Source organism: Crocodylus siamensis, chromosome 4 (assembly GCF_052110815.1).
Source record: "Crocodylus siamensis isolate JL-2025a chromosome 4, ASM5211081v1, whole genome shotgun sequence".
Lineage (NCBI taxonomy): Eukaryota > Metazoa > Chordata > Crocodylia > Crocodylidae > Crocodylus > Crocodylus siamensis.
In genome coordinates this window covers 230876972-231120764 of record NC_143398.1, presented here as the reverse complement: position 1 = coordinate 231120764, position 243793 = coordinate 230876972, and the positions used below count along the sequence as shown (strand labels likewise).

The 243793-nt window shown below is 44.4% G+C and overlaps 1 protein-coding gene across 1 annotated transcript; it reads right to left on the bottom strand.

The window, feature by feature from the left end:
* Positions 1 to 241: 241 nt before the first annotated feature.
* On the bottom strand, positions 242 to 217957 carry TMEM163 (transmembrane protein 163). The gene is made up of 8 exons (XM_090045877.1): positions 217760 to 217957; positions 213955 to 214074; positions 115379 to 115422; positions 113787 to 113878; positions 67269 to 67365; positions 39025 to 39136; positions 4629 to 4770; positions 242 to 2731 (listed from the first exon to the last, which is right to left on the bottom strand). Exons 1-8 carry the CDS (start codon positions 217920 to 217922, stop codon positions 2671 to 2673), a joined length of 831 nt encoding a protein of 276 aa, XP_089902003.1. The 5' UTR covers positions 217923 to 217957; the 3' UTR covers positions 242 to 2670.
* Between the last annotated feature and the right edge of the window lie 25836 nt (positions 217958 to 243793).

Below are 243793 nucleotides of genomic sequence, written 5' to 3'. Positions count from 1 at the left end.
GAAAAGCCAAAGCTCAGTGGTTTCTATATTGCACTAATCACATCAGAAGTTGGGAAATATTTTGATTTTCCTCTTACTCCTGACCCAAAATATCTGGTGTTGGCCCCCTGTTGAGTCTGTCTGGTTCAGTATCCTATCTAACTCAATGCCATTCCCATTCTCCTTCAACCAAGACATGAGACTGATGAGGGCTGGAGTGTTAAGCCACTTGGGTGTCAGCAGCGATCTGCTAGAAATGAATAGTTCTCCAGTGCCGGTAGCTCAGTGATTCCATGGACTGAAGAATATTTGTGCTTAAGACATTTAAATCACCAGCCCTTAACCTCTGTTCTATCAATCCCCACCAGGAACCACAAGTTACTGAAGACAGACGATGATTGGAAAATTCTTAACTCTAAACAAGAGCTTGGTAAACGCTGATTTACTTCATGCTTTGGAGAACTTTCTGGAGGACTGCAGTTCACAATATGTATTTGCTGTTTTTAACAAAAAATCCAACTTCTGCCAAATGCACAATGCATTCCATTACACTGCTCTTTTGGGGGAATGTCACTTTTTTCACAATTTTTCACTTTCTAGTCCTAAACTGCATGGGTGTAAGCATACATGCCAAACCACAGGAGATGAATGAACCGTTACAGATGCATCCAAATCAAATGTCAAAACGAGGAAAGAGGCAGAAATGGCTGAAGTTCACTTGCTTCTTCCACTGATCCCTTCCAAATTTTCTATACTCTAGGACCTACAGAAACATGGCCAGGGGCTATCAGCACTTTCATATATCTGTCCCCTATTACATTCCTTTATATATCCATCACTGAGCCACCCGTTTTGCAAGGGGAAGAGCCACTAGATGAAGACTGCTCCAAGTTGGATAAAACCAGAGAGTGGAAAAGCTAAGAAGTCCCATAGCGTATTCCCTGTGCCCTTTTTCCAGGATCTCCCACTGGTGGGCAAGCCCTCCCACTTTTTTCCCTGGAAGAAATGGAAGCCCCTTCTACACATTACATTTATGCTGCAATTAATATGCCATAAAATGGCAAACCAGAACATTTTTATGGCTATAAAGAATGTACATATAATGTAAAAACATTTTTATGGTAGCCTTGTATGGTACCTTAAATTGAACATGTGGCAGGGGCCAACAATTAGTTGATTTTTTTTTTTTGGCTCTGACCAGCCTGGAACTAGCCCTGGGTGCAATCCAAGCCAGCGCAGACAATCAGCTGCCCCGGACCTGTGGGCAACCAGCTTTCAACTTGCTAGTGCAAGGGTTGCCTGGGATCATGAAAAGTAGAAAGGGCAGAATTGAGATCTGATCCCCAGTCCCAAAATCACACCTTCTTGCCATGCGCGTATGACATAGAAGATAACACTTCAGCCAGAATTAAACAGCTTTCTCTTTATCACTGTCTTTCCTGACGGTACATCAGCTCTCATGCATGCGGTTCCAGAACCCACGCACGTTCCCTGCGCTTGACGTGGTACGATCGCTTATACAGGTCAGAACAAGACAGCTGCTTTTTTTAATCCACTTGGAAACCAATAGGAGGTCACAATTTTGACTCGCTTTTCCATGCACCTTGAAATGTACAAAGTATAAAGTAAGTGGCAGTAGCCAGAGAATCAAGTTTAATGGGCTGTTATACAGGAAGACTTTGTTTTAGATTTGGTTCTAGTTTTTAATTACAGGTACTGTATAAAATAGATAATGATTTTATTGATTATACATCATGATTCTTGTGTATTATAGCAGGATACTAAGAAATACATAAGAACGTATGGTGGAAGGTGAACAATGTTTTACAGAATAATCTAAATCTAACAGATATATCTCACCACCAATTTGAAGTCATCACTGCTGTACCATCATCAGACTACAGAGCAACCACATAGTCACACACACTGGTACATCGGTGTATAATACAGTAAAAGCTTGAGGACTACATTTCTCAAACAGGTTTTCCTCTTTAGGTTTCTTTTTGGCTTTTGTTTGTACAGTAATACCACAGGCTTGTTTGGACCATGCAAGGCATTATGCTGTGTGTTACTTCTTAAAAATAGAATTTGCCCTTGAAAAGGCATGAGGTTAAGATTTTATATTAAACTTTCTGATAACAAAAACGTGTAGGGTTTGTGTTGTTTCTTTCCAGTGAAATCCGTCCTCTTAAAGCAAGAGGGGTTGAGAAAAAAAAAATCTTATTACTTCAGTGCTTTAAGCTACACACTTTTTAGTGTCCGTAATCTACATAATGCAACCTTTAGTGGTTAGCTGAAGAGGTTAGCGATGGCTGTAATTCAAAGTTACAGCACACGTCTGGGCTAACATTTTTAAAAAAAAAATTGGCACCTCTTATTTACACACATCGGTAGGAACAATTTCACTCTGGAACGCGGACTACGGCAGCTGGTTTAGAACTGCAAACTGTACGTTGTGTACTGTCACAGGATTCAATAGCATACTTGAAAGGAAAATGCTGCTGTTTTGTTGAGTTCTAAGCAGTGTGCACATTTGCCTGTTATACAGAGAGATTTCCCATTAAAACAAACATTAAAAGAAAATATACAACGGGAAACAAACTGCATATTCAGTAAAAGACCACTGGCTCCACTTGCCAAAACATATGATACTACAGTTTACAGTCTTTACAGCGGAGAGGGGATTCATCTTCATTCAAACATTTCGTAGTGGCGTGTTTGCCTTACGCGAGGGACCATATCAATAAGCAGCCTGCAAAGGAAAGCACAAGTAACTTTAATAGAGTCGCAGGGGGAGAGCACAGGGGGTTTCATCAGATCTCATCTTTTCAGTGCTGATCTGAAGGCCCCCACCTAGAGACGATACCAAGCTATGGGGAGGCATAAGGATCAGGGAGGGGATCCAGTGTTTACTTCCCTCTGCCCCCTGTCAAGACTGCTTTGAAAAAAACCCTTTACCATAAAGGAGAGAAAATGGCAAGGGCAGCACTTCTCAGTACAATCAGTTTAGTCACCAGAATTAAAAAAATGTGGCTGGTGGGCCACGTCTCAGCAAAGATCCTTTTTGCCAAGATCTACTGCCCAGCAATCTGGAGTCCATTCAAATGGCTCATAGGTCTCCACCTCCATTCCTTTTTTGCCTAGGAAGTAAGCGATGGGGAAAAGCCAAACTCAAAAACTTTAAAATAAGTTTGTAAAGAGGTTTGCAGTTCTTTCCAGCTGGGCAATGAAATTGATGTCAAGCTTTCATTTAATTTCAACAGGGTTGGAAAGAAATTCAGCTCTGATCTTTGGGTATACGCACTGATATATTCTGGGGAGTTAATAGGGAGGCCAATATTAAGTTTGTTATTTAAATACAGTTCTAGTCTTAGTTACGGAACAACTATGAGTGATACCTTCCTATAATTTCACACCAAGATGGGCTGAGAAATGTCATCAAAATATTTGGGAGGAAATTCTGCCCAGGAACTGTGGCAGTGTTTGAAGTATCTCAGATCCAGAGGATCACACATACAAAAGGGATTTTACCTAAAATAAGATTTAAAAAAAAAAAAAAAAAAAAACCTTTTAAAATATTTTCCTTTTTTTTTTTCTTGACTTCCCTCTAATGCGTACAATATGGCCTAGCTCTTCTTTAAGCTCCCACCCACCCAACTCTGTCTTAGTGTTGACAGCTACTGTCTGAAGTTCAAAGATTTATTTCAGAGGAGTTATATAAACCTCTGACAAGGCTTATTATTCTTGAACAAAACATTGTCAAAGCTGGTATGTTGGGTACAGCAAATACCTACCAGCAGACAATGTTAAAAGCAAAATGTAATTAAATTACAGGAAAGGTCTCTATTCCATTTCTCTGTTCTATTTCCACTGCAAAATTAGGTTTGACATTGTTTTGTTCTTCAAATTCTAACAATTCATCTATTAAAGAAAAAAATTTGGGAATATTTTGTAGATGAATAAATGAACAAATATTCCAGAGAGACGAGGTGTTCATGGCACTGGTACAGAGACTCTCCTTTACCCCCTGGTTGTCTTTTTTGTAGCTAGAGCCTTTGGATCAGATTCTGCTCTACCATTGGACACGTAAATGCCACTTTTTCCTCCTGCTCGAGTCCTTTAAAATCCATTACTTGATCTACTTTTGTAACACACAGTCATCCTTAGCCTCGTAAAAAGAGCAGCAAAGAGGAAAATGAGTAACAAGTTTTCAGGAACTCCAGCAGAGTGGAATAGGATATCCCGTGGGTGTCCAAGTCCACTTGGGTGCCTAACAGGTAAAATAAGATCTTGCCCTTTGTTCCGCCTGCCACCGAACCTAACAGAGATATCATCACTTCTTGTCCCTGAAGCTAGCCACCCTCCAGCTCGCATCCACTTGTGCATGAGCTGCTTACCAGAAAATTAACAACTTCTTTCACGCATCATTGACTCCAGTAATTTTACAAGACCTGTCATAATATGATGAGAGCTGCCAAGCAACAAGGTCCAAGGGAATTGGTGAGCTACCAACAGCGTGCATCGGCACACACACTCCACATGAAGAACGCTTGTGTTCATTAACATCCAAACAGCTAACACGTACAATCATGTATTGCATAAAGATGGTTGCCGACAGAGCAGAAGGAAACATAAGAAGCTTAACTCACTTGATTCCATAGGTGAGTATTGTAAGTCCAATTAGGACTCCTATACTGCCATCCAGGTACCAAACAGAAGCATTGTGTTTAAAAACTTCTGCACTGAGAAGGATAGAAAATCCCATTACTCCACCTACAAGAGAGTTGAAACCTACAAGAGAGGAAATAAAACAAATCAATAAAGGAACCGACCTTCTTGGCATCAGCTTTCACCACGGCAGCTAAGAGGAGACTGCCTGAGAAGAGCTAGGCCGGCGCAGGTGCGGCTAGAGGGCGAAGACACGGTAAGGTACCAGACAGTAGAGCCCGGTGAAAGTTGTGCCACACTGAGGCAGTTTGTCATTGCCAAAGTTACAGGTTACTAAGAGGCTTCATTTGGAAAAAGCAAATTATGAATGTTCACTATCTCCCCCATATTTCCCAGTGGCCATCATTGTTTTTCATATCCAGAGTGAATAACTCGCTTCCCCCCACCCCCACCCCAATATACTAGGGGTCAGCATTTTTTCTCCTTTTCAGTCTTCTGGTCAGTGAGTCTTTCCTTAAGTTCAGTGGTCAGTGTCATTCTATGTTCACAATGTTGCACATCCACAAAATGAAACCAAAGGTGATCCATATCATTGATGTTCTTGCTTCGTTCCTACCTGGTTGAATGGAGTATCAGACTTAACTGTTTTGTGTCAAACTGGTTATGCAAAGGCTGCCCAGCCCCCTTCCTGGTTTAAGATAAACCAGACTCCCCTAGCATCCTGGCATGCTCTCTGGGCTCAGTGGGGCTCTGCTCCACAGCAGGGCTGCCCCTCATGGACTGCAGGCAGCTCACCCCCCCCACACACACACATACTACTCCCTGCTAAGCAGGTATTCCCCTCTCCCTTGCGGAGAGGTGTCTATGTATTAGCTAACAGACCACATGGTGGCTACAGTCCCTGCTGAATCAACAGGTAGCTGGTAATGTCCCTCTGTTGTTTTCTTAATGGGGTGATAAACACTGTTATCAATTCCCCCCTGGGCTAATCAGAGTGTCATGCTGGGGCCTGGCCACACCCCACCCTCAGCTCAGCCCTATGCAAGGGAAGGGAGGGCTGCTCTAGCACCCTCCAGCTTCTAGCCTGAGCCACTTCGGGCATGTGCTGGCATTTCTGGGATGTCTTTGCAGTTACAAAGTGATGCCTAGCCAGGTTAGACTAACCTGCAAAGATTGAATCAATTCAAGCTCAGGCTTTTTGAATGTCTGTCTCTAACCTTAATAACAAGACTGCTTAAACTGCTTCCCATTTGGTCCCCAAATATATCATAAGGTCTTCATGGCTGTCACTCACAGGCTTAATAAAATTCTTTTTAAATTAAATTAAACTTTTATGTCCTCTTTTAACCTGTAAGATTGCCCTTTTGGGTGGCTTTTGTTTCCTGGAGCCTTTATGTGCACGGCATCTATTCTCACAACTGCTGCCAGGCACAGATAACATTGTATAGATGCAGAACTGAGCTTCTAAGGGCTAGAGCCAATAAGGGACATGGTCAGAACACCCCCAGCTGTGTTTTAAATCAATCAGCTCTGCTCAGTTCTTTGAAAAAAGAGCCTACACTCAGGAGAAGAGTCCAGGCTGCAGGTCAGGATGTTCAATGCTGCTTGCATAGTGCAAGTCCTAGTAACTAAATCTACTGGTCCATCAGCCATGATCACGGAGACTGCCAGTGGTGCCATCTTGTATACTCTATTGTTCTCAACAAGAAACCTTCACATAGCTCAGCACTTAGAGATACTCAAAGAACTTCACAATCATTGATTGACTGAAGCCTCCCCCTGCTCCTGTGACAATCATTGACTGACTGCTCCTGTGACAGGTAAGTGGAGTTAAAACACCCGTTTCATACATGGATAAACTGAAGCACAAAAATATAAGCATGGATGGAACCTCCTGGATCACTAAGTCCCCTGTTATTACAGGCAGACGTATTACCTGGTTTGCATGAATAGATCAAGTCAGAGGTATAATTTGCCCCAAGTTACACAGAAGTTTAGGACAGAACTGAGTAGCTGCCTCCTGCTCCAAGCCCTAAACTAGCTCATCTGCTTTATTAGGGGCTTTGCAGGGAGGAATTTTGCATTCTCACAGTGAAGAACTGCAAGCTATGGCCTTTTCCAGACTGGATCTAGCTGTCCTTTTGAAATGATTATCCTGTCCCTCTCCCACCAAATGTACTTGTTCCCTAACAGCCATTTTTTGGTCGTTTGTCCAATCTAGCTTTAAATGCCCCAAAAAAGGGGCTTTCACCTTTTCCATGTGGGAGATTATTCTACAGGCTAACACATCTCAGAGTCTGGAAGTTGTTCTGACATTTTCATCACATACTTTTAAATTTTACTCTCTCATTCTTCCAGCTGATGTTTCATTTTGCCCATCAAGTAGGACATGCTGTTATGTTCTCTTTGGGTCTGGCTGGAAGACAAAATTCCTTCTTGTGAAAAAGTTTGAAGTTTTTTGCAATGGGAAAAGGCAGGGACAAGCATCTTAGTAGCTATAGCAAGTATCGGAGGTTCATCTCAGGTGACTGCCTTAATCAATGAGCTACTGGTTATTTTGGGGTGGGTTTTTCTTTCCTCTCTGGATCAGAAATTCTGTCTTTGACCACAGAAATTTTCTGTCAAATCTAATGTTTCCATTAACTGTTTTGGTGTCAACAAATAGCATTTTCTATCTCAAACCATCATTCTGTTGAAAAATGCCCTACTGGTTTTATCGTTTTTAATGTCCTATTAGTTTGATTGCATGCACTTCACACTTTTAAGCTTTTAAACTCTTTTATCTCAGTCCCTTCTCCTACATACTTTGTGTTGTTGTTCTCTGAGCTCTCTTGTATTTATCAGTATCCTTCTGGTAACATGCAGAGAAGAAAGAGAAACAGAATAATTGCTGAACTCTTGTGTTCCTGACATTTGAGTTGTGAATATCATGGCCTTTGGGCTAACTGTTGCTTGTTTACATTTACACTGATTTCTGCAAAGCTGCTTCCGAGGCAGGAACAGACTTCATTCATTTCCTGGTTCTAAATATTTGAGCATTTAAATACTATAGGAATACATTTGCATTGACCTTCTCCCTCCAATTACTCATGCTCCTAAGACTTAGACATTTTCTAAAATCCCACTCCCCATGCTTTTGAGGATATGCTTAAAAATGGTATCTAGGTTACAAATGCTCGTAAGTGGAACAAGCAGCAACAATCTGGGAATGACTGAGCCATTATTGAGTGTTTTCTCAAACTGTTGCACTCTGTGAGCTTAATATGACTTAAATTATGCGCCAAGAACTTTTAAGGTCAACCTGCCCTTGATTACCTGTAAGATGTCTAGTGGAAACTGTGCAAATATGATGGGAGAATTGGGCCATTAGATTCAAACTAAAATTAAAATAATGGTCTATACTAGATAATATTCTGAAATATGCAAATATATTTAGTAGGGCTGAAGTATTGTTGTCGCCAGGACAGGAAATATTCTCTCCCAGAAACACGTGAGAAGTAGCTCTGAATCCCAGCTGTACCCTCCAACGTATCTACTACTCCCCCCAGCGTGGTGTCATCCGCAAACTTGCTGAGGCTGCACTCCATCTCATCTTACAGACCACTAATGAAGATATTAAACAAAACTGGTTTAATTGGACTGACCACTTGATACTGGCTGCCAGCTAGACAGCGAGCCATTGATCACTACCCATTAAGCCCAACAATCTAGCCAGCTTTCTATCCATCTTACAGTCCATTCATCCAACCCATATTTCCTCAGCTTGATACCGTGGAAGACGGTATCAAAAGCCTTGTTAAAGTCAAGATATATCATGTCCACTGCTTTCCCTGCATCCACAGAGCCAGGTATCTTAACACAGAAAGCAATCAGGTTGGCCAGGCATGACTTGTCCTTGGTGAATACAAGCTTTGGTACCTGGCATGATAAGGCTCTCCCTCCCTCCTCTGGCTTCTGCTTCCTGCATCTACTCCTGGGTGGAGTGAGATGGAGCTAGGTGGTAGAAGAGTGTTGCACATGCAGTGGAGGAAATCCAGGCTGCCCATGCTGCAAGAGGAAAGCCATGCACACATGCACATGAGTCTGTACGGTACTGTATGCACTGTACACACTGTGCATGCATAGCAGTAAAAGGTCAAGCTTTCCAGGCTGTGCACATGGCAGAGGAGAGATGAGCGATACACATGGTTGGGGGGTGGAGGGGAGCCACGCCGCCCACATGGTAGGAGGGAGATGAACTGGTGTTCAATATAGACAAATGCAGGGCACTGCACCTTGGGAGAAGGAATCCATAGCATACACACCGCCTGGGGAGCTCCCCTCTTGAAAGCACAGGGGCAGAACAGGATCCAGGAGTCATTATTGACTCCAAGATGAACGTGAGCCGCTAATGCCAGATCGCAGCCAGCAAGGCCAGCCATATCGTGTCATACATCCAAAGATGCATCTCAAGCCGGTCCAGAGAGGTGATGCTTCCCCTCTATGAGACTTTGGTCAGGCCGCAGTTGAAGTGCTGCATCCAGTACTGAGCACCGTACTTCAAGAGGGATGTGGCCAGCCTGGAGATAGTTCAGAGGAGGGCCACCTGCTTGGTGAGAGGGCAGCAGGACAGGCCCTATGAGGGGAGACTGAGGGACCTGAATCTGTTCAGCCTCGGCAAGAGGAGGCTGAGGGGGGACCTGGTGGTAGCCTACAAACTCATCAGGGGAGATCATCAGCAAATAGGCAGAGCCCTTTTCTCCCCATCACCACCTGGGGTGACGAGGAACAATAGTAATAAGCTGATGGAGAACAGGTTTAGGTTAGAGATCTGGAGGAACATTTTACAGTTAGGGTGGCCAGAATCTGGAACCAGCTTCCCAGGGAAATGGTCCTGGACCCTACCTTGGGCAAATTCAAGAGGAGGTTGGATAATCATAGACTCCAGACAGGTGAACCCAGCATTCATTCCTGCCTGTGGCAGGGGGTCAGGCTAGATGATCTGTTCAGGTCCCTCCTGGCCCTAGCTACTATGAAACTATGACTATGACACTGCCCGCACAGTACGGGGAATGCTGGGGTCTGTGCCCCCTCCCCTGCCCCCCACCTGATCTAGCCTAATGCCCTGTACAGATACAGGACTCATCGTCCTTAAGCCACCTGACAGAGACACCATCTGCCTCCTCTTGAAAATCTTTCACCTAGGTAATTTTTTTCATTGTCCAGTTAGGGCATCTTTCCTGAGATTAAATCTAAATTTGTTTTGCTGCAGTTTACAGCCATTCCTTCATGTCCAACCTTCTGTGGCAAGGGCAAACAATTATTTAACCCACTCTTTACAGCAGCCTGCTGTCCCGTCTCCCCTTACATCCCTCTCCTCCAGGCTAAACATACCTAGTTCTTTCAAATGCCTTCATTTGACTTCTATCCAACACTTTTATCATCTCTGACATTTGACTTAGTATCTTCTCCAGCTGCTTCTCTACATCCTCCTTAAGATGTGGTGCCCAGAACTTGGCACAATACTGCTGCTGAGGTCTAACCAGCACTGAGCATAATGACACTATCACCTCCTATGTTTTGCATACGGTTCTTCTGTTGGTGCAGCACATTACATTTGCTTCATTTTTTTCCAGAAGCAGCAGCATATTGCCAACTCACACTGAGTTTGTGATACACCGTGACCCCACAAAATCCTTCTCAGCAGAGTTACTGTCTAGTCAGTTAGTTCCAATTCTGTGTTTAAGCATTTGGCTTTTATTTCTTATGTTTTTGTCTCTGTTGGATTTCATTTTGTCATCTATAGCCCACTTCTGTAATTTATTAAGTTTCTTTTTTTAAAGTCTAATCCCTGCCCGCAACGTATTACAACCCTCAGGGTTTTCTGTCATTGGCAAACTTGATCAGTAAGCTCTGAATTCTTGCATCCAAATGATCGATGAAAATGTGAAATGGTATGAAAGCCAGAACAAACCCCTCTGGAATTTCTCCCATTTACTTATGAAAATGTCACATGGAGCTTTATCAAAGGCTCGACTGAAGTCTGTCATGTCCACTGCATTTTCTTCCTCAACCAAACCAACAAAGGTAGAGTAAACCCCCCTCTCCTCACATTCATTCCTGATAAACTTCTGCTGAAAAATTTTCTTGCTCCAAAATGATAAACAGAGTTAGACAGGAATCTAATTTCCATTTCATAAAAAGTTTGTGATTTCAATCTTTTTCTATTGCAAAATTTAAAATCCTAGGGAAAAAAACTCTGACAGGGTTATTTGGGGGCTATTGAAATAAAATCGATCAATAAAGTGAAACACTTTTGTTCCAATTTGACCTTTTTTTAAACTTTTTTAAATGCATAAAAACAATTAATTTCATTCTGAAAAATCATATAGAAGTGTGAAATCAAAATCCTCTGACAAGATGCTGAAATAGAAAATTTCAATATTAGCAAACCACTTTTTATTTCTATTTAAATGATTTTTTGTTGGAACGGACTTGTTTGTAAATGGTTTTATTTTGATGAAAATAGTATCAGTCACTGTAAAAACCATTTCAATACAAAGATTTCTGACCAGCTTTCGTTCTCAGTGTACAGCAACTTCCTATGTCAAAGGGAGCTGCACTCCTTCGAAGAAAGACGGTGCATATTTCAGCCAATCAAGTGTCATTCTGTATGACATGCAATTTATCTTGGAAAGATGAACTTACTGTCTACGATTGTCATGTTTCATGGTTCAAGCTTTGTCAGATAACAGAAATGTATGAACAAAGAAGTCATTTCTCAGGATAAGAGAGAAAGATCAATTCATGGCCACAATCAAGGGAGCCTGAAAAGAAGTGAAACCACAAAATAGAGAAAAACAATCTTTTCAAGAGGCTGATGATAAAATGTGTGAGCACTGATGTTTCTGCTGACTCCACAGCTGCTCTAGCTTAATTCTGAAGACCACATGAACCTCTGTGAAATGTATTTAGTATTTAGTGATGAGATTCTTTGAGGTTTTCACCAGTTTTAGAAACATCTACTAATCAGTTCCAGGCCAACTGGATCATGGAGATTGTATTAAAGCTTTCACTTCAGTTATATCACAAGTGCACAGTCTTCTCCTACTAATGTCTCAGGTGTGTGACAAGTCAGATCTTGGTCAAATAGGCTGTTACACCTGTTGAGCAATAGACTTGTTTTCATTAAAACAGTTCAATGCAAAAGTTCCCCTTGTGCATTAATTCTCTCCAGGCTCCTTACAAATGTACTCACCAAGGTAAGGTGACAAACGGGGGAATTTGACTGGACATTTGTAGAAGGGGTTTGGTATGGTATTTGTCTGGCAAGTAATCAGCCTGGAGAGCCATGACTAGCTGTCTTCCCAGGACCCATCCCGTTCAACACTTTTATCAGATATCTTGATGCAGAAACCAAATGTGTGCTTATGCAATCTGTGAATGACACAAAGCTTGGAGGTACTGTCAATATGGTAGGGACTGGATACAGGAAAAATCAGATTTCCTTCTAAAGTGAAGCATTAAAAGGGGTATGAAGTTTAGTAAAATTATGGGCAAAGTTGTGCACTTTAATCAGAATTGTTATAAAACAAGGGTTCAGAAGATCAAGCCAACAGAGGAAGAAAGGGACCTGAGAATACTGGTTAACTATAGGATGATCATGAACCACCACTGTGCTAGAGCTGTGAAAAAGTATGCAGCAATTCTACGTGTATCAGGACAGATATGTTTGATAGGCACCAGAAGCAATAATAACGCTGTACAAGGCAGCTAAGACAGCATGTAAAATACCATATTTCCTTTTACAAAACATGCACCTTTTTTCAGAATTCAGCTGCTAGAAATTGGGGTACACATTATAATCAAGGAAATACAGTAACAGCAATTTTTGCCACTTAAGTCTTGGCATGGGAAAAGCAAAAGTAAAGCTGCCAGTGATGCATGCTGGACTTCCTAGCTTCTGACTGTGGATACGTCCTTTCCTCCCCAACAGAGGCTCACAAGGAAAGATCTTTTTTTCTTCATTTTGCCTTTCAAAAGCAAGGTTTGTATTTTATTTGGGAGCGTATTGTATGTGAGAAAATACGGTATTTTGTAAACATCTGGTAACCCATGTTCAAGAAAAGATTAATTTACACTGGACACATTCTTCATTCCCTTAACCACCCAATAGATTTTATGGGCTGAGATTCAGCAAACTTGTCCTAAATGTTTAGCTTAGCAAAATGCAGGCTAAGGGAAGATATTACGTCTTATAAGTATGTTATTGGAACAAATATTAGGAAGGGAAAAAGGACCATTTAAACAGAGGTGGGCAATTATTTTGGGCGGAGGGCCGCTTACTGAGTTTTGGCAAGCCATCGAGGGCCACATGACAAGCAGCCAGGGGCAGATAAATATTAATTTTCTAAATTTTTAGGGGCCCTGTGGGCCAGACAGAATGGCCTGGTGGGCCTGCATTTTGCCCACCCTTGGTTTAAAAGGCAGAGAATGTTACTGGTACACGTTCAAAAGGATTAAAATAGTTTAATAACAGATTTAAACTGGACATTTTAAAAAGGTTTCTAGCTATTAACAGAAAGATTTGAGAATGTTCTTCCAACGTGCTGTAAGGGTAAAAAAGCTAAACTGCTCCAAGATGGATTGTGACAAGCTGATGGGAGGCATGTTCCTGGATCAGTAATCTGTACACGTGATATGTGAATTCAAGTATTTACAATCTCCAGTGTTGAATACAGTAGAAAGAATATTTACTATGTCTCACTCTTCCACCTTACCTCCCCTGTCTCTTTGTAGAGGTGTCTGGCTATCTTATACTTCAAGCTATCGGGTGCCATTAAGGGTCAGAAAGACATTTCCCTCCCCTGAATGCTTACAAGTTCCTGGAGGGAACAGGAGCTTTTCATAAATTCATAGACACGAGGGTCGAAGGGACCTCAACAGATCATCGAGTCCAATCCCCTGCCTAGGCAGGAAAGAGTGCTGGGGTCAGATGACCCCAGCCAGATGCCTCTCCAGCTGTTCTAGCTTTCTCTAAAACATTAGATATTGGCCACAGCTAAGGTGGAAGCTTTCACTGAGGTGTGCTGGAAGTCCTGCTGGTGCTTGGAAATCTTTCGGGTACATGGCGGGCAGGTCCTAATTTTACACACAAGGTCAAACCAGTAATTTTTCCCCCATCTTGGGGCAATAGGGACTGTGAGAGCTTTTGCCTTCTTAGTGTGAGGCATGATCTTGGGATCATCTGAGCACATATTAACCTAATAACTTATCCTCCATTTCAGAGCACCCTCATCTCTCCTGTTTTACTCATACCATGTTGTAAAGTAGAGAGAGGTAGTTCGAACTTTTAGTTTGAAGCCAGGTAGAAGGCAGGGCACCATGGTACTTTATAGACTGATTCAAGAAGCTTTCCTGGGTGACAGCCTACTAGCATCTGACAAAGATGGCTGCAACCCCCAAAAGTTTGTTTCTAGGAAGCAGTTAGTCTCTAAGATGCCACCCTGCCCTTCCTTCTGCACAGGGTACAGTTTGCTTGGTTTCGTTTTCGTCAGCTCTTTTGTGGGCGTGTTGTAGGTGATTCCTGCAATGCGCACGTTTTAGGACTCTTTGGACAAATCTTACTGAAGTGGATTCTTCCAAGGGTGATGGCTGTCTCGTGAAGTGTGCAGTTGTATCTCACTACTGTTTCTTGGGATTTCTGTTTCAGCTGTGGGAGTGTCTCACTAATTCACTAGTGCAACTGCTTTGCTCCTACAATTATTGGAGAAACATCTTTTCATCATTATAAACCAAAACAAGAAACAAACTTGTCCTGCCACATCAGCAAAGTGTGGGCTCCACTCCCCTTAGAAGCCCACATATAATTTCATCTTAGAGAAAACTTGCACTCCACCCTTACTTCCAACACTGGACCAAATCCCATCAAAAGAGGTACTATATACTCCCAGAACCACAAAAATAGGATGGGAAGCACCTCAAGAGGACATCTAGTCCATCCCCTGGTCCCAAAAATGAAGAACATATAACCAATTTATATGAAAGACTAGCCTCACCTGCTCTTAAAAAAACATTCAGCCATAGAGAGTCCAGTCTTCCTAGGTAATCTATTCCAACGCTGAGCTAACACTACAGTTAGAAAGGCTCCCTGGTTGCAGTTTATAAAACTTCCTTCTTTGCAAAAATTTTTTCCGTAGCTGAAGTTTTTGGATCATCCATACCGTTGCAATAACAGAAGGAGGCTGCCGTCCCTCACTCTGCCTGCATAGAGGGCTCCAGGAAGCTGCTGGTGCAGGCAATGTCGGTAATGGTGTTCGAGGCATTCAGAAATTCCTAATTTTGTAGGGCAGCAGAGGACCTTGCTGCTTTGGACAAGGAACTGACTGCCATTTTTTGCCACTGAAATAATTTTCTTTTTTGTCCTCTCAGCATGGGCTTTGGCAGAAAAAAAAATGGGGTGCAAGTTCCACATCCCCTTCTTCCCCCCAGTAACAATGAACTGCCCTGCCCCTCTAGAGCTACAATTCTCAGAAATCCTGTACTCTGACACACATTGCCAGGCCACACTCCTGCACACGGCCTTGTGCTGAAGCCAGGACGAGGGGATGGGTGAGAGAAGACTGCCCCGAGTGCACCGTCTGATGTTACGCCTGTGAAAGCACATGGTCAGCCCTGTTCCCCCTGGCACCTGTTGGTATCACAAGGTGTTTAGACAAATGCTTTGGGGGGGGGGGCTTTAATCACTCTAATTAAAGTGCCTAAGGCATCACATGTATGTGTCCCTGTGCTGAAAAATGGCGGCAGCGGCACTTTAACTAAATTCATTGAATAAGCTTTAATTAAAACACCCCCACCACCGTTTTTCAGCATGGGGACACTAATATATGTGAGATGCTGGAAACTGCTGGAGTGTGGTAATGACTCAATTAATTGCTGTAATTACAGCGCATTGGAGCAGCCTCGATGCATGTGTATAGGCACCCAAAGTGTAGAATGGCGCTTAGTTTTCTCTTCTGTAAACCAAACCCCGTTCTTCCAATCTTGTTCTCATGTGTCGTATATCTAGACTTCTATTTATTTTTATTGCTCTCTTTTGTTGGGCCCAAGACTGAACACAATACTCTAGCTAAAGCCTTACCAGTACTGAATAAAGTAGAAAGATCACTTCATATGTCTTACATCTAGGAGGGTCTTTCTTCACAGAATTTGACACTATGGACCCTGGTTCAGTTTGGGATCCATCATAACTTCCAGATTATTCTCTGAAAAATTGCTCTCTAGCTGGTCATTCCCTGATTTGTATTTGCACTTTTGATTACTCCTACATAAGTGTACTACTTTGCACTTGCTTGATTAAACTTTATCCTATTTATTTCAGATAAATTCTGTACTTGATCAATATCATTTGATTCTGTTATTAAAATGCTTACAACCTATCGCCATTTGAGATACAACTATTAGGTGCATGTATTCAGAGAAGTCCTCTCTATCATCTACAGTCTGGACATAGCCTCTACAGGCTGTTCATGACCTTGTCTCACACTTGACAGAAACAGATAACATGTCCCCCAGAGAAGTACTTTAGCAAATATTATGAAAAGCTCTGACATGAAGCTTGTTCTCAGAAACAAAATACAACATTGCTCATCATGCCTTTCTAACTATAATCTGGTCTCAAAGTCTCCTGTCTCGAGCAAGATTATTGACACGGTCAGAGCACCATCCCAGCAAAAAGCATCTTAGCCATCTTCAAAAATTCTCAGTCTAGTTTCAAGTCAGTGTTCGTCATACTCATTAGCAGAGGAAAATCAAAAGTGGACAACGAGGTGTGAACCAGAAGAAGAGTCCAGCTCCATCCTCTTTGGAATCATCCTTCAGGTAGTCGAAGACTGTCACTAGATCCCTCCTCACTCTTCTCTTCTCCACACCAAATAAAGCCAGTTCCCTCAGTCTCTCCTCACAAGTCATGTCCCCCAGCCCCCTCACCATTTTCATTGCCCTCTGGTGGATTGTCTCCAATTTGTCCATATCCTTTCTGTAGAGGGGGGCCCAAAACTGGACACAGTACTCCAGATGCGGCCTCATCAGTGCTGAATAGAAGTGAACAATCACTTCCCTCGATCTGCTTGCAACACTCCTACTAAAGTGGTCCAGTATGTCATTAGCCTTCTTCAAAAGGGCTCACAGTTGGCTCAAGGTGCAACTGATGTTGCAGTTAACAAAGGATGTGAAAGGTTTTTACAAGTATGTTAGAAACAGAAGAAAGATCAGGGAAAAGCTTAATGTCCACTGTAACCCCCAGGTCCTTTTCCAGCAGCAGAACTGCTGCTTAACCAGTCAATACCCAGTGTGTACTGGTATACGGGATTGTTCTGTCCTAAGTGCAGGACTTGGCACTTGTCCTTATTGAACCTCATGAGATTTCTTTTGGTCCAGTCCTCCAATTTGTCTAGGTCTCTCTGAATCTGAGTCCTACCCTCCAGTGTATCTTTTACCCCCTCCAGCTTTGTGTCATTTGCAAACTTGCTGAAGGTGCACTCCATGCTATCTTCCAGGATGTTGATGACGATATTGAACAAAACTGGCCCCAAGACCAACCCCCGCAGCATGCCACTTGACACCAGCTGCTAATTACACTTCAAACCATTGGTTACTACCCTTTGAGCCCAATAACCCAGCCAGTTTTCTATACACCTTACAGTCCATTCATCCAATCTGTACTTTCTCAGCCTGCTTGCAAGAATGTTGTGGATGGAAGTCTGTATCAAAAGCCTTGCTAAACTCAAGGTATATCATACCCACTGCTCTCCCCCATCCACAACGCCAGTCATCTCATCACAGAAGGCAATCAGGATGGTCAGGCATAACTTGCCCTGGGTAAAGCCATGCTGACTGTTCCAATCACCTTCTCCGAGTCCTTAGAAATGGATTCCTTGAAGACCTGTTCCATGACTTTTCCATGTAGTTTCCCAGATCCTCCATCTTCCCTTTTTTTAAAGATGGGCACTATATTTGCCCTTTTCCAACTGTCCAGGACCTCTCCTGATTACCATGAGTTTCCAAAGATAACAGCCGACAGTTCTGCAATCACATCGGCCTACTCCCTTAGCACCTTCTGATGCATCATATCCAGCGCCATGGACTTGTACATCTCCAGCTTGTCTAAATAGTCCCTAACCTGTTATTTCACTACTGTCTGCTGCTCACCTCCTCCCCAGACTGTGTTGCCAGGTGGAGTAGTCTGGGAGCTAACCTTGTTTGTGAAGACTGAGGTAAAAAAAGGCATTGAGTACTTCAGCCTTTTCCACACCATCTGTCATTTGAGTGCCTCCAACAATTAGTAAGGAACCCACACTTTCCCTGATCATTTTCTTGTTGCTGACATACTTGTAGAAACCCTTCGTGCCCCTTGCTAGCTGCAACTCCAGTCGTGCTTTAGTCTTCCTGATTTCATCCCTGCAAGCCTGAGCAATACTCTCGTACTCCTCCCTAATTGTTTGTCCAAGTTTCCACTTCTTGTAAGTCTCCTTTTTGCATGTTCACTCACTGAAGAGTTCCTTGCTAAGCCACGCTGGTCTTCTGCCACACTTGCTAGTCTTCCTGCACATCAGCAAGGCTTGTTTCTGCACCCTCAATAAGGTTTCTTTAAAGTACAACCAGGTCTCCTGGACTCCTTTCCCCCTCAGACTGGCCTCCCAAGGGATCCTGTGCATCAGATCCCTGAGTGAGTTAAAGTCTGGTTTTCTGAAGTCCAGGGTCCATGGAACATCCTATTTAAGTGTCTGCCTGGATGGTGGACTGTCCATGAAGGGTCTATATTTTGTGTCAAAATGTAGAAAAAAACAATGATTGCTGATGAAAAACAATATATAGTCAGCATTAGATTAATGCTTCACAGAAGTTCACTAATAAGTGTTGGGACATTACGGAAAAGGGAATAAACCTCTGACATTTTGTCCACAATAACCACAAGATGTCACCCTTATCCCACAAAAAGCCTGTTGACAGTGTATTCATTTGCTGGTTGCATGTAATATTTACTTATTAAAAAATGAAAATCTACCTTACAACCCCCCCACTGTTTTCTTTCTGTATTTTGCTTGGTAATTTTCCTCTAAAAGGAAAATAATGATTTTTAAGTCTGTTGATGTATTCCATAATTTTTAGTTGCTGGGTAGATTTAAATAAAAAATTGGAATGTATTTTCTAAAACTGGGTAAAGTAAGTGTTTTTCCCCACCTTGAGGAGTATACAAACCAAAGAGAACATATCAGGTGTTTTGTCCGTATGTCTTTTGTTATTTCCCTGTATGGTAATATGACATTTTATCCTGTCACTCATCAACAGTAAAACTTCCTGTGACAGTCACACATTGAACAGTAACCTTCCTCATATAAACCAGACTGAAGACCTAAATTATAATACCATATTTACTCAAATATAAGACCTCCCCAATAATTAAATTCTATATATGGAAAATATATAATTTTTTAAATAATTTTCCAGGTATAGAATCTATTGGAATTTTGCCTTGAATTTGTTCTCTTCCATTGCTACAGCAGGAACAATAAATCTGGGGGGTCAAGTAGTCCCTTGCTCTCAGCCTCCTCCCACAACTTCTACCCCCTCCCTGCAGCCTCTTCCCCCCATCTGATCATCAGATCCCGTCTCCCTGAGCACAGGAAAGCAGCAGCAAATTGGAAATCACTACAGCTAAAATAAACATAGCTGTTGCAAGTTACATATAGTACCCATAGACTTAGTTCATCCAAAATTGATGCAACTTACCTTTTTTTTTTAAAACTACTGCAGATTTTAACACAAGTACTCCATAAACACACTTTTAAGCAGCGCTTTTGTACCTACTTATAAAAAGTACAAACTTTCTTTCGTTTTTAAATAATTCCAAATTTCAACTGAGTAGAGCTCAATCGTTCATGATATTAGTCCAAGGCCAAAAGGCACATGATTTACCATATATTTCATTGAGTTGGGCCCAGAAGAGTCAACAGCATTTCAAGCCATGGGCACTCCACAGCTCAGCACTGCTCAGTACACACGTGTACTCCAGATAGCCCCCCACAGACGATCCATGTGTTAATTAGCCTGAGTCCTAGGAACCTCCAAAATTTATATGCAAATAAGATGCAGGGCTCCACCTCATGATGGCCAGGGCCACACTAATCATATGCAACAGGCTGAGAAAGCCACAGAGGGACTCTGGGTAAACTATTTGAGGCCCAGTTTGGTGATGTTTGCCAGACATTTAAGGCTGGTGAAGAAACAGAAAACTCTCCCCTTCCTCACTTACCATGAATTTCACCAACAATTTTCCTGCTACCCAGGCCTTTAATTTGAGTGCTATATTGCACTCAGGCCACTCTCCAGACCTTCACATCCAGGCTGGATCTAAATCTTATTGACTCTTCCAGTACATCACCTATAAAACTTGATCAGTCATACTCATACAGCTAAAACTTTTGCCAGGCCCTCACAATTCTTCATCCTAGCTAGTGCTATACCCTGGTCCCTTGCCTCGACAAATACAAGCTGGGTACACCTATATTCATTCAAAACACTGCTGCAAGGACTGTTTTTCCAGCTCCTCCTTTTTATCACACTATTCTCTCTGTATCTCTCAAATGGTTCCCATTCATCTACTCCAAGCACCAAAATCTTTCAAAGCATGGACCATTCTGGTTTGCCTTCAACCCACTGGTGAGATATCAGCTCTCGTTTCTGCTCTTTTCAGAGTAGCCATCCTTCTTTGTGCTTTCTCGTAAGGAAACATCCACAACCATTCCTGGACTCTCCATTGCTGACCTCCAAGTAGACTCCAAGATGAACATGAGTCGTTAGTGTGACGAAATCATCAGCAAAGCTAACTGCACTTTATCATGCATCAGTAGATGCATGACAAATAGATCCAAGGAGGTGCTACTTCCCCTCTATGTGGCACTGGTCAGACCACAGTTAGAGTACCGAGTCCAGTTTTGGGTGCCGTACTTCAAGAAGGATGTTGATAGACTTGAGAGGATCTAGAGAAGGGCCACTCGTATGGTTAAGGGCTTACAGGACAAGCCCTATGAGGAGAGACTGAGGGACCTGGACCCCTCAGCTTCCGCAAGAAAAGGCTGAGGGGGGATCTTGTGGCTGCCTACACATTCATTATGGGGAGCCAGCAAGGGATCAGAGACACTCTGTTCACCAGGGCGCCTCTTGGGCTAACAGACAGCAATGCTCAAAAACTGACAGAGAGCAGATTTAGGCTATGTATCAGGAAAAACTTCTTCACGGTAAGGGTGGCCAGAATTTGGAATGGGCTTCCAAGGGAGGAGGTGCTCTCCCCTGCCTTGAGGGTCTTTAAGAGAAGGCTGGACGGGCATCTGCCTGGGGTCATCTTACCCCAGCACTCTTTCCTGCCTAGGCAGAGGGTCAAACTCGATGTTCTGTTGAGGTCCCTTCCAACCCTCGCATCTATGAATCTATGACCTGAGTGTGCCTGTTCTTAGACAGCAACTTTTAAAAACAGATTTGAACGAGAAACTGCAAAACAAGAAATCATCCATAAACTGGATTGTGTTAAGTGTGGTTTAAACAGGGACCATGGATTCTTATCTCATTACTTCCGTTAGCTTTGGTATCTCCTTTTTCTCTATGAGTTTAATGATTGTTAGCTCATCTCTCCCAGTACTGTCCCCCTTCTCCCCCTGCCCCACTCCCTCCCCCCCCACCTTGTGTTTTGTATTCTTATTTTTCTCCTTCTTATACTCAGCTTTCTGCACATCCTTTCACAGCATCTGATGAAGTGACCTTCAAGCTCAAAAAAGCTTGTATTATTGGCATAAAATCAAAAGGATATAAATGGTTTATTAACAGATTTAGACTAGAAATTTTGAAAAAAGTTTTCTAGTAGGGGTGTGTGAAGCAGGCAGTATTCAATTAACTGATTTGGATCAGTCTTGATTCAATTTGGCTGAATCTGAAGCTTGAATCTGATTCAGAGAATCAGCAATTCAGCCATAGACGCAGCTTTATATGTTTTTTCTATGTACCTCAAGGTACCAGGTGTGGCTCATGAATGCTGAGATGGGGGGGTAGATGGAGCATCGCATGGACACGCGGTAGTTCTTCCCCATCCATGCCCCCCCAGCTCAGTGATCAGCCATGGGAGGACCCCAGGTGCCCCCCTGAGACCCAGGAGGATACAGTCACCGAGCCGGGGCGGGGAAGGAGGGGAGTCCCCCACGTGCTCCGTGGCAGATCTGGAAGTGAACCAGAAGTACTTATGGTGCACTTCTGGGTCCGCCACCAAGCGTGCAGGGGACCCTCTCCCCGCCCCCCCCCCCCCCCCCCCCCACTCCCATGAGATGCTCCATCTGCACCACCATCTCAGCATTTATGAGCTGCACCTGGTATCTCAAGGTACACAGACAAAACATATAAAGCTGTGTCTATGGCTGAATCATCGAATATCTCCGAATTGAATCAGAAGCTTTGGATTCTATTCAGAAAGATTAATGGGTCTCCAGATTCGATTCAGATTCGGAGATTCAGCTGACAAATTGGGCCAAATCTCCTCTGAATTGAATCAGTGACCAAAGCTTCACACAGCCCTAGTTTCTAGCTATTAAAAGAAAGGTTTTAGAATGGTCTTCCAAACAAAGTGTAGCGTAGGAGTAAAGGAGCTGAACTGCTTCAAGATGGAGCATGACAAGCTTATGGAAGGGATAAGATGACACTCCAGAAATGTTCTTGGATAAGTAATCTGTACATGTGATTATATTACACATAGCACTAGCTTTTGTTACATGAAGCTTGCTTTATCAGATGTTATAAAAGGACGCGCAGAAAGCGGAGTATAAGGAGGAGAGAGAAATTAGAATACAAAAGACAAGGGAGGATATTAAATAGAGCACAAATTTATATATCTACTTTGGTTAGTCTATAAGGTGCAAATCTACCCTAACATCCACAATGCCACTTGCTTCTACAGCGAAAATTTTTCCTTTTTTAAATGGCTCCTTAAAATCAACCTCGCTGTGATAAACACAAAAAAATAATGTGCCATTGCTGAGCAGGTGATGCAATAAGAGAGCAACCACACTGACCAAGATGGCCTCACTCACTGTTTCCCTACACCCCCACAACCCCATTTTCTCATCTCCACCCACTGCCCCTTCTTTTATATGTGCAAAATAAGCTCTTTGGAGCTGTGTCTGTACAGTTCCTAGCACCGTGAGGTCATAATCTATGACGGAGGCTGCCACAATTCAAATAAATAATAATTGCTATATAGTATTGCATAGCCCCAGCTGGCAGGGGGCTCCGGGGGTGAGCCTACCAGCCTGGGACTGCTTCAGCCTGGCTCAGTGTGCTGCAGAGGTGCTGGCTGGAGAACAAGGGTGCTCCACTGCAGGCCCTGCTGGCAGGCAGCCCCTGCACTGAAGCACCCTTATGCCCAAGCCAGCTGGGTCAGCACCTACATGTGCGCTTCTGTGCGTGAAAAAACTCTGCAGCAGGTTAGTACTTGTATTTACATGTATTACCCTGATGCACAGTTAATTAGTATTCCTGTGACCTAAAAGGGCTGCATGTGTAGACACCAGCTGTTTACTGAAGAGCTAATTAAACTACTCCACAGTAAACATCTCATGTAGACATGCCTGGTGACTCCACACTTGGATCCTCCGTTTAACTGCAAATAAGAGTCAAAGGTCAACACGTCTTTCCTATTCATATTGTGGTGGTGCCCAGGGACTCTAGTCAGCATCAGGACCCCCATGTGCCACTCACTGTATAACTGTATAGCTAGAAATGGGCCTGCCCCAATAAACTTACAGGCCACGAGTTTTTCTACATAGGAAAGTTTGATCAGCTATAGTGGTGCAATTATGCAAGTACAGTTAAGCTAAAAGAGTCTGCATAACTCCTAGTAGGCAGGGTCTAATTCCAAGGCCTCATTTTAGATATTTATTTGTTTATTTTTGCTTTAGTTCATGCCTCACCCCGAGTGACAAATGACATATCAGGACTCCTAACAGATTAAGACTGTCCACATGTGGCAGTCACACTAGCATAACTCTATCCATCTGAATACACCCTTTAGCTTATAATGATAAACTTTTTTTCCTGTAGACAAGCCATAATTTGAAAAAGGATACATCAGAAGAGCATGACACACAAAAGCAGGGCAACGGGGAAGGAGAAAGCTTGACAGACAAGATAACCTCTTTCTGTTACTCATTAGCTGTTGCACAATGTGATGGGTCCAAACAATTTGTTATTACTAAATAAAATCCTCTGTCCCTGCTTGACACTCAAGCAAACTTTTGTTCCATGATTCTTACAGGCATCAGTACAGACGAGGAGCTAGATGGTGAATATGGGAGGGGGGAGAGACACTATAGATTAATTCAGAAAGAATATTTCACAGCAAAAAAAGCAATGTGAAACAACACTGAGGCTAGGTACAGACATTCAAAATACCTGAGGTGGAGCTGATCTAAGCTACATGGTGGTCTATAAGCAGCATAGTTCGATCAGCAGCGAACAGAACACACATTTGCCCTTTGGTGGAGGGAAGCAAATCTTAGACCAAGCCCCACCATTTTTTTTAAACAGTCTATATGTGCTGAACTTCTGTTCTGTGATGGGAATTGACTGGTTTCCGATCACTTATAGTGGCAAACGTGCCACGTCTATATCCTGAGGGATATCAGTCAACAGGGCCTGGCACAGAATTCAGCTGAAGCTGCAGGTGTGCAGCCCCGACCGTCATCTGACCCGGGCAGTCTAAGCTCTTCAGGGCAGAAAGTATATCTGTTTTTATTCTACAACGGGCCATGCACCCCCAAACTGTACTACAGGTTAAATAGTAACAGTCTGTTTTGGCAGGGTGAACACATTTAGTTTTTAAAGATCTATAGTTTATCAAATCCCGTTGTTTCAGTAAAAGTACTCTAAGCAATTACCTATAATGAGGGAGAGTTTGCTGTTTTGAAAATAAACTTGTGCTTCAGGAAGAAAATGTTAGGTTACTTCTGCTCAAAAAAAATTACTTTTTGTTGCCTTACCTGTCATACCAGAAGGAAATTAGTAGGACGTAGAAAGATTTAAGTGACAAACCAAGAAAGTGCTAAACCTGTGGCTCAGCTGCTGCTTAACTTCCTGATTACGTATTAAAAGAAAAAAAAATCCATCTCATCAATAACAAGGTTTAACCCCACTTGGCAATACCAGCCTCTTACCTCTTCTAAAAGAGGGAAAATAAAGAAAACAGACTGAGGTAATTATACAGTTCAGTCTCTAATTCTTCTAATGAAAGGATGAGTAGGCTCCAGATCAGAAGCAATACAATTAGCACAAGGATGTAATTAGGGGGAAAGGAGAGATTTCTGTGCCATTTTTGCCAAACAGAGGACCAATTCAGAAATACAGCTAATAGGAATTTTTCAACCGGTCTGTGTGTGTGTGTGTGTGTGTGTGTGTGTGTGTGTGTGTGTGTGTGTGTTTTAATTGGAATATAATGAATTGCCAAAACCAAAACTTTTTGTGTGAAAGAGCTGGCTTTCATGACTTGGTTTCATAGTCTCATAGTTTCTAGGGTCGGAAGGGACCTGAGCAGATCATCTAGCCCGACCCCCTGCCATGGCAGGAAAGAGTACTGGGGTCAGACGACCCCGGCTAGGTGATTGTCAAGCCTTGTCTTAAAGACCCCCAGGGTAGGAGCCTGCACCACTTCTCTTGGAAGTCAGTTCCAGATCCTAGATGCCCTGACAGTGAAGTAGTGCCTCCTGATGTCTAATCTGAAATTACCCTCTGCCAGCTTTTGATTGTTATTTCTTGTCACTCCTGGCAGTGCTCGGGGGAACAGGGACTCCCCCAATGCCTGCTGGTCTCCTCTGTCTAGTTTGTAACAGGCCACAAGATCCCCCTCAGCCTTCTCTTTTGGAGGCTGAACAGGTTCAGGTCCCATAGCCTCTCCTCATAGGGCCTGCCCTGCTGTCCCCTGATCATACGAGTGGCCTCCTCTGTACCCTCTCTATGCTGTCCACATCCCTCTTGAAGTGCGGCGCCCAGAACTGGACGCAGTACTCCAGCTGTGGCCTGACCAGTGCTGCACAGAGGGGGAGGATCACCTCCTTGGACCTGCTCGAGATGCATCTGTGGATGCACAACAAGGTGCGGTTGGCCTTCCTGACTGCCTCCCCACACTGCCAGCCCATGTTCATCTTGGCATCAATGATGACTCCAAGATCCTTTTCTGCCTCTGCACTGATGAGAAGGGAGTTCCCCAGCCTGTAGGTATGGTGCTGGTTCTTCCTCCCCAGGTGCAGCACCTTGCACTTGGTCAGTGTTGAATCCCATCCTATTCTCGTCCGCCCACCCCTGTAACCTGTCTAGGTCTGTTTGTAGCCTATTCCTTCCTTCTGGTGTGCCCACATCCCCCCACATCTTAGTGTCATCAGCAAATTTGAACAGGGTGCTTTTTACCCCCTTGTCCAAGTCACTGATGAAGATGTTGAACAGTGCGGGCCTGAGGACCAAGCCCTGGGGGACCCCACTGCCTACATCCCTCCAGGTCAAAAATGACCCATCCAGCACCACTCTCTAGGTGCGGCCCTCCAGCCAATTGGCCACCCATTTGACTGTCTGGGTGTCGACACCACAGGCCCCTGGTTCTTAATGAGAACGGGGTGAGAGACAGTGTCGAAGGCCTTCCAAAAGTCCAGGAAGACTACATCCACTGCTACCCCTGCTTCTAAGGATTTGGTGACCCGGTCGTAGAAGGCCACCAGGTTGGTCTGACAGGACCTGCCCCTAACGAACCCATGTTGGTTGCCCCAAGCATAACCTCCCCTGCTGGCCCCTCATGGACATGTGCCAGAAAAATTCTCTCGAAAAGCTTACCCAGGATTGAGGTAAGACTAACTGGCCTATAGTTCCCCGGGTCCTCCTTCCTCCCTTTTTGAAGATAGGAACCACATTGGCCCTCTTCCAGTCCTCTGGCACCACACCAGAGCACCACGAGTGATCGTACAGCCGTGCCAGGGGTCCCGCAATGACCTCAGCTAATTCCCTCAGCACTCGGGGATGGAGATCGTCAGGACCAGCCAGTCCCTTCAGAAGTTCCCTGACTAGATCCTCACTAACCCTTGGCCTAGGTGCACCTCCCCTGGGGCCTGAGTGGGGCCCAGTGGGGGCGGGGGCTGATCCAGTCCCTGCTCAGGAAAATGGAGGCAAAGAAGTCATTAAATAGGTTATCTTTGTCATCTGGTGTGACGACCAAATTTCCTAGCGTGTCTTGCAGGGGCCCCACATTACCCGGTACCTTCTTTTTGCCCCCTATGTATTTAAAAAAGGACTTCTTGTTGTCCTTGATCCAGGAAGCCAGTCCCAGTTCCATCTCCTCCTTGGCCTCCCTGACCGCCCCCCCCGCATCCCCGAGCAACTGCAGTATAGTCCTCCCTGGTGATGGCCCCTCCCTTCCATTGGGTGTGTGCACCTCCCTTTTAGCTAAAAGACATTCCCAGATGCTTTTGGTGAGCCATGGGGGCTTTTGCACCCTCCTGCTCCCCTTGATCCATGTTGGGATTACCTCCCTTTGGGCCTGGAGGATTGTCTCCTTAAGGAGCAACCACTCTTCTTGGACACCTGGTTCCCCTCCCCTCCCGGACCTCAGTGCTTCCCTGACTATTCTCTTTAGCTCATTGAAGTCTGCCCTCCTGAAATCTAGGGCTGCTGCCTTGATGTAGGCCTTTGCCACCTTGCACTGGATGGTGAATTCCAGCAGGCGATGATCGCTGTCACCCAAGTAGTCGCGCACCTTAGCCCTCTCACCAGGTTAATACCCATGGCCGGCACCAAGTCCAACAAGGCATCTCCCCTGGTGGGGCTGTGGACCTCCTGAGTTAGATGGAGGTCCTGCACTTTGGCTAGGAACCTACGTGAGCAGTCAGACCTGGCGGACTGCTCTTCCCAGCAGATGTCTTGAAAGTTCAGGTCCTTTGACCTAACTACCTCCATGAGCTGACTTAAGAATTCCTGGTCTAGCTCTTCCCCTTGGTTGTGTGGTCTGTAGTAGACCACCACCGTTAAGTCTCTTCCCCTCAACTGTCTTGTATTCTAATCCAGAGCACTTCTGTGTGCACCTCCTCTGACTCTGTTCTACCTGGTGAGGATGTGTATTCCTCCTTAACATAGAGCGCCATGCCCCCACCTTTCCTCCCTGTCCTATCCCTTCTGTACAGCCTATAACCCTTGATATTCACTGCCCAGTCATGCGTTGGGTCCCACCACGTTTCAGTGATCCCCGCTATGTCTGGGTTTGTGTCAGCTAGCAGGACGGTGAGTTCCTCTTGCTTGTTTCCCATACTATGAGCATTTGTGTAGAGGCATTTGAGGCCTCCTGTGGATGTGTGCACTGGCCCCCTAATCACAGCATTGCCCTGATTATGGGCAATGCTTCCCTGTTTATATTTTTTTTTAAATTAAAAATGTTTTACATTTCATAAAGTGCTACACTTTTTCACTTAGAAATATTACAACGTATTAAAGAATGTAAAAGAAAAGTAAAAGTGACAAATTCAAATGACACGTCAAAATGAATTCTCGGGTCAGCTCATAGAGGCAGTTAAGTCAAGGGACATGGTCATCACGGGTGACCTAAACTACCTAGACTTCTGCTCGGAGGAGCAGTCAGCCAGGTCTGACCGCTCACATAGGTTCCTAGCCGAGTTACAGGACCTCCACCTAATCCAGGAGGTGCACAGTCCCACCAGGGGAAATGCCTTGTTGGATCTGGTCCTGGCCACAGGCAACAACCTGGTGAGGGGACTGCGGCTGCTCGATCATCTGGGCGACAGTGATCATTGCCTACTGGAATTCACCATCCAGCACAGGGTGTTGAAGGCCTGCAGCAAGGCAGCAGCCCTGGACTTCAGGAGGGCAGATTTCAATGAGGTAAGGAGACTAGTCGGGGAGGCGCTAGGCCCCCGGAGGGGAGGGGAGTTGGGAGCCCAAGAACAGTGGTCATTCCTTAAGGAGACAATCCTCCAAGCCCAAAGCGTGATAATCCCCACGCAACTCAAAAGAGGCAAGAGAGCTCAGGAAGCCCCCATAGTTCACCAAAAGCATCCACGAATGCCTCAAAGCCAAAAAGGAGGCGCACACCCAAAGGAAGGGAGGGGCCATCACCAAAGAGGATTATGCCTCCTTGACTTCAGATTGTAGGGCGGCTGTTAGGAAGCCAAAGGCAGAGATGGAACTGGGACTAGTGACCCAGATCAAAGATAAAAAGAAGTCCTTTTTTAAATACATAGGGGGTAAAAAGAAGGTACCAAATAATGTGGGGCCTCTGCAGGACATGCTTGGTAATCTGGTGGTCACACCAGATGACAAAACTAACCTCTTTAACAGATTCTTTGCTTCCATTTTTCTGAGGAGGGACAGGGACATCCCCCCCCACTGGGATACCAGATGGACTCAGGGGAGGCGCAACCAGACCCAGGGTCAGTGAGGACCTAGTCAGAGAACTTCTGAAGGGACTAGATGTGTTCAAATCAGCAGGTCCTGATGGTCTCCACCTCAGAGTGCTTAGGGAACTGGCAGAGGTCATTGCAGGACCCCAGCACAGCTTTATAAGCACTCGTGGTGTTCTAGCAAGGTGCCTGATGAATGGAAAAGGGCCAATGTGGTCCCCATTTTCAAAAAAGGGAGGAAAGAGGACACAGGAAACTCTAGGCCCGTTAGTCTTACCTCAGTCCTGGGGAAGCTCTTTGAGAAAACTATACAGGTGCACATCTGCGAGGGGCCAGCAGGGTAGTTTATGCTTGGGGCAACCAACATGGCTTCATTAGAGGCAGATCCTGTCAGACCAACCTGGTGGTCTTCTATGACCAGGTCACAAAATCCTTGGATGCAGGTGTCACTATGGCTGTAGTCTTCCTGGACTTTAGGAAGGCCTTTGACACTGTCTCACCCCATCCTCATTAAAAAATTAGGTGTCTGTGGTGTCAACACCTACATAGTCAGATGGGTCGCAAATTGGCTGGAGGGCTGCACCCAGAGAGTGGTGGTGGACGGGTCATTTTCGACCTGGAGGGATATGGGCAGTGGGGCTCAGTCCTCAGGCTCACACTGTTCAATATCTTCATCAGCAATTTGGTCGAGGGGATGAAAAGCACCTTGTTCAAGTTTGCAGATAACACTAAGATGCGGGGAGAAGTGAGCACACTAGAAGACAGGGACAGGCTACAACTAGATCTTGACAGGTTACAGAGGTGGGCGGATGAAAATAGGATGGGCTTCAATATGGACAAGTGCAAGGTGTTGCACCTAGGGAGGAAGAACCAGCAGCATACCTACAGCCTGGGGAATGCCCTTCTCATCAGCACAGAGGCAGAAAAGGATCTTGGAGTCACTATTGACTCCAAGATGAACATGGGCCACCAATGTGGGGATGCAGTCAGGAAGGCCAACCACACCTTGTCATGCATCCACAGATGCATGACGAGCAGGTCCAAGGAGGTGATCCTCCCCCTCTATGCAACATTGGTCAGGTCTCAGCTGGAGTACTGTGTCCAGTTCTGGGCGCTGCACTTCAGAAGGGATGTGGACAACATTGAGAGGGTCCAGAGGAAGGCCACCTGTATGATCAGGGGGCAGCAGGGCAGGCCCTACGAGGAGAGGCTATGGGACCTAAACCTGTTCAGCCTCCACAAAAGAAGGCTGAGAGAGGATCTGGTGGCTGCCTATAAACTTGCCAAGGGGAACCAGCAGGCAATGGGAGAGTCCCTGTTCCCCCGAGCACTACCAGGAATAACAAGGAATAATGGCCATAAGTTGATTGAGAGTAGATTCAGGCAAGACATCAGGAAGCGCTACTTCACAGTCAGAGCAGCTAGGAGCTAGAACCAACTTCCAAGGGAAGTAGTGCTTGCCCCTAACCTGGGAGTCTTCAAAAGGAGGCTAGACAGCCACCTAGCTGGGGTCGTTTGACCCCAGCATCCTTTCCTGCCCATGGCAGGGGGTCCGACTAGATGATCTGCTTAGGTCCCTTCCGACCCTACCAACTATGAAATTGTGAGCCAAGAGACCTGATAAAGAATGTTTTGCATTCAAAAGTTAGTCTAACTTGATTCTAACCATGCAGCTGGATCCATAAAACTTATCACCCCAAATAAATCCTTGCCTCTCGTATAATTCCTGGACCACCACACCTACATCATTATAACGCTACCAAAATGATCAAAGGACATTTTTGCAATTTAATAGCTCCGAAGTTTTTCTTTTGGGTTTTCAATTTGAGAAAGTTACTAGTATTTTGACTTTTCATCTCGATTCAGGATGGGAAAGTTTTTGAAATCTAAAATTTCATTCAGAAAGAGCAGCATTTCTCACACAGCTCTCTACTGAGAACAGTAGGTGCAGGGACCTGAATTGGAAGGAGAAAGAGAATATCCATAGGTCTCAAGAGATACGTTCACATCATTATAGCTTCATTTGACTATGTGACTTGATCCAAAGCCTTTCTACAACTTCCACGGGCTCTGGAAATTCAGGAATTGGCCCTACAGCCCCTTATAGTTAAACTCAGTTCTAAATATAGGTAAGGTAGGTAACTCGGTGCAAAAACTGTCTGCATCCAGTCTGCACTGGTACTCCAATCATTGCTAGCACTATTGAGCCCACACTAGTCCTAAGCTACCTCAGTGTCCTTTACTTCAAACTACTGACTGCCAAAAGGACTAGATTTACCCTGGTGCAAGTGAGATGAGGTTCAAATTTACTGTACTTTAAAAATCAAAAAATCCTAAGAGCCAGGTCCTGGCTTAATTTAAAAGGCAAATGTGGGGGCAAGTTCAGAGTCGCACTGTAAATCCCCAAGCTCTCCACCATCCACCTCCTGTCTCATGCATCCCCCTAGGAGTTGTATGCATGCAAGGCAAACAGAATTTGGCCCCTCATGGATAAACTCTTTTCCACGCTAAGACAGCCACGGGAATTTGGTTTGTGTACTAGCAGTAAGCACTTGGCGTCAGAGGCCATACGCTGTAAAACACACCACTGTCAAGGCTGCACTTCATGCTTCTCTGTAGTAAATGAAGCATGCAAGGGTCACCAAATCCATCAAGCACACAAAGGCTTTGACATAAATTTACTTCTGTTTACCCATTACAGAAGAAACTGCATCTGGATTACGTACACATCTCCTCTTGTTTCAATTGTCTCCTGTGTGGATAAGTGTTTGCTTAAAATTAAGAAAAAACAGAGGCAGTTTGCTCAAGTATAAAACCAATTGTGTTTTGAAAGCTGTTCTACTATGTTTAGGGCATAGGTCACATCATTTAGCTGCACTAATTGGGACTGACCCCTGTACAATTATGAAAATATGGATTAACTAATAACTGCATGAGGTAATGGTTATACCTGCATGCTCCTGCAGTGACACAAATGTGGCAAAACCACTGCAATTTAACTCCCATTTCATTTGGGATCAAATTTACAGCAATTTAGCTCTTTTGCATCACTACAGGAACATGCAGAGCTAACAGCTACAGCATAACAGATGATGCCACTACTACCTCCCCCTTTTTGAAATGGTTGAAAGTTACCCATGTCCATAGCCAAAGACTGTATTGTAGGGTACTTTGTTATCCTACAGGGTAACTGAGAAATATATTTTGTCAGGTTCTTACAAGGAGCAAGAGATTTCCTGGTTAAAAAGGAGAAAAATTTTTACAGAAAAAGAGGAGAAAAGAAATGCACTGCACAAGCCATATGCAGCAATATGCAGCTGACCGGACATGCAGTTGTTCAGCAGCAATGTTAATAGCATCATACTGCAGCCTGATAGTCAGATTTGAAAGATTTATTCAGAGAGAAAAAACAGAACAGAACGTGGAAGTCTGTTAAACTGACCTTGGCCAGAGCCACATTTATGACACAGTTGCACTAATCAGGTATAGACATGATGCTTTGATCGGTATAAAAGATTGGTAACAGCTCTATACCTGTAACAGAAGTTCAGCACACAAAACTGGTTTAAAAATGGTGGAACCCACTCTAAGATTTGCTCCCCCCACCCCCGCCAAAGGAGGAATGTATGTTCTGTTCATTATAAATCCAAACTATGCTGCTTATAGACAACGGCATAATTTAGACAAATACCACCTCGAGCTTTTTAAATATACCTAGCCATTATGTGTCCAGCTTGGAAACTGACTTTTAGTACTGGCTAACAAGGTCTCTGCCTCCATATTTTCATTGGCAAGATGATGGTAACAACCAAGGATCCAGGTTTTCTGTTTCCTAGGGAAAAAAAGCAGATTTCCCCTTTCAAAGGAGAAAAGTGCAGATTTTCCCCTTTGAAGCAGGAAAACATGGGTTTCCCCTTTTGAAAACAGCTCTCTGCAGGCAGGCAGAGTCCCAGCCTGCAAGAGCTACTTGAAAAAGTGTGGGAAACCCTAAGACTTGTCTGGAGGAGGCAGGGCTGGGGCCTGAGAATCTAAGTCAGCCAGGGCTGGCACTGACTCACTTTCCCCCGCTGTGGCCTTTGTGGTAAGTAGGGTTTTTGTGGGCTAGGCCTAGGGACAAGGGTCTCAGGCAGGGCTGGGGGCCTGTGGGTCAGGTAAGGGTCATGCTGCCAGGAGGGATGGGGCCTGTGGGGAGAGCCAGCACAGTGGTGGGGGCAGGGCAAGGGTGTGTGGGTGGCAATCACCCTGTCCCATGTAGCAACTGACCGTGTGGCAGGACCCACAGCCACACAAGCAGCTGCTGCACTGCAGCCTGGCCCTCCCCTGCACTAGCTCTGGTACAGTGGTCGCAGCCAGGGGGTGGGAGGGGAGGCTCCTGATCCCAGGAACCACTAGGGGGTGGGGGTGATGAGCCAGGGGGAGAGGAGTGTAGGTGGCAGTGGGGTCCATGTGTGTGTATCTGATAGGCTGGGGGTGGCAGCAAGGGCATGGGAGTGTGTAAGAGAGAGAAGTGGCGGGGGGGGTGGCATTCCAGGTAGAAGCGGCTGCCAGAGCTGGGCCTGGAGTCCCCCTGCTCCCCTAAAGCAGCCTGTCCAGGGGGAGGATGGCCTGGAAGGGAAGGGGTTTGCCTGGCCAGAGACAGATCCAGTCCACTCCCTGAGCCTCAGGTAAAGGGTTTCCCAGGAAGGGCATGGGGACTGCTGGGGCCTGGCCACAGGTACAGGGAGCAGAACAGCAGGGGCTGGCACTGCTCAGAGCCACAAGGCAGCAGGTGGAACAGCTGCATCTGGACCCGTGGCCTGGTGCAGAGGGGGAGCTACTGCTGGGAGGGAGCAAGTAGGGGGCAGACAGGGGCTGCAGGTCAGGAGTGAGAGGCACGGGCAGGGTTGGGGGGCCGTGGATTGGGAGTGAGGGGCAATGGCATTGGCAAGAGCAGGGCACCAGCATATCAGAGCTGCTCAGCACCACAAAGCAGCTGTGAGGACAGTCTCAGCTGGGCCTGCATCCTGGTAAATGAAGGGGGTAAGGGAGGCTCTGATATTCTATGATAAAAAAAAGCAAACACCAAAATATATAGGCGTTTACAATTCATTTTATTATACAGGTTTCTCTTGCTTTATGCTGTACATGCATTCCTGGAAAATAGCGCATAACTTGAATTCACATAAAGAGAACCCACTTTACAATGTAACAAATAGGGATACGTTCTAAGACCTCAACTGTACTGACCCCTAGACCCATTTCTACCACTTTTACAAGACAATTTTGGTACTCACCAACAGTAGACAGTGCACACAAGCACAGGGTGGTGGTGAATGTTATGATAATGGGGAAGGCAAGTCCAGAAATGTGTCGCAAACAACGAGCAAGGAGCACAGATCCACACAGGAGACTACATTTTGGTTTGCGTCACTCCCACAATGCACCACACAAAGCAGCCGGCTGCGGGCTTCCACCATACCGATCGCATAAGATTGAATTTACCTTGCAGATAACGAATTTTTGGTATAAAAAGGGTTACTGCATAAGACCGAATTCACACATACAGAACCTGCATAAAGCGAGGGAAACCTGTAATGGTTGAAGCACTGGTAAGCTTCCAAATTGCTTTAAAATTATAACTATATCAATAAAACGTGTTCAACTGATACCTCTATGCGTAGTGATGTTTCATTCTAATCACAGAAAAACGTGGATTTTGGGGTTTCTAATCAGAAAATTTCCATTTTTTTCCGAGAATTAGCAATTTTTAAACAGAGAAAACCAGGGCCCCTGGAAACAACAGACCTGCTTACTTCACAGAGACATTCCTGAAACTTATTTCACACTGGTTGTAAAAGGCTCAGCAATCCTCTAATGAAAGGTACAGTCTACAAGAGCAGACACAACGCAGGCAGGGCCTCATCAAAAGGATCAAAGCATATACTGCATTTACTCAATGAAGCTTTTTCCTTATTTAACATGGGGGGGAAAGCCCCCCAACTTGGAATCAAAAACATGTGGTGGAGAAGGGGGGAGGCAGTTTCTGTGGCTCTGGCCCCAACCCTGGGTTGCCCTCCTCCTCTCCTGCCAAGCTGCCTGCCCACCACCATGCCTGCCCTACCGCCTACCTCCCCACGGCCTGCCCCCCATCATTGTTTTCCAAGCTGCAGTGGTGGCAACAAATTTAAGATGACCCTCCCCCAATAATGAGAGTCTATACAAGAAATACTTTATCACTAATTATAAATCTATAACGATAAAATTATAATAACTTACTTACTGGGGGGTTGTCTTGGATTCAGGTAAACACAATAATGGTCATTGTATTCACCAGAGGTGCAGCCCCCTTTAAAGTTTTCTGTAGGAAAGGCACAGTAGGCAGGTGCTGCTACAAGCAGCATGTGGAGAACAGCAGCATAACTGGGGGGCAGTGGCTAGAGCCCTAGTCACTGCCTTTGGGGGGTATAAAAAGAGGTATCGCCACAGCAGTGGCTGACTCAGAAGCTGCTACCAGCATCCCAGCGGCCAGGGCTGCCCAGTATATTGCAGCTTCCCCAGGCACAGAGCTGCCATGCTATGCCTCTGGTAAAGAAGGGCGTGACTGAAGGAGGTTGGGGAGGATAGAAAAATGAATAATCAGATTGGAAACAGATTAACTCAGCAAAAGGGTTAATTACAGTGGGAGTGGGGAGGTTTGAGAGCTGGAGAGACAACGTGGAATGGAATTAGATAGAAGGCGGGGAATGCTGGAAATTCACAGCATTATGGTCTCCAGGAACAGCGCTCCAGGACTTGAAGGGCAGAGAACAGCGTGAAAAATAACTAACTAAAAATTAAAACAATCTGCAAAAAGCAGGGACCCAACATGTCCCTGCTCTTCTGCTTGTGTGATATATCCCTTGCCCTTTTCTTTCTTTTGATTTCATCTGTTTTTAGAACGTAAGCTCTTTGGGGAAGGGCATCCATCCTGTATATCTGTAGGCTGGACAAGAGGGGTAGACTAATGACCTTCCTTCTAGTCCTGCTCTGCTATGCTTCTAACGCAGTTGTCCAAAGCTAACTGTGTCAGTCACTAGAATGATCAAGTGGGGAGTAAAACAACGTTTCCTAAGATAAAAGCCCCTAGGCTATGTACAAACATTTGGGGAGGTTCGATTGAGTTTAAAATGACCACTTGATCTAAGGTAAGCCATTGGAGAGCCTAATGGTGAGAGATAGGGGATCGAGGGGGGGTGGGCAAGCAGGCTCCAGGGGAGTTTGGGGGGAAGGAGTGTCCATGGCGGGGGAAAGGAGGGACAAGCAGAGTCTGTCTGGGATTGGGGAGGCAGGCAGCATCTGCAGGAGGGATGGGGGGTTAGTGCGGTCTGTAGAGGGACTGGGCTGGGGGGCAGATGCAGTTCATGGGGGGAATAGGGGGTTAAGTGGGGTCTGCAGGGGGAGATCAGGTAGATTGAGGGGTTTCAGGGGGTCTGAGAGGGTTTGGTGGAGTCAAGGAGGCTCACAGGGTCCATGGAGTATTAGGGGTATGGCTACTCTCTCCCCCACCCCCTGGGACCAGGAGCTATTTTTAGCCCCCCACCACTCCACCCCCAGATGAACAACTCGCCCAGCAAACCCACCTCCATCCCTCCTGCCTCTCCCCTCCCAGGACTTGCTTGGGGAGTGAGGCAGGGCTGGCTCATCCATGGGGGGGGGGGGGGGGGGGTGTCCATCCAGGAGTGGGATGAGGGGCTGGGGGAAGCTTAAAATAGCTCAGTGCTGAGGGTAGGTAGGAAAAGTGCAGCCCCAGGGTATGGGCCAGCAGTTGCGCTTCTCAGATCCAGGCTGCACTGGGGTTCAAGAAAGTTAGATCTGTCTAAAAATGGCCAACCCAATGATAGTTAGACTACCCCAGAGGTAGGGTTAACGTAGATTGGGTTGGCCAGGTTTAGACCCGTCTAAGCTTCCTGGAACGTCCGTTTAGTTTGCACTCGGATCAACCTAACTAGGGAAAGAAGTGTAAGGTCCTCACGTGGGCGAACTAAGTTAGATCAGGTGAGCAATTTTAATGCAATTTAACCTCCCCCTAACCTTCCTGAACTTCTGTATGCAAGCCTAGAGGACAAAAATAATACCAATCTATAATTTGTTAAAATTATAAGGTGAATACTTGTACCCTGTATTTCACCTGGCTTCACCAAACAAGGATACTCCACAGGGAAACAGATCTTTGGACAAGCTACCCACAAAACCTTACTGCAAATACAAAAAGGAAACCCCACCGACCCTACGGCCCTGGTTGTCACATACCATCCCACACTGGACACTGTAAGAAAGATAATCAAACAATTACAGCTTATCCTGAGAAAGATCACACCTTGAAGGAAAAATTCCCAACCTCTGCTGCTAGCTTTCAGACAGCTGGCAATACCTACAGAAACAACTCCCTTGGTCAAACAGAAAATGAAACCAGACTATGCCAAAACAAGTTCAAAACCTGCCAACACACTTCCACCAACACCACAATGAACGCTCATCCAACAAAACCATGAGCAATCACGGCTCCTACAACTGCCTGTCACAAGCGATGAGCTTTATTACGCTAAATTAAACACATAATTAGGCTAAAGAAATTTCTCTAATTTGTAATTAGCTTGGATCACTTCCTTACTGAACTGATGAGGAGCACCTGAAGCCTGAAAGCCTTGTCTCGTCTATGCAAATTATACAACTTGGTTCAATAAAAAATATTACCTCATCTGACAAATCTTGTTCTCTCATAATTTATAAAGCATTTAACACACTGTGGTGTCTATATAAACACACAGAGAAAATCCTGTAGTGATTTGTAGGTCCCCATGAAATCCTCACTATAATTGTGGATTCACCGGTTTGCGGAGTAAATCTCCGTGGCCTTTCTGAAGATTTAAAAGCTTTGGCTTTGTTAGCTAAGAGTATTTGACTATACTTACATCGGTGAAAGCAGCAACAGCAATGACTCACCCAAAGATCCAAGAGGGCAGCAGGAATGAGTCCCGCTGGCTCATTATCAATTAAAAATGTACTATATTTCTTCTTGGAAGTTCATAGTAGATAAAATTCACCATGAAAATAGGGCCACAGAAGGCCCCCAACTAACATAAACTAGCTATAGTCATTTCACTGTGTGAGATGTATATTGGAGTTTCAAGTTGTTGCAGATCAGAGAATGACACCAGCTCCACACAGGCCGGCTTGGCAGAAGGATTCGGTAACAAGCCCTGCCTCGCAGGATGAGGACACGTATGATTCCCAACAAAGATCGGGGGGGAGATTCATCCTTTCCCATGCTCCAAATTTTCAAAATGAAATCCTATATATTCTACAAGTGGAAGCAGATTCTTCTCTTAAGTGTGGAAAATCCTTCAGGTGTATTTGGACCACACTTAAATAGAGATATGTTATTATATCCCTTCTCCACAATCTGATGCTTTTGCCAAATTTGTAATGACCTGTTTACTTCCATCTACACTACATCATACATTCATCTCTCACTTGCTGCATGCTCTTGGCCTGAGTTTTTCTCTATTACCGCTTTCTAGGTTCTCCCCTCCTATTAAGTATATGTTCTGTTTGGTCTTCCCCAAATGGACTAAGTCTATGTTTCTATGTGGATCCCACTGTGTGATTTCTCTCTGTGATCCCATTTGCCCTAATGTCACCTCCACTGTTTCTCTGTAGTGGATGTTCATGTCATCTCAAAGAATATTATCCATGAACACTATTTGCATGCTTTGCACAAACTGAACGGTATCAGAGGCAGGTATTTGGTCTGGTCCCTCACTAAACATCTCCCCTCCTCTCAATATTTTACTATCCACCAGTTTGCTTTCTTCATGGTTCTCTAGTCCATTTTTGTTCTACATGATATTCACTGAGACACTGTTTAAAGGGGTTTTCACAATTTCCTACTCACCATCCGTTATGAGTGCTCTGCTTGTGAGGACCCTTCCCAACATAAATTTGATCACTGCCAAGATAGTGCAAAGGATTCCACTTAAAACAGAGACACTGTACAGAAAGTCATCCTGAAAAAGAAGATAGCAGATATTAGCTTCTCTTTTGCACCTGTCATATACGTTCAATGACAAATGTTACTCTGAAATAGTATTAGATCTACTGAATTATCCAAAATAAGAAAAATGAACGAAACTTCTTTAATTGAGATTTTTACCCCACCAGAAGCTCTCTGCTGTGTCTATTTTTTTCACCAGTCATGACTAAGATGGGCTCAAGCAATAACTTTTGGGCCCCGACCCAGATGACTCAGGATGTGGGTAGCCTGGCTGGCTGAAGGGTGCGTTCTTGCCTAACTACTGCCCGCTGTGGGGTGGGGTATAAATGGGGAGGGGAAGATAAAGGACTGAGTTAAAGCCATCCAGCCATACTTTCCTTTGTTGATTTTCACCCAGGTAACAATATCAGCTGTAAGTGTGCAACTCATTAAAAACAAGAAGGACAAAAAAAACCTTAAATTCTGGTTGCCATGAAATTAATATAAGGTGTGTGACTGACTTGTGCAAGACCGGGATGTGGCCTTCAGAAAACAATCTGCCATTGACTTATTTTGATACTGGGGGTGGGTGTCTCTAAAGGTATGTCAGGGGTGTACAGTGCAGTGCAGCACTGGGATACCAGAGCTAGCTCATCTGATCTGGGATTAACTGTCCTGGGTTTTGATCAGAGCAGAAGCGGCATAGCTGCATTTACACACATAATCCTTCCAAGCAGTCTTGCTGCTGTTCTGCCAGCAGGTGGCCAACGAGAACATGCCAGGTCCCTGGAAGGATTTGCACTAAAGTTAAATGAGCTGCTATTATCTTACAGACACACAGCGCAAGACCCCAGTGTAACAGGAAAATGTGTCAGCGCGTTTTATCTGGCGTACTGCACAAGTTCCAGGACAAAAGGCTTTCTCCTAGGAGAAACATCTCATAGATGTACAACATCGCCTCAGGGACTGGAGGCAATCTAACCACCCTAGCACAGACTCCCACCACTGGTGGACTGACCCTGCTGAGCAGTTTTGTATAACCTCGTACTCATTGATACGAATACCATATTGTTCCGATTACAAGTGTCCCCTTTTCCATCTTCTAGGAGGACTGTAAAAACTGCACTCAAATTATATGAGAGGTTGAACCCATAATCAAACCTCGTACTGCCTTGACTTTTATATTACGGTATTTCTGTGTGTTCATTAAAAATGCAAAGTTAGAATGTTTCCACAGCAGTTTTTTATTTTAGTATTTTTATTCCATTTAGCCATTTCCATCCTTTTCTTGGTTATTTGATTCTTGCGTGCAAGTTCGTAAAGGCAATAGCAACTACTGATGTATATTCAGAGGGAATATTCATTTTTGCGACACTGACTTTGAAAATGGGAGGGTGGGATCAACTTATAAGGCAGCGTCAACTTACAACCAGAAGAGTATGGATATGAGAAACATCTTGCACAACAGGCATAACTTCCATATCTGCAAATCCTAGCGGTACATGCCAGTGGGATCCCATGACTATAGTTAAAATATTGACACAAATCCCTATCATAACAACTGAATTTTGGATTGCCTTAATCAATCTCACCCAGAAATCACAATTATAAGTGGATGCCTAAGGAATGGGGAAAAGGGTTTCAGAAAAAGGTTGTGCAGACAGTGGGAACAAAATTAAAGAGAAAATGTCATTAAATACATCACCAAGCTCTGATGCAAAATCATATATTTTTTCTTTGAAGTTCTACTTATCATATTCCCTTTCATTCGCAGATTCAGATTTTTTGGCCATGTACATCGCATGTTGGTGAGATAAAGGGCACCAATGGAAAGAAAGTAAAGCAGAAGGAGATAAAAGCAAAGGGCTAAAGCAGGTAGAAGGGAGGTGGAAAAAAAGGAGAGCATCCCAGAGCATTGTGTATTTAGGGTGCTGGAGTTTCTCTGAGTGTCGAAGGAAGAGGAGTAAGGCAGAATAAAGATAACTTAGCAGAAGGCACAAGGAGAGAAATGTTCAGAGGGTCACAGAGACTTCAGCAGGGTTTGAAAAGTTGGGGAAAACTTTAAAATAAGTACTTTAATCTGGGATCACTTGTCCGAGCTTCCTATGCCCCTTCCCAAATACATCCTTGCCCTCCTCAAAGCTTGAACTTTACTCATGTTCCTACAGGTACGGCAGATTTATTTACTTATTTATTCATTCATTTCATTTATATGCCACCCTTCCCAACAAAGGCTGGGAGCAGCTTCTAATCAGACAGCAGAACAATTTACAAGCAGGAGAGTGACAAGAGGACCAAACAACTTAAAAGAGAACTACAACATCAAGATGAAAGACCCCCTAAATAACATCTCATCCTAGTTTTGCTTGACAAATACTTGCCTAAATAGGATGGTTAGACAGGTTGTGGGGCTTCACGTAGTACAAAAATGCTTCCAATGTGGAAAATCGGATGGTAAAGTGATTTGAATCTGAAAAATACTCAAAACCCACTGAAGGATCTGACATTCTAGCTGTATAAACCTAAGCGTGAGGACACCACATCCAGAACAATGGGCAGCTTATTTTGAGGGTTTTTTAACATAAGATGATTAACAGATTCATCTTTTTGCATTTGAAATAGTAATCTTGCAATTATTGTCTTGGTAACTTAACTGTGTTTTCCCTTCAGGATCTCAACTCACTGGTCCTTAATTGACAGAAAATGTCCTCCCATCAGTCCTTGTCACTGATATGCAATGTATATCAGGAAGGAGAGGTGAGATTGAAATTGGTCTGACCAAATGACATCGAGTGCCACTGTAAATTGGCTACTGGCATGTTACCCACTGTGCTGTCATCTAGCTTTTCTCAGGTTAAATTACTCTGATTGCAAAAGTCAGAGCAAATGTTGTCTCTCCTATATCATATGCAGAGATGAATCCAGGAACTGCAGCAACACCTGCCCTGGAATATTGTGAGCATAGGTTTAAACTGAGTTATTTGATGATACAAAGTCCATCAAAGAATTTTTCGAAGTTCAGCTATATAGGAACGGTTCGCAACAGATGACAAAACTGAAACAACTGAGGAATAGAAGGCTGCTGCTTTCCAGGGTCTAAATCTCAAACCTTAGGAGCCCTGGACCCAAATACAGTAGTACCATATTTTCTTGCACATGACCCGTACCTTTTTTCCCCAAAACCACCTGGGAAAAATTGAGATAAGCCTTATATCCAAGAAAAACAGATCCCTGCACCTCCAGAAACCTGACAGCAAGGGAGTGGTGGCAGCATTAACTGCTGCAACTGGGAGCCATTCTCCTGTTGCCAGATTTCTAGACCTGCTGGGAGCCTTGCAGGATTGATAACACGGTCCCATGTGCCAAATCAGGATGGCATGTGGGATCAGTCAGCAGTTGGACCTGAGAAATCTGCAGCTAGGAAATCTGCCCGAGGACAAAGAAGCTGCTGGAAGAGACCCCCAGCCCCATCTCTAACACTGCAGGGCGCAGCTGGCATTTGTCAGTGGAAGAAGCTGCAGCACTTCCTGCCCACCCAGAGGGGCCTGCCGAGAGCTGCAGCACCCACCAGCACATCCCACCAACAAGCCCAGGGCAGCTCAGCTTGCAGGGCTGGGGCTGCATGAATTAACACTCCCCCTCCCTGCCTCTGCACCCCAGGCCTGGAGGTCTGACCCAACACATAGGATGCACCTTAGCCTGGGTTGCCTCCCCCAGAGCCCCTGCCCCTACTGCTGCCCAAGGAAGCCAAGGTTTCCAGAGTTAGGTCAGGGTGGTTTTTGGGTCAGGTCTGGTCCAAGACCCACCTGGCTCCCAGCAAACCACTCCCAAAGCTGTAACTGCTCTGGGTTAAAAGAGGTTTTCAGTATCCCACCACAGCATGAAACAGCAAGAAACTTAAGCAGGAGAGAATTCAAATGACAGTGGCCACAGACCATTCAGCTGCAATCAGGCCTAGCTCTCTACCTGCTGCTGCTTACTAAGATTTTTTTTCTTCTTTAGGCTGCCCTTCAAAAAAGAAATGCGTATCATATACAGAGGCTGCTATATATGAGAAAAGACTATTAGACTCTTCTTATGACTTTCTTTTTCCCTGCAAGTGTGGTAGATTTGCCTTAACTGTTGGAAATAGATTTCAGTTGCTTTGCAGACTCCATGGTCACCAGCTGCGACTCTTTCAAAGATGCTAACCCCTTTATAGCTTGATTGTGAAAAGCATTGAGTCACCTTGGTACCAGACTGTGCTCACATTTTGCCACTTGCTATATTGTTAGCATGTCATCATTTTCTCTGTGCTATGGAGAAGAGCAAACTTTAATGCACTTTAAGAGCAATTATCAGGGAGAGAATCTTATCCACGTTGGGTGCAGCCTCATGTTCATCAATACGCCTTAGTTACTGCGCATTTAGTTCAGTACTTGCTTAATGAACTACTAACTAAATGCACAGTAACTAGAGTTACTGCAGAGTAGTGCCAGTGTATGGTTATTCTGTGATACTTACTGTGCATTAGCCTCATAACACCACGCAGTGGGCTATAGCATGGTTTTTAATTGCCACGCCACTGTGCAGTGTTATTAGGTTTATGTGCAGTAAGTGTCTTGTGTAGACGTGCTCAGTGTCATTCAATCTCTCCTTACAGCTAAACCTTTAACCTTCTCACAGCTACTGACTCTGGCAGCCATTACAACATCCTTATGCCAGTACCCAGTGTGGAAATCAGCTTCTTTGCTTAAAACATGCTGCCCAATTTTGGAGGCCCAATTTTTGCGAAAGGGGCCTATGTGGTATATAAGTGAATATGGTATTATGCCAGTGCACAGATAATGATACATTATGCCAACAGTTTATGTGCTTATACCATCTATGGTTTATCCTTCCAATCACAGAATTGTTTGATAAAGACAGTACTAGTTTGAATTCAGGAAGATCTCCCCTAATCTACCTATTAAACCTAGCTACGGTTTCTTAATAAGACTCCCATGGGACAGAAAGGAATTGTGGAATTAGGATTCAACAAAAGCAGAACTGATAAAAAAAAAAAAAAAATCACAGGTGACAGAGTTTGGGAATTTTTTTTTTTTTTTTTTTAATCTCAAGAGACATTCAGGTCCAACTATGCCTTCAGGATCTTGAAAATTATACAACCTATTCCTTCTTGCACAGCATCTCTTTTGCTCTTCCTGTCTCACCCATTTTGAGAGAAGATATGATTCTATTATACATTTGTTTTGCCTTGGCATAAGTTTTGTACAGAATTCAATTACGTTTTTGTATGTTTTATTTAATCTATGGTGCTTCAAATATATTATATAATTTATTAGGAACATGCTGTAACATATTCTGTATGGTCAAAATTTGTGTGGCCATTTTATTGGAATCTACGAGCAACATTTTATATATGCAAAGCAGATCTCTAGCTAAGCATCTGCTATAATCTCACAGCAGGAATAATTGAATATACAATTTCTAGCGTTTTTACAACAAAAATTTCTGCATTCCCTGCATTTGTTATTGAACTACAGATCACAACTGAATCCTGTAATTTTATTAAGGTAGGGCGATAGAAATTCTGATGACAGACTGGGTGACATGATAAGTTCTCCCAGCTCTAATTTTTAGGACAGATGTACAAGGAGAAGTACCAAGTGCTTTACAAAGGGAAAAACAAAAAAGAGTTTCTAACCCAAACACCTTTCAGTCTAAAATAACAAGGCACCAGGGATCTAATTTTCAAGTGACCATAATTCAAATTTCTATACTTAAATGAGAAGAACTGTAGTTAGGCAGTTTAAAATAATATCCACAGAGTGGTGCTAGATACTATGGCAACTGAGGCCAAGACAGCCAGATAGATCAGTTTTAAAAAGTGGAGGTTTTCAATTCTAAATTTACTTTTCTTAACTCTTAAAGTATGCCCTGGTTCTCTAGTTAGATAGCGAGGCTGCTCTCTGCTCAGTGCCAACAGAAGGATTTGAAACGTGGAAGGGATGACACAGGGGCTCTTTTCCTGGATAAGAATGGGAGAGAGCCTGGCAGGATGGATGGCAACGAGGGGCCAGCCCTGGAGGCATTAGGTAAGAAGTTAACATGAGGGGTGTCAACCCTATGTGCTTGCTGGATGTTTAAAAGCGAAGCTGGGGGCACACTGGGATGATTATTAGAAAACGGCAAGATGGTTGTGATATGGGTTGGGATGTAGTACAGCTTAGGCGCTGGGGCAGGTCCAGGACTTCTTTTGAGGGGATTGAGAAAGCAGTTGGAGTGACTGCTGTGCGAATGCAGCTTGCAGGTTAGCTGCTTAGGACAGGGGTTGTCACCTGGGGGGTACGCATACCCCTGGGCGTACTTGGCACCACAGAGAAGTGGAGGCACTTGGGAAGTGTCGCTGCACTGCTGCCGCTTTGCATTTGGTTGCTGGGGGCCCCCCTCTCCCCCACCCTGCTCAGCAACTGGTTGCCAGGGCAGCTCCCCTCACACTTGGAAGGGGGGACCCATCAGAAGGGGTACGCTCCTTAAAAAAGGCGGAAAACCCCCGGCTTAGGAGTAAAACATGACATCGGCGGTAGCACTGCAGAAAGCTAAGAGTTAAACATGTTGCACCGTGGCTGTGAAATAATTTTCTCATTAAATGAACACATCCTTCTGAGAAATGACTGAAGGAGACAGCACAATGGAGATCTAAATTAATAAAATAAGCCTGACCATCTGGCGCCACTTCCCTCAGGATCGGCCTTCAGCCCCACCCTCGCTGTACCTCTTGCTTTAGCATCTGACAATCATGAGGGGGTGAGGCACATCTCCCCAGTCTCACTGGATACAATCATTCTGTGCTTTTAATTAAGCAATAGCAGCCAATCGTAACAGATGACTGCACTTCAAATACCGAACATGCCCGTATGACAGACACTTCTCCTTTGGGGTAAACAGAAGCTCTTTGTCTATTTTCCTCTCTTGTTCCTCCATTGCTGCTCCAGTGTGCACGGCGGGGTGTGTGCATCTAGTTAATGCCCGTATCTAATATATAGCATATAGTTTCATATATTAAATATCAGTGAATTCTAAATTGGCTGACGCTCTGGGCTGTCACCTACCGCGACATATGAGTCGGTGACAGGCCAGTCACACCGAGCGCACGGTGACTCCCGTTCTACGCAGTGCTATGCTGATGCGCGCTTGGAGCGATCAAGTAGCTGCCTTCTTTCAGGATGTGGATAGGCCACGGCTTCGTGGCTGGCTGATACTGGAGGATATTTATATGACTGCATGTTTTTAATTATTCATTTCTAAATTGCACTTGAGGGGTGGGGGAGAGTTACGTTATGTGGATGATAATACATGCTCCCCCGATGCTTCCCCTCCAGATAAAATCACAAATTGGAGCTGAACATTTCTGCCCCTGGCATTTTAATTTTTGCTTTTTAACATTGATATTTAGCATGTTTCACAAAGGAAAAAAAAGAAAAAAAAAAATCACTCCTAGGACGGAGGAGCACTCCAAGGTATTGTTCCTAAAGTACAAACAAAATGAAAGACCCAGCTGCCTCTACACTTAAACCAAGTGCTTTGTCACTACAAATACCAACAAAAATGGGAGTCTTTCAAGAGGTGATGGGTTTTTTATGTCTGAGCTGACTTTGGTTAAGCCCCAACAAGTTGTCTGTGTAAAGCAGTGACTATGTGTTAAGCGGCTGCCATAACATCAGTGACTTTGGATTTTGGGGAGGAGGCAGGGAATATTGCAGCATCTTTATCCCACTGCCACAACAGTTAGGGCTGCCACCACTCCCTTGCCACAAAATCAGTGAAGCCTGAGGAGCCACCCATGCCCAGTGACACTGACCCCCACCCAATATCATCAGGCCAATGCATGGTGCTAGTGCTTGGTAGAACCTGGTGATGGAGGATCAGGCCCTATGCACCAGATCAGGCCCTGGGCCTGGCCTCCGACTCGGTGTGCTGGGTCAGTCCGTGGGCCCCATCCAGCACACAGGGCTGGTAGCAAGCTGGAGAGCAAGATCAGGTCCCTAGCTGCTGCTTCTCAGTTACTTGCTGCTAGTACAAAGTAATAACGGTTTTTCTTCACGGTGCCTTTCAAAAACAACGTGCGTGTTATACTCGGAGGCATGCTACATGGAAGAAAATTTGGTAATTCAGCAGCAGGGACCAGCCTTTTGGAGGAGACATTTCACTTCTCCGGATGAGCACCATCTGGAAAAAACACCAGTATAATCTGAAGCTGCATTGATCAATTCAAGTTGTTATTTGTTTCTAATCTTGACCGTCTTTGCTTCTCTCCAGTTCCACATCCCACTCTCATACCCTGGTCCCATATCCCATTATTTCTACTAGTTGCCTGCAAATGCACCTCTGGCTCTTGTCTCTCCCTTTGTTCTCAGTCCTTCAACCTCATCACTTCCTCTGGGGACAGGAAGATGCTTTCAGGTTTTTCTCATTCCACCTTTTGTTCTCACATGTGGAGCAAACAAACCAGTCAATATTTGGATGATATGTACATGGCGGAGAGGAGGTCCTTATCTGTGGATGACATGCAGGCTCCTTCCTAACCCTCCAAAAAAAGCCTGTCTAGACCTAAATGTTGCTTCTCCCTTCACCAGTCCTTCCTAGTGCCTGCTGCTGCCAAGAAATTAGCACCTTCTGCTCATTCTCAAGCCCCCCTAGCACTTGGGTGTATCAGGAGTTCAGGAGCTCTAGAGCCAGAGCTTTTTTCTCAGACCCCCTCCACTCCGTATAGGTAAGAGTAACACTAGGTCTTCTTTCCTCATTTCCATGGTTCTTGCCTTGCCTTTCTAATGGAGGATTAGGAGGGGAGAAGTGATAGGCCAGGCAGATAACACATCAGCTCTGCACAGCTGGAGAAAGCATCTCCAGAGCCACAGGGAGCCTGCTGGCAGAAGCAGTGAATTGAGCTGAATTTGTGCCATTAGTCGGTTGCCCATCTTCTCCGTTTTCACCCCAGTCCCTTCTCATCCCTTACCTTGTTTTTCTGCTCCTCTCTTATCTGCACATACTGAAAAATGCTGTCAAACTAACAGCCACCTAATGGGCTGGGAAGAAAGATTTTAAAACCCCCCACTTATATTTCAAATGCTTTTGGGTATAAATATTGCATATAAATAGTAATCACTTTTCAATGCAAACACCCCCCTCCAACTCTCCATCAAATTCTTTCCCAAATAATAAATGGTTTCTGCAAGGTCTTTTTTCATGTAAACAGTCTAGAGGGAGCTGCTGAGAAGCCAGAGGGTCTGTCTCACAAGCTAACTTCAAAGCGGACAGGCATTTTAATTGCTTGTACTGTCAGAAAACAACCCGACAGCCAAGTGTCTGATTTGAGATGAGCATCCTTTTCACATGCAGATATAATGAACTATTATTAGTACCAATATAATCTTGAAAATGTCTAGATCTGCGTGTGTTTTGACAAAGCCTGGTGATGACAGGGCAATTGCATAGAATTAGAATATTTCCTGAAAATAAAATAATCATAATCTCCTGAGTGGTGTTTGCATGGGATTCTGCATCCCAACAAAGAGCATCATTTCTGTCTGAATACTGGGTCCATAAAAACAGTCTGCTTAGATTTCCTAAAAAAATACAGTCTTATATGGGAACACAAGGATAGTAGTAAGTCCCCACTCTACACTCCTGAAATAACTGCCCTCATTCTAGACCTGCTAATTCCAAATGGATACGAGATGCAATGAATTCGTGTTTGCCTTATGTAAAGAATTGTGTCTTTACATGAAACATTTAAGTGACTGCCGTATCTCCAGTTGGAAAGAGACTGAGACCATCCATGAATTTCATACAAGTCATTATACCGTGCCTACATCATGCCGGCTGCATGTCTCAGATGGTCATTCCTGAGCACATCCTCATCTGCAGGCATGCACGTCAAACCAAGAAGTTCACCAGTGAGGCCACTTTGGCCTTAATCTTACTCTCCAAGATTGAGAGCTCAAGAGCAGGCCCAAAGGGATGCCCTGAGGCATTGTCATTCATATATTTCAGTATTTGGCCCATGTTTGAAGGTGGGGCATGGGCAGAAGTGGTTTGACTAGGATGCAATGCCAGAAGAATTAGCTGGAGATGACAAGTGGTGGGGGAAAATATTATTTGTGGGGGCTGAGCTGTTGCAGGGCTAGCACATGCTGGTGCTGTGTGCGGCAGCTGAGTGGCACCGGGCGCTGCGGGACAGCAGCTCTGTGGTGCTACTGCTGTCACCAGTCACCACAAAAGCTGGGGGAGGGGGACTAAGCCCCATTAGCCCTGGCTTTCCACAGCCTATGCTGGAGAGGGGACCAGTGAGTGCTAAGAAATGCCCATGTTGTTTGCCACCAGATGCTATTGTCTTTATCATAGGTAGGGAATCAATTCAAAAACTAATGGTAACCAACTCAACAGAATACCTATAATGAAGGATTTGGCATGTGTCCAATAAATGATGGGATAATCTGATCCTCCTTTGTGCCAAGATTGATTTGGAGATACAAAAAAAAAAAAGGAGAAATCTTGTCAGGACTCAAATTAATTGTGAACTGAAATGATTTTGTTCTAACCTGAGGACTTGGACACTGAAGTGTGATCCAAGTCATTATTCATTTGGTCAGCCAAATTAAATGTTTCTGTAAGATATAAATGGAAAGGATGCATTATAAACCCCCTTTACTATGATATGTTGACATCGGTGGATGAGAAGTCCTGAAAAAAAATCAACGAAAAGCTTTCGTTCAGTTTGGTTACTACAAGGTTATTCTTCCAATTCTCAATTACAGTTGTATAAATATTTTTTTGCTCACTCTAACTCTGAAAAATATCACGAAAACTGAAAATATTGGACCCAAAATGAAACGTTTTAAATTCTGAATTTTTAGAAATTATTTTAATACAACTGAAGGGAAAGTGCAATGCCATTTTAATTGAAAACTTAAACATTTAACTTTGAAAATGCGGAAATAAAATGTTTCTGATTTTTTTAAGCAAGCAGAGATACACAAAACTGAAACTTTTTGAAAATGTTTAATTATTGCCAAATCGGCACTTCCCCTTAATATAAATCAGTCAACCCAGTTCTACTCGCAGCAAAAAAACGTGCAGACGCCAGCTTCATCAAAATCCTACAGTATCATTTGAACCTGTCGGTAACAGGGGGGTCAGTCCCTTTAAAAGGAACAGTCAGCCCTGTTGGGAGAGCTCAGCTGCATGCAAGGCACTGGAAAGGCTCCAAGTGTCCTGCTAAGAGCTTTAAAAAGCTCCCAAAAGCGTAAGCAAAGAAGGAGAAAGCAAGCTATGAGTTGAACACCTTGCTATAAGGAGGGGTCAGACTGCTGTGCTAGGTCTGCAGCCAAAGGGCTCCCCTCCTAAGTGCTCAGGGCAAGGAAAAAGGGCTGGGTTTTGTTTGCTTCCTTGATTTATTTGGGAGGACTGGCTGAGGGAGCCAGCAGGGAGCTGCTGAGCGCCCTCGTGCAGAAGCCTCAGAAAGCAAAACCCACTTGCAGAAGCTTGCAAGCTAGGCAACCCACTTACACTCTTCTATTCCTTTCATCCTCGAGTAAACTCAAGCGTGTTTTTTTTCCTCTCCACTCCTCTATATTTCTAATAAGCCTACAATTCTTTACTACAGGAAAATAATTTAAACGCATAGGCATTTAATCTACTAGCGGTGCACCTATAAATTGGTTGGCTATCAGATTGGCACTGATAAAAGGAGACATGACATTATCAGCTATCAGGGCTTGTGGACAGAAGTGATCTCTTTTATTAGAACAACAAGATTGGTCTAATCTTTAATTATTTCATTGCAATAAACTTGTTGGTCTAATAAAAGAGATCGCCTCTGTCCACGAGCCCTGACTGTTTTTTCCTCCAGACCAATATCGCTACAACCTGGATACCCAACACATGGAAAATATCAAATTTTAGCCTTTTTCTGAAATTAAACTTCCATATTTTCCCAAGCAGGAAACAACTTTGATCACCTGAAACCTGAGGTCCTGCTCCTGCCTTTGTCTAAGGTACTTTGCATCATCACAGCCTCACAGGAGAGCTGAGACTCCACACCAGCTAAGAACTGCTGCCCAGAGGGTTTTTCCATCTATTGACTCTGTGAAATCCTATGAAATATGAACTTTCATTTTTCTCCAGGAAAACTGTTACAACCTTTTCTCAGATGCCTGATGAAGGATGTTTGTGCCAAAAGCTTGCAATTAAAGAATTTTTTTGCAAAAATCTTGTTGGTCTAATAAAAGAGATCACTCTGTCCATGAGCCCTGATTGCTTTTTCCTCTAGACTAATACAGCTACAACCTGGATACCTGACATCTGCTTTTTTGAGCATTGTAGCTGATAATTATGGCTGTATGCCCAGAGCACCCTGACAAGCATAATTCGGTCCCTTGCACCCTGCCACTGGCCCAAGCCCAAGGCAGACTACAGGCTTCACAGAGCAGCGGAAGGGGCAGGGGGTGCACAAGCAGGGTAAAGTACTGCGTGAGGGATATTCGGGGCTGTGGGCACTTTTACAAAAGCAGCTTCTCCCCTGCAGTCATGGGAACTTGGCTGTGCAGGGCTTGCCAGTGTTGAGGCAGAGACATGCTCTGTGGCTCCAAACATGCCAGAGCCGCTGTCTGCACAAGGGTCCACCCCGCCTGCCTGGAACAGCAGCATGGGCTGCACAGGGAGCAGGGCCGCAGGTAGGAGCCATGGGCAAGGGGCGATGTGTAGGGATAAGATGGTCACCACCTTCCCCACTGAGAGCTACAGCAGGCAGGACGTGTATGTGTGTGTATGCGTGCCTGCACGTGTGTGTGCATGTGCTTGTGTGCATGCACGTGTGTTAGAAATGCAAAACAAACAAAAAAAGGTTTATGTCAGTAGTTTAAAATGCCTTACACTGTTACTAAATATCAGTTATCGGATTGGCATCAGCTGATATAGTTAGTTAATCATCGGCTATCGATATCAGCCAAGAAAATCTTTATTGGTGCACCCCTCTAACCCACCTATTGTCTCCTTATATGGGCATTACTTGGCCCCAAGTACTTATATAGATCCTAAATTTTAGCAACATTATCATTGCAATAATCTCCCCACTTGGAGAAATATTATCATCTTGATTACAGATGGGCAAAACCCTAAGGGTTCACCAGTCACTAAACTTGAGATCAACTCTTCAAGAGTTGTTGGGCTTTTAAGTTTTTGTATTAGCTATCCCAACAGATAATATACTCTGTAACTCTTGTATATTTTGCACAACAGCAATACAGTGTGTTTATCTTATGTGTCACTTGTTGCAAAATGCATTTCAATTGATCCTTCTACCAAGCCTATTGGGAAGGATCAGTATATTCTGGATTTTTGTGATGGAGAAATGCTAGAATAGAATGCTAGAAATTGTACTCACTTATGCAACTGCTGGATTCAGCCCACAAAGGCTAAATAACTTGCCTAAGGACACCCAGCAAATTATTTGAAGCTAAAAAAAACATTATCTATATACTGAATATAACATTCATGTATAAGGAATTATACAGTACCGATTGTATATTGAATCAATACAATATAATGATCTATAGTATTATTTACAATGTAGATTATGCTTTATTCTATAGTGATCAAATATAAATTGTATACTCAACTGCAGCCTTATAATTATTGTCATCTATTATATTATGTAACACATCAAATCTTAATACGTACTGTGCTTTGGTCCTAAACCTTTATCTGCTACATTACACTACCTCCTGCCTCTTTTTTGGATTTTAACCAGTGGTATAGATAACAGTTAATGAATCCTACAAATTAATATTTTATTAAACTATGGGGGAAAAGAGAAACTATTCTGAAGTGATTTGTTAATTATAGTTTTCCTTCTTTGTGCTAAAGCAAATGACAGAAATATAAAAGCATGCTTGCTTACTCCTGCAAAAAGGTGTCCTTTGCCATACTAATGAGGACAAATTCCAAACTGCATTGACAATACATGTGTTATACTATTATCTGGGGAAATGCAAATACTGACTGAATAGTAAATCGGTATTGATTTACAACCCCAGGTAAAATTAAAACAGTCAATCTCTTTGTGGTTCTTAGCCTTCCTAACAATGAGGAACTGTGCATGTGTGTTGCAGTAGTATTCTGAATAACAGTACACCATCCAATTTAGTTGTAAATTATTGTACTGATATTTTCGTTATTTCGTATTATTTAATTATTAAAATGGAGGAAAGCGGAGGATAAAAGATAAGAAATTTCTATCAGACAGGTGCTAGTGGTAAACACTGATACATTCAGACAGAAAACAAAGCTTTAAATATAACATACTTCAAATAAATTATACAAAATTAATATAAATACAATGACAATGAGCATTTATAGACATGCTCTGGGAGGGGAGGGGGAACGTTAATTAGAGCAGCTCTAAAAGCTGCTTTGATTAAAGCACATGGGAGCATCACATGTATCAGTGTCTCATGTATCAGCATCCCCACGGAAAATGCTTGAAAAATGACGGCAGGGGCACGTTAACTAAAGGTCCTTGATTGAGCTTTAATTAAAGTGCCCCCACTGCCATTTTTCAGTGCAGGCATACTGATACGCATGTTGCTGAAGCCTGGTGGAGAGTGGTAATGACCACGCTCCAGCAGACTCAATTAATCAAGTCTGCTCTGACGTGTTGTAATTACAGCGCATGAGAGCAGCCTCCCTGCACATGTATAGGTGCCCAATATGAAGATGTTCCATGAATACTTCTCCAAACTTGTCAATGAGCACGCCTTCTGAGTTTACTTCTATTCTTTGGAAATAATGATCAAATAACACAGTAACTAACTGTACTAAAGCTTTATGGTGTAACCTGATTTCATTAAGATGATACCGGAGGACAGCCACACCTCTGCAGACAGATCTAAAAGCTAAACAGCAAATAATGTCTATAAAGTCAAGAGAGAGAGAGAGAGAACATTTTGAATATGAAATATAAAAGTTTAAATTAGGGTATGCTGAAAGTGTGCATTCATGCATGCGTGTGTGTGTGTGTGTGTGTGTGTGTGTGTTGTATTTATATGCTTTGAAGGTAATATCAATGGCACATTGCACACACACACGCACACATTTATACCAGTATTATAGTTAACAACTACTCATCTTATATACATGGAGGTGCTATCTCTTGATAAACCACAAGGCCAAAAAATTAATTACTTGAATAGGATGTATTACTACCTTGCTGGAACACCCACAGCAAAATACAGACTTTAGCATCCTAGAAAAGATGCATATGAGCTAATCATTAGAGCTATGCTAGAACTGAATAAAGTGTAGCACTTCATGTTGGGTTAACTTCAAAAACCAGAACAGGAGTAAAAAATAACCCATCACTGAACAGTTTAATAATAAATAAAACCTTGAGAGTGAGAAGGGAGTCCAGGCTTGGATAAAGAAAGGGTGTGTATGTATATATTCATGCATGCACAAATTGCAAATACATACACACAAAGCAATCTCTACCACTCCAAAAATAATGCGTCTCTGCAAAACATTTTCTACAGACATATTCTAGTATTAAGTCCAAACAAGAAATATGCAGTGGGTTCAAATTCAAGTTGAAAAGAATGTGAAAGCACAGCCTGACCTTCATTGACTGCCTGTGCCCCACAGTCAGGGAGCAGGGCCCAGGTTACACTTCCTGGTGCTCAGAAGATTCATCTCCCCAAGGCATTTAACTCTAAGTCTCCTTACAGTAATACATGGGACAGTTTTTTTATGATATCAGCTGCCACTCACAGTTGTACAAGTATTGTATTTTCACTATAGTTTTGTATTGCATTGTATTTTCACAATAGTTCCATTGACTGAAGGAAAGTTCAACTCTAGGTTCTAGCCATTATGCATCCCACAACAAATAGGAAAACATTCATTACTCACTAGATATACCCTGTATCACAGGCACTGAAACTAGCATTATAGTAAAAGTGATTATTTTTTAAATATTTGGGATGAATACAATTTCTAAAAAATTTTAAACAAACCTCTCTTCCTCACAACAGTAATAATAAGGACACAGTTGATCCATAGCCCAAATCTGCTGCATCATGTTTGATCCAAGCATTTTAATTGCCAGCCACCAAAATCACATACATATATACATACACTTGTACAACATGAAACAGCCCATGTTTTAGACAATTCACCTAACCAGTCATTCAAATCTAACCTTACAGCCATTTCCTAGGAAAGCAGCACAGAGACGCAGGCACAGTAGGCAAGAGGACTAAAGAAGGACATGTATTTTCATTGGGTTTTTGGTTGTGGCCATCTTGGTCTAAGGACATAGGCCAGCAAGGTTCTTTGAGTAGATGTGATCTCTTTTATTAGACAAACTGAGTAAACTGAGATCAGATCTACTCAAAGAACCTTGCCGGCCTACGTCTTTTCATTAACATTTGAAATGTATTACAAAACTCCCTTACCTACACTGAAAGCATTCCACTGACACCACTTCACAAGATGAATAGTAGTAGTAGTAGTAGTAGTAGTATTGGAGCTCTCAAAATGGGGTAGGAGCCCCGTAAAACAAGTTTGAAAGCGTGGCCAGATCATCCTCTGGGGTAATCTGGTCTACAATCTGCCATCGTAGCCTACTTTGGAACCTACTCCAAAGAACACCCGAAACAAATGCAACACAAAAGAATAGAGAAGGGGCAAAACAGACAAGAAAGAGAAAGGAGCAAAATGAAAGTATCACTTCCAAGATCATGTGGATGTATAGGCAGCATGCCCACCATGGCCATGACATGAAAAATAATTGATAATGGCTAAATGAAAAATGTGTCTAGACCACTGTTTTTTAAAGTCACCATAACGATTGCATTGTTACCTTGAACTACGCTCTTCTGTTTCTTTTCTCCATCTATTTTTTTTCCATCACCCATTCACAAGGTAAGCTCTTTTAGCTAGGAAACTGCACAGCTGGACCCCCTAAGAGGTCCTATATGTCTTTCTTAAAGGTACTAATGCAATACAGAAAGTAAACAGTCATCTTGAATTAATAGTTTATTTTTCCTCACCTGATTTTTATCACACTTCTCTCAGTATATGCTCAGGTACATTACTTGTGTACTTCAGGAGGTAACTGCCTGAAGTAAGGGCTCATAGATTATGTTCCATGCTTAAAGACAACATGGAAGAAAGGATGAAAATGCTTTTGAAAAAGCGAAATAAAATAGGCTGTATCAAAGCTGGCATCACTGTTAGGGTGCTGAAGATCAGAGGAAGTGTGAAATGAAGCTAGGCAGCAGCTTGCAGGGGCTGATGTGCAAAACAATGGGAAAAGAACAGGGGGTACATCTATACATCTATAGGGCACAATGAAGATACAAAGATGCTGAAGCTGCACTGTGCTGTCTCAACATAGTGACAAAGTGTCAGAGATTAAATGGGTCCCAGGTAGAGAAGACTGCAATAGTTGAGACAGGAGATGACAGGTCAAGACCAAAAAGAAGGACATCTGCAAACAGTACACTTCACTGGCATTATCTTTACAACAGATCAGATCACCTGTTGTAGCAAGTGACCACGCAACCCTTGCCCTGTTCGAGGTCTAGGGTACTCTCCCCTTCTCACTCACCTGCCGTGACTTGATGTATTTATTTGATAGAAAGGGAGGCCGCCTAGAGAAAGCCCCAGTTCTTCTACCTGCCAGCACGTGTCTCTGTTCTTCCCCACTCAGGCTTAGTGGACCACCAGTATCTGGGGGAACGTTTGTTCACCAGAGTGCCCAAGGGATGATGAGGTCAAACGGTCATAAACTACTAAAAGACCATTTCAGGCTGGACATAAGGAAGAATTTCTTTACTGTCCGAGTCCCCAAGGTCTGGAACAGCCTGCCATCGGAGGTGGTTCAAGCACCTACATTGAACACCTTCAAGAAAAAATTGGATGCTTATCTTGCTGGGATCCTATGACCCCAACTGACTTCCTGCCTTTGGGCGGGGGGCTGGACTCGATGATCTTCTGAGGTCCCTTCCAGCCCTAATGTCTATGAATCCTGACCCACTGTGCCACCCCAGGGCACCTGTAGCCTTAAGGGACATTACATGGCTCCACTGCCCTTACACCATGCCCTCGTTGGGACCTCAGCCTTCTCAGCCTCTGCCCCTTTCCTCGGGCTAAAAGCCTCCAGCCTTGGCCCATGGATTCAGGTCCAGCTATCTCGGCTTCTGCCCTGTCGGCTGTTAGTATCTCTGGGCCTCTGACCCCTGTATGCTTTGTGCTGGGCCCCTGGCCCCAAGCTCACACTTCTCTGGGAACTGGGTCCTGATTCTGCCCTTATGGGGGTGGGATCCCCAGCCCAATCTCTGCCCTTCCTGGGCTTCAGTCACTTCCTTCAGGCTTCAATCTTCTGCTAAGCATACCCTGTTCTTTGAGCCCCTAGCTCCTGGAAGAGATCAAGACACTCCCATGCCTCCAGCACTACTGGGACCTCCACCAACCCCTAACAGTCCCAAACCTAAACCACCAGTAGTAAGCTATAACCAAAAATATAAGCACTCTGGCTATAACTAAGCCTCTGGCCTCTTGGCTATATACCAAAAGTCCTACCCAGCCATGGGCCCTGGCTTCTCTCTCTCCCAAGCCCTACCCCGACTCCACAGGGCTGGCCACAGGTGCCCCTAATTAAGTTTGTTAACAGGTCTCCCTGGCAGCCTACCTGTAGCAATGCTTTGTCCCCCTGACTTCCCACTGCTCACATGGGGATTGTCCTGCCGTCCTACTGCAGAGCTAACAGCTGCAGAAAGCACTCATAGTCCCTACTTCCCTGGGACCATTCTCCCAGTCTCACCTCACCTGGGGCTCCCCCTGGACTCTTTCTCCCTTAAAGTAACAAAGGGGCTCAGGTTCTCTGTTACACGCGCACACAGAGAATCAACAACTGTTTTCTCTAAAGTTTCATTATCCAGTAATCATTACCCACTGAGCCAGAGAGATCCTTAAGGCTCAGCAACCCTCTTCATAAGTGATCTTTGGCACTGCCAAAATGAGAAATTTCAGTAAGTTGCGATTCATTTTTCAAGATGCACAGGTATCAAATGTTTCCACCGCAGCTTGTTTATGAGTTGTACCAGCTTGAAACCTCACTGAATATTCTAGTTATTTTCCACCTTTGGTCCTAAATCTGAAAACAACTACACTACTAAACTATAGTCATCGTCGCAAACGCCTGCTTGCCTGGTATTAGAAAAAGATTTAAAATTACAAGTTCGCATAATATTTGGAAAGACAAAGTTGAAAAAATGAAGTAAACTTACAGAGCAAGATGACATTTTCTAAACAGAAAAGAAAATGTATAAATTGGGTGGTTAAGCCATGGAGTGGGTATATTTCCTGTGTATATTTAGTTAAGTAACCTCCCCCTCAAAGTTGTACATAATTGCAAAGACTACCTCTTATACTGCTCATCGCAACAGACAGTAATTGTTTTCTTCTTTTAATTCCAGCCAATTATGAGTGTTAAAATGATTTCTAATGGAAGAAGCATACTTATAAAATTCCTAGCTGCTAACCTAGAGGCATGTCCTGGAAATGGGATTACCCAGCTAAGTGATTTTTCCTGTCAACTGATCTACGTAACTTTGTATTTTAAAAAATGCATTAGCTAAGCATCATATTATATGCCCCAGGGAAACTGCAATATTGCAGGATACATATTTCCTCTAATTACATTTTATAATTTTCCCATTGAAGATATTGTTACGGTGCTTAATATAGAGTTCAGAAAATCTCTTTTTGCTGCCTACTTTCCACATAGTCATGGTGCAAACAGAAAAGTTGATCCCCCCCATCATGACAGGTAAATTCTGCTTATTGCGCACTGATGACAGTGGGGTCATTGCCCGATGGAAAATCAAAATGACATATTAATTAAGGCTATAGGTTGCATCCTTAGGACTGTACTAGACTTGTTGCCATTTCTACGAGTGCATGGCTCATCCATTGGGGTAAAAGAGAAAATTCTGTACAGACAAAATTAACAGAAAATTGATAGGGAAGTTTAGCAAATCCAATCAGGAGTAAGTCCACTAGTTTCACTGGATTTATGCTAGTGAACAGTATTGGGGAATCTAACCCAATTTCTCTGAAAATTCCTGTGGATTAAGAGCTAAATCCATACAAATCCTTTAAATTATGGATTTTCTCCTTCCACCTTTAGTGGAAGTTGTGGGCACTCACTCATGAGATGGGACACTGAAACAGAAATTCATTCGCATACAAATGTCGTTTTGCTCAGATTCATTTAATTTTGGCTGGAATTACTAAGGCTCTGTAACAGGAATCCATTATGTGACCTGATCAGAATTTCAAGATAACATCTCCTTTTACCACATTTCCATGAGATCCAGATGCAACCTTAAAACAAAACCTTGCTGCATACAGGTTTTAAAAGGCACTTACACAACCCTTGATATCCTTTCTATTTTCATTTTACCTAAAATACCCCTTCTGAAATTTATTTCAAGAACAATGGACTCTTTAGATGTAAGACATTACACATTCATTCTGAGAAAATGGCTTATGTAACTTATCCATTCAAAACTAACTTGTGAATGAAATGACCTATATATTATATGGAGCTGGAAATATTATAAAAGTTAGCATAATTATTCCAGTATAATTCAGACTACCCTTTGAGGCTTTTATCCAAGACAATTTACAATTAACATAGTGGAACTTAATTACTTGATATCTCTCTTACATGAGACTTGCTCCTATCTTGAATTACTTGCCCTGAAAATATGCAAATGAAAGTTGACCTCAAAGAAATTATATCTGCCCCAGCACCACACTTTGTAATACTGACAAAGTCAAGGTAATCTAACACATAAATCAAAGGTGTAAAAAGAAGCTTCGTAGTTCTGGCAAACATTCGGTCTCTCATTTTGTTCCACACAAACAGTCATGTAAATCTTGCCAAAGGAAGAGTAGGTTTATATATTCTAAGCACTTTCTCTCTTAAAGACAGATTGTCAATGCTAATCTTGCATTCAGCCTTTGCACATGAATAGGAACATTTTCCAGTGGTACTGTCAGATCTTAGCCACATGATTTCCTTTAAAATCAGAGTCATGCATCTAAAATTTCACACAATGTTTTGAAAAGTTAGAAAACTGTAATCCTAGTGGCCTGAGAGAAGCTGTGCTTTACGTGCATGCTCTCTTCTTTCTTACCCCGCTGGAGTAATTCTACCAATGTCATAAAATTAAACAAAAATATTTCAATGCTAATGATATTGTTTGGGGAGCTGCAGTGCCATACTGAGAATGTGCTTGCTCTTTGGAAAGCCCATGCAATTGGTAGGAGGAACTATTTGCAAAACTGACAGACAGAAATGCAACTCCCTGGTCTAACTTGTGCTGCTTTACAGAAATCACCGTGAGTTAGACCAACTCAGATATTAGCTATTACGGATGTGCGAGGCGGGTAGTACTCAATTCAGATTCGGACTGATTCAGGGGTCAGGGATTCAATTTGCTGATTTGGATCACTGCTCCAATTTGATTTGGCCAAATCTGATGATTTAATTCTGATTTGAAGAATCAGCTATTTGGCCCTAGACAAAGCTTTATATGTTTTTTCTACATACCTCGAGGTACCAGGCGTGGCTCGTGAATGCTGAGATGGTGGGGCGGATGAAGCATCCCACAGGAGCACACAGAAGTTCCCTGCATGCTTGGAGGCGGACCCAGAAGTGGACTGGAAGCATTTCTGATCCAGCCAATGAGTGCAAAGAGGACACCCCCCCCCCAGCTTGCCGATCAGCTGTGGGGAGACCATGGATGCACCCCCCAGACCCAGGAGGCACCGGTCACCAAGTCAGGGGGCATAGGGATGCCTTGAGCACTCCACGGTGGACCCAGAAGGACTTCTAGTCCATTTCCATGTCCACCACTGAGCACACAGAGGACTCCTCCCCGCCATGCTCCTGTGGGATGCTCCATCCACCCCACCATCTCAGCATTCCTGGTACCACGAGGTATATAGAAAAAACATATAAAGCTGTATCTATTGCTGAATCATCAAATCTATCTGAATTGAATCAGAGGCTTCCAATTCCATTCAGAGAGAGTAATGGGTCTCCTGATTAAATTCGAATTCTGAGATTCAGCCACTGAATCAGGCTGAATCTCCTCTGAACTGAATCAGCAACCAAAGCTTTGCACAGCCCTATTAGCTATTGGGTTGGGAGGGTGGAGGATCAGCTCCAATCTGGAGCCCATCCAGGGATTGAGGCTATGTCTCTGCAGCCTCTCTCCCCTAGCTCCACCCCGCCACCCCTCATGGCTCTGATGCTATCTCAGGATCGGTGGGGAGAAGGCAGGGGAGGGAGGTCTGTTCTGTAGGTTTCCCAGATGGACTAGAATGGAGGGTAGGTGGACTGGAGCCCCCCACTGAATCCCATCCACCCCCCCACACACAAACTCCAGTGTGGCTGGGGAACCCCCACAATGGACCTCCCTCCCCTGCTTTCTTCCCCCCCGTTCTGAAAACATTGCCAAGAGTGTGCTGAGCTGCGTCAGCCAAGCCCTGCTCCCAGCACACGCATACACAAATTAATGAAGCTGCTCAGTTTTGAAGCACCTTCATCTGAACCCTCATACAGTGAAGGTTCAGATTGCCATAGCGTCAGGCCCTTTTGAAGTGGTTTGCAGCTGTGCACTTGTGTTTGGTCATGACTATAGACTACTTTCCAGGGCCAGTTCAGGCAAAAATTGTCACATCTGTTTGTGCCTATACAGCACTGCTAGTAACAGCAGCAAACAGAAAGAAACAGCCACAATTAGATCACTTGAACCAGTCATTGATAACATTGGGCATTGCCATTGTGGACTTTTAATCCTGTAGCCCACTGGAGCTTGTTTGCAGCAGGAACCTTTTTATACTCTTCATTCGCTTGTCTCCACACTTTCAGTTTTTATTCATGCATTGCCTATAGGTTCCTCACCTGTTTCCTAACATCCCTAAAACAGAGGCCCATCTGGGAGACAGGACCCTGACTGGAAGGGAGTGTTTTAAAGTAGGGGAGAGTATAATGTGTCAATGATGCCAATTCAGTTTTTGGCCCCTCTAGTGATATTCTGAAGTGGTTTTTATATTGTAGCCACTTGCCCAACAAACTATACTGAGACTTCCAAATCCATCTGACACAGTATTGTTTACCTGCAACTCTACCAATAGATATATAGATATAGATCTATCTTATTTAGTTAGTCCATAAAGGTGCAAATCTAACCTGACTTCTGACAGCATCAGAAAGCCATCTGCTCAGATACTGCTGTGCCTCATATCACAACCTCCCTGCAGGTCTTGCAGCTAATACACATTTAGAAGCACCAAGTGTATGTCAACACAGCTACATTAGGATGGTCCTCCACCCAGATCATCATAACTTGCTTCTCAGTCGAGCTAATGAGACCTAGTAGTATCATGCTCCTTCAGCTAAACTAGAATGCTTTCTGTACCCAAATCAGCTTGTTTAGAGCTAGCTCCGGTACCTACACACAGCAGTGCCTTGTGGCATGTGCCTGTATTTCATTATTCTTCCCAAATAAAGGAATTGTAATATTTAAATCCACAGTGATCTTTTCTACTCTGGATGGTTATGTAGCTCTCAATAAAGGACTGGATGCAGGCTTTATTTTTTGTATAACAACCTAAAATCTTCTACAGTGTAAAACCCCAAGTAGATTCACAGAATCACAGGAAATTAGAGTTGGAAGGGACCTCAGGAGGTCATCTAGTCCAACCCCCTGCTCAAGGCAGGACCATCCCCAACTAGATCATCCCAGCCAAAGCTTTGTGTAGTCTGGTTTTGAAACCATCCAAGGATAGAGCTTCCACCACCACTCTGGGTAACCTGTTCCAGTGTCTTACTACCTTCCTAGTAGGAAAATTCTTACTAATATCTAACCTGAACTTCCCTTGCTGCAACTCGGGACAGTTGTTCCTTGTTCCATCACCTGCCACCACTAAAAACAGTCCAGCTCCATCCTCTTTCAAACCCCCCTTCAGGTAGTTGAAGGCTGCTATTAAATCCTACCTCGGTCTTCTCTTCTCTAGACTAACTAAGCCCAGTTGCCTCAGTCTTTCCTCAGAAGTCATGTGCCCCAACCCCTGAACCATTTTTGTCACCCTCTCCAATTTGTCCACATCCTTTCTGTAGTGGGGGGCCCAGAACTGAACAGAGTACTGCAGATGTGGCCCCACCAGTGCTTAATAGAGGGGAATAATCATTTCCCTTGACCTACTGACAACACTTCTACCACTGCAGCCCAGTATGCCGTTAGCCTTCTTGGCAACAAGGGCACACTGCTGGCTCATATTCAGCTTATTGTCCACTATAACCCCCAGGTGCTTTTTTGCATCAGCCCCCAGCCTGTACCGGTGCATGAGACTGCTCTGCCCTAAGTGCAGGACTTTGCACTTGTCCTTGTTGTTCCTCATAAGATTTCTTTTAGCCTAATCCTCCAATTTACCTAGGTCACTCTGAATCCTAGCCCTACCCTCCAGTATATCTACTCCTCCCCCCAGCTTGGTGTCATCTTCAAACTTGATGAGGGTGCAATCCATCCCATCTTCCAGGTCGTTGATTAAAACAGCGAACAAAACCAACCCCTAGGGCACTCCACTTGATACTGGCTGCCAACTAAACATCGAGCCATTGATTACTAGCCTCTGAGCCCGATGCTCCAGCCAGTTTTCTATCCACCTTACAGTTCATTCATCCAGACGATACTTCCTTAGCTAGCCTGCAAGAAAGCTGTGGGAGACCATATAAAAAGCCTTGCTAAAATCAAGGTATATCACAACCACTGGTCTCCCTGCATCCACAGAGCCAGTCACCTTGTCATAGAAGGCAATCAGATTGATCAGGTGTGACTTGCTCCTGGTGAATCTATGCCAACTCTTCCTAATCACCTTTTTCTCCTCCAAGTGCTCTATGATTTTTCCAAGAACTGAAGTGAAGCTGACCAGTCTGTCGTTCCCTGGATCCTCCTTCTTCCCTTTCTTAAAGGGCTTTATTTGCCCTTTTCCAATCATCTGAGACCTGTCCTGATCACCATGAGTTTTCAAAGATGATAGCCAATGGCTCTCCAATCACATTAGTCAAATCCCTCAGCACTCTTGGGAGGCATCCAATCTGGCCCCATGGACTTGTACATGTCCAGCTTTTCTAAGTAGTCCCTAACCTATTCTTTCACAAGTGTGGGCTGCTCACCTCCTCCCCAAACTGTGCTGCCTGGTGCAGTAGTCTGGGGGATGAACTTGCCTGTGAAGACTGTGGCAAAAAAGGCATTGCATACTTCAGATTCTTCTGCATCCTCTGTCACAAGGTTGCCTCCCCCATTCAATATGGGACCCACACTTTCCATGATCCTCCTCTTGATACCAACTTGTTTGTAGAAACCCTTCATCCGTTGCTAGCTGCAACTCCAAATTGAACTTTGGCCTTCCTGTCTTCATCCTTGCATGCCCAAGCAATGCTCTTATATTCTTCCCTAGTCATTAGTTCAAGTTTCCACTTCTTATAAGCTCCCTTTTTGTGATTTAGTTTACTGAAGAGTTCCCTGCTAAACCAAGCTGGTCTTCTGGCATATGTGCTAGTCTTCCTGCGCATCGGGATGGTTTGTTCCTGCACTCTCAATAAGGCTTCTTTGTAGTACAGCCAACTCTCCTAGACTCCTCTCCCCCTCAGATTGGCTTTCCAGGGAATCCTGCCCATCAGTTCCCTGAGTGAGTCAAAGTCTGTTTTTCTGAAGTCCAGGGTCCTTACTCTGCTGCTCTCCTTCCTTCCTTTCCACAGGATCCTGAACGCCATCATCTTGCGGTCACTGCTGCCCAAGTTGCCATCCACTACTATGTTCCCCATCAATTCTTCCCTGGAGGTGAAGATTTCAGCTTGCTGCCAGAAGTCACAAGCCTCCAGTTTCCAATCTCTTCCAATTTCTTCCTTCTCCAGCATCAAACTGATGAATGCCTCATGGCAAAGGATGCTTCAGAGCCTCGCCAACTCCTGTAGTTCTCTTGCCTGTTTCCTGAGAAATACCACCAGGAGGCACCACTTACACCACAGGCACTCCCCGACCTGGCCATCTCTGGAAGGAACCTAACAAGCCATAGTCCCCACAGCACCAAACCTGGACCTGGGTGGAAGCATCGATGGTGAGCAGTCCTGCTTGGACAGAAGCCTCACAGATGCAAGCAGAGGCAGTGGCAGTGGCTTTGGGATTGCAGCGTCCGCCGGCCATGTCCCTGGGTCTCTTAATCTGCCTCTTCTCCCTAATTGCTCTTGTTCCAAGCAGCCCTTCCCTAGTGAACTCACCTGGAACTGGCCTGTTTGTCTCACTGGCCCCAAAAAATTCCTTTTTCTTTTCCTGCTTCTATATGCCAAGCTGAAAGCTTGGCCCTCTCAAAATGGGGGGAAGGCCCACAAACTGGACTCAAAACTGGCTTGTAAACTGCTTACCCTGTTTGCAGCCCCTGTTCACTGGCTCCCTGGTTGCCTGGGGATTCTTCTTTTATACCCTGCTGGGCCTGGACTGGCTCTGCCCCAGCCACACATTGCACTGAAGATGTCATTAACTAGTGAATCACTTCTTAAGTTGTGACCTGGCCAAATAGTCAATCAATTAATGGAGTGATAGAAGGAGTAAGCCACAAAGTCATTCCACAGAAAATGTGGAATAAGTTTTTGGCTAGTTCCTATTATGCAATTAATTGAATGTGTGCCAAGGGCACCCTGGTGGCTGATGCACCCCCATGGCTGGGGGCCCTGTCAGCTGAGGGTTCTCCCAGTCACAGAAGCTTGCTACTTGCCGGTGCAGGGGGCGCCCAGGATCATGATTCTGGTCTCCCCCTGCACTGGCAATGAGGTATGAAGGGATCTAATGCATTATCCCATCCTACAATCATACCTCTTACCATGTACGTGTGCCATGGCAGGAGGTGCAATTGTGTAGTTCACACATCAGATTCTATCATGCCTTCACCTGAGTGTCTGGAAGGGCCCTAAGAGAATGAACAATTTGAAATTCCATTTTGCCTTTTTCAGCCCTGCCTCCACCCCCTGCCTGAAATCACATGATCAGGGTCCTGCCCTAGTAATGTGTGGGGCCAAATCAACGAAGCACTACTTTGGCATGGCGAACTGTGTCCACAGGGTTCAATGCCAAAGATATGGTCTTTGATGTTTTATATGTTTAGCTTTCTGAGCACCCAAACTTGACATACATGTGTACATCAGCCAGCAGGTATGTTCAAGATTAAATATTTAGATCAGTGAAAAACAAGAGGGATCTTCTGCCTTTTCCACTGAATAGTCAGCTTGGATGGGTCAAGGATTGACTACTGCTGGAAGCAAGAGGTCAAAAAGGAAGCAAGAAGGGCAAAGTAGAGGTGAGAAACTGGTTGATAGGGAGGGCAGGACTGCTCTGATAGACAAGATAGGGGTTGAGTTCTTAGCTACCCAAAGACCAGAGAACAAGATAAAAGATTTTCCAAAGCCTCTGCATAGCTTGAAGACCTGGCCTTTTCTCCCAGGAGAGGTTAAAACATATTCCCCACTCTACTTTTTCTCCTGTCACCCATGTATATCTCTGGAAGCACAGGCAAGAGCTAGAATACATACACACGCACACTAACCCAAAGTACTTTTTAACACATTAAAAATGAAACGCATAAGTAAACAGAGCTTTCATCCATGGAAACTTTCTGCTCATTACAAAATGTAACCAAAGTAGACAAATCTTGCTTCCATTACCTTCATCAAGCCTTGTTCTCATCAGCTCCTGTAACCCCCAATAGGAATTTTAAGTGAGTAAGACAAATGTGATTAGGCCTGTAATGGTAATGGTAGTCATGTTTGTACATCAAGTAGACCCCACAGACTGCACCCTTGAAACCAGGAAAATGCAAGACCTTGCTTTAAGGTCTTGGACCTCCAATGAGTGCATACAGGCAGTCTAGATACCTGCTGATGCTCCACAGAATTCAGTGGGGCTCTTTCAAAGTGCAAAGATATGCCCTCCTAAATCTCAGTGCAGGACCAGGGACTGGGAGAGCATCACAAAGAACACAAATGATCTTACCACTTCTGGGAGCAACTTATTCGCAAGGTCATGGATGGCTTTGCCCACTATACATAGAGATGACAGAAGAAATATCACACCCAAGATGACACAGGCTCTGAAAAGAAAAAAATGTTGAGAGCTTAATTTGAAACTTTCAGTCCTACTGACTAATAACAGTATAAATGCCTTCAATGAAAAATTATACCAAAGATTAAAAAAGGGTTTACATTAAAGCATGGGACTAGAAGATCATACTAATCCTTTTCCATTTCTTAAACTCTTTATAGGAAGTGAAAAGTGAATGGCAACAGTTATGTATGTAATGTGCCTTATGCGATCCCAAATGATGAATAAGGAAGCATTCTAGAAGCTTTCTTTCTGCTCAGTTTTTGCGTTAGAAATCACCAAACTAAATTTTCCTGGGAAGATTTTTTGGATAACCTGGATAGTAATTATCACAGGAACCTGAAGCCTTGATTGCAGTTCACCCTTCTCCAAACTGACAAAAGACAAAAGATTACAAATGAGAAGTTAGAAGAATTACAGCTCAGGTTTCAATATCACACTACAGGAAGTCGAGGGAGCTTAATGCCTGAAGGACCCAGATGTGGCTCAGAGTCCCATTGTACAGATCACAGTATAAAATTAATGCAAAAAGACCATCCGTTCCCTGAGATGCTTACAGTCTGGGTTTATGAAAAGATGCAACATGTGAACACAGAAAACAAATGGAGCAATGCTTAAGAAGTTCAGGTAACAGTGAAGCAACATGTTTTGCAAAGGACTGGCAACTCAGGAATTCCCAGCATTTCCACCCACAAAATGATCCCTATTACTCTTACCTGGGGGGGACAGGTTAATAGAATACAGTTAACTGAATAGGTGAGGGGAAGCTGCTGTGTGTGGGTAGTGAGCCCTGGGCACTCAGTAAAGGGGGGCACCAGGCATATGATGCGGAGTTGAAGCAGGGCAAGAGGAGGTGTCAGAAGTCACTGCCAAGAGTCCTGCAGTCACTACCAAATTCATTGTCATCTTCACTTGCCACACAAAACTGTGGTGGTTGTAGGGCCTCATCATGCAGTCCTACCTCCACTCTGCTCTGTGATCCTCCATGCAGCTGAACGCTCAAGCTCCCCTATCATGTTGGTACCCTAGGGTACAAACTATCAAGTAGGCCAGGGCTGGACTGGGCTGGAATCAGAGTGGCATTTAGGGAAGGTATAGCGCTTAACTTCTGATTAGGGACCTACAAAATTAGGAGGAACTTCATTAGGAGGAACTTCTTCACAGTTAGAGTGGCCAAGGTCTGGAATGGGCTCCCAAGGAAGGTGGTGCTCTCCCCTAACCTGGGGGTCTTCAAGAGGAGGTTGGATGGGCATCTGGCTGGGGTCATCTGAACCCAGCACTCTTTCCTGTCTAGGCAGGGGGTCAGACTCGATGATCTATTGAGGTCCCTTCCGACCCTAACATCTATGAATTTATGACTCTATGACTATGAAATTCATGGTGGAAGTAAAGCGTGTGGTGGTTCCTTTAACCTGACATGATCCCCCACATGCACCTCCCCCTCCCATCACTGCTGATTAGTGGAGGACGCCATCACTCCCTCCTGATCAGCAGGGAAGCTAAACCCACAGTTTTAAACATGGCATGATTTTTGCCTCCCCGCCAGTCAGCAGCAAACAGAAAGGCTGTCCAGGGCCCCTTAGCCAGTCTGTGGTGGGAGACAAAAGCAGCGCCATATTTAAAACCACAGTTTTCTCCTCCCCGCTGATCAGGAGCAAGCTGCAAGCGGGGACCCTCCACCAATCAGCAGGGGAAATGGGGGAACATGCAAGATTAAAGGTCCCTACTTCTGATATTCCTGAAAGAAAGGTTGGCCACACTGGTACCAGAACACATGGCGCAGAACGCTGATTCCTTTCAGTAGCGGGCCCCCAATGCAAGCCAGTCCCTTTCGGTATCTATACATTGGTCTAATTCTCCTGGAAAATGCTACCTTTTTAATACTATTCTGTATGAAAGGAGCAAAGCAAATTATAACAGTAAACTGTTTTCAATGCTATATATTTTTAGAAATCAGTTTTTTACAAGTATATTTTCCTTTAAAATTTGTCAAAGAAAGTAATGTTCTGGTATTCTGTTCCTGGCACCTATCTGTCAGCTCAAGCTGAGGTTGCTATTATTAGCACAACCCTGTGCTACTATTTTTAATAATTTAGACATTGGGCCATCTGGTTGTTTGGCAAACCTGGTAACATTCCCATCACACTCTGTGTAGGGGCTGCAGCGAAATTAGCACTGCTCTAAAGTCAGGAATTCAGGTACAGTGCAGATCCAGCATTCAAGTACTTCACTCATTGATGGAAGCAGGTCAGATTCTGAAACACAAGGCTGCATCCACTCTGCATCACACCACTGGCTCCTAAGGGCATGCTTCATGTTGCTTCTGCAGTGCCACTGAGACACCTAATAGCTCTTGCCCATGGCAGATCCAAGGGGTTGAAATGGCAATCACACCTTTCAGCTGTGCAGCGCATGCCCAGTGAACTCTTTGGCTCACTGGCCTGTTCAGGGAAGCTGCTGCTGGCATTCCACATGTGTTGTGAGCCCTGAGCTCACCAGCTGGTCCGTCAGGAAGGCAAGCAGCAGCCGCATGCACCCCCTGGGCTCTGGACCTGCATGAGAGCAGGGGATCTAGCCAGAGCCTGCATCAACCAGCTGGAGAGCTCCGAGCTCACAACACATGTGAAACTGGCAGTAGCTGCCGTGAAAGACCAGTGAATGCAGAGTTCACTGGCATCCAGGACTGAGACAAGAGAGGTACAGCCACACAGCTCATGGCTCCTGCCCTGTATAAGGCAAATGCAGCAATGAGGCAGTGACACTCCCCGCAACTGCTCAAGATCTCCACCTCCAGAGCACTTCTTATATTCTGTTTTCTGCACGTCTTTGGACCACATCTGATGAAGTGAGCTTCAGCCCATGAAGGCTTGTGCTATATATTTTTGTTAGATTATATTATATATATTATATTATACACACACACACACACAAACACACTTTGGTTAGTCTATAAGGTGCAAATCTACTCTTCCTTTTACCTGACTTCAGACAAACCTGGGTAACTATATTTCGCCAAAGTGCTTGACAACAGTGGCATAGGGTGCTCTCAAGGCAGCCTTGCTGCCTCTTCTCTGGCTTGGTGAGGCTGTACTTCCCAGGAGCACTGCAGAAGTTGTATAGCTCTAAGTAAATGGTCCATGGAAGATGTCTGCAGAAGTACAGAGAAAATGTTGTTGAGACAGGGAGGCCTTGAGTACCAGAAATGTGGATACAAGTCTGCTGCATCAGTCTTGTGGAAATGGTTGAATCTTTGTTGGCCTTTGCAGCCTGGCTGCTTAGAAGCCACTTTCAGTCTGCTCTCCCTCAGTTCATGGTGAAGAAAGTGCACAGATCAGGGCAGTAGAAGTCAGTACTTTGTATATCATCCCTCAGGCTCCTAGCATGATACTAGGAGCTCATGGTACTCTGAGCTCTCCAGCTGGTCAATGCATGGTAGAAGGTACTTTGTACATCATCCCTCTGGCTCCTAGCATGGTGAGAGTACCAGAGATCTGCACCTCTGTGAGCTGCTCTAATTTAAGTGCCTGCAGAGTCCATGTGTATTCAGCATCCCACGCTTCAGAATGATGGCAGGGGCATTTTAAACTAAAGCTCATTCAATGAGCATTAGTTAATGCACCCCCACCACAATTCTGAAAGGCGGGGGGGACACTGAATACATGTGATGCGGCGGCTGCTGGAGCATGCTAATTAGACTCAATTAATTGAGTCTGCTCTGACCAGAGCAGAGCTCTATCATGTGTATAGGTGCCCTAGGTGATCATCACATTCACTGATTTGACATTGACAAGTCTCCTCTACAGGGAAAGCAATGCAGAAGTAATGATAAAAGGAAGACAGATCGTTTCCAAAGGGAAGTGAGGACTTGCAAAGAAGAAAGGAGGTTTCTCAGACACTTCATTGTGAAGTTATAGAAAAAAAAAACGTGTCCCAATAGTAGATTAACTTTTACAGATTTATAAAATATATATATATAAGATATATATTACAGTTAAGTCAAGTGCAAGAGGTTCTATCAAGCTTACAGGTTTTCTATTTTCAGTATCACCTTTACATAATATTTGTAAATACATACTTTCTTTTATGCCATATTTACTCAAATCCAAGCCACAGCAGGGTAGGGGACAAACTTAAGACAACCCTCCAATAATTAGATTCCATACATGGGAAATGATAACAAATTCATATTTTCCATGTATAGAATCTAGAGGTGCACCAGTAAACCAGTGGCATATTGGATTGGCACCAATAAAAGGAAAATTAACATTATCGGCCATTGGCTTTTTTTGGACGATGTAGCTGATGTCACTGATAAATGCTGCGTGCATGTACGCAGCCACAGCATGCACACAGCTAGGAATGCAGCTCAGCAGCATGGAGAGCACCATCTGGCTGGTAAGTCTGTGGGGGAGGGAGAGGGAAAGGGGCCTGGGGGCACAGATCAAGGCCCTCATGGTGAGGGAGGCAGAGGCTGGGGTTGGGGCTTGGGCACTACCTGCCCAGCCCAGCCAGGGCAGTGAATACAACCCCGGGGCCAGGAGCCAGATGGAGCCACAGACAGCCCATGCAGGGGATGTGGGGGCAGGGGAGAGGGAGCAGCTCCTCGCCACTGCGTGCATCTCCAAGGGAGGAATGGAGGGGCATATACCCCCTGGATCTGCACATGGGATGAGGGCAAGCTGCCTGCTGTGGGCGAGAGGCTGTGCCAGCTTTGTCCCAGTGTGGGGGCTGGGAGGGGCTGGGCAGGCTCAGCTACACAGAGCAGGCAGAGGAGCTGGGAGGGGTGGCTACAGGGAATTTGGGGGTGCCTATACTCCCCCGGGCCTCTCCTTAGCACCGCCCTTGCTCAAGACACTGTGCTTTGCTGCCCTTCCCTCAGGAGCCCTGTGCTGGCTGCACAAGGGCAAGGCAGCATAACAGTACCCTGTAGTCACCCCTCCCAGTGCCACTGCCACCATCTGCCCCACACAGCTGAGAAAAGGCCGGGAAAAGGCCAGCACAGCCCCTGAACCTGAGACTGCAGTGGGCAGCCTGCCCTTACCCCACACACAAACCCAGGGGGGCGCATACCCCCCTTACTTCCCCCCAGGGTGTGTGCAGTGATGGGGAGCTACCCACCTCCCACCTGTCCCCCAGACAAGCTGCCTGTAGCTCCATCCCTCTCCCAGCCCCAGGGTTGCATTCACCACCCTGGCTGGGCTGGGCAGCACCTGCCCCTACCCCACTCCCTCCTTCCCCCCCTCCCTGTGGGGTCCTCAATCTGCACCCCATGCCCCTTCCTTCCCCCACGCCAGACTTACCAACTGGACGCTGCTCTCCACGCTGCTGGGCTGCATTCATGTGAATCAGCTATCGGATTGGTATCAGCTGATATGGCTGGTTAATAATTGGCTATCAGTACCAGCCAAAAAAAGCTTTATTAAGCTTAATATCATTATTTTATCAGCTTAATAGAATCTGATTGTTGAGGGGTAATCTTAAAGTCAAAATAGTCTCAGATTTTGGTAAATACAGTAGCACTTAGCACTATAATGGGGCTTTCTAGATTAGATTATCCCATGAAAAAGATATACAAGTAGCCCAATTTATTGATGAAGCAACAGAAGCATGGAGATCAATTCCAGTTATATCTTGCTTGAAGATGCAACTAGCTTAACTGACTGAAAACACATCTGGCCCACAGAGACTGAAGGTCACACACACACTAGGTTGATGGAAAGCAAAACCAGCATATTTTCATCTCATGCAGGACCATACGGACATTTTATCTACAGCAAAAATAGAGGGAGAAATGGCATTGTCATTTTTGAACTGGTTAAACCCCAACCAATGTATGAATGCATGTGCTAGGTCCATTTTCCCCCACTCATGAAGGACACTATACAATTAGACTTTCCTATTCTAAAAGACATTGCTCAGACCCTAGGTAATTCACTCTCAGGGAAGGGGAGATAATGTGCGTACTGCAATCATCCCTTTATAGTTCTGCAGAAGAAATGTTTAACCCATATTTGTTGCTTCCACTTTGTTGGCAAAGGTTCCTGTGGATCCACTGAAATGGTACATGGCTCAGTCACGCTAACCATATCCCTTTCCTGGACAGGAACCAGTTCTAACATCTGAAACACTCTTCCCTCCTCCCCATGCATCCAGCCAACGCAGCCACCCCTGGATCACACACTTAGTTACACCAGGAGAAAAAACCAAAACTCAAGCCATCTTCAGCTGCTTGCTTTACCTCAATGAAAGACCTGTCACTGCTCATAACTGGTCCATGGCTTGGGAGTTTTAACCAAATTTCTTTGAACATTTCTATAGATCCAGGTTGTGTGGAACCTAGTTCTCTGTTAGAAAGGATTCTCCTATTTCTACGTAAACTAAAATAAATAAAAAGTGAAGGAATACAAAGGAGTTATAGTTGCTCAAAATGGGTAGGAGCCATTAACGGTCTAATAATAAAAGTATTAATAACAAAGAGAAATGCAGTCCACTGGCTCAAGTCAGCATTCAATCATCATATCTAGCAAAGTTAGTATTTCTTTTAAATGCTAGCTGTGGGAATCTGCAGCCATGTAAAATTCATAAGTAGCTATATAAGTAAGGCACAGCCCTTTAATTACTTGAGTACATGTCTCTCCCTCCTGAGCACACTAATTTACCTGCAAGATAGCTAGAACAAAGTACTGGGTGCTGCCCTCTTTCAACCTCTAATATGACAGAAAAAAAACCCTGTCTAGACTAGAAATCATACTATATTCTATTTAAAGAAAAATGTCCAAAATAAGAGATGTTCAAAAATGAACACACACTTTATCATAGAATCATAGAAGCAGACCAGCATTGCATAGAGGGGGAGGATCACCTCCCTGGCTCTACTTGAGATGCACCTGTGGATGCATGACAAGGTGCGGTTAGCCCTACCAACCGTGACCTTGCATTGCCGGCCCATGTTCATCTTGGAGTCAATAATGACTCCAAGATCCCTTTCTGCCTCCGTGCTCTCAAGAAGGGAGTTTCCCATCTTATAAGTGTGCTGCTGGTTACTACTGCCTAAGTGCAGCACCCTGCACTTGTCAGTATTGAAACGCATCCTGTTTATGTAAGCCCACTCCTGTAACCTATCCAGATCTTGCTGCAATCTTTCCCTCCCTACTAGTGTGCTCACCTCACCCCAAATTTTGGTATCATCAGTGAATTTAAACAGGTTGCACTTCACCCTGTCGTCCAAATCGCTGATGAAGAAATTGAACAGCGCAGGCCTAAGGACCGAGCCCTGGGGGACTCTGCTGCCCACTTCTCCCCAGGTCGAATATGACCCGTCCACCACCGCCCTCTGAGTACGACCCTTGAGCCAATCTGCAATCCATCTGACTGTGTAGGCATCAATGCCACAGTCGCCTAGTTTTTTAATGAGGATGGGGTGGGAGACGGTGTCAAAGGCCTTGCTGAAGTCCAGAAAGACTGTCCACGACGACACCTGCATCCATTGCCTTTGTGACCTGATCATAAAAGGCAATCAGGTTGGTCTGACATGATCTGCCCCTAATTAAACCATGCTGGTTGCGTTTGAGCATCATCCCTGAAGCTGGCCCATCACAGATGTGCTCCTTGAGGATCTTTTCAAAGAGTTTCCCAAGGATAGAGGTAAGACTGATGGGCCTATAGTTGCCCAGGTCCTCTCTCTTCCCTTTTTTGAAGATGGGGACCACGTTAGCTATCTTCCAGTCATCCGGCACCTGGCCGGAGCACGAGCACTCGTAAAGCCATGCCAAGGGCCCTGCAATAACCCCAGCTAGCTCCCTCAACATCCTGGGGTGGACCCGCTGACTTGAACACGTCCAGCCCCTCCAGATGCTCTCTAACCCTGTCCTCCCCAACCTGAGGTCTGGAGGCGCTCCCCTCAAGTCCATCTGGCATCACAGCGGGGAAGTCCCGGTCCCTGCACAAGAAAACGGAGGTGAAGAATTGGTTAAAGAGGTCTGCTTTCTCCTCTGGCGCAACCACCAGATTGCCCAGAGGATCTTGCAGGGGCCCCACATTACCCAGTGCCTTCTTCATCCTCCCTATATATTTGAAAAAGGACTTTTTATTATCCTTGATCTTGGACGCTAGTCCTAGCTCTATGTCCGCCTTAGCTTTCCTGACAGCCCCCCTACAGGCCTGAGCAGAGGAGTTATACTCCTCTTTGGAGATAGCACCCCCCTGCCACTGGGTGTACACTGCCTTTTTGGTAAGCAGGGCATTCCTGGATGCCCTTGGTAAGCCAGGGGGGCTTTCGGGCACTCTTGCCCCCCTTGCTTCTTGTTGGGATGGACTCCCCTTGGGCCCTGAGTATCATTTCCTTAAGGAACGACCACTCATCCTGGACACTGAGTTCCCCTCCCCTTAACTATAGCTTTTAATAATACTACTGTAATTTTATACTTTTCTTTGTTTCATATCTATTTTCAAATTACTAAAAAGTAAGAACTTTAATAAAACCATCTTAATCTCCATCTGCTAACAATCACTCAACTATTTTGCAACTCAGTAGTCTAAGTATGGGTAGGCAATGGGGGCAAATAAACCTGGGCACCAACTTGGGCAGAAGGGGGAAGAGAGGGGCAAAAAAAAAAAAAAGTGGCTGCTGGCCCTTGTTCACCGACCAGAGCAGCACTTGAAAGTCACACTTCTGCTTTGCTCCAGGCACCCAGCCAAATCCCTACACTGCTGTTACAACTAAATAAAATGTTTCCAGCTGCAAGTAAAGACTATTGGTGGTAAGATGCTAAGCAAACCTAGTTTTATTACTCACGCTTTTTTAAACAAGATGTACCAACTCACAAATTTTTAACAAGTTTTGGGAAGTTATTAACATGAAAATGTATAAAAGAGGTTCACAGCAGTTGAGGATTCTCATTGTAAATCTTCCCTATGGTCACTGCATTTGGCCTGTGGCAAACAGTATCACAATATATTTATACAGTATAAAATATTTATACAAAAGGATAGTATTGTCCAATGGATCCCATAGGCAGTACATTTTACAAGTTACTGCACATATTCCCAGATAAAACAACTCTGACACACAAAGATACACCTCCAGGGTCTCTGGGAATGCATCTAGCTAAGAGGGGAAAGTTGGAGTTTCCCTGCTTACCCAGACATGCCCCAGGGACCTCAGAGGGACACATTTGTGTAACCAAGGAAACCCCAACTTCCCCTGCTTACCGAGATGCATCCCTAGAGATCCTGGGGATGCATGTCTAAGCAAGGAAAGCCTGGCAGGTGCTCCTAAGTCCCAAAGGGCTCAATCCTGCCTAGGAATTACCCAAGGTGCAAGGGACTGGGCCCCTCAAGCCCCTAGAGAACACTGTCCATTGCCTTATAACATCCACAGGTAGGACAATGGGCAGTGTGTTTCACCCAGTGAAGCAGATGAGCTATGCCAGGACACACTGTGGCATAGCTCATCCACTTCATTTGGTGATGTCTGTTGCTAGCCTTAAATCTCTTAAAAGTCGCAGAAGACATTGTTTTACCATTCTTCACAATATTTTAACCTATCAGACAACTAACATTAAATCAATGATTTGGCAACAGGAAGTGAACTGAGTGTAACACTTACTACAGAATGGTCTGATACTTCAATATATCATGCATCGATACATTTAAACATACCCTCTGTCTTGTCAGTACGTTACAATGTATCCAAGGAACTATCATGGTCATTTGAATCACTAAAATTAATTTTACATTAAATATCTCCTTTTAAAATTAAAGTTTAGTGACACATATTTTACTTGTTTCTTCAAAGCAGTAATTATTGGTAATTCCCAAATGGAAAACTGAAGTCATTCATGTATAAAACAGAGCTATTATTGTAAACGTATCCATTAATGTGTATTTTTCACTTGTATGTGTGAAATGTGCAACTACACCTACAAATGAGCACAGATGTTTACAATTTCTAATTTAGGGGCTGACCTGAACACTTCCTTGAGAAAACTCCTGTTGACGATTATGAGATAGGTCCTTTCATGACTGCTGCATGCAGAGACGTGTGTCATTACATTTTAGGAAACCAAGAAAAATCCTACTTAGCTGCACAAGAGACTAGAAGTTTCAAGTTCCCAAATTAAAACCAAAACCAATCTGTTTTTCTAATATGCTGCATTGCCCTTAGGCATTGCACTTGTCTCCAGATAAAACAGTGAAGCTAATCACCATATGAAGGGGTTAGAATACCAGTACACAATCTTAAGAATGTAATTTCACCTTAATTTCTGATTTTTTTAGGTTTTATTTCCCATTCTGACAGTATTTAAAAAGTAACACCACTAGATTTAGGCTAGATTTAGGCTGATAAGGTTGCCTATAATCTGTAATAACTGGACATGGTCTCATGGTTTTGAAGAAATGCTGGAGTGATAAAGGTCTTTGTTTCCGTGTACTCTCCTGGAAAATAAAGATAACATTTTTGGGTTTCCTTGAAAACATAATACTTAAATTCACTGTGTTAAATAGTAAGGGGAAAATAAGCAAATAAATGGGTGTTTCTTTTCTGAGACATTTTTAAATACATTAGAAATTATTTTTCCATATTTAGTAAGTGACCTTATAGTTTAAATTTTAATTTATTACCCCAAAATACAGATACGAATATATTTGCATACACCAGACCAAACCAATATACCATGTACAGTTCTGTGTGTATAAGTTAATATAGATGCATCCCACTGAACTCTCAACAAATCATCATGAATCTAGGATCATTTTTCATTGCAGCTTTGTCAGGGAACAATAAAGACCTAATGAAAAACTCCTGAAGCCTTGAATTATCTTCATGTGTCTCTGTGACCAGTAGAATTATTATTATGAAGGGCTGGTCTATTTTCTGAAGTGGCGGAGGCAGGGGATCACACAGTACATGGGTGAAACACTTTAAAACACAGTTCTCCATGAGTTTAAAGCAGGGATGGGCAAAATGTGGCCCGGGGGCTGGATGCAGCCTGCCAGGCCATTCTATCCAGCCTGCGGGGCCCCTAAATTTTAGAAAATTAATATTTATCTGCCCTGGGCTGCCTGTCATGCAGCCCTCAATGGCTTGCCAAAATTCAGTAAGCAGCCCTCTGCCCAAAATAATTGCCTGCCCCTGGTTTAAAGCCTGCCAGCCTGGTTTGCTAAGCTGAAAGAAAGATAAATTTACTAAAGTCTTTTAGGAACAATATAGTTGAAAAAATAATATACTGCAGAAAGGACAAGGCGACAAAAATGGAGCACCAATTAGCTCATTTTGTCAAGGTTCAAAGGCCACATTGTTATTTGAGTTGATGCATTAGATTATATCAGTTATGATATATTCTCCCACATCAAGAACACAATTATTTACACTTCTGTAAACTGCCAAAGGTTTTACATTGCCTTTATGAAATCTTATTCCCTTCCTAATAAAACAGATAACTACAACTGAATCCTAAGAGCTAACCCGTGCCTTGAAGGCAGAGACTGCTGTTGAGTATTCTGCAGAACAAATACAGCCTCTCAAAGATGTTCCCTCATGTGTAGGAACTGCAATTATGAGTGACCCTGATGCATACCCCCTCTTGCATTCCTGCATTAACAACAGCCACAACCTAGCCCTAAGGTGAATCTATATTTAATGGCATCCAATCCACACCTCATTTTACATAACTTAGCCCCTTTTACCTACCGAGGGAATGTCTTAGTCTTGCTAATAAGTCTCACATAACCTCATACAGGCTAGAGAAAGAAAATCTCTAAGTGGGCATGGTGATGTTCTTTGCCTGCACCAAACACCTGACATTCCTTGAATATGCCAACCTAGTGACAGGAAGTTTGGAAAGGTCAACAGCCCCAGAGCCTGTACATTCTGGAGTGGGCTGTAGAAACATAAGAATTAAGGCATTCCGTTTCCTCTTATCTGAAATTATCTGCCTAAGAAAACAAAATCCAGTTACTCAGGTAGTTTGCTTCTGGCCCTGCTTTGCACACAAACCTTGTAATTCATGGATGTATTTTTTAAGTTGTTACATTAATAACTATTGTTTAGGCTTTTATAGATGACAGTAAAAATAAAATAAATTAACTATTTCAATCACAGAATAAAATATTTAACCAAACCAAAGCCCCCAGGGTCATTAAGTTTCAAAATAATATGGCAATTTTCCCTTCTGAAGCCTCTTGTCCTATTGGGTATCACTTCCACAAGTAGTCTCATTACAGCCAATGGGCACCTGTACACACCACGGGTTTTAATCCTCATTAAATTAAATAGGTTTATAAAATTTAAGCTTGTTTATTTTGGAGCATCACATCTGTGTTTACACACACTAGGTTTTCAAATTAATTAAGTCTTGGAGCACTGCATCTGTGTTTACACGCACTAGGTTTTTAAATGAATTAAGTGGGGTCCCTGGCTGGCACCACAGGAGAGCGAGACGGTCCAGCGTTGCCCCCCCAGCCCGGGGCCCCCATCCATCCTGTGCCCATGCCCTGCCACACAGCTGTGGAAGCAGAGAGCTGGCAAAGCACACAAGAGAAAAAAAGCAGAAGCAACAGAAAACGAAAACAACCCAAAGGGTGAACTACAAAAAAGTTGCAGTGCGATATTGTGCACAAAGACGCTCATTACGTGTCTTTAAGTCCCTCTGTATTTGCATGCAACAAATCCATGGATGCAATGCTTTAATTCCCAGCGATGCAAACTAACCTACGTCCAAGGAGTTTTAGTTGAATGCACCAGAAAGACTTGTAAAGCATCCGGAAAACCCACTTGTGCAAACAGTCATGCAGTTGCAGTGCAAGAAAAGGCAAAGAATGTGGTGTGTACAAAGTCCCAATAGGATCATTCATTTATATAAGCAGAGATCAATTTCAGCAAGGGGTCCAGCTTCAGACCCCCACATTTACCTCATAATATTTTGTAACTAACACACATTCAGCCATACAAAAAGACAGAGAGAAACTCTACCGTTTATCACCCCAAAATACATCTAGAGTAAACTACTTGGGTGCAAACGAGGACAGAATTTAGCTCATGTAAGTTGATTACTGTGAAGCACCCATTCTAAGATATCTCCCTGCTTAATTATCATCCCAATAGCTTTCTGGCAATTAAGAATGTAGCGACACAGTGCCTAGCAGGATTTATAATAAAGCCCTTGATAATTACTCCTCTCAACTCAATCTGCTCTGGTAGCAGCAGAGGTGGTAAAACAGAATTAAGGATTCAGGAAAAAAAATTAGTGATGCATGTGAATACAATCTGTATAAATGTTTTAACTTATATTTGCCAATTCCTGGATACTGTTTTGATTTCACTCCAATCCGCTTCATTTACTTAGTAAGATGCATTTCACATCCTCAAATCAATTTTGTCAGTATTCTTCATGTTCATTAAAATAATCACTGAACTGTGATGACACTAGCCAGAATTAAACAGGATTGTCAATATCTGTCAAATTACTCCCTGGCTTTGTTTGTATCCTGTGGCAGGACGGTCCCTAGGGGTGCCGTGCCCTCCCCTAGTGCCCTTGCCTACCGTGCCAAGTCTGGGTCCTGAATGCACCCTCTATCTCACCCACCACATCTTTGATCTTATTATTATCATCAATGGGAGGCTGCCTTCCTGCCCTCCTTGGCACGGGGCTGCCCTCGCTATACCGGGATTCCATTCTAAGTAGCCCGCTCCTTCTCGGGCCTACTCGATATACTCGTTCCTTCTCTCCAGGGCCTTCCACTGGGCTTGCCCCCTTCCCGGGCTTTCCCCTCCCAGGCCATGCCCCACTGGGGCTCTTCCCGATGTAATATACGCGCCCTCTCCCAGGGCCTATCCGATGTCCAATATACATGCCTTCTCCCGGAGCCTGCTCCAAGATACTCGTGCTCTCCCCCAACACCGGGGCCTTTGCTCGTGCCTCACGCACTCCCCTGCCCGCACTGGGGCCCTTGCTCACGCTCATCGCCCGCACTGGGGCCCTTGCTCGCGCTTCTTGTGCTCTCCGCCCACACTGGGGCCCTTGCTCGTGCTCGTCGCACTCTCCTGCCCACACTGGGGCCCTTGCTCATGCTCGTCGCGCTCTCCTGCCCACACTGGGGCCTTCTACGCCCGACGCGGGCTTCCCAAGGTTGGGGCTCAGGCGGCCTCAGCCTCACCTGGCCCCCAGACCCGCCTTCTTGGGTCTATGCCCCACTGGAGCTCTTCCCAATTGGGGTTCCCAATTGAGGCTCATCCCAATATCGCCCCACTGGGCTGGGGTCGGGATCCCTCCCACTCTCAGACCCACCTTCCTGGGCCTGCGCCCCACTGGGCTTCTGCCTCTACCGAGCTCTTCCCGAAGCTGCCCACACTGGGCTGGGGTCGGGACACCCCCACAATGCGGCACCCTCAGTGGTGCCAGGAACACCCCTACTTTACTGGGGAGCTCCTGATGAGGCCTCCTCCACCCCTACAGCCTCGCCCAGTCCTCCGGTGTAATAATCACAACAACAAAACCAAACAGAAACACAAGGCCCCTAGGCCATAACCCACATCTTAGGCCAACCTAGCTATCCTTCTCTCATCCCTGTCAGGGTCCTCTCCACCCTGTATCCGCACGCTGGTGCGGAACACCGCCCTGCTCGCTCTAGCAGAGCTCTTACTCCTTAGGCTGCCAGAGGGGAACTGCCTCTGGCCTCAGCCTTCTCTGTTTATGAAGGCCAGGCCCTGCCCCCTGGCGGTCAGCTGACACAGTCAGTTGCTTTAGCAACGCACATCTGTGCTGCCCTATGGAGTGGCAGCTAAGCCCATGTTCCCATTACCAGTAGCAGGCACCCTAGTGCTCTGCTACATATCCACATATGTTTTAAATGTTTCACATGTATCATATGCATCTAAAATGTTAGTTTAAAAACAGTTTTTAAAAATAATTTTAAAATAACTTTCCCCCCTACATTTACTATGAACAGTAGAGATTTTTATGCTATTGCTGTTTTGAATAAAAACAGAAAGCTAGTTCCTACAAACAGCAATAACTGAAATGTACACATAAAGAAGCTGGTCTGTTCTCTCTCGGTTTCAGATTTACCTGCATTTATCCTTGGCACTTATGTAATTAAATAGACTTTAGAGACAGAATCAAGCTAGTTTTCAGAGCAATGGTTCTCAAACTTTTTTTTAACTAGAGCTCTTAATTTTCACTTGTTTTTAACTATGGAAAAAATAAAGGAGCAATTCTTCTGTTGCAAAGAGCTCAGAAAAACCACAACAGGTTGTAATGTTTTTAACACTATGGATTCCTATTTGAAATCTCTGGGTACATGCAGACGTTACATTTAGGCTAACATAACTAGAGTTAGGTCAATCTAAAGACATTTTGGGAGGCTGGATTGGGTAAAAAAAAATGGGCAACCCAATCTAAATTAGTTCATTTGAGGAAGTGAACGAAGTTAGATCAGGAATGGGTTGACCAAATGTCTGCATAAACATGTAGAGCACAGCCCCAGAGCTGGGAAAGCTCAGCCTCTCGTTCCACCCCTGAGGCAACACTCTTCCTACCTGCCCCACACCCTGACCAGGCTATTTTTGACTCCCTAACCACCCCCCCACCCCTAGATGAACAAGGCCTCCACAGACCCACCAACCCCTCTCCGCCCAACCCCTGAAGTCATTGCTCACACTATCAAACACCACAATGGCTTCAGTTGGCTCTGCACAAATAATTCACTGCAGAACAAACATCTTTGTATGTAAAGTTATCCACATGTTTCAGAACTTGCAAGAGTTGGATAGTTCTGCATTATTAATAACATAGGTAAGGCCTGTTTTTAAATATACAAGACCAAATTATTTCCAATACCTTATTTTTATCTTTTTATTTTATTTTCATACAATCACAGTATTTTCTGATTAGAGTAGAGATAAATATAAAGTAGCAAGTACCTGGCAGCTGAAACAGCAATTTACACTAAAATAAATGGCTTTAAAGGATTCCTTTCAAATTTCTGTTCTTCTTCCTTCTGTTTCAAAGCTGATAAGCCACAAAACTAAAATCCTACAACAAATAACTAGCCTGTACAGTTTGTGCTTGCAATTGTGTGTGGTTACCTGCAGATTCCAGCTACTGTATGACCTCCTGCACAAGTACATACCAAATGCAAGAAAAGAAAGATATGAATCCATATGCTTTTTTCCTTCTGACCCTACCGGTCCCCTTTTGGTAAGAAGAAAATGTATTCATAAATGCATTAAGCTGGTTTTCAAATAAATTCAGTGTAGGATTCTAGAAAAATTCACTTTACTGCTTTTATACAGAATGAGAAACACTATCACAACATATGGCAGGATGTCCATAGTTACAAAAGAAAAAAAAAAATCACTAAAGTTTCCTCCCCCCATACTTCTTTTATATATTTGTGAGAGAGTGCTTATGCTAAGCAAGGCCTAGCATTAAGAACAATGCACAAAAACTCCCAGAATGCTTCAAGGAGGTTGAGGAGTCAGCGATTGACATTCTGGTAATCACCTTCTGACCCTTAGACGAAAATGCTGACCTTCTGACCCTTGGACAATGATAAAAATTGCAAGCAAGCAGCTTATATCGTTAAAACAGGAAACCGCATGGCTAAACCACAATGATGAAAAACAACCGCATATTATGTAAGCAAAACATAAAAATTAACATAAAAAACATAAAGGTTATTGAGAATTAACATAAGAAACATAAAGGTCATTAAGAAGTAACATAAGCAGCGTAAAAATTATAATACAGAGCGTATCACCTGATATTATAATATAGATAAGTTAACTAAATAACCAATAGAAGTAGGAATTAGAAATACATATGTATATGTGTTATCATATATAAGTAAAGTTATGTTAGATGCCTCACTGTCAGAGTAGGGACAGTTTTGTATCTTTTGTCTAAAAAAAGATAAGGGACTCCTTTTAAATGAGCTGTTGACCAGTTCTGAGACTACTGAATCAGGCAGCCGCACCTAGCCTCCAGGTTAGAAAGCAAGGGCTTGATTTGGGAACCTCGCGAACCAACAGACCCCCTTTAGTTTATGACTTTGTGAACAATAAAAGTTTTTTTTAAATTGAACATCCAGGTCTGAGCCTGTGCTTAATTCAGTCCTTATATAATTCGGCATCAAACTCACACAATATTGTGCTCTTTTAAATAGAAAATAAAGCAAAATTCCCTAGAAGTCTTTTGCAAATATACCAGATTTATTTTGTAAGGCTTCTAAGTTTGCAAGCATTGAAAAAGGGGTGTCAGGGCAATCGGATGATTAAAAACCATGGCATTCAAATTATTGCAGGCATTTTTTATAATAATAACAGCTCCAGATCTCTAGGTTTTCCAAATTCTTGCATGTTTATAAAAGTGTTTCATGTCTTCTGATAGCCCAAACCCTGCTCTCACCATGCAAAATATATTACTACTATTTATACATCCTAGTACTCTAAGACTCTGGGATTGAGGCCTCAGTTCTGGGTGCCATAGACACGTTGAAAAGAGATAACCTCTGCCCTGAAGATGAATAGAGCCACATACTCAGCTGACTTTAACATTAGAGTTGCTCTGAATTTATTGCCTGGACAGCCACCTCTGATCCTAAGTCTGTATTTTAGGATCCATGGTTTTAGCACTAAAGTTTAACTAATGGCCTGGTAGTACAGAGTAATGGCATTATGAAGCACGTAAAAATGTTACAAATGGTAATATATTATACATTGATAATACGTGTAGCAATACCTTAGAGTTTGTAAGGCTCTCAGCAGTAGTTCCCCTCCTCTTTTTGGCTTTTCAAATTTTTGTAGCTGTTTTATAAAATTTGTCCTATTGAAATGATCAGCCCTTTGTTCTAATTCTTTTCATGATACACTGTTACTGTTCATAAACCTAGTCATTTCTGAAAACAGCTGAAATCCAGAGGAGATGCAGGCAGAGGAGCCTGCAGGCAAATATGTCCTTCAAAGTGTGAAATACTATTCTGGAGGGGCAGGCTGCGAGCAGATTGATTACTAAATCAGAGCTGTTTTAACAAACAAACAGGGTCTAAAACGGTCCTTTGATCTTACTGTGCCAAGCAGTTTCACACTTAGGGGACAAACTTGCAACCATTCTGCAAGAATTCCCCTCAGCTTCTTAGCACTTCATTTTCATACTAGTTAAAATTATGAACTAGACCTCAGCTGGTGTAAATCCACATAGTTCCATTGACCTCAAAGGACCATCTGATCATCCAGCCCACACTCTTTGTGATTTCACACATCAAACTGTCAACGCTGTGCATTCCAATGCAAAAATAAGAACCCAGTTATGAAGAAAGCGTAGGAAATAATATCCCTGTTAGATGCCTAACCTTGTCTGCATTTGGTCAAAGGGATCATTAGATGCTGTTCTGGGTGATCGATTGCAAATACGACTCTGCCCAACTGTAAGAACACCGCGTGGGATTTTGGGATTCTGTTCAATCTTCACATGTATTCCTAATTTTCCTGTTCTTTGCAAGCCAGACACACAAAGGGACACAGAATTGTAAAGAACATTCAGGGTCCAGTCCCCTCATCTTGCAGGCAACCACATCATCTAATCCCATTCACAAAGTGACTAGACTTCCTCTTCCAAGCTAGGTGGATTTCTGTTTATCACTCTACCTGTCCAAACACTACTCCTATTGGATGACTGTTCTGAGAACATCATTATCCTGATGATTAGGAGCCATCTAATATCCAGCCTAAATGAATTCATGACTAATTTATACCCTTATGGCAATGCCTTTCAGTTTAAACCATTCTTTTCTCTCCATGGTGTTTTGAACCCTGATACACTTATAGAAAGCAACCATGTCCTTTTTCAGCCTTTGCTCTACTAGGTGAAACAAGCCAAGCTATCTTAAGCTTTGTACAGGCATTACAGCTAAAGTTCAGGGGGTTAGATGGGGTTAAAAATGGCCTCACAATCTAACTCAGTAATTAGATGGATGCTGGGATCCTGGTCTAAGGTAAAATGGGGTAGAGAGAGGGGCAGGTGGCACTCCCGATGCCACCAAAGCTTGGGGGAGAATCAGGAGACTTGGGAGGATTTGGGGGTTGTCCATCTGGAGGTGGGGGGAAAGGCTGGTGGGGTTAACAATAGCCCAGCAGCCCCTGAGCTGGAGCCAGTGGCTAGCCTTTCCCAGCCCTGAGGCTGTTCTCAAAAAGTATACAGAAGTTCAATTAGATCAGTCTACCCATACCCCATCTAACTTAGTGCACCTCCAAGGTACAGTCAAATTAGATTCGATCAGCTATTTTTGACTGATCTAACTTTCCTGGAACTTCTGTATAGTTCACACTTAGATCAACCTAACTAGGGATCTAATCATAAGGTCCCTAAGTGGGCAAACTAAGTGAGATCAGGTGGCCATTTTTAACACGATCTAACCTTCCCCTAACTCCTCAAACCTCTTTATGTACTCTCTGTCTCCTCTTGTATAACTGGTTGTCCATTCCCCTGATCATCCAACTAGCCCTCTTCTGAATTTGTTCTAGTTTCAACTCATTTTTCTGAACATGACTGCCCAGAATCTGTATGTATTATTGAAGATGAGGGCTCACAAGTGTCTTTGACAATAGCGTTAACATTTCCTAGCGCTATTGGATTTTTCTCACCTGATACCTCTAACAATTGTCTTTGGCTTATTCACAGTTGCATCACATTGACGGTTTATCATCAGCCTGTGACTGACCAGCATACCAAGGGCTTCTTCCTCTCTCATTTCCAACAAATGTATTCCCAACGTATAGCAAAAATTCTTATTATTCTATAGGGCACAAGGCAGGGCTGTACAGATGTACCCTACGCCAAATTCTGCAAGTGCTGGGTTTGAAACGCTCAGCAGGATACTTGTCTCAGTGCAATGCTGTAGGCTAATAAACTTGCAACAGCACTTATTAATGCCGGCCCTCACTCCTGCATTAATGCAGCTACACTGGAGCAAGACTGTTCTGCACTGCATTGCTTTGCATATCTAGCCTGTCTCACATATGTAGCCAAAGGGCATGACCTTGCATTTTGTAATGTTAAATTTAATCCCATTTCTACTGTTCCGTTATCATTGTCCAATTGTTTCTCTATGACATCCTACTCTCTTCCATATTGGTGATGCTTCCTAACTTTTGTCATCAGCAAACTACTAGTTTTTTAACCAATGTTGTTCATGCAAATAGGGTAGATATGCACTTTTTAAACTAAACTTTTGTGAACTTGAGTTCACTTCATCAAATGCTATAAACGGACACGCATAGAGCAGTGTTTAAAATGAGGTGAGCAATTTGAATACAAAAGGTGAGAAGGGAGGAGGGAGAGGAAGACAGGAAGGGAAGAGAAAAGGGTTCACAAAACCTAATCCAAGTACAGATTAGAATTGTTGGATTAGAATGGATTGTTATAAGTATGGTTAAACAAGGACTACAGATAAGAATCTGTAGTCTCTATTTAACCATACTTATAACAATCCATTCTGTGGGTGATTTCTCATTCTGCAATATACTCTTCAAACAGTATTTTTTTTTTTTCTGTCTGAGAACAGCAATCCTGAGGTCAGTGATGAAATGTCCAGGAAGTTCTGCCAAAGGCCTTTGTTTCTTTCTGCAGCTGTCAGATCAGTGTTCATTCATTCCTACAGACCATCGTGTCTGTCCAATGTAGATAGAAGAAGGGTGCTATAAGCAGGTGATAGCATATATGACATTGCTAGAATTGCAAGTGAATGAACTTTGGATGTTGTAATGCATGATATTCGATCCAGTGATGACGTGGTCCGTTTTGCTATTGGGGCACAGAAGACACCTAGGTCTACTGCAAGGCCTTGGGAGTTAGGCAGGCTGAGAGTTAGGAAGCCTGTTATTTGATAGACACCATTTGAGGCTGAGAGCTATCTAAGGCAGGTTTGTCCTCCACAGCTACTTTGAGATGCTCATTGTTTTCCAGGATGGGTTGGAGTTCATTAAGCATGTTCACACTGGGCTTGCAGATAACAGATGACTCTGTTGTCCTTGACCTGGGGTTGGTATTGTAGCAAGTCAGAGAGAGAGATCTGAGTCTGGCTTTATTGATTGGAGTGGCTACCATTTTGGGAGTGTAATATATAAAATTGTGGGAATCTCAGCTCCAGATCCTTAATGTGTTCATCCCACTTGGTGGGATCAAAGCAGCTCTGATTGTAACACACAGTTTGTCTGTGGACAAGCACATCATCTAGTGATGTGCTTAGGCTGAAAGCTAGTGGTGTGGTAATTCATTAGTTTTCAATACCATGTGCTGGAGATGTGACCATTGCAAACCTTCACCATGTGACCAGTCTTCACCAGAAAGATCATTGACAGATTCCACCAATAATCTGCCTCTGTCCAAAAGAGAATCAATCCCCATCTTCTACAACTTTACTAACTGTCCATGTATCAGATACTTTACAGAAGTCCAGTTAGATAAGATCTACTGGATCTAAGTACAGGCAGTCAAAATACTTGAGGCTGAATTGAGTCTGCTTCTAAGATGTTTAAATTGAACGGAAAAGCAAGTGAACAGACATTCATTCACCTTTGATTCCAGAAATGCAGCCACAGGCCTGAAGTGGGTCAGGCCAGAAGCCAGGGGGTGCCAGAGACACCTACCAACTGGCTGAAACAAACACCTTGGCCAAGGGTAGCTTGCCCACCCTGCAAGGTGGGGATTACAGGGGAGGTTGAAAGCATCCTGGGAAGTTGAGGGACTGTGAGTTAACTTGAACCTGGAGGGGATCTGAGACAGAAGTTCAATAAGTCACCCATTTTGATAGTGGTTTATGTGTACTGAACTTCTCCTATGTTACAGATATGAACTAGTTTCCAGTCGAAGGGGATCTGGGTTTTCCATTTCCCAGGAAAAACAGAAAAACTATGGATTCTCCCTTTTAACAAAGAAAGATGCAGATTTTTCATTTTAACAGAGAAACACATAGATTTTCCACTTCTGCAAAGGACTCTCTGAAGGCTGCCAGAGCTCCAGGCAGGAGGAAGGCAGTCAGGCCAGGGCACGAAGTGTATGTGCGAATACACACATCCACATGGCCAACAGACAGCCTGGAGAGCAGCTCCCACAGGTTAAGTCCGGCAGAAAGGGGGTGGGGAGGGATTGAGGCCCCCATAGGGAAGTGGGGAGGGAGTTGGGCAGGGCTGGGGCTGCTGGCCAGCTGGAGCAGTGCGTGGGGCTTGGGGCCCAGGGCTGAAATGTGCCACTGCAGGGTCCGAGAAGGGAATGGGACAGAGCTGTGGGCAGCTCATCTGGAGCAGAGAGCAGGGAGCTGGCTCCTTACCATTGTGTGCACTCCTGGAGGAGCAGGGAGGGCAGGTGCCCCCCAGATCTGTGAGCAGGGCAGGCACAAGCTGCAGCCTCAGGGCTCCCCGCTCTACTGCCCTCTGCCCTGGGCCTCCACAGCCCAGCAAGGCAGAGTGGGAAGCTCAGTGCCACCACTGGGAGACCTGCACCAACATGGCAAAGTGGCCTCTGTGCACCTGGCAGCAGTGAAGGCAGTGGCACGGAGTTGTGCCCCTTGCTGCTGCCAGGCATGTAAGGGGTGCCTTGCCATGGTGGCATGGGGCTCCCAGTGGCAGCATCAAGTTTCCCCGTTCAACCTCACTCTGCCTGCTGGGCTGTAGAGGCCCTTGAGGGAGGGCAGTAGGGTGGGGAGCCCAAGCCCACAGTGGCCTGCACACACACACCCCAGGCTCTGCTCTGGCCATGCTGCCTGTGGGAAAGGGGGAGTTAGGCCCCATGCTCTGCTCTGCCACAGCAGCCACCACCTCCTGTGGACAGCAGCTAGGGCTCAGCTGATGCTTCACAGACTGGAGACTATGGACTCAGGTCCCTGGCCCTGTAGTCCTGAGAGCTGGGGGGCCCCTTTGGCAGGGCTGGCAGGTGGGGGGCTGTGCATGGGGAGTGAGGGGCACCATCAGAGCCAGAGGGCTGTGGATGAGAAGTGAGTGGTACCAGCAGGGATGGGGGTCTGTGGCTTGGGAGTGAGAGGCCTGGACCTACATCCTGGTGAGCAAAAGGGGCAGGGGAAGCTCTGATTTTCCATGATAAAAAACCCAAAATCAAATACCAAAATTTATAGGTACTTAGAATTACCCCCATGCCTCTCCAACACATTGCTTATGTCCCCCTGTGTGTCATCCATGCCTCTTCGTTTGTCACCTATGTCCTCCCACCCCCAGTGCATCACCAAGACCACTCCCCCCACCATAAACCTACTTGCAGAGAGTTACAGAAGCTGCTCTTCACCATACCACCTGGCTGCATTGCTGGGCATGTGCATGTGTGCACATGCACATGGCAGCCCCTGCCTCTGCTTGCCCCCCTTCTGCTTCCCCAGCCCCAAGCAGCACCCTGCAGCCTGGAACTCCACCAGCCTTCAATGAGAAAACCATGGTTTCCTGAGTTTTTCTCATTAAAGGAGCAAATAAAGGATTTTCTCCTTCAAAAGGGGAAAATCTGTGTTTTTCCATGGGAAATGGAAAACCTGGATCCCTGGTGATTATGAACCACTAATGTTCCTGATAAAATTATTCTTTTATATTATAAACCCCATGAGGTAGTAAGTATATTTTCCCCACATATTTGCATAATCCACAGCAAAACTGAAAGTCCATTTCCCTGCTACAGTTTCTATTTCCTTCTATAATAGAAATAATATACATTTGTATTAATTTTACCATTCTGTTGGTGTGGGTGTTTGTTGTTTTGGTTTGGGGTTTTTTGGTGTTTGTTTAATTGGCTTCTGTCAGCTTACAGCAGGCAACTTTACTTTTACTTATTAATTCCATTTGTTTCTCCTGGTTATAAGGAAGTCTTATGATATAATTTTCAAAAAAGTTGTATTTTCTAAACCATTTTTCTTCTTTCTGCTTGTACAGCATAGCCTCTCTACTGTTCCAGGTTATGCCAAAATCTTTCAGCAGTAAAGGTTCATAACAGCCCAGAGAAGGAAAAAAGTTATGATACTTATAGTTCTGTTTACGCTGCCGGACTTGAGGATATCATGGCTTTTCTAATAATTATGCTCACTGTTAAAAATATGTTCCAGGACAAAGCTGGCGATGCAAGGTTTAAGCCCAGGAGTACTGTGGGCTGTTTTTCAGGAATATTATCAAATTTTTTCTTATGTCAGAATGAAAAAAAGATATAGAATATATGCTCTCATGACCTCCTAATAGAGCCCGTAGGGCATATCTACACACACATTAATGCACTTTAGTTAATATGCATTAGATCTAGTACCCCATTGTGAGGTGCTAGGAAAATGCACATTAGCCTGTCTTAATGTGCATTAGCTAAAGAGCATGGTTTTTAAATGATGCTTAAGGAACATTAATTAGTATGCTTTTTTAATGCATACTATCTAAGTAGCACTGGGCATTTTTACATGTGCTCTGGGACACAGCACCAGGTGCTTTAATTAGTGATCCATGCTAATTAAAAGCACCCGCACATCATGTGTATCAGCGTCCCCATGCTGAAAAAAGGGTGGCGGAGAGCTTTGAACTAAAGGTCATTGAACGTGTTTTATTTCAAAGTGCCCCATCACCATTTTTTCAGTGCAGGGACACTGATATACCGATACAGAAGGCTGCCAGAACACATCAATTTCTGTGCTCCAGCAGACTCAATTAATCAAGTGTGCTCTGACGCACTAGACTTCTGATGCATTGGAGCAAGCTCCCCACATGTACATAGGAACCCACTTTTTTTTTTAGTGATGCTTTAATACACATTAAAATAGGTAATGAAAATGAAAGTGCATGTGTAGACACACTCCTAAGTACTAAGTCAAGACAAAATGTTTACCAATAATTTCCAGACATATGCATGCTATTTCATAAACACTGCATTTCATAAACAACTATTTTCATCAATACTGCAAGGATCTTAATATTATTGTGTGCCTGAATTAAGTGAGCATATGCATTGTGGGAAGTAGCATAACTGCTGAAAAGTAATTGGAAAAACTGGATTTATTGCTTCAGACATTATGAAGACCTTTCTCTCTTTCTTGAATCTCCATTGCTGCACTCATTTTTTTCCACTTCTGTATCTCTCTCCATTTTTACCCTCTGTCTTCCATGAGCATCTCATCTGAAGTATCTCTCTACCCGATTCATTTCGTCCTTCCTCTAGCTAGGTTCAAATTACATTCTGTGATTCAGTGCTTCCCTAGGAATTTGAAATTTACAAGAATCTGAGAAACTGTAGTTCTGACAGTAAGGAGCATGTCAGCTTCAATCAGTCCGGAAAGAGTCTGACAGACTGTCTGCTGGAGCTAAGCCAGCAAAGTATTTGGCCCAATACTATCTTCTGTATCAGCGCCTAAGACATAGAACTGAATTGGGGTGTTACAATACAATGACTCAGAGAGAGGTGGATTAAAAAACACCTAACGCTTTCACTCTCCCATCTCCATGTGTTTTTTGCTCTTCATATTCATTATTCCTATTTCCATGGGGCTTTGCAGTTCTTCACTGTTGTGTCTTTTAGCTCTGATGTCCCTAAAGACTTAATTTTACAAAACATCATTTGCAAGGTTTTTAAACAGCTTCAGCTTCCACTGAGGTCAGTTGGAATTTAGGACAAATCAGAATTCAGTCCTGAATTTGTAACAATTCCTCCATTTCTGGGCTCTAGGGTATGCACAACCAGAGGTCTGACTAGTCCAGAGATATCCCTGAATACTGCATCTGTGCTTGCACTTAATGTGCAATTGGTGAGTGCTGCTAATAGCATGGAGCAAGTACCCCTCAGTAAACCTGTTAACTCAAGTAGCATGTGTATGGCATCAAATGTGAAGGGATTTAAAGACTGACGTACATTGGCAGTCAGAAACGTACAGTGCAATTTAAAAGAAAAGCTACAAGAAGCAGCCAAGCAGTTTGAAAAGCAAAAGTCAGTCTTGTGGTCATTTAATCCTAATTTATAGATGTTTCTGTGAATTGGTTGCAGAGACTGAATGTAATATTGCCAATTATCTTAAAAACCTAGGGTGCAGTTGTCAATTAGAACAGATACAGCTGTTAATAAATATTCATTCTTAGATAGTTCTGTATTACTGATGATTACATAATCTCCAGACAAAGTTATAATATGATCTTTCATAGCATAACTCTTGCAATTGTGAATATTATCACGCCAACGCAGCTATTATACAAAAGAGTTATTACATAATGTGATACAACATTGCAATATGCGAGCAGAAGTTGATGCAACATCAGCCCTACTCTGAGTTCCTCTGTTTTTTCTGGTTCTATTGTTAAACCTTAAAGTCTAACATGCACATGGACGTGTGCATGCATGTTTAATTATACAAATACACTGCTGGTTATGTCTCTAGTTTATTACATTATTGGATTTAGTAACCAACAACGGTTTGAAAAACTAACATAAGCAGAATCACAGCTGTTCAGAATTTTTGCACCTGTACCCTGAATCGTGAATAGGGAATAATCTAATTTTAATGTGCACAGGAAATATGTGGGCTTACTGTTCACTACATATGTTCTACAGTCTAGCTCCAACTGTTAGGGTCTGGATCAGCAGTTCTTCCAGTAACAACTGCTACCCATTGAAAAAGAGAACTCATGAATCAAGGAGGTTTCATTTAAGTAATTTTCCCAAAAAATTACATTTATTTTGTTATAAAACAGATTCTATGGTGATCATAAAATGTTCTTATAGCATTTTTTATAACAAATAGGAAAAATGCTGTTTATATCTGAGAAAAATACATTACTTAACGCTTGGCCGTGTTGGAAATGTTATAGGCTGAGAGTACCTGAGATTCTAGTTTGGGGTTTTCTATCGACTCACAGAGAACCATGTTACTACATTCATGCAGAAAATCTAAAGGAAATAGAGCCAACGAGCATCATAAATTAGACTTTTCAGAGATTTGATATCAGAAAAAAACTCTAAAACCATGTTGCAACTTAATAAATTTTGAAAAATCTTGACCTTGTTTTCTGCTGACAAGCCTGCATACCACTTTACTGTATTTCTGGCAGGACAGCCCTATGATGTCAGCCTGACATCTGAAGAAGTGACTGTTGTGCCTAACGATTCTTTTCTTCTTCCTGAAACTGAATTTCACATATTAACATTCATTTTCATTGAAGAATATCAAATTCCAATACACAGGGATTAGAACAAGTGCACACAGACACAAAGGGAATGATCCAAATCATAGACGGAGGCAAAGGAAAGACTTCTATTAATTTCAGCAGGCTTTGAATCAGAAACCAGCAAATTTATAAATCAAAATCTACAAGGTCTCAGATGTCATACTTTAGAATTTACAACACAGTCAGGGAAAGGAGCAGTTGTATGTGTAGGTACATGTACATATATAAATGTATATATGCAAGAGCAATTATATAATGGTTGAAACATTTTTTTATTGGAATGAGACTAGGATAGTGAACCAAAGACTGCGGAGCTGGTGTCATCGGGAAGGCTTTGGCTTCCATGACCACAGCCCGCTCTTTGGCAAGGGAGGCAGCGAGCTGCTGGGAAGAGATGACCTCCACCTCTCCCCCCTGGGGAGGAGGCTCTTCTCAGCCAGGCTGGCTGACCTGCTCCACCGGGCTTCAAACTAAGCCCGCTGGGGGATGGGGGGACTACCGCCACTGCTGGCCCGCTGAGCAACCTTGCAAAGCCAGCAGACCAAGGCACTTAAGGGAGCCCACCCTTGCCCCAGTCCTGGCACAATCTGTGGGCAAGGCAAGAGCCCCCAAGGGGACACTTGCCTGCCTGTACACTAAGGCCAGGAGCCTGGGTAACAAGCAGGATGAGCTCGTCCTCCTGCTCAGTGCAAAGAATTATGTCATCATTGGGATAACGGAGACCTGGTGGGACTCCACCCATGACTGGACCATGGCTATAGAGGGCTATACCCTGTACAGGAGGGATCGTGTTGACAAAAGGGGCGGGGGTGTAGCTCTCTATGTGAAGGAAAGCTACATGTCCCTGCAAGCTGATGTTGGCGACCGGCATGGACAGCTAGAGACCCTCTGGGTAAAAATTCGTGGGGAATACAGCACAGGGGACATAATGGTGGGAGTCTACTACAGACCTCCCACTCAAAGTCCTGAGCTTGACCAGGAGTTCGCCCAGGAACTGACTGAGGCCGCTTGCTCCAGGACCTTGGTTGTCATGGGTGACTTCAATTACCCGGACATCTCATGGGAGGATCACTCAGCAAAATCCGAGCGGTCACAAAGCTTTCTCTCGTGCGTGGATGACCTCTACCTGACCCAAGAAGTCTATGGGCCAATGAGAGGCAAAGCGCTGCTCGACCTGGTACTGGCTACGGGGAACGACCTAATCGGCGACCAATGGGAAGCTGGGTGACAGCGACCACGAGCTGATCACCTTCACCATCCGCCGTAAAGCTGGCAAGTCAGTCAGCAACACAGAAGTCCTTGACTTCAGAAAAGCCGACTTTGATAAGCTCAAGAGGCTAGTCGGTCAGGCCCTCAGGGAGCATGACCCCAGGGAGATGGGAGTTCAAGAAGAGTGGTTGCTTCTCAAGGAAGCGATCCTCGGTGCACAAGCTAAATCTATTCCAACACAGAGGAAAGGCAGCAAGAAGGCACAGCAGCCCCCCTGGCTCTCCAGAGACCTAGCGGACCTACTGTGGCTAAAAAGGAAAGCCTACAAAGGATGGAGGACGGGATTCACCTCCAAAGAGGATTACTCCGCGCTGGTCTGGTCCTGCAGGGAGCAAACCAGGAAAGCCAAGGCTGCAACTGAACTCCAACTAGCTCTGAGCATCAAGGACAACAAAAAGTCCTTTTTCAGATATGTGGGGAGCCAGAGGAAAAGCAAGGGCAACGTTGGACCCCTGCTAAACCAGATGGGGCAACTGACAACTGACGCCCAGGAAAAAACCAACCTATTAAATAGGTACTTTGCGTCAGTCTTTCATCAGTCACATGGGATGCCCATGCCTGCTATGGGACAGGGAAATCTGGGTGAGGGGGATCTCCTACCCTCCATCAATGCTGACCTCGTGAAGGAACACCTTGAGAAGCTGGATACCTTCAAGTCAGCTGGCCCTGACAATCTGCACCCCAGGGTACTCAAGGAGCTGGCGAGCATCATAGCCCAGCCCCTGGCACGGATCTTTGAAAACTCCTGGCGCTCTGGTGTAGTGCCCGAAGACTGGAAGAAGGCCAACGTGGTGCCGATCTTCAAGAAAGGGAGGAGAGTGGATCCGGCTAACTACAGGCCCATTAGCCTGACTTCTATCCTGGGGAAGATCTTAGAAAAGTTTATTAAGGAGGCCATCCTTGATGGACTGGCCCAGGCTAACATCCTAAGGGATAGCCAGCATGGGTTTGTTGTGGGTAGGTCTTGTTTGACCACTCTCATTTCCTTCTATGACCAGGTGACCTATCACCTGGATGAAGGAGAAGAGATTGATGTCATATATCTTGACTTCAAAAAAGTTTTTGATCTGGTATCCCATGATCACCTCTTGGCCAAACTGGCCAGTTGTGACCTTGGCTCCACCATGATCCGCTGGCTGGGAAACTGGCTCTGTGGTCGGACCCAGAGGGTTGTAATTGATGGCAGTCACTCATCATGGTGCCCTGTGACCAGTGGGGTCCCTCAAGGCTCTGTCCTGGGACGCATACTGTTCAACATCTTCATTAACGATGTGGACATTGGAGTCAGGAGTGGACTGGCCAAGTTCGCCGATGACACCAAACTTTGGGGCAAAGCATCCACACCAGAAGATAGGCGGGTGATCCAGGCTGACCTGGACAAGCTCAGCAAATGGAGAGATGAGAACCTGGTGGTGTTTAACACCGATAAATGCAAGGTTCTCCACCTTGGGAGGAAAAACCTGCAGCACCCTTATAGGCTCGGCAGTGCTACGTTGGATAGCACTACAGAAGAAAGAGACTTGGGGGTCATCATTGACCACAAGAAGAACATGAGCCTGCAATGCGATGCTGCGGCTAGTAAAGCGACCAAAACGCTGGCGTGCATCCATAGATGCTTCTCGAGCAAATCCCGGGACATCATTCTCCCCTTGTACTCAGCCTTGGTGAGGCCGCAGCTGGAGTACTGCGTCCAGTTTTGGGCTCCACAATTCAAAAAGGATGTGGAGAGAGAGGAGGAGAGCCATGCGCATGATCAGAAGTCAGGAAAACAGATCTTACGATGATAGGCTGAGAGACATGGGGCTCTTTAGCCTGGAAAAGCGTAGGCTCAGGGGTGATCTGATGGCCACTTATAAGTTTATCAGGGGTGACCACCAGGATCTGGGGGAACGTTTGTTCACCAGAGCGCCCCAAGGGATGACGAGGTCGAATGGTCACAAACTCCTGCAAGACCGTTTCAGGCTGGACATAAGGAAGAATTTCTTTACTGTCCGAGCCCCCAAGGTCTGGAACAGTGTGCCAGCGGAGGTGGTTCAAGCACCTACATTGAACACCTTCAAGAGAAAATTGGATGCTTATCTTGCTGGGATCCTATGACCCCAGCTGACTTCCTGCCCTTTGGGCAGGGGGCTGGACTCGATCTCCCAAGGTTCCTTCCAGCCCTGATGTCTATGAAATCTATGAAATAAGTGAATTTATGCACAAGTAATAAAACAAGTTACCCCAAAGAAATGCCAATAAAACCTGTATTCCACTGCATGCTATCACAGATTTTGTTTACCAAATATTTTACATTTAGAAATCACCCACATTTTCAAATTCCCCCTCCCCACCCCACCCCCCATAAAGTTAGCTTTATTACCATAAAACCAACTACAGGCCTTAGAGACAAAACTCTAATGAATATATTTAAACTTCTAAATAAATAATATATATTCCAAGATAATATATATTCCAAGTTATATTATATAACTAATTAAAGTTAAATATGTTGCATCCTATCAGTGTTAGAAATAGTGTTAAATATTACTCACGAGGCAGATACAAGTGCCCCAATGGAATAAGGAAGTTATTCATAGTCCAGATAAACTATGATATTTTTTGCTTTTAACTAACAATGCAATTGGTCATGAAGAGAGAGTAAGATAATATAATACAGAGAAGATATTTAAGAATTCTGATCTTGTGTTTGTTAGCTCTGATTCAATTTTCTAAACCCAGATTCTTCATTCAATACAATTTAAGATTGCACATGCTTGTTACCAGAGCATACCACTTACCATAAGTAGTCCCACTGAAATCAATTGAATCACTCACATTAGAAAGCCCAATGTCCTGTTCCGAAGTATCTGCAGTAATTTGGTTAGAGGACTCAGTTAGGTCCATTGATGAAAATTAAAATCTAGCAAGAACTGCAAGGTTTAAGCTCTCACTCTCAAGCTGCTCTCAGTTTGCAAACAATTTTCACAAATTTGAGAATTTTCCAGGTGATCATTCAGCTTGTATATTAGCTCATCCTCATATATTTTTCCTCTAGGCACCAAGGTCTGCCCCTGTTTGTGGGTGGGTGTAGATTTTGCCATCTGTGCATCAGTACTCTCCCCCATGCATTGCACAGAAAAAGTAACTCTTACTTTGTTTGCATGTGACAGATACTGTAAATGTTATGACTGAGTCTAAATGATCCTTTCCCTAAAACCACATACAAAATAAAATAGTGCTCATTTGTAGGACTGAAATACTGCAGTGACCTAATTTGTACATCAACTATCAGATAAACTGCAGACTTTCAGAAAAGTTACAGATTTTCTTTATGTAAGCCTAAGGCAGAGGGTTTTAGACCTATTGATAAACTCAGATAAGTGGTTCGCATTCTTTCCCTCATTTCCTATGGAATAAATTGTGGTTGGTTTGGCAAAAATTATTTTTTGTGTGTAAGAGTAAGGAAATGTTGCTAACCCTATGTATGGCATGACTACAAACTACTGTTCATTTTATATAGTCACATAACCTTGTGTAAGGGAGCTTGGACACAGCAACTTAGGGAAAGAAAGTGGTTTCTAGCCAGGAGGAGCAGATGCCTGGTCACAGGGTATCTCAGTAATACTTTTTTTCTGCCATTACATTCCCTCCATCATATAACAGCATCACTGAAATCCTAGATCTGACATCCTAGTGGGCAGACAGCTGCAATAATGCTAAATAAAGCCTCAATAAGGAGCCCGTTTTTATCCAGTACTCAAAATTTTAAATCATTATAGCTGGTAGGATCTCACCTTACCGATTTAAGATCTAAATGCCTTGTTCCAGGAGGGGACCCACCCTCAGACCTTGCCATTCAATAATAGGCAAATGTATTGATAAAGTGATAACAGAAAAGAAACTATACAAACAATCAAGTGCATCTATATATCTACCAATTCTAGAGCTGTCATCAGAGTCAAGAAACATCTGGCCAGGATGCAGGCTTCACTCTGAGGCTCTCTCTTAGGTGCCAGATGTCAGCAGCCTGGAGGTGGGATGCCGAGGCCCACACCCCATCTCCAGTGGGGTGGATGAGAGGGGCTGGTGGTGTGCCCTCTGTCAATGGTTGCCTCAGGGACCCCTCCCGGAGGACAGGGACCTCTCAGGGAGGAGGACAAGGAGGAGCTGGGCAGCGGGCCCTTTGTTACTCTCAAGTCTGTTGCGTTCTCCTTCCCTCCGGATGACTCCTGACGACTCTCCATCCATGGCTGTCGCTGACTGGTCTCTCTGTGTTCATCACACCGCCCATGTTCAGTTCCATCAGTAAACTGTAAGCTCATCACATGCACACCCTTCCCAAAACAGGAATCTCAGGGCCCCCACTCTGGCCTTGTGAGCTGGTGCCACCTTATTTCATTTTCTGGAGCAGTATGGTACATGCCCCCAGTTTCTCAGACTATGTACATATATCTGTTGGCCTTGTTGCCTGTCTGCTTCTGAAGGTCCAAAAAACTGTCACAGAGACCCAGGCTTTTAGAAGTCAATTAACCCCTGCTGCCTATCATGAACCATTCTAATGAATATATGTACATATCAGCCAATTCCCAAAAAGCAAGCCTTTAAATACCATTCTTAAGCCATCACTCTTGAGCTGGCATTGTGTTGCAGCAAGGGGTTACAGAAGTGATGGCTCTTCACTGACGCTGCAGAAAGCAACAACAGAGCAGAGTAAACTGAGGATTTTTATAGAGCACTTAAGAGTTGAAATCACTTGTAAAGTGAAGATATCTTCAAAAAAAACCTGAACTAGCCCAGAGATAGCATCATCCTCACTAGAGGAAGCAGTACAGCAAGCATGAGAGAAAGACAGTGGAGATGGTTCAAAGGCATCCAAGTAGCATTATCCCCAGGGAAATGGAGACAGACATGACCTAACTGCCTTTCCTAAATTTTGGGACTTCACAAACTCCTGCCACCAGTCACCAGAGAAAAAGGACAGGGAAGAAAAACTGAGCATAGGGCTACTGGCAAAGATACTATCAGGGTGAGTGCTTCTCTTAGTATTTTTACAAATATCCTCTTGATTTGATGCTGTGTTTTCTCAAATTAAAACTATTTTCCCTTCTCCTTAATTAGGTTTCCTGTGTTTTAAATGCAGGTCTTAATACTTGCGAGTGGAAAAGTACTGCTGATCCTAGGCAGCCATGGGAAGTACTTAGTTCATCACAGATCTCTGGGAAGTGTGCTTGTTAACTTTACAACGGTCCCCTAGTTGTTTGAGCCTGGCCCTTGTTGCTGCCAACACTACCTGACAGATGGGTAGCATGTAGAGCTAGCAATTTTTCTTTCCTCCCGATCCAAAAATGATGCGTCACAGCCTCTCCGATTTTTCTGAGCATTTTTTCTAGGTTCACTACTTTGTCTGGTTCCTCACATCATTTAAAGCAGTTTTCCTAGCTCTGCGCAACATCCACCTGGTAACGTAAGTAGCACAGCTTGGGGAATCTATCCACGTACAGCTTATAAATTCTGCCTGACATTAGGAACCTCAAATTTCTGCACCTGGCCAAGGGCTAATAAGTCTACCAGCCATTAAGCAGAGAAGCTTTGCAGGAAGAAATGGCTCTCGCCAGGGGGGATAGTTAAGCAGCCCATCACCTGGTGAGGGACTCACCTGACAAGGGTAATCAAAGGGCCCCCTTGCTAAAGGGGATCATGAAGTCTGTGTTACCAGCTGTTAAGAGCAGGGCGGCCCTGACTCCAGGGTTTCCCTTATTTAAAGAATCTATGAGCTACAAAACACCCCGACCCAAGCCAGAAGGAGCACTCACAAGTAGTATAGGAACCGCGACAGGAAAATGGTGCTATATTGTTTTATCTAGATTTTTTGTAGAAAACCTTTACAAAACTGGCAAGCCTAGATATTTCACTGTAAGGTATGCTGTAAACCCAGGATGTGCACAAAGGGAGAGGGAGTGCTTAGACTACCAAGAAGTCTGGAGAGTCAGCACAGGTCCCAGGAGCCCTGGGCAGCAGGTCATGAGGCCCTACTTCTGGAAAGGGAGAGGAAATGGAGAGACTGTGCCCAGGAAGCATGCAAAAGAAGCCAAGGAAAAGATGCTGGAACCAAAAATACAGCATCTTATAAGCGTCAAGTGAGAAGTAGCTCCATTAGGAATGTGACAATAATTAAAATGTCTTTAACATTTAACTCCCATTATGCACTTCCACATACCTCTGCCCTTTTACCCAAAATAAGTATTCGCCACCTAAGCCCTAAAACACTGAACAACTGCTTTCCTTTTGGTACCATAAAAACTGCAAATCAGCGGAAAGGCAAAACAGAGAACAAGGAGCTCAGGCCAAGGAGCTCTGGTAGCAGCTGGTACCAGAGATAAGCTGCTAGGGAAAATGTTTGCTTAAGGCAGACCTACTGCATGGCCTATACACATGGGAACACATCCCACTGGCATTCCCCCAGTTAATAGTTCTGTAGTCCAAAATGGCATAACACAACCCAATGCCTGGAAGCTGAAGCTATCCAAACTCAGATCAGAAATAATGTGCAAGTTTGTTTTTTTTTAAATCAGTGAGGGAAATTACACTCTGGAACAAATTTGGATGGACATGGCATATCCCTCCTTATTCACATGCTTTAAATTGAGACCAGTCATTTTTCTAAACGGAACGTATGGGCTTGGTATGCTGTTGGGTACGGCTTCTCACGAGGTCGAAGTAGATGAGCATACTGGTGCCTTTTCATCAAGTCAGAGCATCTATGATCCTACATAAGCATACCTATCATAGTTCTGTAATCAAATCCCTAGGAGAAAGACCCAGTGAAGGCACTAACTTAAGAAAGGACCAAATCCAGCTATTGTAAGAGACAAGGGAGACGGAGATGGCAGGATTTAGGTAGTGTTTTCAGAGTACAGTACAGTACATGTTTTAGACTATCATTAATAATAATGCTACAATGATGCCCTCCTGTTGAGCAAACGCCTGCAAATCTAACATAAATAATATAGGGAAAATGTAAGAAATTAGGTTATTTGTGCTGACTGCCACTCACAGTAAGGTGTGATCTTACTTTCTCTCCTAATGAGCATCTTAGGCAAAGTTTTTTCTGCATTTGATATGGAAATGGCTGCTTTCACTGGACAAAAAGCTTTTTTACCATCTGGTGCATGTTTGGGAAATAGCTAAAAACTTTACTGATCATGTGTGTCCATAGATCAAATTCTGCCCTTTTAGACTCCAATCAGTGCAGTAGATACTGGCTTTTCCAAGTTAAAAACAAAAGATGAGCACCTTCACTATCTGTCATGCTATAGCAACATAGAAAGTGACGTATTTGAGAGTATGTAAGATCATTAGGAATTATTTACCCACCGTACAATTCAATTGCCTTATTACAGTAATAAGTGTAACACTAGCTGGAGTCTGAAATGTACAATAAAGAAACCCACAACTGAAGAAATGTGAATTGGGTTTACAGCAGTATCTTCACTATTAGTGAGGTTTTCTATTAGCCCAATACCATGGCTAACAGAGATGTTGACAGACTGATTCCTGGGAAATGTTCTCTCTAATTGGGTATTATTGACAAAAGAATAACTTGTATAATAAAACACTGGCTGCCAACTGGAGGTGACTGCAATACTAATAGGTTGTGCAAAGGCAGTTTGTGCCATGGCCAACATAACAAATTCAAACACTATTCATAACGCCCCAAAAATTGCCAGCAGCAGAGACAAAGTGCACAGGCAGAAAACTGTCTTCAATTCACTGTAGAGAAATGTGAGATAAATATTCAAGGACAGAAAAGGGAATATTGCTTCATTATCCAAGTAGCGATCCAAACAATTCATTTGTAAATAAACAGGATTTTGGCTACAAAAACTACAAAGTCCTGTCTGTTTGATTCCTTCTGTGCCCCAGCAGCAGAGGTTTCCTTTGCCTATGGTTCCAAGCTTTCTTCACCCAGCACTTGGCTTTTTTTCTTCCCCAATGGCCCCAAATAACGTGTTCTGCAGTGTCCAAGCTCTTGCTTTTTCTGTGCCTCTTTCTGTGGTGTTCCTCTTTGCTTTTCTCTCCCAAATCAGAGACAGGCATTCACTGGTGGCACTAAGAACTTCTGGCCAATTTGCAGCACCACAAAGGCATGGCACGAAACCTGCATTCAGGCATTCAAGTGCCAGTAATATCATAAAAGTGATAGGGATTCACAGACTTAAGAGCCAGAGAGTTGATTGGGATCATCTAATTTAACATTCTGTGCAACAGGCCATAGATTTTCACTAAATGATTCATATGACATGGCCATAACTTTTGCTTAACCTAGATCATGTTTTAATGCAATACAGATTCCACTACAGACCTCTGCAGGCGTAGACCCAGAGCAGGTGCAGTGGTACAGCTGCAGTGCACACCCCTTTCTGACCACATGGCAGAAGCAGCAGCCAGGGACTTTAAGTCTGCAAAGCAGGTAGGAATTACCCCCCCCCTTCCCCTCTGTGCTCAGTCAGGTTCCCTCCCCTCCCCATTTTCTCTTCTCCTATTCCCCACTCCCCTGCCTGCCACTGTCCCTACCGTCCTGGGAAAAAGAGGAACTCTTGTCCCACTCTAGCCAGCCTGCAAAGGGGCTGAGCTCAGCCTGAGACAGAGACAGCAAGCATGCAGGAACTGGGGAAAAGGAAAGAAGATGGGAGCAGGGGTGCAACCACCCCAACAGAACTGGTCTCTGCTCCTACACCCCCTTTGCAAAATTCTGGATCTGTGTGAGTTGTTCCACTCAAAAATTACCTTCACTGATAAAAAGTTCCCTTTTTCTTTTTAGTAGAAATTGGCCAAGGCAGGGAAGTGGCAGTCACTTGGCTTCTTGGCTAGTTCATGAACCAAGCTTTCTTTCCCATTTACAGTTACTTCTTAAGGTTTTTCGGTAAACCAGAGTGTGCCTTTTAATTTGAGCATGTTTGTGACATTCCATCACAAGAAACCAATTTTCATTTTAGCTTAGATCATGTATTACAAGGAAGATGTTCTACCTGTCCTTTTGTATTATCACACCCTGCATCACCATGGTACACTAGGGAACAGTAAGATCACGAGGCAGTGCACTCAAGCTATGCGACTTCCTGTGCTAGAGATTGCAAGAAGCAGAAACAGAATGACTTCCCTGTGGCACCTGGAGAAATACTCAGGTTATTGCTATGGATGGCTGCAAGTTCTTTAAAGGCCTTTCTATGAACTGTAGCATTAAAGATATTAAAGACCAGGACATCCCTCCTGCCAGAGGTAGGGACAATCTTGGGGATAGCTTTGCCAGGCCTTGGGCCAGCGCAGATGTAGTTAGGGATCTTCTGGAAGGGCTGGACATTTTTAAATCTGCAGATCCAGATGCTCTCCACCCAAGGGTGCTGAGGGAGCTGGCAGGGGTCATCGCGGAGCCCTTGGCCCAGCTGTCTGATCATTCGTGGTCATCTGGCCAGGTGCCAGGGGATTGGAAACTAGCTAATGTGGTCCCCATTTTTAAGAAAGGGAGGAAGGAGGACCCAAGTAACTATAGGCCCATAAGCCTCACCTTAGTCCTCAAGAAGATCTTGGAGAAAATCATCAAGGAGCACATCTGTGGGAGGCCAGCAGGGGAGATCATGCTCAGGGACAACCAGCATGGGTTCATCAAAGGCAGGTCCTGCCTGACCAACCTGAAGGCCTTTGACACTGCCTCTCACCCCATTCTCATTAATAAATTAAGCAACTGTGGCATTGATGGCTACACAGTTGGATGGGTAAAAAACTGGCTGGTGGGGCGCACCCAGAGAGTAGTGGTAGACGGGTTGTACTCAACCTGGTGAGATGTGAGCAGTGGGGTACCCCAGGGCTCGGTCCTCGGGCCCGCACTGTTTAACATCTTCATCAGTGACTTGGATGAGGGAGTTGAAAGCACATTATCCAAGTTTGCTGATGACACTAAGATGTGGGGCGAGGTGGGCACACTTGAAGGGAGAAAGAGGCTGCAACTAGATTTAGACAGACTACAAAAGTGGACAGATGAGAAGAGGATGGTGTTCAACGTAGACAAATGCAGGGCGCTGCACCTTGGGAGAAGGAATCCACAGCATACATACAGGCTGGGGAGGTCCCCTCTTGAAAGCACAGGGGCAGAACGGGATCCAGGTGTCATTATTGACTCCAAGATGAACAAAAGCCACCAGTGCCAGATCGCAGCCAGCAAGGCCAGCCATATCTTGTCATGCATCCAAAGATGCATCTCAAGCCGGTCCAGAGAGGTGATGCTCCCCCTCTATGAGACTTTGGTCAGTCCACAGTTGAAGTACTGCATCCAGTACTGGGTGCCACACTTTGAAAAGGATGTGGCCAGCCTGGAGAGGGTCCAGAGGAGAGCCACCCGCTTGGTGAGAGGCCTGCAGGACAGGCCCTATGAAGAGAGACTGAGGGACCTGAACTTGTTCAGCCTCGGCAGGAGGAGGCTGAGGGGGAACCTGGTGGCTGCCTACAAAAACTCATCGGGGGAGATCAACAGCAAATAGGTAGAGTCCTTTTCTTCCCAGCACCACCTGGGGTGACGAGGAACAATGTCTATGAAATCTATGTAATAAGGTGATGGAGAACAGATTTAGGTTAGAGAACAGGAGGCAATATTTTACGGTTAGGGTGGCCAGAATCTGGAACCAACTTCCCAGGGAAGTGGTCCTCACCCCTACCTTGGGCAAATTCAAGAGGAGGTTGGATGATCACCTGTCTGGGGTCTGTGAACCCAGCATTCCTTCCTGCCTGTGGCAGGGGGGTCAAGCTAGATGATCTGTTCAGGTCCCTCCTGGCCCTAGCTACTATGAAACTATGAAAGATGATTCTCAACAATTTTGTACTAAATTCTTTGGAAAAAAGATTAGAGACAGACTAGATTGTAACATGTCCCGATAAGTATTACAGCAGAGGAGTGTGCTAGAACTAAGAGATGAAAGTACAGAGTGGGAAAAAGGATGGTCCAGGTACTAGCCATGAAGCCAGGAGATTTCCAGTTCCCTACCTTGGCACTGCCAGGGGCAGTTCCCCATGCCCTGAAACCTCAGTCAATTCATGCATTTTTGCCTTTACTTCTCATCTGCAAAATGGGGACTCTCTCAAAAGCGTGTTTCGAAGACAGATGCTTATAACACTGTGCAGTGCAGACTGTCTGGTAATGGGGCCATATATCAGTGCCAAAGGTAGAAGAAAAATAGCAAATGGAGTGAAGCCTTACTAACAAACCTCCTCTGAAAGAAATTGGTTGTTAATGGAAGTAGACAACCCACAAACATTAGAAACAGAGAAGATTTCAAACTCCCAAGCTGCCTTCTTCCCCCAAAACTTTCTAATGGTAAATGGAAGAAAAGACAATCCAAAATTAGTAGGTCCTGTAGGAAGAGTCCAAAGCCAAACTTTTCCAACCTCAAAAGAAGCATTAAGTTAAGTAATGGACAAATGTACATGTATGCATCACTGACTTAGTTTACCTACTTATGCATTTTATTTACTGATACAGTTGTTTGCCTGTATTGTGCAAAACTTTCCCACCTGTTGCTCTTAGTTCTTAGTCATATGAGGCATGAGAACAGTTTGCATGATAACTGCAGCTTTCTGGATGAAGATTTTTTGTTATGTTTATGAACAGAACCCATTGGCAGTGCTTCATGATAGAAAATGAACCAGAAGTCAGAAGTTTGCTTTACAAGCAAACTAGCATCAGCGTCAAAAGCCAGGACGGTCAGAAAGATCCACAGGTCTGCAGCATGACCTCAATCTGTCAAGCACCTGAGTGTTGCACAAATTCACATGGTGTCATCCTACCTATAATGCCTAGACAAACTTTTGCAGCATCTTACCAACCATACCATGATTCAAGAGTGGCATATCTTAGGCGCATGTCTTTTTTAACAGGTGTTGCACAGTATGATATTAAGTACGTAGGCACAGCAATGCAAGTAAATCCTTTTATCATGACAGCCATGGAGCTGCTCTTGGCTAAAATACACAGGTAGCCAGTGGTCATGATATTTTTACTATCCTGGGCTTAGTGGGATTCCATTTAAAAAGGAGAAAATGTTCCTGGATGATAACTAGCACTGGGTGTGATTCTGAAAGATACAAAGCATCTTTTGTGTAAATTTAAATCTACCGAAGTAGAGGGCACCCACCATTTTGCAAGATAAAGCCTATTATCCTGATGCCAATACACATGAATTGCTGAAGAGGTGGGATGTAGGTTGTATGAGAGGGATCATGGAGACTGTCCCCAGAGACTGATGGATTTAAATATAGTACAACAGAGGATCCTTTATACATATATAAAGGTTAATCTAAGAAATTAGAAGAGGAGAAGATATTCCAGGTGGTGGGATCTGTGAGATAGTAGAAGAATTGGGAAAGGAAATGGCAAAATCATTGAAAAAACTAGTCTGAATGCAGCACTGGAAAGCACCGTAGGAAGCAGTCCTAAGTGGAGAAGACCATCTGGATGACCATGACCAAGGCGAAGATTGTTAGATGATGTAAGATTAGACTTACAGAATTAAGTGTGCACAACTAGAGGACTAGGGCACACAATGGACTTACAGGTCCTATTCCCTCTTAAATCTAGGATCCTTCAAAGGTTTGGTTGGGTACATTCAGACCTATTCTCTTCTCTTACTCTGTCCCCTGATTAAGATAAACCATCGAATTGCAGAAACTCTTCTCTGTCAGTGCTTTCAATGGTCCATTTTTTCATTTTGTTCAGATGATTCACCACTATTTTCTAGAAAACCTAGTTATGTCAGCCCTCTTTTTACCTTGGCTTTCCTGATCTTTTGCTTTTTCAGTAGCTTGTTCAGCAGGTCTAATTTTCTCTGTACATTTATATGCAGCTCAGCAGGTCATGCTGAGCAAAATCAAGAGCTCATGAATCATGTCCTCAGAATAATTGTAATATTTTTCTTCCCGGCCTTTTCCAGTGCCTGTTTCCTCAAGCTCTATCCCTCCTTCAGTTAATATTCTAATATACATAGACACATACGCCTATTGATGAACTTCTACATTTCATTTGATTAGTAAATTGCACCAACGGCAAAATGTTTTTCCATCCACAATGTATCAAATCACAAACTTATTAGTGGCTCACGGGCTAGAGTCTTATAGATTTAATCTGTTTGGAAATGCCCGATTTATGTAGGTATTCATCATGCTTTCAAAGTCACATGGTACAGTTAGAAAGTACCTTGTAAAACTGCAATTATAATTTACTAGGTACACAGTCCATCCGTTTCTTTTTATGAAGACACAGGGAAAAATAAATGATAATTTATTAAAGTAGCATTGAGCAAGACCGCTTGCAACCTCCAGTTTATCATCAGGCCATTTATATTCTTAAAAAAAAAAAAAAAAAAAAAGGTAAATCCATCAGGTAAGTGATAACATATAATATAGATATTATGTGTGAATCATTGTTAGAACCAGCAAAGAGAAGACTGGCGATGGGGATTTAATAACAGCCTTCAACTACCTGAAGGGTGGTTACAAACACAACAGGGCTGGCCTGTTCTCAGTGGTGGCAGATGACACAACAAAGAACAATGGTCTCAAGTTGCAGCAAGGGAAGTTTAGGTTAGATCAGGGGTGGGCAAAATGTGGCCTGCAGGCCAGATGCAGCCCACCAAGCCACTCTATCCAGCCATGGGGCCCCTGGCTGCCTGTCACGCGGCCCTCGATGGCTTGCCAAAACTCAGTAAGCAGCCCTCCGCCCAAAATAATTGCCCACCCTGGCTTAGATATTAGGAAACACTCTCTCACTAGGAGGGTAATAAAGCTATCCAAAGAGGTTATGGAATCTCCAACCTTAGAGGTTTTTAAGACCTGGGTAGGCAAAGCATTGGCTGAGATGATCTAGTTGAGGATAGTCCTGCTTTGAGCAGGGGATTAGACTAGAATGACCTCCTGAGGTCCCCCAACTCCAATTTTCTGTTTCTATGTGCAGCATGAACGGCATGTGCCCCCAGCAGCTGGGGGGGCACAGCTGCACCAGTGGCAGCAGAAGCCCAGCAGTGGAGAGTGGGGAGCTCCTGCAGATGCCTCCAGCACTGTAGGCAGTGCGGTGGGAGGGGTGGCGAGCACCAACCAACCACAGGGTGATCAGGGACTACCCGCAGATGCCGCCAGCAGTGCCGGCGGCAGGGTGGCAAGCGGTGACTGCCCATAGGTGTCACCGACACTGTGCACCACCACGCGTAGGTGGTGCACGTTCACCTGCGTGCACCACCTACGCATCGCCTCTGATGTGCAGTATCCATTTCTATTCATCTGCATAACAAACTGCTATTAGAAAAGATTTTTCTTGTCTTCTGTTAGTGACTATTGTAGGAAAGAGATAACAAGGAAAAGCATTTAATGAGAAACCATCTGAACCAAACTCAAATTCTAATGCTTGTTTTAAACATAGCAACTACACTGAAGGAAACTGATATTGCACAGGTTACACTGGTAGTAGAATCTGCGCCAGTAAATAGAATTCAAATACCAGGTTCCTATTGTGCCTGCTGGGGAGCCTTGTGATCTGACCTAGAATGTATTAATGTTTTTAGAATTTGCTTTTATCTGGCCTTATCTGCCTATATTTCTGGACTTTAGACTTTCTGGATTTCAAACTCTAGACTTCTGGATTCATAATGTATTATTATGAACTCAATAATAAATAAATAAATAAATAGCACCATTGGTCCTAGAGGCCCTTGGCTGCCTTTACTGTATTCATCCATTCCCATCCATTGTGTGCCCTAATCCTCTAGTTGTGCACACTTAATTCTGTAAGTCTAATCTTACATCATCTAACAATCTTCGCCTTGGTCATGGTCCTCCAGATGGTCTTCTCCATTCTGGCACCTTGAGGAGCACTTTCTCTGGTGTCCAGATTGCTTCTGTTTTTTCAATGTGGTCCAGCCACTATAGTCACTGTATTCTAATTCCCCATGTCAGAGTTGGATCTCTACACAAGTGATGTAACTCGTTATTGGTTCTCATTATCCATTCTTGTGTTATGGGAATTATTCTGTGCACCAAACTTTTTCTGTAAAATCTTCCCTTAAAAGATCTACTTATGTCTTGTTCACTTGTGAGAAAACCCATGTTTGACTACCATAGGTTATACATGGCCTGACTATGGTTTTATAATCTTGAAACTTAGTTTTCCTTGGGATGAGCTTGGATGACAGAAGCTTGTGCATTGCAAAGTAGGCTCTACTTCCGGTGTCCATTCATCCTTTATATTATCATCCTGTCCTATGATAGAACCTAAATACTTTAAGTGGGGCACCTGCTTAAAATTTGTGCTGCTTATTGCTACGTGAAGCCCCTGATGTACTACTGTCCTGTTTCCCAGCAGATATTATGTTTTATCCATGTTCACTTGTAGTCCAATTTTCTGTATTTCATCTGTTAGTTGTATACACATGCTGTTTATGCTCTTCATTCCTTTTTTCAGTGCCAGGTTGAATAGGATCAGAGACAGACCACCTCAATCTGGTTCCAGTTGGGAAGAGGTCCAATTTTCTTCCATAGGTGCTAATTCTGTGTCTTGATTCAGGCATACAAACTTCAGTGAGTTCAATTAATTTGTTGGGAATTCAGCTAACACAGTCCGCAGACTTTCCCTCTGTACGCTATCACAGGCTTTCTGGAAGTCAATCAGAAGGAAGGCTTCCACTCATTCTAGTAGACTTCTGATCAGCTCCCTTGCACACCCTAGTTAAGGCAATCACAAAAGAATGGATGGAGCTACTAAAAAAGGTATTATCATAAGGAACCCAATCTTGCTCACTTCAGATAAATAGCACTGCTGACTTCAGACTCTCTGTATGTGTAAGAAAGCCAAAGTCCTAAGCAGTCAAAGATGTGTAGCATAGGGAAGTTGCCCCTATGCTGAAAGCATGACTAGGCATGCTTAAACATGGATAGTACGCAGCATGACTTGAACTCTAATATGAGCTTCCAATGTCCCTCAAAGGGTAGGGACATGAACTACCAGGAAGGGTACCCTAGCATGAGTCAGGATGCAAAATTCCCCATTTGTCCATTAACATATGAAAAAAAACCCAAAACAATTGCTACTCCTTTCCTGAATTGTCAAGGAACAAGCAGTTATACATGTGCGTGATACAAAGATGATTTACAAGATCAGTAAGCAGCCTGCAGGGGTCACACAACACTTCCCAGAGTGAAGGAAAAAACACTTCACACATACTCTTTCAAGCAAGAGGCTGATTAAGCACAACAGGAAATTAGAGATGTTCCTCCCAGGAGAACCTGGCACCATAAGAACTGTCTTTGTGAATTACAGATGCGACTGCCTCTTCACATGGCTGGAATATGATTCTCTGTCAGAAATAGATGACATTGTGTGAAAGCACAGAGATAACTAGATTACCCGGTCAATGAAAAAGTCCTCAAGATATGGTCGCGTTCTTTTGTTTAATACTGCTGCCTTTATATAACCTTAGATAACTCACTCTAGAAGATAGGGTCAATGAGTCCATCTACTAATTCAGCTTTATTTTAAAAATAGGGGCTACAGAAAGCAAATTAAAAGTAAGCCATTTTGCTATTAACTTCCCTAGTTTGACCATCATGAGATGGTGGCTCTATTTTTTTAAATTAGGCTTTACTGATTTTATAAAAACTCTTCATAAGGTACACTACATTCACTCTGGAATAATCCAGCAGAAGAGGTCTGCTTAAATATGTTAATTAAATGCTGACAGGAACCCCAAAGAATTCCCATAAAACCAAGACATGCAGACAAAGTATAGGTAATAAGTCCAAATTTGTGCAGGAAAATTAAATTTTATTCATATATTTCTGGAGATGATACCTGGAGACAAATAATAATAAATATTCAGTTCCTATCTAACACTTTTCATCTGAAGATTTCAAAAGCAATAAGATCTCAGGCTCTCTGATTTCCTGTGCCAAATTTCATTTGAGACAATGAAAACCAGCGGGAATACATAGCATATGGGAAGGGAAAAAGAAATTGAAGAGCGATTTACAGCGCGATAAAATGCCCTTTGAAAGGTTAATTTAATTTCTTTCTTTTTTCCTTTTCCTACAGGCTCAAGGCATTTAGGATAAGAGAAGATGAGGAGATTTAAAAAAAAATGTACAAAAAAATTAATCTGACCAAAAATCATTTTCTCCTATTTTCAAATAATCACCAGAAAAACACATACATACATGCCCCTGTTCTAGAAAACTGCATGTGTAAAATAGTTTGCTTTGCTCCATTTCAGTGAGCTAAATTTAGTCATGGTTTAAATGGGTGCAGACTTTTATGAATCAGTGGTCACTTCAGCCTTCCACAAACTTTTTTCCCCCAAGATGTCATGTATTGAAGACTACTAGAGTAGGTCATAGTTGCTATATTAAACAGATTATCTATGTACTATCTTGTGGCTACCCCAGGCTTCATTTTGTCAGATGTCCAGTTCTATCAGCTTCTTAAAAGATCCAGGAGATCTGACAGTGCTCGTCACAAAACAAGAAGCACTCAACATTTTGAAAAAGCTGACCTCAGTTTTGTCAAGGGAAACACAAGTATAATGCAAGCATCTAATACCAGACATTCAGCTCAGTGTGAGACAAGAAGATGAAATGTAAATATATTTAGGAATTCAACACAGGGTGCAGTTACATATCATGTATGGTAATATTGATTGTTCAGAAAGAAATGCACAAACCCTTTATTGTTATCCTCTTAAAAGAACAAAAACAAGGATCTAAATCACAGGGGAGATTTGTTTGAACACAAAATGAAAGTTTAGGACCACAGATTGACTGAAAATAAGGAACTAATATTTATTTGGCATGTTAGAATTTGTCTTTGTCAGTGTCTTAGAAATTAAAGCATCATGGTTTGACTGCAAAAACTCTTCAGTCTCCTATCAAAGCTAAGAATTAAATATACTTACATGTATTCTCTGTGTGCAGAATGCACAGCCGCTGCATTGCTGTAACGCCACAGTACTATTGCTGATGACAAAACATCCAGGGTAGCATCAAACTGAAAGAGATATAAAGTCATTTGCTTTTTTAGACTATTAGAGTATACTGTACTTACAGCAATGAATTTATAATTCCACTTCCAGGGGACAAAGCATCTCCAAAAAATCCTTTTGATGAAAGCAGGATTTACATTCATTAAAATGAACTTCAGCTTTTTACTGTGTGTTATTATATACTAGCGTGCATTAAACCTGAAGCAGTCAATCAAGGAATTAAGAGCTTTATGTCTGTAATCCACCACTGTGAAGAACTGCTGGCCAAAGCAATCTTGTAATCAGCATTAATACCTAAAATACTAATATATTCCTTAACACACTAATTCTAAAAGCAATGACCATTATTTTCAAGTAGTCTAATAATCCATACATTTTTCTTTGAATTTCTTGTTTTTGTTTAAGATAAGTTGGCACAGCAACTTTGCAAATATAAATTTTTAAATTTTACTTTATGCTGCATCTTCAGCAAAATAACTATACGCCCATTTTCAAAACATAAATACAGTAAAATCTCTGTTATCCGGCATCCCTGGGGTAAGGGGATTGCCGGTTACAGAAAAAATCTGGTTATCTGAAATAACCCGGAAGGGTTTTCAGATAACGTGGAGCTGGGGGACATGGGAGGGCAGGGAAGGGAAGGTGGTAGCGGCCACATTCAAAGAAGCAACAACATCACAGAGTGGTGGGTGGTGGCCATTGCATGTGAGCTTTCCCCCTCGCCGCCATGTCTGACCCTCCAGCCAGAAACTCTGGTTAATAGAGTATTCTGGAATGGTTAAGTACCAGATAAGAGAGATTTTATTGTATATTTTTTGAACATTTTTGTTGTGGTATCTCTGCTCAGAAATGGATCTCTATCACTGCAATAATTCAGATGCAGACAACAAAATTTTCATGAAATACTGCTACTTTCAAATTTATGTGAAAATATGAGAAAAGGCTGCACTTTCAAGTTACTTTCCATTTAATTAGAAATAATTAGCTCTACTGATAATCTCTCCTGAAAAAGTATTGTTTACCTTCTTATTGACAACTAGTACTGATTATAAGATGCAGTAATATAGTAATTCTGGCCCCATGGAAATCAATGGAAATTTTGCAATGGACTTCAGTGGGGATAGGATTTCACATCAAGTTTCAGAAGTGAATTCTGGGCATCAGATCAAAGCCTGAAGACAGAATATACTGCAGAAAGCAAATACTGGTGTATATCCATCTTGGTTTTTTCTACAGTATCTATCAGTGTAAGATCTATGGGTAGATATTACCGCACATTAATTCCTAGCAAAAAGAAACTATAAAAACAGACCATCATATTTTGTATTTATCATTACTAAGATAACATTTGCTCAAGTATGTCTCTAATCAGTCACTGATTTTATTCTACCATGCCTGGGCACATTCATTGGCCAGGAACTTAGACAGGCCAATGTCTAAGTCACAGCTGAAACAAAAAAAGAGTGGAACATAATGTTATAAAGCGTATTTATAAAAGTACTTACAGCAAATCCAAAAGATGATGCACTGTACCTCATTATGGAAACAGCTATAAAAGAAAGAACATATTTAGCATAACTGTAAATCTCTTGGATATTTTCTTTTGTCTTGAAAGACTACATTTTGAAAAAAAGGAAAAATGCACAAGTACATAAAAACACATTAGAGTGTTAGTTCATTGCAAGAGCAGGTTGTAACAGGAAGGCTGAGCTTCTTTTGGTTCTCATAAGAAATGACCTGGTTGACAAACTTAGGCAAGAAAAGCCTTGCACTACAGCAAATGGCATGGTGAGCAGGGATCCTGGTTTTCTCTGTTTTAAAAATTGCAAATTCTCTGATTAAAAGAAAATCATACATTCTCTAATAAAACCCCCAAAATCTGCAATTAAAATGAAATGCCACTATATATATACACACACACACACACATACACACACACACACACACACACACACACGTATCAACTGACCACAATGTTTTATTGATATATTTACAATTTTAAAGCAATTTGGAAGCCCAGCAATGTCTGAATCACTGTCATAAAATACATTCTAAATACCTATAAATTTTGGTATATGATGCTTTTTTATCATGGAAAATTCAAGCTCCCCCTGCCCCCTTTGCTCACCAGGACACAGGTCCAAGCCCATCACTCCCAGGCTGCAGCCTTCCACATGCACATGGCGCCCTCAGCTTGACCGCCCTCCTCCCGCTCCCCCCAGCCCCTTGCAGTCTGGAACTCTGCCAGCCGGCAGAGAGCTCTTTGAAAAAGTACAAAATCTGTGCGTTTTTCTGTTTAAATGAGAAATTCACATTTTTCTCAGTTAAAAAGGTAAACCCATGGGGGGGGTTCATTTTTCCGTGGGAAACAGAAAACCCTGATCCCTGGTGATGAGCCAATAGGCATTTCTCTTTCTTCCAAAATAGTATCAGACCACTGCTTCAACCTGGCATTGAGGGCACCATGTTTCTGACAACACTACATATCAGATGAGGTTTTAAGTACAGCTGGGTGAAAATCAGAATTTCCATCTCAAGAACATTTCACATTTCTAGAGGTTTTGTTCCCAATAGGAAAAAAAGTCAGAAAGGCAAAATTGGCAGCAGCCCAGAAACTTTAAACACTGTATTTCAGAAGAACCAAAACAAAATTGGCCAGAAGACTCCAAGCTGCTAAGCAGGCTCCTCAGCTTCCTGGCTTGCTTTCTGCTAGGGACTTGGGTAGCCCAGGACATTAAGCACCACTTGGAACAGCACCAGGAGGAATGCTGCACACCCTTGGGGTTGGGCATCCTCCCCAACAATCAGCTGAGTAGAGGATGGGCAAGCAGAAGACCCAAACAGGGAAGACTTCCTTCCTCTTATGCATCCATCAAAAGTTTTGGTGAAACTGACAAGTTTTCATTAATCACTTTGATTCCATTAAATCAACATATCCATTAAAATTTCCCAACTAAAGAGCTTTACAGGCACCTCTGATATTTTAATTGTGAATATTGCATGCATTCACACACACACACACACACACACACACACATATACACACAGTCAAAGTGCATTATTTGGTACCTTGCAAGCCAGAATGCTCTATTAACCATCACGTCAGCTTGTAAGGTAAAAGCAAAACTGGAAGTGCCCACCATGGCACTTCTGGTTTTGTCGAGCCCCCCCACCACACACACACACAGAGTCATTTAGACAGCTATCTCAAATCCAAACAAGCCATAGGAATAACCTGAGAATGAAGGGTATCATCCTGAGAGAGGAAAAAGAGAGCTAAAGCAGAGTAGCTGTTGTGGGACAATTTACTTGAAGAAGTGGGCAATTGTTGGAGGAGTTCACTGTAAAATAACCAGCTTATCAGACTCTGATCTGCAGCAGGCCCTGCAAGCTAATTCGAAGCATCCAGCTCATAAACCAGATCTTGCAGCATTTGGACAGCCTTTGTTTGTCTGTACAACCTCTGTATTCTCTTAGGTCTACAGCATAAAAATACAATTAATTTAATTGGCCCTATTGGACCAATCTCCAGAAAAGAGAGTTCTAACCTGTGCGACAGCTCCAAATAAAGTGAACGCTTAAAAGGCTTACATTCCCTTTCTTAAACTGGCATCATTTAATTCCCTTCACAGGAAGAAAATAATTTTCTGGTTTGTTTGGGAAACAAAACTATTCTGAGAGCTGTAAAACCAGTGTGCTCTGCAATGAAACATGGTTTAACCATTCCTCCCACTAAATATGAACTACAATTCTGTGGTGATTTTTGTGCATCTTGAAACAAAATAAATAGTACTTTATTTTTAGTATGAGCCTTAGATACAGTTCCAGTTATGAGCATCCCTGAAGTTTACAGATCCAAGAATCTGGTTCAGCACCTTTATAAAATTAAAGAGCCAGCCATGTAATTCATTTCTACATTCAGGTGAGGGGTTTTTTTTGTTTTACTGTTTTTAAGTGAAGGAGTCTTCAGTTTGTGGCTATTTGTTTAGACCCAAACCTAATTTTCGAGTCATGATGTCCTGCTCTGCAAGCTATCTTTCACTTGCAAACTGAAAGCAGAAGCTATATCACTTGGGCAGGACCTCTGAGTGACAGCTAGACTTGACAAGCAGAACTGACATGTACTGTTCTGGATGCAAAACTGAGATATTACACTAGACAACAGATTCCATCCTCTTACACCTCCACATTTAATGGCTTTACCCAATTGTAGATTGTTATATCCATGAGGCTGCACAAGCAAAATATGAGCAGATATACATACACATATCTTATTTGTCCATGTGTTCATACTGCATAACCAAATGTCATTTTTTCTCTCACTCCCATTTTCCAATCTGTATGCATGTCCATATATATGGAGTTATCTTCCTAATCTATCTGATCAGAGAGGCATTTTCTTCTCACCGTGATCCAGATTTGAAACCAATTTATACCACGCTTCTCTTAAAAGTGAATTTGTAACTAGTATAAGAAGTGAGGATGATGTCCTCACCAAAGGAATGCTTTTGGGGGCCCATTCTTGGATGTCTGAAGATCTTCAGGCCAAAAATTATATATTGTACAGCAATGAATACAATCACCAGTGCTGAATACAAAAACACCACACACACACACACTCTCTATGTGTATGTCTACACCTATTTTATAGGTCTTTGTGAAATTTCGGCTGCTGTTTCATTTCATTTAGGATTTGGACATTTCAATGGCTGAAACACGAAAACCGAAACCAAATGCAGGGCTCCAAAACGAAACGGGTGATCCGAAACGTTTTGGATGTTTCAGAGCTGTTTCGGAGGCAAGCTTGCAGGGGAAGGGGCGGGGGGGGAAGGACTGCTCTGATACTGACATCTGTAGCTGGTCAGTGACAATGATCTGTTCCTGAGGTCCCTTCCAATCCCAGTGCTCTGGGGAAGGGACGGAGAAGCACCATAAAAAGGCTGTTTGTGAAGTGCTGCATACCATTTTGCAACTGCATCTGTGAGTGCCTGGAGCAGCAGCAGAGAGCGGCATCTATAAGCTTGGCTTGCAGTTTGGTAGTGCCTTGCTACCAAGTTGTAGCCACTGCCATTAATCCTTTCCTATTTACTCTTGCCTGCCCTTCCCCCAAATCCTGTTGTTTGTTCTTTTTATCCCCCTCCTCCCCCAAACAAAAAGAAAGTAGTGCTTTGCATGGAAAGCACTCAATACAGACACATTTATTACACACGCACTCATGCAGACACAGATACAAATCTTTTTCAGCACATGAAATATGATGCATGCTGGAAAGGCAGGTGACAGTTCTTCTGGCCAGAGAAGAAGAGCTGTAAGTTCCCTCCCCTCTCCCCCCCAAACTTAGATGCACCCTCTTCCCTAGTCCTAGCAGGCATGAGGCTTCTGGTGCTGGTGGTAGCAAGGAGGTGGGACCAGAGCCTGCATCTGCACCCCCTCCAATAACACCAGCCATAACAACCCCCAGCAGCACCAGCATGACAGTCTGCTTCACCCCCATTTCAGTTCCCAGGCCTGAGCCTTTCAGTGCCAGAGGAGGATCTGGATCTGGAAGCAGGGGACCTGAGCGCCCTAGCAAAAGAAAGTCCGGGGTCTGAGGATGAATCTGAGTTTGTGCTCCACTCCCCTCCAAGTTCCCTTAGAGCCAGGTCTCCTTCCCTGGAAGGTACTTCAGAGGAGGTTAAGGTAGAGGATGTGGAGGCAAGTGGCTCAGTTAGAGTCCACTCCTCCTGCTGTTGCACCTCTGCCTGCTGAGGGGGATCAGGCAAGATCTGCACCCACACCCCAAAATCAAGGGGGTAGTGTGGTGTGGGATCATTTTGAGGTGGCAGATGATCCCAGGTATGCTATCTGCCTGCACTGCCAATGTAAGACCAACTGGGGCAAGGAGGAGAAACACTATAGCACTATGGGGATGCTAATGCATCTCCACAGGCACCGCCCCCTTCCCCTTACTCCTCCTCAGGCTGGCATCAGTGGGAGTGTGCCCAAAAAGAAGTCCCCCTCTCAATCCAAAGCCCTCATCACCCCACAGCAGAGGCAGGCCACCCTGGAATAGTGGGAAAAGGGCAGGCACACACTGGGGCAAGTTGCAAAGGCAAGCAAGATCACCCAGAGCATCAGGGAGATGTTTGCTCTGGATAGCCAGCCCTTCACCCTAGTTGAACAGCCAGGGCTCAGGTGGCTCATGATGCTCGTGGCCCCATCTTACAAAGTGCCAGCACATCCCACCTTCAGCAGGATGGTGGTTACCTCCCTGTACAAGGCATGCAGGGAGTACTTGAGCTGCAAGGCAGGTCCACAGGTGGCCTTGCGCTTCACCTCAGCCATCTGGAGTAGCTGGGGTGGAGATCATGCCTCTCTCTCTCTCACAGGGCACTAATGCCACCAGTCAGGCCTTCAAGCGGAGGTGACGGATAAGTTCCACATGGCAACAGAGATCATGGGGACCATGAACCACATGGTGCAGGTGTGGCTCGTTGAGCAGAGTGAGCTCACCCATGGGTTCATGGTCACCAACAACAAGGCCAACGTGGTCAAGGTAGTCCATGATGCCAACTTTTTTGGCATCTGCTGTGTGGCACACAAGTTTCACCTCATACTCAAGCATGCCTTGGAGGGGGACAAGGCTCCAAGTGACAGCGCCATCACAACCAGCCAGCTCATTTCAAAGTGCAGGAAGGTGGTGGGACAAACAGGCAGAACTGAATGCCCCACAGCACAAAATCATCCAGGATGTGGAGATTCAGTGGAACTCCATGTACCTCATGCTGGAAAGACTGGTGGAGCAACAGAAGGCCATCCACGAGATGACCTTGCTCAGGATCAGCGGCCCACTTAACAAAACAGAGTGGGATACCATCTCCCAGATCTTGGTGCTCCTCAAGCCATTCCTCAAGGCCACTAAGACTGTCAGCCCTGGTGATGCCCTCCTTAGCCAGGCGAGTCCCATAGTGAGGGAACTTGAGAACCAAATGGAGAAATTCCAGGGGATCAATGTTCCTGGCTGGGGCAAGCTGGCGGAAGCCGTTGTCACCAGAGGGCATCAAGAAACGGCTGGATCCACTGCGGTCCAGTACAGTCCACGTGCTGGCAGCCATTTGCGACCTAAGGGTGAAGTGGAGCATGTGCACCAGCAAAACCCTGGATCACTGGATGGAGGTGCTGGTAAACAGTCTGGGAGGCAGAAGGGCACAGGTGGGGGGACATGAAAGAAGGAGATCCACTTTCCTGTGCCAGCACTCCCAGCAGCAGCCAGTCTCCTCCACAAGAGGTGCTGCCAATGTGGGCCAAGTGCAAGACTTCAATGTTGGTGTCCAAATGCACCAGACCCCAGCATTGGGCAGGTAGTGCCAAGGCCATGGTGGCTACCTATCTCAGCGAACACATAAAGCCACTGAACTGAGACCCCTTGACCTATTGGGCACCCCGGGGCCAGATGTGGCAGAATCTGGCCACAGTTGCCTGCCAACACCCATCCTGTCCTACAACTAGTGTTCCAAGTGAGAGGGTGTTCAGCATTGCTGGGGATGTTGTGACACCCCACTGCATCTCCTTGGATCCTGCTTTGGTGGAGCAGCTGGTGTTCCTCAAGGTGAACCTCCTGATCCTGGGGTTCCAGTGAGTGCCACCCCCCCCCCCCCATTCCATATGCACCTATTGCCATATGTTTGGGTTTTTTAAACCATTTAATGCCCCAATTTCAGAGCTGGAGGCGGCACTCACTGCAGGGGAAGAACATGTCCCTGCTGAACTCTTGTGCCAGGATGAACTTGCAGATATGGACATGGACTATGAGGAAGAAGGCCCCAGGTCCTGGGAATGACCACTAAAAGTGAACTCAGACAGGGTAGGGAGGCCTGGTGGGACTGCTGGTGGCACAGCAGCCCCAGGAAATGCCAGGATCTCCCTGGGGAAAGCAGGTAGGAGTCACCTTATAACCTCCAGCCACCACACACATTCACAGTCCTGGCTCAGGAAAGCCCAAACCCCTAAGATTTTATAGACATTAGGGCAGGAAGAGACCTCGGAAGATCATCGAGTCCAGCCCCCCACCCAAATGGCAGGAAGTCAGCTGGGGTCATAAGATCCCAGCAAGATAAGCATCCATTTTACTCTTGAAGGTGTTCAATGTAGGTGCTTGAACCACCTCTGATGGCAGGCTGTTCCAGATCTTGGTGGCTTGGACAGTAAAGAAATTCTTCCTTATGTCCAGCCTGAAATGGTCTTGCATTAGTTTATAACTGTTCAACCTCATCATCCCTTGGGGCGCTCTGGTGAACAAGCATTCCCCCAGGTACTGGTGGTCATCCCTGATAAACTTATAGGTGTCCATCAGATCACCCCTGAGCCTGCGCTTTTCCAAGCTAAAGAGCCCCATGGGTCTCAGTCTGTCATCGTAAGGTCTGTTTTCCTGCCCTCTGATCATGTGCATGGCTCTTCTCTGGACTTCTCTCAAGCTTCTCCACATAATTTTGAATTGTGGAGCCCAAAACTGGACGCAGTACTCCAGCTGCAGCCTCACCAAGGCCGAATACAAGGGGAGAATGATGTCCCAGGATTTGCTTGAGAAGCATCTATGGACTCAAGCCAGCATTTTGGTCACTTTACTAGCCGCAGCATCATCTTGCAGGCTCATGTTCATCTTGTGGTCGATGACGACCCCCAAGTTTCTTTCTTCCATAGTGCTAGTCAGCGTAGCACTGCCGAGCCTATAAGGATGCTGCAGGTTTTTCTTCCCAAGGTGGACATCCTTGCATTTTTTGGTGCTAAACACCATCAGGTTTTCATTCACCCATTTGCTGAGCTTGTCCAGGTGAGCCTGGATCACCCGCCTGTCTTCTGGTGTGGATGCTTTGCCCCAAAGTTTGGTGTCATCGGCGAACTTGGCCAATCCACTTCTGACTCCAATGTCCACATCATTACTGAAGATGTTGAACAATATGGGTCCAAGGACCCCACTGGTCACTGGGCACCATGATGATTGACTTCCATTAATTACTACCCTTTGGGTTTGACCACAGAGCCAATTTCCCAGCCAGCAGATTGTGGTGGACCCAAGGCCACAATTGAAAGATCTTTGAGAGGCCTGAGGATTGCTGGTTGCAGTCGAGTTGTGAGGCTCCAGGTGAGCTCAGCTTAGCTGCCTGAGATGCCATCTGTGAGGCATGGGCTTTCAGGTTTAAAAACCTTCATCAGACTGAGGAAGCATCTAGTTGGTGTGTGTGTGTGTGCTCTTTCTGGATGGAAGAAGTAGTAAAGAAGCCAGAGGCTGGCATGCAATGCAGGCAAGAACATCAGTCAGTGAAAATGGAAATGGAGGCACCAAGGGGTGAGAGACAGGCTGAGATAGGGGAAAAGGGAGATGTAGCTGGTAAACGTGGAGAGGTATCTGCTACCTGGGGAGTCAGATGTCCAGCAGGTTGTAGTGTATCATATACAATGTCTATATTGAGTCCATGAGTTTCTGTATCTAGGAGGTTGATAAAGTTAAGTTCATAGGCCCATTTGTGATAGACAGATGCCTCCTCAGCTTGACAAAGGGTTTTTAAACCCGAAAGCCTGTAAAGAAGAACTTCTCCAACTATTCCATTGGTCTAATAAAAGATATCAGCTTGACCCTAAGAACCTTGTCTGGGCTACGCCCTTAGACCAACACAGCTACAACCTAAAGTGACACAAGTTTTGCTTTAAACAGTTTGAAGTGCAGTTTCACAGAAACCCCTACGCCAGTCTGCCTGAAACCTGGCAGGCCTCCCTCATGCCTGCATGAGAGGTGATGTATGTCATGTAAAATCTTTGAGAGCCCTTAGGCTTACTGGTTGCAGTGGAATTGTGAGGCTGAGAACAAGGGCTACCATCCCTGCAGTTTTCACCCCGCTGCGCCTTAACACAAACACAAAGTCACGTCATGAGTTTTTCTTGTCAAACAGTTTCAGGTGAAGTTTCCCGGAAACCCCTACACCCATCTCCTCAAAATCTGGCAGGCTTCATGGCCTCAGCAGGGGCTACTATCCCTGTAATTTTCATCCTACTCTGCCTTCACACACACACACATATCATGCTTTGAACAGTTTGAGATGCAATTTCCCAGTAACTCCTGCACCTATCTCCTTGAAGCTTGGCAGGCTTCATGGCCTCAGAAGGGGCCCTTCAAGTTTCATCCAAATCAGGCAAGAAACGACAAAGTTATAAGTAGTTTTGTGCTTCTCCATTATAGCCTATGGCCAAAACTCCAAAACACCGTCAACATTCCAAAACAGTTTCAGCCAAAACGAAATAAGACAGTGATTCAAAACACCAAAACAATCACTGTCCCTCCAAAACGCCGAATCTGAAATGAAACAAAACAGCCATTTCAGACAGCCCTACAAAACACTGAAATGAAACACTGTCCCTCTGAAATGCTGAATCCAAAACACAACGCAGGCATTTCACACAGCCCTATTATTTTACTTGCTTCAATATTTCTAGCTATCCAAACACTGGGCACATAACAAGAGACAAATACTGCTAATATGTAATAAATACTAAGATCTGAAGATAGTCTTAACAAAATCTTTCAAAACATATAAGGACTTTAAAGAACGCCTCCTGGAAACAATCCTGAGCTTAAATGACTTCTCCTCTGATTTTCTCTCCCAAGGAAAACCTAAGACAACTGGTGGGTCTTGCCACATGTTCTTAAGAACTGCAAATCTGGGCACTGGCGGCTGAAGGGAATAAATTCCAGTGCTAAGAGATGCTCAGAAAGAATGGGAATGGCCCTGTTGCCAGCATCCTCCAGATTAAGCCAGGGAACTGTCAGATGAAACATCTCAAGTTATCTTAAGTACAGCATGGTATCAAATAGGAGGGAGAGTGTTCCCTTTATAGCTGAAAATCGGAAGGAGAGGGAGTGCGGAGGATGGATGTGTAGGTGCATGCTTACAGGACACCTTCAAGAGTACAGAGTCCTCTAGAAAAATAAAACCATAAGCAAATGAAAATGCACAACAAGGAGGGGACAACACAGTTAAAAGCTCTCCCTTGCTCTTGCCTGTACAGTGAATAAGATTGATATACTTCCAGATCTTGGCAGGCCCCAAGGTGCTAAAGTGCAGTGGCAGGGTGGGATGCCAGAATAATAAATGTAGTAATCAACATTTTAAACAGTTGAAAAATATATTTTATTTTCTTTAATTACTTATTGGTTTTCTAATAGCAATAATGGCTCATTTGTCATTCTTTCCAACTCAAACGATCAGTTAGTGCTAAATCTCCCACAGCTTTGCCTCAGGCACATTAATACCTCTAGCTGATAAGTAATGTGACCAATAAAGCTCAGCAAATAAATCACTATAGTTTAATTGGAATACATGTCCGTGAGTCTAGAATGTACATCAGGAAGATTATCTGTAGAGGTACACCAATATATCAGTTGCCTATCATATCAGCACCAATAAAAGAGACGTTCACATTATCAGCTATTGGATTTTTTTGGCTGATGTAGCCAATAATACTTAATGATACCTGGACACCTAGGTTCCCTCTCCTCTGTGGAGCCAGGGACCTTGGATGCCTAGGTTCCCTCGGGAAAGAGCATGTTTCCCCTTGCAGGCAAGCAGCATTTTAGCCTGCAAGAAGTCCTGTTTGGGCCTGTTGGGAGCAAGACATGGGGCAGTGTGTGCATGTGCATGCACGTGGCAAGTAACAGAGTAAGGCAGTATGGACAGCAGTTCCCTGCAGATAATTCTCTGGAGGAGAAGCAGCAAGAGGAAAGGAAGGGGTGTAGTGGGGGTGGATTGAGGCCCCCACGGTGAGGGAGCGGGGCAGGGGATGGGGCCCTGCCCAGCCAGGGCAGTGCATGGCATGCAGGGCTGGGTCCGGGAGCAGGACAGAGCCACAGGAGGCTCATCCGGGTGGTGTGGAGGAGGGGCAGCTCTCCACCACTGTGCACAACTCCAAGGAAGGCATAGGGGGGCATGTGCCTCACCAGATGTGTGTGCAGGTGGGTGCGAACTACTCGCTGCAGGCTCGGGGCTCCCCACCCTGCTGCCTTTCCTTGGAGAGCCCCACACCACCTGCACGTCCCCTGGCCACCCAGCAGCAGTGGGGATGGCATGTTGTGCCTGCTGTTGTCAGGTGGGCAGGGAATGAGCAGCCAATGCAGGATTCCCAAGGCAAAGGCAGCAGAGTGGAGAGCCCTGAGCCTGCAGTGAGCAGCCCACATTGGCCCTCACCGAGCTTGGCTTTGCTCTGATTAAAAGTGTCCCTGCTTCAACTAAAGCTTATTCCGCTGTGGGCTTGATGCTCCCTGCCCTGCTGACTTTGCCCCAGGAGCCCCAGGCTGGCCGCAAGTCCCCTGCCCACCTGGCAGCAGGAGGCAAAACTCAACACCCCAACTTCTGCCAGGTGGGCAGTGGGGGCATGCTGCTGGTGCAGGCCTCCCAAGGGAAAGGCAGCAGGATGCGTAGTCCCAAGCCCAAAGCCTGCATCCACCCCACACACAAATCTGGGGGGGGCACATGCCCCCACCCATGCCTTCCCAGTGGGGTGTACACAGTGGCAGGGAGCCACTGCCCCACACACACAAGCTGGACAAGCTGCCTATGACTCTGTCCCACTCCCCACCATGCTAATTTAACCAGAGTAAATTGGTTATCAGATCAGCATCAGCCGATATGTTTGGTTAATAATTGGTTATCGCTTTAAGCCAAGAAAATCTTTATCAGTGTACCCCTGATTATCTGTTGTACTTCCATTGTATCAGACTCAAGGCCCACCATTTCCTGAAATCACAAAGACCAAATAAGATAAGATGAGAAACCTAAAAATATACTTCTAGTAAAGTACTTTTCAGGTGTATTTTCAATTGCATAGAGCTGAAGTCTCCTATGAAATGAAGTGACTGATAAGACTTCTGCCTCCATATTTCTAAAGTGAGGCTGTATGTCTTTCATGCTATAAGAGCAGATTTACAACACTGAGAGAGTGGTATCTACAGTCATGCAGCTTTTCATTCCCCCCGTCTCTTCTCTACATCAGTGGTTTTCAATCTTTTTGCATTTGCAGACCCCTTTATAAATTTCAAACAGAGATGCAGACCCCTTAGAATTGTAAGTGTGGTTATTCACATACTTTTGATTGATTGTAGTAATTTTTTAATGACCTATCAGACAGTCTGCAGACCCCATTGGCAACATGTAGGGGGTGCATGAGGGTGCACGTGCACCCCCTGAGCTTGGCAGTGCACACTCTGCAAAAAGTGCTGCCGACACTGCCGGTGCTGCTTACTCACCACTCGCCCACCCCTACCACCACCGCCGCCAACACTGCTGGCAGCATCTGTGGGCTGTCCCCGATTGCCACTGGCCACTGCAGATGCTGCCAGCAGCATCTGTGGGTGGTCATTGACCACTGGTCGGCTCTCACCCCCACCTGCCTGTGCCACTGATACCGCCACGGCCACCTGTGGGAGCTCCCTGCTTGCTGCCACCACTCACCCACCACCACCACCTGCAAGCAGTCATGCTTCCAGGGGCCTGCGGCATTCATGGCAAACTCCCAGAGGCCAGTGGACCACAGGTTGAAAATCACTGATCTACATAGACACAAAGACACTAGGGCTGGAAGGGACCTTGGAAGATCATCGAGTCCAGCCTCCTGCCCCAGAGGCAGGAAGTCAGCGGGGATCATAGGATCGCAGCAAGATAAATATCCAACTGTCCCTTGAAGGCGTTCAAGGTAGGCGCTTGAACCACCTCTGCTGGCAGTCTATTCCAAATCTTGGGGGCTCGGACAGTAAAGAAGTTCTTCCTTATGTCAAGCCTGAAACGGTCATGCAGGAGTTTGTGACCATTCAACCTTGTCATCCCTTGGGGAGCTCTGGTGAAGAGACATTCCCCCAGATCCTGGTGAGCACCCCGATAAACTTATAGGTGGCCATCAGATCATCCCTGAGCCTGCGCTTTTCCAGGCTGAAGAGCCCCATGGCTCTCAGCCTCTTTTCATAAGGTCTGCATTTCTGACCTCTGATCATGCACATGGCTCTCCTCTGCACTCTTTCAAGCTTTTCCACATCCTTTTAGAACTGTGGAGCCCAAAACTGGATGCAGTACTCCAGCTGAGGCCTCACCAAGGCTGAATACAATGGGAGAATGACATCCTGGGATTTACTTGAAAAGCTTCTATGGATGCAAGGCAGGGTTTTGCTCGCTTTACCATGCCCCCTAAGTCACTTTCGTCCATAGTGCTAGCCAGCATAGCACTGCCGAGCCTATAAGGATGCTGCAGGTTTTTCTTCCCAAGGTGGACAACCTTGCATTTTCTGGTGTTAAACACCATCAGGTTCTTGTCTGCCCATTTCCTGAGCCTGTCAAGGTCAGCCTGGATCACCCTCCTGTCCTCAGGTGTCGATGCTTTATCCCATAGTTTGGCATGATTGGCGAACTTGGCCAGTCCACTTCTGACACCATGTCCACATCATTAATGAAGATGTTAAAAAGCATAGGCCCAAGGACAGAGCCTTGAGGGACCCCACTGGTCACAGTGCACCATGACGGTTGAGGCTAAACTATCCTCAACATTTTCCAGTTAGGCCACTGATAGTAACATCATCTACTGATTTTCACTATGAAGACAGACAGTGGGAAGTGTGACCAGTGAAAAAAAATGATGAACAGGTGGGTTAAAAACCCTGCTGAGTCACTCCAAGAAACCTGTGCATTATAATCATAACTAGTACTTCAGGACATTGGGAACTTGCAATTGCCCCTTGCATGGGATAGGCTTTTGCTGGCACCACAACAGCACAAACAGTCCTAATGCATGTTCCTGATGATTGTTTGCAGAACATGCAAGCAGTAATAAAAATCTAAAAATAGAATAAGCACAGCAAGGCACAAATCTGTCACTGTCTTCACTAAGAAGCCTGCATAGCACAATCGATTCATACAACTGGTCAAGCTGTAGATTGGATTTCTCCCTGCTATCCTCCTTCACAAGCAGTGCTTGTGGAAGGAAAAGTCTGTAATTTCCTACAGATACGGCTATTAAGGGAACAAGGTTCATCCCACTCCCACCCTCAGCTGCCACAGAAGAAAAGGATGGCTCAACTCTCCTTCTCCACAGATCAGAAGGGCAAATACTGTTAGCTCTGTTCAGCTTCATCCCAATTGATCCTTGGCAGCAGACCAAGGATTCAGCAGCACTTCCTGCCCTTTCCCCATGTAAGAAGGCTTCCCTTTCAAGATGTATCTACACTGGAAGTCATTCAGCTTAAGTCTATGTTCTTTTTCACCTTATTACAAAAGACAGAATTGGGGCAGTAATTGTACCTCTCCAGCCAACCTTTTGGAAAGCTAGGTAAGGCACAAGGATAAATCTAGGTGGGATCCAGAGAGAAGGCTGGTATCACAGGGTTGACTGTTTTCTTCCACACAGAACATGGGAAATCTGCCTGAAGAGAGATCCCTCCACAGAGAATCCTGGTGGGGCCATTCCTGCTCTTATCCTTTCTTAGAGCTTAACCTTAATTGAAGAGCTTAAACTTAATTCTTTACCTCCATTTTCTTGTGCAGGGACCAGGACTTCCCCACTGTGATGCAAGACGGACTCAAGGGGAACGCCTCCAGACCTCAGGTTGGGGAGGCCGGGTTAGAGAGCTTCTGGAGGGGCTGGACATGTTCAAATCAGTGGGTCCAGATGCTCTCCACCCCAGGATGTTGAGGTAGCTAGCAGGGGTTATTGCAGGGCCCTTGGCATGGCTTTACATGCGCTCGTGGTGCTCGGCCCAGCTGCCAGATGATTAGAAGATAGCCAACATGGTCCCCATCTTTAAAAAAGGAGGAGAGAGGACCCAGGCAACTATAGGCCCATCAGTCTTACCTCAATCCTAGGGAAACTCTTTGAGAAGACCATCAAGGAGCACATCTGCGATGGGCCAGCTTCAGGGATGATGCTCATGGGCAACCAGCACAGTGCCATTAGGGGCAGGTCATGTCAGACCAACTGACTGCCTTTTATGATCAGGTCACAAAAGCACTGGATGCAGGTGTCGCCATGGACGTAGTCTTTCTGGACTTCAGCAAGGCCTTTGACACCATCTCCCACCCCGTCCCCATTGAAAAACTAGGCGACTGTGGCATTGATGCCTATAGTCAGATGGATTGCAGATTGGCTGAAGGGTCATACTCAGAGGGTGGTGGTGGATGGGTCATATTCAACCTGGGGAGAAGTGGGCAGCGGAGTCCTTGGGCCCACGCTGTTCAATTTCTTTATCAGCGATTTGGACAACAGGGTGAAAAGCAACCTGTTTAAATTTGCCAATGATACCAAAATTTGGGGTGAGATAAGCACACTAGTAGGGAGGGAAAGACTGCAGCAAGACTTGGATAGGTTACAGGGGTGGGCTAGCAAAAACAGAATGCGCTTCAGCATTGACAAGTGCAGGGTGCTGCACTTGGGCAGTAGTAACCAGCAGCACACTTATAAGATGGGAAACTCCCTTCTTGAGAGCACCAAGGCAGAAAGAGATCTTGGAGTCACTACTGACTCCAAGATGAACATGGCCCGACTATGCGAGGTCACAGTCGGCAGGGCTAACTGGACCTTGTCGTGCATCCACAGGTGCATCACTAGCAGGGCCAAGGAGGTGATCCTCCCCCTCTATGCAACACTGGTCAGGGCACAGCTGGAGTGCTGTGTCCAGTTCTGTGCCCCCCCACTTCAGGAGGGATGTGGACAGCATGGAGAGGGTCCAGAGGAGGGCCACCCACATGATCCAGAGACAACAGGGCAGACCCTACAATGAGAGACTGCGGGACCTGAACCTGTTCAGCCTTCACAAGAGAAGGCTGAGGGGGGACCTGGTGACACAATTTGTTGGAGAGTAGGTTTAGATTAGACATCTGTAAGAACTACTTCACAGTCAGGGCGGCTACGATCTGGAACCAACTTCCAAGAGGAGTGGTGCTGGCTCCTACCCTGGGAGTCTTTAAGAAGAGGCTTGATGCCTACCTGACTGGAGTCATCTGAGCCCAGTTTTTCTCCTGCTCAGGCGTGGGGGTCGGACTTGAAGATCTACAAGGTCCCTTCCGACCTGACTTCTATGATTCTATGATTTCTATGAAGCAGAACACGTGCATCAGCATGTCAGGGAAGGAGGGTTTGATGAGGTTTAAGTAACAGAAACTGGCGACTTCAACTTCAATGAAAGCACCAGTGTTTGTATCTCCATATTCAGGCCCCAAGTCCTCTTTGCACCTCGGTTCAAACCTATTATATAGTGACCACCACTGAGTCTCACATCCACAAACACTGGATCTGACTGCAGATCCTGCCTACTTGGGACAGGGATTTTTTTGTATGTGCGTATAGTGTCATGCACAGATTTAATGTTAAATAAATGAGTAACAGGAAGCCTTTTTTATATATTTATTTTTTTAGGACTCAGCTATAAAATCCAGTGTCTGATAGACAGGGCTACTTAACTGTGAGTCAGATGACATTGGTTCTATCACTGACAAAAGGCATTGACCTGATTTCTTTTCATACCTTTCTTTCCCTTTCCATATTTAGACTGTCTTATGCATATACATTAGAGTCTCTAGGGCAGGGACTGCTTCTCCCCATGTGTTTGCCCAGTGCATAGCTAAATGGGACCCCAGTCATGATTGCAATTGGTAGACTTTACTAAAGGCAAACAGTAACAATGGGAAGATGGTGACAAGAAAAAAAAGCAATTTGACTTTCTTAAATAATGGTGGGGTAAACATTCTGAAAAACTAAAAGTTCTTGGCATGTTTGTGTGTTTGTATCTAGTATTTCATAAATGTAAAATGAAAAAATCAGAAGATCTTTCCTTCAAAATACTGCTAAGTACCAGTAAGTAAATGAGTTGCAGCAGTGAGGGCATCCAGCATGCTCACTGTGCCACTTCCTGTGAAGCATGTGTGGCCTTACTTTGCTTTCCCTGACTTGAGTGTTACGCTGCTGTTTCCTATTTCCTTGCTTATATCATACACCCTGATTTCCAGTAGCTGACTTTTGGGAGAAAGGTATGCGTTGTATGCAAGAAAATATAGTAATTACAAACCTCATTTCCAGAACAAAGAGGAGAAACTAGTGTATTGCCAAGATCTTTGCAGAGTCAACCCAAAAGGTGGCAAATGAGTCAGTTTTAAGAGGTGCTATTAAATTTCTCAGATCCATCCTTCAATTCCATGACTTCTGCGTCATTAATATGAAATAAGAAATGTTATAAATATTAGCAAGATACATTTCACAGAGCAGATCTTCAGCTGGTGAAAACTGTCCTGGCTTTATTGGTATCTGTGAATTTATGACAGTTTACACCAACAAAAGAATCAAGGTCTTCATTGCCCAAGCACTGCATAGTGATTGTTTGCTCTGGTATTTTACCTCCTCAATCCTCATTTCTCAGTGCAGAGAAATCTTCACTTAACTCTTCTTAAAATAGTGTTTTTGCATTTGTTCCTATCATGTTAAAACTACAGGTGCATCATTAAATATGAATTTGAAACGAAATCCTAAGAACTGAAGTCCTCTATTTTTTTCATACAGTATTCAAAGTTTGTAATAGTGCAAGCACCCAACTTGACCATATCTCAGCCCTGCCCTGAAGAAACCACATCAAAGAATGGTGAAAAAATGCTTACTCCTAGAAAGAGTGTTTTTATGGTAGTTTATTATCTGTATTAGTATAGTGCTTGAGGCCTAGACATGGACTAAGACCCCTTTATAATAGTCCATGCCCCAAAGGCCTCAGCTAGCCACTGTGTAATATTTTTAAAGCATTGAAACAAGGAGTTTACAAACAACTCAAAGGAAATCCATGAGCTCAAGGAAAACTATGAAGTGCCAGCATTAAGTAGGAGCACTTTTTAAGTGCGAAGAACAGCATGGGATTTTTTTTGTCATGTAGACAATTGCAATGAAACCACCCAACTCAAAATCATTTCTATTCTTCCTTGTTTTATACACACACACACACACACACAAGTACTAGGTCACTAGCAGAGGTCTAACAAGCAGGGATTGCGCCCTGGATGAATCCTGTGGGACAACAAGGTGGGAGGAAGTGGGTGGACAGGTGCTTGGTGAGGCCGCAGCTGGAGTACTGCATCAAATTCTGGGCTCCACAATTCAAGAAGGACGTGGACAAGCTTGAGAGAGTCCAGAGGAGAGTCATGCACATGGTCAGAGGGCAGGAAAACAGACCTTATGATAAGAGGCTGAGAGCTACAGGACTCTTCAGCCTGGAAAAGCGCAGGCTTATGGGGGACCTGGTGGCTACCTACAAGTACATAAGGGGTATACATCAGGATCTGGGGGAACGCCTGTTCATCAGAGCACCCGAAGGGATGACAAGGTCAAACAGTCACAAAATCCTCCATGACCATTACAGGCTGGACATAAGGAAGAACTTCTTTACTGTCCAAGCCCCCAGGGCCTGGAACAGACTGCCACCAGAGGTGGTGCAAGCACCTACTCTGGACTTCAAGAGACATTTGGATGTTTATCTTGCTGAGATCCTTTGACCCCAGCTGACTTCCTGCCCCTGGGGCAGGGGGCTGGACTTGATGATCTTCCAAGGTCCCTTCCAGCCCTGATGTCTATGAAATCTATGAAGGGAGAGGATTCCAAGAGATCAGGGGGTGGGGGGGAGTCTTCCCTACACTCAGGACTCAAAACCAGTCCCCACAGTTTGTCCACTCTGGCTATTGCTCCTCCAGTGTCCACGCAGCAGAGTGGGGGTTAAGCTCTAGCACTCCCCCCACCCGCCTAGGTCAGTGCAGGCCTCCCCCTGCCTTTCCCAATTGAAAACCGATCATCAGTTCAGTTGGTTATCGGTTCAGCCTACACAGCTTAGAGGAAACTGCCTAGATTGAATCGATTCAGCCTCAGACTTTTTGTCTGTCTGTATTTACCCTAAGGCCTTATAGTTAGCATTCTGAGTGAAAGCAAGCAATGTAAGTAACAGCACATTGCTAGGTATTTGTCTTACCGACTCTCACAAGATAGACAACAAAGGTCACTGAAATATTACCATCTATCATAGTAACTAAAAAGAATCCAGTAATTACTTTTCTTCACAATAGACTTTAATCTGCCACAGGACTAAAGTCTATCATCATCTAAATATCATTCCCACAATTATGGCATGTAGATTTCTCAAGGAATTAAAGAACTTATGCAAAAAAACAAAAAGATACACCGCAGGCACTGGGGGAAAAAATTGCCCCATCACACCTTACAGTTCCATTGATCTTATTTAACACAGACTTCTTCCTAATATGTAATAATCAAGTTTGATGATTAAAACCAACCTTAATCTGTGAAAAATACAGGTTTGAGTATCTAACTTTAGGAACTCAAGTTTGGAAATGTGTCTCCTCCTACCGATTTCCAATTCTATTTGTTAACCACAGTACCCTTTTTAATGGCATGTAGAGCTCTTTGGGTTTTTCCTTTAAGAAATGTTTTAAGCTTAATGGGTTAGAAAAATACAATGATTTATTCAGCAAATGCCACTTCTCTGACAACTATTTGCTTATGAAGTTATGAACTCTACGTGCTTAGTTGAAGGGTTTAAATAAGGATTCACTGCCTTTTATCTTTGTGTAGGCAGTTGTATTTTCATCTCTGAACTCTGTGATCCTGCACAATACACAACTGCATTTTAGCTTTGCATTGAAAAATTTAGCCAACATCCTTTCAGTTTTCAAACATTTTGAAGGCATTTGATAGATTCATCCCTGGTGTTATTCACTGGGTAGACCTCAGCTGTATTATTACAGATGAATTTAGTCCCTCATGTCTCCATTTATAGCTGGCATACATATGCGGCCAAACATCTGAAAGACACCATTGATTTAATGGATATTCAAACTGCTAAGTGCAGGGGGGTGGGGTGGGGGTAACAGCAGTGGGATAAGTCTCAAGCAAAAGATAAGCAAATGTCACATGTAGTACAAAGCAACAAAGTATGCAAAACTAGTCACAACAGCATCAGAAATGCTGAAAACCTCATGAGCCACTGCAATCAAAAGAAATCCCTCCCTGCTACAAGCTGTGCTCCTTTCTGAAACATGTTGAGAGGAGAATAGCTGTTGCAAAGACCAAATATGGAAAATTAGTGCGTTGTGGCCAAATGTGCGAGAGGAAAGCCATTAGCACTAGTAGTCACCCTACTGATCTTAATTAAGGAATAGTTCTAATTACATGCAGGAAAGATAAATCAATGCTAAACTTCAGTGTGCAGGCATTTCCTATGCTCCAGTCCATTTTATCCTTTCTCTCTCTTCAGTGATTTTTTGTGATAATTTTGGTATTTAACTAATTGCTGAACTGTATGCTTCAGATTCATTCTTTCTTCTTTTCCCCTTTCTTTCACACTAATGTTTCTTTCCTTCTTTGTTGGTGTAGGTTTTCTTTTCTTTTTCTCTTTCCAGTTTACCTGTCTTGAACCTACAACCCACACTTTGACACGTATCTTCCCCCTCTTTTACCTACCCTTTCTGTCTCCAGCATCTGTGTCAAGTGCTCTCTCTCCATCTCCTCTTTCCTTTTCTTTCTTTCCTGATCTTCAAAAAGGGAGGTATGCTTGCAAATGGGCTTGGGTAAAGTGATGGGAATTGTCTTGGGAGAGGAGAACCATAGGGGATGATAACACGAAGAAATGGAATAGGAGGAGTGGGACTATTTCATTTACTCTCATCCTCTAAGGTGCCCTAGTAGGACCCCATGCTTTAATGCCACAGAAACACATACTATTGCCCCCTCTACTAGTATCGGATTGTGCAATCCTCTGCAATTTGATACCTGTACAAGTCAATAGCATGCCTACAATTGCAAAACAGGCTTACAGGGGGGAATGAAAAATAAATTATCTATAGGGCTAGATCAGTGCATATAAAGGAGGTGGCCCCAAGAGTATACCACCAACATAAAAATGAAGTAAACATCCAGAGGTAATGAGACAAAGTGAAGGCAAATCAATTGCCTGTGACAGCAAGGGAAAAAAAAAAGCTGAGGCTCTCCTCAACCAAAATGACAGAAATCCTTCTATATACAAGAAACCTCCCCTGCCACACTTCAGTGGGTGCCACATTGAGAAATGGGAGGGTGAATACACAATGGCAGGAAATCTCGTGTGTCAGCTTCTCCAGCACAGCTAGTTTCATCTACATGGAAAACCATTCATCTAAGGGAAGCTTATTTGAAATGAAAAAACCCAAGGCAGGCAGTCCCCATAAGGCTATGTCAACAGTAATTTCCAGGGTCACTCAAAAGTCTACATCTGTAACTATTACAGCACAGCAAGTATATTGGGTATGCGAGTCTGAGGGAAAGGACAAGCATTTTTCACATAGCATTATGACATTTTTTTCTAATAAAACTGTTCTTCAACTCATAAGCCATTGTGTTGCCCTCAAGTGATGGCTGGTAAAAAGAAAAGAAAGGTGGGGTGTGTGTAAATGGATCAGTCATCATCCTAGTTTTCACCTAGGTACTGAACACACAACTGCCTATCTCCTGGTCTGTGTCTTTGTGAGTTTGCTCCAGAACAGAGAAAACAGAACAGCGTTCGAAAAGGATATCACCAACTGAAACCACTGGCACCCTCTCTCCCTCAGCCCTCAGAAAACAGGGCCCTTGCTTTGAAGGATCCAAAATTATTTTTCAGTGCTTTCCCATTGCTAAAGGGATTGATTGAGAAGTAGCAGATGAAATAGCAGATCGTAATCCAAGCACCACTCCCAACTAGGCCTTTCCCCACTGAAGTATGCTTGTGCTGGATAATGTAAAATAAATGGTTTTATTTCTGTTGCCCAGTTTGAACCAACTACTGAGCAAGAAGCAAGGATTTTTGTGGGTAGTATCACTGATTGGACCAACTGCACAGTTGGGATAGATTTAGACAAGCTTTCAAATACAAGGCATTCTTCTTCTGCAATAAATTCATGACTCAGGTGACATGATGAAAAAAATTACTGTATTTAAAAGCTGGTCTAAATCCATCCTAACTATGCAGTTGGCCTGACAAAGAGGTATCACCCCCAAAAAAATCCTTGCCTCTTGTGTATTTCCTGAACCACCACAGTGACAACATCACTCCAACACTGTCACAAGCTACAATGCAATTCATACAGTAAGATGTCCTCTTCTGACCGCTAGGCTCAACTCATGCCATTTCCTCTTTCAAAGGCTTTCTTAACACTTGCAGACTGTTTACAGTGTAGCAGCTGCTTGCTTATTCAAGCTGTCACAGTCCCATTATACTCAGATATTCTGAAGAATTTAGCATGGAGAGAGATAAAACTGGCAGGTCCTGGTTTAAAGAAAAATAATACCTACACATTCTTGTAAGTAAGACTCGCTCCTTAATTTTACTACTGATGAGCCATTAAAGGTGCTACCACTGAAGGTCCAGTTGGCAAGAAATCAAATTTCCACAACAGCGTATACTATGGTGTGAAAGGCATCTTTGCCTTGCCATCTCACTATTAATAAAACCTTAAAGCATTTCCTGAGGTAAACGTTTTCAGATCAGTCACAAATAGCTGGCGGGGGGTCATAGATTCATAGACACTAGGGCTGGAAGGGACATCGAAAGATCATTGTGTCTAGCCCCCTACCCCAGGGGCAGGAAGTCAGCAGAGGCCATAGGAGCCCAGCAAAATAAACATCCAAATTTCTCTTGAAGGTATTCAAAGCGAGTGCTTGAACAACCTCCGGCGGCAGTCTACTCCAGACCTTGGGGGCTCAGTAAAGAACTTCTTCCTTAGTCCAGCCTGAAACGGTCATGGAGGTGTTTGTGACCATTTGACCTTGTCATCCCTTGGGGCGCTCTGGTGAACAGACATTCCCCTAGATCCTACTTGAGCACCCCCAATAAACTTATAGGTGGCCACCAGATCACCCATGAGTCTGCGCTTGTCCAGAATGAAGAGTCGCATAGCTCTCAGCCTCTCATCATAAGGCCTGTTTTCCTGACCATGCGCGTTGCTCTCCTCTGCACCCTCTCAAGCTTCTCCACATCCTCTTTGAATTGTGGAGCCCAAAACTGGACGCAGTACTCCAGCTGCAGTCTCACCAAGGCCGAGTACAAGGGGAAAATGACATCCTGGGATTTGCTTGAGAAGCGTCTATGGATGCACGCCAGTGTTCTGCTCGCTTTACTAGCTGCACCATCGCATTGCAGGCTCATGTTCATCTTGTGGTCAATCACGACCCCAAAGTCACTTTCATCCATAGCGCTAGCCAGCATAGCACTGCCGAGCCTATAAGGATGCTGCAGGTATTTCTTCCCAAGGTGGACAACCTTGCATTTTTTGGTGTTAAACACCATCAGGTTCTTGTCCTCTCATTTCCTGAGCCTGTCAAGGTCAGCCTGGATCACCCACCTGTCCTCAGGTGTGGACACTTTACCCCAGAGTTTGGCGTCGTCGGCAACTTGGCCAGTCCACTTCTGATACCAAAGTCCATATCATTAATGAAGATGTTAAACAGTATAGGGCCAAGGACAGAGCCTTGAGGGACCCCACTGGTCACAGGGCAACACGACGATTGACTTCTGTCAACCATCACCCTCTGGGTCCTACTGCAGAGCCAATTCCCCAGTCAACGGATTGTGGTGAGGTCGAGGCCACAGTTAGCCAGTTTTGCTAGGAGGTGATCATGGGATACCAGATCAAAGGCTTTTTTAAAGTCGAGATATATGACATCAATCTCTTCTCTCTTGTCCAGGGGATAGGTCACCTGGTCATAAAAGGATATAAGCAAGACCTACCCGCAACAAACCCGTGCTGGCTATCCCTCAGGATGTTGCCATCGACCAGTCTGTTACTAATGGCCTCTTTGATAATCTTTTCTAAGACCTTCCTCTAAGATAGAGGTCAGGCTGATGGGCCTGTAGTTTGCCAGATCCACTTTCCTCCTTTTTTTGAAGATAGGCACCACAGTGGCCTTCTTCCAATCTTTGGGCTCTTCACCAGAGTGCCAGGAGTTCTTGAAGATCCGTGCCAGGCTTTGTTTGTTTGGGAATTTTGTTTTTTAAATCTTCTGTTTCAACATGTTCTTTTAAATTTTAAAACTGGAGCCCATGATTACTTTTTACAACTGTATTTTAAGAGTGCTTTATCATATTTTTCCCTTATTGTTCAGCACACTAAGCCCTTTGGTAGCAGGATGCCATATAGAGAACATCATTTTTTTTCTTTTCCTAGCCATCTATTCTTTTTTCTTTTCCTATACAAAAATGTGTTACAGAAGCTACATCTCCAACAGAGTTGGACCCAGCCTACAGTAGCCATGTGCAGCAGCTGAGATGAAGAATGAATAAAGCTAATAACTATGAAAGTGGTCTACATCTCAGCTAGTATTTTTTAGACAGCTAATGAGACTTGCATTAAGGCTGCATCGACTAAATATGATATTGGGTGTGTCCTCATGTATCTACTATGGCTGGTGTCCTTGCGGAGCCATTAGCATGGCTGTTTGAGGACTCCTGGTGCTCAGGCCAAGTCCCCGAGGACTGGAAAAGGGCCAATGTGGTCCCTATTTTCAAGAAGGGGAGGAAGAAAAAGCCTGGCAACTACAGGCCAGTCAGCCTCACTTCTATCTTGGGGAAGGTCTTGGAAAAAATTATCAAGAGCTACATTTATGAGAGCCCTGCAGGGGAAGTGATGTTGAGGGGTAACCAATACGGGTTTGTGCCAAGCCAATCCTGCCCGACTAACCTGGTCTCTTTCTGTGACCAGGTAACAAAGAGCTTAGATGGGAAGGAGGAAGTCAATGTCATCTTCTTGGACTTCCAGAAGGCCTTCGACACAGTGTCCCACCCAATTCTGGTGAGCAAGCTGAGGGACTGCGGCACTGACGAATGCACAATCACATGGGTGGCAAACTGGCTCCAGGGGCGCACCCAGAGGGTGGTGGTGGATGGGTCGATGTCGACCTGGGAGGGTGTGGGCAGCAAAGTCCCCCAGGGCTCAGTCCTTGGGCTGGTGCTGTTCAACATCTTCATTAGCAACCTGGACGAGGGTGTGGAGAGCACCCTGTTCAAGTTTGCTGATGACACCAAGCTGTGGGGTAAAGTGAATACACGGGCAGGCAGGGACCGCATCCAGGCAGACCCGGATAGGTTGGAGAAGTGGGCAGATCTGAACAGGATGCGGTTCAACAAGGACAAGTGCAGGGTGCTGCACCTGGGGAGAGGGAACCAGCATTATGGTTATAGGCTAGGGGCTGCCCCTCTCAGCAGCACAGAGGCAGAGAGGGATCTTGGAGTCAGGATTGACTCCAGGATGAATATGAGTCGCCAATGCGATGAAGCAAGAGGCAGAGCCAACCGCACCCTGTCAGGCATCAACTGGGGCATCACTAACAGGTCCAGAGAGGTCTTGCTCCCCGCCTATGCGGCGCTGGTCAGGCTGCAGCTGGAGTACTGTGTCCAGTTCTGGGCGCCGCACTTCAAGAAGGACGTGGAGAACCTGGAGAGGGTCCAGAGGAGACCACTCATACGGTTGGGGGCCTCCGTGGCCAGCCCTATGAGGAGAGGCTGAGGGACCTGAATCTCTTCAGTCTCCACAAGAGGAGACTGAGGGGGGATCTTGTGGCTGCCTACAACCTTATCAGGGGCCAGCAGCAAGGACTCAGGGAAAGTCTGTTCACCAGGGCCCCCCTTCGAGTCACCAGGAACAATGGCCACAAGCTGAGGGAGGATAGGTTTAGGTTAGATATTAGGAAAAACTACTTCACTATAAGGTGGCCAGAGCCTGGAATAGGCTTCCCAGAGGGGTGGTGCTCTCACCTTCCCTGGAAATCTTCAAGAGGAGACTGGACAGGCACCTGGCTGGGGTCTTATGACCCGTCCCACTCCCAGTGCTCCTCCCTGCCGGTGGCAGGGGTCGGACTCGATGATCTGTCTAGGTCCCTTCCAACTCATTGATTCTATGATCGTTTGATACTAATAAGAAATGCAAAAAAATTCTGTATGATCTGCTTCCTGAAATGGAAGGAGTTGTGGTTTTTCCTCCTACTGCATAAAGACTCTATTTTTTGTAAAAGATATATATTTCCTGATCCTGCAAGGTTTGTAAGAGACAGTCTAGCTCCCCTCAGTTACACTGTGCAACCTTTCTGATTTGGCATGCACAGATGCAGATAAGAGCACAGTTTGCCCTGAGAGGTAACCCAGACAACTTAAATCAAACCAATGACGTTCCTACCTAGGGTACTATTAAAAAGGTTTCTCTTTTCCTCCTAGTGGGACCATATATGAATGTTCTAGCTCAGTGATATTCAAGCTCTCCTACAAGTGGGCCAAAGATTAAAATAAGAAGTGAGATGAAGGGCAGAAGAGGGACAAAGGTGAGTTACATGGGACTCTGCACAGCTCCAGAACCCAGAAGGTAAATGCCACTGCTGTTTGCCACCCTTCCCACCCCCACTCAGTTCAGTGGCAAGGGAAAATAGTGGATGACTGGTGGTATTATTTGTCCCCTGGGGTCCAGAACCAGAGTTTTTCAGCCAGAGCCAGTTCTGATACACCAGTGAGCTCAGAGACCAGTCTTACTACTCAGGCAGCACTCTGGTAGGAGCCACACTGACATGCCAACAGTTCATCCCAGTGACAAAACAGTCAGACTTTGCAGGATGGATGTGGCCTGTGGGCCGAAGGGTGAGCACCACTGTTCTAGCTCTCAATTAAAGAGCATCCTAACAGCACTGTGAGCATCCATGCTTAAATTATTTAGGGCAGTCTCTGCAGCCCATTGCTTAACTCACATGTTTTATTTATGCTGCAGCATTTGACCTTTTTTTAGGTACAAAGGCAGCAAGCCTAGAAATGGTAGAACTTATCTTTCCTTTGAAAGGAATTGATGGAAAGGCCCTGAAGAACTATCCCCACTCAACAGTGATTGTGTCCATCTGCTCCAAACAAAGACGGTGGGTTCCAGCCCCAGGTGAAGCCCAAATTCTGTTTTAACCCATAACCTCTGGCAGACAAGCTAGTCCAGACTTAAGGTACATCCAAACTCTGGAAGGAAGTTGTTTCATGCAAATAATAGGAAGGGGTTTGGATAAAACCTAGAAAACAGCCCAAATTAACTATGCAGTGAGAACACAGTTTGTTAGAGAAAAACATACTGTTGTGAACACTTTCCCTACTGTACGTCCCTGACAACCTTTTCCCATATCATTTGGGCTGTTCTGCTCCCTTCTGTACCCAGTAAGCAGGGATCTTTTAAATAGAGCGACTTCACAAAGAATTTTTCATTGATGACAAATTTAGGTTGAGGTTTTTTACAGAATAAAATATGACAACTACCTAATCCTCACCTTTAAATACAAGTCTCTTCCATGCATCCTTGAAGTTCAGACTTCTTGAGTCTAGGTTCATTTTTACTTCTTAAATTCTTATATTGTTGTTTTAAATTTGAATTTATTTATGGACTACTATTTTCCTGTAGTACTTTAGGGACAAAGAATTGAAATAAGCTATCAGCTGTGCTATAAAAGAACAAGCTAAAAGTGCGTTTGAAAAAAAAAAAAAATTTTCCAACATTATAGCAGCTAATTACCAAAACCATCAACATGATAAAGTACATCGCAATGATTCAAAAGAGATGTCTTCAGTGTATTTAATAAGCCCACCATTTCTTGATATTTCACAGCCCCTCATTATCCCATGTAACTGTTACACTGCTGCTTTCCTACAAACATTTATACCAGTAACCATGTTCTCCCATGCTTCACTCTAACCTATTCACTTCCATCAGATATAGGATGTAGAGTGGGTAATTTAAGGAAGGCTTCTGTAGGTGCATCTACACATGACACTAACTGCAGTAGCCTAATAACACTGTGCAGTAGCGTGCCGAGCAAAAACCGTGCTAATACGCTACTGTGCAGCAGTATTAGGCTACTGCTCAGTAAGTGTCACTAAAATCCCATGCATTGCCATTACTGTTCAGTAGCACAAGTTACTGCACATTGTACTAAACTTAATGCACCATAACTACAGTGCATTTTAGACACACCCAGTCAGCCTTTTCACCTAACAGATTGCCTGAGAGTAACAAAACCCTGCTTTTTCTAACTATGTATTTTGTTTTGATTCTGGAAAACTAGTTAAGAAAACAGACAGTTTAAGAGTAATTTTCTGCCAATTTTAGCAAGCACCTCTCAAATGCAGCCCACCCAAATATTACTTAGTCTGTGCCGCTCTGACTTCCAAATATTCTCCCTACTGTAGTGTCTAGACTCCAGGCTTTACTGTGCTAATATTTTTATCATGTTGCACCCCAAATAAATTTCTTTGGCTAACAAATATATCCATGGTATCCATCTACTGAAGCTAAATTTCTTTTAGATCTTTTTTAATTTACCTAAAAGAACCAATTTTAACCATGAGAAGAATTTAGAACCAATTCAACAAAATACTTATGCGCACATTTAAGTGTTGTTGATGTCAAATTCAAGTGCACATTTAAGTGTTTTACTAAATTAGGGTCTTGAGCCCCCCTCCCCCCCCCCCAAATTCCTATATGGAAGAAGTTCCCTGAAAACTCTCTCCATGTAATTTACAAATATAAATTTACACCTTGCAATATAAGGCCTATTCTATCCTCTATTCCTGTACATACGTTCCATTAATGTCGGTGAGAAAACTTTCAGAAGGGAAAGGAAACTGAACTCTCAGGAGCTTTTGTCCAATGCCTTCCCTGAATAATACCTGGTGAGCCATGAAAGACAACTGCTGACTTAAGATCATAGGAATTTAGATGTTATTCTAGCATATACATCATTTATTTAGCTGTGCCTGGTCCCTGCATGACTGTGGAGGCACAAGAAAGGAAAGGCCACACGTAACTGTCCCTCCAGACCTTGAGAAGTTGCAGCAGGACCCACCACTTATCTGTCCCAGTCAACAGACATGGCTAGGCCCACAGCAGAAAAAACAGCTATGTTCTCCATTGGGGCTATATAGTAGGCACGCTCCCATTACTTGCCTTGGGACGAACACACTTAGGTGTGTATAGTTCACATCAGCCCTTTCATTAGCTATACCTAATACCACAATGAAGCCTTGTTGTCTGTAGGAATAATACAAGAGTGGAGCATAACACCACAATGGCTGACAGCTGATTGGGTGTCACAGTGAAAAGGAAGGTAGCTTACATTTATTTTTCTACACCATGCTTTGATGAACACGCAAAGGATGAAACACGATGCACTATGGAAAGACCTGGGGAAATTCACAGTCATAACATCTAGTCCCGTATTAAATGCTTGTTCTCAAATCATTTTAATGACATTAGGAATAAGTAAAACAGGGATGATCTGAGCCAGAATGGTGGGGAAGCTGAAAAATAGTCTTTTTTAATAGCTTTGTGCATCTTCCCTATCAATTTAGAAGATATATCCCTGTACCCCAGATTTTAATTAAATAGCTGGCAAGCTGCTCAGAACCAAAACAAGCTGCCAAATGCAATTAAGCAGACCGTCAACATCACAGCACAATTATTACAGGGACTTTCTTTTTTGCAAACAATACCGTATTTATTCAAATATAAGATGACCCTCCAGTAATTAGATTCTATATATGGAAAAATTTATAAATTTATTATAATTTTCCAGGTATAGAACCTAATTATTGGAGGCTGGCCTTGAAGTCATCTCCCTCCCACTGCTAAAGCAGAAAAAATAAATCTGGGGAGCCAGGTATCCCCCTTGCTCTCCGCCTCCAAAACTTCTTCCTCCTGCAGCCCTCTCCCCTGCCTCCTTACTGCCAGACCCTGCTTCCCCTGAGCACACTGAAGTGAGAGACGAATCTGAAAACATCCACATCAGGAAACTACTACAGGTATTCATAGACTTAACTCATCCAGAATTGATGCAATTTACCTCTCTTGAAACTGCTGCAATTTTTAGTACAAGTACTCCATAAACACACTATTAAGGAGCATTTTTGTATCTACTTTTAAAGAGAACAAACTATGCACGATCTAAGTCCATAGCAAATCGTGAGCCTTTTGTCTTTGTAGTTCATTAGGCTGGGCCCCAGCAAAGTTAAGTTTCAAGCCATGGTGACCCCAAAGCTCAGCACTGTTCAGTATGTGTGTGTACTCCACATATACCCCACCCCACCAAGGATCCACTTGCTAAAATAGGACGCATTGCAAATGAGAAGGAAAGACACAGGTGGAATGAAGAGGAAGTCAAAATGTATGCAATTTAATAGATTTTATGACTTGAAAACAGTCAGTCAGCACTCAGGGGGACTTTACACGGGTGGCACTGTCACATATCTTATTCAGATGGGCCGTACTAACCTCCCCTTGTGATAGGTTCCCATTGGTATGTTTGCTCCACATGGGTCATGCCATGTTCTGTAGTTGTACTCTGTTTTAGCTACATGTAAATCAGTTTCATAGCTAGTTTCCCCTACTGAGCACACACTGCTTTTGGCAGCAGTTTCATGATAGACAATGTATTTTGTGAGGTTTTCTTGTATGCGAACACAAGACAAAGGGCTTTCCCTCCATGCTGCTTGGGGGTAAAAAAAAAGTCCTCTTGTATTCAAATAGATACGGTATTTGGAATGCAAATTTTCTAATTGATCTGGGATGGTGAGCACAAGAAGTTTAAATCCTGGTTTTAAAGATGCATTAAAATAATAGGATTTTGATTTTTAATTGCTCTCCCATGAAGAGAGATTTACATCTCCCCACTGATCGCGCGAGAGTTATTTCAAACTTGAAGTCCATCCCCAGATGGTGCGCTCTTCTCTTTCATCAGATTCTTTTTCCCCACTTTAAATATTATTAATTTTTTTTTAACAAAATAGTGGTTTTGTTATATAAGATTTTTTATTTGTTGAAAGTTTTCAGAAAACATATACAATGTAATACTCCTTACATAAAGCATATTTGAGACTTTACAGGCAGTTTTCAATGACAGGCAGAGGCACTGCCGAGCTCTGCTATTCCGTGGAGCTGTCAATTCCTGACCAAGGAAGGAATGGTCATTCTGGCAGAACTTGAACAATAAAGTAACTGGTCTAGAGGCTTCAGAGTGCTACAGATTCTCTGTGGTTTGGGGTAAATCCCTTAATACCACTGTGCCTCAGTTTTCTCATCTGCACCCTAAGTATAATAATATTTATCTGAAACGTAAAGTATTATGGACCAGAGACTTGACATTATGATTGTTCACTTGAGAATATCTGATTGCAGAATTTCGACTTGAAGCTCAACTCATCTGAAACTGAGAAAATGCCATCAGTGCCAAGAGTTGTATTACTTTATACACCAGCCAAAAGACAGAAACTTGCTTGTAAAACTGTTATTGTTATAAAGCTATTTACTGCAATTACAGTTGCAACTGAAAATTCAAACTGAATAACTGTAAGTAACAAAAGGATCTGTAATTCCAAGATATGCATATGTAGTAACAGTAGAAGTCCTTCAAGTAGGTACTATTTTCTACATGCTGTTTCCATGTACAACTGTATGTGCAAGTAAGAAAATTACACAGACATTTTGTGTATACATTTCTTTCTGCCTTCCATTTTTTTTTTTTAATAAGGGGATTTTTTTACTTACAAGAAGGACCACTAGGAATGCTGAGGCTCAGAGTTACTTTTTCTCACCAAAACCACAATATTCCTTTACTCTTTTGGCTAGGAACAGACATTTAAATGCCCAAGGCAGAATCTATTTAAGTTGCATGGTTTTCTGTAAGCAATGTAGTTTAGATTGATAACGAACAGAACACACATTTGCCCTTATGTGGGTGGAGGGGGAATCTTAGACCAGTTTCTACCACTTTTAAACCAGTCTGTGTGTGCCAAACTTCTGTTCTGTTACAGGTATAGACTGGTTTTCCGATCACTTATACTGGTAAAAGAGTAATGTCTGCACCTGGTCTTTATGATCCAACTGAGGTGTATAATGCCATTATTCTGTACATGTAATACAGACAGTCCTTATCAAGTAAGACAGAAACAATTCCTAATTTTCTTTCTTTTTCAATTAGTATCTTCACTGATTTAAAAAAGATATATAAACTACACATAAAAATGAAACCGGGAGCCAAAAACAACAAAACCCAGACCTTTTAAAAAGAAACAAAGTCCAGGGTTTGCTAACGACTTCATTTCCTCCACCTCAAATACCACTCTTGAGTTCATCGATTTTTAGGGTTGAAAGGGACCAACCAATCATCAGGTCCAACCCCTGCCCTGAACGGGAAAGAGCACTGGGGTCAGATAACCCCAGCTAGGTGCTTATCTAGTCTCCTCTTACAGACCTCCAAGATAGGGGAGAGCATCACCTCCCTTGGAAGCCCATTCCAGATTTTGGCAACCCTCACCATAAAGACATTTTTCCTAATGTGTAATCTATATCTGCTCTCCGTCAGTTTTTGGCTGTTGTTCCAAGTAATACCAAGGGGAACCCCGGTAAACAGAGGGTCCCTTATTCCTTGCTGCTTCCCCTCCCCACCCCCCTGACAAATTTGTAGACAGACACAAGATCCCCTCTCAGCCTCCTTTGGCTGAGGCTGAAGAGATTCAGGTCCCTCGGTCTCTCCTTGTAGGATCTTACCTGCAGGCCCTTAACCATATGGGTGGCCCTCCTCTGGACCCTCTCAAGGTTATCCACATCCGTCTTGAAGTGTGGCGCCCAGAACTGAACGCAGTACTCTAGCTACGGTCTTACCAACGCCACATAGAGGGGAAGTATCACCTCCTTAAACCTGTTTGTGATGCACCTTCTAATGCATGAAAGGGTGTGGATGGCTTTGCTCATCACTTCATTATCTTGACGACTCATGTTCATTTTGGAGTCCACTATGACTTCAAGATCCCTTTCTGCTGCTGCGCTGCTTGGAAAGTCATCTCCCAGTCTGTAGGTGTGTTGGTGATTCTTTCTCCCTAGATGCAGCACTTTGCACTTACCTTTGTTAAACTGCATCCTATTCTGATCTGCCCACTTTCCCAATCTGTCCAAATCTGCCTCAATCCACTGCCTGCCCCCCAGTGTGTTTACTTTGCCCCATAATTTGGTGTCACCTGCAAATTTACAGCCATTTACTCCAGGGCTCTTCTCAGGTGTCCACAGAGCTTGAAAATGCATGAAATGCTTGGTGTTGATTGCTTCCTATATTAATACCATTTTGAAACTATGGGTGTGTCTACACGTAATTTCACGTGCGCCTAAATTTAATGCGTATTTGCCTAAGCGCATTAAGGCAATTTAGGCATGCATCTACACATGCACACAATAAGGCACATTAACACAGTGGGCAGACCAATTTGGGGCTAAAGGTAGTCCCAAGTCAGCTGACATACACAGCGTTAATGTACCTTAGCATGTCTACACATGCATTAAGGCGCTTTACCTATTCATGCCTAAATTTAATACCTGCTTTTGCAGGTATCAAGTTTAAGTGCCAATAGCCTAAAATCACCGTTTTTAAGGTACATTAAGGGCATGCACATGTAGACCCATGCCCTTAATGCACCTTAAAAATGGCTAATGCACCTTAAAATCGGTATGTGTAGTCATGCCCTATATAAAGATATGTGGCACACTATCCAAGTGATATAACACCCCCAGATGAATAATTTCTGCCTTTCCGTTGAACAGAACAATTTACTTTTACTTGTTAATTTAGTACCATTCCAAAGAGAAGAAATTGATTAATTCTTGTAAAGCAATTTTGGGCCCAACTAAATTTTTAAAATGTCCTGTAAGAGACTTTTTAATATGTTGCATTAATTGCCCATTTGATTATATTATAATTTATTTAAAATTCTGGAAATATTTGCTTTTAGTTTACCAGTCACTAGAATTGCCCTCTCTGGTTTCTTTACTCTTTGCCTATCTGAAGAAACGGTAATACTTCCAGTCTGAACATAGTTAACAATGTATTTATTTGGATTGCTAATTAAAAGTAACCCCCTCCACCTTCCATGGAGATAATTAGAGAGACATTTGTGGTATCCAGACATTTCTGCTAAATAAATCAAAAGTAATGAGGAAAAAAAGGAATCCTTGGTGTAATCATTTTTATCCATCTCTGCTGAAATACAATCTGCCAGAGGTAAAAAAACAACTGCCTATTAGTTTCCAGTTTCATACAACTGTAGGAAGGAATCACAAACCCTTCAGAGATGTGTCTCTCTCCAACAACATTCTAATCTCCACAATTTATTAGCCAGGGCTGTAATAAAGCAACTTGTCATCAATCCTACTTCACATGTAATACAGATATATTCTTCTAGGCAAGATGACGTGGAGGGTAGAGGCACATACAGAAGATCACACTGCAATTAGACATAAAAATAAAACAACCTGGTGCAATAGGTTAGCCTAGAACACAAGCCAATTTTGGGAAAATTAGAACGAAATGGTAACTCTGCATTTAATTTTACTCTCTGGCATTAATTTAAGTCCTGAGTAAATTTCATAACGCATCCTCTAATTTTCAGCTTGAGTCTGTCTACATGCATAAACAAGCATTTGCAAATCAGATAAACCATGTGTTTAACTTATTAGATTACTGCAAGCAAATGCAAGTTTTATGTGCATAGATTGAGAAGCTGGATGTACATTTATCCCTTAAGGTTATTTCTTTGTGTTAATTGCTTTATAATATCATAGTAGTAATTAGAAAATAGAAGACCTCTGTGGAAATGAGTGAGACTTGCCTGAGATCTGAGAACTGTTTATATATTAATGACTGTCTTCCAGCTATTCAGTCATGACAATATCTACCAGGAGGGGTCCTTCATCTACAGATCACAAGACATCATAGACTATAATAGCTCCATTGAAGCAATGAAAAACTGCCATAACTAAAAAATATTAAGCCAAATGATCCACATACCAAATTGTGCCTGCCTAAATTAACCATGCATACCAAAATAGTTGTACTCTACTGTAAGAGCAACAGTAAACTAGAAAACCAAAGTTGAGTACCAAAATTATTTTTAATATTTTCCATTAAAAAAGCCTTGGAAAGTGCTAATCCAAAGTAACCCATAAAATATTTTCAAATTCACACACAGGATAAGTTCCTTAGCCCACAGCACCATGTATCATACTTTTTCTTAAATACACAAAGATTACGGTGCACCCACGTGTTTACTAAAATGTAAGTACAGGATAGAATTACCTCTCAAAATATGAGACAAATTGACACAGAATGAGCAGGAATCAAAAATACACATGAACTTCATCCAAAATGTCCCGAGTTCAATTGTTTCTTTGAGCTGAGGTCCTCTGTCAACTTCAGACACCTTAAAGAGCCTCTTAAATGAGGGAACTAAAATCATTAGCAAGCCTTGAAAATTTAAATCTCTGCAAATTTAGAAAGAATTTTTTTTTTCAAAGAATTCATTGTAAAGTCATATGGACCCAAATAGTAACAATCTGTTACATTCACAAGCTTACAAGATTTCCAGAATTCTGTCATCAATAGTATATTTTTAAAAATTAAATTCCTTTTTCTCCATTTTATGTGGTATCACTCTAGATTATTCAAAGTAAAAATATTTCTTAATGTCCACAGCATGTGCTGCTTATCTGCACTGTTTGCAAAGCTGATCAGATTATAGACAGGGACCTATTTATTTCATGGCAAAATAAAGCCATTTTTACAGCTTTGTTCCAGCACAAATAGCCTTTTTCAGACATTTTTCAGTGACCCCGCCCCCCAGCACTAATTTCATAGATTTCATAGACGTTAGGGCTGGAAGGGACCTCGGGAGATCATCGAGTCCAGCCCCCTGCCCAAAGGGCAGGAAGTCAGCTGGGGTCATAGGATCCCAGCAAGATAAGCATCCAATTTACTCTCGAAGGTGTTCAATGTAGGTGCATGAACCACCTCCCCTGGCAGACTGTTCCAGACCTTGGGGGCTCGGACAGTAAAGAAATTCTTCCTTATGTCCAGCCTGAAACGGTCTTGCAGGAGTTTGTGACCGTTCGACCTCGTCATCCCTTGGGGCGCTCTGGTGAACAGACGTTCCCCCAGATCCTGGTGGTCACCCCTGATAAACTTATAGGTGGCCATCAGATCACCCCTGAGCCCGCGCTTTTCCAGGCTAAAGAGTCCCGTGGCTCTCAGCCTGTCAGCGTAAGATCTGTTTTCCTGATCTCTGATCATGCGCGTGGCTCTCCTCTGGACTCTCTCAAGCTTCTCCACATCCTTTTTGAATTGTGGAGCCCAAAACTGGACGCAGTACTCCAGCTGCGGCCTCACCAAGGCCAAGTACAAGGGGAGAATGACGTCCCGGGATTTGCTTGAGAAGCATCTATGGATGCAAGCCAGCATTTTGGTCGCTTTACTAGCCGCAGCATCGCATTGTAGGCTCATGTTCATCTTGTGGTCAATGATGACCCCCAAGTCTCTTTCTTCTGTAGTGCTAACCAACGTAGCACTGCCGAGCCTATAAGGGTGCTGCAGGTTTTTCCTCCCAAGGTGGAGAACCTTGCATTTATCGGTGTTAAACATCATGAGGTTCTCGTCTGCCCATTTGCTGAGCTTGTCCAGGTCAGCCTGGATCACCCGCCTATCTTCTGGCGTGGATGCTTTGCCCAAAAGTTTGGTGTCAGCGGCGAACTTGGCCAGTCCACTCCTGACTTCAATGTCCACATCGTTAATGAAGATGTTGAACAGTATGGGTCCCAGGACAGAGCCTTGAGGGACCCCACTGGTCACAGGGCACCACGATAAGTGACTGCCATCAATCACAACCCTCTGGGTCCGACCACGGAGCCAATTTCCCAGCCAGCGGATCGTGGTGGAGCCAAGGCCACAACTGGCCAGTTTGGCCAAGAGGTGATCGTGGGATACCAGATCAAAAGCTTTTTTGAAGTCAAGATATATGACATCAATCTCTTCTCCCTTGTCCAGGTGATAGGTCACCTGGTCATAGAAGGAAATGAGATTGGTCAAACAAGACCTACCCGCAACAAACCCGTGCTGGCTATCCCTTAGGATGTTAGCCTGGGCCAGTCCCTCAAGGATGGCCTCCTTAATAAACTTTTCTAAGATCTTCCCCAGGATAGAAGTCAGGCTAATGGGCCTGTAGTTAGCCGGATCCACTCTCCTCCCTTTCTTGAAGATCGGCACCACGTTGGCCTTCTTCCAGTCTTCGGGCACTACACCAGAGCGCCAGGAGTTTTCAAAGAGCTGTGCCAGGGGCTGGGCTATGACGCTCGCCAGCTCCTTGAGTACCCTGGGGTGCAGATTGTCAGGGCCAGCTGACTTGAAGGTATCCAGCTTCTCAAGCTGTTCCTTCACGAGGTCAGCATTGAGCATTAATTGGCAGAGAGGTCCCACTCCTCCATGCTGATTGGCAGAGAGGCCCTGGGGGGTGGGGGGAGGAATGAGGGGGCAGCTGCTATCTTGACTGCTAGCTGCCTTTTGTCTGGCCCTGCCCTCAGTGCTGACTGGCAGAGGCGCCCCAATGGGAGGAAGAAGAGGAAGGGGCAGTTGCCATCCTGTGTCCTGCCCCATCATGCCACCCTGCCAGCTGGCACCTTCCCCTCCTAGACAAGCTGGGAGGCCTGTCTAGGAGGGGAAGACTTAATAAACGCTTATTTTTATTAAGGTTGTTTTTGTGGATTTCACAGGCAAACCCAGATTTCATAGTTTCCATGAAATCCGCAAAACCGTGATTTAGATAGGTCCCTACTTGCAGACAGTGACTAATCACTCTGGTTCTCTACATTAGGGCAATGCTGTAATGTTTCACTAACACTGTAGGAACAGCTCCACTTGTTTCTTTAAAGAAAAAAAAGAAAGGAAAAAAACCTATTTATGAGCATTTTTATTCTACTGAAAAATGTCCATATGTCTTAGGTGTAGCACAAACCCAGTTAATAAAACCCAAATTTGCAGCCAGAGAGTAATCTGCAAAAACCCTTAGTTTTTTGAAGGGCCTAGAAATGCAGAGGCGTTCTAGCATTTTATATTAAGGCAAGATGTCTAGCTTGCCATTCCTGCTGTACCAGGTTAGCTGCTTTCCTTTCTTAGTGATGAAAGGCTTTGAATTTGCTTGGCCTGATGCACCAATGATGCTTCAGCCTGATTCCCTCAATGACGCAAGTCCCACTGCCTCTTGTGATTTCAACTGCCTGCTGCTTGAGGGAAGGGAGATTTTTTTTTCCTATGTCAAAAGGGGCATTTCAAATTCAATTGCACCTCTAATTACATTTATTTATTCACAGTTTAGTGATCACTGCCAGCCAGGTAAGACACTCTTAATAGTTAACAACATATTATGCTATTGCCCTTTGTTGCTAAGAATGTGTTTTCTTTCCATCTACACAGTATTAGAAGCCCCTGGAGTTCTACAGCATTTAAGGTCAGTTTTGGCAGCAAAGGAAAGGAAATATTGAAGCAAATTCAATGAGCCTGGTTCTCTCTTCCCACAAAGAATAACTCCATTCAAATTGCTATTGCAAGTGATTAGGCGACTAATTCTTTACAGGGTGACAAAATTAACTCTTTCATTTCACTTCAATATATGCAGGGCCAGATTCACAGGGGGTGCAGCGTTGCAGTCACACCCCCTTTTGATGAGCCACATGTGAGTTCTCCATGCAGAGCTGGCCAGAAACCCTGCTTTCTTGCAGCTCCGGAGCCCAGGGACTAAGTGCTACCAGCACTGCTCATCCCTCTCCTTTCCCCTGCTCTTGAATTCAGTGGAGCAGGAAAGGGTAAACAGCAGCCAAATCCCACTCCCATCAGCAGGATGAGCTCCGATAGGGCTTCTGACTGGGCACAGTCACACTGCACATCAGTGGTGGGAGCAGTGGAAGCATACACCCACCTTCCCCATGCCTGGATGCACTGCTGAACATATGGATCAGGTTTCTTAGTCCATTCTCAGAAAAAAATTCCCACTGAATTCACCCTGATATTCTGAAAAAAAGAAAAGCACCCCACAGTGCAATTTTTGCCCAGTGCTTTCCAGCGCTATTTAGTTGTGGGGGTCCAACTACGAACGAGATGTCAAAACAAGAGCAGCAAGACCCGCAACATTTGATTCTGTTCAGCTGGCAAATGCCGGTGTAGGTTCAAAAACAATACCTAGTGTATTTGAGCTAATATAATGTCACCCAACACAAAAAATAACTACAGCCTAAGGACCGAAGCTGCAGTCTTTATGCACCCAAAAGGCTGCCTGGCTTCAGAACTGTCAGTCTTAAGACAGTTGAAGGCTCAGGCTCTAAGGGCAGAAAATGAGGAAGATGGTATTTTCATTGGCTTTTTGCTCACATCACCAAGCATCTTCCAGCTAGTACACAACCCAAAAACACTCTCTCAGGTTTTCTTAAGGCAATCAGTCCAAGATTTCTGTAGCTGTGTCTGGCACTTCCTGGCTGATTCCTCATTCCAGTTCTTTTATCTTTTGGCAAGTTCTCTTGCAGACACAATCCCCCACAAAACAATATGGAGTGAAATGTGTCCACACGTGCCTTTGTTTTGGGCAGTGGCACCTGTGCTCCTCTGACACGGAGGCTGCTATTGTTCCAACAACTTCATTCCACAAAGGAGCTTATTTCTCACAGCTCTCCTAAATCAAGGTCACTAGTTACTGCAGCTACTAACAACTTGATAAATCTTTGCTACATGGCACAAAAACGACTTCCAAGAAAGCAGGTTAAAAAAAAAGCTATAAGAAAATGAATCACTATTTCCTCCCAGTCACAGAATCATCTCAAAACGCTATCTTCTAGCAAGCTAAATCAGATGAGAAGTCAATATTTAGTACTGAGTGACTCGACATACTTGCTTTTCTCTAAAACTTTTTGTCCTGATAACATTTCATAATCTGGTTTTCCCCCAGTTAATTGAGGAAGAAACAATTCTCAATGTGAATGGCCAAAAACAATCAAGAGAAGTCTCATTTAATCTTAATCAATATCACATACTGAAAGCAGCTGTTGTTGTCATTATTGATCATTTGGCTTGAATTGTCAGTGTTTAGTAGTGCCTGGAATCCCCACTTACGACCACGACCCCATTGTGACAGACAGCGATGGCTTTGGGAGGGCAGGGGTAGGGGCACAAGGGCGGCACTGGTGCACTTGTACCCTCCTTTGATTCCTGCTCCACCCAAAGTTTAAAACTAACTGCCTGGTGGTGGCAGTCAGACAGTGCTGAGGAAGTTAATTGACTCCATGGCTTATCATAAACTACTTGATCTACTTCTTTATTGTCCACGCCCCCAAGGCGTGGAACAGACTGCCACCAGAGGTGGTGCAAGCATCTACTCTGGACTCCTTTAAGAGACAACTGGATGTTTATCTTGGCGGGATCCTTTGACCCCAGCTGACTTCCTGTCCCTGGGGCAGTGGGCCGGACTCGATCTTCTGAGGTCCCTTCCAGCCCTAAGGTCTATGAAATCCCTTCTAAACACTTCATCCCACTGGTGTTAACAGCCCTCTCTTCTTTTCAATGGTCTTGATGTTTCACCAATCAAGCTATTCTTTGCTCTGTAATTCTGCTGTCTATTAGCTGCTCCTGTTAATGAAGCTCCTAGTTCACAGCCCTGCAGCCTGTTGCTTTTGCTTTAATCTTAAACCAAATAATACAGCCCTAGATCCCTAGCATATTAATAAAGCTTCTGGTTTATTTTTACCTAGAGAAAAACGTATCATGTCATAAGGGATGATGAACCTCACTATCTGCACCCCTCTTTTCAAAATTCTAGATCCACCTGTGGAGGGACTGATGGATTTTTGTACACATGGAGCAAAATGTCAAGGCAACTCTTCTGTGCGAGGCCTTCCAACAGGGCAGTCTGTCCCTGTCAGACAGAACAGTAATGGGAGACCCCAGGTGCAGGACATTGGAGTAGGCTGGGAGTATGCTATTAGGAGCTTTCAAAATCTTTCAAAGAGTAAGCAAGAGGGAAGGAAGCAAGCTATGAGCATAGCAAGGTTGCTGCAAGAAGGGACCAGGCTGCTGTGCTGGGGTCTAGAGCCACAGAGCTCCTCTCCTAGTGCCCAGGACAGGGCTAAAGGGTTTAGATTTGGTACATTTGCCTGTTGCTTAAAGATTGTATTTTATTTGGGAGGACTGGCTGAGGCACTCCTCAGGGAGGAAAGCCTGCCTACAGAAGGCCAGGTAACCTGATTACAGGCTTCCTGTGAGGAGACCTGAAACAAATGGCAGCACAAGATGATCACTTCTCCTGCTTCCCCTGTTTCTGCACTCCTGGACACTGGCTTCACCTTCCTTTCTTTCTTCGACAGTATCTTTCACCATGGCATCTAAGTAACATGGGAAATAAATTTCAGTGGCAACCCTGTACATTGATCAATGGAAACAAACTTCAGTTGTCCCTATTCTCACGCATCAATGCCCCAAAGCAACACACTGCGGTAATTGTTTGACCTATATCACTCCTTTCCTTTTACAAATTCTAAACTAAGCGGGGGTATCTTTATGCTGATGAAAAGGAATTAGATGAATTCTTAGAATTGACTGTGAAAGAAAATTGTAAAAAGCAGGTGTAGACATCTGGGAGCTGTAATGCTGAATATAAACCAAATCAATAATGTTGTAGCTAATTATATCATTAGCTACCACATAATACCATTCCGGACTGAAATTAAGACAGAACTACAGCTAAAAAAAACAGACATGAATGAAACAAAGAACCTTACCCATGTTTAACAGATGTTTAAAATTAACCCAGAGTAACCTTCACTGTGATGCAGCCTAACCAGTCTTATCCCAACAGGTCAGGAACTGCCTTGTCCCTGCCTATCTAACCCATTCCTATCCTACTCAGCCATGAAAACGAGTTCAATAGGTCCAACCTGAGCTAAGGAGCACATCTCATTCTGATCCCCTAAGAGTCACCGTCACTGAAAAACTACAGATTTGAATCCGTCAACTTGTAACTAATACTATAACTGTTGCATTTATTTGGGGGATTCTAGGGTTTGAAATTTAAATATACTTTCAATCACCATGTCAACACACGCCACAAAAATCAGTCAGATAAATGTGTGCATTTCAGAAATGTCTTTTTCTGAAATGTTCTGTGAACCCAATGCAAACTAGCTTTTTACCTAAATAAAACATAGGTATCTAACACTTTTTCACTTGCTTCTGTTTTGAAGAAAAATACCTTATTAACTCATAACTAGCGGTCTACTGAACTCAGGGCAGTGGCCGGTCCGTTTTGCAGACGGATCCCAAAGCTGGCAGCCATTTTCATGCGTCAAGTGCAGTGGGCCCCCCATACTACTGACTGGCTGAGAGGCCCCAGTGGCCCCATCACTTGCCAGTGATTGGCTGCAAGAGCTGTCCATCTTGTGACCCTGTTCCTCACTGCTGATTGCTGGTGTAGGATGGACAGCTGTTACAGCCAAAAAGTGGCAATCTTGCTGTGCCAGCAGCCTCCCTTCACCCACAGTGGGCTCCCCAGATGGAGCCAGCATTTTATTTTTGGAAAGTTGGGTTTTTTTGTCCAGGGAGGCTACCCAAAGCACGGAACGCACACTTTTTTGCAGAGCCTACCCCAAATTGCAGTTTCAATTAAAACTGCACAATCGTGATTTCAGTAAGTCTCTACTCATAATCATGTCCCATTACTTCACTGCTTAGAGAAATGTTTCTGGTATCTTCCCATAACTACAATATCTGACTTCCAGGGGTGGATCTAGCATTTCCCAGATGGTGAGGCAGAAGCAGTAACGCACACACCAGGGGGGCTTCACCCTACTCCCAGCCTCCTCCACCCACACCAATGCAGGCAGATCAAGCCAAAGAAGCCTCTGGGGAATTTTTTTAAGTCCCTAAAGCAGGTGAAAATCCTGCCTCCCCTACCCTTCCTGCTCTGAGGCATGCCCCTCTCCCTGCCCCCTGCCACTTCCCTGGTTTCTGCTTCTGTTTTCTCTACTGTTCAGGGGAAGGGAATCCAGAGCCAGCTGGGCAGAGCAGGGGCCAGCAGCAACAGGGCAGCTGAGGACTGGTTCCCTACCCTGCTCACTCCTGGAGTGGGCATGCTGCTGTCCCTGTCCCCAGCTGAGCTCAGCCCCATGCAGGGGACAGGAACGGATCTGGTGTTTCTCTGTCCCTGGGACAGCAGGGAGAGGCAGGCGGAGGAAGTGGAGTGCCTTTAAGCAGCAAGGGGAAGAGAAGAAAGATTTTCAACTACTTTAGGGACTTTAAAACGTCCCTATAGGCTCCCATGGTGGGCTCCAGTCTAGGGCTGTCAAGCTATTAAAAAAATTAATCACAATTAATCATTGTGATTAATCACAATTTTAATCGCACAGTTAAACAATAACAGAATCCCATATTTTATAAGTATTTTTGGATTTTTTTCTATATTTTTTAAATAAATTGATGTCAGTTACAACACAGAATACAAACTATGCAGTACCCACAGACCCCTGGTCCTGCTGGTGCTCCTCACTTCCAACCCAGTCTCTTCCAACCCGCCAGGCTCTGCCAGTGCCTCTCACTCCCAATCCGCACCCCTGCTGCTGCCCCTCACCCCAAAATTTGGCCCACAAGAAGCTCCTGGAGCTCGGCTGGCACAGGGCACACAGTGCTGCAGCTGGGAGGTGACCTCAGCTGAGGGACGGGGGCAGGGCAGGACAGGACACTTACCCTGGACAGCTGCAGCAGTGGCGCACAGGCAGCAGGGAAGTCCAGAGGGGTAATGCAGTGGCACTGGCCCAAAGTTGTTGCTGGGTGCAGGAGAAAAGCAGCCCTTCTTCCTCACTGCTGTTAGGTTCTTCCTGCTGCAGCTGCCCCGGAGTCCTTGCCCGAAATGTCCTGCTGCTTCTTTGCACTGCCAGGGCTGCCGTAAGGGGCAGTCTAGAGGCAGTGGTGACCATGTCGAAGAGACACTGCAGGGCTGCCCAGGCACAGGCTCCAAAACCATATGTGCAATTAACACATTGGTATTTGCATTAATTGCACACATTAATGCAGATTAATTGACAACCCTACCGGTGCAAAAGGGAGGCACAGTCATGCCACTGAACCCCTCTGGATCCATCTCTGCTGACTTCACCAACTGTCCTAAAATCAAACCTTACCCTTTCAGACATATGCCCCATCATAATAACCATATGAATCTTTTTTTTTTGTTTTAGCAGTGACAAGCAAAGATCAATTAGATGTAAATCTTTTCCTCTCCAGGGGCTTTAGAATCAGCAGTTCTGAATATATATTCCGCATTCACTTTCTCTTTTTTAGTGCATTTGGTACTAAATTTGGAATTGTAATAGGTTATTAGACAAGTTATGTGGTCAGTGACCTGCTGTGTGAGCACCGCTTCAACAAGAAGCCGGTTTTAGGTCTGGGTGGAAATGATCTCTGAGACCTCCCAAACTTGAGCAGAGGAAACGTGCAAGTTCCTTAGGAGGCAATTTAACCGTTCTGATGCATCTTCCCTGCTGGAAATGCTATGTGCTGGTATTGTATGTATATAACTTCTTTAGCTGACTATTGTAAAAATAAAGATTTTTTTTTCTAGTGAAATCTTAAAACTCTTTCTAAGCCTAGAAAAGAAGCCAGAGGAGTTGCTTCTGATATACACTTGTCTAAATTATATGAGAAGCTACCTTCAAGCCTTCTAAAGATTCTCCAATACATGCATTTAATGTGCAAGCAGCATCTCTCTCGCATGGCTCTTTGAAATCCAGCTAGATCTGAAACAGGGTTTTTTTTTCTTGTATGAAATACTTTAGATTTGAAAAATATTTCCTTTCCTTATTTGGAGTGAAAACTTTTTTTTCTGAGAGATCAACTTAAGTCATTTTTTTAAAGCTTTGATAAATTGAAATGGTGCACTTCAATAGTTCCGAAACATCTCATTTTTATTTTGATCTATTTTTTTAATATAATTGGCTTAAATTTCTAAATGAAAAGTCATGTCAAGTGGGGAAACTTGGTTTTTTGCTTTAAAAGTATCTAGACAAAATAGTTTGACCATTTTGTAATTTTTTTTCATTTTTTAAAAGTTTAGAATTCATTTATACTGACTCTTCCCTGCAGGTCAGCATTTTCTTATGAAGACATGTCATCAAATATTCCTGACTAGTTCTAAATGCAATATGCCGTACTATCAGCTGCTGAAGCCTCAACTGTTGAACTTCTTTAAACTTTTAATTTTACTAGAATGGAAGAGCAAACTGTTAAGTAAAGTATCAAATGCTGATCTCACTGCATCCACTGGAAAGTAAGAACAACGTCAAGAGCATGGGGTTCAAAAATGTCTTATGAAGTAAGAAAGCATGTTGTTCTAAAGGGCCTCCTTGCTGGTCCACCCATCTTTTCCTTGGTCATTGCCATTCCACTTCTCATTGCTGGTGCCTCAATTGGCCTTTTAAGAAGTGCAAAAATGTTTTCTATCCACTGAGGACAAGCTTTCCTCCAGGAATTTCTTCCCAAGTCTGTTCTCATGCTTTCCTAGCTCAGCAACATACATCTTGTGAAGCAAGCCACTCAAACATGAATCCTGCCATCATCTCCGTTCTCCAATTCTGTTACTGTCAAAACCCATTCTGGCCATTTCTGTTCAAGAGAGCGTTGGCATGGTGCTGAGTTTGCCTGTTGGAATTCTTCTTTTAATTTTTTGTGTCAATTTATTTTGATTGTATTGGTATTTTTCTATCAGTATAGTATGCTGGATCTCATTGTATTATTCTGTGTGATTAAACAGGATTCTTGCACCCATCACAAACAGCAGCCACAGGAAGACTATAAAAGATGTACGGTCAGTTATACAATATTTAAACTAAGAGAACTTCACAAAATGCTCAAATGTCAGCGTTGTCATGGCAACCACTGGAAATGTGTCATAAAATGGACAGAACACAAGTCTTAGGTCTGCCCAAGCTTAAGCTGGCATCTAATTAGTTGTTTTGTCATGTTTTCCAGTGATTCAGAGTGATGAGTGGCTGATTCACCTGTTGATGTCTCCATTTACAGCAAAACCTTCGCAATTCAAACCAAAAAAACACCAGGAAAATATATATATGCACTCGAAAGCAGCAACAGCTATCCAGTCACTTGAGAAACACGCTTAGAATTACTGGTTTCTGGTGCATGTAGCATGTTGTTCTAACAAGATCAGCTGCTTCTATCAAAGGTGGCTTGGTGGCTGAATTTGAAGATTAGGTTTAGAAAGGAAGCTTGTTCATGATTACCTCTGTTTTCTTCCCCTGTGTTTTGTTGAATGGCACAGGACAGAGGAAGAAGATAGGAAGGCAAGTCAGGAGTGCTGATATCTGCACACTGACAGTCTAAATCAGTGATGCTCAACCCTTTTGGTCAGCAGGCCAGATGGGCAGTGCCCAGGCCATACACAGGCTGGATCTGTCTGATAGTCTCAATCCATCATGAGGCAGTCACAGCAGGACCCCATTTGGTCACACTGAGGTAGTAAGGGGCATCCCACCTCTAGCCCAGGCCCATAAAGGGGAGGGAAAGGGGTATGGTCCAGCCCCAACCTGGCCCCACCAGGAAAGGGGGCATGGCCCAGCTGCATGGGAGAAAGAGGGCATGGCTCAAGCCAATGCAGCCCAGGAGGGGGCAGGGTCTGGCCTCATTCAGCCATGGCAGGGGGAAGAGGGCATAACCTGGCCCCAACTTGCTGTGCAGGGGTTGGGAATTTGGCAGCAGGGGAAGGTGGTTGTGTTTATTGCCACTGCTCCTCTACCACCACATTTGCCAATCTTGGGGGATCCCCATGGGCCAGATATGGATGGCTCCATAGGCCATTTGGGAGGTTGCATTATGATGTGGAACAGGGCTGTTCAACTTCTAAGCAGCTGGGGACTGCAGAAGCCACTGGTCTCCCCATGCCATAATCTAGGCCCCTTTCTGCGTCATATGTGCAGACATCCTGGTATTATCCTCAACTCCCAGCCACAGGCTTCTCCACTCTACTGTGCCATGAAAGTACCCTAGGCTGCAGGCTCTGCCAGCATCACGATCTGTGCTGTATCGTGTTGCCCCACCCCCTGGGGTGGGGGCAAGAAATGAAAGACAGAGGAGGGAGGGGGGATCCTGGAGACCCCAGCTGCGCCTGCAGCTTGAGTAATAGATGAAGCAGTGACTGGATGGCAGCCAGCTGCAAATTAACGTCTTTGAGGCCTCTAATTAGATGGCCCAGATGTAAAGAAATGTTTCTGATAACTTACCATCATACACTGGGTGAAGTAGCAGTCATAAATCAATGGCTGTCTCTAGTATTACATTTTGATATTATCATCAAGTTATTGCAATTATATGCAAAGTACTGAGTCACTGAAAGCTAACATAACATAGTAACTACCTGCACTGAACTGAGTAATTGCAAGCCACTAGGACATGGTAACTAATTGATTTTGTATTATTGTTTAATTCTTTTTTTTATAAAACAAGCACGTAATAAAAATTGCTTCTTACCCACCCGGAATATTAACACTAGAGGAACACAGTATTTTTAAACAGTTTTTCTTATTAACTTGAGATTGCAGAGTAGCTGAAAGACTGAAGTTTTAAAAGTTGCGACCCTATTCTTGGGTTCACCAACTGGTACTCCGATCTGACTTTGTGCCGCACATTTTTCTGAAAACTTGTTTCTGAAATATTAAGGGTAACTGTTGAGAAAACAACAAATAACTGAAGCAGAGTTTCTGCTGATTTCACTCGGACCTCAAGACATTGTTCCTGAACTTCTCTTGTAGAAACCTGGGTGTCGTGATACACCACAGAATGAACATGAGCCACCAATGGAATGCTGTAACTGGCAGAATAAATCAAACACTGGCATATATCTACCAACGCATCTCAAGCAAGACTAAGGATGTCATCCTTCTGCTGGACTCGGCCTTGGTAAGACTGCAGCTGGAGTACTGCATCCAGGTCTGGGCACCATGCTGCCGGAAGGATGTGGAGAAGCTAGAGAGAGTCCAAAGGAGGCCCACACACAGGATTAAAGGTCTGGAGAGCAGGTCATATGAAGAGAGGCTGAAAGACATGGGACTGCTCAGCCTGGAGAAAAGAAGACTTAGAGGAGACTTGGTGGCAGCCTATAAGTATATTAAGGATGTACATCAGGACCTGGGGGAGCATCTGTTCACCAAGGCCCTCCAGGGGAAGACAAGAAACAATGGACACAAACTTTTTGAAGATCGCTTCACATTGGACATAAGGAAAAACTTCTTTACGATTCAAGTACCTAGGGTCTGGAACAGATTCTCCCCAGAGGTGGTACAGTCACCTACCCTGGAGATGTTTAAAAAAAGTCTTGAAACACACCTTGCTGGAGTCATCCAACCTCAGCAGTCTTTTGTGCCCAAGTGCAGGGGGGCTGGACCCAATGATCTTGTGTGGTCCCTTCCAGCCTCTAACAACTATGAATCCATAAACTTAAGATACTATTCAGTGAAAGTACTGGCTGAGGAAAAGTCTCCATCTAAATTAAACTACAGCAGGGTCTCCCATGATTACCTTTTGCATTCCTTCACCCATTATTTCCCCCTCTTTCTTCCCCTCCCCTCCCTTCTCTACCCACCATTTTCCAAACTTCCACTTATTTACATTTTCACTGACCTCCCAGCACACTAACTTCTTTCCTACCTTGTATATTTCATACAACAGCAGTCTCCCAATGCCTGAAGGAGGGTGCTTGTGTCCAAAAGCTCGAAAAGAACTTTGTTCCAACTACAATCAGTCCTCGACTTACAACATTTTGCACTTACAACGTTTATAAATTGACATCCTGTTTCAACTTTCTGATGTCAGTTTAGACTTTACAACACTTGATCTGACACCAAGCCATGCCAGTGAATAAGTTTGCTGTGTTGCCCTTCTCTCTGAAGAACATCTGTCCAAACTTTGTTGGACACTTTCTTTAAGAAAGCAGACAAGACTCCAGACAAACCTATGGACAAGAACCCATCAAAAAAGTCCAGCAAAGTCCCCTCAAAGAAGTCCTTCCAAATCAATGATTGCTATTTACAATATAAATACATTAATGCAGCTATATTACTCATCTATAATGGACTGTGTACAAAATTCTGGGTTACTTTTGGTGAAAATAGGGCATCAGGCCTTGGTTCAGGAACCAATCCCCCATTTATAACATTGTTTCCTATGGGAAAATCGGTTCCGAGTTGCAACGTTTTAGCTTAAGATGTGGTTTTCAGGAACCACTTGTGTCGTAAGTCTGTGGACTGCCTGTGCTCAGTTTGGTCTAACAAAAGATATCACATCTACTCAAAGAACCTTTCCTGTTCATCTAAATTAATGGGGGAAACCAAGGATGCAGCAGACAACAAAAGTGGGACTGTACTAACAAATGTATACCCCCAGGATCAAAAATCAGATAGACTAGGATAAAAATCTTGCACCATGCACAACTGCCTTCCCCCCACCCCCTCAAACCAACCAAGCTTAGAATAATGTTTGTAACACTGAGTATGAAAGTCGGAGGGAAGACTGGAATCCTCCCTTCCAGAAGCAAGAGTCAGCTTCCTCTCTCCAAGGAGATGGTGGATATGTGAACTCACAGCTGCTAATTTCCAACATGCTTCATAGAGAATGAGGGACAATTTCAAGAAACACAGAGGATGTTAACCAAGCTCCCTCCGCTGTCTCAGGTGATGGCTGCCTGCAAACAATGGGGGCAAAATATTCCTCTACATACATTATGCCAATGATATCTCATATAAATAGGTATATGATTCAGATTAAAAGATGGTGGATTTTTATTAGCAAATATTTATTAGTATAATACTGTAGTAATTACTAAACATGAACATAATCTTTGCAGATATAATTGTTTTCCTGGATGAGATTTTTTGCGGGGGTGGGAGGGAGAGGAGGGTTGTGATTTTTCCCCCTTTTTTTGTCTGCTCTTGGTGGCTGTTGTAGCATTGTAAGCAAAGAGAGATCAATATCCTCTAGAGCAAAGGCAAGAACTATAAACAGAACTGCATGGCTTATGGGATATTCTGCAAATGTGTTCAATCAACACTTGCTCTTCCTGGAATATGGAAGATGTGCCTTTGCATCAGATTTAGTGATTGCCCACTGTTTCAACAGCCTGGCAAATTCCCTTTGTGCTATAAAGCAGCTTGGATGCAGAGATGAAAGGTTAGGGTCATGGTAAAACTGCACTGTGATGTCTAATTTTCTTTTAATAAGGACCACTTAATTTGCATCTGAAAACCTCTACCTGCTATAAATGTGCATGTTCTAAGAGAATTCTTGTGAAAGTCTCAACATGATGTGGGCAGACAGCTTTAATTTACTTTGTCAGGATTTGTAACTCTATACAACTTTATTAAATTAGTCTCAATGTCATGAATGTTTTATTGAGGCAATGAATAAAAATTTTAATTTCATCACACAGTCCCTCCTCATAGATGAATACATCTCAAAATTAAATTATAACTGAAAATACCAAATGTATTACTATATACACATTATATCACATACTTTTAAAAGCTAATAGTGCCAGGCAACTTTTCTAATTCCAAATAAGGATTACTAAGATTATGAAATTTGTTAATATAGATCGTAAATGGTTTTGGCCCTATGATCCTCATACATATCAGTAACTTCAGCTACATAAGTATTTCAACTGATTTCTGTGCGGCTGTTCACAGGTGCTAAGGTTTGTAGGATTGAACTGTTAGATACGAGATATAAAATTCTTTTTAATAATAAACTTGGCAAAAAAGGAAAAAAATGCAACAGTTTTCTTGCCTACATTAAAAACTGAAATATTTGTTAGAGAGATTAAATGTGATACATTCTGAATATAAACCAAAAATTAAAATGATGGAAACAAATACAACTTAATTTTTAGAAGGTTTGAACTTTATGCATCACTGACAATGATTTTTGCAACACTTAAAATATTTATTTAAAATGACAAATATTTTATATCATAAAGGCACAGAAGAATAGCGACAACACTAAAAGACCAGAGAAAAAAATATAGTACTTAATTGAAAAACAGAAAATAATGACAGTTGATCATCAGCCCCAAGGTCTGGAACAGCCTGCCATCAGAGGTGGTTCAAGCACCTACAGTGAACACGTTCAAGAGTAAATTGGATGCTTATCTTGCTGGGATCCTATGACCCTACCTGACTTCCTGCCCTTTGGGCGAGGGACTGGACTCGATCTTCTGAGGTCACTTCCAGCCCTAATGTCTATGAAATCTACAAAATCAATACAAAACTTACATACAGTATTATCATCACAGATCATAAAGAGCTTTACAAATAAAATAAATATCACCAAAATTTTAAAAATGCTGAAACTTAGACACAGAAAGATAAAGCAACTTGCCTAAAAATATACTGCCTGCCAGCCATAACCATTTCATGCTACAGTTTAACTTGTTCAAGACAACAGAACAAATATTAAAGAAAATACCTTTGTACAAATGACAAAAGACAACTTTCACAGCTTGCTTCTTCCTCTTCTGCTTACTCTTCTGGGATCTTTTTAAAGCTCCTAACAAGGCACTCCATATGTCTATCCAAATATCCTGCAGCTGGGCTCTCTCAACAAGGCTGACTGTTCTCTCTTAAAGGAACAGACCAGCTTCCTACAAAGACTTAGATTATTTCCCTTCCTCAGCTTCATTTCCATAGCAAGCTTTAGACTTCATTTACTAATGGGCAAGCAATATTTTTAACAAAAAAAACAACAACAACTATGAAGGCATGTGACAAACTGGTTCATTTGATTAACTAGCTAAACTGGCAAAGACTTCTTGCCAAAATGCTACTAGTATTCCCTACAAGTATGGAGGTACAGGAACTCTGGTGATAGCTTAGATACGTATTTTCACTCACCTCTTCAACTATTTTTCTCTGTCTTATTATTTTAATATATTAGACATATAATTATGACCTGAGAATCTGTACCTTACTGACCTATCAATTTATCTCTCTGAAATCCATTAAGAAAAGGTGGCACAGTGCCGTTCTTACTAAGGTATTGATTCGGATTTTATGTCTGCAAGCTCAGAATCATTCACATCTCAGATTTCCCCTTTCTCTGATAATCTTTCATTCTTGCAGCACATGTTATTTGCTACTAATTCCCAGTAACACCGCAATACAACGCAACAAAGACCAGGAGTCTCTGCTGTTTTGGTCAGCTGTCCACAGGTACTTAATCCACAGAGATTTTTCATTTCCTCAGTAGACATATATTTATAGATATAAAAATATATTTTTGCAGCAACTTCACTTAACATGTTTTAACATTATCTAGTATTATAACATCACTGTTAAGTGTCTCTCTCTGAAGTACAGTTTTTCTATCTGTGACTTTTGTTACTAATATGATATAATATATTCCATATGCGACCTAAATCTAAGATACTGAGAAACTCCACTTTCCACTGAAGCCGAAATTGTGGTATTTCCTTTGGACCCAAGGTACAGCAAATGTAACTTTTTTATTCAGTCAAACAGTCCCTACTGCCTCTACTTAATCAAATATGCGTTTCTGAAGTTTCCTCCCAATGACTTCCTGTGTATGGAAAGAAAGCCTATTTAAAAGTTACAGTTCTCTATAAAACTTTGGTTTGGAAAAGGAAGACAAATGACAACATTTTACAAAAGCCATTTATATTACACTTTCAGAATCACATAATCAACCTTTTCAATAAACTTACTAACCATGAATTTGTCCAAACAAAAAGCTCTGCTAATATAACCCAAGGACTGGGTTAACATACTTCCTGATAAACAAAAGGAGTATGGAATCACTAATCATTGGACCAAAGGAGACATGCCACAAATTAGGTTTAATTGATGGACAAAACAATTAAAGGATGGGCTGTTTCACCCACCACTCCTTTTGAAATCCTGAATTTAGTAACCTAGCCGGAAGGAAGCATAATGTGACACTCCAAGGCCAGGATGACAGGTGGACAGAAATAAGCAAGCCCCAGCATCACGACTGCTATCCTCACAACTCTCTGGTAACTTGGATCCACCATAACATCATTGGATCTTCATCTTTTGGATCCCCAATCAGAAAGGGGATCATACAGGTGTTATACTTCTAACAGGAGATTCACCATTCTCCTGTTAGAAATAAGAAGTGTACAAGCACTCAGTTAACTTATCCTGGGGGAAAAATACCCCATTCCAGGAGAAAGATCTTCCAGGTCTCAATGTAGAAAATTTCCCTTGCGAGACAGTGCCTCTCACAATAGTGAATGTTTGTTCGGTCCCTCCCAGGTTCAGGCCAGGAGGGAAGGGGAGCAGCAACTGCTGTTCCCTGACTCTTCCCTAAGATGGAGATTATGCAGTTTGGAGGAGGAGCTGGAGGTTTTGCCCTGCTGCTCTCCTTCCCTCCAGAAATGGTCTGGGAGGGGAGCAGCACATGCTACTCCCTGCCTCTTCCCCAAACCTGTAACTCCCAGATTGGGGGAAAGAGACAGAGGCTTTGCCAGCCTGCAAAACCCAGGGACCAGTAACTGGGTTTAGAGAGGCTGTCCCCAGGCTTAGTTACTGGCCCGTTAGCTTCTCATTGCCACCCCAGCCTCCCAGGTGGGCAGCAGGGGTGGGGATTGCAAAGCCCATACACTAGGATTCAACAGAAATGAATGCCTGTACTGCTAAATCCCCTAACCCTTCCTCCCTCTTTCCCTATGCTTCGTATTTCAATTACTTTATTATTTTCTATTTTAGTGCCCCTGATCTCTGCAGGTCCATTCATAGCATCTGATAAAGTAATTTGTTGCCTAATGAAACCTATGCTTTTATGAATGAAGTCCCTAATGTGCCATCCTACCCTGCCTTCTGCCTCACTTTAAGCTACTGTAGGCGGGAGTCAGCTATCTGCCACCTCTTTTCCTCAAGAGTCTCCTGCCACGACTAAGGAGATGCAAAAAGATTTGATGTTAATCCCTGAGGGGAGGGGTGAGAAGGATCAGACCACTCAGGTGATTGTTTCACCAAGTGCCTGTTTTATTGAAGTGGTTACAATGTGGAAGGCTGTGCTAATTGCCTCATTAACATGGGAGTGGCTGTATCTCTGCTTAATTGATTGCAGCTTCCCAGCTGCTCTAGTCCTGGTCGCAGAGGTCTCTCCACTGCTCCATTGTGAGCCAGTTGTCTCTGAAGCTTGTTATCTGGGGGGCTATTCCTCAACACCCCACCCCAGTATCTTGCCAGCCAGCTGTTGGCCCCTGCACTCTGAGTGGAGCTCCTTTGCCACTCCTTCCTCGACTGTGACGGTCTCCCCACCACTTCTGTCAAGAGCCGGACGTCTCTGAGGATTGTCCTCCAAGAGACTGCATTCTCTGCATCCCTGGGATCTTGGTGGCCGATCGTCAGCTACTGCCCCTTTGGTAAGTATCCCCGTCTCACCAGCCTGGGGCCTGCTTCTTATGTTCCCATTCACAACGTCCTCTGTACTCCACCACCTCAGTGGTAACTTCTCTCCAGTGTCGGAGAGGGCATCTGTTTCATCACTAGCCCCGCCTTTTATGTCTGGCAGTAGCCGTTATTACCCTCATCTTCTACCCATATGCCAGTCTCCCCCTCACTGTGTCCCAGCTTCCCTATTCACCTGTGCCTCAGATTTTCCCCAGTGACAGGGGTTCCACCCGAGCCCCTGTTACACACCTCCCCGCTTTGTTCCAAAAATAGAGTTGCCGAGTCTTCACAACCCACGACCCGGCCGGCCAAACCCTTCGCTCTCATGCTAGTATCTGTTGTGACTTCGGTGCATGACAGGAAATCAACTCGCTCTTCTTTCCTGCCTGGTGCTTCACTGTAAAATAATAGGATTGTAAAGCAAGAGACCATCTCATTAGCCAGGCATTATCTAGCTTGGTGGTTCACAGACAGCGCAGGGGCACATGGTCCGAGATTAATACGTACTTTTGTTATTAGTAAGTAATAACAAAAGAGTTCTGCCCCCCACCAGATGGCCAAGCACTCCCTCTTGACTGTAGAATATCATGTCTCCGTGGGCGTCAGCTTTTTGCTATCAAAGGCTATTGGTCTCTCTTGTTCCCGTTGGCACAGGGCTGTCTTAACTTGTTCAAAGGCTAGGATAGCCCAGGGGTTCCACTGAATCCGGTTCCTCCATTCTCTGGTCATCTCTGTCAGGGGCGCTGCCTTCTCCAAGAAATCCTTGATAAAGTGTCTGTAGTAATTAGTGAAACCCAAGAAAGATCATAGCTGTGAGTGTTTGTGGTAATGGGTGCTGTTGGATGGCTGCCACATTATCAGCTATGGGCTATATCTTCCCCTGTCCAACCATAAACCCAAGATACTGGGTCTCCCTCTTTCCCAGGGTGCACTTCCGGGGGTTCGTGGTCAGCCTGGCCTGTCAGAATTCATTGAGAATCTCCTGTAAGTGTTGGCAGTGTGTTTACCAGTTATCAGAGGAGACAATCATGTCATCAATATACGTGGCTGCATATTCCTGATCGGGTGCTAACGGTCAGTCCATCAGGCGCAGTGAGGCAGCTGCCTCATGGAGCCCAAAGGGCATCCTCTTGAATTGGAATAAGCCCCATGGAATTCCAAAGGCAGTTTTCTCCTTGTCAGCCGGTACCATCGAGATCTGCCAATAGCCCTTAGTGAGGTCCAAGGTCAAGATGTATTTGGCTTGGCCAACCTTCTCCGGCATGTCCTGTATCTGGGGCATCTGAAAAGAGTCAAACTTTGCTATTTTGTTTACCTTCCGATAATCGATACACAATCTTATGGTACCATCGGTCTTTGGGACCACCACAACCGGGCTTCTCCAAGAGCTCTGGGACTCCTCAATGATGCCCAACATTTTCATCACATCAATTTCCTGCTTGACCGCGAGCCACAGGTGTCAGAATAGCCTTCTCCAATGATTGTGTACAATTTGTCTGGGTGGGGTCTGGATGTGGTGACCTACTCCTCTGGATGTGGTGACCTACTCCGCCAGGGTCTCACAGAACACATCATGATACTCAATTATTAGGGCCTCCAAGGTCATTCACTGCTCAGAGTTGAGTCAGCTATCTACCTCAGGTCTTGGCAGGGTCTCCACCAACCTCTGAGTTTCCCTGTCTCCTTCTAGTTCTTCACACTCATAGAATCATAGAAGTCGGGTCGGAAGGGAACTTGTAGATCTTCAAGTCCGAACCCCCGCCTGGGCAGGAGAAATACTGGACTCAAATGAGTCCAGCCAGGTAGGTATCAAGCCTCTTCTTAAAGACCCCCAGGGTAGGAGCCAGCACCACTTCCCTTGGAAGTTGGTTCCAGATCCTAGCCACCCTGACTGTGAAGTAGTTCTTGCGGATGTCTAATCTAAACCTGCTCTCCAACAACTTGTGTCCATTATTCCTTGTTATGCCAGGGGGCGCTAGGGGAAACAGTATCTCCCCCAAACCCTTCTGGTCCCCCCTAGTGAGTTTATAGACAGTCACCAGGTCCCCCCCTCAGCCTTCTCTTGTGAAGGCTGAACAGGTTCAGGTCCCACAGTCTTTCATTGTAGGGTCTGCCCTGTTGTCCCCAGATCATGCGGGTGGCCCTCCTCTGGACCCTTTCAATGTTGTCCACATCCCTCCTGAAGTGGGGGGCACAGAACTGGACACAGTACTCCAGCTGTGGCCTGACCAGCGTCACATAGAGGGGGAGGATTACTTCCTTGGATCTACTTGAGATGCACCTGTGGATGCACGACAAGGTCCAGTTAGCCCTGCCAACCATGACCTCACATTGTCGGCCCATGTTCATTTTGGAGTCAATAATGACTCCAAGATCCCTTTCTGCCTCTGTGCTCTCAAGAAGGGAGTTTCCCATTCTATAAGTGTGCTGCTGGTTTCTACTGCCTAAGTGCAGCACCCTGCACTTGTCAGTATTGAAACGCATCCTGTTTATGTTAGCCCACTCCTGTAACCTATCCAGATCTTGCTGCAATCTTTCCCTCCTTACTAGCGTGCTCACCTCACCCCAAATTTTGGTATCATCAGCAAATTTAAACAGGTTGCTTTTCACCCCATCGTCCAAATCGCTGATAAAGAAATTGAACAGTGCAGGCCCAAGGACCGAGCCCTGGGGGACTCTGCTGCCCACTTCTCCCCAGGTCGAATATGACCCATCCACCACCACCCTCTGAGTACGACCCTTGAGCCAATCTGCAATCCATCTGACTGTGTAGGCATCAATGCCACAATCACTTAGTTTTTTAATGAGGATGGGGTGGGAGACGGTGTCAAAGGCCTTGCTGAAGTCTAGAAAGACTATGTCCACAGCGACACCTGCATCCATTGCCTTTGTGACCTGATCATAAAAGGCAATCAAGTTGGTCTGACATGACCTGCCCCTAATGGCACCGTGCTGGTTGCCCTTGAGCATCATCCCTGAAGCCAGCCCATCACAGATGTGCTCCTTAAGGATCTTCTCAAAGAGTTTCCCTAGGATTGAGGTAAGACTGACGGGCCTATAGTTGCCCGGGTCCTCTCTCTTCCCTTTTTGGAAGATGGGGACCATGTTAGCTATCTTCCAATCATCTGGCACCTGGCCCAAGCACCACGAGCACTCGTAAAGCCATGCCAAGGGCCCTGCAATAACCCCTGCTAGCTCCCTCAACACCCTGGGGTGGAGAGCATCTGGACCCACTGACTTGAACATGTCCAACCCCTCCAGAAGCTCTCTAACCCGGTCCTCCCCAACCTGAGGTCTGGAGGCATTCCCCTCGAGTTCGTCTAGCATCACAGCGGGGAAGCCCCGGTCCCTGCACAAGAAAACGGAGGTGAAGATTTGGTTAAGGAGTTCCGCTTTCTCCTCTGGTGCAACCACCAGATTGCCCAGCGTACTTTGCAGGGGCCCCACATTACCCGATGCCTTCTTCATCCTCCACTCAATTGGATTCTGTATCATCCATCCCTCCCTTTGGCACCACTCCTTCAATAAATGAACATAATAGATTTGTTTTCTCCTAGTGGGTTCTATCTGAAGCACCTCATAGTTGATTGGCCCCATGCACCTGGTTACTTGGAATGAACCCTGCCATCAAGCTAATAACTTGTGTGAACTATCAGGTAGTAGCACTAGCACCCAGTCTCCTGCCTTCAGTTCTCTTTCCGTGGTGCATGTCATAGTGCTGTTTCTGTTTCTCTTGTCTCTGTCCTAGATTCTCTTGAGCTATTGCCAGGGCCCTCTTCAACCTGTCTCAAAAGTCAGTCACAGCCTGTGGTGGTCCAGTTCCCCATCCTTCACAGATTACACCGAGGAGTCCCCTCGGATCATGGCCAAAGACCAGCTCGAATGGGGCATAAGTGGTGGATGCTTGGGGGACTTTCCCGATTGAAAACAGTATCATTGCATCCCACCCCCGAGGGTCACCCCATATGCATACCCATATCATCCCCTTCAGTGTCCAACTGAAGTGCTTCACTAGTCCATCTGTCTAGGGGAGGTAGATGGAGGTCCTGAGTTGTTTGATTTTCAGCATGTTACATACCGCCCCCCGCAGGATCTTGGACATGAAGTTTTTGCCCTGGTCTGTGAGAATCTCCCAAGGGATCCTGACCCACATGATCCATCTCATGAGGGCACCAGCTATCGTGGGGCAGTTACTGAACGCAGAGGGATAGCTTTGGGGAACCGGATGGTGTAATCGATGATTACCAGGATGAATTGGCAGCCTGTCTGGCTGCAGGGAAAAGGTCCCACTATGTCCATGGCAATCCTATCAAATGGTCACCCAGTCAATGGCAGCAGTACCAACGGGGCCTTGGGTGGTCTTAGCCCCTCTGTTTTTTGACATTCAGGACATTCTGCGCAAAATCTCTCAGTCATTTTGTACAGGCTGGGTCAGAAGACCCATTACTTCAACATGGCTTCTGTCTTGTCCCTTCCCAGGTGTTCCCCCCCAGGAACTTTCCTGGTCAGTTCCCAGCCCACGATCGTGAGATCAAGGCACAGGGCTTGGAAAGAGCTGAAGGGGTGGAAAGGTCCCAGGCACCTGCCCTGATCCACTGGTGGGGCAGCTAGCAGCAAGCCCTGAGCTGGGCAGGGAATGCCTGCCCAACTGGGGGCTCACTGCTAGCTGCCCCACCATCAGATGGGAGCTTGAACCTGCCCCTCCCCTGCCGCTCATTCCAAGTCCCTTTCTCCAATCAGAGAGCCAGGGCTGGGAGCTTCCTGCTGCTGTGGTAGAGGGACTATGTCAACCAATGTCCTAGCCCTGGCCAAGAGACGGTTGTCCCCTGTGCTCCCTGCCAGCTTCAAAGCAGAGCTCCCCCTGGTGGTGGCAGGGGTCCATTGCAGGGCCCCAGGAAATGAAAGCAGTTTGTGGCCCTTAGCAGCAAATCTTCTGCCGCTTCCCTACATGTGCCTGCCCAGGAGTGTTTACTCATGAGTAAACTGCTCCCAGATCTAATGCATGTGTAGACACACCCAGTCACAGAACTGGGTCAAAAAAATTCTCTGACTTCAACAGGCGACTGCATGTCAAGAATTTGTTAGATATTTGGAAAAAAAACAAACACACAAACAGAAACAGAAATGTAATGTACTTATCTATGGGGAAAATCCTTCACCTTATTAGTGATCCAAGGCAGAGGAAAACCCTAGAGAAAAGGATTCATTAATGTCCCTTATATTAAGTTTCTGGTATAATGCATCTAGAGTTATTATAGACTTGCTTGTTTAAGGAACCATGGTTCATGAATGAGGTACACCTGCTAAGTGAATAAGATAAACATTAGTGTTCTGTACAGCCAGCTTTTTATAGCATTCACCTGCCAAAGATATAAGAATATAATTCACTTTAACAGAAAGGAAAGAATACAAATGTAAGAGCTGGTCTATGGTAGCTGGTGGTCTACAAATAAAACAGCTTGGTGGTTTACAAATAAACATCTGAGAAACATCTGGCCTGAGTGGGTATCTGATAGTGCTGGCTAACACCCCAAGAGATTGGCTGGTAGAAAAAAATGAAGGCATCTTGCTTTGAAGCTAAAGATAACGGAACAACAACAACCAACATTTATATTCCTTTTATTGTCAGGCAAGTTATGGTAATTAAAATGTGCATTATTTTTCAAAGTCATATTTCAAAATTACCTACTGTTTGCAAACCCACCTTTTTAAAATTATATGAATTATTCAACCAATCACTTCTTGCAATTTTGTAAGAAATAGCTAAATGATTTTTTTATTATTATATTTGCTATCCTTGCAAAAATATAGCAAACATTCACCACAATTATTTGGGTCAAAGAGATATACATATCGACAGACAGACAGACACTTTAAAACTGCAATCAATGATAAGAGCTTACTTCAAACCAAAGAGAAAGTATTCACAGCTTAGAATGGAGGTCCATGTTCAACAGACCCAGAAGCCAATGTGAAGCTGGTTTGCTGCCAAACAGCCATCTGAGAACTTTCATGAACATTCCACATCCAAAAAAAGGAAGGACAATGAAAAAAGTGATAGATGATTACTGTTAAAGCAGTGATTCTCAACCAGGATGCCATGGTCCCCTGAGGTGCTGTGAGACCCTTTTAAGGGTTATACACAAGATTAGCACTGTTAGGTGTGCAAACACTTTTATGCATGTTTCTCAAGATAAACCCAGAGATTTCATATAAGAATCCACAGTGTCACAAAAACGTTCCGACCCATAGTTATCTTTCTGAGTTCTTTGCAACTAAAGAATTAGTGTATTCCATTATTTTTCTATAGTAAGAAAACTTTCTATAGTAAAAACTAAGAGCTGGCATTTTCCACTGGTTGCCTTCCTTCTACGAAGGTTGAGAACTACTGTGTTAGAGACAGAATCCTACCTGGCCAAAACAAAGATGCCTTTTTATCTTATTGATGCATGATAAAAACTATTACATTAACCAAATTGTGAAATTCTGTCTCCACTGAAGTGGATAGCAAATCTGGCAGAGTACTTTTAAGCAGCTCTTAGCCCTCATGACTCAGCTCTGAAAAGGGGAGGGGGAAATGAGGAGACATTTTTATGAGCTTCCTTATTTCTAAACTAACATTTGTCAGTCCAGCTCAGGTGAAAATATTCTGCAGACCTACCCAGTTTTTTTCTGAGAGTACAGACAGATAAAATAGTTACAATTGATTCATCTGCACCGCAGGAAATCTACCTCCACCTTAGACAGAAGCACAGACCTGTCGTCCAATCTCCAGTCAACAGGCCCCTGCAGCCACCTCTCCCCTACCACACAGTGCAAAAGGGTCCAGGAGGGCACCACATGCCTCTGGCACTGCCCATACAGCCGGAAGGACTTCACACTGCCCATGAAGTCGGGGGAGGGGGGGAGGAGGAAGGGACAATATCACTTGGCATTCATGCAGCCCACGTGGTATGCCAGTGCCAGCACTGTCCATGAAGTGGGGCAGGGAATTTTGAGGACTACGTGGTGGGGTGATAACTAGAGACACCCCCAGAGCATGACTTGGGTGATGTGCATGTGCAGTCGTCAGCCACACTGAAGTTTGACAGCCCTGCAGTAGTCTAACTACTGTTCAGTCTGTTTGTAATCCACAATAAGGGACTTCTTATATGTTACACCGTGAGCCACACAAATCTTGATCAGTCTTAGTGTTAGCTCAGATTTGGAGCAGTTACACATTCAGGCCAGCCAGGGCTTGGAGGACTGAAAGGTAAGAATCTTCACCCCCCCCCCCCACTCCCCCCCAGCAGTTACGTATGGCTGCTCCCACTGTCTGTCCCAGGGAATCAGGAAAGGAAGGGTTAACCTGCCTGCCAGGCTGGTGCTCTTCTCCAGGCTGAGCCCACCCAGAAAGCAGCAGCAGAGGCAACAGCTGGGCAGGCAGGTTAACCCTTCCCTAGGACAGACAGCATGGGAAGAGAAAGCAATGGGGTAATGAGGCACAGACCTACGGGGGAGCAGTGGCCCAATCCGGGCCAGCCAGGGAGGGGAGTGGGTGGGGTGTTTACACTAAGGTACTTATTAGGGCCTTGCTACATGGTAATTTTGCGTAGCTCCTGGAGTTCTTAACTCCTGGATTGTCCCCACATTAACAACTAAAAGTGGTTTTAAGCACTTATGCAGCTCAAAAGTTATGCCAGTCCAGGACAGGAACGCACTATCCAGCTCCTGTCCCATTAAGTGTGACCACTTCTCACAGATGTGCTATCAAAGCAGAAGTCCTCCAGTATCCCAGGATCTCTCACACCCCGGCCTGTAGGGCAGGGATAGAAGTCTGTCCTGACTCATCAGCCCTGTACTGGCAACTCACAGCTACAGCTCCTGGTCCTGCCCCTGCTTATCAAGCCTCTACTGGCAAGTCACACCCATGTAGGGAGGAAAGACTGACATCTGTAGCTGGCCAATGACTGTGATCTTCCTCCGAGTCCCCTTCCAACCGCAGTGCTCTGGGGGAGGGATGTAGAAACAGCACATAAGCCTGTGTCTGCAGCCTCTGTCCTCTTTGTGAGCTGTTTCTGCCTGAGCACCAGGAAGGCCCTCTGTTACAGGCTACCATCCCTGCTGTTTTCATCCAGCTGGGCCTTAACACACACACAAAGTCACAACATGTCATGAGTTTTGCTTGTCAGTGCCTTGAGGTACAGTTTCCCAGAAACCCCTGTACCTATCTCCTTGAAACATGGCAGGCTTCATGGCCTCAGCAGGGGCTGCCATGCCTCGTGTTTTCATCCTGCTGCATCTTAACACACATCACCCCCACAAGCCCTCCACCCAACCCTACACCCACCAACAAACCATCCACCCCCCCCACACACAAAATTATACCCACAGCGAGTCCCCACAGGTTCTGGCTCCAACCTCTAGCTCCCCCTGGCTGAAGATTCGGGAGTAGCTGGGCAGGGTCAGTTTGCCCCAAGTGGCATAATTTGCCCCACACCAAAATCATCTCATTAGCCAAATAGAAACAAGTAGAAACCCATGTACAAGACATGATCACAAATACAAAATAGACTGATTGTTGGGGACCACCTATATGCATTTCTTTGGCGATGTCAGTAAACAAACCTAAAAGAAGTGAATACATTATAGAAATACTTGAGTTATTCAAAGTTACAAAGGATATAGTAAAAACTGATAAGTCCTTCCTAATTACCTTGCCTCAAAACAAAACAACAACAGGATTAACTACGAGAATTTTTAGAACATCTTAATACATTCGACAACCTTCTGTTTCAAAAACAGGATTGAATCAAGTGCTGGATTTTTAAAAGGGATCTAAATAATTTTGTAATCAATTAACCTTTATAATTCTACATGCTGGGGGGGAGGGTATGTTGTAGGGCATAAGACGATCACTGCATGAGTGGGGAAGTTCCTATCATGTACAGAATTATCTGTTGCATTAGTCAAATTAAAAAGGCGGCTTTCAATTTCTTTTGAAGCATCAGTTTCTGACCTTTACCAGAGTCCGGATGCCAGACTAAATGGACCTATGGTTTGATCTGATGTGCACTTCGCTATCGAAGTATATGAACTAAATTCTTCCCTTAGGTATATGCATGTGCTGGCCTCAATGACAGTTACGTGTGTATCTCAGGACAGAATCCTACCATGTTTCTGTGGCTCTACACCCAAGGACTATTCACTGTACATTATACATGTAGAAAAATCAATGAAAAAAAGGTAAACACTTGTGCTAGCTTACCAGTTGTCCAGCAACACCACCCTGGCTGGATGACAAGAACAGCTAGTATTTATTATGAACAGGAATCTAGATGTTCCATTTCCCACAGAAAAAAATGGAGAAAACCACAGATTCCCTGTTTTTAATCAGAGAAAACGCGGATTTCCCTTTTTAGCGGAGAAATCCGTGGATTCTCCGCTTTTGCGAAGAGCTCTTGCAAGCTGGAACAAACCTGCTAGGGCTGACTGCAGAAAGGGCGGGAAATCCCCAGCCCTACCCAGAGGGGGAGGGAGAGGGGGAAGGGTAGGGCCTGAGCCTCTGAGTCACCCAAGGCCGGGCTCAGGCTCAGACTCGCCCTTCGCCCCTGGATCCTAGAGGTAAGTGGGGCTTTGGGACAGGGCTGGGGGCTGAGGGAGCAGGGGGTGCTGCCAGCCCAGGTGGCACACCCCAGCCAGGTGCAGGGCCAGGGGGTGAGGGCAGGGGTGCCCCTCTGCAGGGGACTTTGCAGGCAAGTGATGCGGGGCACCCAACATGCCACCCAGCCGGCTGCCCGGGGGAGTGGGAGGCTTGTATGCAGCCAGCTGCACAACTCCGTGGCCAGCTTTGCAGCAGCAGTGAGGGATGGGGGTGGCTACCCAGTGGCGGCTGCTGCTGCTTACCTGTGGGGCTGTGCTAGTGGAGACAGCCACTGCATACAAAACCTCTCCACGCTGCCACAGAGCCATGCCCGGAGCTGTGCAGCCGGCCACAGGGCGGCAGTAGCAGTGTGGTGGTGGCCAGGTGGCGCGCAGCAATCCCCACCACCATCCTGTGCCACACGGCGGGCACCACACTGACACTGCTACCGTGCGGCTGGCCTGCCCTCACCCCCTGGCCCTGCTCCTGGGAGTGGGCATAGGGGCACACTCCCCCACTTCTTGATCTACCCTCCCAGCACCCTCCCTTTCCCCTACCCTGCCCCACTCCTTACCCCCACACACACTTACCTGCTGGGGTAGGTGTCTGCATGCCTGTGCCTGCATCTGTGGGTCTGTTGTGAGGGGCACCAGGAGGGCTGTTGAGGCTGTGGGGGGAGCACGGGGCACCAGCAACGCTGAGGGGGGCTGAGGAGGGCCTTTGATTTTTATCACAGATTTTGGATTTTTAAATCAGAGAATTTGACATTTTTAAGCAGAGAAAACCAGGATCCCTGATTATGAAGGACTTGTTCTGACCTTCCAACACTGAATTCAGGTATTATTCTGGCCTTTTAATGCTGAGAGCAATGGATACACATTTTGCAAGGTTACTAGCTACTCCAGGCTATATAATATTTGGCCCATGAATTCCTTGCCTTATAGCCTTATGAATTATACCCTCTCAATCCAGTATTCTTATTCAGAGGAATTTTATAAATTAGACTAGCAAACTGCCCACCAAGAACGACTTGGGGGGCAGGGACAGAGGCCCACCTCTGGTCTCCCACTTTGGGGCCAGGGCTGCTCCCACCCATCCCCCCCACTGCTTCAGAGCCAGGCCCACTCCCACCCTCCCCATGCGTCACTTGGGGGCCGGGGCCAGGCCCGCTCCCTCCACCCTGCTTCAGGTCCAGGGCCTCGCCTCTCTGCTCTGTCACTGTTTCCAGGGACCTGCTCCATTCCCTCCGTCCCTGCCGTCACGGCAGCGCTCCACCATGGCCTGTCTGGAACACTGTTGGAGCACTCTGGTTGTTTCAGACAACTAGAGTGCGAATAAAGTGTGACAAACAGACAGACAAAGGCTTTTATAGTATTAGAATTATTTTTCAGGTAAAATAAAATTAAGATAAAGCTTTTTTCTAGTTTGTGTATTGTTTTCCAAACAATCTAAAGAACAGAAGCTATGGAATTGTGTCCTGAAGACTTCCAGACCCAGAATTCAAACAAAAGATGACATGGGGACTGGGTCTCTCTCAGGACCTTTGGCCGATCTTCATCGCCCTTACTTGAAACTTCTGTGCTAGCCCTTCCAGAAGTTACTTTCTTACCCAGGTCCACAAACATACTAGTTTGTCTCCTTTAAAAGGTACCACATTACAGCAAGGTGCACATATTTTCAGTGTGGCTGGGGGGATGGTAAGGCTATCCATGATGCTCCTAAAATGTCTCATCTCTACTTGAATGATTCTTTGCCCATGATGCCTTAGAGAACTTTTTTTTGGGGATGAATTATTTGCTGTATATTTACAGCCTAATCATCATATAAACCAGTCCAAGACAACTCAAAAACACTTCCCATGGTACTCGTGTTGTTTGAAAAACAACACCTCTTTTTCAGCTGACGTGCAGTATAAAGTCTGCCTGTGTAGAAATCTGTCCTGGTAGCAATATCATCCAAAGCACCTTTAGGTTATGACACAAGCAAAGTGTTAATCTATTCATTTATGCAATGCACAGCTATAATAAAACAGCTTGGTGTCTGGAGTCGGTATAAATTTAACTCAGGGTGCAATCTGAAAGAACATCTGATTTCCCAGTTATACTGTTTCAAAGCAGAGTCATATAATATTTATAACATCATTCCCAGCATTCATGAAAAGAAATACTTCACTGAATTCATTTTACTACTATATATTTATATTTTTTTTTCATTTTCAGAAGTGGTTCACCATTATTACTTCTAGTGAACTCAATTAAATTTCTTATTGGTGGTGCCCATGAAGGCTATTATCAACGTCTGCATACTTTTTTTTTTATCATTCCAATTTCATTAAACTTCTCAGCAAATAAAGACATGCATGAGGGAGAGTGCAAAGCAAACACTGATTATGCCAAAAAATGTGTTTTTCTGTAACTGATTCATCCAAATTCTTTTTTTCCAGTGATGGAACAAACTTCTTATCTTGTAATGGAAGGTGCTTAATATCCTTTCTGGCCCATTTCATCCAAAGACAAAGGTTTTGCAAACATTTGTGAAATAAATTCCTAATCCAGGCCCCGAGAACTCCTACTGACATTCTTCATATAGGTTACTGCATTTACCAAATCCAAAATGACCCCACAATAATTAGATTCTATACATGGAAAGTTTATAAATTTGTTATAACTTTTTCATGTATAGAATACATAAGCCTTGGATGCAGGTGTCGCAGTGGACATAGTCTTCCTGGACTTTAGGAAGGCCTTCAATACTGTCTCTCACCCCATCCTCATTAAAAGATTAGGCATCTGTGGTGTTGATGCCTACATAGTCAGATAGGTCGCAAATTGGACGGAGGGCCACACCCAGGGAGTGGTGGTGGACAGGTCATTTTCGACCTGGAGGGATATGGGCAGTGGGGTGCCCCAGGGTTCGGTCTTCATGCCCGCACTGTTCGATATCTTCATCGGCGATTTGGACAAGGGGGTGAAAAGCACCTTGTTCAAGTTCACAGATGACACTAAGGTGCGGGGAGAAGTGAGCACACTAGAAGAGAGGGACAGGCTACAGCTAGTGCTGCACCTGGGGAGAAAGAACCAGCAACATACCTACAAGCTGGGGAACTCCCTTCTCGTCAGCACAGAGGCAGAAAAGGACCTTGGAGCCGCTATTGATCCCAAGATGAACATGGGCCGTCAATTTGGGAACACGGTCTGGAAGGCCAACCGCACCTTGTCATGCATCCATAGATGCATCACAAGCAGGTCCAAGGAGGTGAGCCCCCCCCTCTATGTGGCACTGATCAGGCCCCAGTTGGAGCACTGCATCCAGTTCTGGGTGCCACACTTCAGGAGGGATGTGACAGCATTGAGAGCGTCCAGAGGAGGGCCACTCACACAATTAGGGGGCAGCAGGGCAGGCCCTACAAGGAGAGGCTATGGGACTTAAACCTGTTCAGCCTCCACAAAAGAAGGCTGAGAGGGGATCTTATGGCCACCCATAAACTTCCTAAGGGGGACCAGCAGGCAATGGGAGAGCCCCTGTTCCCTCAAGCACTGCCAGGGGTAACAAGGAACAATGGCCGTGAGTTGACTGAGAGTAGATTCAGGCTAGATATCAGGAGGCACTACTTCACAGTCAGGGCAGCTAGGAGCGGAAACCAACTTCCCTGGGGGTCTTCAAAAGGAGGCTAGACAACCAGCATCCTTTCCTGCCCATGGCAGGGGGTCGGACTAGATGATCTGCTCAGGTCCCTTCCGACCCTACCAACTACGAAACTATGAATTTAACCTTAAATCTGATGGAAGTGGACAATAATACACTAAATAGATTGTTGTTATTCAAAAGTACTTGAGAAGAGTTCTCCTAAGCATGTGAAGAATGCACCTTCTGGGGAAAGGGAAGGTGCCTAAGAAAGTCAAAAACACATGAATTTTTTTGAGGAATGAACACAAAAAATAAAAAATGGTAGGAAAGCAGCATTGCAAAAAGCTTTGAAATAAAAGAAGACCAGCAATATAAAGTTCTTTGGGGTTGCATAAGGCCTAAAATAGTATCCTGAATTATTAAGACGGTAATTTCACTTTAATGGAATGTTTACTCTGAAAGGATATTTCTCCCCAAGAGAAAGCTCTATTCAAAAATAGAAAAAAAAATATAAAACCAGAGCAAAAGGGCTATAAAGAACAGTGATTAAAAATGATAAATTCCCTATTCATAAGTACTTCTGCACCCTGCTGAGCCACGCTGTTTTTAGGGTAGGATGTGCACAGCATCAAAACCCCTGAACTTGGACTTGGTCATTTCTACTGTCATTCCCACCAAAGGAGCTGCAGCACTGCCATGGAGGTAGGAGATCTTCAGAAAAAAGTTAGGTCTAGAAGCACATTAAGCTTTCATCCTTTCAGACACTGTATTCAGCTGCACTTCAGACTCTACCTTACAGGACTCACTGACTTCAGCAGGTAACATTAAAAACTACATCCTTTTTCAGAACAAGGTTGCCTCATCTCCTCCGAAAGCAACTTGTTCTCTTTTTTAACTACTAAAGCTCAATTTCAGAACATGTCTCTCCCAGGTAATTCTGTAGCACCAGATTTAACTATCAGAGACACAATATTATTCAGTTATTAAAACAGGGCTTGTCAACGAGGATGCTCCACTATTAGGTGCTCCAAAATTAGCAGTGTTAGGTGTGAAAACATCTACACACAACTCACAAAATAAACCCAGACGTTTCCCTATAGGAACCCATAGTATTAAAAATATTCTGACCTATTGCGGTCTGCATTCTTTGCAACTGAAGAATTGCTCTATTATTTTTCCAAGGTCAAAAAATGCAAGAAAGCCAAGAGCTGGCATTTTCAAAGTGGTGCTTTGGGTCTAACACTGTACTGGGGCTCAAAGAGTAAGGCAAACTTCAGCTGACTTGACCCCACACTCACACCACTTCCAGTTTTAACCTCAATCTTAACAAATGCATGAAGTAGTACCGTTTCCACTTCTACAGTTTTTACAGCTAACCTAGAGGACCAAATTCTGCCTTCAGTGCAGCACAGGTAAATCTAGAGACTTGAAAAAAATGTTAAATGGACATGCCCTAAAAGGCACTGAGCCATTTACAATGTAATACTAGAACTCAAAGCAGGATTTCCTGCCTCCCACATCTACACTTCAACCAGAAAGTCTGTTTTTCTGTTGACAACATGCCTGTTTGAAACATTATCTCTTATGCACAAAACATAATATTAAACCAGCTGCATTTCAAAGGCTGCTGTTGATTTTTGGATGCCTCCGTGATTGATTGAACATCAGAAGTGAGCTGCACCAATGGGCTCTTTGCAAATGATGCTGAAGGTAGCTTATGTTGGGCGCCTATATTATATGTAATACTAATATAAGTATCCAGGAACATCTCAAAGCTAAAAAGGAGGCGCACACCCAAAAGAAGGGAGGGGCTCAAGACTGTAGGAGGGCTGTTAGGAAGGCTAAGGCAGAGATGGAACTGGGACTAGCGACCCAGATCAAAGATAAAAAGAAGTCCTTTTTTAAATACATAGGGGATAAAAAAAAGGTACCAGATAACATGGGGCCTCTTCAGGACACGCTTGGAAATCTGGTGGTCAAACCAGACGACAAAACTAACCTCTTTAACAAATTCTTTGCTTCCATTTTTCTGAGCAGGGACCGGGACATCCCCTCACACTGGGATCCCAGGCAAACCAAGGGGAGGCACAGCCAAGCCCAGGGTCAGTGAGGACCTAGTCAGGGAACTTCTGGTGGGACTAGATGTGTTCAGATCAGCAGGTCCTGACGATCTCCACCTCAGAGTGCTTAAGGAACCAGCAGAGGTCATTGCAGGATCCCTGGGACAGCTCTACGAGCACTCATGGTGCTCTGATGAGGTGCCAGAGGACTGGAAAAGGGCCAATGTGGTCCCCATTTTCAAAAAAGGGAGGAAGGAGGACCCAGGAAACTATAGACCCATTAGTCTTACCTCAGTCCTGGGGAAGTTCTTTGAGAAAATTATCCAGGAGCACATCTGCGAGGGACCAGCAGTGGGGATTATGTTTAGGGGCAACCAACATGGGTTCATCAGAGGCAGATCCTGTCAGACCAACCTGGTGGCCTTCTATGACCAGGTCACAAAAGCCTTGGATGCAGGTGTCACAGTGGACGTACTCTTCCTGGACTTTAGGAAGGCCTTTGACACCGTCTCTCACCCCAACCTCATTAAAAAATTAGGTGTCTGTGGTGTTGATGCCTACATAGTCAGATAGGTTGCAAACTGGATGGAGGGCTGCATACAGAGCGGTGGTTGATGGGTCATTTTCGACCTGGAGAGATGTGGGCAGTGGGGTCCCCCAGGGCTCAGTCCTCAGGCTTGCACTGTTCAATATCTTCACTGGCAATCTGGACAAGGGGGTGAAAAGCACCTTGTTCAAATTCGCAGATGACACTAAGGTGTGGGAAGAAATGAGCACACTAGAAGAGAGAGGGACAGGCTACAACTAGATCTCAACAGGTTACAGGGGTGAGCAGATGAGAATAGGATAGGATTCAATACAGACAAATGCAAGGTGTTGCACCTGGGGAGGAAGAACCAGCACCATACCTACAGGCTGGGGAACTCCCTTTTCGTCAGCAGAGGCAGAAAAGGATCTTGGAGTCATTACTGACTCCAAGATGAACATGGGTCATCAGTGTGAGGACGTGGTCAGGAAGGGGAACCGTATCTTGTTATGCATCTACAGATGCATCTCAAGCAGGTCCAAGGAGGTGATCCTCCACCTCTATGCGACATGGGTCAGGCCGCAGTTGGAGTACTGCGTCCAGTTCTGGGCGCCGCACTTCAGGAGGGATGTGGACAACATGGAGAGGGTCCAGAGGAGGGCCACTCTCATGATCAGGGGGCAGCAGGGCAGACTCTATGAGGAGAGGCTACGGGACCTGAACCTGTTCAGCCTCCACAAGAGAAGGCTGAGGAGGGGGGGATCTAAAGGCTGTCTATAAACTTACAAAGGGGGACAAGCAGGGAACGGGAGAGACCCTCTTCCCCCCAGCACTACTGGGAGTAATAAGGAATAACAGCCATAAGTTGACTGAGAGTAGATTCAGGCTAGATATCAGGAGGCGCTACTTCGCAGTCAGGGCAACTAGGATCTGGAACCAACTTCCAAGGGAAGCGGTGCTGGCTCCTTCCCTGGGGGTCTTCAAAAAGGAGGCTAGATAATCTCCTCACCAGGGTTGTTTGACCCCAGTGCTCTTTCCTGCCATGGCAGGGGGTCGGACTTGATCTGCTCAGGTCCCTTCCGACCCTACCAACTATGAAACTAGCGAATTACCCATCAAGAATGATGGCGGGGGGGAGCAAGGCCAGCACCGTGCCACCACCACCTCCAAGGAACGGGGATGGAATCACCCCTGTTCCTTCTGTCCCGGCCATCATTTTGATAGGCAATTTGCCCCACACATGCAGCACTGACTGGAGCCTGCCCCACAAGAGCATTACAAACACACAGACTGATGGGCTAAGCCCTTTATATATATGGAATTATAATTTCTTTGTTTTTATAGGAAAGCTGAAATTGTAAGATTTTTTTAATGTTCCTTTAATTCATAGCACGTTAATCTGCTCTTTTGAAACAGCATTCTGTTTTCCATGCCTTAGTACAGCATCCAGGAACATGGCTATTGTATAATAAAATTGCTTTTGTTCTAATATATGGTCCTCATTTGATCTCAGTCTTAAAGAGCAAGCAGGAAAGCAGCATATGATCTCTGAGAAGTCATTAGATACATCTAAAATAATAAAGCTTAATGAACGTGAATGGAAATGGAGGTGAGGGGATAGATATGCCCTTGCCTATTTAACAAGAGGCTAGCAACTCTTTGTTCTTCTCTCGGTGATTGAACAACACCTCAGAGCACTGAGTGATACAGAGAAATTATTTATTAACAATGAAATAATTCTAGTTACTAATTTCTAGTTCATCCAAGTGACAAAAGGTGGAAAGCACTCCAAAACAGCCACTAAAGAAAGACAGAACTTTATTTAATGTGGGGAAAACAAGGGAGAGCTCCAACACAATTTTAAAATAATGCTTGTAGGTGAACTCCTGACATTGCTGAAACTGAAGGCAAAACCCGTATTAACTTCAAAGGGGTCAGAGTTCATTCAGGTGCCAGTTCTATGTTATTATAAAGCATAGAGAGGTACTCAGTCACATTAGTCTAAAGTCAGTCAAGGGGCAGGGTAGATGTGCACCTTTATAAACTAACTATGCTTTTTTATCTTGAGAGAGAGAGTGTGCATGCACACAAACTTTTGTGAATTCACGTTCACTTCATCAGATGCTGTGAAAGGACGGCATAGAGCAGAGTTTAAGCTGGAGTAAGTGACTAGAATACAATGGGTAAAAAAGCAGGAGGGAGAGGGAGAGGAATACAAGCAAAGAACCCATAGAAACAAAGCAGTGACAAAAGTTAAACCAGGTAGTGAGAACAGAATTCACAGTCCCTGTTTAAATCACACCAACACAGTCCAGTTTGTGGGTGATCCCTTGTTCCACTATTTCCTGTTTAAACTGTTTTTTAATTTTTTCCCTGAGAACAGCAATCCTGAGGTCAGCAATGGAGTGTCCAGGGGGTCAAAGCACTTTTCCATATGCTTGTGTGTCCTTCTGCAACTGATGCCAGATCAATCCCTGCCCACTCCAATACATAAAGATGGTCCCGTCTGTCCAACGCAGGTGTCAGGGAATAGATCTGGGACTGCAGTCGGTACCGCCTCCCCGCCTCGGGACCGCCCACTGGACGTCAAGGAGTGACTCACCACTGGTTGGGCATTCGTACGCATCTGTCTCACCTGCCACGACATTGATGGTGATTCGGATTGGTCCAGTTGGTCCGGCACGTACGGTCCAAAAATGAGACTCCTTCACTCCTGGGGTCCCGGGTTAATGAGGGCTCCACCACCCCTTCACCCTCGCCCGATCCACCGGTCATTTGTTAGGATGGTCCGTAATGTAAAGACACATAAGATGAAGCCAACGGAAAAGCCACGGCCAAGGTCACCTAGGGTGTGCCACCGACGTCAACCCTCAGCCAGCTTTCCCTGGTGCTCCCCTGTCTGCCGGAGGGTGGGGAACCCCCTTCCACCCTGCAACGGGCTGCTCCGCCTGCACTAAAAAAAAAAGGAAGCAAGGCGGCAGCTCCTGTCTCTGTGAGTACGCCCTGCTGCAGTTTCTGGCGTCTCTGACCCCTGCCGGGTCCTAGCCACTCCCCACGGTGTCTAGCCATCTTCGGCCCCGCTGGGCCAGCGGCCCACATTTTCAAGTCCCGCTGGGGGATACCTCTTACCCCAAAAGGTTTGGCCGCGTCTCCAAGCAGCTCAAATCCGCCGAAGGGCACTCCCACCAACGTCGACTCCTCCGCTTGCTCCTTCTGGATCTGCCCCCCCCCCGGGACAGCTCCAGTGCTTCTTTTATACTGGTCCGGGTCGTTCCGGCGCTCCCCTCTTCTGGGCCCCTGCAAAGGGTAAGTTCCCACCGGGCATTTTGAGCCGGAGCGCGCGGGGTGCGCTTGGTTGCGCCTAGGCGGGGTCCTTCGGAGCCTGCCGCCTCCTCCTCTCCCTCACAGCAGGTGGCAAATGGGCAGTGAATGTTAGCAATGGCATATGTGATGATAGTAGAGTTGCCGGCAAATGGACCCAGGGCCCTTATCAATGGAGCCCAGTTCCTCTAAGATAGCTGTGGTGTCTTTCAAATTACAATGCATATACAGTTTTCCTAACGCACATGTGAATACAAGCAGTCCTCGGACTTACGACACAGTTGGTTCCTGAAAACAAGTCAAAATGTTGCAACTCGGAACTAATTTTCTCACAAGAAACAATGTTATAAATGGGGGATTGGTTCCTGACCCAAGGCCTGATACCCTATTTCCACCAAAAATACCCCAGAATGTTGTACTCAGTCAATTACAGATTAATAATATAGCTACATTAATGTATTTATACTGTAAATAGCAATCACAGTGATTTGGAAGGACTTTTGAGGTGATTTTGCTAGACTTTCTGAAGGGCTCTTGACTAGAGTCTTCTCAGGAGTCTTGGCTACTTTCTTAAAGAAAGTATCCAAGGCAGTTTGGACAGATGTTCTCCACGGAGATGGGTGACACAGCAGACTTGTATGCTGGTGTGGCGTCACATCGGATCAAGTGTTGTAAAGTTGAAATTGACGTCAGAAAGTTGAAACAGTGTCAATTTATAAACGTTGTAAGTGTGAAATGTTGTAAGTCGAGGACTGCCTGTACCTTGAAATTTAATCCATTTGTGTTTAATGTGTTTTTAGATTTTCGGTTGGAAGGTACAGTAAAAATGCTGTGTATTGTTATCCAGAAATGTATATTATTATACAAATACCTGGCAGGGATCTGTCCTGAATCCATTGTTATTCAATATTTTAATTAACCTGATCAAGTAGACAGTATACTTCTAAAATCTGCTCATAACACCAATCTGAAAGTAGTTTGCAAACATTCTGGAGAACGAGATTTAAATTCAACATGCTATGTCAGCGTTGGAATGACCTTATAGCTGTGATGGTCCAAGAAATATGCAAAAATCCTTGCTTCTCACTTCTTGGTAAAAGGTATCCCTTCTTCAAATGACCTGAAGGCTTGTACCTGAAAGTTTGTCTAATTCCCTTCCAACAATGCAGCTAATCCAACAAAAGAACAAGCCAAGCCAGATTTCAGGCAGCGCACAGTGCTACCATGTGCACTGCCCTGCTTTTTTCAGGCATGGTTGTTTTGATACCAGTATCTCTTGATGTAAAACAAACAAACAAACAAACAAACCCACTGCACTGTGAATTAGTAACACGAAGGTTTGAGGTGCCAAATACCTCACGTGCACATTTGTCTGGACGCAGCCTAGATAGCTATTAACAGCCAAGCAAAGAGACTGAAACAGTACCTTCTTCTTCTGAAGGAGAAAATTAGTAGCAACTCAAAGGTTCATGGCAGGGATATCAAACAGTGAATCTCTACTTGTATTGCCTTTCCTTGAACCAGTCTGGAAAGATATGCAGTATGCTAAGGCACAACGATAACTTTTAGAGAGTGTTATTTCACTGATCTCTTCAATCTAAGAGAAGGATGCATAGGAAACCAAAAAAATCACAAATTGTAATGCTGGCTCTGAAAAGGATTCTGCCTCTGGAGTGTAGGAGTTAGGGATACAGTCCGTGAATCAGAGCATCCTAGACCTTAAGTGCTGGAGGCTACAAGTGAAAGAGGAAACATTGGGAAAAATCCTGTTCATACCCTATTCACTCTCCCTTTCTGCATCCACTGTCTGCCACCATGAGACACAGGACACTGGGCAAGGTAGACCTATGATCTGATTCAGTAAATGGCAGTTCTTACTTTTTGCCTTAACTATTCATTTTCCCTGAGCAAGCATGTTAGGGACTGTAAGAATATACTCCTGGACCTAAACAAAGAACCGGTGTTCAAAAAACTCTGCTCCACCACATACTTGCCATCAGAGGTGTAACTGGGCAGTTTGGTGCAGAGGGCAGCAGTGATATCACTGGCCAACAGCAACAGCTACCAATTTTGTGCCTCCCTTCCACAAACAGACATTATGTTTGTGCCGAGATAAATGACTTTTTCTCCAGCACAAAAAGAGGACATAAAGGCATTCAAGGGCTTTCTTCAGAAGAAAACTGGCTCTTCTGCAAGAAGTCAGATTGGCTAGCTACAAGGAAGATCCAACTTGAATGGCTATCCACTTCTCTCAGGTGTGGAGTACACCCAATATCCCACAATCCTTTACTCTCCTTCTCTCCCTCCAAGGGAGAGGGAACGAGGGAGTGAGCTGGTTCTCTGACAGCCCATCCAGGGGTGAGCTGTTAGGGAGCCCTGGGGGGACCCTGCAAGGGACAATTCTCCCTTTCCCAATGATCAGCTGATGGGTGGGAAGAGAGGGGCATTGTCCTCCAGCAGGAACCCTCCCAGAGCCCCAGCAGGGTTGCAACCAAGGGAGAATCATCCTCTAACCCCTGCACTTCTTATGCCAAGGGTGCAAGGCTCCCTGCACTCAGGGCAACTTGCTGCCCCCACCACCCTCCACACTGCTCTGGGTCAGCCCAGGGCACTGTAAGAAGCAGAGGCTATTATCCCACAAGGAAGAACCAGAAGGGTTCCCACCACAGGATAATGACCTTCATCCCACCCCAACCAGCTGGTTGGTGGGGTGCAGGGAAAGGGTATTCACCTACGGTTGGAGCCATCCTTGAACTGTCCATCTGCCCACTGACAGCCTGCCCACTTCCCAAGCAGGGGAGAAGGACAGTCTGTCAATTAACAGGCTTCCCTAAAGGCCAGGGTGGTGCAGGGAGCAGCCCTCCAGTGCCCCCGGGCTGGGGAGCTCACCTCTGTCGCTATCCAGCCAGGGGGCTGGAACATGCATGCTGCAACTCGGGCTATTTTTCTACCAGGAAAAAAAAGTCTTACCAGTAGAAAAAAAATGCCTGTACACAGCCTGTCAATGCTTGGGACTGCTGCCCTGGTCACCCCATTTTAGTTAACGTTACACCTACCAAGCCCTGAAGCAAGTCACACCTAGCCATTCTGTGTCTCATTCTCATTTTATAGGTGAAGAGCTAAGAGGGTCTTCCTCCCTCAATGGGTAGTTATCCTACTACCCACATTAAGAACTGAGAGATACTTAGCTTCTACCACAATAAGAGCCACTGAAGTTTCTAAAACAGATACATGAACGCTCTTCTCAATATTGTCTTTAAATACACTACCTTAGACAGAATCCTACTGTATGGATGCAAGGAGATAACCTGATTGGAGGCTAGGGGTAGCTTCGTTTTCTGAGCTCGCTGATGTCTTCTGTTTAAGTAGGATAGGCATATTAAGACCTCAGTTTAGGGAAAGGCTCCAATTTTAGCTTCATAGTATTTTATGTTTATCGGTTTAATTTTACTTTAATTTTGTCTATATGACAGCATACTGGCAAATGCAGTCTAAACTCCAGTTGCTTTATTTTCACTCATTATGCCGTGTGGATTTTTACCAAGTAAAATCTTCCTGGCTACTGATCCAACCCTGCCTGCTAGGAATTCTTATTGATTTTAAACAAGGCTATGCATGTAAGGCAGATACCAGATTGCACCCTTCATCAGCAACTACTGATGAACCAACCGTGATGTTGACCGTGCCATTCTTGATCTTTCATTGTCCTAAGGCATACACTGTAGGACATGAATGTCATTAAATACCTAGGCCAAGCATTGAGAATAGAAAGTCGCTGAGCCTGATTCTGATTTATAGTAAGTTACATCAGTGAAATAAAGGAACGTTAATAAACATTGATCTTATATTAGTTTAGCTACTTTAGAATGTATTTGCATTCAACCTAAGTGAGGTATAGAATGAAGTTACACACTAAAGTTTGCACACATCTAGGAAATTAGAGAAAAAATTAACTACTTGCATGATCTTAGGTGAAACATTCATAGATGGAACATCTCATACACAGAAACATTCGGCATGAAGTCTAAACTTCTTAGGCTTCTTTAAAATAAAAATGCAGTTGAACCGTGGCAACCTGCCTGTAAAGCACAGGTGGCAATATCACTTCTTAAATCATATTTAACTGCAAAATGTATCACTTGGTTGAAAGTTAAACAGATTCATTACAAGCAAAGGTCAGACCATTACAGAGCCTATACTGCATTATGAATAACCTATTTATACTTGCATGAGAAATTCTAGAAGAAGGACAAAGCAACAAAAGCATCTGGCAGATACAACTCTGTCCTTCTACAGTGCCTTTCCTGTTAGACCTTAGATGGCACATCATGGAACGGGTTCTGTCCTGCCTTGAGGCAGTTTTGCGCTATACTACCAGCCCTAGTGCAGCCTTACCCAGCTACCAGAAAATCAAGAGAGCTACTGCAGCTCTCCTCCCTGCCTCAACCCCACTATGCTAATGGGAAAGAAGCCACAGCTCCTATCTACAACATGCAAGAGCGCAAAGCTACTTTTACAACCACTTTCCCTGAGCTGTCCAAGGACTACTGAGATCTTATCTCCATGTGGGGGTTACTTCAGCCTAAATCAAGATGCTACATACTAACAAGATCTGCTCCCACACAACACAATTCCTTTGTTTGCTTCTTATGTCACAATGTATTGTGTCCTCATTATGACCTTGATAAGTAATCCTTTTCAGGGATGTGATGGCACCAGGGTTGGATCCAGGGGTATGGGCAGTGACACAGATGCACCCCCCCTTTCAGCAGGCCATGCCATGAAAGCAGAAGCCAAGGACTTTTTACTTAAATCCCTGAAGCAAGTAAGAATTCCCACTCCCTTTCCCACTGTGCTCAGGAGCATATCCCCTCCCCTCTCCTTCCCTCCCCCACCCACTGCTACCGCCATCAGGATGGGGAGTGGGGGGGGGGGGGTTACTCCTGGCTACTCTAGCTCGGCTCCCTGCAGAGCTGGGCTCAACCACGGACAGCAGCAGCAGTGGGTGGGTCCCTCCTCTCCTCGCCTGCTCTCCCCAGTGTTCCCTACCAGCCTAGGAGCAGGCACAAGGGTAGGGAACTGCCACTGTCTCCTGCTGAGCCTGGCTCCATGTACAGCCCAGCTGCAGGTGGGCAGGAGTGGCCCCAGAGCCTTTGCCCCTGGGTCAACTGGGGGCAGTGGCTGCTGTGGGTGGGAGAGAGGGGCAAATGGGAGAGAAGTGGAGCAGAGGGAATGTGCAGCTTAGCATGGAGGGGAGGAGAGAGAAGAGGTTTTCCTGGTTGATGGACCTTAAAAAAATGTACCCCAAGCACATACTGAGAAGTACACCACAGACATCAGGGACTTGAGATCAAGGCCACTTTATCTTAAGCCCCTGGCTGCACTGCCCCATTCTAGGATTTTGTGCATACTGAGCAGGAACGACCAGGTAGCACCCCCTTCTCAGCAGCACTCTCAGACTTGAAATAGCATAGACATGACCTAGATATTACCTCCCTTCTTAAGTGTTAGAATACAATCAATTTGTGCTTGCATGCTCCCAGTGACAACATTATCTTCCAGCTCTGTGTCTGGACCTCCTAACCCCTAGGAAGAAGTGTAAGTGTGGACTCCAGGGCTTCCTGAATATCACAACACACATTTGTGAGGCTATCATTGAAAGGGATTACTGATCAAGGTCATGACCAGGATACAAACACAGTGTGACATTTAAAATCAAGCATATGAAAATGGCTTACAAGAAAGCCAAAGACAAAAAACAGAAATCCAGCAGTGCTCAAGCCACCTGTCCATATTATGATGACCAAGACAGGACCCTGGCACAAGACACCAACATCAATCCATGCTTTGTTTCAGGCAATACCAACACACATGAGGAAGGGCTGACCGTGACTGTGGGCAATGATGTGCCTGAAAGTCTGACGTGAAGTGACAGTCCTGCACAGGCAGAACCACACCCCTACCACCACCTAACCTTCTGGCCTTGAAAATACAGCACCATTAACATCATTAAATTTGCCTTTCTTTGAAGTCATTGTCGTTACATGTTCTGATACATAGGTAGTGTTTTTATTCCTGAACTGGACACCACCCTCTTGGGTGGCTGTGAGCTAACACCCTGACATATAACACCCCTCACCACCAAGCTCTACCCCTCCCCTTCCAATTGCTCAAAACGGTGACAATACAATGGTTCACCCTGTTATGTCCAGTCTGCCAGTAACAGCCCACTTTTCTCCTCCTCACCTCCTATTCCCATATCTTTTAATGGCCTTCCCCCCCTCCCTACACAAACTTCACATGCTCAAATTGCCAATTATGCCACAATTGGTTAATATTAGGACTGTCAATTTATCGCAGTTAAGGCACATGATTAACACATTAATCAGTGTTCGAGTTAATTTTTTAAAGTCTTAATTGTGCATGTAGTCTTGGAGCCTGCGCTCTGCTCCGCCGCCATCACCGCCTCCAGGCCACCCAGCAGGGCAGCAGTGGCAGCACAGGGGACCACAGGGAAGCCCGTGCATAGGCTCCAGGTTGCTGCAGAAGGAGGCAGCACAGAGCCCCGGGCCTTCAGCCCACCTCTCCCCTACGAACAAATCCAAAGGGGCACATGTCCCCCGTGCTTCCCCAGGGGAGTGCACAGTGGCAGGAGCAATGCCACACCCCTTCCCCCCTCCCCACACACCTGGACAAGCCACCTGCAGCTCCGTCCCATGATCTGCCCCGGCCCCATTCACCCTAGCCCCTGCCCCACCCCCTCACCATGGGGTCCTCAGTCTGCACCTCCCCCCACCCCTTCCCCTCCAGTTTTACCTGCTGGGAGGTTTCTGTGTATGTCTGTATCTGCCCTTCACTCCCAAGCCACAGCCCCCACCAGCCCTGCTGCTGCCCCTCACCCTGCCAGGGCATGTGGGAACCCCCCTTCCCCAGGCTCCAAACCATGAACACACACCCACAGCCCCTCACACATTCACAAATTCCTACACACATCTCCAACCAGACCAAGTACTTGCACAATTTTGCATAACTAGAGTTTTTCTGCACATGATTTTGAGTTTTTAGTTGTGAGATTAAAATTGAGATTGTGACTATTTTTTTTTAATTGCGCAACTAAGAATGATCAAATGTTTTAATCATTTGACAGGCCTAGTTAATATGCAATAGCCCACTTCAAGTCAGCCTGCCAGTCAGTTTCCATCCTTTCTTTGCTATCCATCTGCCTCGCTGAGCCTCTCCCATTATAAAAGATGATAAATAAGCGCCATTTAGAAAACACACACAGTGCACAGCAATAACGACAGAGCATCAACACCAACAGTAACACTCAATGTGCCAATCAATCGTTGCAAAACTGCATTTACTTTACAATGCACTTTGAACAGGTCTTCAAGGGCTGAAAAATGAAATGTTAGACATAGAAAGTGCTTTATTGGAGACTAAAGTTACAAGGTATGGCTGCCATCTTCCACATTATGGAACAGAGATTTTTTTTTTTTTTTAAACCTTCCAGTCACACACAACATCAGGAAAACCATTCTGGTGAGAACAGCAATGCTTATTTTCAAGGCAGACCTTGGTTATCCTTTGTAAGTAGGTTCCTTCTTTGTTCTCTGGTTGTACAGATCACTGAATATCATCTAATTGTTTGCAGAAGTGCAAACAATTTTTAGCTTAGTCCAGTCATGACACCATACCACCATATGCCATATCCTGAAAATATTGTTTGCATCCGTGTCCTGCCTCCTAAATCAAAGAAAACGCAATTAAGAACTCGGTCCTGTGCCCATGATGTCCCTGGCTGCAGCACTACACATGAGACGTACAACCCAAAAGAACACCAATTCAACATATTCTGAGTTACAGCATTCATCCATCTACAATTTCTATGGACTAATGTGTTACAAAGCCTACAGCAGAAATGTGGAAAAGAACTTGCCATCTCCAGGAGCTCATAGGCCAGTGGGGGCTCCAGGACACCATTTCAAAATTGTTGGATGAAAAAAAAAGATATTTGGTGCCATGGAAATTGAACAAAGTGCAACGATGGCATGTGTTTTTGTTTTTGCCTTACGGGTTTAAGCATGAAACAGCGAAACCCTTAAAGGCATTAAGAGCTGCTTAGCATGTGGCAAAAGAAAAATCAATCCATGATCCTAAGAAGTGAGGTCAGGCAGCTCAGCAATACAACAGAGGGGTTTTCTCAAGGATGGACAAAAAGGCAAATAGGGCATGCCTTGCCATGACCGAAGAGCTGGTAAAGAAGAAGACTCATTTTAATAGGCAGAGAATTGCAGAAGCAGCTGCTAGAGCACATGAAGAGACGAGAATTATGGTTAGAATGCAGATCCAGCAAGCTGTCTTGCCTAATTACTTATTTTTGGGGGACTCCCGCCCCCCAACAGCTTCAAGATTTACCTGCTCCACTTTTATGGATTCTTGAAAATTTCTACTGGAAGCAAGAAGAGCTCCTTCTTATACATATCCAAAACCAGAGGCTTCTGGGAACTAACGATCTTTGATCCCTCCAAACCAAACAGCCCCCAAGAGTCTCAAATGGTTATGAGAAGGAAAGGCCAGGGTTACAAAAGATGGCAAACTATCCTAATGAAAGCTGTTTGAACTGATACTTTTTTATTGAAGTTTTCAAACCCTGGTTTTGCACTGCTAGCACAATGTTGGAGTATTGGCCATTTTAGAAAAATAAAGCATGGCTTTATTCAAATAAGCTAATCTTCTACAAAACCACCTTTGGACGCAAAAGCCAAAGTAATCCAATAAATTGAAATAAACCCCTCACACTTGCAAAAAAAATTCAATAAATTAAAAAAAGCACATGGAATAGACCTGGTTAGCTACCGACTGGTAGCCATCAAATTGGTTAGCTACTGACTGGTAGCAATGTGGAGTGGCAACCCTCTAGATGGCAAGGGACACCAGCCTCCAAAAAGATAGTAAGAGTTCATGTTGGTAGCCTGGTTCTGCAGCTCTGAGCTAAAGTCCCTATAGCTCTCCAGGGAAGTGCCTTTCATCATCTACTCGTCTTCTCAGATCTGCAGCACAATAATCCCCTACCAGTTAGTTTGATTCCCAAGCCCAGAGACAGCCCAGAAATTGTTCCAGGCAAAGTTTTTCCAGAAACAGTTGGTCAGTCTCCTTATCCTCATCCATATTCCCTTCCCAACATAGGAGCAGATAGAATAACTGCAGCTGGGGCAGAGGCAAATCAGTAGCCAAGGCTGCTCAACAGTATGACAGCTGCCTTGCAAAGCTGTAGCTGTCCAGTAGTAAGAGGTCAGCCATATCTGCACTAGTTATTGTGTTTTCACTATGACCAGCATTGTAGCAGAATACTGCTTCTCCATAATGGCCTACTAGTGGCTCAGAATAGTGTCTGCTATCTGAAGAGAGACGAATCAGGGCAAGATGGGGAAGGAATAGTGGGATTTTCACCATCTGACCTGTCTAAGCTAAAGCATATTGCAGCATCTTCTGGCTCTAGTTTCCCTTACGCATCCCACAATGCACCAAAGAAACAATCCCATGATGGACATGATCCAACAGTGGCACAAAAGGAGCACACAATGCCTGCTTGTGATGATGACAGAAAAATTCAGAGGAAGCTCCCACTACAGTAAAGTAAAAGCTGGCAGCCCATTTATGTACAACTGAAGAGAGCCAGCTACCATGCAGTAGTTACTACACAGCATCCCACTCTGAATACCTCCCCATGCATGGATAAGGCCAAATGCAAGTCATGTACTTGCTACAGCAAATTAATCCTCATAGCACTCAATGGAATAGCTAAATGCTATTACCCTTGTTTGTACAGATGACAAACAGGCTTAAAGAAATAAAATGACTTGCCAATGGGTAAAAGAAAGCTTGCGCCACAACCACCATTACAACTCCTGAATTTCTGGGGCAAATTTTAGTGAGCCTAACCGGAATCCGGGTTTATGCATGTTACCCCTTCTTCCTGTTTCTTTAAGTGCACATCAGGCCAATTTGGATCCCGTGTAAATGGACTCATTTAGACATACACCCCAAAAAGAAAAAAAAGGGGAGTGCAGCCAAAAGAACATTAAAAAACATACAAGTTAACATAGGCTACATCTTTTTTAACTTGCTCCTTCTTTCCCCATCTTCTAGTTCCCCTGTGAACTAGTTACACTGATTTATTCCCACAGGACCAGATCCTTACCAACTGCAAACTAAAACTGTCCCAGGGAAATCAAAGGACAGAGACAAGTTCATCCCCTTGATCTAATCATACTTTGGTACAAAGGTATCTAAGGGAGTCAAAAGGATCTATATCACATTAGACATCAACTCTGGATTCATCCCCTAAATGCAAGTCATTCTCATTCACTAGGCTTCACTACTTCTCTTTAGGCAATGGGTCAGGGTCAGGGATGTTCAGCTTTCAGTGTGCGGCTCCCAGCCATGCCATGTGGGCTACATACTGGCAGCCCCCCAGGATTCCTCCCATCGTGCACTTGCCGTCAGCACTCGGCCACAGTTACAGCACATGCACTCTCCCAACTGCTGCATGGCAAGGGACAGGAAGACAGGCTACCAGTTGGACAGCGCTGGGTCAACATCCATCTTTTCACCAGGGGGGGTGGGAAGGGAAGAGGAGTACTCTGTATGCTGGGATTGACAAATATAAAATAGATTTGTCATGTTGTGGGTTCACTTCAGAATCAGGAGCCACTTTAACAAAGAGGTTTCTTTAATTCATGCCAACAGTACCCAGACAGCCACAAAACTTGTTTTTGGCACTCTCTCTCACACTCTGTCCATACAGTGCTATATGCCCCGGCTCACGCCCCACATGCTGTGTGCACAGCGAACCCTGGGGCCAGCATTTACTGTGTGTGGCACGGCAGGTTGGACCTGGTGCTGCAGGTTTCGCACAGAGAGTTGGTCCCGATTCTTTCTGCAGACCAGCCCAAAGACACTTATGTGATCCATGGGGCCAGATGAGTTTGTAAGCCATGCTTTTAGGGTTAGGCTGTCACTCAACTCCCCTCCACACTCCAACAAAAATTATACGTGTCCATGGGCTGGATCCAGCCTGTGGGCCAGATGTTTGATACCCAGCCTTAAAGGTATACAGTCCTTACCAACAATATTTTTATGGCCTAATTTAAGCTTCCATAAAATATTAATTTATTAGCCTATTATTTTGGGGGTGCATTCAATAATATTTCTCTTTCCTGTTGCACCTTATTACACTAAGAAATGTCAAGTCAGGCTAAGCAGAAAGATACCAAGTTTATTATTTGTTTTTAATGTCCCAAGAAAAGGAACAAATGCATTGGCTCCTTCGGGTACTATTAGTTCCACACAGTTAGACATTATAGTCTGATTAAATGCTAGCTGCTGTGGCAAATCACAGAACAGTGAAACCTATTGAGTCAGGAGGCAGATATTAATCCTCTGCATATAAACAGGCTTCATTCATTATCACCTTATGGAGCAAAAGTGTGAGAAATGAAACCTTTCATCTGCTCACAAATCTATCAATAGTGTGGCAATACTAGTAAAGAATTTCTTATTCCCTACTGTACTGCTTTGTGGTTGACTTGCTACATCTTAGCCATTCATTTAGAACATGATCCTACACCATTGCAGTAAATGGTAGTTTTGTCATTAACATTAAATAAAAGTGCCTTGAACCTTTAACCTGGTCAAAAGATGGATATAGCTTACTCTGATTTATCCTCTAACTTCAAAGGAGGAGCCAGTTTTCTCCGAGTCCCGGAGAATTCATTCTTACAAAAAACCCAATTCCAACCAAATGTGAAATTCTGCTCCCCTTCAAGCAGCAAAAACTCTGCTAATAAAAAAATCTTAAGCCACTTGCTGCTATGAAAAGGTATCTTTAGCCTAGGGTGGACAATAATCCATTTCTTTGACCCTAGTAAAATAATAAGCTCCAAAAGTATAATAAAATCATAGAGCTGGAAGGAACTCCAAAGTTCATTTAGCCAAATCCCTTGCACAGATGCAAGAGTCATTCTTCCTAAATCACCTGCCTGATACCTAACTAGCCTCTTGATTACTTCTGATGAAGCAGATTTCACAATATCCCTAAAAGATAATAATACTGTTTATAGTGCAAGCTGCAGGAGTATCCGATAGAGAAATGGAGCATTCGACAGCATTCACTGGTAGGTGCACTGCATCTTCACTGACATTTTTGTCCAATGATATTTCTCAAAATAAACCTCTTGCGCCATAGTTTAGTCTGCCACAAGACGCAGCTTGTTACAGGTTTCCCTTGCTTTATGCTGTACATGAGCTCCTGGAAAACAGCACATAACTCCAATTCACATACAGGGAACCCACTTTACAATATAACAAATAGGGACACATTCCAAGACCTTGACTGTACTGACCCCTATACCCATTTCTACCACTTTTACAAGACCATTTTGGTATTCACCAACAGCAGAGAGGGGTAGGAGATAAGCCAGCGGGACACTTAGAAGCCATAATGGGGATGGCAACTTCAGAAACATGTGTTGCAGACAGTGAGCAAGGAGCACAGATCCACACAGGAGACTATATCTTGGTGCGTGTCACTCCCACAATGCGCTTCACAAAGCAGCTGACTGTGGGCTTCCACCACACCTGTCATATAAGAGTGAATTTACCTTGCATATAACAAATTTTTGGTATAAAAAGGGTCATTGCATAAGATCAAATTCGCGCACACAGAACCCGCATAAAGCGAAGGAAACCTGTATCCTGTTCCACTCTACTTCTGCTTCTCTATATTCTAAGGGGTTAATCGCTTCATTTCCTATACCCTGTTTTGTATGTTGTGTGCAGTTGTCACCATTGTTCAAGCAGATAAACTGGCCTCATACAGACTGGCTTCTCCTAGGAAAAAAGCAACTCTCCCAGGAGAAACTGAATACATATACATACATTCAGGCTTCTTCTCCCAGAGAAAAATAGCCACTCCAAGACAAAAAAAGCCTGGGCACATTCAGGATTACTTCCAAGAGAGTTCCTCCTGGGTCAACAAAGTCTGTACATGCTGACAACACAGACTGACCATGGACCATGTGGGTTAGCCAAGCAGGGCTGCCCTATGCACTGCTATCATCCGTTGCCAGGCAAGCTAAGGGAGCCTGCAGAGCATACCAAGATGTGGGCCCAGGGCTTCCCACAGCCCCCAACTCAATAGCTTCAGCACTGCCAGCTCTCCACTTGTCAGGCTCTCAGCACTTGAATGAATGTACGTGTGGCCTTGAGTAAATTTTTCTACCATGAGAACGAACCTGGGAGTATTCTCCCAGATTATCTTAATATGTGTATACAGCCTTAAACTGATACAGGTACCAAGAAGGACAAGTAAGTTGGTTTAGGGAATAAAAACTTTTTCTTATGAAAGAACATTAAATGAGCTTGGCTAGTTTAGCTTAAATTGAGAGGAAAGCTTGTCATTTTTCAAACCTAGATTAAGAGTAAAAAATTAGGAAGGAAGAAGCTTTTAAGTTAAAAAGAAAAATAATACCAACAGATCAAATGACTGCAGGCTGGCTCTGAACAAGTTTAAATTATAAAACTTCTAAACCCCATCCAAGGAATAAAGTTTAGGAATGATCTTGCAAGAAAAGTAGAGGCGGAGTGGGAGAGGGGAGGGCAAAGAACTTGAATCATAAAACTCAATACATTTATGTAAGTCACAGTATGATAAGGTAGGGCATTTTTATTCAACAATCAGTGTGTGACATGTGGATTCAAGTATTTCCAATTCCCATAAATGGATCTAGAGGAACTTCTTTCACAGTGGGGTAGGTGCCTAGAAACTCAGTGATTCAGGGTTTTCCTAGCTACTTACAGGGGTCACAAAGGAATTTCACCCCCCCCCCAAATATTTTAATGGTTTCAAGTGTCTATTTCACCTTACCCTAAAACTTTGGATAATATCCAGAGCTAAACCTGGTAGTTTTGACCAGGGTGTGCCGGTATTCATGCTCACACTCAGAAACATCATGGGTTCCTGGCTAGATGGTCTTAGTCTTTCTTGCAGACTGAAACCTATCTTCCTATGTGGGATCAGAAACAAATTCTCCCCCAGGTCAGACTAGGAAGTACTGTGTGGATTTCTCCTTTCATCTACATCACGTCTTCCCTACTTTTCTGTACAGAATGTTGTAAGGTGTTCTTACCGTTTATGTTTGCATATTTTGTTGTGTCGTGAGGCACTACAGCAGGGGCGAGTGAAGTCCAGCCCATGGGCCAGATTGGGCCCATGGCAGACTCCATTTCCCAGCAACCCTACCCACATTACTACAGCCAGTTTCCATGGAGATTCCGACAGCGGTGGCAGTGTGACAGCACAGGGCCAGGGTTTCCATGAAGTCTGGTCCTAGCAGCACTGGCAGGGCACACAGCTGGGCGAGGAGCTGCTCCGGGGCTGGGATCTCACAGTAGTGACAACGTGGTCTACAGCCAGGGAAAAGCTGTGATCCGCTGCCCACATGCCTCGGGCAGAGGCTTGCAGGCAGTGGATCACAGCTCTGCCATGGCTCTGGACCATGATATCACCACTGCAAGATCCCAGCTCCAGAACAGCTTCCCGCCCAGCTGCATGCCCTGCCAGTGCTGCTGGGGCTAGTCTCCATGGAAACCCAGGCCCCGCGCTGTCACGATGCTGTGGCTGTTGGGGTCTCCATGAAAACCGTCCACAGCAATGTGGGCAGGGGCTGCTGGGAAACAGAATTCAGCTGCTGGTCAGAGCCATCATTTTGCTCACCCCTGATCTAGAGTGAAAATTTTAGGATTTTTTTAAATAAATATTTGCCAGCAAATGTAGAAGATAAGACTCAGTGGCCTAAGAAGTCTCTTCTAGTCCTATGTCCCTATTATGTTGATGGGTTAAAGAAAGAAAAAACATATTTACTGCAAAATTAGATTAAATACCCCTTTACTACAAAATTAGTTTGCTGTTCTTCCTTTACAGTGGGATATCAAGTAGTTCTGCATTTACTCTTTGAAGAAATGCTACTGCACTCCCATAATCCAGAAGCAATTTCAAATGCCTAATATATTTTTAAAAAAAGAAAATCATTACTAACCACATGAAATAAGTACAGTCCTCATTAATTTTTCTAAAGAATGTTAAGGTCTAATTTTAGCCCAGGTGAACAGTCTGTTCCCAATAATAAAGCTTAATTACATTAGTGATAGGAAAAGATGCATGATACCAAACCAGTTACCGAAATGCCTGATTGGGTATTTCAGTCTCCTGTGTGTCCTACAGTATACACCTCAATGCTGTAATAGGATTTGCATGGTAAGATCCTTCACCCCACACTGGGTCCCACTGCCTCCATTAAGCTTCACCAAAGATTTCACTGGAAAATTAAAACTTAAATCCATGGAGAACAAACATCCTCATAAACAGAAACTGTCAGTACTAAAATTAGTTGCTTTATTACAGCAGTCCCTAGAGGCCCACTCTGCCAGACACTTTATGAGCATATAGGAAAACAGACTCTGCACCACAGAGCTTACAATCTAGATAGAACCGAAACAAAGAAGAAAAAAAAGCATTATTATTCAATGTAATATAAATGATTTTTCAATATGTGTGTTGGGGAATTTCCAGTGGGGTATCCATAGTTTGGTCTTGCAGTTAAATGACTATGCATTTCTTCCTAAGCGATGATGCGTGCTTTTCAAGACTTGTACCCCTAAAGGAATAAAGTAGCAATGATGGAGTCTTCCAAATAAGGGCATAATTCAAACCTAAGATTGTGAATGGCTCAGCCACCAGTATTAAGCCTCAATGTGCCCAAACAACGGTGGAGATATTCAAGATCAACACTGGGACTGTCACCTTCGACTCGATCAGTCAAAGACTGAGGTTGCAACGAGGATCGCACCAGACCACGCCTCACAAGCCAGAGTCAGTTCACAAACTCGGGGACCCCTGACTTGTGAGAGGCTAACAAAGCCTAATTGGACAGAAAGCGTGCGCACTTGGCAACCAGCTCTGGCCGATAAGTGCCATTGATAAATGTTTATGTTTGTTTTGTTATTGTTTGTTATAGTCATATTTTGTGTTTTACTGTTATTTGTAACCATCCCTCTGTTGTTGAACACGGTCGTTTAAATATACCTTCTCCACGATCCAACCCGGGAATCTCTAGAACCTCTTCTCAGATCCGGCCGACCAGCATTGGGCCATGACATATGTGACATAACTTATGGACAACCCATGATATCTCTGTTCGAAGGTTTGCTTTGGTTACTGGCAAGCTTCTAGGTAGATTTCAAGCACTGGGCTTGAACAAATCTTTCAATGGCTTGGATTTAAGCTATACAAGACACAGCCTCACTCCCCATGGTACAATTCTGACTAGAAATTCTGATGCTAGATCTCCTTCAATACTGGAATCAATTGTTCTTGACATCAGTAGGGACAACTGGTTTTTAACCTACTGACAGATTTGCCCAAAGGACTAACTACTCTCCTTTATTCTATGCAAAGTCACAATAGGCCCTTTTGTTTCAAAGGTTAGCATTCAAATATGAATTTCTTTATTGTGTTCAAGCCGATGTGACAAACATAATCTCTTGCCTAAATTCTCATTTTCTTTTTAAGAAAAAAAGATCATATGAACCATTATGTGGCTTTTTTTAGATTTTAAACTTCAGTTACTGAGTTACCTGCTACTGATTAATCATATCGGACAACTTCAACAAGGTTGTCCAAGATACAAAGTATGGAAAAATTAGGCCTTTCTTTCTAATTAAGCCCTGTCATTGCTGATCCTGTACTCATTAAATATTATTCTTTTTCCACAACAGTCACCTAGAGTATCACATGTGTTAAAACAGAATGCCTCAAATGGACTTTTATTTTATCGAGCGAGTAAAAACTGCATTACTGTATTCTGCTGTTTCTAGAAGTGGCCTGACGACATAGCCAAGTCATCTTCTGTTGGTGCTCCGTATCTTTGGTTTGTCCTTCAGACCTTTCAATATAATATGGGTGGGGCCAAACACTGTTCCCAATTATAATGCTGCAACCATGCTGAGGACAGTAAAGTTGCATAAATACAGCAATATAATTCAGCTCTTGGAATTTAAATTATGGATTTCACTGACACTTTTGCAAGACTATAACCCTGTGCCATCTGTCTTTTTATAGTACGTACAATTACACGTCCTGTGCAACACGCAAAAGAGTGAGCTTACACATTGTCACCCAAGATTTCTATTCAATTTTAGCAATTACATGGTTTTTGGGATCTTGCACACTGCTGTAATTTGTAAAGTTTTTAAAAATATGCATCAAATTCTTCATTTCAAAGATAAATCTAGTCCCTCAAGACCAGGAAATATCAACTTATTTAGTATAGTGACTCAGAAAGACAACATGAATGCCAAGATTTTCAAGTGGCTAATGTCTGGCTCTGGTATTCGATTTGAGGCATCTTAAAAAAAACGCCTGATATTCTGAGTGCCCAACACCTCCTGAAAAAACAATGTCTTTAAGGAAATTTGAGTTGGACTCGTATAAATAGAGCAATACGTAATCACTAGTTATATGTGAAAATATAATCATATAATAGATTTACTATTATTAATCATTTCATACCCAGCATGAGCTAGGCACAGTGTGAACATAAGGGAAAGCAGTGCACAGCCTTTCACCACATGCAGTTTTGTCAAAAATAGCTCTTCGAAGCAATGGATAAGAAAAAAATTGCCCTAGAAAAAGGGACAAATTCCTTAACAACCCACTTCTTGGCTCAGTTATATGGGCAGTAGGCTTGGAAAGGTAAGCAGTGAAAAATGGCATCAGTTCATCTAGCTAGTCATTCACAGAGCCTGACCTTCCTATTGCTTATACCAGCATCAGTCAGCAACAACTCCATTACAGTACACTGGAGCAAAGTATGATTCGAGACGACAAGAGCTATAACTAGCCAGTGTTGTACCCCCTTTCATCCATCTCCCACACCCTGCACTTCTTCCCCTGCAGTAACAGCAGCAGCACAAGCGGAACAACAAGAGTTTTGTTACTGCTGATGGCAATGACCCCTCCTTTTTTTCTTTTTTCGCTACATGACAGTCAAGCAGCCAAAGCAATATTAGTTTTCAACAGCAGAAAAAGAGCATGACATATCCTGAGCATCAGGGAACTACTGGGCACTGTTCCCACAGCACATCCTGCCACTGCGTGCCTGGCCTCCCCAGTGCTGGAGCCAGAGCCACTGCAAGGAAGATGCAGGTAAAGAGGAAGGAATGGGAGGATGTGGATCCCCCTTGCTCCATGTCAGTGCCCTGGCCCTTAAGCAGCACCCAGGGCTCAAGCCCCAGTTGCCCACTATTGTTACCCTACTGGAAAAGATGTGTTTCCTGTAGTTAGTCAGAAATCAGATTTTGTCAAAATCTGGAAAAGGCATGGGCAGTCTGACCAGTAGATCTGACCTGAAGCCAAACTCCCCAGAGTTTGCATGTGTTTGGAGTTTGATATGGAGGTGGTTAGGAACAGCACATTGGAGGGACAGAGGCTGCCCTAAAATAAAGTTTTGGTCCAACATGGAACTGTCCTGAAAGTTGAAGATGTTTGGGTCCTGTGCTTTAGTTTAGGCCCATCTGTATGACCGCTCATGTTGACAGCCTACTGTGTAAACTCAGAATGATTTTCTACTGTAATATGTGAATGTCAGTTTTGTTGCATTGACAAACGGTAACAATATGTGAAATTCTACCATATCAAGAATCGAGTCCTATAAAATCCAATCAGCTGCAGAACTACCTCTACCAAGGTTGCAGGCAATGACTGCCTAAAATAACAACATATGTTCCCCAAACCAGCTTGAATGGTTACTAATAAAAAAAAAAAAACCTAAAAGGTCGAGTTATCTGCTAATCAAACCAAAGCATAACTACCAGTATTTCCATGCAAGCCAGCTACTTAAATCCTTACTCAGTACTTCACTGCACAGGAAGTTCTGACTTTAGGAACTGGCCTGTATTTCACATAGACATAAATGAATGCATCAGTTACTATCACAGTCTTAGCTAATCTTATCAAGAAGAAAACGGAACCACTTTTATAGTCTTTGAATCACAAGATTATATTAGACAACAAATGTCAACTAGAATGCGAGTTTTGTTTTCTGGCTTTGAGGACAATATTTTTAGAGGTCTTGGCTGCTTGGCAGGATTTTAGCTGTAACTGCAAAATCCATATGTATGCACTTTCTGGAATGAGATTTTAATAATACAAATGTCAAGACCTCAGAATTATGGTTTTCCAGTGCCAGAGTCCCATTTTATACAAGTAGGGTCCCTTCTGTTTTGTATGATATTCAAGTTAGCATCTTCAATATCCCCCTATAAGGCAACTGTATAAATGACCAGCACAACTGAAGTAACATCAGGTAACATTTGGCTGAAGATGACCAAGTTCCTGTTATACAACAAGTTTGACTTTCTTGATGTTTGTGTAATCAAAATCTCACTATTAAGTACAAAAACTGGTAACTACATTAATTTTTTTTTATTACTTTCAAATTTTAAAAAACATCTTAACACTTTAAATTAATAGAAGAAATTAAATTAATTGTCAACTAATTTTTAAATTACATATTTCAGTAGTTACCTAAAGGAAAAAATGACCCAGACCTTTCATACTTATATATATTGTAACTGGTATCAGTTTCATATTCAAAATATTAAGTCAACTCTCAGTATTAATTGCAGAAACAGAACCCACTTCCACCAAAATAGAATAAATAAACCTGTTACCTAGCTATTAAAGGCTTTAATCGAGCTACAACTTAGACCTATACTTATTAAGGTCTGTAAAGGCTTTATACATACTTAAACCATTTAACAGGGGTATCAGAGATAAAGCCTGTGGCCTGGATCTAGCCTGCAGAGCCCATCACCCAGCCAGTTATACTGCGTGCGGGTCCCCAGTAGCATGCCGCACACAGCACATGCTGACTCGGACCCCACACACTGCATGAGACATGTGGAGCCCATCTGGCACAGGCTGCACATGGTACATGGGATCAGTATGGGGCATGCACTTCATGTGGCGCCTGCACCAAAATGGCCCTGTATGAAGGATCCAAGGCCAGTCCAGATCAGGCGCTTCATGCAGTGCCTGCACTGGACGGGCATGCATGCTGGATCCGGGCCCAGGCCCACAGACCAACTGCTGCCCATGCTGTATCCAGCATGCAGGGCCAGTCTGGCATAGGCACCATGTACAGCCTGAGCCCCAGACCAACCCCCATGTACCATGTGCCCTTCAGCCAGAAGACGCTACACACAGCATGCAGGAGCTGTCTAGAACATGCGTCACATATGGTGCCCACGCTGGTCCAGGCCTGCCCACTGGATCCAGGGCCAGTCCAGATCAGGCCCACAGACCAGCCCTGCATTGCCAGATTCAGCATGCAGGGTCAGCACAGAGCAGGCACTGCATACAATGCAAGCTCCACACCAGCACTGTGCACTACATGTAGCATGCATCCTGGAGCAGCCCCACATACCATGTCCAGAGATGGCATGCACTGCATGTGGGATTGGAGCACATGCAGCCTGTCCAGGGCACCCACTGCATGCAGCATCTGTACCAAAACTAGCCCTCTGACCTCACAGGATGAATCCAGGACAATCTCAACCAGCCCAGGACCCTTCATCCATCCTACAGTGCCCAACGAATCACACCCCTGATTTATATCTATACTTCTGGGACCACACCTTGCACTATAATCAGAGGTGACCAAATTGCAGATATTAGCATGGATCTCTGGTATTAAATTTTGAGGTAGAAAGTTGCATTCTACAATGTCTGAAGCTTTCAAATTGTCCAGGTACATCAGAACATCTCTGCTGGACAATTAAGGAGTATGATCACTGCATCCAATTATCAGAGGACTTCTTGTCCAGCTCAAGGAAGAAGCCGCTTCTGTTGGCTGTCAATAAAAATCCTATTTTTCAGCAGTTTAGTGAAGAAATAATAAGCATATTACACCAATTCCTTTCTCCCTAGGAAATCTTCCACCCCCAGAATGACCAGGCCAAGCTGCATTTAGCTTTCCAAATTCCTTAAGACTAAACATATTCAGACCCACCGAACTTCCCCCTACCATGTAACTGAGCTTGCAACAGCAACTTACTGTGACTTCCACAATTCATTCACTCCAACATAAAAATGCTTTGCCAATACAGGCAAACAATATGCCACAATCTTATTATCGTTAGATTGTCCAAAGATTGGAATGAGGTGCTGCCTGTATACTGATGACACCCAGCTCCCTCTCTCATCTGACCCAGGCCTGGCACTCAGTCCTTTCCCAGTGTCTGGCTGTAGTTGGAAATTGGATGCAGGTGAATTAATGAAACTGAATCCAGATGAGACAGAGTTGATGGTGGTGAGCAGACTGCATGACTTAGTAGGGATTGGGACACCCAACATGAATGGAGTTCAGCCTCCACTTGTCTTTCAGGTTTGTATCTTCTGCACCTACATCTTCAGGCAGTGGTGGCTAGGAGTGCCTGGGGAAAAGTGCAGCACTCTTTCCTTCAGATTCAGATCTGATCACCATCATCCAAGCCTTTGTAACCTCAGGACTAGACTGTGGCAATGCACTCTATGGAGGGCTGCCCTAGGGACCCATCCAGAAGCTGCAGCTGATGCAGACTGCAGCATCCCGCCTTCTGCCACGATGCATTGCCAGAAGAGCATAACTCCTGGGCTCCAGTTTGCACTGGCTCCCACTGGTTTTGGCCCCAAAAGGTCTGGACCCAACACACCTAAGGGACCGCCTTCTTCCTTATGCCACATCACAATCCCTACGGGCAGACCTTCAACTTCCTGCAAGTACCGTCACTATATCAAATCCACCTGGTGACAACACATGGAAGGTCACTCTCAGCAGTCACTCCGCAGCTCTGGAACTCCCTCCCTCTTGAAGCTTGGGTTTTGGCAGGCTTGGACATTTTTTGGAAGCACCGTATTCAGGCAGGTGTTTAACAAAGAAAGCTAGGCTGAGATATTACTTAAGGATTTTCTGTTTTATGTTGCTATTCTTGTCACCTTTTAAGTTGTTTTGTTCTCTTGTTTGTTCTGTTTTAAAAGTTATTCTGTTCCCTCACTGTAAGCCACCTGGAGCCTTTGCTGAGAAGCACAGCATATAAATCGAACAAATAAATACAATAAAATTCACGTAGTCACACCCCTCAAGAACACTACCATATCAAAACAGATGAAAGTTCTGCAGGGGCTTCCTGGTCGGCCCACCAGGAGAGACCGTCTTTCATTACTCAACAGCAACCATCCCAACTACTTAAAGGGCTCTTAATTCTCTGCAAAAATTCTCTCTGAAAGCAGATCCATCTATATGGAAGGATGGGGACTGCATTGCAGCACCCAGGGATGCTGCAAAGGGAAACTGGAGAGGATCCTAACTGCAATCACCAGGCATGAGGAGACACACGCACACACATGCTCTGAAACTCACCATCTATGCAGATGCAGGTCTCATTCAGTCTTCTCCCTGTATTTTCTTTCTAACTTTGCTATGTGCCGCTGCAAAAATGATGCAGTAAGAACATACAGGATTCCTCTGGAGATTGTGGGGGGCGGCATTATGAAGAATGGCAGGGAAAAAATGAGCTATGCAGGAAAAAATTATACAGAAATCTGAAAGAACAGACATGTTAGGAAAAGGGAGGCAGACAATGCAGTCTGACAGCTAACACGTCAGGTCCACAGTAAGGTATGTACAATGGTAAAATCATTTTCTCATCAAAACTGAACATCAGGTCCATGTGGCTAACATTTTGCCATCATTGAAAAATGGTAACAAAGCCATCTGAATAGGAAGAAGCAAGGAAACAGGATGCTTTAAATAGCAGGTGTTTGCAAAAGACTGCCAGAGTCAGCTGTCCCAAACTGACAACCAGCCTTTTATATCAAACAGGCAGCAACCTTTTATCACCTGGCTTGTCTCCCAGTTTAGGGACTGGCTACAAGAACCAGCTAATAGCTGAAAGAAAATATAAAAGAGAAGAACTGGTAATAAATAAGATGGGAGACTTTAGGAAGATTGCAAACTGAGATAAGCTTTAGAAAATGCTATCAGAATTAGTGCCTAGACAGAATTGTAAGTAAGAAGTTAATCACTACAGATGTCACAAAGAAAAAAAGGCAACAAGGACATAAAAAGATGTTGTAATACATTTTTAATGTTCATTAAATGCTAGTTGCTTATTCAATCATGTACTGGCCTTCAATGTCAAGATATGTTGCACCTGCTTTTTAATACTTTACAAATTTGACACTCAGATACCATGATGAAAGATGCCTTCCAAACACCTAGATTCAGTCTAGGTGGTTATATTCCTTATTGGTTATATTCTTGGTCTGTTGGTTATATTCTTTATTTATACCAACTGAACATAAGCCCCATACAATATAATCTATCTAGGGCAGGGTTTACCCATGTTGTTATGGGTCTGTATCATCTCTAGTAGAATAGAACCTGATCCTTAATCAGGTTTCTAATATGCTATTGTGAAAAAGAAGTGATGACCAAGCACAATCTAAAGTAACTTAATTATTCAAACTAACTCTACAAAAAATAACATTTCAAAGGACTGAGTGCTCTGTGTTGTCTGCTTGGTCTTTATGCCTTGCAACTTTGATAAAGTAAAACCAAGTTAACGTTTTAGTGAAATATTTAAAAGTTATTTTATTTTATTCAAAACAATCTGGGGAAAAAGTGATTACAATCTTTTAGTTATGTTATAGCCTAAGAAAACACAACTGTCATTTCTGATGGACCACATTTACTCTGAACTATTCACTTACACATATATAGACACACTCTATAAGTGCCTGTCTTATATCTTGTGTAGCACCTTATAAATACATCACAACAAAACTCCTCCAGAAAGACAATAATCAAGTGTGTTCTTACAGTTCCAGCGTGAAAAAGCCCATTGAATTTTTATGAAGCAAAGCACACTGTAAACTCAGATGTCCTATTTTCTTATAAATGTTTATCTTCTATAATGCACTATATCGTGCTTTAAAACCCTCTCTTTTTTTAAAGTCAACCTATTGGTCCTGTGTTTTTCATATAAATTGCTTCAGATAATATATGCTGAGTTCTGCAGAGACCATTTGGTGAGATTCTAATAATCCCTCTTGGGAGCTGACACCAACTTTCAGCAGCAGGTCCAACACTGCAGATTAGAATAATAAAACACATGCTGCTGCAGCTTCCAGAAAATACAAGTCTGCCTTTTTCAAGCTAGAGGATGACATCCTGAGACATCTCAGAAGCCTCTTGTCTCCTAGCTAGAAGCATAAAGCTTTTTTTTTTTTTTTAAATGAGCAGTAAACAGTCTGGAGTCCAAGCACACCCAGAGAGTCAACTACCTCTTTTTATCCACTGCAAACATTTTGGTCCCTATTCTAGGTCTTATTGAACTGTAGGTATAGAACAACACTGCATTACTCTGATAGGACAGTGTTACTAAATGCGATTTTTTTTAAATTTTATATCGCCAGTTAATTTGAATTAAGGAGAGTGTTGTGGCCATTAAATTAAGAAGTATAAATACAGTAAAGAGCACTTTTTCCATTAGTAAAACAATCTTTAACTCAGTTTTTCACATAGTGAAACGCTATTTCTTTAATTCCTTGTATACACACCATAACCAGACAGATGTCATTAAAAAATTACCTCCAGGAAGATATGGGTTATCAGAAGGTTAGGATTTAACCCCCCCCCTCAAATTAATTTTGTATTATGGTATTTGTCAGCCTAACAGAAATTATACAGTTTCCCCTTACATTTTACTATTCTTTCCTCACAAAATTCCAACTATAAATCCCAGGTGAATATAAACTTGTCATGTTTGACCTCCTTGGTTAAAAGCCATCTAGTGTGTAATGATTTTTTTACACTGCTCCGAAAAATGAACAGTTTTTCACATGCACAAATGTTAACGGGAATCAAAGTCTCCTGTTTCTTCTTCTGACCTTCAACAATTCTGTCTTCTGCAAGAAAAACAAAAAACGACAAACAAAAAAAATACCCAGCTGCTTTACTAATTTATAAGCACCACGCAGGCAGGAGCGATCTAAAAACAAAATCCCACCAATAACAGATTTTTAAAAAAACCTACAAACCAGCTTGATGGATTTCCACAAACAGAGAAATCCTCACCCTCACTCTTTTGTAGCAAGTATGATCCCAGTGCTATTGCTCCAGTTGCGAGATCTGTATCAATCTACACAAGGCCCAGTGTTGTTTTAATTTGCCACATCAAATAGATACTTCACATAAAGCCATGACTTTTCAAGTCAAAAGAAATTCCCCATGCATATGACGTAGCCTAGCGGAGATTTAATTAAATAATTTTACACAACTCCAATGGATCTGAGAAATTCCAGCACCCAAAAATAAAAGAAAGATTAAAGGTTTTTAACCACGCCCATACTCACTGAATGCAGCCACTGCAAGAGCCAGTGTGATAATAATGGAGGCTCCAGAAACCCACAAGGCCTTCTTCCTGTAGCTCTGAGCTTCATGAGGTTTTAGCCGTGTGCTGCTTTCTAGTAAACCTAAGAAAAGGAATAAACAAAAAGGCGTGAAAGATCACGTTGCTGCCTGTAAAACCACAGCCATCTCATTTCAGAACCAAACTAGATATTCATGTTTTACACTGTATGCAGTATAGTATGTGCCAAACCCTACGCACCCTATCCAGTTTAGGTAAAATAAGTTAAACAGCAATGGTAGAAGGACCAAAGGGAGGCAAGGAGAGCACATCGGCTCGACAGTTTTCCTGGTCCTGTACCCACGTGATCAATAATAAAGCTCTCGACTTTCACTATTCAGGTTAGGTCTCAGTTCCTGAATGGAACTAAAAGAACCCATGGGAAAAAAAAATCATTTTGGGTGTCAAGTTCACAAAGCTCGTAACCCTGAGAGATTGATTTGCTGATGCATTAAAATATACAGTGTGTATGTGGAGTATCAAAGGAGGAGCGGGCATATTTTAGCATCACAGCCAAAGACGGAAAAGGCCTATTAAAGCCTGGGGGTCCATGCTTCTGCCAAGGCCAGGAGAGACCCATCGACAGGATGCATCACAGAGCAAGCTGCAAATTGGTCCTCCTCCTACTGAAATCATTGCAACAATCCCATCGACTTAAATGGTTGCAGGATTACTTTTGTTTTCTTCTTTCACCCTGCTTTTCCAGCTGTGGAATGCTTCCTCACCTGCCACCAAACCCCAGGAAACAATTCAATTTAGTAAAAGAAAAATAGTGATATTCTCTTGCTTCCTGCTCTTTGGGCGGATATAAACACAATGGCGTTTAATACCAAAAAATGCAAGGTACTCCACCTCGACTGTTCACCAGAGCGCCCCAAGGGATAACAAGGACTAGCAGTCATAAACTCTTCCATGACCATTCCAGGCTGGACGTAAGGAAAAATGTCTTTACTGTCCAGGCCGCCAAGGCCTGGAATAGACTCCCTCCAGAAGTGGTGCAGGCACCTACTCTGGACTCATTTAAGAAACGTTCGGATGCTTATGTTGTTGGGATCCTTTGACCTCAGCTGACTTCCTGCCCCTGGGCAGGGGGCTGGACTTGATCTTCGAGGTCCCTTCCAGCCCTAAGGTCTATGAAATCTATGAAACTTGTTGAGTCTTATTTTGCTTTGAAAAAACAGGTAGCTATTTGAAGATGCCATCTTTTGTCCAATCCACACCGTTTCTTTTACCTTTGATTAGGATGTGTATTACATTTAAAATATATTCCCCTTTGCTAGCAAATCTGGCCCAAATCAGTTTCACAGACTCTCTGGAATATTTTATTTAAGAAACGTAAAAGCCAGCTAGCTTTTCCCAGCGGTTCCTTTAAGCTGGCATTCTGTTTCTCAGGGAACATGGATATTGGAAAAGGTGGGTGTGTAAGCTATTGAAGTTAAATATTGCAGCCATAGAGAGCAGCGTGGCCCAGTGTCTTGAGCACAAATCTAAACATTAGGAATCCTTACTTCTAATCCTGTTTCAATCACTACCTCGCCATGTGTCAAACTCTGCCAACACATATATGCATGAGGAGTTGCAAAAGACAAAGTAAAAGACTAATCCGGCTCTGTGACAGAATCATAGGAAACACAGTATCGAATAACAGAAAGTCTCTTTCTTAATTAATGTGTTCTAAATACTCCCAACACATGTGTAATGCTTTTGAAAAGTATCAGAAAGAGTTCAGAAGCTTTGAGTCCTGTCTTGATTTCACTGGACAGGTATGGCAAGGTTAGTAATAATATCAGCTTCCCATATAGCCTACCTACACCTGCCTAGAGGGATTACCCAAAGTGTTGGAGGTGCACTTTATCCTATACATCCATTCAGCACCTGCCCTGTTTGCTGCCGCTGCTGACAGCTGAGCACATTTTCATTGGTGACTTTCTGTGATGCAAGCACTACCCACCGGTCCAGAGATGAAGGTGAAATTCCATTGTTGTAATAATGGAAAGAAAGAAACTCTCTTTGTTTCCTTGTGGGTCTTTTTCCCTCACCCTCAGAGGAGAAAGTTACCTTCAGGTTTCTATTTTAAGATCCAAATTCTGTAGCAGTGAAAAGAAAGCTACCTCTTGCCGACTGACTTCAGCTTTAGACTTCAAAGGTAAAATCAACATGGGACAGAACGGCAAACAGCCATCCCTGAACCTTTCTTTCTTTAAAGGACATCACCCAGTTCCCAGGTAACCGTGAGCTGCAGCCATTAAGTCCAAGACATAAAAGTGTTTACAAATCACATAAACCTAGCAAAACTTTCAGAGCTCATCTCTGGTCCCTGCTATTTATCATTTCAGTCCCAAAAAAGCTTGGCACCATGTAAGATTTGCCCCTTAATTTCATGAAGTCGAACCATTACTGCGAGGAAACCTACACTGTAACGTGAACGTCAAAATGGCTGGCACATTCCCAGTTAGCAGGAACGTGACTCTTCCCTGCCTAAAATAATTCACCTACTTTTTATTTATTTACCATTTTCCACCCCCATGAGAAGCATCCAGCCATTTTTTATGAAGGTCCTAGGGGACTTCAGGGATTTCCACAAACGCATTTCCACATACACCGAACACATAGAAAGAACATAATTTCACAGGCTACACCAGCTCGTTCATTTATATACAGCGACTAGATGCACAAGGGTATGCTTTTGAATCTTTTCACTAAATATTACAAAACAGAGTTTGGTTTTAAGTGACAGCAGCACATTTTAGATGGTCTCTAAATATGACCTTGCTACAAATATTGCCTCTACGGACAAGCTTTCTCCGCCCTGAAATTAAAGTGCCAAATTATTTATGCTGCAACTAGTTTAATACATAAATATCCCTACAGTGAAAACGTTATATTTGTTAAATGCACTGAATAGTCACGTTTAAAGTTATCTTTCACCATTTCTAGCTAAAAAAAAAAAAAAAAATCTATATTTTTAATCAAGGGGGAGGGGAAGCTGCAGAACATTAGCCTGACACTCCTGTGAAGTGATTTTCAGAGATGTTTTCCCATATGCTGATTTACCACAGTATTCTTCTATTGGACAAAAATAGCATTTTAAAATGTCAGAATTACTGTGGGGGGGAGGGGGCTTGTTTGGGGGGGTTTTCTACACTGTGCAATTGGGAAATGAATCCAAGGGCCTGATCCAAAGTCAGCTGCAACCCAAAAGCTCCCAAGCCCGCAAAGAACAAATATATTTTGCCAGGCGTCGGTCTCATCGACTTCTCTGACCGCTGGGAAAAAAGCCAAAGGATCCTCAGAGGGACTTACAAAAATCGCCGAAGCTGACCGCATTAAAGTTTCATCTCCATAACCCAGGCTGCTTTCATTGTTCGTGGGCAAGGAGCAGAGTGAAAAGTGCCGTTTCAAACTGCAAGACCCAAGCAATATTATCAACAAGGGCAGCAGGCAAAAAAAAAAAAAAAAGAAAAGAATCACCATCCTGAAACTTTTCCTAGACCCGGGGGCTGGGGCAGCGGCCAGAAGATGCTGTGAAGCCCGGGTGCGGGGGCTGGGGACGGAGCCCATTGTCAACCCTGCCACCGCCCCTGAACCAGAGCACGCAGCCCCTGCCCAGGCTCTCCCCCTTCCCCAGCTCGGGCACGGCCCGGCGGCGAAGGGTCCCACCTGGGCGTCGCAACCCCGCGGCCGAAACGCTGCCTCGACCTCCCGCCGGGGGGTGAGGAGAAGCGGTGCCCCCGGGCGGGCGCGCTCACCTCGGTCCTCCAGCCCCTCGCTGAACTGCGCGCCGTCCCCGAGGCGCAGCTGGTCGGCGCCGGGCGGCTGCACGACGGCGGGCTGCGGGGTGCCGGCCGGGTCCGCGGCGCCCCCGGCTGCGGGCGGCTGCATGTCTGGAGCGGCGGGCGGCGCGCGGAGCATCCGGCGCCCGAGCCCGCGCCGGTGCCGCGCGGGGGGAGGAGACTCGGCCGGGCCGGGGGGGGGGGGCGGCGCGCAGGTGGGAAGCCGGGCCCGCCCCCGGCCCACAAGCCCGCGGGAGGGGCGACTCCCCCGGCCCGGGGGGCCTTCACTGGGGGGGGGGGTCTGATTAGCAGGGTCTTCACTGGAGACCCCCAGCCCAGCGCAGATTTGTAGTCATCTCAATTTTTATTTTTTATTTTTTTGGTTAATATTTTGGGGCCCCAGGCAGCGCAGCGCGGCCAAAGCACGGGGGGAAGAGCAACGTGGCCCTCAGGGATGCGCCACCTCTGCCCCGGTGGCGGGCCGGCCCTTCCCAAGGGAAAGCAGCCAAACCTCGCCAAGATGCCTGCGTGGACTAAGTGCCCCCCACGATGCCTGCATGGATTTGGCACCCCCCAAGATGCCTGCATGGATTAAGTGCCCTCCCCATCCCTGCATGGATTTAGCAGCCACATGAAGCCCTTTGCCCAGACCCAACCCATCTGTAGTGTACCCGCTCCCGCTACCAGTATGGTACCTAGACTCCTGGGGAAACTTTTAATATTTTAATATTTAATAATATCTGGTAAAGTGCCCCCGCTTTACCAGAGATAATGATAATAATAATCAAATGAATTACCATTTTCAGGCCCCTTTTTTGTCCAGGCCGCTCGGTTTGCCCATGTCTGCGTCCGGCCCTGCCCGTCATTAATAGAACCATAGAAAAGGAGGGTTGGACGGGACCTAGTCCACCTCCCCGATCTAAGTAGGACCAAACATGCCAAAACGGAAACGTGCATCCTCCATGATCTCCTCTATCTGCTTTGTTTCTTTCATATCACTAAACTGTGCAAGGTGCAGACTCCAGGCTGTGGTTTGCACACTGCAGACCATGAAAGCCCATTACCAATTGGGCAATTTAGGCCAGGCCCTCAGCTGATATATATCAACATATTCTACTTACAGAGTAAGAATCCTATCACCTGAAATGTGGGGGACATGAAAAAGTGAGAATTAAATGCCAGTTTACAAACACAAAGCAAAGTATTCTTTTATAACTTGTCAGAGTCAAGTGGAGGGACGTGGTGCTTGTGGCAGTCAGTGCTTTCATTAGTAAGAGCAACTCTGTGATGGCTTAATAGGATGCATTTGGGAATAGTTAGTGAAATATGAATATCCAAATGGCCTATATCTATATAATATCTCTTAATCCTGGATGCTAATCCTCAAGATGTATTTATCTGTACTTTAAAACATCAAATAGAAAGACTGTATTTAAATAAACATTCAGGCTTGGGATACAACCTGATGTTTTAGAACTTTAATAGAAGGATATGAAATGGTATAAGTTAGCTGAGACTTAACTGGCATTTTGGCAATGTTGTAGGCTTGGCATGTATATTAAGCGGGGGGAGAGAGAGGCCTTGATAGTCTCCTATGATATCCAAACATGAAGTTCCCTTGTACCTGTTCTACCCAAGAACATAAATCTATTCATGTTAATCTTCTTTTCAGCCTCATTCATTTGTAAGAAGTATGATCCCAGTGCTATGGCTCTAATTGTGAGATCTGTATTACTCTACACAAGGCCCAATTAAAAAAAAAATTCCTCATTAAGTAGATACTTCACATAAAACCATGACTTTTTAAGTCAAAAGAAATTCCCATGCATATAATTTCATAGTTACTAGGGTTGGAAGGGACCTGAGCAGATCATCAAGTCCAACCCCCTGCCATGGCAGGAAAGGATGCTGGGGTCAAACAGCCCCGGCAAGGTGATTATCCAGCCTCCTTCTGAAGACCCCCAGGGTAGGATCCAGCACCGCTTCCCTTGGAAGTTGGTTCCAGATCCTAGCCGCCTTGATTTCACCCCCTCGTCCAAGTCACTGATGAAGATGTTGAACAGTGCAGGCCCAAGGACCAAGGACCAAGCCCTTGAGGATTCCCCCGCCCACATCCCTCCAGGTTGAAAATGGTGTGAAGTAGCGCCTCCTGATGTGTAGCCTGAATCTGCTTTCTGTCAGTTTATGGCCTTTATTCCTTGTTACTCCCAGTAGTGCTTCGGGGAACAGGGTCTATCCCGTTCCCTGCTGGTCCCCCTTTGTAAGTTTATAGACAGCCACTAGACTTCTCTTGCGGAGGCTGAACAGGTTCAGGTCCCGTAGCCTCTCCATGTAGGGCCTGCCCTGCTGTCCCCTGATCATGTGAGTGGCCCTCCTCTGGATCCTCTCCATGTTGTCCACATCCCTCCTGAAGTACGGTGCCCAGAACTGGATGCAATACTCCAGCTGTGGCCTGACCCATGTTGCATAGAGGGGGAGGATCACCTCCTTGGACCTGTTTGAGATGCGTTTGTAGATGCATGACAAGGTGCGGTTGGCCTTCCAGACCATGTCCCCACACTATTAGCCCATGTTCATCTTGGGATCAATAGTGACTCCAAGATCCTTTTCTGCCTCTGTGTTGACGAGAAGGGAGTTCCCCAGCCTGTAGGTATGGTGCTGGTTCTTCCTCCTCAGGTGCAGCACCTTGCACTTGTCAGTATTGAAACCCATCCTGTTCTCATCCGCCCACCCCTGTAACCTGTCCAAATGTAGTTGTAGCCTGTCCCTCCCTTCTAGCGTGCCCACTTCTCCCCACATGTTAGCATCATCCGCAAATTTGAACAGGGTGCTTTTCACCCCCTCGTCCAAGTCACTGATGAAGATGTTGAACAGTGCGGGCCCAAGGACCGAGCCCTTGAGGATTCCCCTGCCCACATCCCTCCAGGTCGAAAATGACCCATCCACCACCACTCCCTGGGTGCAGCCCTCCAGCCAATTTGCAACACATCTGAATGTGTAGGCATAGACACCACAGTCACCTAATTTTTTAATGAGGATGGGGTGAGAGACAGTATCCAGAAAGACTCCGTCCACTGCTACACCTGCATCCAAGGATTTTGTGACCTGGTCGTAGAAGGCCAGCAGGTTGGTCTGACAGGACCTGCTTCTAATGAACCCATGTTGGTTGCCCCTAAACATAATCTCCACTGCTGGTCCCTCGCAGATGTGCTCCTGGATAATTTTCTCAAAGAGCTTCCCCAGGACCGAGGTAAGACTCACAGGCCTATAGTTTCCTGGGTCCTCCTTCCTCCCTTTTTTGAAAATGGGGACCACATTGGCCCTTTTCCAGTCCTCTGGCACATTGCAAGAGCACCACAAGTGCTGATAAAGCTGTTCCAGGGGTCCCATAATGACCTGTGCCCCCAATCATGCAAGTGGCCCTCCTCTGGACCCTACAATATGATGTAGCCTAGTGGAGATTTTATTCAACAAATTTACAGAACTCCAATGCACATAGGCTACATATTCAGACCTCTCAACCTTGAAATTTGCCAATATAAGGGACAATACATTTTGTTTATGATCAAAATGTTAAAACATATCTGTTTTGTTATATGATAATTCATTATAACTATTTTTTAAGAGTACTCACTCCTTACAGCAACTTCACAATTTGCATAGACCTTTGTTATCCGGTGGCAGAGATTTAAAGAAGAAAGGGTGGTCCCTACAGCACAACAATTAGAGTAACTCCCTTTTTGTTTCCAGTGCAATTATTGCAAGAGCCACTCCCCTTTATTCCCTAGCATAATTGATGCAGACTGCCCCTCCTCTTTGTCTCCAGCTGGTCTTTTCTTCTCCTGTGGCATTTTTAGGTGCTCTGTTTTCTTCCTTTCCAAGGAGCAGTGGCCTGAGAAGAAAACAGTAGAGATAGCTGAGGAGTACACGATGGTATTCAAGAGTGTTTGCAGCCAGCCATAAGGCTGAACAGACACCATTTTTGCTAAGCATAGCTAGCTTTGAGTTGCTGGGCTTTTTCCACCCCTGGTTAAAAATGCTGTTGATCCAATTTGCTTGTAACTTCTTTTCAGCATTCAGGACCTGAGGGCTATGGGACCTGAATCTATACGAGCAGTAGGGCTGTGCAAAACTTTGGTAGCCGTTTTGATTCGGCCTGATTTGGCAACTGAATCTCCAACTTTAAATTGAATCAGGAGACCCATTAAAAGCTCTGAACTGAACCAGAAGCTTCAGAATCAATTTGGAGAGATTCAATACCAATTTGGAGATTCAGCCATAGACTAAACAGGCAACAGTCCTCAAGGACGCTGGGCACAGCTGCCTCCAGCTGGTAAGTCTGTTGTGGCGGGGAGGGAAGGAGGGTGGGGGGACAGATCAATGCCCCCCCCACAGTGAGCGAGGAATTGGGGCTGGGACAAGCTGCCTGGCTGGGGTGGGGGGACACGGGACCTGGGGGGTGGGGGCTCTCACCACTGCGCATTGCAAGTCCAGGAGGGCATGGGAGTGGTCACGTGCCGCTGGATCTGTGCAGGGTGGGCTAGGCCGAGCTGTACTCTGGACAGGCAGTGGAGGGTGCTGGGAGTGAGGGCTCTGCTCTGCTGCCTCTTGTCCAGCTGGGTGGGGGGTGCATGATGCAGGCACAGCAGCACTGTGTGGCGGGGCTATGCCTTGATGCTGCTTGCCCGGGTGGAGGTGGCGATGCAGGAGCAGATCACAGGACAGAAGGCGCAGGGAGTAGGGGCTATGCTGCTCCAGCCTCCCCATGCCTCCCAGACAAGCTGTGGCTTCACCCCCCCACACTCCGACTGGGCGAGAGGCACCAGGGCATGGCGAAGGTGTGTGCACCCAGATCAGGGAGAGGCCGGCGGCAGGGGTTGTGGGGAATTTTAGGGTGGCTGCAGCTCGCCCATAGCTCCCGCTCCACTGCACTCTGCAGGGTGGGCAGAGCCAGGGCTGCGCTCCGGACTGCGGCTGAGGCTAGCCACCTGGAGTGCAGCTCTGGCTTCACCCGCCCCGTGGAGCGCAGCCTGGTGGTGGGCAGCTAGGGCTAGCCGCCCGGAGTGCATGCCTGCCCCATGCAGATCTGGGGGCACACACCCACAACCATACCCACCTGGACTGGCAGTACATGGCGGCGCGCGGTGGCAGGAGCCCCTCTCTCCAAGTCCTGCCCCTTCCCAAATCCTGCCCCCTGCCCAACATCTGGGCAGCTTGCCCCACCCCACACCCCTTCCCCCACCACAACAGACTTACCAGCTGGAGGCAGCTGTGTTCAGCATCCTTGAGGACTGCTGCCTGTGTAGTCTATGGCCAAATCTTCGAATCGGCACCAAATCTTCAGATCTGAAGCAGCCGAATAGAATCGGGACAGTGATTTGAATCACCAAATTGAATCACTGTCCCTCTGAATCAACCGAATCCGAATCTGAACTGAATACTTGCTTCAGACAGGCCTAATGAGCAGCTCCTCCTTTTCCTCACTGGCCTCACAAGTTTTTCAGAGATGCAGGGCAGTGTGACCTCAGCATAACCCCATAAGATCAGGAGGAGGGTGTACTGCAAAACGTATATGCTTGAGGACTATATGAGTGTATTTAAATATTTTCTCCATTTTTAAACTTACTCATAGCTATTTCCCTCTTAAATTCTTCCCAAGGCAATAGATTTCCTTAACATTTCTTCATCTTTTCTCATCTTTGGAAACCAACTAGTTAGTTTAATTTTGTATTAGAGAAGCAAAAGTTCACCTAGAAGCTTCCCCCCGCCCAGTGCTCCAGATTGGATATATTTATAAATATAACCTGAAAGACACGCTAGCACATCCCATGAGGCACTCCCCCACTTTCTACCAGTCTAAGACATACTACTCATGCAATTTTAACAAGAAACCAGCTAAAAATAATGGCTAGCTTGAGGAGTAATTAGGGACAGCTGATTCACTTTCTTTTAAAATCTTTTCATCTCCTTTGCAGCAGTTGAAACTTCACATTAGCTACAGATGTTGACTGAATATAGACTTTACACTGAGACCTGTCTAAGTGATTGGAAATCAGTCTAAACCTGTAACTGTACAGAAGTTCAGTGCACATAGACCAGTCTAAAAATGGTACAAGTGGTCTAAGACAGGTCTAGTTTGAGGTACACTCAGATTACATTGATCTAGGTTAGGCCTGTGCATCTCTCTACCGGTTCATTAGGATAGAATTTGACTTTCAGTGAACTCATCATCATTGCGGGCTTTCAACTGCTTTTGCTTGTTTCAAATTAAGCTGTAAACTTGTCAGGGCAGGGATCTCATCTTTCTAGGTTTATACTGCCCAGCGACTGATTTTTATGTAGCAAAGGAGTGGAAAACTGACACTAGAATTAAAAGTTTTATGCAAGTGTCTCTTGTCACTTTGATACTATTCTCCCATCTTTTCCTGCCATGCCCTCAGTTGGAGTACATTGTAAATTTACTAAATCAAAACCCAAAGCATTAAGGATTTCCAGTGGGGAGCTTTTCTGCATGCAGGGTTTTTGTTTTGAAGCAGAAATCATTGTGCATGGTTGGAAGCTCATAAACCTTTATCATCATAGTCTCCTCAAACACCTGGGAGGTACTGTCTTCTAGTGGACGGTACCATAACTGGGGAAGAAAGGTAGCAGCCACTAGTGCTGTTCTCCTGGTTGCCACACCACCATCACCCATGGAGCAGAACTGGCCAGTTATATGCTGCTGAGAAGCAAGGGTTAAAAAAGCCTTATGGACTATTCACAGTTCTCCTTCTAACTTTCTTTTTGGCTTGCGTGAGATCCTGTGTTTAGAGACCACAGCAAAGGGAAGAGGCTTAATGTGTCAAAGTAAGCCTTTTCCCCTTTGCTGGTCCTAAAGACAAGGAGGAAAACAAAGACGCAGAGGCAGGTTTCCTCTCTGCGCGATGGGTAGAATTTGTGATGTCTTCTGTCTTGGACTGCTGCAAAATCCATGCATGCTGTGAGTAGCCTGCAGAAAGCTTCTGAATATAATCTGTGTTCACTGAAGGAATTGCCAGTGATCTTAATATTTTGGAGGCTGCAGAAAGGTGATCGGTCTCCTAGGTCCACATGCCATAGCAACCAGTTGACAATAGCTGAAAAGAAGTTTCCCGTATTTTCTACAGCGTTGGATTGTTTGTGGTCAGTATGGGTCTAGTTTCTCCTGGAGTTTATTTTATAATGCTGCTCTCTTTCTTTCTCCTTGACTCTATTAAAAGGACAAGAAACATCTGTCAGATTCTAGATCTTCCTCACTCGGGGCCCAATCCAACTACCAAAAAAGTGAATGACAGCACTCTCTCTGACTTGGAAGGAAGTTGGATCAGGTCTACATTTCTGTTCCTCTCAGAAATAGACATTTACCTTAAGGGAATATATATTCTCTTGGCAGTAGGGTGGCCTCTTTCTCTAAGTTACAGTCTTGCTGTTTCAGTTAGAGTTTATTCCTATACACCAGCAGGAATTAGGATGACATGAAAAGTGGCGCATGGTACGGAAGGAGCAGAAGGACTGGCTGCACTTGTGAGTCCTGGTCTTTCATGTAAATGGTTACAGACAGAATCAAAGTGTGTGAATAGAATAATAGGTGCTGGCTCATCCGCCTGACAGTGATTAATACAGAACTGTAATACAGGAAATATAACTAGCAATATTCTCACTGCTTGTTTGAATTTCAGCAAGAGAAAGTCAGCAACTGTTGGCTTTTCTGCCTTCTCTTGCACCACCCTCTTCCCACTATTTTAAAAACAGTGGCTGCATGTCTTGACTGCAACAAGAGATGCATCCTCCGTGAGCTGGTTTTTGTTCCAGAAGGCATGCGGGGCAATGAAATCCTTCTGACATTTTTCTGGACATTTAATGGCATCACTGTGACAGTCTTCTTAAATAAGGGGTCCTCTGTTAACAAAGAATATTAGTGCAGCTTGCTTAGCTAGAATCTGAAACCAGCCTTTTTAAGTGGGCATTACAAAATGCTGAGGAAAGGAGTACTGTTCTTCTAGAATAGTGTTTACTGCTTATGTGACCACAGAAGTCAATGTAAACCTGGAATATGAGGTCTTCATCTCCCTTATAGCTCTGACTGTGCTCCAACTGACTTTCACCTCCTCAGCTCCTCTAAAGGGACTCCTGGGAGGAAGAAAATTCAAGTGCAAGGATGTTGAGGAGCAGCTCAAATCTTTCTTTTCAGCTGGACCCGGAGCTGTAGCAAGACATCGAAAGAAGTGCATTGACAAATAGAGGGACTATTTATCCCCCTGTCACTAAGCTACAATAAAATGTAGCTCTATTATCCCCCTTACTGCACTTTTTTCTAAATGAGTCTGAGCTATATTCATCTTCACTATAAGCAGTTTCCACACTGTGACATTACATATCATGCTTGCTCACTTCAGGTATTATAAAGTTGCACCTTTTCAGGCTGTTTTCTTTTGGGCACAAGCAGTTGACCCCCCCACCCCCCTCATCCCTGGCATCTGAATTAGTAGGGTGGAGCAGTGTATTGACAGGCTCCTAAGAATGAAGTTTGTTCAGTTTTTGCTGATGTTAGCTAGTCCCTGTTCCCAATTGCCCAACATCTTGAGTGCAGCACGAGATGATACTTATCAACACTTAAGGGTACTCCTGCACCTTCTGCAAGAGTTGACCAACTCGTTCAAGTAGTTATAGTTTCATAGTAGCTAGGGTCAGGAGGGACCTGAACAGATCATCTAGCCTGACCCCCTGCCACAGACCCCAGACAGATGATCGTCCTCTTGAATTTGCCCAAGGTAGGGGCAAGGACCACTTCCCTGGGAAGCTGATTCCAGATTTTGGCCACCCTAAGTGTAAAATGTTGCCTCCTGATCTCTAACCTAAAGCTATTCTCCATCAGCTTATTACCATTGTTCCTTGTCACCCCAGGTGGTGCTGGGGAGAAAAGGACTCTACCTATTTGCTGTTGATCTCCCCTGATGAGTTTGTAGGCAGCCACCAGGTCCCCCCTCAGCCTCCTCTTGCCGAGGCTGAACAGGTTCAGGTCCTGCAGTCTCTCCTCATAGGGCCTGTCCTGCTGCCCTCTCACCAAGCGGGTGGCTCTCCTCTGGACCCTCTCCAGGCTGGCCACATCCTTTTTGAAGTGCGGCGCCCAGTACTGGATGCAGTACTCCAACTGTGGCCTGACCAATGTTGTGTGGAGGGGGAGCATCACCTCTCTGGACCAGCTTGAGATGCATCTTTGGATGCATGACAAGATACGGCTGGCCTTGCTGGCTGCAGTCTGGCACTGACAGCTCATGTTCATCTTGGAGTCAATAATGACTCCTGGATCCCATTCTGCCCCTGTGCTTTCAAGAGGGGACCTCCCCAGCCTGTATGTATGCTGTGGATTCCTTCTCCCAAGGTGCAGCGCCCTGCATTTGTCTACGTTGAACCTCATCCTCTTCTCGTCTGTCCACTTTTGTAGTCTGTCTAAATTTAGTTGCAGCCTCTCTCTCCCTTCAAGTGTGCCCACCTCGCCCCACATCTTAGTGTCATCAGCAAACTTGGACAGCGTGCTTTCCACCCCCTCATCCAAGTCACTGATGAAGATGTTAAACAGTGCGGGCCCGAGGACCAAGCTCTGGGGTACCCCACTGCTCACATCTCACCAGGTTGAGTACAACCTGTCCACCACTACTCTCTGGGTGCGCCCCATCAGCCAATTTTTTACCCATCCAACTATGTAGGCATCAATGCCACAGTCGCCTAATTTATTGATAAGGATGGGGTGAGAGACCTTTTCAAAGGCCTTCTTAAAGTCTAGAAAGACTACGTCCATCGCGACACCATCATCCAAGGATTTAGTTACTTGGTCATAAAAGGCAACCAGGTTGGTCAGGCAGGACCTGCCTTTGATGAACCCATACTGATTGCCCCTGAGCATGATCTCCGCTGTTGGCCCCCCACAGATGTGCTCCCTGATGATTCTCTCCAAGATCTTCCTGAGCACCGAGGTGAGGCTTATGGGCCTATTGTTACTTGGGTTCTCCCTCCTCCCTTTCTTGAAAATTGGGACCACATTAGCCAGTTTCCAGTCCCCCAGCACCTGGCCAGATGACCACGAATGCTCATACTGTGTTTAAAGAGGTTGCAGCAAAGGCACTATGTTGCCACTAACATGGCGGGATGTCTCATGATCTCCTAAATTAAGAAAAACTGCCTGTTTCTGAGTACCAGGCAGGCTATTTGTCAAAGACATCATCGGGCATAGTCAGGATTCCCAGCTCCAATGTGCTGCTTTATTCCTTTTCTTCTGTCAAATGTCTCAAGCCTGACATTCAAAGGAGATAATATGTTAGCTGTTGATATCTTTATCACCAGCCTGCAACAGCAAGGAATGGTGATTCCATTCAATCTTGGAAGCCAAAATTAAGTGCCAGTCCAATTTGCCATGAACAGTACCTTCCTAATAATTATGCCTTAAAATTTCCAATCAGCTGATGCTGATGTTGTTGCGTTGCTCAGGAATTAAATGGGCCATGGTAACTGAGTTACTCTGTTCCTCTAGATGTATTTCTTTTGAGTCAGGGTTGTAATAGTTGTTTCAGAAAAGTGCAAGGAAATTTGCTTCAGGGATGTATTTGGTAGCCATGTTGGTCGGAGACAAAAAGAAATGCAAAATTCTAAAACTCTTGGTTCAGAGATGATACCTTTTATTAGACCAACGAAGAAATCACAAAAAATGATCTTTTTCTGTAGGCCTTCAGACATACATTCCCTTCCTCAGGCTCAGGGAAAATTAAAGCTGGTAAAAAGTCCCCATAAGTAGAAAATAAACTTTGTTTTTGTACAGAGGACTTGCTTTACATTTTCCTTGGGAGGAGAGGTGGTAAGGATGTCAATTTGGGGAAAAAAAGAATGACGTAATCTGGTGTCTTTTCATTCCGACTATAATATAATTGCCTATAACATGAAACTCTTCAACCAATAACATCTGTGTTATGAGGCAGACAGTGACCTCAGTATGAAACTGATGGCACCTAACCTTAGCCATCCAGTTGTTCTCCCTCCCTTGATGATGTGCATGCAAAAAACACCCAGATAGTATGAACCACAAATACTAACAAATGCCACCATACTGTGTGCCAGTGAAGAGAGGAAAGGTCAATGGAAACTGTCACCAAAAAGAGAGCAGATGATCCTAAAAAGATTGCTAGCAATAAGACTGGGGTTTTTATAGGGGTTTTTTCTCTCTTTAGAATGTTTCAGAAGTTTTCATGCATTTGCAATCATTACAAATCACGTGAAGATTGGAAATGCTAATCGTTACAAGGCTGAGCTTATTGTTACTTTGGAGAAACATTGTAATATATTATACTATTATATAATAATATAATATATAGTATTACTATTATATAATAGTATAATATATTATATAAGTATATTATATATCATAATATATGTAATAAACAATAACAAATCTCTATGGGTACATCTACATGAAAGTACAAACGAACAGTAACTGTGATAGGAAGCTACTGCTCAGTAGTGTCGGGAAAAAAACCTGTGGTTACGGTACTGTGCAGTAATGCCAGTTACTGCACTGTCTGCCACACATATAGGTGCGGCGTATGTTTAGCAATGCATTAATGTTGCACAGAGGGAGCTTCTTCACATCACCCAGGATGTGGTACATCTGAGTGACCACTAATGCTATTCCTGTGTCTGCCCAAAGAGCTGTTGCTGTCAGATGTTAAAAAATAAGAGATAGGTGGGCATTTAGGCTTTTTACATAAGTAAAATTACTATGAGTATTCAATAAATCAGTTGTCTATCCAAGTCATTTTTTATTAGGAAAGCTGGACGTTTTTTGTTAGGAAAGGTGTTTGCAAAGATGGATTTTTGGTTTGTTTCCAAATAAACAGAAGCCATGTTTTCTTTTATTAAAGTTAGTTTTATGCATAAAATATGACTTTTCTAGAAAGCTCAGGTATGTAACGCCTAACCTGGATGTAAGATAACTTGTCTACTCTCTTATAGTAAAGTTATTTTTGAGTTTCAAAACCCCAGACTAGAAAACTCTTATTTGCTGAACAGTTATGGTCATTCTATGGCTCTCCCAGTATTTGAAACTCATTATTTTGAGCTGAACTGTTCATCCATAGAAATGTAGTTGTGTTTACACCATCAGTTTTCTAGACTATAATAACCCAGTGCTTAGCCAGTTACAGCACTCCTAGTCAAGTATTGCTTTGATAATATGATTTACTGTTTGGAACAGCAGATGCTTCCCACAGACCCGTGAAAAAGGATGCATTTGCAAGCATCTGCACTCATTCCAGGTCTTTTCTTACTCCACATAAATTCTAATAACCTTTTCTGTATTCATGCTGAAATGTTATCTTGGATGATTGTAGGAATATTTTGAAATAAGAAAGATAGACATAGTTCAAATAAATATTTTGCAAAGGATAGTCTTCACAACCAAGAAATTGCATACTTGTTACAGCATGCCACATCTTTCTTCATTTGTTGAAGTAGTGATTTAACCTTTACAGCTCTTCCAGAATATTTGAGATTTGAATTCCTCTTATAGAATCTGTTGCTGATTTATATCCAGATGTTTTTAGAGAACTTCAAATACAGGTTTCTCTTGCTTTATATGGGTTCTGTATGTGCAAATTTGCTCTTCTGTGATGACTCTTTTTATACCAAAAATTTGTTGTATGTGAGGTATATTCATTCTTAAGTGATCGGTGTGGTGGAAGCCCACAGTCAGCTGCTTTGTGCGGGGCGGTGTGGGAGTGACGCACACCAGAATATAGTCTCTTGTGTAGATCTGTGCTCCTCGCTCATTATTTGCGACACATGTTTCTGTAGCTGCCATCCCCATTATGGCTTCTAAGCGTCCCGCAAGCTTAACATTCACCACCACCCTGTGCTTGTGCATACTGTCTGTTGTTGGTGAATACCAAAATTGTCTCGTAAAAGTGGTAGAAATGGGTCTGGGGGTCAGTACAGTTGAGGTCTTGGAATGTATCTCTATTTGTGACATTGTAAAGTGGGTTCCCATTATGCAAATTCAAGTTATGCCCCATTTTCCAGGAACACATGTACAGCATAAAGCAAGGGACACCTGTACAAAGTTCAACTCTATTCTATCAAAAGCTTTTTTATGTCAAATGATAGCAAAAAAATGGATCTTTGTGTGACCTGGCATGTGAATGGCGCGTGCCCCTGGTGGCTGGCAGGGCACGGCTGCACTGGCGGCAGTGGGAACCCAGCAGCGGTGAGCGGGGGGCTCCCACAGATGCCACCGGCACTGTCGGTGTCAGGGGTAGGGGGAGGTGGTAAACATCAGCCATGGGTCAGTGACCTCCCGCAGGCACCACCACCAGCAGCAGCAGAAGGCAGGGGAATGAGAGACTGCCTGCAGACGCCACCAGTGGTGCTGGTGGCAGGGTGGTGAGCAGTGAACACCCACAGGCACCACTAACAGTGTTGATGGTGCCTTTTTGCAGGGGGTGCACCACCACGCGCAGGGCATGTACATGCGCCTGCTTGTACCCACTATGTGTCGCCCCTGATCTGGCATGATGAAATACTCTGTGAATTTCATCTGACATTTGTCTGTTCTTAATGAATGCAATTTAATCTCGTTTTATGTAAACTGAAACTATTGGTAGCAATTGGTTAGCTAATATCTTTGCTAAAATCTTTATGTCATTGTTTAGCAGTGATATGGAGCAGTATAACCTAAGCTCTTTTTCAGTTTTAGAGGAGATTAGTTATTTATCTTGTTAACGATGGAAGTTCCTTCTGTATTGTAATCAATTCTTTTAAAAGTGCCATATAAGGGACTTACTACTACACCTTAAACACCTTGTCAGACCCTGGAGTTCTAAGTGGAAAGGAAATTATTAACTTCCTCTCCAAAAAAAAAGGCCTGTACAACAAAAATTTCCACCCAGAAGGGGTAAATATCAGTCACAAATTCTACTGCGTGATTACTAAAATGAGCTTCTATCTCTCACAAGTACCTAAATTACAGGCAAATTTTCTCTACAGCAGACACCAATGAGCCTTAATTAATCAGTTGGCAGGAGATGAAGATACAGCAGGTGAAGCAAAGAACTGTCTCTCCCCGATCAGGGCTACACATTGGTGGTTAAGGCACACAGTATGTCAGCGTATAAGGTTATTTGGGTAAATGTGCATCTTTTATTTGACCAACTGGATAGCTGGAAAATTGTTCTTTACAAGCGTTAGGCCACAACCACCCTTCTTCAGGCATAGGAAAATGTCGCAGGCACTGAAGTGCCTGCTCCTAAGGGACAGGTGTGGGTTGCTGGGGCAACCACTGAGGTCAGCTGACCAGGAGGGGCAGGGCCTGGCCCATATAAACAGCCTAGGCTGAGGCCAAGCAGGCAGTTCCCTTCTGGTAGCTGTGAAGGAGAGAGCTCTGCTGGGAGTAGGCAGAGGTGGGAGGCCTGAGGACCTGAGCAGTTCATGGGGTGAGAATACCAGGCAGAGGAGCCCTGGCAGGGATGGAAATAATGATGAGCCAGAGGGCTTTGGGTTTATGTTTAAGCCAGGAGGCTAGATTTGAGTTGGGGCCGATGTGGCTGATGGTTTTTGTTTGTTGTTATACGGGAGGACCAGGTGGGGCTGTAGGGGTTGGAGGAGGTCTCATGGGAGCTCCCCAGTAGCGTGGGGTGTTCCTGGCACCGAAGAGGGTGCCGTGTTTTGGGGGTTGCGTAGACCCTGGCCCAGTGGGGCAGTGTCGTGTGGGGCAAGGAGCCCAGTGCGGGTGAGTGACACAAGAAGGCAGGTCTGGGGGCCAGGCACGGCTACGGCCACCTGAGCCCCAATCATGGGAATCACGAGGCAAGGCCCCAGGGAGGGTGAGAGCATCGTGGTGAGCCCCAGGGAGGGCAACCATATAGCCCAGGGAGGGCGACTGCAAAGTATTAGGATAGGCCCCAGGGAGGGCGATGGCATAGTATCGGGGTAAGCCCCAGGGAGGGCGCACATAGGCCCCAGTGCGGGTGTGAGAAGAAGCCCGAAGAGGGTGAGAGACTGAGTAGAGGCCCCAGGGAGGGCGATTGTGTTGGGATAGGCCCCAGGGAGGGCGATGGTATCGGGATAAGCCCCAGGGAGGGCGATTTGCACCTTATCGGGGTAAGAAGCTCAAAGAAGGGCAAGCGTACAGGTAGAAGCCCAGAGAAGGGCAAGGCCCCGGGGGAGGGCGAGCGCACGGGTAGAAGCCCGGGGGAGGGCGAGCGCACGGGTAGAAGCCCGGGGGAGGGCGAGCGCACAGGAATAAGAAGGCTCGAGGGAGGGCGCACAGGGACAAGGAGCCCGGGGAGGGTGAGCGTATGGGGAGAGGCCTGCCAAGAAGAGATAATAGACGTAACAACGTCCGGGACAACTGAGAGGCGTGGGGCGTGGTATTAGGGGTGGTACGAGCCACGCACAGCCCACAGGGCTGGGGGCACTAGATTGACGTACATGGGACAAAGGGCTGGGATAACTAAGAGCACCGTGCTCAAGGGGGTAAAAGGCAGCCTCCCTTTCATAATATTTTCCAGCAAGACGTGGTGGGCGAGAAAACGAGGGTGCATGGACACGCACTTGACACGGTAGGGGGTGCCAGGAGAGATCACGGCCGCTCCAGGGTCCCCGCCCTGTGACAGAAAAGTCTTCTAGTGTTTGTGTATTCTCTAGGGTCAAAAAGAAGCCTAAGCCAATGTGCAAAATGCAGGTCTGTGAAAGTGCGTGGCAGGAAGATCAGAGGGGATTGGAGTGAATGGGTGTGAGACAGATGGCTGGGGAAACAAAAGAGGGGAATGTCGACCTATGGTAAGATGTAGCTGGTAATGTACCTAATTTGTCCACAGCCTCCAGATCATGTGTCCTGGGCCTGGTCCCTCAATCCACAGAAATCCCGTTGGATTCACTTGTTTTTCACATCGTTATTTTGAAGAGTAGGTATTTTGAAAGGCGGTATATTTATTTACAAAAAGCGATACATTTGGATTGGTGTTAACTAATGTATATAAATTGATATGGAAACCACAGAATCTCATTTTCACAAGTCTGACTTTTGTCTACTTTTAGGACATTAGTGTGTCATTGGCTATTCTGAGGTGCAGAGTTACAGCACCTCTTTGTAATATGAGTTGTCAGGTTGCGTCAGCTTTGGACACTGGTAGAATCATATAGGGTTTATTTTTGTAGCAGTAGGAAAGTCACTTCTTTATAAAATAATCCAAGTTTAGAAAAGGTCAGTTTCAAAAGGAAAAAAGAAGACCTGAATTTCAAACCAAGAGCACCTGAATTTCTCTTTTTAACATTTCAGTTTCCAGAACATCTTGGCTTTACTCTTATAACATCTCTTTTCCTGTAACTCCACCTTTCCTTGAAAATATAGCATGCTATTTAAAACCACTTATCTGGTTCCTGTCCTGTTTATAATAAACCCATCTATATGAATAGTTATCTCTCAGATTAAGAGAAAAATCATAATTAACCTGGATTAACTCAGTATGTCTTTCCTATGCATGATGCAAAGGGCCTAATCCTGCTTCAGTATCATGCTTATTTTGATTATAAGGTCTTTCACACAGGAACCAGCTTTTTAATTACATAACTATGCAGTAGGGCTGTGAAAAATGGGCAGTATTCAATTCAGATTCAGATTTGGCCTGATTCAGGGGACAGTGATTCGATTTGCTGATTTGGATCACTGTCCCAATCCAATTCTGCTGAATCTGAAGATTTGATTCTCATTCGGAGAATCAGCGATCCGGCCATAGACATAGCTTTATAGGTTTTTTCTACCTACCTTAAGGTACCAGGTGAGGCTCGTGAACGCTGAGATGATGGGGTGGATGGAGCGTCCCACAGGAGCATGGAGGGGTCACCTCGTGCTCAGTGGCAGACCCAGAAGTGGACCAGAAGTACTTCCAGGTCCACCACCAACCATGTGGGGAACCCCTTCTATGCCCTGCCCCAGCTCAGTGCTTGGCCATGGGGGGACCCCAGTTGGCCCCCAGACCCAGGAGACACCAGTCACCAAGCCAGGAGAAAGGGGGAGGTCCTCCCATGCTCTACGGCAGACCCAGAAGTGGACCGGAAGTACTTCTGGTCCAATTCTGGGTCCACCACTGAATGCATGGGGGACTGCCCCCCACGCTCCTGTGGCATGCTCCATCTGCCCCACCATCTCGGCGTTCATGAGCTGTGCCTGGTACCTTGAGATATGTAGAAAAAACATACAAAGCTGTGTCTATGGTCGAATCTCTCCAAATGGAATCGGAGGCTTCCAATGCAATTTAGAGAGATTAACGGGTCTTCTGATTCGATTTGGATTTGGAGAGTCAGCTGCTGAATTGGGCTGAGTCTCCTCTGAATCAAATCAGTGACTGAAGCTTTGCACAGCCCTAGTATACAGCACCTGATACAAAGAAGGTGATCCCACTTGGCAACAACCAAAAATAAAGATGTACCTTGGAGTTTATAGGCATATAATCTGTGTAAACAGGATAGTACCTGTTCTCGAAGACTTATTTGAATTAAGCAAGCTGAAATTTATGCAAGAACCGGGTGCAGCTGAGGTAAGGGAATCCATAAAGATTTTAGCTGCACGTATGATCTTAATATTTGAAATAGAGCTGCTATGCACCATCCAAATGAATCTTCCAGTCCTCCTCAGCTCCAGTCCAGGTGACTCCTTTGGTTTTCCTTAGCAGGTCTAGCGAGGTCTAACTGTAACTGAGCCATCTGAAAGAACCAAATGGAATAGTGAATGCTTTTATCCTACTGCATGCTCAAATATGCAAACACTATAAATATGGGGAAAGGCTGAAGATAAATGCTTGGGATGAGCCAGTCTCTTTACAGTGCACTTTTTTCTTTATATTTCCTCATAGAAAATAATTCCTTTTTGTGCTAAATAAGACATTAACCTGGCAACAGCACAGAAGAGTTTATTCAAATGTGGCAACTACATTTTCTGTTCATTGTAACAAGAGATGTCAGCCGTTCCAAGAAGAGGAGAACTAGGTATGGCCTTTCCAGAGACTATCCCTTATTTCAGGTGGCTGCTGAGACCAGCCCCATCCTGCACACACATTTAGTTTTACAGCAGGGGCAGGGACATCTAAATACACTTGGTTTGGAGTTTTGCCAGCAGTTGACACCCTGGTGAGGTTGCTTCTGGGTTCAGCAGTGGCTACGGCAGGAGTGGGCTTCCAGCAAACTTCATGACTACACAACAATAGCGGGTTGTGTATCATTTCATCATCCTGACAATATAGGATGGGAGAAAGAAAAGATCCTAAGTAATCCTCTTGATGTAGGAGATGTCTTGTTTTCTGTTTTTGTGGAAACCAAAAAGAACCTCCCTGAGCAATATACCTCAGCAATCAGTCTTTGGCCCCTCAGATGTAATTGCTACTCAGCAACAAATAGATTCTGTCATTTACAATGGCTTGAAAGACAGCTTGGCTGTTATTTTAAACTCTACCACACATCAGTACTATCTTGGCCCATTCACTTAAACTTTCTGTAGGGAGCGAAGATTTGCATTCAGATATGCCTGGAGGGTACCAATTGAATGCATCTTTGCTTTATAATATGTCCTTACCATCTTTCTTACTAAGTTCTGTGTTTCTGGTTCCACTGAGGTGCTTGTTCTTTTCCCCTCTTTCCAGTGTGTCCTTAGGAAATCTAAACATGGCATCCTTTTTAAAATCTAGAAGGAAAAAACCCAGCAAACAACATCACAAATGATTCATAGATATTAGGGCTGGAAGGGACCTCGGAAGATCGAGTCCAGCCCCCCACCACAGGGGCAGGAAGTCAGCTGGGGTCATAGGATCCCAGCAAGATAAGCATCCAATTTACTCTTGAAGGTGTTCAATGTAGGTGCTTGAACCACCTCCGATGGCAGGCTGTTCCAGACCTTGGGGGCTCGGACAGTAAAGAAATTCTTCCTTATGTCCAGCCTGAAACGGTCTTGCAGGAGTTTGTGACCGTTCAACCTCATCATCCCTTGGGGCACTCTGGTGAACAAACGTTCCCCCAGATCCTGGTGGTCACCCTGATAAACTTACAGGTGGCCATCAGATCACCCCTGAGCCTGCGCTTTTCCAGGCTAAAGAGCCCCATGGCTCTCAGCCTGTCATTGTAAGGTCTGTTTTTCTGACCTATGATCATGCGCGTGGCTCTCCTCTGGACTCCCTCAAGCTTCTCTGCATCCTTTTTGAATTGTGGAGCCCAGAACTGGACGCAGTACTCCAGCTGCGGCCTCACCAAGGCCGAGTACAAGGGGAGAATGATGTCCCGGGATTTGCTCGAGAAGCATCTATGGATGCAAACAGGTAACATAGAGAGTGTGACCTATGAAGAAACACTCGCACACCGAATCGAATTTCTGGATTAGTTTACACTTAATTTTGTTTAATTAAATGTGAAAACATCAGGGGGTATGTACCTGTGAGGATAGCTTTTAATTAATGAACTTTAAAAAAAATCAGAATAAACTGGCAGAGGTTTAGAGCCAAAGCTAAAATCAGGATTTAGACTGGATTAGTTCAGCTGTGCAAGGCAGGCATGACAGTTTTACCAAGGACAGCTCTGGAGAGCTTACTTGTGTTGGATAGCACCTTTTGGTATTGACTTGAATGTTTCTATTAATAGAGTATTTTACTATTCAGCATGAAGAGTTTCTTCTGGCCTATGCCTCTGCCATAATAAGTACATCACAATTTTTTTCCCTTGTATTGCATGCATTTGATTTTTTTTTTTTTTTTTTTTTTTTTTTTTTTTTTAAGCTCCTCTCTGACAGTCTCCCATCTGACTACGTTCTCTGAATGCCCACGTACATGTATGACCTTTCTTCCCACTATAAATATGAAGGTTGTTTATTCTCAGATTCCCCGGGAGAATTATAGCTTATTCTTTCCGGTAAGTCAAATTAAACAATTCCTCTGAGTTCTTTCTTTTACGAACTTGAAGATATCCCTCAGTCTCTTGACCGAACCCTCCCCCCCCCACCCCCCACTCACTTTTAAATCAGGAAAATTAATAAATAAACATAAGATGTTTAAAGCCCATTTCACAGCCATCCCCTTAACATTCATAATTAGTAAAAGTCCATTGAGATCAAAGTTTATTAATTTAATTTTGAGGACAAAGTGTCCTCGAGATGGAAAGTGACAAGAATTTGTGTGATATCTCATCTCGCCCACAAAAAATTTTGCGTCATATTTCCTGGGCCTTCATGACTAGAGTTTCACTTCAACGTTACATTAGATAGACCCACATTCTGGCAGATCTTTGTGAAGTGGAGAATGGGAAAAGGTAACATCACTACTCTCTCTCTTTATTTTTAATTCAGCATTAAAACTGTCAGCTGTCTGGAATGTAGTTAGGTCATCTAACACAGCCTGGATATGTAGATAAGGCTCATTATTTCTATACTTGTTGATATTGCCACTAGATGGCATTATCCATTAGCTGCAAGAGGTTTTGTCACCATGTTAACATCTGCAGTTTCTTAAAGTAAAACAAGGTCCCTGTGGCAGCTTGCTGAAAAATGCAGAAGTAAAAGTATTGTAGTTCAAAAGTCATTCGACCTACTTACATTTCATTGTAACTCAGCCAAGCCCTACTGTATCAAATATAGATTACTCAAAGCAATGGGAGGAAGTCAGCTGCAGTGACATCAGCTGACCCCATATATAATGCACATTTTGTAATAAATCCCTGTTACACTCCTTATAGTATTTAAGTTTAGAAAGTGGTCGTGTTTGATTTTCAGTGCCAGAAATAGTTTCAAGTGCTAGTTATATTGTTTTGTTCCACATCCAATGATTCACTGCTTTACATAAAGAGCACCACATACCAGCAGGAATTTCATATGCCATACTTCTTTACTAAAAGACAACAAAGGCTAGATTAGCAGAATAATTGGAAAATCGAAAGCCTGATTGCTTTGGTTGTGACTTTTCGTTTCGCTTTACAGCTACTCATGGGAGGCACCATGAGAAGGTAGTCATGACTGCAAGCTATACACTTTCATCATGAACTTGATCTCCAGCAGATCATTCAAACTCACTACCAACCAAGGAGAAAAAAGCAGAGTATGAACTCTGAAGAACGGAGTCCCCCAAGGGTCAATATATACTTTTCAATGTATATACCTCAGACTTCTCATATACATCATTGAAGTGATATGTGTACGCTGACAGTGTCACCATAGTAACCCAAGGCATAGACATGGCAAAAGACACTGAGTACTAACAAGGATCTCATGGTTAACCGTCTCCACAACTGGTGCTTAAAACTGAGCATCACCCTTCCACCTGGAGAACTGTTGAGCCAGAAGCATGCTGAATATCAGAGTAGGCAACCACATCCTTCCCCCTTAGCATACCCCAACCTACCCAGGAGTTGCATTAAACCATTCCCTCACCTATAAACTTCACATCCAGAAGGTCAGCTGTAAAGTCTCTGCAAGGGTAGCTGCCTTACAATGTTTAGCTAGCACAACATGGATATGGATGAAGTATACCTTGATTTTAGCAAGGCTTTGCTATGGTCTCCTACAACATTCTCACAGGCAAGATAAAGAAGTATGGGCTGGGTGAATGGACTGTAAGGTGAATAGAAAACTGGCTGGAGCATCAGGCTCAGAGGTTAGTTATCAATGGTTCAACGTCTAGTTGGCAGTGGGTATCAAGTGGAGTGCCCCAACCGTCAGTCTTAGGGCCAATTTTGTTCAATATCTTCATCAGTGACCTGGAAGATAAGATGGATTGCACCCTCAGCAAGTCTGCAGATGACACCAAGCTGGGGGGAGTAGTAGATATGCTGGAGGGTAGGGCTAAGATTCACAGTGACCTAGACAAATTGGAGGATTGGACCAAAAGAAATCTCATGAGGATCAATAAGGCCAAGTGCAAAGTCCTAAACTTAGGATGGAACAATCCCATGCACTGGTACAGGCTGGCAGCTGAGTGGCTGGGCAGCAGCTCTGCGGAAAAGGTCCTGGGGGTGACAGTGAACAATAAGCTGGATGTGAGCCAGCAGTGTGTCCTTGTTGCCAAGAAGGCTAATGGCATCCTGGGCTGCATTGGTAGGTGTCAGCAAGCCCCTGTCACACCAGGGAGAGGTGCTCTCAGGGCTCGGTGTCTGAGCACTTTAAAGTATCTTGTTGGGATCAGTGGGTTTTGCACCTCCTCTCTCCTAGGGGAGACTGCCTCTGTCCTTACTCAGCCTCGCTTGGCATAGCTTGGATGTAACGATAATAGGAAGATATAAGCTAATAGCAGAAACAGTTCCTTTCAGAATGGGACAGACTTTCCCACACCTCACTTAGCTTGTCTCATGTATGTTTTGTTATCTAGTCATCTGACCTTAGGGGCCACGTTTGGGTGCTCCTTTGCCCCTGTGCTCCTGCTACATACTTCTAGGTCTATAATTAATTATAGTCAGGTCTGCACCCGGTGTCATGGCTGAAGGTGCTGGATTTGGCTCGTGGTATCCCCAAAAGTCCATTCCTTACTCATATGAAAAATAGTGAGCAGACAGGCTGGTTCTCACCCATCCATTGTCTGGCATACTCCTCTATCAGCTAGCTGCCCTGTCCCACTTCTTGGGAGTCTTTCAGGCTCATGGCTGGCTCTCTGAATCAGTCACCAGCTGCCTCTACCACACAGCTGGAGCCGATCTCTCCCACCACAAGGAAGAACTGCTTTGGATCAGCCGGCTCCTGCCTCACCTGGGAGGCATCACAGGCGCCACGAACACACCCCTAAATAAACTGCAGACTTGAGCTGGCAGATACTTCTGATGCTGGCTTCCAGCTCAGTTGATTTTCCCCTCTCTGTTGGAGATGACTGGAGCTATCGTCCTGGCTCTTGTGGTCCTGTGCCAGAACTGAATGTAAGGTAAGTCCCCGGGTCTCACCTGGGTGGGGCGAGGTAGTGAGCAGGGTTTCTTCCCCTCTCTTTCCCCTGGCTCTGCCGCAGTAGGAGTGGTGCTAGCAGGTGAAGGAAAGTGATTATTCCCCTCTATTCAGCACTGGTGAGGCCACATCTGGAGTCCTGTGTTCAGTTTTGAGCCCCCCACTACAGAAAGGATGTGGGCAAATGGGAGAGAGTCCAGTGGATGGCAACCAAAATGATTCAGGGCCTGGGGGACATGACTTATGAGGAGAGGCTGAGGGAACTGGGCTTATTTGGTCTGCAGAAGAGAAGACTGAAGCAGGGATTTAATAACAGCTTTTAACTACCTGAAGGTGGATGAGAAAGAGGATGGAGCTGGACTGTTCTCAGTGGTGGCAGATGACAAAACAAGGAGCAGGTCTCAGGTTGCAACTTTAACCTGAGGTTTAAGTTAGATATTAGGAAGAATTTTCTCACTAGGAGGGCAGTAAACCACTGGAACAGGTTACCCAGAGAGGTTTTGGGCTTTCCATCCTTGGAGGTTTTTAAGACCCAGCTAGACAAAGCCTTGGCTGGGATGATCTACCTCTGGTAAAGGTCAGACCTACTCCTACAGTATTTTATACCAATACCAAATGGCTCCCCCATTGGGCATGATCTTGACAGAGAAGCGTGGGTCAAGCTGAGCAAACTGAGATCTGGATATAGATGCTTCAGAACAACACTTCACAAGATGAACACCTTGGATAGCCCACTTTGTGAGTGAGGTGTCCAACAAACAGCACGGCACTTAATTGAAAGCTGCAATCTCTACCAATGCCCAGACAGCATAGATGGAATTTGCACATTGAGTGATAACACCAGACAGTGGCTCAGACTTGGAAGCTGATATCTGACGCCATATGGAAGAAGAAGCAGACTAATTTATTACTGCCAGTGTAAATATGGGTAAGAGATCTATTAGTAGAGAGCCATATCTTTTGACTCAAGTGGAACTGATATAAAGGCAAGTTTCCCATATAACCCACAACCCAGATGCATACTCAGTTGTGCCTTTCAAGGGGAGGGAGGGAAGGGCAGAGTGCTCAACCCCTAGCCTACGGGCCAAATCCAGTTTGCAGCTCTGTGGATCCAGTCCATGGGGCTCTCCACGAGTCCTGAAATTTGGCAGTGGGGGAATGCTGGAACTGCTATAGCTGTAGCCAAATTTCCAGACCCATGATTGTGGCCTGGGCCCCCGCACACTGGATTGGGTGCCTGATCCCAGTGTGCAGAGTGGAATGGGAGCAGTGCCAGGTCCCAGGGCACAATCTCAGCATGCAGGGGTGGAAACCCCTGGCGCCCAATCTAGGGGTGGTGCTGAACCCCAGGGGCCCAATCCCAGCACATGGAGCAGGGGGAGGTGCTGGACTCTGGGATGCAATCCTGGCACATGGGGCTCAGTATGACCCACAGATGAGTCCCACACCACTCATCTGGCCTATGAGCATCACTGTTGTAGAGAGAACAGAATGAAAAGGAAATTAGCTCACCTCATTTAAATGGTCTTCTATGTCGTCATCGAGTAGCTGAGCGGATGTTGACAACAACCTCGTGGCTGATCAGAACCTCGAGGAGGGTCGCTTCGTTCCATATTCACGTTTTTCTAAAATCCTTTCCTGCATCAGCCCAGGTTTTAGGTAGAATAGACAGATGCTGGCTGTCCTAGTGTGAGAAAGCATCCTTAGCTAAATTAGCACATATGCTCAAGTTCAGCTCTAAACAGGTGCTTAAAAGTCTCATTGAAACAAAGCACTTCCTTGAGTAGAGATGGAGTCTAACAGGAGCTTAAGTACTTTCCTGAATCAAACCCCAGTGAAGATGATACAATAACACCAATTATATAAACTAATAAAAAATCTTGCAGATGAATTCAGGGTTTTGTTCTCTCTTATTTATTTTTTCTTAAGACACTGATATGAGCTTGATTCAAGTCTAATTTACACTGTCCTCCAGGGAAAATTACTTGGCTTATGATCTTAATTCAAACTCTGTGCATGTGTCTACCCAGTGCTTGGCTGTAAATAGCCTAATATCCAGCTTTTTTACTCTTCCGCCTAGCAACATATTTCCATAACCATATTTGTAGCAGGAGGCTGTTTCTGCAAATATTGTTATATGTGCATAATTGAACTGAAGTTACTGCAGTGCTAGCGGAAGGTTTTCCCACTTCCTTTTGATTTTAAAGCTCATTTTTTTATGGTATGCTATTCTCAAGGCTATCTTGATTTTTTTTTTTCTGACTAATATAAGCAATTGATCTTGTTATCCATGTGAGCACTAAAAAGTATCAAAGCTTGTATAGTATGTAATGGTGCTAAGAATCCCAAGCAATTGTCCAAATAATATATGACAATGCACAGAATAAAGAGTTGAAGTATTAGAAGCAGGGGATTAATACAAATGGTTTATGACCAGACTTTTAAAAGAGCTCAGCTCCTGTTTAGCCCCCAGAATAAAAGTCAAACTGTCAAAAGGGATCAGCCTCTGGAGGTGCTTGTACACGTGATGGGGGTTTAATCCCCAAGGTTTTATTTTATGCCCCCTAAATTGAAATGATGGGAAACCTGCCATTTCAGTTTTTCTACCACATTACAGCCAGGGGCCCAATCCTTTTTTTTTACTTTTGTCAGAGCTGGACCCTTCCTGCACCCAGCGGGCAGCTGCAGGTGGGCCAAGTGGCTCCTGAGCTGCTGGGGGTGGGGGTGGTCCTTTTCTCCACCCAGGTGGGCTGCTAGGAGGGCTGGGTGCTGCCCCAGCTCAGAGGCAACACCTGGCTCGATCCAGCTGTTCCCCAAGCCTGCCCACTGGACGCCAACCAGGCAGTGCTCCCCAGGTGGCTTCGGGGAAGAGCTAGATCAGGCTGGGTGCTGCCTCCGAGCTGGGGCAGCACCCACCCACTAGCAGCCCACTCAGGCAGCCCTGGGGGGTGCCGCCACCATGGAGGGAACGGTTGGGGCCCCCCACAGCTCAGCCCACCAGCAGCTCCCCCTGGCCATGGGCAGGCTCCACCAAAAAACAAAAATCAGGCCCCTCA

Coding starts and splice junctions, on each gene's coding strand:
- TMEM163 (XM_090045877.1), bottom strand. CDS start 217,922: ATGCTCCGCGCGCCGCCCGCCGCTCCAGACATGCAGCCGCCCGCAGCC. Junction 115,423..213,954: donor TCTTGCAGTGGCTGCATTCA/GTGAGTATGGGC, acceptor TTTCTTTTATAG/CTGTTTCCATAATGAGGTAC. Junction 4,771..39,024: donor CAGAGCACTCATAACGGATG/GTGAGTAGGAAA, acceptor CCTCTCTTGTAG/GTTTCAACTCTCTTGTAGGT.